The 214,594-nt window shown below is 41.9% G+C and overlaps 3 protein-coding genes and 1 non-coding gene across 5 annotated transcripts; 1 reads left to right on the forward strand and 3 right to left on the reverse strand.

The window, feature by feature from the left end:
* Window positions 1-5,036: 5,036 nt before the first annotated feature.
* On the reverse strand, window positions 5,037-12,417 carry DDX5 (DEAD-box helicase 5). 2 transcript variants are annotated; one of them, XM_060252956.1, is made up of 13 exons: window positions 11,907-12,417; window positions 10,560-10,725; window positions 10,262-10,358; window positions 10,050-10,183; window positions 9,901-9,966; window positions 9,027-9,168; window positions 8,774-8,934; window positions 8,297-8,469; window positions 7,958-8,068; window positions 7,472-7,533; window positions 7,326-7,385; window positions 5,941-6,165; window positions 5,037-5,708 (listed from the first exon to the last, which is right to left on the reverse strand). In XM_060252956.1, the coding sequence occupies exons 1-13, from the start codon at window positions 11,912-11,914 to the stop codon at window positions 5,335-5,337; spliced, it is 1,779 nt and encodes a 592-aa protein (XP_060108939.1). In that variant the 5' UTR covers window positions 11,915-12,417; the 3' UTR covers window positions 5,037-5,334. The 2 variants fall into 2 exon arrangements, with proteins under 2 accessions (XP_060108939.1, XP_060108938.1); XM_060252955.1 differs by having other exon boundaries at window positions 11,883-12,345.
* A 6,795-nt stretch (window positions 12,418-19,212) lies between these two features.
* Window positions 19,213-74,541, forward strand: CEP95 (centrosomal protein 95). Its single transcript, XM_060252610.1, has 22 exons — window positions 19,213-19,386; window positions 21,192-21,320; window positions 26,805-26,912; window positions 29,438-29,575; window positions 30,779-30,884; window positions 38,047-38,162; window positions 40,016-40,147; window positions 45,740-45,942; window positions 46,126-46,183; window positions 48,283-48,386; window positions 49,591-49,709; window positions 49,970-50,105; window positions 55,387-55,501; window positions 59,972-60,153; window positions 61,052-61,144; window positions 64,901-65,048; window positions 69,015-69,175; window positions 71,028-71,102; window positions 71,585-71,737; window positions 73,855-74,001; window positions 74,078-74,149; window positions 74,229-74,541. Exons 1-22 carry the CDS (start codon window positions 19,233-19,235, stop codon window positions 74,406-74,408), a joined length of 2,829 nt encoding a protein of 942 aa, XP_060108593.1. The 5' UTR covers window positions 19,213-19,232; the 3' UTR covers window positions 74,409-74,541.
* A 10,710-nt stretch (window positions 74,542-85,251) lies between these two features.
* SMURF2 (SMAD specific E3 ubiquitin protein ligase 2) lies at window positions 85,252-211,288 on the reverse strand. The gene is made up of 19 exons (XM_060253440.1): window positions 210,902-211,288; window positions 144,714-144,752; window positions 142,775-142,883; window positions 129,895-130,028; window positions 129,596-129,661; window positions 126,403-126,487; window positions 124,283-124,366; window positions 123,078-123,280; window positions 109,593-109,677; window positions 108,028-108,186; window positions 105,479-105,680; window positions 104,345-104,448; window positions 102,096-102,210; window positions 98,331-98,509; window positions 97,054-97,191; window positions 96,717-96,837; window positions 95,233-95,434; window positions 93,903-93,978; window positions 85,252-85,985 (listed from the first exon to the last, which is right to left on the reverse strand). Exons 1-19 carry the CDS (start codon window positions 210,951-210,953, stop codon window positions 85,886-85,888), a joined length of 2,253 nt encoding a protein of 750 aa, XP_060109423.1. The 5' UTR covers window positions 210,954-211,288; the 3' UTR covers window positions 85,252-85,885.
* LOC132582023 (U6 spliceosomal RNA) lies at window positions 188,552-188,655 on the reverse strand. The gene has a single exon (XR_009556158.1). It is a non-coding gene; the product is annotated as a U6 spliceosomal RNA (small nuclear RNA).
* Window positions 211,289-214,594: the final 3,306 nt, after the last annotated feature.

Raw genomic sequence — 214,594 nt, forward strand, 5'->3', positions numbered from 1 at the left:
TGTAAGCGTGAAACCCTGTTTTCTCTTTTGCCCCGTGCTCAGCAAAGGCTGACAAAATAATACATGCATTTTGATATTTATATGTGCATACAGCACAGTCAGGTGCAAAATATTTTTAAAAAACCACAGTCCTCTTGCAGTCTTACAATATAAAATAGACAATGGATAAAATACTGGAGAGGAAAAGGAGCAACAAGGGTTGTTTTTTAAAATCACTAGACATGTAGTCTCAGCAGCATGAGACTACCAGTCGCAAAGCAGAGCTATTGACCCAAGCCTCTTTTCCTTTTATTGGCTGAGGCTCCTCCCCCTCCTGGTCCCCTGGGGAAGGAAGGAAACAGCCAGAGTTTCCTTTGCCCAATTCCCTGGATCACATGGGAGAGATACAAAGAAAGCACCTTTAAGATCGACTGCTAATGTTTTAAGCATTTTTAAATTAAAAAAAAAACCTTTGTGTTTGTCTGTGTCCTTTATAAAGTTTATATCTCTGCATTTTACGACACACATGGCCTGGCCTGACAAGGTCTCATTTATGTCAGATCCAGCCCTCATAACAAATGAGTTCGACATCCCTGCTCTAGCATTTCATTCCTCCAAACCTCTATTCCCTGCCAGGAGGAAGGGGGAAATCTTGACCCACCTGTTATCTCTCTTGCTAGTTCTATTAGCATGTGAATTAAGGTGAGCAGAGGAGCATCTGGAAAGCAATTGCACAGACTTCCACCCCTTGCTTGTTTCCTGCCCAGAGGAAAAAAGACTTTTAAAAAGTGGAAGTGGAGGTTTTGCTCATTTCAGACTACCAGGAAAAAATGCATTTCTCCACAGGCAGCAAGGGAGAATAAGGTGGATTCTTGCAGAAGAGCAAGGTATCTTCTGGCTGCTGATTGTGAGAGAGGAAGGAGCAGAAATCCTTGATGAGGACATAGCAAGAAACATGAGCAGGAACACTGGCTAAGGTCAAGGTTGTGGAGAATTTTGTGCTGGAGAGGGAAGCCAGTGCAAGGATCTGAAAAGCAGCATTACATGATCTGAGCAATAGGAGAGGTAGATGATGTGGGCAGCATAGTTTCGAGTAGAACTGTATTTTATTCAGAGCAGGAGATAATGAGAGCATGAGTTGGCATTTTAGCTGAGAAGTGGGCAGACTTGTGCAAAAGAACATGTCAGTTGTTATCTTGCCTTTCTCCCTCCCAAAAGAGGACCCAATCAGTAACTGAAAATGTTCATGGACTTCCTTGGCTGCCCTTTCTCTGTCAGAGCACTGTGAATGATGAAGTTACAAATGCATGGTGAGACTGATACAACTCACTGTTTTCTTAAAGTTCAGATCCAAATTTCAGTTCTAAGACCACACACATGTGGCATGTAGAAATGAAAAGACATTTGGATTTTCTAACAGAGCTGCATTCTATCCAGCCATTCATCCCTTCCTATCCTTATGTTGTAGACACACTATAGTCCTATTGCTTTAATGATTACATATAACACACAATCCAGAGTATGCTAATTGTATATGAAAATCAAGTGAATTAATTTACATGCATTGCATATTTTCCATAGAAAGATATTTTAACTTTTGTTTGGAAGCTATCGATTTTATTGGTGAAAATGGAAACAGTACCCAAACAAGGTAACTTTTGATTTTGAGAACTGTACTTTTAACGCTAAGGACTTCCAAACATTAAGCATACATTCCTGTGTCCTACTGCCCCAAAATGTTACTAATCAGTAAGCTAAATTTAAAATGGCGCGTTCTCTGTTCTGCCAGTGTTACCAATTCTGCTCTGGCACAGCCTGACTCATCAGCAATCCATTGGAAATTTCCATCAGGCAACATTTGCTAAAGCATCATCATAACCTACCTTCCTTTAGGTGGAGCTTACAGTGAAGCAGTATTAAGCTTGCTGAGCCCGTTATGGAGAAACATCAGCCATGTTCTTGTTCTGGTGAATCACAAAATCCTAATTGCCACATTCCAGAATCCAGTATATGACTGACTGGGACTCAGCACTTATGAAGTCACAGGGGTAAAAATGAGACTTTGTTAACACTTCTCAACCACAGTAATACTTAATGTGAAGACATTTATAATTCCGTCCCATGCACTTTTGAAATAAAAAATTTAGAAGCCACAGATACCTGTGGAAATTATGAATCTAGTAGATCTGTGTGTAAAAATCTGGTATACCTGGGATTCTGCAATAGGTTTACACAAGGCTTTTTTGGTAGAAAAAGCCTAGCAGGAACACATTTGCATCTTAGGCCACACCCTGTGATGTCACCTAGATTTCCAGTTTTGTAGGGAAAAGCCCAGCAGGAACTCATTTGCATATTAGGCCATAACCCTGATGATTAGCCAGCCGGAATTACGTCCGTGTGTGTTCCTGCTCATAAAAAGCTCTGGATTTATGTTATCATGCCCCATCTCACAGGCTTTTGGTTATTGAGGCTTGAAAAAAGTCAGTGAGGGGTTTGTCTCTCAAAATTGTGTCAAAAATACTCTGAACACTGCAGGATGTAAACATAAAGTGTTTTCCCCTCCTCCAAAAGATACGGCATCAGTTGCATGAGGGGAAGAGCACTGCTGCTTGATAACGAGTATAACAAGTCTCCCGACCCATCTTCTCTCCCCTTTCACTGCAGTTTAGGACACTAATCTTTGTATATGATCTGCTATAGCTGGAGCTTATATGTGTTGTGAAAGAATCTGGTCAAGGAGAAAGCCCTTAACAGCTTAGGCGCACCACTAATGCTTGTGGGATAGCTTCCTACCCAGCAGTTACTACTATAGTACTAAGCTTCTCATGTTCAAGCCAACCTGAGAGTTTGGTGGTGGTGGAAAGTGCTGTCAAGTTGCAGCTGACTTATGGCGATCTCAAGGCAAGAGAAGTTCAGAGGTGATTTGCTGTTACCTGCCTTTGTGTAGCAACCCTGGCTTTCCTTGGTGGCCAACCATCCAAATTCTAATCAAGGCTAAGCCTGCTTGGCTTCTGAGATTTTATGAGATTGGGCTAGGCTTAGTAGTGTTAAACTGTTTCAAACAGGACTGTACAAACTTCTTTAAAGTCAAGCTATATCATACAACAAAAGATAAGTTTTATTTATATTATTTATAGTCTGCCTCTCCATTCAATGGACAATGAATTAGGATTTAGATTGTAGAACGTAACAGAAATCTAAAAAGCAGAAATGAAGCATAAATGTTAACATGATACATAAAATGATACAAGATCACACACTAGGATCCAGTTTACAAGCTATAAAGGGATCCACCCAGTCCAAGCAGGTCTTGCTCGCCTGAGGCTCTCCTGGGGCATCTCCCCAGTCAAAAGGCCAGCAAGCCACCCACCCACCACCCAAAATCACGTAAGTGGAGAAAGGACAGTGTGGGCTTCTCCAGGGGTTAATGAGGGCTGCTGGGGGTGTGGCAAAGCTCCTGGTGGCTGGCTGCCACTCTCCTAATCCAGGGATTGTTATGCAGCTGCACCTACTATTCAATAGACAAGGTAGATGGGGAGGAGGAGGAACCCTCAGAAAAGTTCAGGAGCTATACTCATGTGAGCTCCTGCTGAATCTGAGGCCTGTGTGTGAATAATTTTTGCAGTGCTACCTTATTGCTTGCATAATTTGCAGAAAGCCTGACCTTGCATAATTTGCAGAAAGCCTGGGAGCCTTCCTGACCTCATGTTCTGCAAGGTGGGGCCCACAAGGGAGAAGGCACATATACAGGAAATTGATTTTGCCTGTTTGCAGGTTGGTACCTGCAGAAGGCCCTGTTCAAATGAGCAAAGGTGTCACAGCAGAGCATAGGAGATGGTCTTGCGGATATGAGGGTCAAAGGCCCTGAAGGGCTTTGTATGTGGTAGCCAATACCTTAAATTGAACCCTGTAACTGATGGGCAGCCAGTGGAGTGACTGCAGAATGGGAGTAACATGCATGTTCCATCTAGCTGTGGCATTCTACACCAGACATTATTTCCAAATGGATTTTGAGGGAAGACTAATATACAATGCATCTTGTCACTGTGGCATGGATTCAGGTGGCCAGATCAGGTGCATCAAGAGGTCATTTTTTGAGCTAGCCTGAGTTGGCAGGATGCCTTTTTTTGTAACTGTATTAACTTGCTTCCCCAGCAATAACGTTCAGCCCAGTACAACCCCAAGGCTCTTAACTGAATTCACAAGGGTCACAAGAACCCAGTCAAATGTGGGGAGCATAATAGCCTTCAAGATCTCTGCCTTCCCAACCAGTATTACTTCTTCTGGCAACTGTCTCTCCCATTTTAAATTATACCTAAAGCTTCAAATTGTTTTAAATCCGCACATTAATGAACAAGGTGATAGGTATAAGGTTTATTAAAGTAACTATGGTAATAATAATCAGGCAAGGTTGGGGTTCTTTGGTGTTGGAATGCCTTGATCCAGTTAAGACACTAGGTTTTGCTAACTTGGGCTGTTAAGTTATTAAAACATTAAGTCCAGTTACTGTTTCTCACTGCTATCAATAATTCCAGTTTTGGAAACTTTGCATCTTTTAGTTAATAGTTACGTAGCCCACTGCCACTTCAATATATGAACTGTAAGAAACACCGTTAGGCTCTTATAGAATGCAGAAAGGAATTTCTCATTAGCACAATGAAAGCACCCTTAGGGCTATTTCTTTCTCCCTACTAAATAATTTTGAGTAAGAAGTCAAACTTGCCAGATTTTACTGGCTTTCAAAAAGACACCCACTAAATGGAATATAGAGCCTACACTAGTAATTACTTGCACAGTACAAGCATGCGTGAATGGAAACCATATGACCCGTATACCTAAACCCACTACTTCCATTGAAATACAGTCTAGGACAACTGACAAATTAGTCTGCAGTATTCTTTTTGAACTTCCAAGCAAACTTTGCAAATAAGTTTTTCTCTTTCAGAGATAATGCTGTTAAACTTGCAACAATTACTACTGTAGTAGCATGTGTTGTAGGGTGGCTTTACTATGTATGTCTTGTTTCACATACTTCATACCACTGAAGACCCAACAAATTCCATTTTCAAATACTTTTATTGGAAGGCCATGCATTGCCTTCTGTTGTTGTATTTCAAATCACTGTACATTTACTTTGTGAAAACACTGCCTGCATTTTCTAGTACAAAAAACTAAAAATCGTTTCAGGAATGTAGAGAATATTAAACTTAAATAGCGGAAAAGTGCACCATAATTACTGCTGCACTGCAGACACTGCTGCATGTTCCACAAGATTTTAAATAACTATCCTGTCTCAGTAACACACAATATAAAGAGCAATTATGAAAAAACAAGACACTTAAATATACTTCTAAGTTATTGGGTATAATTTGCTGGCATTGGATAACCTATCATTGGTGTAGCGCCAGTTGCAGGGTATGCGTACTGCTGTTGGTTCATTGCACCATGCATGTTTGCCATGTTATTTCCGTACTGTTGATCATAGCCATTCTGATAAGCTGGAGTGCCGGCCCTAAAGCCACCCTGCATGCCAGTTGCTCCAAAGTTGTTTCCAAAGGCAGTCCCATTACCAAAACTTTGAGCACCATAGCCACCATTCTGAGCTTTTGCACCAAAGTCTCTCTTGCCCACTGCACCATAGGTTCTTTCAAAGTTTTCCCTCTCTCTAAAACCAAATCCACCTCTTTTGCCCGTTGAATATCTGTCACGTCGGTCACCTCTGGAACGACCTGCAGAGATTAAAGGAAAAATCAGGAATACAGCAGCACAGGAAATTCACTTCCTCTTCCAAAACATTTGACTTGGTAAAATGGGAGAGGTGCTGTCTTCCAACACAGACCGAACAGTTACACTGCAGTTACCTTGCAGCTTTCAATATGATAAAACTTAATATTTAGTCCACAAAAGGCAATGCTTTTTAATAGCTATAGTTGAAGTACCACAAATAAAATTAAGAGTTACCTGAACCTCTGTCTTCAACCAACTGGAGCAATTTGGGGTTGATTGCTTGATTAGCTTCACGAAGTACAGAGATGAGGTCGCTTACTTGCTTAATATTATTAGGTGTAAAAAATGTGTATGCTGTGCCTGTTTTGGTACTGCGGGCAGTTCGTCCAATTCGGTGGATATAGTCCTCAGAGGAGTTAGGGTAGTCATAATTGATGACAAATTTCACATCTTCCACATCTGTAAAGTGTTGCAGTGCAGCAAAAGCAATGTACACAATTTTGCACACCACAACAGCCAGATGAAAAAGCAAGTTAGACAATAATAGCTGTAAGATGCTAAATGCTGAAAAGAATGTTAATTATCTATTTCTGCAAAAAAAAAAAAGGCTCCTGAGAACAAGGATGCATATTGCCTCTGAACTTTTGTAATTCACTCTGTGATCTAATGCCTTACCACAGAATGCCCTATACGTCAAGTGACATCTGAATGCTTCTTGCAGTAAGACCACTAAGTTCACAGTAGCCTCTTCATGTGCTCCCAAGGACCTCCGTATAAAAATGAGGTCTTGCCACACACCAGAAGCTCTAAAAGATGGCCACACTGCTTGTCTTGCCAAGACCTTTCAACCGCAGCTGCAAGAAAAACATACCTGTCCTCGAAAGGTCATAAAGTTGTTTTCATGCACTGTGTCTCGTCTAGGCAAGCGCTTCCAAGAAGCCAGCGTTCACTTGAGTCTCTCTCTGGCAGGTCTCGACATGACGGTTAGGGTATAGTTGACGGAGGAACTCCAGGTTTGAAAAGCCAGTGCTTTCCCACCCCAACTTGTAAATGAGAGGTGGACTTTCAAATTTCATGTGCCAGTACTCACCAATTTGTACAAGGCTCAGTACATTTTAAAGCTGCTCTCTCCATTTCAAGGGTTGAAAAAAAAAAAAAAGAGACCACCGTAGTTTAATTATTCTTCGACATTTCAGCAAACTCACTGAAATCCAAAGACTCATGGACCACAGCAAACAGTATGCACACAAACTAAACAGCAGTGCACCATGGCAGTCATGCAAAATCATGGAACAGTGGAAATAACCAGACAAAAAGTGAACTGTGAATGAAGCTACCGTTCCATGAGAGAACAGTTTATGGGGTCGTAGTTTTAGTCTTTGCCTTTTGAAGATTACTGGCACACAATGCTCAACTTTCACCTCTCTATTGGACTGGAAGCGTCCAGACGATCACTTCCACTAGTCCTCCATCCCCCTCGAGTCCTCCGATTGTCATGCCTAGGCCTTGCCACAAAGACTGCACCTTTATGTGAAAAAAACTTAGAAAAATGCAGAGGTTAAAGAAAGCAATGCACTTTCTTTAAATTAAATGCATCACCCAAGCAAGAGATTACTAACCTAGACCTCTGGAAGCAACATCTGTAGCAATCAGGATAGGAGCCTTCCCATGTTTGAATTCTGTAAAGACAAACCAATTAATTTCTACATCCAACAACTGGGAGAATATTCACATATTTGAATAGCCATCAGACCAAATCACTCACCATTTAGAACCCAGTCTCGCTCCTGCTGACTTTTGTCACCATGTATACCCATTGCTGGCCACCTGTAATTATATTATATTGTAATTAATCCCATATAAATTAACCAGTGATCTCCCTAACACCCCCCATGCCATGGAGGTATGATTAACATTTGGAATCTTTTCATCAGAATCCATGTCTAGACAATAATTTTCCATGACTCTTTGTACAGAACAATGGTTGTATACTAGTATAAACTATGGCAAGACAATACCACATCTAGCTCCCCCCCCCCCACTAGTATCAAGGGGAGTTTGGGATATTAAGGAAAACTGCATAGGACTTCTAGTCCTGTACTAGAAGTACAATACCACAGCTGAAAAACCAACATAGCTAAGCTACACAGCTGAAAATAAGATCACCTAATAGGTACATATTACAAATTTAAGATTGTACTGCATCTGTAAGTACCAAAACTGGTTTAAGTCACAGGGGCAAAGTCCTTACCCATCTCTCCTCATTTTTCTAGTAAGATCATCACATCTTCTTTTGGTCTCCACAAACACAATTGTCTTGTTTTCTTTCTCACTCATAATTTCCTCCATCAACCGAATGAGCCTTTCACAAGAAAAATACTCTAGTTAGAGGACTGAATTAATCTGCATGCAATTTACATTGTTATAACAGAAGACTCAAAATATGCCCTTGCAAATGATACCAAAATCTATAGAAGTATTATAAAACCTGCCCTAAGCCCATTAGGGGAGGGTGGGATATAAATAAAATAAAAATTTCAGCTATGCCTTATGCTTCAAAGTGAAAGCAAACCTTTCCAGTTTTACTTACTTATCATCCTTCTCTACATCATGACACACATCCACTATCTGTAGAATATTGTGGTTGGCACTTAGCTCCAATGCACCAATGTTGATGTGCACATATTCTTTTAAGAAGTCTTCTGCAAGCTGCCTCACTTCTTTAGGCCATGTTGCACTCCACATCAGTGTCTGTCTGTCAGGCTGAAAATAAGTTGACATTTAATATTAAAGACAGTTTAGCTTCCCTTTCCCACCATATCTGAGCAGATGGAAATTTGAATATGGTTCCCCAGTTGTCTTGGTACATTAAGTGAAATGTGACCATCTTTCAGCCTTCCATCCTTCTTAAGTTCGGTAAAATGAACTTGCTGGGGATAAAGTGTAGATAACTGGGGAATGAATGCAATGGTAAACTATCCTATAAAAAGTCTACCAAGAAATCATCATGTGATGTCACCCTATGGGTTGGTAACAACTCGGTGTTTGTACCTTTTTAAATACTTACTCTAATCTGTTCTACAATTTTCCGGATTTGAGGTTCAAATCCCATATCAAGCATCCGGTCAGCTTCATCAAGTACAAGATAAGTGCATCTCCTGAGGTTAGTTTTCCCAGCTTCCAAAAAATCTATGAGCCTCCCAGGCGTTGCAATGCAAATTTCTACACCTGAAGCAAAGACAGAAACAGTCATTTCTCTAAATGGTCTATAAAGCTATCATACGCAGACTTAACATTCAGTCTATATGCTGACTTTATACCTCTTTCCAGGTCACGTATTTGTGGTCCCTTGGGAGCACCTCCATAAATACAAGTAGACTTCAAACGGCAAGCTCTACCATATTCTGCAGCCACTTGCTGCACTTGCTGAGCCAGTTCTCGAGTTGGTGCCAGCACCAGACACTATGAACAGAGATGCAAATACAACGTCAAGCTGTGTTCTGGGAATGTTCAGCATAATTCAGATCTTACAAATTCAGGCACTGCACATATGGGAACAAGGAATTTTACTCTGAAGCAATTAATTGTTTTGTTTCTAGCAGTTACCATTGTGATCGATGGGCTTGGATCTACCAGTAATTTTCAGAGATAAAAGTAATATCTATCCAAGAGGACAGCTTCCCTGCCTCCCATCATCCTGCTATGGCCTAAATGACTTTGAATGTGTTCTTGGGGGCAATACTCCCTCTAAGCTGTGGAGTCTTCTGAGCAAAAATTCTACTGTGTGAGCTACTGGTATTAAAGATGTGAGCTATTGCCTAAATTAGTTTTTTTCTGGTTCCATTTTTCCTGAGCTAAGACAAAAAAAAAGTGTGAGCCAGAGGCAAAAAACTGTGAGCTAGCTCACATCAACTCAACTTAGAGGGAACATTGCTTGGGGGGCAGGGAACCACCTTAAAGTTTGAGGGGGGGAGTCAGGAGTTTGCAGTGAGACACAGGAATCAGTGGACCAAAGTTTCTACTGAACCAAAGCCCACGTTTTTGTTAATTTTCCATACCTACTAATAAACAGATATGGCAGATAAATAACACATATTTCACCAGGAGAATTCAAAGGATTACCAGTAATTATACAGCAGTGATATTCAAGGACAAATAGAAGAGAAATTTAAGCTTCATTATGTCAATACTTACAATAGGCCCATCTCCTCGTTCCAGGAATGGCTGATGATTTATGTGGACTATGGCAGGCAACAAATACTGTTGAGAAAATAAATGTGTAAGTTTTGTATATAAAACACTGCAAATTTATTTCATCCCTAGTATATCCAGCCATTACTCACAGAAAGAGTTTTCCCTGATCCAGTTTGTGCTACGCCAACCATATCCAGTCCACTCAAGGCAACAGGCCAACCTTGTGCCTGAATTGCAGTTGGTTCAGTGAAGTTCTGTCTTTGAATTACCTCCATAACATTTGCTGTGGGACAAAAATGAATTAGTTAAGCTAAATGCGTATTAGACAGGGATACTGTACTCCCAGGGTAGTCCTACTTACCAGGAAAGTTAGCTTCATAAAAGTTCATAACTGGCTTTGGACAGCTATGGCCTTTAACTGTAATTTCTTTACTTGCTCTGTATTGTTCAATCTCTTGCTGTAAAGAAAGTAAAACCCACCTAGTCAGTGCAGTCAACCTAAATTTATATTGCTACAATAATCCTACTGTAGTTACAAAAATCAGTAATATCCCTATGCCAAATAAATTGTCAGCACAACAATTCTATAACAAAGGTATGATTTCAGTATATTTTAACACTGCAAACTCAAGCAACATAAGATACGAGAAACTTCATACCATAGCACGTCTTGCCACATCAGGATGTTCCTGGTAGAAGTTTTTCTCAAATTTGGGAAGTTCGTCTAGATTCCATTTTTTCTTTGTAAGCTTTTCTCCAGGATTTCCAAACTTCTTTCCGCCTAATGATCCCCCTCTACTGCCTCCAAAACGAGGGCCACCAAACCTGTTAAGGCAAATTTTACATGTAAGAGGCACAAGTAAACAGCAAGTTCAAAGAACTGCTGTGAGATTTTCAGTTATTTCTAAGCAAGCCCCAATGCTAATATAGTATGGTTCAAATGTATCATTAAACAGTAGGCAGGAAACTCAAAAATATCTAGACGTGTATCTTCAAACTGATCAACACTGTGTGGTTACCACAAAACAAAAAATCCTAATTAGCTGCAAGGCACTCCCCCCTCTGCGTCACGTTCACGAAGGGGGCGGGTATTGATTACGAAACCTACAGGGTTCCGGTAAAAAGCTTGGTTTTTGAAGCACCATCGCTTTCCTTTATTGGGGGAGGGGGGGGAAGAGAACCCAGTTCCTATAGTGCTTTTACACTTGGCTAAATATCGGAAGGTTTACCCGCCTGTGTCTCTTTCATTAAATTCCCTCGAAATCTAAGCTAAGCGTCTGTAAAATGTGCGTTCGGGAAAAAGCCGACGGTGGGAGGGAGGCACCAGCAGCGTCGTTTCCCACACAAAGGAAACACACTGCGGCGTTTCCCTTTTGTTTTTTTTTTCCCGTCTACGCCACATTTTCTCGCAGGCGCATCCATTTTAACTCCTGGGCGGGGATGGAGAAAAGGAAAAAAACTGGCGAGGGAGGGAAGAACAAAGGCGGGAGCAGCCACCGCCGGCATTTTGATTTTCCTTTAGTCACCGCGTGGCGGGGCCAGCCATTAACATCCGCTCGAATTAGACAAAAGGCAAATGGAAGCCGGTTTTAGAGAGAGAGAGCAGAAGAGGCGGCAGTTTCATACGGCTGTTTTTCCCACACCCATTTCCCCGAATGGCACTTCTGACGTATTTCCTTCCCTACCGATGCTAGTTTAGCAGCAGGGATGGCCTCTAGAGCCCCCTCCCGCGTCCTTCGCGATCATCTTTCCTGCCCAACATTAAGCACCTCCACCCAAGAGCCTCTCTCCTTATCCCCAACGCGCAGTCTTTTGCGCAGGCGGCCGAAAAACGAGGACACGGCGGGGGGGGGGGGAGAGAATCCTCGTTCCGTCTTCGCCGCCGCCATTTTAACCACCCCACTCTCCGCCCCCGAGAAGAGCCAACTAGTCTTAGCCACCACGGCGACCGGGAGCCAAGCCAGCTAAGCCCCACGGCTCACCCGCGATCCCTCTCACTGGAATACCCAGGCATGACGATAATGGCGATCAAGAAGGTCTCGACAACGATGGAGGGCAGGCAGGACCGGTCAAATGTAACTCCGAAGCCGATGTCGAGGGCGAGGAAACCGGGAGTGTCCGAGGAGCCGGATGCCGGTTATATAGCCGGCGCCGCTGCGAATGTTGGGAAGCCGGCTAGTGACGTCATTAAAGGTACCGCCCCCTCCCGTTCTAGACTGGGGCGGGCGGCTGAAAATTCTCTTCGCTTTAAAAGAGGCGGGGCTAAGGCTGGGCCTGTCTGCTGGCCTATGAACGCCTCGCTGTGTTTGGCGAAGCTGACCGGCCGGCGCGCCAGTTTTTCATCTCTTTCAGGAATTAACGGAAGCGCCCTTCTCAGCTCGGGTTGTCAGCACGCCAGCTCCCTCTCAGCTGTTGCACGCAGTTCAGTCCCGCGTGCACAACCCCCCCTCTTGCGTGCCTTTTCGGTTTCTCACCAACCACAACTCAGAACGCCAGTTCTCCACGCGTGCGCAGATCGATTTGCCTCTTGGGGACGTTGCAGCTTTGTTTAGAAAGACCGGCGGGGGGGGGAGGTATTTTCCGCTTGCCTGGCAGCCTCTAGCGAGCGGAAAAACGGCCCTTATGTTTAATTCTTTTTTTTTTTTAAACCCCATTCCAATGATATTTAACAATAATAAAAAATATGAGCGTCTCCGATTTCTGAAGATTGAAAGAAGCTTTTCAAAACTTGCAATGGCCTCCTTCCCTCTTTTTTTTTTTTTTTTTAAAAACGTTTTAATAAATTGTCAGAAGTTTATTACAATTGCTTTGCCAGAGCACAGCATACAATCAATGGGACTAAGTGCCACTAACTGGCTCTTCTGGAATTAATGGTAAGATGTTTTAATCGATATGATAAAAATCCAAACAATAACAAAAACCCTCAGTGTACATACACTATGTCAAATAAAGGAACTCTAAGCCGATTGGCTAACTCTGCCAGTAGCTCAATCAGATACTGCAGCTCATAACTGCACAAGTTAACTGGTGTTCTCTCAACTCAAAGGTGTGCTTTTCAGTGTAGTGGTTTTATGTATTCCCCACCAAGTATTTAAGTGATGTGAAGGCATATGTGACCCAGGAATTAAGTATTTCAGAGGTCATACTATAACAGATTATAATCACATAACTAAAATAAAGTGTACTACTCTAGTGCCTTTTTTAAAAAAAAAGTCAGGCTGTAACTACATTGCAAGTCTTCAGTAAGAAAATCGAAAGAATCAGATTTTGAATGAGGAAGAGATTGGATTCAAACCCTGCCCTTCGCTATACAAAGAAGTCTCAAAGTGGCTTACTATCTCCTTTCCCTTCCCCATCCCACAATAGACACCCTGTGAGGTAGGCGGAGCTGAGAGAGCATTGACAGAAACTGCTCTTGAGAGAACAGCTCTGAGAGAACTTGTGACTGGCCCAAGGTCACTCCAGCAGTTGCATGTTGAGAAATGGGGAATCAAACCTCCTAGATAAGAGTCCACACACTTAACCACTATACTAAACTGGTTGGGAAGTAAGATATATGCATAAGAACTTGTCATCTGTTGTACAGTATTCCAAAAGATGTTTGAATCCATGGATAGCTAGGGTTGCCACAGTCTTCTCAGCTGGGCTCTTCTGCCTTAAAAGCTGCATTGCAAGTAATACTTCAGCTGGTTAAGTTTTTCACATCATGGCATTTCTGTGCTGGGAAAATTAGTATCTGACAAAGGTGACTGTTTTCCTGCTGTTAAAGGTACAAGAGTGCTTTGGGGAAGGGGAAAGGTGAAAATCCCATGGGCAGTGGAATCTTATGGTCAAGCTAAAATAAGTGCCTTTCAAGTTTCTGGCATAAGGGAATTTACGCATAGCCCTATAAAGCACAGGTATTATTTGCAAGTGGGCAGAATGAGGCTCTTAGTAATTTTCTGAATAATTCTCAATTATTTTCACATGAATGAATTGTAATAATTACATCAAAATATTGTGGCATTACATAGTTGTCTTTTTGCTATGGAAGGGCAGCCATAATCACCTTCAGACATTCCATAAAAAGATGAATATAATGATTGAGAACCTGCAGTTTGAATTAAATGCAAATAAAATATTTTTTTAAATACCATGGTTGTTAAGGTTGTTAAATTGTCAGCTGTACTGCACAAGAAACCAACTCTTTCCCATATTTTAAAAGTAATCATATTGTTTATATTAAACAAAATTTACCATTCATTCAGTTGCTAAGAATTAGAAGGAACTGTACTAATGTTCAGGATTTCCATGGAGAAGCTCTGACTCTGAGACACAACCTGGCAAGGAAAGGGTATCCTAAAACAACACTGCAGTCTGCTTATCTCAAGGCTGTTTTCTGCAAGAGGGAGATGCTGCTTAGGAAAAAAATGATTCAAGGAAGGTTATATGTAGTCTTACTTGTAATCTCATCAATGTTGGATTGAATAGAAGCATTTATAGAAATGGAACATGTTGTATGATATACCTTTGTGTACAAAAAAAGAAGTTATTTATGGCTTTTAAGAAGACTTCTAGTTTGAAGGACAAATTAGTACATGGTAACACATTTCAGCCTACTAACTCATAAAAAAACCTTATCAGGATCTAGCTTACCAAGTGGTCATTTTCCCTGTACAAATTGTACTTTTTGCAGATTCACAAGTTTTATGAAATATTTCCCCATATGAGCCCCAGAGAGCGCTGAGGTCAGCTGGGAAAAACCAGCTGAATATCCCTGGGCCAAGGGAGACCAGATTGAAGGCCACCCGAGACCGGGCCTTCTCTATTGCTGCTCCACTGCTGTGGAATCAACTCCCGGAGGAGGTGCGGGCCCTACGATGCTTAGATCAATTCCGTAGGGCCTGTAAGACCCACCTCTTCAAAATAGCCTTCAACCAATGACAAACCGGGAAGTGCCATTGAAAATGCTCCTTATTTACTGAATTCTGCTGAAGACGTAACGCTTAGTACCATGTTGATATTGCTATTGTTAATTTTAATAATTGTAAATTGTTTTAACTGTGATTTTATAAGTAAACTGATGTATAATGTATTTTATGTTGTAAGCCGCCCTGAGCCTGCCCCGGCGGGGAGGGCGGGATAGAAATAAAAAGTTATTATTATTATTATTATCAACCCACGTGACAACAAGACCCAGTATACCATAAAGCAGAGGTATGGAATTCGTTTGTTATGAGGGCTGGATCTTACATAAATGTTGCTGGGCTGAGCCATGCATGCCCAAAACTGTAACACAAGGTACTGGAGATATAAACGTCGTCGTAAAGCTGATTTCAGATGTCAAATGGCAATAGCAGATGAATAACAATAGCAGGCTTGATTAGATTAGGTGTGATATGCAGAGGAGTAGTAGCCGTGGAGATAACCAGCGTTGGTAGACAGGAAATCTAGGTCTCAGTTCCATCCAGCAGGATTCAGTCCAGGAGGATGCAAAGAATAAATGGACATAACCCTGACAATAGAAACCACAACACTCAGTTGCTGACCTAAGAGTAGCAATGCTCTTATAAAGGAATTTCAAAGGGAGACTAGAAAAAGAAACTGCTGAATTGCAATGGATAATGAAGCCCAAGACTGAATTGAGAGCCAGTTTTCCTGCCTTATTACAAATGTGTGCTATTATCATTTTGGCATCTGAAATCACTCCACTCTCCAAGATATAAGGATCAATCCAAGTGTTTTAATTCTTAATCAGGATCCTTTTGAAGTAAAATAAGTCCAGATAAGAAACTCACTAATTTTTTTTTAAGGAGGAAATTATGGGTGGAAAAGTACCAGATAGATATTAGGAAAAAATTTTTTAGTTCAGCAGTGGAATTGGCTGCCATAATGCACAATTCACATCTAAACAAACAAAAAAAATCAAAACATTCCAACATAGTAAAATAAACAGAATTTAAAATATATATGATAATAGGTACAATGAAGAAACTGAGCGCTAAAATGTAATATTATCATAATTTGGCTAACAGCCAAGATTAATTTCTTCCTTATATTTGTTGATAAGAAAATAAAAGCAGTCACCTTAAGAGTAACATCTAGAATAAAAAGTCTCCTCTGCAAGCACCAGTCGTTTCCAACTGCTTTCACAATGTTTTCACAGCACTTTTTACAGGGTGGTTTGCCATTGAATAGCATCAGCCAATAGAAATTTAATACATTCCTCTTCTGAGCCTGGAAAATTTGTAAGGAACTGGTTCAACACTGTTTCAAATGAGATCAAAATAGGGAGTTAGAAGAGTCCATCCTTTCACCCACCCATCCATCCTGCCTCCTTCTAAAGAAGAAGTGTGCTTGCACACAAAAGCTTATACCTGGAATAAAACATTGTTGGTCTTAGATCTGCCATGGGAGTCCAGCATTGTTGTCTCTCTCTTCTCCTTCTCTGTTCCCAAAAGAGGAGAAGCAGCCCCAGAGAAACAAGCAGAAGTGTGTGTGAGAGAAAGAGCTGCAGAGGCAGGCTTCTCTTTGTATCTTCGAGCTCTCCATGTGACTGTGTATGTGTGAGAAGGAAAGGAGGGGGGGAGAGAAAAGAGGCAGGAAGCGAAGAGCCATGGAAGGAGCTGGGGGGGAAAGCAAGGTAAGGCACAGCTGCAGCAGCAGCCCTGGAAAGGAAGCAGAAGGAGGTTGCTTGCGGGACCAAATTTCAGCCCTGCTTTGGCCACACATTTGACACTCCTGCCCTAAAGCATTTTACAACATGTGACTCTGTTTGGGTAGTTTATGTGATCAGATCTCGTTTGAAATTACGGTATATGCAGGTAAAGTAAAAAGGAAGCTTAAGGTGCTCATTAGGGAACATAAACAGGGTATCTTACATTTAAAAAAACCCAGGTGCACCATTGGTACGTTTTTTAGAACAGTCATGCCCCAACTGATTTATTTTCTGGGCTATATATAGATCTGATAGCCAGAATGTTAAGATTCGTATTAGAAGGGAAGCTGAGTGGATTCTTAAGTTGACAACCTTAGAACCACATGAGTTAAACAAAAACATATGTAACAGCCTTTGGAGGAGGGCAGGGAGCTGTTCCTGTTGGTAGCAGAGGATAGGACACACAGCAATAGGTTTAAATTATGGGTGGAAAGGTACCAGATGGATATTAGGAAAAAATTTTTTTAGTTTAGCAGTGAAATTGGCTGCCTAAGGAGATTGTGAGCTCTTCCCCACTGGCAGTCTTCATGCAGTGTACAGATCTCACTGAGGAAGCTTAACATGAAACATTTAGGGGTTAAGACTATAGTGAAATAAATTTATCTCACTGTTGAGAAAATTCTGATCCCAATAACTCCATATCTATTTAGAAGGTAATTACATCAGTACCACCCTGGTGGGATAGGATGGGACAATTAATGAAACAAACAAATAAGCAACTCTTCAAACACGTGAATCACCTTGAGGAAAACAACAACAAATTCTAATCCACAAACTCAAGATATTCCTTCTTTACTTACATCTTCCAGTAAAAGCCTCAGAACATTTTTTTTAGTCTTTAAGGTGCTACTGAACTCTTGTTTTTTTCTACTGCTACAGATGGACTAGCGTGGCTACCCATCTTGATCTACCTCAGAACATGATCATGGTTCAGGTGAACAGCATCACTTGCAGTCACAGTGGTGATACTCAAACTTGGGACATGAATGGTCTTGGGTAAGGCTTGTACAGCTGCAGCTGTAGGCTTAAAAGCTGTTCCCCACACAACAGGTCAAAGCAGCAAACCACCACTACAGCAGCAACTATTACCACAAAAGATAAGTTACCACAGAAAGTCAAACATAGATAATTTATGTAAGCACCAAGGCCCAGGTACAATCCTTAAGTAAAATTCTACCATACAAGAGAGAAACAGAGTCTGCCAATACAAAAATATGTGTGTTTGTTGCCCTGCGATTTTCAATATGCATATACTGCAGATTTTTCCTGATCAGAGAGAAATACTACACCTACAATGCTATGAAAATACATCAGTCTTCATTTTACCTTTATCACAGATATGACTGAACTCAGCATTGCTAAATTCAAAACCAAAGTATTAGGCTTATTAATGTGCAAAAACCTAATATGGTATGTTTGTGGACAATGTATGAGCTAGTGATTTAAATTTCATTTTTTAAAAGGATTTGTTTCTTACTGTAGATTGGTTTCATTGAAGCCAATACTACAAAACTCCAGAAAACTTTAGAATTATATAGTCTTATGGACTTTCTGAAGCGACTTGAATCAGCTGAAGTGACTTGGCTGTATCCTTCCATAATGAGGAAGGGGAATATTATGGGGAGAATATCGGTATCCTTTTATGTTCCTGCTTTATATAGACCCACAACACTCAGCTAAAAAAAAAAAAACTGTTCGAAAATTCCTACTCCTTTTCTAAGAACATCCAACTCATCCCCTCAGACTGCAAGATTCCCTTGCATATTGCTGTACTCAAGTCAACCCCCCTCCCTATGGTTTTTGCCTTTCTCCTTTCTAAACTAACAGAAACAGAGTCCAAACGGAAGGATAGGGGAGTTAAGTAGTAGAAAGGGAACTGGCAGGGCAAGGACATTTTCCCGAGCCCAGGAAGCCTCCCCCTACCATCTCAAATATGTGAGAATTTATTGTATTACTCATTGGGGAGAGAAAATGCAGTCTGGACATTCTCTAGAGCTTTTGTTGTTTTACATCTTTCAAGGCTGGTAAGGTGACATTCGCCGGGACGGAAAACATAGAATCATAGAGTCATAAAATTGGTTTCTCTGATTGTATGATTTTAGTGTAGAAAGTCAGTTTGGGGATAGAGTTAAACCAGGATTAAAGCTCTAGTGCGAAATTGGTCAGTGGTATATAGCCCAGTCTCGTTAGATCTCGAAAGCTAAGCACGGTCAGTACTTGGAAGGGAAACCATCCAAGAAAGGCTCTGCAGAGGAAGGCAATACTCCGTTGTTTTGAAAGCTCCCTGTTGGCTCCCCATAAGCAGGCTGCGACCTGACGGCACTTTACACACACAGCATACACCCATGACATTCAAAACCGGATTTTGTTGGGAATGAAGAACGTCTGGAAGATGCTGTCCTCCCGCCCAGTACCCTACTTTGCGCGCCGTAATCTACGTTGCCTTGGCACTATGGCGAGGAACGAGGGTAATTCCACCAACACCCACGGGCTCGTTACCACCGCAACCAGTCCCGGCTGAAAATAGCGTAACTCGGAACAATAAACCGGAACTAGGTTACTGAGGGGAGGGAAAGAAGACAGGCTCTCTCACCGTGTGAGAGGAAATCCTGCCGTTTCCGCCTCTGGCTAGCCAATGAAAACGCACAAGGCCGTGGATCGGTTAAGGTTAAATCTCCCGGGGCTCCGTTTAAGGGGTTGTAAAATTAGGTGGCTGGAGTCGTCAGCGCCGGCTGCAGAAAGAAGTCGCCTCCACTCCCGTGACGATATGGGCAGTCCAGAAGAAAGAGGTGGGTGGGGGTATCTCGTGGTGGGTGAGATTTGGGTCGTCCCCCTCCTTTTTGAGTTTAGCTAGCCAAGGGTCTCCGGTTTTTGTTTATGTTCCATTTTGCCGCTTCCGCAATTCCTAGTGCCCATGTGGGGGATGAATCTCTGTCGTAATATATGTCATAAAACCTTCCGTTTCCTTAACAGTTTTAGTGCAGTGTTGAATTTTTCCATTTCTCTCCCACCGAAAAGTATGTTTCCGATTCAGTGGCCAGCTCTATTATACATAAAAGCCCATTGTTGTTCGTTTACTTTCTTGTGTCGCATACTAATTGTTCTGCTTTGCATTTTAGTGAAGTCTCAGATCTTTCTTTTCTTGAATTCTTAATCTCCAAAGTAAACAGGACTTTAAAGCCCGAAAACAGTTGGACTGCCCAGCTTGGGCTCTTTTGCAGACTTAGCTGATGTTCCTCTTTAAATGAAATGCATTAGAGTAGATCCCATTCCTCCTGTAATTTCTGCAGCTAGAGAACATTGGTGTGTAATGCCATGGCAATATCAGTTTGATCCATTTTCACATGCTAAATTGACATGGGCCAATCCAGATCTGAAAATTGGGAAAAATATTTTTTATGGAAGGGTTGGACAGATAGGGGGATTTTTATATTGGACCAATTGGTAGACTATGATGAGTTTTTGTTATTTTCTCAGCTGAGGTCTAGATATTATTGTAAATTTCTGTTGAATGGTAATATTTACAGTTACAACATCTGCTGGTATCTAAATATGGCCCTGCAGCACTGTCTTAGAGTCAATCCCTTTTGCTCCAATTGAGTCAATGCAGAAAATGAAACCTTCAATATTTGTCTTTTTTCTTTTCTTTTTTTGCAATTTCCACCGTTTGGCTAATTAAAAACTGAAAATGACGCCTCTTGAACACAGTGTCAGAATGAAGGTCATTTACAATCTGTATTTCAGTATTGTCACCCAGCAGCTACATGTGGAGGAGCGGGGAATTAAACCCAGTTCTCTGAGTAGAATCTGTACACTTAAGCACTGCACCAAATAAGGAGGTGGATTGCCCAATTTTGCCAAAGCAATGGAATATGGTAGGAGTGTCAAACATGTGGCCTGGGGGCAAAACCCCCAGAAGTTATTAATACTGAATCATGTCCCTCTGATTAATATGATATTAAATATAATTTCAGTGGCACTGTTTCCCAGTTAGGCACCAGTATGGCAATGCTTCAGAGCAACACAGGCACTAGTGAGGAAAGGGACGGACCCAGGAACATGGGAAGATTTGGTTGGCTCCCTAACTTGCCCCAGCTTAGAATATCCCTCCAAACTAGTGGGAAATTATGCTGTCAAAAATCACGGTGTAAAACAAAGGAACCCATAAAACAGTAAAGACTGAGCACCTCCCGCCCCCCTTCCCCCGAGCTCAGGTCCACCCAAAAGCCCTGGTGGAGCACAAAGTGCCAACCACAGCTGCTACCCTACCCTCAAGATTTTTATGTTGGCCCCTAAATGCTATTATTTCCAAGAATAACAGGGACCACATCGGTGCATCAAGGGATGCTGGCTTAATTTTGAGGAAATAAGCCTGCCAATTTATTTGACTGCTGCAATACAGAGAAATAACTGTAATCCTTGAGAAGTGGCAATGTTGGACTCTTAGTTCATTTGTCTAGGAAACAAAACAGATTTCTGTTGCTATATCTATAGATTTAAAAGCCCTTGAAGGGGGGTACTGCATTCTTTTATGTGCAAAAAGATTCTATACTTCTCTGGGAAGTCTCAACACTTCAACTTTTTATTTTGACAGAATGGGTCAACGTGGCAAACAATCTTCTGGCAAAATGTAACATAGACCTGCATGTTACTGATCTCCTTGACTGCAGAGCTAAAGTGTTTATTTCTCTTTATGAGTCAGTGCTGGGAGAGAAAGTTCCAGGTAAGACTGCTTGCATGCTGCAATGCCTTAGTTGTCTAGGGAATTTTAAAAAATATGTATATGTACTTGTACAATATATTGCAGAGACTGTGTCTTGTAGCACATTAATAGGCTAACAGTTATTGTGACATAATTTTAGTGGTCTGTAGTCTGTGAAAAAAGCAGCCCCAAGGTGCAAAGTGGTAAAGCTGCAGTACTGCAGTCGAAGCTCTCTGCTTGCAACCTGAGGTCGATCCCGACGGAAGCTGGGTTCAGGTAGCTGGCTCAAGGTTCACTCAGCCTTCAATTCTTCCAAGGTCGGTAAAATGAGTACCCAGCTTGCTGGAGGGAAAGTGTAGGTGACTGGGGAAGGCAATGGCAAACCACCCTGTAAAAAGTCTGCCGTGAAAATGTCATGATGCGACGTCACCCCAGAGTTGGAAATGAATGGTGCTTGCACAGGGGACTACCTTTTTTGTCTATGAAGGCTTGTTCTATTATATACCTGTTTATTTTGATGGTCTAATAAGACTCCTTTTTGTATAGCAACTGTATAGGACTGCAGTTGGGCATAAATGAGCAGCATAACTCTAAGTCCAAAGACTTTTTATAACATCCTAAGGGTTTTTTTGCATTTTAAAAGCCCAGTTCTTTGAGAAGAGCTAAATACAAAGGATATTCTCAGAACTTAAAAATAAGTTTTAAACTCTGAGGTAATATGTGACTATGGATATTTAGAATTAACAGAGACACTATGGATATTTAGAATTAACAAAGACACTCTCAAGAACAGTAATTCTTAACTGAGACCTATTACATTTTTAAGGTGTTTATGTTTCACTTTTCCATCTAGGGATTCAGAGCAGCATACAAACAAATGCAAAAAGACTGCTTAACATACACTGTAATGTTCCTGTAACTGGAGGAACAGAAGCCCAGGGCACATCTTCATCTGGTCCCCAAGGGGCAAATCTACAAATCTTGCGGCCATTCAGAACTTTTGGAAGGAAATTGAAAGCATTTAAGTTTTTAGACAGCCTTTCTCCTCACTAGCAGTGGTGTCTAATAGCCAGCAGAGGAAGGATGTTTTATACTGTTCAGCCTGTCTAGAAGACAAAATCTCAGATTCTGTATTTCTCCCTTAGGCTGTTAACAAAGAGGGCCATAGCAAAAAGGAATCAAAGCTACTAGTAGGAAGGAGTTGACTGATAACCAATGAGACTGTGGGCCTACGATGTAGGCATCCTATACATTTATCATAAATACACATGTATAAATAAAACCGGCTTGTTTGGAGTCATGTTTTTATATCCTAAAAATTATTATTTGGTTCTTGGAGTCATTCAGTTATATACTTGATGGGCAATAGTGGATTAAATATTAAGAATGGCTGATCTCAGGTGACTATCAACTTAGCACTGGACCCTCTTAGTTAATGGGCAGAGCAATCCTGAGTTACATCTACCTTTGGGTGCCCAGCCACCACAGAACTCAGGTGCCGCTAGCCAACTGCCTAAAGGCTAAGTTACGCTGAGGTGGAGGAGGGGAGAAAGCATAGCTGCTGTAGTGTGGCCTCCTGGTGTACTGTCAAGGCAGGGGTAGCAGGAGGGGCGGGGCACTTTGGATCAATGGGATTGGCCAGTCCTGGTGAAGGTGCCATTGCACATGACAGTTGGGGGCAGAGAGATGCAGCTCTGGAGAGCCCAATCACCTCTCTCACCGCGCCCCCTGACCGAGATCCAGGTCAATGACAGGCACATGGTCAAAGTAATCTGCTTTCCCTGTATGACAGCATGTTCCATGGGTAAGCTCCTGGTGAATACTTTGAGTCCGCCCCCTACCTTGGCTCCCCCAACACTGACTCAGAGAATCCTTGTGAATCAATGCCACCCCCTTCTATGTGCTCAGAGGTCCTGCCCCCTGGGTGCAAGGGGAACCCTGTCCTGGAGCAGACACAGAGTGAGGAGCCTCAGCCATGCATTCATTCCATTAGTGACTCCCCCATGCCCGTTGCATCTTTCCCCTCTCCTCCGTCCCATGCGCATGGCAACCCTGGGAGGTCGGTCAGGCTAAGGGAATGCATCTGTCCTAAAGCCAGCTCCCTAGATCCCATGGTACATGTGGGGAACAGACTTACCACACCTCTAAGCCTCTGTTGAATCTCCACCTGCAAGACAGTGAAACAGATCTATGATAACTGTTCAGGAGTTCCATTGCCAGCCTCAGTCACAGATGTTCTGTCCTGACAGGGTTGGCAAAGGCAGCCCCAGGGTGAGGTTGCCACAAATCCCCCCACCCCCCGGGAGGCACATGATAGAACCAGCCAACTCACACTCACCTGTCCTGGGTTGAAGTGCTCCTGGATTCATCAGCTGATGCAGCTGCAGCCCAAGGCTGTGTTTTAGCAAGGGAATTATTTGCTGAGCTGGATCACCACAGAAACAGAGCAGCTGCCAGACCTGTTCCCCCCAGACTCATCCTGTGCCCTGCCAAGGTTGGGAACCAGGCAAGGGACTTACCATCTCACAGAAAACTTCTTGGGGAGGTTTTCCCATGGCATGTAGAGGCTGTGGCAATGAGGGGCCATGGTTTGTGCTGCCCGTCGCCTATATATATGTGTGTGTGTATATATATATATATACACACACACAAACCACACACTGTGGCTCTGCTCCATATCAAGCAAGTTTAGGGTGCTTTCCCATGCTTGCCTGTCCCTGCATGAGTGCCAATGTACATTGAGCCACCATATTTGTTGGGATTCTGAAATGGGAGAAGTTAGCCACAGAATATAGACCTTTCTCTCCTCCTTGCATGTCAAAATGCTTGCCCTGTAGTACTAAGTGCCCTCTCTGCATCATCCACCACTCAAGTGCCTCGCCCCTTGCTCTAAGTCTGCATGGCAGGGAACTCCCTCCTCGCAGATTACACTGTTAGTCAGTGTTATTGGGTTTAGTCTTGTGACTATTTCATTGTGAATGCTGAATTTAAACACTGTCCTGTTGCCAGCAAACAGTAGGTAGTGGCATAATGAGCATAAGGAGGGAGTGTTCCTGCCAAAACCTTTAATGCCTATTTGCTCTAACCTACAAAGTTTTATGATTACTGTGGACATCTAAAACAAATAATGTAATAATGACGACTACAACTGCGGACAACTAGGGGATTACTCAACTTTAAGGCTGATGATGAAGAAATAGATATTGTTCAAGTGCCTGTGTTGTGAGCCGCCCTGAGCCTGCTTCGGCGGGGAGGGTGGGATACAAATTAAATATTATTATTATTTTCTACTCCTTGGCTCCATCTTTAACCATTAGGGGGACTGCAACTAAGAAATCGGAAGGATGCCATTTTGCATGAGAATCAACATACCTGTTAACTTACCCAACAGATGGGGTGACACAGCACAAACCTCCCTTACATTTAAAAGTGAGCACTGTCTATACTTGCAGATCAATTTTCATGTTTTGGTGAAATTTACATCAACTTAATAAACCCCTGTGGTATTATTTAGTTCTTCTGTTATCACTGAAAAAGGAGGTAAAGGAAGAGTGTGGGATAATAGAAAGAGTTTGGACTTATTTATAACTTGCCCTATGAACTCGGTTACAGCATGTTTATCAAAAACAATAGATGGATCACTTTTTCTAAGGGATCCATAATGTATGGAAATAATATAATGTTCTTCAGGAAACAAGGGAGAACTAAAATAATCCTATAAATTATAATTTTTGTAAAGACTTTATAGAATTTCAGAGTCAAGTAGGTCTTCATGGATTTCCAATATTGCTGTTATCACAAATGCCAAAGCTGCATAAGAGTAATCACTGGGATTCATCAAGCAATCAATAGGAGTCTTGTGGCACCTTAAAGACTAACAGTTGTTTATTCCAACATAAACTTTTGTGGATTAGCACCCACTTCCCCAGATGTGAAGATGTATTCTAGAATAAAATTGTGTTGGTCTTTAAGAGATGGTTACAACTCTTGCTTGTTTTTGCTGTAACAGACTTGACACAACTACTCCTCTGGAATGTTTAGGTGGGTAGTATTTCATTGCATACTTTAGTCTAATTGTAAGAACTGTCTTTTCAAAGATAGATGGTTTTGACAGGAAATCCTGAAAAATGGGTTGGATCCAGGCTCCACTTGCATAAAAATGTGTATGGAGGAGGCGTTTCAGCTAGTTGCTGCAGCTGCTTACATATGTGGCATGTTTTGGGGTGTCTCCTGATCTTTGGTTTGCTGAGAGAAGGAAGTAACATGAAGCAAAAAACAATAGTACAACTTTCAGAAACTCACTCAATTTATGGAAACTTAGATCAAACCCAATGTCTTCTGTTTGCAGGACAGCTGGTGCAATAGATTTATTGTTAGATTTGTAGCCTGCTTTTTCACAAAGCAGTTAATTTAAAATCCAATAAAAAGTTCAATTTTGACTTAAAAAAACCTCCGCCCAAGAACCTAAATTATTCATCAATCAAAGTCAGTTGGCTTCATCAAATATCTCAGGGGTGGCCAACGGTAGCTCTCCAGATGTTTTTTGTCTACAACTCCCATCAGCCCCAGCCATTGGCCATGCTGTCTGGAGCTAATGGGAGTTGTAGGCAAAAACATCTGGAGAGCTACCGTTGGCCACCCCTGAAATATCTGATGAAAAAATAATTTTATTGCTCTTCCAAAATGGCTAATAGAACTGATCTTGGGAGAGAAATCATAGGTGAGAGCATCCACTGGAAAGGTCTTGTGTTTGATCCAAGAGTGCCTTTCTATCCACAGAAGAATCTTCTGTTTATGCATTGTGTCTCTTGTTAGTGTAAGAGAAATCAGAAGGAATCTTTCCACAAATGAAAGATTTATCTTGGGAGTGTAAAAGGCACATTTAACATCTAACCCCTTTTTTGTAGAATAGGTCAGTCTTTCACTAGTCGTAGTATCCAAAGGAGGCCCTCAAGCCTCAAATCACAAGGAGGAGTCTTGCATTAAAAAAAAAGGTAAAGGTAAGTCCCCTGTGAAAGCATCAGTCATTTTCGACCCTGGAGTGACGTTGCATCATGACGTTTTCATGGCAGACTTTTTACAGGGTGGTTTGCCATTGCCTTCCACAGTCATCTACACTTTCTCTCCAGCAAGCTGGGTACTCATTTTACCGACCTTGGAAGGATGGAAGGCTGAGTGAACCTTGAGCCGGCTACCTAAACCCAGCTTCTGCCAGGATTGAACTCAGGTAGTAAGCAGAGAGCTTCAACTGCACTACTGCAGCTTTACCACTCTGTGCCATGGAGTCTTGCATAGCTTGATACTAAATTGAGTTTACATTTGTATATGTTGTCTGAAGTAATAGTTCAGTGTTCTCATGTATCAATCCACTGCTGTTTATGCCTATCCAAGCTGCTTTATGTGCAAAGACATTTGTGGACTTGTTCTGAACTTGATATTTTCTTGGGCTTAGGCTATGTACTGTCCTGTGTAAAGCTAGTATGATGGAATTATATTATTTTATAGATTTAATAGCTGAACCTAGATGCCAAGAAGATGATGCTCACAATGTGCAGGCAGTCATAGATTCTTTGGCACTGGACTACTTGCAGATCAGCCTGTCACATATAACTGGTGGGTACCCGGAATTTAACATTCAATACCTTGTTGGTTAATGGACAAAATATTCTTGAGGCGCAGCTTTGCACCTCTTGCTGCTTAGAGTAAATGGAACTTTGTGTGAATTTGTATGGCTGAAGCCAGCAAGATTTCGTTTCGTTATGTATTGATATAATTTTGAATCTTCTGCATACAGAAAGCTTATGCGACAGTTTTTAAGCCTTTGTTCTTATTCTTGGGAGCAAGACCTGTTGAACATCAGAAAAAGCAGGTGAAGGTTCAGGCAGCAAAATGTTTATCCCCAAGTGGCCCCACTACAATCCATAAAGAATTTTTGCTGGAGTTATTTTGGAACTTTGAACTACTCTATGGGATTTAAAACCTCAGCTTTGAAAGCTAAGCTGCCAGTTTCAAAGAAAGCCAATTATGTAAAATAATGTTGGAAATACTGACCTGGCAACTCAACTGCACATGTAATGTAGTGGTATTTTGGGATGCCACTTTTACCTTAGTAAACAATCAAAGCTTTTTGATGACCACTAACAGAGAGTGCAGTGATTTGTTCTCAAGCAATGAGACAAGATGAATGGTAGACAAACATGAATTCGTCATCAGTTGCAATGATAGTATCTCTCATTCTTTTGACTGCATTTCAGTTTTATTTGCACTTGAATAGAGACCTTGTAATAACTCCCCCTTTTCCTCCCTGTGTGTGTATGTGTGTGTATCTGCCAACTAAGGGTAACATTGATTCTGGTGTACAATATCTTGTACAACAATTATTTAGTTTTTAAGATATCACAATATTCATTGCCCTCCCTTCTGCTTCACTTCTGTTCCTTCTCTTGTATTGCATAACTCTCCTAATTTTTCCCTATCCTACCCACTCCAAAAGCAAAAAGAAACAAAGAATCTAGATATTTGGCTCATTGCAGTATGTACAGCTTTTTGCACACAAGTTCTTATCTGGTTTAGAGATGACTAAAGACCCAGAATGTTCCCAAAGCAAGGGCTGCTACTTTCTGGGGTGAACAATTCATTTTCTTAAGATGAAAAGTCTAACAGCACCCGCCTCACGGTCTTACTGGATCGCTTCTATGTGCTGTTTACGGCTTCCCCAGCCCCTCTTTCTCCTCAGTTCTTCCTGTAAAGCTTTTTCCTCAGGACTATATAACTCAAGGGGTGGATATGATTTGGATTTCTCTCTATATTAGTCTCTTCGGGGTATTTGTTTTGGTTTTGCTTTCAGATGTATATATAATTCACTTCGTAAGGGACCACAGCAGTTTTGTTAGTTTTTCCCAAAAATATAGGCTCCAGAGAACTTTAATGTAAACCACAGATATTTATTTAAACACAAAGATTTAAACTGGGGATATGGGAGATATTTACATGGGCTACAAAGAATCTCATACAGTTAACAAGTTGCTCAGTTGTTTCAGGCTTTCTAATATATTTTTCTTCTTAGGTCTCTCAGGTTCACAGTTCCTATATAAACACTCTCCAACACTAGCAGAGGCTGGCCTCTTGGGTGTAATGTGCCAAGTCTCTCAAGTCGACTGGAGCCTCTACTCCCAGCCCTTCAGACTCGTAGACCCACATATATTCCCTCAACCACCTCTCTAGCTCTTAAGAGATGTAAATAAGTGTCTGTGACTGCTCAGGTCTTCACAGTGACTCTCCTTTGTTACCCACACAGCCCCTTGGCTGTTTTTATAGAGCTAGCAGTCAGCATTTCTTCTCTCCTCAGCCACTGTCTCAGCTCTCTCAAAGACCAACTCTCTCTGACTCTGATAGGCAACTAACTCTCCCCGGCTCTGTCAGGCAGTAACTGACTCCCTCAGCCGTTCGCTGACAATCTCACATTCTGAGAGTTCTGAGCACTCTGGCCCCCACCCTCAGGTCACCTGACACAGGCTCTGTGCGTCTTCAGTTTTCTTTGGTTAACCCATACCTTACCGTCACAAAAAGAAAATGTCATTGTTTATATGGAGAAAACATTTATTATTCAAGAACTGAGCCAATTGCAGAACTCAGATAGTTAAAAAGCATAAAATAAATGTATACGAGATCACTCAGGTGGGGTGCAGTGGATGATGCTCTATATATTAGAGTGGAATCTGCTGGAGCCAGAAACTATGGTATCTGTATCAAGGTTGTATACCATCTATAGTACCAGATTTATAATGAATGACATAAAAGACACTTTCCCCTTTATTCTTCTTTACAGAGAACCTTTTAACTCAGTGTGTTTGATAGTCAGCTGTTGATTCAGTTTTTCAGAGATGTAAATGTAGGCTTATCATGCTTTCCAAGAGCCTCCATATTCAAAAAGTGACCTGGAGGTTTTGGAGTAAAACTGCTTGAGATTTGTCTTCATTGTATTCCCTTTGCTAAGCTATTGTATCAATCGGGGATGTTAATTTAAACAGGATTAATTGTATCACTTTAGGTGTGTGATTGTACCACCTGTTCCAGCCCAGCAGGTCACTATGTTTTTTTACTTCTTTGCCAAGATATTAACAAAGCTTTCTATTAAGGTGAGAACATTGTGAAAGGAGATAGGGAGTCCATTAGAAATCTCCTGGAAATATTTGATGGCTTGTTTGAGTACCTTACAGAAGAAATCGGTGAGACTGCTTCTGAGGATGGCACAGAGCAGAAAAATACAGCAAATGGTATGTCCTGTAGGCATATAATGTGTTGGATTTAATGACTCCCTTCGGACTTTCCTTCTTTTTGGACAGAAGGACTTGACACTTAATGGAATGAAGTCATTGGGTCCAAGGCAGTGTTCTGTTTTTATTTATTTTAAAAGAATGTGCATCTTTCTGCACCTAGGGGTTGGAGGTGGTGAGAACTATTGCTAAAAGGAAAAGTACATTAAACCACTCATTAAGTCCCAGTCATCCATGGCATCACAAATGGTGAGAGTTTATCTTATTTCCAAAATACAGTTGGAAGGAGAAAGTAAAATTGTATGGTACAAAGAGCAGCCCTGTTCAGTTTCTTCCTTACTCCATTTATTCTGTATTGCAATGTCACAATATTAATTTCCCCAGTTATGTGATGTAAAGAAACACACATCATGACATCACAACCAGTGTTCCCTTTAAGCTGAGTTAGCGTGAGCTAACTCACAGATTTTTCGCCTCCAGCTCACACATTTTTGTCCTAGCTCAGGAAAGATGACCCCAGAGCACATTAATTAATGCAGTAGCTCACAACTATACTGCCAGTAGCTCTCAAGTAAAATTTTTGCTCACAAGACTCTGCAGCTTAGAGGGAACATTGATTTCAACTTGGGGAAATTGAATTTAATATTTGTGAAGTCAGAGGGGATGGAGTTTGACAGTCTGTTCTTTGCAATGCATAGTTCTGTCTTCAATTAGGGCTTTGAGAAGAGAATTCTTTACAGCCCCTAGAACAGTTTGTGGGTAACTGAATACAGTGTATCCAGTTTTTGATTTGGTCTCCTTTTCATAATGCTAGTTCTAACTGGGAGCTTACAACATTAATCTGATGCTCCTTTTAAATAGATCTTGTAGCAGAAATTATTTCCTTAAAATATACATTATTTTTTATGAACAAGCAATATTAAAAATATTAACCAACAGCCGGGTTTAAAGGTGGTTTGACTTGTTGTGTAAAAGCTGAAGGTGATGATCCTGAATTTTACTTAATAACTCCTTACTTATGTAAATGGATCATGGAATATATAAGCCACTGTTCCAGTACAACATGAAACGAACATTGTACAGGTATTAGTCATATGCTGGTAGGTATGCCAGTGCACATGTATGGACCAAAGGTGATACTTAATTTCTGTCTTAGTGGCAGGCAGAGGTTTGCATAACTCAATAATAGCTATTTGTAAACAGGTGCTGTTAACCAGATGGCTGAAGATGATGTGCAAAGTGTTGTTCTGGAAGAAATAAAAGGCCATGATGTGCCCTTTTCTTCCCCAGAGCTACCATCTGTGATGGGGTAAGGTTGTAACTTCATTAGATAATAAGTTCCCTTGAACTTATTTCTTTTAAATATGGTTAGGATCAAGCTGAACAGATGTGCTTGACTGTAACCTTTCTAAGTAAACAGTTTCCACACATGTAGTCAAAATCATACAAAGTTTAGATGTTCTGAAACTTCACAGCTGAAAAGTTAATTTTTGCAAAAATCAAACCACAGTAATTATCACAAAACTGGATACAACTGCATTTCATACAAATAAGTGGTTGGAATATCATTTTATATTCTAATAGTCATGTCAGCCAAATCTGAGGATAAATCTGGTGATTGAAGCTGTCATCGGGCAAGACAGCTCTTTCTACAAACCTAAAAACATCTCAAGTTTGCAGAAAAATCTGAAATGTTAAAAAACAATACATGGAGGGGGGGGGGGTTTTAAGGCCCCTAAATCATAAAAGAAGCCATTAGGTAGTTGGCAGAACTTTATAACAGGATTGAACTCAATTTCCTTTTCCTTTTAATTATTTGAATGATACTCAAAATTAACAGCCTGTAGTGACAATCTTTGATTCGACATGAACTTCATGATCATTTTGTAATGGTCTTTATTCATTATTTACTACGTATATGTAATCTAATGTATACTAAGTGTTGTATTTTACTTCAATTTTTAATAAACATCTTATAATTTAAAAACAAATTCCTTCAATGGCTATTGCTAGGCAACCACAGCATTCCAGGGTGGGCTTCAGTGAGTAAAAAGGAAGGGGGTCAGAGCAGGGTCCTTTCCAGGCCTATTTTGTCCTTTGAGGGAGGACTCATTGGGGCCATGCCTGACTAGGTTGCCAGCTCCAGGCTTGGAAATTCCTGGAGATTTTGTGGTGGAGTCTGAGGAGGGTAGGGTTGCCAAGTCCAATTCAAGAAATATCTGTGGACTTTGGGGGTGGAGCCAGGAGCAAGGTTGTGACAAGCATAATTGAACTCCAAAGGGAGTTCTGGCCATCACATTTAAAGGGACCACACACCTTTTAAATGCATTCCCTCCATTAGAAATAATAAAAGATAGGGGCACCTTCTTTTGGGGCTCACAGAATTGGACCTCCTGGTCCAATCCCTTTGAAACGTGGAGGGTGTTTTGAGGAGAGGCATGGGATGCTGTGCTGCAAATTTGCTTCCTATACCTAAAAAAACAGTCCCCCAGAGCCCCAGATACCTGTGGCTCAATTCTCCATTATACCCTATGGGAATCGGTCTCCATAGGGAATAATGGAGTGCGCAGCAGACATTTCCCCTCCCCTTGCTTTTTGATGACCCTGAAGCAGGGGAAGGGCCTCCAAACTGGGGGATCTCCTGCCCCCACCTGGGGATTTGTAACAGGAAAAAGGGGAGAACACAGTAAATGGGACAGGCACTAGAAGTTAAACAACTACTGTGATGGTAAAGAATATAATAACCAATTTAAAAAACTCTCATATTTTAATGGTCAACATTTTAAAATTTACCATTAAAATATGAGTTTTTTTAATTGGTTATTATATTCTTTACCATCACAGTAGTTGTTTAACTTCTAGTGCCTGTCCCACCTGGGGATTGGCAACCTAGAGAAGGGCAGGGTTTGGGAAGGGGAGAGGCCTCAGCTGGATATAATGCCATAGAGCAGGGGTGTCAAGCTCATTTGCTATGAGGGCCAGATCTTGACCTTGTTGGGCCAGGCCATGTGAGTCATAAAATGAAATGCCAGTTCAGAGAGAGATAAACTTTATAAAGGACACAGACACTCAGCCTGATCCACCTTATTGGCTTGCTGAGCCTCAGCCAACAGAAGGAAGAGAGACTTCAGTAGCTTTGCTGTGCAACTGTGAGAGCCTGGCAAAGCTAGCTCTCCTTCCCCTACTTCCTCCCCAAGGGAGGAGCTTTGCTCTGTTGCTCCTGTGCAGTTGAGTAAGCCTGGCAAAGCAAGTTGTGATGCAGCAGGAAGCAAGAGAGAGAGAAGGAAGCAGATTACAGTGAGTTGTTTGCAGGCCTGATAGGAGCCCTCTGGGGGGGGAGGAAAGCCTATTTTGGCCCCCGGGCCACATGTTTGACACCCCTGCCATAGAGTATACCCTTCAAAGCAACCATTTTGTACAGGGCAATAGATCTCTGTTGTCTGAAGATCAGTTGTAATTGTGGGAGATCTCCAGGTTTCTATAATAGTGTGTGTAACTTTGTTTACTGTTGAGGCTTTGTTGACATGGGTGGCTGTTTGTTTTTACTTTCTACCTTATCTCTGTTTTCTCACTTGGTCCTCCACCTGGAGGTGTGTTAAGGCTTTGCCCAAGTTCAATCACAAGGCTCTTTAGGTTGGCTTGAAAGAAGCTTTTAATGATGAGGCTTGAAGCATACACTAATGACATACCGTATTTTTCAGACCATAAGACGCACTTCCCTCCCAAAAAAAGTGGGGGGAAAAGTGCGTGCGTCTTATGGTCCGAAAACTAAAAGATGAGGGGGGAGGGGCCTGCAGCCCCCGTGAGACAAGCGGCGAGATCGCTCCCTCTGCCCCCATCGCCAACCCAGCACTTAACAGGGAGCGATCTCGCCGCTTGTCTCCCAGCCAGGCGTGCTTCCCCCGCACCTGCGTGCCTGGCTGGGAGAAAGCGGCGAGATTGCTCCCTGTGAAGTGCTGGGTTTGCGATGGGGGCGGAGGGAGTGATCTCGCCGCTTGTCTCCCAGCCAGGTGTGCTTCCCCCACGCCTGCGTGCCTGGCTGGGAGACAAGCGGTGAGATCGCCCTCACCGCAAATCCAGCACTTCGTAGGTGCCGGCATGCTTCTCCCGCGCCTGCGTGCCTGGCTCCGGCTGTGCGGCCCGAAGGCTGCAATGGCGCCCGCATCACCGAAGATGGCCATTTGCGCACGTAGACGAAGGTGCGTCTTATGGTCCAGTGCGTCTAATCGTCCGAAAAATATGGTACATTGCAAGATCAGGTCTTACCAGACTGAATTGAACTGACAGACCCTTGGCACTTAACAGGTTACAGCATAACAGCTCGCCTTTTTCCTGCACTTGCTAAAAGACTTTTGAATTAATAAAAAGTTCTTTTCCCAGGCCTCAGGGTTTCTCCCAGTCAAGGTCACATCGCACACACTCTTCCCAGTTCACTTGGTTCCTATCAACATTACCCGGGGTGACTAGATTAGTGGTGTCTCCCTGTGCTCTCTTGCTACCTCCAGGCCTGGAACGCCCCACAGAGCACAAAATACCAAATGGCTACAAAAATCAATGGGGTTAATATTCGTGAATATACTTGCAATATGGAGTCAGTACATCATAGAGATGCAGTGGCTATAATATGATAATAAAGGAGCATTAGCAAGCAAAGAAAATAATACCAGTAAAAGCAACAGCCGTAACTGTGAGGGACTTGTTCCTGACTGGTTGACTGTAGAGATGGGTGGGAACTGGGAAACTGAAAGGGTTCTGTTTAACAGCTTTTGTAGGCCAGAAATGAATGCACATGGGTGGTTGTATTGGGAGGTGGAGGAGACGGAGGTAATACTGAAGGTCAGTTGTACCAACCAAACTTTAGCATTACCCCCACCCACCCCACACATACAGTCACCTGTGTGCATTCACTTCTGGGTGCACATGCCACCTATGAAAGTCATTTAAATGGAACCCTTTTGATTTCCCCAGTTTGTGCCTATCTCTAGTTGGCAACCCAAGACCCAGCAGCAAATATTGGATGACATGATACCACCTGATTTGCATGACTCAACTAGGTTGAATTCACATCTTGCTGTGGAATTGGGTGATTTTAGACCAATCACATATTGTCAGCCTGACCTATCCCACTTTTGTGTGGATAAAAAGGAGAGGGGAATAATGTACGCTGCCTTGGGTCCCCATTGTGAAGAAAGGTGGGGTATAATTGAAGGAAATAAAAAAATAAATACAGCTGAAATTAGGAGACAGATAGTGGGTTGGTGAATGGTGAATGAGGCAGGAGAAATGGAGAGGCGGACAGGAGATATGGAATGAAAATGGAGAGGTGGGCAGGAGATAGGGTAGCTATTGCAGGTTAGGCAATTCCTAGAGATTTGGGGGGTGGAGTCTGGGGAGGGTGGGTTTTGTGGAGAGGAGGGACTGGGGGGGGTTTGAAATGCCTATGAACTAGGGTTGCCAACCTCCAGGTGGGAGCTGGAGCTCACTTGGAATTACAACTGATGTCCAGAAATCAGTTCCCTGTGTTACTGGAACTGGGGGTCTCCTAATATTTTGGGAGTTTGTTAGCTCTTGAGGAGACCTTGGCTAGCAAGAGATGGTAATGGGATCATTTACACCAATTGTATACCAGGATTGTTCCTTTAGAGAATTCTCAGAATTAACCAGAGTATTGCTTAACAAAGGGAGGTTATTAATAGAAAGTAATTTAAATAATGCACACAGAAACACACAAACTCAACAGAAAATTCAGGGGTGAAAGAGATGTAGCAGGGATTTGGGGGGAATATGGTTACCACCATTCAGAAGCCCAGGAGTTCATGAAGCAGAGGATGTGAATATGGAAAGTGACTCAAACACAGTTTGGGGGTGCAAGTCTCTAGCAAGACAAGACACACCCGCAGAGGGAAGTGCTAGTCTAGATATAAGCTAAAATGTTACAGGGTGGGTATGTTGATGTACCTGCCCACTGAAACAATGTACTGATGAGATTAACTGGGAGTAAAACAATTTGCTGGGGAATGCTGAATGGGGCTCCCAGGAAAAGACAAAGAGGCTGCCATAATTGCATCTTTGTGAGAGGATGGATTTCTGGGTGTAAACAGGAACTGTAGATGTCTCTTGATGTAATTTATCCAGGAAGCTTTGCTGATGATCCTAGATTGATGAAAAGAAAAGGCTATGGGCTGTGGGAACGGCCCATCAATTAGGGTGATTGGATTAGGATGGAAGGGTGTTGGGGTTTGTGATAAGAAGAAATCTTTTCTTTTCCTTTGGGCTCCACAATACAGAAGAATACCTCTTTTGTTTTAGATGGGGGGAAATTATTAGCATGACAGGTGTCCTACAACCACCTTCCAAAATAGCAAGTCAGACTTGTGCTTGCTGCCAGGAACAATTTTGTTCGGTCCTACTCCATCTTTCTTTATATTGTACACTTCCAGACGTCATGCTGGCTCATTCCTGAGCCAAACAAGGCTGGCATTTGTACTGTGAAAACATTGGGGGTGAAAGATGATGAGAGATTTCTTTTTCCCAGTGTGCCCTTTGCAGGGGTACGTAGGAGGGCTAATACCCTAGAGAAAATGGGCTGCTTTGGGCAGTGGACTCTATGGCATTATAACCCTGTTGAGGTAACTTCCCTCCCCAAATCTCCACCACTCTGAGGCTCCACCCCAAAATCTCCAGGAATTTCCCAACCTGGAGCTGGCAACCCTAGGTTGGAATTGATCTCTAGCTAGGATATCTGTTGTGATTCCATGAGATCTCCAGGTCCCACCTGGAGGTTGGCACCCCTAGAAGGAGACCAAGAAAAGGGGAGACTAATGTGGGCTTTCTGGAAAGGGGAAGGAGGAAATAGTAGGGGAGGTGGAAATTAGATGCTTACCTCAAGTCCTTGCAGATTTCCACTTGTACTTTAAAAAAAATGTAAATAAAGAGATATTGCAGTATAAAGTCTGTGGTATTGAATTAATGGCATTGATGCTCCTTAAATGTACAGGTGATTGGATACTGAAGTCAGGAGCAGACTTGAAGAAATGTATCAGCCTCAGCTTGAAAGATTTTAACTTTTCAGCTGTGAATAACTTTTATGTTCTGAATGATCTTTCAGTTTGCTTATGTCAGTCAGAACTAGTGGTGCCATGTGCAACTCAGAAAATATCTGGGGAGTTTGGGGGTGAAACCGGGAGACTTTCCCATTCCAAATAAATAAATAAAAATACAGCAGCGCAACTCCCCTGAATACAGACTTTATCTCCTCTTCTCTTTTACCTTTTTTGTTCCCCAACAGCTGCTAAATGAAAGTGAGCACACACACACATGCACCCACAAAGTAGCCAAAATAAACAGTTTGCATGCCAACACTTTTGTGATCTCCCTGAGGCAATGGCATAGATAGATTCACTCACTGGAGTGAATTTTGCTGAATGCAAAATCTGCTTTATTTCAACCAATTTAAGGAGAGAGAGGTCTAGGGGTAGAGTTATCTTCTATCCTATAATAAGGTTCTAGGTAACTATTTACTATTCCCCTCTCCCTTTTTGCTATCTCTCTACTATCCCAAACAGCTTCTGAAAGGAATGCAAAATGAATAGAGAGTCTGGGCTCTCTGACTTCCTCTCTCAAACATGTGACTCTGCCTCCTCGCCCTGCACCCCTGCAGTTTCAGTCTGAGATTTAAAGGCACTCACACCCCTTCCAAAACGGAAGCAGTTTGGAAGCTTCTAACCCTGCCTGAGATCTAAAGGCACATTGTGGCTGTTGGGGTGGGGCTTTCCCCCACTGGCAAGCTGGCTGGTGGTGGCGAGGAGCCTGCAAAACCAGGGGATCCCCCATCCCCTTGGGGACTGGCAAGCCTAGTCAGAGCTCAAACTTTATGACGCTATCACTTCCTCTTTGGGGAAAAAATGCTTTATTTTAAGGGAATGTACCTATAACTTCCTCTAGCATAATAAAGAAAATGTGATATATGTTGCAGGTGTAATTTTTTGTAATGAAATTTGTAAAGTAAATAACAATTGGTTGGTTTAAGAGGTAACTCAAGAGGTGAGCCCTCTCTCACTAAATGGCCTCTTACAAGCTGGCTTGCTGCAACTTGCTGCAAAACATTTCTATCTAGGATTTGAGAATATGGTTTCCTCTTCTTTCACACTGAATATTTTGGGTAGGTTTTTTTTTCTTTTTTACAATACCACGAAATAAAACTTTGTAATGCAAGTCAGAAATAGGTATAAATATTTATGAATATATAATTGAGAACATAGCTACATGTGTGGTTCTGTGCAGTCTTATTGTGAAATAAATGTGCATAGGACTGCCCTGTAAATGTACTTGGGCTAAAAATGCTTTTCTGGAGACAACATAACTTATAAAGATTGTGGTTCTCAGTGTATAGTTTGTGCACTTGTTAACGTAGAAACATCATCTCCTGGCCAGCTCAAACAAACAAACTTACACGGTCTCCTTTTGTTTAGGTCTTCTCATTCATCAGACATTTCCATTCCATCAGGGGAGGTAGAGGGTTCAGAATCCACAAGTGAGCTAATTAAGCTTGGTGACACAGCGTACTTGTTTTCTTTAAGAAACGATGGTAAGTAAAACCAGCAAAAGCATCATCCACATGTGAGTAATGTGAACTGGTCACTCCATGGAGACCACATGGTGGGCTGTTTCTGCATGGAAAGCTACACCAATATCGCAGATGACTGACAAATTTTGCCTAAGCCACTGAAAAATTATTTAATTCTTCTAATAAGAAAAACAGATACAGGTTTGGTTCTGTTGTTGATACAAGCAGCTACTACTTTGAAATAAACAAATTTGGGAGACAACAAACAATTACCTTTAGTCTAAAACCTAGTATATGTTGCCTGCTTATGTTATTATGTCAGACATGAATGTATATGGGGGGGGGGGGGGGGCGGAATCCTTGTCCAAGACAATAATTTATATACAAAACAACCAAGTCTATTAAATTAACCAGTATAAGTGGCAAATCAGCTAATCTAGAAGGCAAAGAATAACACAGTTGATTTTGGAGTGAGAAAGCCTAATCAGCGTAGTTTTCATCACCTGTCTGGGCCTGAAGACCACCTAGGATTTGCCATTTGCTAATCTGCTTCCACAGACTACAGTAGTCTCTGAATACTATGGCAGGTTTACTAAGAATATTGTTTCTGCCACAGTTATTCTGCAACTTTTACAGAAGGCAGTATAGGAACAACAGTAATTCTTTCTGCAAGGAAACTTTTTGAATTGTCGGTTTATATGACAGAATCCAATGTAGCCTTGTTGGCTTGAAGTTATTTTGAATTCCTGCTTTCTAGTAGTCCCTTCTAGCCTTGAACACCCTAAAGCTTAACGCCCCCCCTCCCCCCCATTCCAATGGAGTATTTCCAGAGGTGGAAGGATTTTCATCTGCAGAGTGTCACTTTCTTGCTTCAAGCTTTGCTGCAATTCAGAGTGCTCTCCAAATGCTTGCCCTATGTAGGGAGCTTTGGGCTGTAGTGGAAGGGAGCAGGTGGCAAAGGTGTGCTCCAAACTTGTCCAAGCTTCAGATGTCTTAGTCCAATTGCTGTATGTGTGTTTAGGTTTTTTTATTCATTTCCTAAGCATGTTGGGATCAAGGGCAGTGAACCCAGCTGACAAAGCTGATGTCAGGCATGAATCCTACCAAGTTGCTTATTTATTTTAAACTGGGGCTGTCAGATAATTGAATGGTTTTTAGTTTGATAATCTGGCTTTTCAACCTATTGATTTAAAACAAATTAAATATATTTTTTCACATTACTAAAACATAGTTTATAATTCAGGAAACGGAAATTATTATTCATTGTTAGCAGATCTGACTGTTCTTACTATTTTCTTTCTCCATTCCATAATTAGAGTAACAGGCTCTTAGAATGACCCCCCCCAAAAAAAAATTCCTTATGCATAGTGAAACCAGAAATACTCCTTTGGTCTTTCCCCTTCCTTTCCTCAGCCTGAAGAAAACATTGGCTCTAGTCAGAAGATCCAGTGTTCATTTGAGCTTGGATTCTTTCTAACCATGAATACTGAACATTCTTTCAAAATGTTTTAATAATTGTGATTCCTTTACTGTTTCCAAATACAGTATTTGATACATCATGCTTTACTTCTGCTGTGTCATAGAACTTAATGGTCTACCTACCTTATCTGTCTAACCTTTGTAAGGAACGTTGTTGACGACTTGATAATTTAAAATCATTAGAGGCTAGGATCAGTGGGGCATAAGATATAAAGGCACTACTGAGATGTAATACTCAAACATGGCTTCATGTTAAATAAGCAAATCTCAAGTTCTGGCCTCTCACTCATCCCTAGTCACATTTAGATTCTCTCCATGACTTCCTGTTTGGTGGCAAGTTTTGGTTTGCCCTTGCATCAGAACTGCAAATTCCAATTTGTGTTTGGCTTCTGAAGCAGAGTTACCAGCCTCAGAAGGGATCTCCGTGAAGACTACTGAGCCTGAAGAGCTGGAAAAGCCTACAGCTTCTGCAGAAATATGTAGTATGCCCTCCAGCAGCAGAAAAGCATTTGTCACAGAAACTGAAGGTGAGTGTCCAGTTTCATCTGGGGCATCTCTACAAATGGGCTCTTTTACTCTTTCAGTTGCTTTGTTACCATGTATGAAGGAACAGACTCTCTTCCCTCACTTTTAAAGAGCTTGGAAAAGCCCTACAACCATTATATCAGGTGTCTGTCCAGCAACATCGCCTCTTTCTCTTACTTCCAGGGAGGGGGAACCAACTTCTCTCTTGGTAGTAACCAGTGACATCAACAGATCTGAATGAGTATCTGCTGCTAGGCAGATTTGTACATCTAGCACCATGTGTTGCTATTTAAAAGCTCTGTTTTCTGCTTTATATGTATTAGCTAACACTGAAACAAACTGTTGCACTTCAGCATTTTAGGAATGGGGAGCTCACCAGCCACCCTCTCCTTTACCACAACTGAATAGGTGTGATGTTTTTACAGAGATCAGGCTTTGAACATTCAAAATATAAGGAAGTTTAGTAAAAAAAACCAAATTAAAACTACACATGGTCTGTACAAGGATCAGGCTGAGCAAGGATATAAAGAGAAGGAGGAAACATGCAATCTTTTAAACCTTCAACTCTATACTTATCCTAAACAGTGTTTAATTAGAACAAAGTCTGAGTCCAGTGGCACCTGTAAGACCAACAACATTTTATTCAAAGTATAAGTTTTTGTGTGCAAACACTTCTTCAGATACAGAGTGTTTAATTAGGATAGAGTAGAAATGCAGCATCTAAAAGTTCTTCATCGATACTCCGTGTTGACGCTTCTGCCCATTGTCCTTAAATATGTGATCAAGGTGAAGTTCCTGGATAAATGTGGTTTGTGCCCATCCAGGGAAGAGGAATTAATGAGAAAATATATTCTTTCTTGTATCCTGAGAATTTATATTCCCTTTTTGGAAATCCATCACCCTCCAGGATCAGTCCTGGTCATACCCAAAGGAAGAAAATATAGTCTAGCCTTTTGGGTTTCCTGGTTTCTGTTCTTAGATGGTACTCCTTTTGTTCCACTCGGGCCAAGTCCACGTGCATAACTAAGCACTGAAGTGCTTTGGAACAAAGTTTGAGTCTAGTGGCACTTTAAAGGCCAACAAAGTTTAATTCTGGATATAAGTTTTCATTGCATGCACGCTTCGTCGTTGATGAAGTGTGCATGCACATGAAACTTTATACCCCAAATTAAAATGTGTTGGTCTTAAAGGTGCCACTGGGCTCAGACCAGCATGGCTACCCACCTGAAGTGCTTTGAGTTTGACTCATCCCCTGGCACCAGTGTTCCCTCTAAGCTGAGTTAGTGTGAGCTAGTTCACAATTTTTTAGCCTCCAGCTAACACATTTTTGCCTTAGCTCAGGAAGGATGCCCCCCAAGCAAACTAATTTGTGTGGCAGCCAAATCACTTGCTCATAAGTAATGCCAGTAGCTCACAAAGCAGAATTTTTTCCTCACAAGACTACACAGCTTAGAGGGAGCATTGCTTGGTACTTTCCTTTTTGCCAGCTATGAACTTGCAGCTGGGCTCCAGTTCATAAACAGAGCACATCTCAACCTTTTGGAAGATCAGTGTGAATACTAGGGTGGAGGGAATTTCTTCACATCATCTTTCAGCAACTCTGTGTGTGTGCAGGCACACATGCAGTTTTTCTAATTACATGTTGTTTTATCATGCTCTGGAACAAAATCTGCATTCTTTTTTTAATTATAAGATCTTTATTCAGAATTCCAAAATTACAATGAATATAACAGTAAAAGTTAAACACAGAATATTCATTCGGGATTCATACTTGTAATACATTTCTGCATTCTTCTCCAGTGGAGTAAGATATCAGATAGGTTGTGCCTCCTTGCTCCATGGATAGGGAATATGCCATATTTTTGCAGGGTTTCCATGTTCCTGAGGAGGTGTACAATTCCCTGCCCACCCCCCCAGTCCTAGCTCTTCTCTGTGAATGAATGAGGTTTTTTGGCTCTGTTCTGTAAATGAACAAGGTTTTACAGCTCTTCCACCTCATTTAATAAAAAAGCAGGCAGAAACAACAACAAATCAGCAGCTGCCCCCTCCACCTTCAGCTCACTAGCAGTGATAATGTGTTCAAAGAAGAAGAAACTGTCTCAGAAGGAGCACCCCACAGCAGCAACCACAAGGGGACAGCTGGACCACAGGGATGGGGAGTGGGCAGCCAGCCCTGTCCTTTTTCAGAGCACCAATGGCAATCGGCCCACCTGCAGCTCATCTGAGCCAGCACCTCAGATCTCATGGACTCCTTATGACCTGGAAGCCCTAGGAAGTTCCCCATTCCACTAACTTCCTCAGCCGTGGGAAGGGATCCTCCAGTGGCAGCTGTCCTCTTCTTCCCCTCTCCAGTCATCTTTGAGGGGGCTTCATTCCACTCACACCTCCATTCTTAAACTATCCAGAAGTTAAACAGTGTTATATAGGATCTGAAGGGAAAAGGTATAAAACTTGACATGACAGGCAGAGGGACAAGAATCCCTCCTTCTTCCTCATCTTCCTCCACCTTGCCAAAAACAATGTGGAGGAAGGGGTCCAGCAGATGTCTTTGCTGTTCCTTGGAGAACTGTGGCTCCTATTTGTTGCATTCCAGAACTATCTACAGTGTAAGCTATCGCAGCTAGGCCCAGCCTTGGACTCCAGAGCTATACCCTCTGCCATCTCTGAGCATTTGGAGGCGCTGCATTCTAGCTCTCCTTCAGACTCCGTGGCTTCAGATAAGACCAGGGAGTGGCTGGGGAAGGTACCACTACATCTGGCCGAGGCATTACCAGATTGCTCCAATGGGAGGATTTTCTGCTCCTTCTGTGGGTGCCACTCTGACTTAAGATTTGCAGGACAAGCCAATTGACAGGTGACCTCCACTCCTCCTCTTCTGCTGGTGCCAGATGGGTCCATTGATCAAGCCACCTAAAGTTTATCTGAGCCAATATCTTGAATAAAGGTGTTGAAACACTAGAATGTGGATTGCCTTTCCAAGAACTGTCAGCATTGGGCACTTTAAGGAGAAAAGTGCTGATGCACTGTTATGTAACTCCTACTATACCTGCTAATGAAAGGCATGTGAGAATCATGTGCAGCTAGTTAAGAATTGGGTAACATGATTGGCTAGCTGCACTATATCAACAGAGAGCCTAACTCTCATTCTCTGTGGGTTGATGAATACGGAGGACGTGCAGAGGTGTGGAGAGCTATTGTGATCAGAGGCTGTTACTCTGTCGGACTGACTGATGATGATGATGATGACTTGGTATGTGTAAGACTACTCTCTTGGACTGTGACTGTGTACTGCTAACTTGGATGGACTGAACTTGCTGTGTATTGACTATCTGCCTGCCTATTACTACTCTCTTTGCCTTACCCCAAATACAACTGATTCAACTGGCTTGTTGGAGTTTTTGTCTTCATAGAACTTTTACTGGTGGCTGCACTTATCAGGGCACTCATACCTGCAGAACTTCCACGCACACTGACAAGAACAACCTCTATATTGTCCCTTATCAGTGAGAGAAGCACTGATGTGGTAGAGACTAATGGGGAAAAGGTGCAGGAACAAATTGAAAAGGTCAGGACAAAATTCCTTTTGGCCTCCAAAGAATCCTTCTCACATAGGGACTCCAGAGATTTCAGATTCCTCAAGCCAGCCTGGAATGGCTCCTGATTCCCTTCAAGCCCACCTTCTCATTTTAGGGGTCCTCAGCCAAGAAGCCTTCGACCCTCACCCAAGTCAAGTGAGTGTGTCAGATGATCAGTCAGGGGTAAGCCATCTACTTCATCCCACAAGCAACAACTTGTCTTTCTCCCCAAGATGTAACAAGGTCGAATGACATCAACTTATCTCCAAACCATTATGCTCCAGGGACAACCTTTTAATCATTGCTGTTCTAGATCACAGGAACTTCAGAACATCTAAACACCCCTCTGTGTTCTCTACATTCATGGGGTCCTGGTAATTCACCTTTTGGCCACTAATAAGTGAACATTTGGGATTTTCCTTTGGCTTTTGTGGAAACTGGGAATGACAGGAGATTGGGTAGCTGTTAAGGATTTAAGGACACCTTCAGCCTCTTGTTACTTCAAGGAACTCTGCACATGCTCTGAGGAATCTGTTACAACTTAGGTAATATGTAGGTTGCTGAGTTCTATTCCATAGCTTTTTGTTTGAAAAACTTTGTGCCATGTTACTGCGTGCCTTTCCCCTGTACTTTGTTTGCTCTTTTTCCAGCACTTGTGGAATCCAACCATACTTTTATTTTTTTCTTCTTTTCCGCTCCTTCATAAGAAACTTTTTATATATACATAAAGACACTTTTTGACTTTTCTGAGTATTTCTTTGGGATATTTCTCTTAATGTCTTCTTCACAGATGCTACATGGTTTGTTATAAAGTATTTTCCAGGACTTCCACTCTGTCACTTTATTATTGTTCTTGTACTGTGCTAAATGGATTTACCTTCTCAGAAGGTCAGTCTAGATTTACTCAGGAAGTTCCTGAGTGGTAGGGGCTGGTTAGCAGGGTGCTTTTCAGAAAACCCTTGGTCTGGGGGAGCTTCCCAGCAATGAAAGAGAGGAGATCCATCGACCTCATCCCAGCAATTCTAGGGAACATGAATGGCATGTTACATGTCTCCACAACTACCTTAAGAGAACCACATCCTCCAGGTTTTCATATGCATTGTTTGTCTCCTTCTAGCCCAATAGCATGAGAAGGAAGGCGCTATCCCCAACCTTAGCTAGGTGGATCATAATGTGCATTTTCCTGGCTTATGGCATTCAGCATCTTTTGTCATTGTCAAAGGTCACTGCCTATTCTGCTAGAGAGGCTACTACTTCTGCAGCCCTCTCCATTGCAGAAATCTGTAGGGCAGCAACTTGGACTTCAGACTCTACCTCTTGAGGCACTACAGTCTAAATACATTTTCTGAGGCTAATTTGACAAAAAAGTTCTCCAAAAGGTGCTTCCTCAATCAATTCTCTCCTCTCTGTTGTTCTTATATGGGGCAGTAGCTTTTTAATATCCTGTACAAAAATACCTTCTTGCACTGATTGAGGACAAAACATTGGACATGAGGGTTTCTTCTCATTTCTGGACTGGAAGATATCCTTTCCTGCCTTAGTTGGCAGAGGAAGAACTGGAAATGAACTCCCTAGGTCAGGAAGGTTTTTCCCCCTCACCTATTATTCAGCTTTACGGTATCTCCAGTTACAGGACTGCTGGGATAGTTCTTTTATCTATGATTGCTGCAGGTGGATCAGTTTTCCTGAGAAGTTTGATAAGACATGAACTCTCTGTGTGTGTGGAGGGGGTCAAGCACTTCTTCAGGATACTGGAAACCTTTTCAAAATTTGCATATGGAGCAAGGAGGAGGCAGAAGTTGTGCTGCACAACCTATACAAGATTACCTTCTAATCCATTGATAAGAAGAAATCCTCTGAATAAGTCCAATTTTTTATAGTATCTGAGAGAAAATGCCTTAGTCAGCATGCCCTAATGAATCTGTGAGAATTCCATAAATCTGCTTTCTTCCAAAATATTTAAGCCATGGGATTAATTATGAGAATTAATTTGGCTTCCAAACTGCTTTTGTCTCTAAGGATCAGCAAAAACTACTAAGTTGCCAAGTGAGCAGCTGAGTTCCAGTGCCAAAAAACTTGGGGAACCTATTCGTTCAGCTGTTGCTTTGCAGCCACCCTACCAGCCTTCTGTACCTAGGCCCCCTTACCAAGATGAAACAGGAACTAGAAATTCAGACAGATGTCCAGCATTGACTGAATCTCAGAGACTTCCATCCTCTGAGGTAAGTGATGAATCCTGCCTTGTATCTGCTAGTATTGACAGCCTTTCTTTTGGAACATGGTAGAATTGCATTGGGTTGGGTAAACCTAGCAGTGGTTTAAATAGGCATTGGGGTTGGGCCTTTCTGTTTCATCAGGAATTCTGTATTAGGAACCTGATTGTGCTTCTTTCATTTAATTTACAGCTGGCAGAACCCCTTGGACAAATGTTTGAAACACTTCCAGGTGGCATCTTTACTTCTGGTGAGAATGAACCTTGCTTAATATTGAACTGTAGACAAATCCTGTTTTTGCTGTTGCTTGGATTTAGATTCCTGATAGCGGAAGAAGCTGTTTTTGGAAAATGCTGTGTTTGTAATCATGACTGTTTGAGCTTTTTACAGAATATGTTGTGGAAATTCCTAGCTTTAATAGTACTTACTTGGAGCTCATGATTTTTCTGCCTAAGTAAATCTGAGCTGTGGTGTTATGTAAAGGTACAGAGAATTCTGTTAGATTTTCATCTCCCTCTCAGCACTACCATTCTCAAGGTTTTTTGGGAGAAGAAATGGCAATTAAGATGGTTTAGCATGGACTTGGGAATGTATCCTGGTGTAGTGTCAAAATGGGCACACATTCCTGTTAGCAGAAATATTAATTTACATTTAGGTCAGCCCCTTAAGGTGTAATTCAGATGTGTAGTACCAAATAACGTTAGTTCATTATCATTTCCAGCAAGATAATAAGACTTCTAAATATGTTGCAACTCTGGTCTGTACTCTTCATTACAAATCAGGTAGCAAAAGGGAGATAAGCTTGATAATTTCTTTATCTTGTTCCTTTAGCAACAATATGGTTTTTAGCTGAATTATGTTGTTTTCTCTGCTGAAATATTTGTTCTTGGCAAGTAATATTGCTAAAAACACACTAGGAATAAATGTTGATAGAGAGAAATCAGTCCAGAAGATATGATTAATAGGGTTGCCAAGTCCAATTCAAGAAATATCTGGGGACTTTAGGGGTGGAGCCAGGAGACTTTGGGGGGTGCAGCTAGGAGGCATTGGGGGAGGAGCCAGGAGCAAGGGTGTGACAAGCATAATTGAACTCCAAGGGAGTTCTGGCCATCACATGTAAAGGGACAGCACACCTTTTTAAATGCCTTCCTTCCATAGAAAACAATGAAGGATAGGGGCATCTTCTTTTGGGGCTCATAGAATTGGACCCCCTGGCCCAATCGTTTTGAAACTTGGGGGGTATTTTGGGGAGAGGCACTAGATGGTATACTGAAAATTTGGTGCATATACCTCAGAAAGCAGCCCCCCCCCCCAGAGCTCCCGATACTTCCAGATCAATTCCCCATTATACCCTATGAGAATCGATCTCCGCATGGGGAATAATGAAGTGCCCAACAGACATTTCTCTCCCCCCCCCCCCCGTTTCTGGTGACTCTGAAGCTAGGGATTGGCATCTCTACTCACGAGTTGCTGCCAACTTCTTCAAAGTGACACACACACATCATCCCAAGAGGAAGCCTTTCCAATCCGAGACTGAAGCCTCCGGATGTGGAAAGTCACATGGTGGCTGTGGGGGCGGGGCTTTCCCCCACCGGCCAGCTGACTGGGGACAGGAAGAAGCCTGGGAAAGTGGAAGAACCCCTGCTGGGACCTGGGGATTGGCAAGCCTAATTGGGAGGGACAGTAGCTCAGTGGTAGAGCATCTGCTTGGTAAGCAGAAGGTCCCAGGTTCAATCCCTGGCATCTCCAAAAAAGGGTCCAGGCAAATATATATGAAAAACCTCAGCTTGAGACCCTGGAGAGCCGCTGCCAGTCTGAGTAGACAATACTGACTTTGAGGGACCAAGGGTCTGATTCAGTATAAGGCAGCTTCATATGTCCATATGTTAACCACTCTATGACAAACTTGCTATAGAAAAATAATACTGGGACATTGTTTAGATTTGGGTTAAGATGACAAGTAAAGCATCATATGTCAAATTATGTTGACCAAAGAAGAATCTTATAAATGGTTTCTGTCTTTACATGAAGACTATTGTATAGCTGTGAGTCTAGGTCACAGCCCCCTGTTGTCACTAGTTATTGCCCATAGTCTTGTTGTCTTGTATACAAAATATATTGTTCTGGATCCAGATCAGCACAGAGTTCTCCTTGTGTATTTGGGTTCTGCTGGCCTCTGCACCCCTCCCAGCTAGTCCTGAGAATAGGCAGACTCTCCAGAAAGCTATGGCATGTGGGGCTGAAGCTGGACAGGGGCATTTAGCCCCTGCCCTTATATGAGTGAAAGGTCCATCAGTTCACATAAGAAACCCTTTAGAGTCAAGCTAACGTTTGGCTTCTTGCTTTTAGGTCTTTCAGCTGGAGGTGATGAACCAGGGTCAAAAGTTTTTATAAAGGAGCCAGAGGTAGCTGATGAACAGGTGCCAGAAGATAGTGTGGATGATGTGGGAAAGGTAACTAATACTTTTCTATTCTGTTGGGTGTAGATTTTTATTTATAGGATTTATGAATCATCACCCAAAAGCACCTGGAGTAAAACAAACTCATTTAAAATGAGGTCAGCAGGGAGGAGAGTAACAAAATGCACAAAATAAGTTGTATAAAATGGGCTAACAATATTTTGTTGTTATCCTTTCATTGTAGTTTGCAGACTAACAAAAGAAGCCAGGTCTCTTATCCAAGAAGCTTACAATTTAAACATTCAGACTGGGTGAAGCAACAAAGAGGAGGACAGAGAGAAACAAAATATGCATTTAGTTCCTTGACATGTATTTAATCCTCATTCCCTCCTGAAACTAAGATCAGAGTTATGCCAAGTGGTGGAGTTTGAGGAAGGATTTATAGAAATAGATAGCAGTATCATATAGGCTTTTGGGGAGGACAACACAGCAACGGGACCTTTGAAAGTCTGACTGTGGTGGAACTGCAGGAATTAAAGTCACAGACAGCAGGGTATCAAGAAAGGTTTAAAGGCCAGAGCTTTAAAGATTAGGGCAAATAGTTTGTGCTGCATTTGGGAATGAGGAAGCTAATGTAGAGAGTTTATGGTACTTTAGACCATCAATATTCAATGGAAACAAAGTAAAAAAATATTTATGGAGGTTGCATAAAACTTTCTTTATTTGCTGATGTTTTCATCTTGGCTGTGCTTAAATTGCATTAGTTATTTCAGGTGAGCATGCTTACTTAATTCGCAATACCACTTGTTTGGCATGCTGTTGCTCACCTGGTCCCCAAGTATTGAGGACTTATGTACATTGGCTGTTATCACAGCTCAGGTATCCAAGGTGTTTAGTTCATGGGATATTCTGATATTGTATTGTTTTGATTTGATACCTTTTGTTGGCATTAACGGAAGTACTTAAAATCTTCCTAATGGCAGGATTGCCCTTCCAATATTACGAGTGCTTAATTTATAAAGAATTGGCATTTTTTGATGCTGGCTGTTTGGCACCTGTATATATTTTAAGCACCGTGCACTAAATGTTATCTTTTGAAGAACTGTTATGTCTTAGTCTGCTTTAGTAACATTCTGATCCCTTTGTACAGACACACAATATAATATGGTCCTCACTGCTCAGTTCTAAGAGCAGGCATTCTGTTCAATATAGTTTTCACTTTTTCAGTTATGAAAATTCTTTCCCCCCCTTTTAAAAGGAAACTGATGAGCACGTTCAATATAAACCAACTTCATCTTTTAATGAGGATAGATTGCAAAGATTTACATCAATACAAAGAACAAGATCTAAACAAAAGAATCTGCTTAATGGGAAAAGGTATGTAATTAAGCCAATTGTGACAACAATATGATGACACGCTAATTAAAGTTAAATTTTTCACTTCGTTCAGAAAGACAAGCTTGCTCATGAAAATCACGTGCATATCCTGCTGGCATTTTTCATCTGGAGAAATAGTTTTTCAGATATGTAGCTAGAGATGTAGGGGTTGTCATATACACCCCTTCCCCCCCAAGTTTTACTGAAATAAGATCTGGAATCAGGGAAGTTAAATTTTATAGCGCCTTCTGTTTTCTCAGGCAGCATGAAAGCTCCATCACAGACTCGCTTGCAGAGGCACCCCTTTCCCACAGGAGAGCAACAGAAAAACTGTCAGACCAAGAGCTACAACAGATATCTGAGAAACTCTCCCATAGGCTGAGTGAATTAGATGTAGTAAGTGAGCACTTTCTATTTGTATTATTCTTTTTATTAAATGTTTTCAAACACAAGAATAAAAAGGGAAAAAAGGAAAAGGGGAAGAGCAAAGCTAAAGAAGAGAAAAAGATCTAAGAAATAGATCATTTTTTTCTCTACAACAAAGAAATTACCATTACTTATTGCTAATTCTATAATTATAACATGCACACTTACTCTAAAATCAAAGCAGGTACATCAACAGATCTGCTTTTTTATATGTTATTTAAAGTTCTCCTTAATCCTCAGATCCACAAATCATCAACTCACCAATGAGCCAGAACTGGCTCACCCAGGGCTTTAATCCAGCCCGCAGCTCTCTTCTCCCCACCTGTCCTTACCTTTCCAAGCTCAAGCTGGAGCTTCCACTGTGCAGAGAGTGGGACTGCTGATCATCCCAGCTAATTTTCGCCAGCTGGAAGCTCCATTGAAATATATTGCAACACAAAAAAAGTCTTTCTGGCCCCAGGGACCTTAATGGAAATCCATCCCAGATTTTCTTTTGCAAGTCAGTTGGCATTCTTGGCTCCCATGATCTCCAGTGGACCTTCAAGCCTCTCCCATCTCAAACCACCCTGTAAAAAAAACTGTGACCCTGGAATGTTGTATATTTATTGTGTATATGTAATGGAACAGTCTGCCCCACCCCCATGTCTGTTTGATTTAGTTTGGTCCTATTGGATGGAGCTGTTTCAGTTTCGTGTGTTAGCTGTAGTTGTTGCTTGTGAGAGTTGTCCCCTTGCAAATAAATGGTTGATGTTTTGAGCCTGCTTGTCTCTGCTGAATGGACCTGAGAATGGGTGCCTGAGTGAACCCACAACCAAAGGGGGACATTACATGAAGAGGCATTGCTACTCTGAGTAGACGGGGGTGGGGTAAAGTGCCCAGCCATTTCATGTTTTCCTAGGCTTGGAGCATTTTATATTTTTAGTTTCTGCTGTGATCCTTGTGCTTTTTCTTGACATTTTATTTTTAAAATTGCATTGCGAAATCCCCCTATTTTCCCACCTTTCCATTTTAGATAGACATCTAAGTTGAAGTGTGGGGGTGGAATAATGCCAATTTAGCTAGCCTTGAAGTAGTTCAGAATCAATTTTTACAGCGTATTTTAGCACTTCCCAAGAGGTCTCCTGCTGCTTTGATGAGATCTGAAACTGGTACCCCTTCCCTTATGGCTCGGGTGCACTTAATAATCATTAGATATTGGAAAAGGGTTTGTCGCGCTCTGGGTACCTCCCCCGGTCTCCCGGCGCCACCGTCGCCCCTCCCGGGCACTCTGGGGCGTTCCCCGGAGGTCTCCGAAACAGGGGTGGGAGCCAGGTTACTTCACCTCAGGCCCCCCGTTCCCCTCTGGCTGTGCACGGACTCCTTTCTCTCTCTCAGGAGGCAGCCCCACTGTGCACTTGCCAGCTTCCTCCCCGACCTCCTCCTTCCCTCCCTTTATCCCCCCGTCTGAGTCCTCCCCCCTCCTGGGTTCTGCCCCTCTCTGGCTCCTCCCCCCCTTCAAAGCCCCAGATGCCCGGGAGAGGCGCGCCGGGGCTGGGCTGCCTGGGCGTGCCTCGGGCGTCTCGGACTTCTGCAGCGTGCTGGGGTGTGGCGTCTCTCGCCACCACGGGTCAGGCGGCTCTCCTCCTCTCCGCCCAGCGCTGGGCTCAGCTTCTCCCTCCTGCTTCCCGACGTCTCCCTCTGGCTGGGCTCCTCGGACCCGGAGACGGGCGCGGTGGCTGAGAGGCGCCGTTCGGGCGGCTGTTGGCACTCTGTCAGCCCAGGTGAGGGGGGGGGGCCGCCGCGGGGGCCTGGGAAGGCGTGGGAGGCTCTCGGGGCGGCGGCGGGGGCCAGGAGTGGCTGGCAGGCGCTGGGGGGTCCCCCTTGCGTAGTCCTCGCCCGGGCTGGGCGGGACAGGTTGAAAACTCAAGATCTAATTCCCTTAGTCATCAGTCTTTCAATCTTCTGTTCGCTAAATATCCTCAGTGCCTTGAGTTTATTAATAGCATACGCTCAAGATACCTTATCCCTGATATGACCTCTTGGGTTCCGCAACTGACAAATCCCATCTTAGAAAATGGATATTTGACTCTGATGCCCATCTAGATCGTATCTTAATATTAAATCAAAAACAGCACCACGGTGCAAATTAATTAAACTGGAACACAGAAAATCTTCATATTTAGTTAACATTTCTAATCATGTTCTTAGAGCGAACTTTACCTCCTTACGATTCCAGTCAAAGCCAACAGCAGTCATGGAAGGTTGTTTTAACCAAACTCCAGTGGCCCAACGTTTATGCATTTGCTGTTCTCATGCAATTGAGGATTTACCTCACTATTTACTTTTCTGTTCGCTCTATTCCAGTCCAAGGGCTAAATTTTTAGATGGAATTCTTTCAGGCCTAAGTGCTTATTCAGTTGAGGAAAAAATAGTATTTCTTTTAGCTGATATTGATGCTTATATTTCCCAGAAAGTTTCAGTCTTTGCCCTTGCAGCAAAGAAAATATGTGCCAAGGCGAAGGGATAACTTTTACATTCATGTCTACATCTTTATTGGTATTGCTGTTGTATTGCATCCATTGTTATACCTTACATGATACTTTGTATGTTTTAACTTCTAGTTTACTTTCCTTTTTCTTGAGATTTTTGTAGATTTGTAACAGCCGATGGCTAATTACAATAAATGGAATTGGAACTGGGCAGGCATCTTTTAACAGTGTGTGTGGGGAGGAGGGAAGGTTTGGGAGGTGTCAGGTATCAAAGACAGCGTTAAATAAAGAAAATATCTGAAGTGTTACTGTTTTAAGCATGTTTGTATTTTAAGTGAAGTTTATATCTCCGCTACCTGGCATTACATTTTATGACACACAGGGCCCAGCCTGACAGAGTCCCATTTATGTCAGATCTAGTCCTTATAACAAATGAGTTCAACACCCCTGCCTTAGGGCCTTGAAGGTTAGTATCAAAACCTTGAACTTGATTTGGTACTCAATTTGGAGCCGGTGCATCTGGCAAAGCACAGATTGTATGTGTGCTGTCAATGGGGTCCCAGTAAAGACCTGCACCACTGGATTCTGAAGAAGCTGTAATTTCCTGGTCAGACTTAAAGGCAGCCCTGAGTAGAGTGCATTACATAGTCTAGCCTGGTGATGACCATTGAGTGGATTACTGTGGCTGTCAGGGTGAGACAGGAAGGGGGCCAGTTGCCTGATCTGGTGCAGCTGGAGATATGGCAGTCTGGCAACATTTGTGACATGGGCCTCCATAGATAGGGAAGCATTTAGGAACACATCCAGGATTTTGGCGGTTGGTACTGGTATTAGAGGTATGCCATGAAGAGCCAAGAATTGGCACCCCAATCCCAAAGCCTAGCCACAGCACCTCCATCTTTGAAGGATTCAGTTTCAGCTGACTCTGCTTCAGCCCTCCAGCTATGGCCTCTAACCCTTCATCCAAAATAGATGAGGCAGTATCAGGTCGACCGTCCATCAACAGATACAGCTGTGTGTCAATTATCAATTGCTTTATAGAAGAATAGTGTTTATAGTTTTCTTTTGCTTGTACCAACTTGCATGGGTAAACTTTTGCTTTCCTAGGCTTTCTGAACAGCCTTTCTGTCTTTTCTGATGGCAATGGTGATATACATTTAAAATTTTTAAACAATGTATGAAATGCATACAATTTAAAATTAAAGATGATCTTTGTAGTGTTATATGCAGATGAATAATATAGCTATTTTATCTTATTTGAAACAGGGCTCAGAAGCACTTTGCAAGGAAGTGCAGTTAACAGTCAATTATCTTAATTCTTACCAAAAGATATGTAAAATATAGATGGCAGATCCATGGGCATGATATAGATCAGGTGAAGACTTTTACAAGACTACACCCAAATACTTCAATCAATTGGCTTTTGGAGGGCCCAGTTGACCCATATTATCAAGAGTGCCCAAAGAATGGAATCTGCTACCCTGAAATTCTTCGTCTCAGCGGGAGGTTCCCATATACTTTATGTGATTAAAATTGTATTTCATGTCCCAAGCTGTGTTTCCTTCTCTAAGTAGAGTCTGGAATGGTGTCACTAAAAGCATGCAGTTGGTACCAAGTGGCATGCTTTTGACTTAACTGAAACTTAAATCCTATTGGATTAGCACCTAACTCTCTCAAATCATTTTCATTCAGGCTCAGCAGGTTTATTTCTTCAACTCTATGCCATCTTGAGTACTTGAGAGCTCAAAGAATCTGAGATATGGATGCAGCCAGGACCACTCTTATTTGGTGGGAGGGAATCACATCCAAAATTTTGTTCCCGCAAATTACTTGGTATGCCTTTAAAAATGAAAAAAGGTAAAGGTAGTCCCCTGTGCAAGCACCAGTCATTTCCGACTCTGGGGTGATGTCACTTTCACTACGTTTTCATGGCAGACTTTTTGCGGGGTGGTTTGCCATTGCTTTCCCCAATCATTTACACTTTACCCCCAGTAAGCTGCATACTCATTTTACCGACCTCAGCAGGATGGAAGGCTGAGTTTCTTAAATAGAATTTAAGAAATGTCTTAAATACCACAGAGCCTTTACCTTTGCACATTTTGACAGCTCTGCTACAAGGCAAATATTTAGGTATTCTTTTTGTTCCCACCATTTGTGTTTCTTTCTGCCAACTGAATGAGGCTGAAACAGTTGAACACATTACTTTACTATTGAGTTTTTTATAAGGATATTTGTTTATTATATACTACTCCAATTTTATCCAAATATCCAGGCAGATCTAATAAATTGTATGTATCCATTCTCCTTGCAGATTGCGTAATGAAACCACTCATAAATTGGCCACATTCTGCCAATAAGAAATCAGAGTCTTTAGTCTTTTTATTAACTATTATGTATGTATTACTGAAATCAGGGCTTAACATAGTTAAATTTTTGTTTTGTTTTTTGTATGTGCTATTTGTGTTTAAGATGTTGGTGCTGGCTGATAATTGCTTATAATAAATGAATTGATTGTTTTAAAGATGGTCCTATATCAAAGGCTCTGAGGTATACATACCCTTGCTTGCCTTATGCTGTGTATGCATCCTAATACTGGGCAATTCAGGATAAGTTCTGGGTGTGTATGAGTGTACATAGGTTGCTGAATTGTGATGAACTCAGTTTTGGGGACTAAACCAGAAAGCTGTATATGAAGCGGACATGGACCATTCTGTAATACCACTGTAGATCGCTTTAGCATAAGCTCTGATGAATAAACAGGACTCTCTCTCTTTAAACAACAGATGTTAAAGAATGTTTTGAGTGAACGAAGCAGGGGGGAATCATCTACTGATGAAGACAGACTTTCTCAGCATAGTGATAGTGTCATGGATTACCATGACACAAAGCCAGAACCAGGTAATGCTTTGGAAGTTTGTTAGTGACCATTCAGCATGTACAATTTTTAAAAGTTCCTTCTGCTACAAGATTATCATTGCTATGGATTGGGCTACAGTGAAATTAAGCTATCAGGGAGTTTAAAGACAGTCAATATTACAATGGTATTATCTTGAACTTTTAAAAGTTTGACTCTTATCCTAAAATGAAATAAATTTTGGAATGGGGGTAGCAGATCATCAACTGTTCAACTTGGAGAAAGATGACACCCTCCTAATTTCACTAATTTCAGTGTATTTAGAAGTGTACAACTTTTGGCTGGACAGCCTTCCTGTCAAGCAAGCCACGTGCCTGCAGTTGCTCTAGCAGAAGTGATTGTACCTTCCAGTCTTCTCACCCTCCTGTTGCTACCTGCTTGAGGAGAGTCCAGCTCAGGGCATTTTTTTGTAGAAAAAGCCCAGCAGGAACTCATTTGCATATTAGATAACACCCCTGTTGTCACTGGAGGCGATATCACCTGTTCAGTAGGTTACTTTCCACATATTGATACCAAACAGTACAGTGCCATCAGCTGCATTTCATAGATGTGTGTTCTCACACAGCTCAATGAGAGACCTTGTTTCACCCCCCCCCAACACAGCTGGAGAGAGAAAGCCACATGTGGCAGAGCAGGCAGTAGCAGGCCTAGCTTCTCCTGGGAGGGGGTGCTTATGGCAGCTCTGTGTCTCTGCCTCTCTTTGCAAGCCTGTTGGAGAGGCAGCAGAGAGGATGGAGCACACAGTCTGGGAGCACTTGGCTGCCTAGTGCCTTCCCTCTGCCTGAGACCTTTTTTTGATCTGGAGCCCTGGCCAAGCCAGCCAGAACTACATTCCAGTGTGTTCCTGCTGAAAACAAAGCCCTGGTCCGGCTGAAGACACTATGAAGGATCCTGGGGTTGTTTAATTGCCTGCACCTGTAAGAGCATGCTAGCATAGCTGGGCCTGTGGCCAGCCCATTCTGGCTGGGCTGGGCTTGTAATATAGTCCTCCTGTCAAGGGCTGCACTAAAAGGCAATGCCAGAGGCTTATGTCTTTCTAGGATGTTCCTCCAGTGGGAAATCTGGAAGCTATTGGCTCTCTGTATTTGGTTTATTGCTTGGGATTGGATATTGACAAATTCATGACTAAAAGTAGCAGACTTGGGGATCCTTCTGGTGACTCTGTAGAGGCCCTTCTGGCAGCATGGAATGATGGGCTAGCTGGTGCCATAAACTGGGTTGCTCTTTGGCATGCTCTTCCATTCTCTGATAGGTCCCCATGGTTACCGGACAGGAGGGCTTTTTTTGAGCAGGAACACAGTTCTGACTGGCTCGGTCAGGGCTCTGGCTCAGAAAAAGGTCCCCAGCAGAGAGAAGGCACTAGGCAGCCACGAGTGAGAGATACAGAGCTGCCCATGAGCTCTTCCTCCTGGGAGAAGCTGTTTATTTATTTACATTAGACTTTTATCCCGCCCTCTCCGCAAGCGGACTCAGGGCGGCTTACAATAGTCATTTACACGATTTAAAACAATAAGTCAATAAAATCTATAAAACATTAATACAATTAAAATTTAAAAACTATTCCATGGTGCTGTACCATTACTATGTTGGTGGTTCTGCTTTTCAGACGGTTGGTCACCTGGAACTCTAGCTGATGTCAGGTGGCAGCTCTCGCTCAGTTTAAGCACAGAAGGCCTGTCAAAACAATTCAGTCTTACAGGCCCTGCAAAATGTAGGAAGGTCCTGCAGGGCCCTTATGGCCTCCGGGAGAGCATTCCATAACTCTGGTGCTGCCACCGAGAAGACCCTGGCTCGTGTCAAACGCAGCCAGGCCTCCTTTGGTCCAGGGGTGGACAGCAGATTTTTTGTCCCTGAACGCAGCGCTCTCTGGGGGATATATGGGGAAAGGCGGTCCCGCAGATAAACAGGTCCCTGACCATAAAGGGCTTTAAAGGCCAATACCAACACCTTGAAACGGATTCGGAACACAATAGGTAGCCAGTGCAGCTCTTTCAGCACTGGCTGAATGTGTTCCCATCGAGGGAGCCTCATTAACAGCTGCGTCGCAGCGTTCTGCACTAACTGTAGTTTTTGAGTCAGCGTCAATGGTAGCCCCATGTAGAGAGCATTACAGTGATCTATTCTTGAGGTGATCGTAGCATGGATCACCATTGCTAAGTCATTGTGCTCCAGAAAAGGAGCCAGCTCCAGAAAAGGAGCCAGCCACCCACCAAAGATGAAAAAAGGCGGATCTGATAGTGGCTGCTACCTGGGCCTCCACTGTAAGGGAGAACTCAAGGAGCACGCCCAAGCTCTTGACCTTAGGGGCCGGTATCAATGGCACCCCGTCGAGAGCCGGCAGCTGGACCCCTCCCCTTGGATCACCCCGGCTCAGATAGAGAACCTCCATCTTCGTCGGATTCAATTTCGGCCGACTCAGCCTGAGCCAGGATGCTACGGCTTGAAGAGCCAGGTCCAGATTTTCCAGGGTACAGTCGGACTGTACCCCGGAAATAGATAGATAGAGCTGGGTGTTGTCTGCGTATTGGTGACAACCCAGTCCATACCTCCTGACAATCTGGGCAAGGGGGCGCATATAGATGTTAAATAACATTGGGGACAGAACCGCACCCTGAGGCACAATACATGTGAGTGAGTGCCTCTGGGATGACTCCTCCCCTATCACCACCCTTTGTCCCCGATCTTGGCGAAAGGAGGTCAACCACTGTAAGGCGAACCCCTGAATCCCCATATTGGCAAGGCGTCCAGTCAGTAGCTGATGATCAACCGTATCAAAAGCGGCTGACAGGTGCAATAATAGCAGCACTGCTGAGCCGCCCCGATCCAGATGTCGCAGGAGGTCATCCATGAGAGCGACCAGAACCGTCTCCGTCCTGTGACCTGGTCGAAAGCCGGATTGGAATGGATCCAGTGCGGAAGTGTCCTCCAGGAATCCCTGTAGCTGAATTGCCACCGCCCGTTCTATAACCTTACCCAAAAAGGGAAGGTTTGATACTGGCCGATAGTTTGCCAATATGGCCGGATCTGCAGATGGTTTTTTCAAGAGGGGACGGACCACAGCCTCTTTAAGGGGCATGGGAAAGATCCCTTCTATCAGGGATCTATTGATGATACCTTGCAGTGGTTCACGTAGCATCGCCTGGCTAGCTTTTATAAGCCAGGATGGGCACGGATCCAACCTACAAGTCGTAGGGCGTACAGCTAAAAGGATCCTGTCGACTTCCTCTAGGCTGAGTGGACTGAAGGAACCCAGAACTGGACCAGAAGACGTGCTCGGTGCTCCAAGTTCTTTCACTGTATCAAGTATGGCAGGAAGGTCGTGTCGGAGCGATGAGACTTTATCTGCGAAAAAACTCGCAAAAGCCTCACAGCCTATTTCCAATTCTCTAATATTTTGTTTACCATGCGGTAAAATTCTTAGTGACCAAACTATACTAAGCAATTGTGCTGGGCGCGAGGTCGCAGATGCAATCTGGGACGCAAAGTAATTCTTCTTTGTGGCCTGGACTGCCATCTCATAGGTCCACATAAGTGACCTATAGGATGTTCTCATAGCTTCGTCACGAGTATGTCGCCATCGTCTCTCTAGTCGTCTTAATCGCCGTTTCATTGATCGCAGCTCCAGGGTATACCATGGAGCGGATCGTGAACGAGGATGAAGAGGACGTCGGGGAGTGATCTTGTTGATGGCCGTGGAGAGCTGGCTATTCCAGTTCTCCACCAGTTCATCCAACGAGTCGCCAGAGGGCCAGGGATCCTGCATAGCCGTTTGAAGCCGCAAAGGGTCAATCTGGCTACGTGGACGAGCTAAAACTTGCTCACCACCTAGACGGGGTAGAGGTGGCATATTCACACGAGCCCTCAGGGCATAGTGGTCAGACCATGGCACCACCTTGGCAGAAATCTGATCTACTCCAACTCCCACCGCAACGATCAGGTCTAATGTATGCCCAGCCTGGTGCGTGGGCACTGTTACATATTGGGAGAGTTCCAGTGCTGCCATGGAAAGTACTAGGTCCATCATCCGAGTGGAAGCTGCGTCCTTGGCATGGACATTGAAGTCACCCAAGACTATAAGCCGAGGATGCTCCAATGCCCAGCCTGCTACAACCTCCATCAGGGACGGTAGGGCACTGGCTGGTGCGCTAGGCGGACAATACACCAGCCAGATTGCTAAACTCTCCCCTACATCCCACACCAGGCCAGCACTTTCTATGCCTACGAACTTTGGTGGAGGGAGCGCCCTGAAGGAGCAATCCTCCCATATGAAAATAGCCATCCCTCCCCCCCGCCCGCTAGTCCAAACTTGATGAAGAATGGAGAACCCAGGAGGGGCTACTTGGGAGAGAGCCACTGTCTCCCCATCCCGCACCCACTAGGTGAGCCAATGCTGCTCTGAGTCTTTATTCTTAGTTGCTATTTATATGTCCTTTCCATACTCATTGATTTCATAGCCTCCTGGCTTCCAAAAAGAACACCCAGCAGGCAACGGTCATTTTCAGCTTCCCCACCACCTTTGACCCGCAAGCTGTCATCTGAATTGGAAGATGCACTCTGGAGAGATGGGAAAGGGCCATCAGGAAAAATATATTATCACTTGCAAAAGGAACAGGACCAAAGGAGGCTAAGAGCAAAGGTAATGGCAATAGGATTGCAGATACACCTTGATAAGTGAAAGTTCTTTATAGTCCCAGTAGCCCAGTCACCATTATCTCTGCATTCCACAGGCTACACAGAGGCTTCTTGCACTAGAATGTTGCTCAGCCTTCCTGAGGCAAGTTTTGTTTTGTTTTTAATCAGAACTAGGATTAGGGATATCTTTGTGCCGGCTTGATGCCTGCCTAAAAACACCGTGGTTTATGTGGCAGTGTGCTGGTATAGCAGGCCTGGAATAAATTGATATGAAGTGTATGAAATCTTACTGTAAAAGAGGAAGTCACTCCTTCACCCACTTGCTTGGGTAGCAGCTAGCTTGAAAAGAGGAACTAAAACTTGCTGAAGCTTGCTGATGCTGCTGGAATAAGCATTAAGTAAACCCCCCTAGGAAAATGTCACAAGAGCAAGTCAAAAGTGCAAAACATGTTTGTGATAAAGGATATTGCCGCAGGAGTATTAGCAACATTAATGCCATACATGGAATAATCTATGTAACTCCTCCTTGTTCCTTTAATAATATGACGCTTATAATGATGTATGGGAAATAGGACCATCCTTGACTGTAACATTTACTGTCATTGATTATCTGAGAGTATAAAACTGTTGAACTTCCTAAAATCGGGGCGTCCGGGTCTGGAATCCGTGCACGTTAATAAACTTTTGCTGTTTTTCCTGACTTGCCTATGGCCTGGTCTCTGCCTTTCTACCAAGCGGTCTGAATTGCTGCTACATTGGAGCATGAACTGGGTCCAGTCACAGCCTTGCTTATGTTCAAATAAAGTTCTGTTCTCTTTTGATACCATGTGTAATTAAGCTGTTATAATATTTTTATTCACTCTTTTCTTATGGATGGTAACAGGTTTTGTTTTGTCTTCCAGCTGTTGACGAAAGCCTATGAAGATGAATTTAGAGTTTATGAGGCTAGTGAGAGAGTTGAACTTGCAAAGCTAAAAGCAAAGACCAAGGAACTGGTAAGGTAGACCGGCGTTTCCAGTTTGGTGGGTTGGGACCCACTACCGTTAATTTCAATACTGGGTCGCAAGAAAAGCCTCAGCTAGCCCCACCCCCAGCAGCCTTAGGGCAATTGTCAGCTAAAGACAACAGCTGCGTTTAAACAAAAAAAGAAGTGTTTTACGTCAAGATCGATCCTCTGGAAAGTCTCTTTCCCTTTTCCTCTGGAGATGGCAAAGGGCGATCTTAAATGGCTCCCTTGCAGCCCACAAGAAACTTGATTGAGTTCGGAAAGCTTGCTGCTGGGCAGCAGCTTCTCTCGCTTGTAGCAGCAAAAATGTAGAAGGGAACTGGGTAGCCAGCTGCCGATGCCGACAAGGGGGGCAAGCACGTCTGCAGCTCTTTTCATCAAGAAGTAGCCGCCTTAGCCACAGCAAGAAATCTAAGGCAGAGGTGTCAAATGTAGGACCCTCCCCCAACTCCCCTTCCCATTAAATAGCTACAGGACTCAAACTTTCACAAACTGCAACTTTTGGTGATCAAATGCTGCCCTCGGCAACCTTCAAAGAGGCGGTGAGACAACCTCTGCTGGGCTTCTTTGCACCACTACTTGTGGGTAGGAATGGTTGAGAGGGGCGGAGGTAAGAGGGGAAGGAGTGGGAGGCGGCAGTGGCAAAGGAGGAAGGAGAAGAAGAAGCAAATGCAGAGGAGGATCCCTGGGTCGTTCCTTCCCAGGGGCCATACAGCAAGATCACCAAGAAGAAAACCGAGCCCCGCCCCCTCAATTTTGGAGCCGCTATAGTCAGGAAGGAAGGCAGGAAGAGAAATGCAGGAGTTTGTAAGGTTGCCAGCCACTGCTGCTGTTTGCCCCTTTTGCTTCTGGGACCGGTCGCGGGGGGTGGAGGTCTTTTGCTTGCACACATCCCCACCTCTCTCTCTCTCAATGCCAGAGCCCTTGGGTACAAGTTGAAGTTGCAGCTGTTGCACCTCCATCCACTGTGAAAAGCCCTGTGTGTGTATGCATGACAGAGGGAGAAAGGGAAAGGCCAGGATGAATCTCTCCCAGTCTTGCAACAGCAGATTTGAGGGCAAAAGGGACCTGGGCTCAGGGCTCTCAGTGGTTTCATTTGGTGAACCCAGCGTCTGTGTGTGTGCGCGTGCGGATGCAAGCAAGATAATTCCCGGGCCTTTCTGCAAAACCGCATTAGGTGAGATTCTCCACCTGCCCTCTTTCTGTCAGCTCCCCTTTCTCTCCTTTTCCCTCCCCCTTCCCCCCTCCCATTTTGTGAGCTAAAGATGAAAGACAGGAGAGGAGAACGTTAAAGGAATTGCCCACATGAGCTGCATCAGTCCGAGGCTTTGGGAAAGGAATTTCAACGGTCTCCCTAGAATTCAGTCCCAGCACACATTTCCCTTTCCAAAGAACTGTTGGGGGGAGGTTTTCCCTAAGAAGGAAGGAAATGCTCCCTTTCCCCCCCTGCCCTGCAGACACACTTCTCAGTGCCGCTTCCCTTTGGGAGGAAGAAGAGAAGGGCTGATCTGGCAAAGCAGTTCAAAATGGGGTCAGTTTGTTTGCACCGGTCAGAGATGCATGGTGAGAGGAGGCAGGTCAGTAGGGCTCGCTGGTGTTTGTGCACTTCCTGGGTGGAGAATTGTAGGTACGACTTCCAGAAATCTCCTGCTTGCTTTGCTTTCCTGATCTCAACCCAGCCTTCCCTCTTCTCAAGAAAAAGAACCAGCTGCTTTGGAGTCCCGTGGCTGGACTTTTGCAGAGTGGGGAAGCCCATAGCTGCCTCTTCCCACAGCCTCCCAGCTAGTTCTGGCTGCACAGGGTCCTGATATGCACAGAGGGATATGTAAACACAGGGAGGTAGTGATACTCCTGAGGCAAAAGCGTCACTTCTAACTGCGGAACGTGGAGTGCTTTGTTCAAAGTTCTCTTCTCTTAAATACATTCTCTGTTAAGGGGGAAACTAGCACACCTGCAGAAAGCTTGACTAGAACCTCTCCCTTCCCTTGGAGCTGGCAATCTTAAAGACTCTTAAGTAGTGCTCCTTTTCTTTGCAAAGGTGCTGGAGAAAGTGACCCAAGGGGTATTCCTCATCTTAGAGCAGTCAGTACAGTTGTGGGATCAGACACACTTTAATAGGCAGTGTTTCCAAGTCTGCCTATCTCTGCTGTGGACTCAGTGTTGGGGTGACCTAGCTGCTTGCCTCAGTTTTTGCCTCTGTAAAATGGGACTAGTAGAAGCTGGCTGCATTTGTGTGTGTGTGTCAGGGGGTAAAGCTCTTGGCAGAGAAGCTGCTGTATATTGTGGGCAGGGATGCTTACTAAAAGTGTGTCCTAGAAAGGTACTAGGTTTACTGTCAGGAAAATATGATCCAAACCACTCTACTAGCAAGCCTCTTTTCTTGTCATTTGGCTTAATTGTTAGCTTACTGCAGAGTATCTTAGATTCAGGTGCGCAGCTGTGTTGGTCTGAAGCAACAGAATAAAGAAATGCACATGCACACAAAAGCTATACCCAGAATTAAATTTGTGGGTCTTAAAAGTGCCACAAGACTCAATTTTTTTCTAATGCACAGTGTCTTGTTGTCCCCATTTCCCAATTATCTACTTATGCTTCATTCAGATCAGAAATACAGACTGCTGTGTGAGGTATGTGACCAAGTGATCACTTTGCTTCTGGGAACCATTGGTCTCATAAATTAATGGTATAAATTAGCTTCCAAGCCTGTATTGGAAACCATCTTTGGTTTCTTCTGAAGTGACATCACAGGAAGAAGTAGAGTTTTGGTTCAGTGTGCCCCAGAAGTGACATCACTTGTCCCTTGACCTGGAAGTGACACAACAGGAAATGACATCATTTCCTGTCTCCCGACTCCACCCCTGAATTTTAGGGGGCCACGAAGGAGAAGTGTAAAAATAACCGGGCCGCGGGGGGAAAGTTTGAGAAACCCTGAGGTAGACCATAAGATAACAAACTCATCAATAGGAATATGTATTTCTTGTGCTAATATTTGCTTTCCTGGGATTCTAGAGAAGGGTTCCCTGTCTTTCAAGAAGAGTTTATACTTTTAACTTGCAACATAGTGCAGAACGAAAATTATTAAGTAAACTCAAACTAGCATTCTTTACAAGAGTATAACTTTTGCATCAGTGGAATGCACAAAATGAGGCATCTTGAGAAACTGAGTAGGTAAGCATTTGATTTCAGAATTAAAAGTAAAAACGAAACTGTTAATACTGCTAAAATTCTCAACAATTATTGATTGTACTTGACCAAGTTAAAATAGATGCCTATTTTTCCAATTATGCATTATTATCTATGTGATTGTGATTTTTCAGAGTTACTACAAGGAGCTCACCAGATAATTTCATCAGTCTCTCCATTTTGTAGGCTTTTTGTGAACAATCTGACTAGAAAATGAATGTTACCAACATGGGAAGAGACCAGAAAAAAAATGGGGGGGGGGGGTTAAAATAGAGTATCCCTACATGATGGCCTCATTCAAACACTTGTGTGCACCTTGTTTATTAATGAAAATATTTTTTTACTCTGTTGGGGTCTGTATTTTCTGCCTGTGATCTTAATGTGATGAACAGATAGAAAGACATTAGTGCAAGAACTGGTGCAGAGAGCCTTGATTCAGTATTGCTTGTGCATCCTAAATTTGCTCTACTGAAGGATTCAAGATCTCTGTACAAATGTTCAGAGGATTTTATTGTTGTTACAAGCTCCTGCATAGGACTAACTGTTATTCATGTGTATTTAGGAACAAAAATACAAGGAAAGCTTATTTAAAGAACTTCCAAGTGTATCACGGCCTGCAGAGGTTTACTCTAAAAAAAAAGTACCTCGGAATCTCAAACTCAGCCAGCGGATTTCAAGAGGATTCGTAAAGCCAAGGAAAGCAACTCCAAGTAAGAACCACAGGCTTCTACTTGGTAGAACATTGGGTACCTTTTGAAGGCATGGGCTGGAGTCTAAGTATACTGGTGTCACGCCCCTGTTGCCCCCTGGCGGCCAGCCCTCCTGGTGGGCCACATCGCGAGCTGTAAAGGTCTCAGAATGGGTGGAGGTCGGGTTGTTTCACCCTTCTGATACTCCTTTCCCTGGCTCAGCGGTGGAGACTCCCTTACTCTATGTTGGGCAGCCTCCCCGTCTCATTTGCCTCTCTCCTCCTCAACCTCTCAGACTGGCTTCCTTTTATTCCCCTTTCCACCACACCCCTTTTTTCCCTGTTCCCTCCCTGGGCTGGCCCCTCCCCTCCTCAAAAGCTCTGCCATCGGACCCTGGCGTCCTGGGGTGGTTCCCTGGTCTGGCCGTCGTGCTGGGCCTCGGATGGGCAGGGCTGCAAGGCGTGGCGGCATGAGTCGTCGTGGGCCGGGGCAAGCCTCAGCGGCTCATCTTGGGCTGTCTCTTCTACCCTGGTGGTTGGGCGGCGTGGAGTCTGGCGCGGCTGCTGTCCGGCCCTCCGGGCTCCTTGGAGCGTGTTGGGGTGAGTGGGGGTGCCGCGCTGGCTTGTGGCGGGGTTTGCGCCGGGCTCCGGTGGGGGGGGGCGGCCACTGGCGAGCCAACCCCCCCCCCCCTCGGCCGAGTCCCAAGGCAGGACAACTGGCTTCATACTAACATATACCAGCAAAAATATTTTTCTGTTTTATAATCTCTACATGCAGACTGAACCATGGATGCACAGGTCTTTTTCTTAGTGGCTTCCCATGGTTGCCATTTTCTGAAAGGTCAGGGAAGGTTAAGGAAAATGTGATCAGAATTAGGATTAGGGATATCTTTGTGCCAGCTTGATCTGATGCCAAATAAATTCATTTCATACTTTTGAAATGCTGCTGCAAGAAGGCAGGCTGAACTTGTGGCAGTTGAAGCAGAGAAGTGGTAAAATGAAGTGTAATGTAATAAGGCACTCATATTCCATAATTTGATTATATGATTTTCAAAAGTTTATAGTTGATGGTTGTTAACAATAAAACAAAATGAACTTGTAAGAGATACAGATAGTATATTCTGTGAAAAAACTGATTGAATTCTTGAAATTTTTTTGTACTGAAATCAATTTCAGTTGAAGATGGGAATATTTTGACAGGTTGGCAAATTATGTTTTATTTCTTCTAACCAGCTGTAAAGTCCAAGACTGTCACATGACTACACTCGTCAGTAAATCTGAGAATGGTTTAGAAATCAGACCTTGTAATACAGAACTACGTTACTAAAAGAAAGACTGATTTAAAATGTTAATTTTTAAATGGTAGTTAAAAACTATTCAGCATACAGATCTCTCTACTTCTATACAAAGGCAAATTACAACATTTCTGTCACAAAACAAGCATTAGACATTTCCTTGACATAAAGAGGATGATAGAAATAGTCAAAAGAAGAAAAATATCAAGCCGGTTTTCCATAATGTTCAAGAAAGCAATCATTTTCAGTTCAGTGAGCATTGTATCTAAGCATATTTCTTGTAGGCTACTTGAGGGTCTTAGCTTGAAGCTGATGGAAGTACTTTATGTTAATTTATGTAAAATAGACTTCAGACTTTGCACTTTAATATCAGTGATCTAAGTTTGTACCCTTAACAGCTGGCACAAACTCAGTTGAAAAATCTGTGTTTTCTTAATGGCAGTGAACAACAACAAGGCAAAAATAGGACTACAGGTATCTATGAATGGGCCAAACCTTTAAAAAAATTGAAAGAAGAAATAAGAATGAACCCTGCTTGGAAAAGAGAAGAAAGCAAATTAATTGCTCTTGGAACATATAGTCTTCATGTTGGCTGTGGGTCTTTTAAAGCAGAACTGCATGCAATGAAAATAGGACCTTCCTTCAGTTTTGCATACCATGTACAAAGATTCCCTGGCTAGGTGGATTACAACACAGTTAAACAGTTAAAATTGTTACATTAAGACCAACAAAATCAATACATTAAAACAGTCAAACCTCCTGGTTGCCGAGGAGGAGACAAAAGTGATTCAAATTAGAGCGGTTTCCAACTGGCCAATAAATAATGTCATATTTCAAATGGGCTGTTGAAGATAAAGCACTTCAGCAAGGGAGGCCAATTTAACTTAATTTGGATGCCCACCACCTTATTCAAAGGCCTGGTGGAACAATTCCGTCTTCCGGGCCCTATGAAAAGGTAGCAAATCTGGTAGGGCCCTAACCTCTAACAGGAGCAAGTTCCATCAGGCCAGGGCCAGGTTAGAGAAGGCCCTGCCATAGTCAAGGCTAAGCAGACATCCCTAGGGATACTTAATGTTGGTGTACGCAGTTGGAATGTGAGTAGTTAATTTTTTTTAGCATAAGCAAGACTATTGGTGTAACACGACCACCCAGATTTCTTAAGCATGTATTTAGAATACATTTATGTGGATACCCAATTCAATTTAATCTGCTTTCAAGATGTAGGGTTGTTTTTTTTAAGATGGGAGGGGCTGGCATGGCCTAAGTGACACAGTGAAACTGGAATTAGCTACTGTCCCTAGTCTCTATGAAAGAGCAGAGGCACTTCACCCTGTGACTTCTGCAGTGATCAAATACCCACAGCCCTTGATGCTCTAGCATCTTGGGTAGCGTAACAAGGAGGTTTGGATTTTGTAACTGCAGGAAAACTTTTTTAAAAGAATGACTGATCTGACTTAAAAATGAGCTCTGGGATAGAGGGAAGGGATTTCTGTTTGCATAAACAGAGATTCATTTGGGCTGTCTACTGAGATTCTACAGGAAACGCCACAAAATGTGGTACTGGGCAAAGAATACAGCTACCTGAGAGTCTCTGCTTTCACACACATTTTAAAGCAAATTTGCAGCCATAGGAGCTAGAAAGAAAAATGCTTGAAAAGATGTGGCCAATGCCTGATACATTCTCAGAAGTCACAGATTGCTAAATAAGTGCTTCTCCTTGATGCGTGTGGAGCTGCAGTGACTTGTCTAGCACCTTGTCATTCTGCAGAACTTGCAAACCTTGCAGAAAACACGATAGCAAAATAACATATTGCATGATATATACACATTCTGCAAAATTCAGATGGCTTGTATCATGAAATTTTAATACACGTGTGTGCTGGAATATATATAATGTTGGCCTAACTCTTAATAAACAGCTAGAGTTCTGAAAAACAAGTTGAATTAGAGTGGCACCTGAGAGATTTGCCACACATGAATGTTAGAACTCAATGGTAGTTTTTCAAGGAAAAACTGTTTGGGAAAGAGCAGTTCGGAGCAGTGAAGTTGTGTGTGTATGCACATGTGCATCTGCCTCAAGGCTGTTTTGAAGCTTCCGTTTATGCAAAATACTGGAGTGAGTGTGCTTCTCAGAATTACAGGGAACATAACGTACATAGGTTTTTGGTTGCATCTCAACACAATTCAAAATACTGGTTGTTGCCTAAATGAGTTAAGACTGAAGTATCTGAAAAGCCTGTCTGTCAGTCAAGGTCTGCTTCTCAAGTCCAACAGTGGATGCCCTTGCTTGCTGTAGAAAGGCAGGTGAGCAACAAAGCATGGTCTTCTTGCCTTGTCCACAATTGCTCACCTGGTGCCAAACTTGTGCATTTTAGTCACTAGGTGAAAACATTTCATTTTGCAGGCTTCTGTTGATGTATTTTCATCTCTTGACTTTTATTGGCTCCCTCTAAATTTAAAGCTGTCTTATGCCATTTATTTTGTATCTTAGCTAGTTTTTGTATTTGTGTTAATAGTTTTACATTGAAGAGTTGGGAGTGAAAGCTAAGAGTGCAGGAGGTGTATTGAAACAAGCAGGGACTGCCCTGCAGCACAAGATGGAGGCATCTTGAATACTGGGGCTGAGGCTGCCTCTAAGAAGTGCTGCTGACCTTGTTTTCCAGCCGTTGTTTACTTCTGATTTTCTCTCACAGTGAAAGTCATGGAGAACAACCTCTTGCCTCTTCTAATGGAGGAGTTTCACCACTTGCACATTTCCCGCCCAACCATGAACAAGATGTTGCAGCAGCAGCTTGCTCAGGTAGAAATACTGAAGTCTCCCAGCAAGAGAACCCAGCTGAAACTCCAAAATGAAGTGAGTTATATGTCCACGGTTAGAGCAAGTTATCATAATATATGTGGGAGAGATCTCCTGACTGGGGTGTGGGTTTGGCATAAATTGAACTGAATAAATACTTGAAAAATACCTGAAAAATATCAATATTTTATCAGTATTTTTTGGATATTTATTCCGCTGAATGCAGATTAGACAATCTGATTCAGCTACTGATATAGCTGGCCTGAATAAAAGCCGATATTATCCCGCTTTTATTCAGGCCAGCTATATTGCCAAGTCATGCTGCCACTGAGGCTCAGCTTGGAGAAGGCACTCCCTCCACTTGTGGAGGTGTGCTGCTGAGGTGGTGCAGCTCCAAAGAGTGAAGGCAGAATATTTTTAAATGCCAAATAAATTTGGGTTTTTAGATTATTAACCCAAATTTCAACAGTGTGCCTATTTTTTCAAGTCCAATAGACCTGAATTTTTAAAAAAACTGATTTTTTTTTTGTGAACCTCCTTACTCCTGACCTCTGCTGATTGGTTTCTTCTCATAGTGGAGATTTGACCACTATAAGTTTCCTAGACCATGCTTCGAACTCTGAGCAGCTTCTTTCTGCAAGAAGTCACTCTTAAATCTGGCTCACACAAACTGAGGTTGAAGTGCTAACCATATTCCTCCTGTCCTTGTGAAAGAAAAGCAGTTCCTTTCTTCTTTCCCTGGATCGAAAATGTCTCCCTCCCCAAGAACTGTCACCTTTTAGTGATTTACTTCCAATTCCATATATGGAAAGAGATTTCTGAGAGAGGCGGTAGATCAATTCTGCCTGGCAAAGAGGAAATAAGACATTTCTTGAAAAGAGTTATATTAAATTGTAAGAAGTGGAAACCCACAAGGACTTGTGGAAGGCATCCCACTCTGTCCACACACTGTCGCTTCTTTCTCTTCCCTGAAAGCCCCCATAAGCCCTCTTCCCTTTTCTTGTTTCCTCCTCCTCCTCCTTCCCACCCACCAGCTCAACCTGTCTTTGCCTCCCTGCCTTCAGGTTTCCTTCTTCCCCTATAATGGGGAGCCTCTTCCCAGGAAAACTATGGTCCATTGATGGTGGTTGCCAGGCCCAGTTATACATTGGGGAACCTGCAAGAGCACCTCACATTTCCCCTGTATCACCTTCCCCATAATGTTTTCTCATTCCTTCACCTAGCAACTCCCATATCCTCACCCTTCTCTGCTTCCCTTTCTCCTTCCCACTCACCAACTAACCTACTTTTTAAATCTGTCTCCTTGTCTTAAGATAAACAGGGTTGCACTTAGCTGTAACTGTTGTTTGTCAAGTGGTCTTCTGTGCAGGCACACATTCCTCTCTCCTGCTCCACTGCAAACTTTCTGGAACCTTACTTTCTCAGTCTATCTGGCAGCAGCATGGAGAGAACTAGCCTCCTCCTAGTCATGTGACTGTTTTGGCATGAAAGCACCAGAGGGGAGGATGGGTGCTCCTAGTCTACTAGAAAGCTCTGGAAATCTTTTCAGCAGTTGGCCTGCACACACACAGTCCCTGTTTTCATTGTTGTGGCTTCTGGGCAGTTCCACACTGGGAGGTTAGCTAACTCACTGAGTGAAGGAGGTGGGTGTGAAGCCCTCAAAGGAAGAGACTCTGGTAGGTGTATTGTCGGCGCATGTACAAACAATACTTTTGTTTGGGGGGATTCTTCTGCAGACCTGGAGTAATCCCCCAAGTTTGCAGAAATATCTGTTTAGTCAATGTGGGCCAATCTGCAGATTTAAGTATCCACAGGTGAGACCACTTTTGACTGTTAAGATATAAGATATGATGATGTGCTGGAAATTAACACTTAAGAGGAAAAACAGCCTTTTCCCTCTTCCTTTTAGGTAGTAGAAGCCCTGAAGAAGCATGATCTCCTTGTTGAGCTCATTAAGAAGGAACAGGCCCATAACAAGAGACTGGTATGTTTGAGTGACTCAGCCCTTGCCATGCAGCATAAGAGCTATGAGGAGTGACAGCTGGATGTGTGGTGCAAGTGTGTGACTCGTCCAGCCAGATGCAGTTGACAAACTCACCCCTGACCACCAGGATCATGCTGATCTTTTGATTTTTTTCTGGCAGCCTGGTGATGCAGTCACAGGTCAGTTGTTGAACACAGGGCCAATACATGGCTGGGAGGCTGTGTTCAGATTGGTAACGTACAAGTTCTGCAGGCCAGGTTTAAGTGAACCACTCATCTGATTAGAAGTGCATGCTGCCACATTGCCCTAAGACTGGAGCTGTCTGGGTAAAAGGAGAACTGAACTTTTGAAACATTGCGGACTCATTGTCTCGCTCCATTATAGAGTGGAGTGGTGAATGAAATTCCTATCTTCCAAGCCATTCTAGATAAGTGAGCTGGACTCCCTTTGTTTTAATGGAACTTGTTTCCTGTTTCTTTCAGCAAGATATCAAACAACGTATTCATTATCAGAAATGTGGCCAAAATAAAATGAGAGAGAGACGTCAGCAAATTATCAGAGCCAAAAAGTACTACCAAGATTACAGAATTCAACTGCGGGCTAAGATGATGAGGGCCAGGACCCGTGAGGAACGTGTAAGTAAAGGGCCCTTCTCATGAAATAGAATTGCTTTTCTGTAGAAGGGCTAGCCTAGATTCTTACTACTGTTGCTGTGTTCAAACTTCGTCTGTATTTGGAAGTTTCCAATGGTGGTACAGCTACAGTAACTGATCGTATAGCAGTAACTGTCAGTTGGCGTAGGAAGTGGCTAACAGAATGAGCCTTCATTACAAATCTTAGCTTTGGCATAACCTCAGTAGATGGTCTCAGTCCACAATTTAGAGATAATACCAGTCTCCTTAAGGTAATGTACCTGAAGAGCTTTTTAAACTCAGCACTCTTCCATAATCAGTCATGTACCTAGGCTGCCATCATGTGGGCATATTTCAAGCTAGCAACTTTCCTGTGTGATATAGGTAATATTATTCAATTATTGTAGCATGGGGGCTAGCCACAGGAGGGCACTAGCAGCACCATCTCCATATCAATACCTAGGAATCATCTTTCTGCAACATTCTGATAGGTGGTTTTAGAATACACAGGGGTTACCACAATACAGCCGGAAGAGCTGCGCAACTAACCAGGCAGTGTTTTTGAATTCTAGCAGCTGTCACCTTGAGTTTCCAACTGCATCGCAATGCTCAAATAGATGGTCTTTTATATTTCTCTCTTTCCCACCTTAATTCTTAATCTCACCTGTGGCACAGTTGGTCGCATCTGGACAGGAATTTAGTTTACACATGAGTATATGCACAGTTGCTTTCCTGGTTCAGAGTACTACTTTTCTAAACTGCTGCTCATAGTTATGGTGCATCAGTAAATGGGTGCTTGAGATTCTGAATATCTGTGTCTCCTGAGTCTTTAGAATCCCGATTTTCACATGCTGAGTTCCCGATCCACAAGCTACAGCAGCCAAAGAAAAATGTTATGGTAACCTTAGGGTTGCTAACATTAATCTGCAGATTAAACGAGTCAGCATTTACCTGATGGTTAGGTTAAGAGCTGGGGGTCAAAGTTACCCTTTAAAAAAAATTGTGGTACTGTAGCGCAGAATAAGAACTTTCTTCGGAGAATGAATGGTAATGATAACTTCAGGATTACATTAATAAAATTCCCATACTTGCAGTATTTCAACAAGATACCTTGTTGGAATCATGCTTTAAGAAATTATTAGCCAAAATAGATGACAACCTTATTACCATTGATCACTGTTGCTCATGGAGGATGTAATTTAGTGAGGACTAGGAAAATGAACAGCTGTCCCAGTACAAGTTGTGTTACGGCTAGTACCAGTTACTGCTATCTGCCTCTGCTCCCAAAAGCTCCTCTTTACTGGTGCAACAGCTTTAAATTCTTCTGGTAGGACTGCCACCATCTGGTTTGGAAAACTTACCTCCTTGGAGAGGCATTCAGAAAACCCTTTATACCTATAGTGTTAAGGATAAGTAGAGGCACCTAGGTGAAATCTCCTCCCAACATCTCCAGCAACAGAGAGGAAAGAACAAATTAATGTAGCCCCCAACTATTAAACAAATTTTATAGGAGTAAGAAGAGAAAACCAATCTACAGCGGAGGCAGAGATGAGGCGAGCAGGATCAGGGAAACTGAACAAGGTCTAAACAAAATCAAATCTGATGCATCTACATCCCCCCATGACCTGTGTTAATCTTACATCTCTAAAGATCTTGGGGGTTTAGTTGCCTCCCTAGGAACTTTCTGTTCCTGTGTGGAATCTCATAAAATGTGTGCAGAAGTTTGCCTCAGTTCTAGGTTTTAAAATGTTTGGCTGAGTTCTGGCTTCCATCTCCCCAGCAAGACCTGGGGTGCCATTGGTGATACGCAGCTGGCTATTCCTTTCTTTAAAAAACAAATGTTTTATTATATGCTGATGATACAGATCATATATATTGAGAAACACTATTCCTTTCTTAAGTGGGAAATGCCAGTTGTTTGCAATTGGTTTTGGAGAAGGTGATGAGGTTTTCACATCTCCACTGATAAAAACCTTCTGCTGTTAACCAGATAGATTGGTTCAAGGCAAAGATGTTGCAAGAATGTGCTAAGAATTTTACCTCTCTGGCTTGATGCCTTAGTTTAAAAACAACAACACAGAACTCCCTTATGTATGGCTGTTTGTCATTTTGTTTGACAGATATTTAAAAACCTGTTTGAAGAAGGTTTGGATATTCAGAAGCAAAGATTGCATGAACTGAGAGCATATGCCAAGGATAAACGTGTTGAGCAAATGAGACAACACCAGGCAGAACTGGAATCCATGGAGAACTACTACAAGGATCAGGTAGACTCATTCATTCCTATAAGAATCTTGTTTAGTCTTCTTTGTGCATAATTAACTCTTCTTGTGTTGTGTTTAGTTTTCAATGCTGGCCGAAGCCGTTTCAGAAGAACGTAAACAAATTGAAGCCAGAGAGGTAACACATGCAAAAGTAAGTATCGTCATATAAACTTTCAGAACTAAGACTAAATTAACCAACTCCTTGGCTTAATACTAATGGTTTCTTACAGATGCTGAACAAAGTTAAGTGTGAATTTAGATCAAAGATGGAGAAGGAGATTGAAGAGCTGCAGGATGTGATCATTCAGAATGATGATGATTCATTCTTCTGTGAGCTAGAAGCTGATCGCCTCAGATCTCGACTTCAGATGGCTTCTTTTCAATATAGCAAAAACCGTAACTTCTTTTAAAAGAGTTTTGGGGAAGTTAACAACTTGATCTGCTGCTTATAAGTTGGCCTTAATCTTGTTTGCAGTGTCTGGCAGTGAGAATATTTGTTATTTTAAAAGTTTTTTAAATAAAAGTTTGGTAATTTCACCTAAATGCCTCTTCAAGCCTTTTCTACAAGTACAAATAATCTACAATGTATGAAAATCTGAAGTGGGTTCATTCAGAAAACAGATTAGCTCCATGCAAAAAGTTTAATGCATGCATTTTCAAACTTAAATTCAAACGTGACAAGTAGTTTCGAACAATTTATTTCAAGCACATTTTGCAAATCAAAGGATTACCATCAATCAGCATCAGTAACTTAGTTTTGATATTATAGCTGCATGTCCACATTAAGTGAAACTTTCAAAGGATGGACTTCTGAATTTCTGATACATATCTACAGAAACTGAATTTAAAGAACAAAGGAACCCATTGTATCCTAATCCTGTCCAATCTCAAATCTGTCAGTATACTGTATGTTAGGAAATGGTTGCTGTGATGTAATTGGTAGCCGAAACATGCTATTAGTAGTATTGCTGCTATTTTGAGCAGAATAAACACATCTTAGTGTAGGAAAGATGCTGCTGACAGTAATATTCACTTAACATTGTGGAAACAGTTTCCTATAGGTGATATGTGATAAAAATGTATTTAACATGTCACCTTATGTCAAAAGCCTTTGCTGATTCAGCTGAGCTGCTTCATTATTATTTCCTAGCAGAACAGTAACAACAGTGTTTGCTTACATCACTTCCCTCCCCTCAAGTATATTTAAACATGAGGCAAGGACTCAGCAACTCTACAGGAAGTCAGGCAATGAAAGGTTTCAACTTATTTGCTGGCCTTGTTCTCAGGCTATTGTATGCATTGCGTAAGAGAAAAGCATTCCTTTCTTTAAAAAACAAAAACAACCAAACTTTTTATAACCATTGATGCTGTAATAGTGCAAACAGCATACAGTTTTATTGCTCAGTTTCTGCATGGGTACATACTTTTAGGGGGGGGGAAACAATGTATATAGATGTTTTGTTAAAGCTCATGGAACAACTTGGGTGAAAATACAACAAATATCAATGCTAAAAACATTCTGCAATAAATACAATAGAAATGCAACTAAAATCACCTGTCAGTCTGTGGAATAAGTAAGAATCATACCAAGTATAAACTAATTTTAGCTATAGACAAAACGCTTAGATTTTGGCAGAGTTGGAAAAACTAATAAAAAGAGTGTGTGTTAAGTACATCAAATTGCACCTGTTAACTATATGGTAAGTCTGAAGCAATGAGGTTGTGCTACATTGTGATGTATGTTATAGAAGCAAAGCTCTTACTTCTGTAAATCTGCCATCTTAAAAGCACCAGTAGGTTTAACAAATGTAGTATTGTAGAACAAACAACCACCAGCTTGTGTGCTCCGGACTCTAATAGCAACACAGTTTTGGTAAAAAATAAGTCAGTTTTGGAAAACTGAAGCTATGTGCAAAAAAATATACTGTACAAAGCACCATTTACAAAACTTTACAGCTAAAAATTAAATCTGAAATGCAACTGAGTATTTGAACCCTACCAAAACAGTCACTATCCATATTTAAACATTCATAATGAAAAGAAATGACATGTAAGGGGCATTTCTCGCTATTTTATGCATATTCAGAATGGGTGAACAAACAATACAGGAAGAAGGATACAATGGAAATAAATATTCACATTTATATATGGGGTGAGAATCCAAGGTCCAGCACAAGATTGGATTTAGCACTTGTCTGAAGGGAAAGTGGCATGGTTGTGGTATGACAATTCAGTCCACAGAAACGTCTGGCAGATTGTGTGCTTTTCTTGGTTATGCAGATAAAGGCACTCTGAAGACCCAATATTCAATTTGCATCAGGCTGCTCTGTGTATGTCAAAAAATGCTTTTATTTAGCCCATACTGAGCATTCATCACCAAGTTAGCCCTATAATGATGAAAGGATCTCTGCATTCAAAACAATTTAAAACAGGAAGATAATGCAGCAACCACTGAAAGAACTTTACAAACTCAAGTTTTGATATTAAGATAGCATCCAGTTTGTTTTCCTATGGCCTTTCAATTGGATTCTACATTGAGGCTATAAGCCTGTTCTTTTAGCAAGCATTTATTGTTTTACTGATGTAATACAGTTGCAGCAAGATGAGCAGAGGCAATCAGTGGAGACCATAACAGAGTATGATCTGATGTAAAATGATTGCATCTTTACCTGATACAAGGTCAAGGCTATTTATTGTGAATCAAGTGTAAGTCTGCAGAGAAGGAAGAACACATCTGACCTTATTTCCTATAGAACAAGCAGCAAGGAATGTTTTGTATAAAAGTCGATCTCCAGGAAGCCCCTCACCAAACACACAGAGAGCAGCCTGTGAACAACAGAATGACAGCTTTTGAAAGATCCAGAGTAATTTATATTATTTTGGGATCCACTGGAAGATTTAACAGGGTTGCGCTTATGTGTACTTGTCCAAGTGGTCTTCTGCACATGCACACATTGGGAATGTGTGTGTGCAGGCCAGTTGTGGAAAAAAATTCCCAAAGCTTTCTAGTAGACTAGGAGCATCCCTCTTCCCTCTGGCACCTTCCTGCCAAAGCAATCACATCACCAGGAGGAGGTGTGCTATTCCCTCAGTTCTCTTCATGCCACCACCAGAGACCCCAACAAACTAAGGTTCCAGATAAGTTTTAGTGGGGCAGGAGAGATGTGTGCCTGTACAGAAGACCATTTGATGAACAACAGTTACAAGTGCAAGTCTGTTTTCATCTTTGTGGCTTCTTTGCAGTACCACATTGGGAGATTAGCAAATTCACCGAGTGAAAGAGGCAGGTGTGAAGCTCTCAAAGAAAGAGACAATGGATGATTGCCTCCCCAACAATGGTTTAATGTCCCATATTGATAGTCACCCAGAATTCTTATAAAGGAGTAGGGAACACTCTACAAGTGTCCCAACTGAAATACATGCACAACTGTGGCAAAGAAAACCAATACTCCACTAGAGATGGATGTGATATGGAAAGTGGCACTGAACACCCATTCACTCAAGACAGAGTGTGATAGCCTCTACCAACACACAAGGACAGGGAACCTGAGAGACCAAGTAGTGTTGGGTCCTTAGCAGGCCAAAAGCCAAGAAAAGTCACATCTAAGGAATATAAGGATTTTTGGCATCTGAAACAAGTGTGAGGATAGCACTGTGAGACAGGACTGAGAAGCCATCCCTGCTTGGGGATTCTGGCCAGGGCATCAGACATGCTAACCTGTGAGATTTCATCAATGGAAGGGGCAGAGGTTAGAACTAGGGATGGGCATGAACCAGGAAATGGTGGTTTGTGTTTCATTTGGTTGCCTGATTCACTGGTTTGTGTTGATTTGTGGTTTTGTTGATTTCCTGAACCAATTCATGGTTTGTTGGTTTGGGAAGGAGTAGAACGGCCCCAGAGTGGGCTAGAGATGCCAAACACATGGTAAACTCTTTAGCAGACTCTTCTCTACTTCCTGTTTGGTGAAAATTGGATGGGGGGGGAGAAGGGGGAGTTACAGCCCCCCAAAGCTGGTGCTCCCAAAGAAAGAAATTAAAAGAAAGCAAAGCCCACCAAAATAATATATATGGTTTATGAAATAAAATTATAGAATTAAGGCAAGAAATAGAGGTTTCCCCAATAGACTCAGGTCCCTAAAACCAATAGGCAGGGGTGGCCAACGGTAGCTCTCCAGATGTTTTTTGCCTACAACTCCCATCAGCCCCAGCCAACATGGGCAATGGCTGGGGCTGATAGGAGTTGTATGCAAAAAACATCCGGAGAGCTACCGTTGGCCACCCCTGCAATAGGGCACAAACATGCGGGTTTCTGTGAATAAAAGAAACTCTGGCAATAACAAGTTTGAGAAAAACAACAAAAAACCCCAACACAAACAGCTTCTACTTGGGACTAAGGTCCCTTAAACTGCACAGGAGCAATTGGCAACACCTTCCCCGCCGGAAGAGGTGTTTAAAATTTTCCCACAGTGTGGGACTGGAGGACAAAAGGAGTCCCTAAACTCTAGCATGCAGCAACAGCCAAATCAATGGGCACTAACTCCTACAGCAAATTGCAAAGTGAAAGCAGCTGACTCGGTGTGGCAATACCATTTGCTCCCACAGAGGAGAAGTTTCACAATGGGCTTTCAGAGCTGCCAATCAAGCTACGGACAACTGCTATGGGTGCTTCTAGGGATCCCAGAAGTCCACTTCCAGCATTGTCTAGGAATTGATTGCACTGGCATCAGCCTGTCTGGACAAATGAACCAAAAGTGAACCACCAAGGTAAAAAGCTGTTTTGTTTTCCAGTTTGGCCATGCTGTGAGCAAACAAACTGATTTGGAACAAACCACGAATTGGCCCAATTAAAACATGAATTGCAATTTGTGGTTTGGTTTGTGCCCATGTCTAGTTAGAACAACAACATCCTCATTCCATAGCTGGAAGTACTACATATTTTAAAAAATATATTCTAAAAGAAGCACTAGGGAAGTACAAAAAAATCAAACGGTTATACCTCTGTTTTATAATGTCTTTAGAAATCCAGTAAGGAAGAGGAAAGTTTAGAGAGTTTGAATCCCAACCGTGGCCAAAACAATCAACAGCACAAGAAGCAGGTTGTTAGCAGCCTCATCACTTTGGGGTCAAGCAGCAATTTTTCTCCAGGCCAGTTTGGCCAAGGATCCTGGAGGGTTTTTTTTTTTGCAATCTTCTGCATGTGGAGTAAATGTCACTGGGGGTGTGTGTGGGGAGGTATTTGTGAGTTTCCTGCATTATGCATGAGGTTGGACTAGATGACCCTGGAGATCCCTTCCAACTCTATGGTTCTAACCCTGGGTAGAGGTGGTGCCATTCCCTGGTAGGAACAAGGAAGTGTGGGCATACATGAAACCAACAGGAAAACTGCCTATAAAAAGACTGAGGTTAGAGGTGAAGGTTTATTATTATTACTGAAAACAATAGCAGTCAAGAAACCCCAAACCATCACGGAACTGAAAGGCGAGGCAAACTGCTCAGGCTTGCCTCCAAAAGGCATATTTACTGATCACTTCTGAGTTCCCCATAGAGATGGCAGTGGCAAGCTTTGCCTCTGCTGAAATAGCACCTGTGCTAAAATCCCCTTAGGATTAAGTTTCAGTGTGAGGGACTGCAGCAAGCTGGTAGACTGAGGCTGTGTCTCTGTGTCAATCTTTATGACCAGGCATTAGCCAAGAGGACTTGGAACAGAAATCAACAGAGAATCAGTTCTGACCCTTGGGGTATGGTTACTAGATTCAGACTGGGAAACTCCTGGAGGTTTACAGATGGAGCCTATGGAGGAGAGGGACCTTAATGGGGTACAATTCCATAGAGTCTACCCACCAAAGCATCCATTTCTCCTGGGGAAGTTCTCTTTAGTCTGGAGATGAGCTTTAATCTAGGGGGTCCCACCTGAAGGCTGGCATCCCTCGTCCCAATGGAGCAAGTAGTAAAATAAAGCTCAGTAGGACTTAAGCATAACTAGTTTGTTGTCTCAGAACACAACTAACAATAGGAAACTCAGGGGACGTGGCTATGACCGGACATCAGCCAGTAGATATTATTCTCCTTTCACCATCTGGCTGCTCTCATTGTTTTTTGCCTTTCTGAAACTAACTTTGAGATTTGAAAAACATGCCTCCCAAGCAATATAAAAAAGGGGTGGCAGAAGGCTCAACACAGAACTGAAACTAAGCCATCCTTGACAGAGTTTTTGGATAAAGCCAGTGCTGGAAGCTCCTTTGCAGCACATTCAGCAACTGCTGAAACAACGAGACAATGCTCAAAGCCAACTTTTAAGTAGAAATCTAAACAACAACAGGAGTTAAGAGGAGATATTATCAAGATGTTAAAGCCGGCATTTCAACAGATGGATGAAATTGAAGAACAAATTAAGCAAACTAACCAAACTGTAGATAATGCTTTGAAGATGACTGCCCTTGAGAATCAAATTGGTATTAGAACTCCAGATATATGGGCTAGAGAGCGGATTCTCTCTCTGGATTATTGTTTATGTGATTTGCATCTGAAATTCAGGGATTTTGAATCTAATGTAGAAGCTGACCTTGAATTACAAATTTCTATGGCTATCTGGCTTGCAACAAGCTTTAAAACTGGAGGCAGGAGTTACTCCATTAGTTCAAAAGGCATACTGGGTGGGCAGTCCAAGGGAAGAGGCTGCAACATATTTCTGAAATGTTGTGGTGGTCTTCAAAGACTATAGAACTAAACAATGAATATTAACAAAAGCCAGGGAAAGGAATGGCTTGGAGTATTGGAGTTCCAAGATACAAGTTTTCCCAGATCTTCCTCCAGAATTCTTAAAGATAAAAAGGGATTTGAAACCAATTACAGCTAAACCTTGCGAACTGGAAATTAAATATTGTTGGCTTTAAACTACGTGTTGGCTGGAAAACTACGTGGAGCATTGGCAGAAAATTTACACTGCATTTGACAGTTCATCAGGAGAACCTTTGCTCAGAGAAGATGAAGAACAAAAGGAAAGAAAGGTCACCTCCTACCTTTCCAAGGCTACTATAATCTGTTTGTCTAAAAACCATGAAGACCTCGAAGAAGATAATATGGACTCTTTTTAATAGCAGGTACAAGGCTACACTTTACTTCTCTGATCAGCATTAGAACATTTCCTGAGAGCAGCTGGGTAGTGGCTTGAGGGGGCATATGTGCCCCCCCCCATGTATTAGTCCTCAGGAGAAAGGTGTAGTCCTTTCGGCTTTAAGCCTCCTTTGAACTAAACTCAAGTTCAGTTAATGCTATGTGAAGATTTTTTTTTTATGTAAATAAGAATCTTGAGTAATTTGTTAAATCCTGTTATATTCTGTAGTTAATTTTGATCAAGAAGAACTGAAGAGAAAGGAAGATTAGAAATCCCCATTAAATCAGTACTACAACAGACTACTATGTTTAATGAACATATGAAGCTGCCTTATACTGAATCAGACCCTTGGTCCATCAAAGTCAGTATTGTCTACTCAGACTGGCAGCGGCTCTCCAGGGTCTCCAGCTGAGGTTTTTCACACCTTTTTGCCTGGACCCTTTTGTCGGGGATTGAACCTGGGACCTTCTGCTTCCCAAGCAGATGCTCTACCACTGAGCCACCGTCCCTCCCTAGTTTCATTTAATATACTTGGGACATTATTTTATATAAAAATGTAAATCTGAGCTGTTCTAATTGTAAAATTATATATTGAAATTCAGTTCTTCAATTAAAAGTGATTTTAAAAACAAGAAACTCCATCCACTTCCGCAGCTCTCCAAAACTACAGGGGCTGAACAGGTCCAAACAACCCCAACTAAAAGGCATAATATCCTCCAGATACATGATACGTTTCACAAATAACCATTAAGAATTGCAAGGCTCACCCTGCTTTGAATCCCCCCCCCCCGCCACGAGTCTGCGCAAAGGATCTCTCTCTCTTTCTGGGAGAGTGATTGGGGCCTGAGGCTGGCTCTGAGCATGTGCACGCTAACACCCCCCCACACCTTGCATCAATACTGAGATGATGCTGGCAGGTCATCTCCACAGCTCCTCTCCCCTCCTTCCCCAGCCACTGCGTGTGGGGGGGGGGAGATTGTCTGCTTCCCGCCCCCCCATGGGACCTTTGTGATGTTGGGAGTTATTGTGACCTCTCTTAGCAGGAGTACTTTTGACATATATCTAGCAGAGCTGCAAAATGCCCCTACTGGGGGGGAGGCGAACGATGGCGGATGAAGAAGAGGACACAGAGGACGTACGCTTAAACACACACCTCTGTTGCCTACTGCACTGCAAGGCCACGAGGCAATTCTTAACAAGCTGAGCAGAGAAGAGGAAAGCATAAGCATGCCATCCATCAGTGGCTACTCAAGGCAAAGGGAAGCAACCAGACAGTCCACTGGAACACAGATCCAGCTACAGTACCATCTCAGCTGGAATCAGTGAAGCAACCAGCCTCAGGAGGATACCAAGGGTGAAGAAGACCACGATATGCAAGCAAGATATGCCAGTTCTCCAAAGAGCCCTCCAGCCCAGCAGCGCAGCCACACTCCAGAAGAACATCAATTATGAGTGCTTCTGGGCTCTCGCAGGGAGAGTGCTAGGGTTCCAGACCCTTCAAGAGACTCAGACGCTGCAGCTGTGGCCACCAGGGGGGAAGAAGCTGTGGAAGGATTCAGAGATGTTATGGTGCCACCCGCTTTCATTGCCACAAAAAAACCCTCTTTCTCTCTCTCCCCTTCTCACTTAGAATAAATGCATATCCCCCCCCCCCCTAAAAAAAATTGCAAGGCTCTGTTAACCCATGCCTCCAAGGAATTCACTTTGAAACTGAGGGCAGCCATGAAAGGGTTCAGAACAGCATAGCTAAGCCTTTACAAGAGGCCCCCATCAAGCCACACCTCCAAGCTTCTGGTCCAAATGGAGAGAAGCCAAGGAGGGAGATTCCTTCAGTTTGGCAGGCCACAGGCAAAGCCTTAGGAAAGAGCCATTCTGAATGGGAGGCTCTGTTAGGCAACACCTCCAGGTTTCTTCCCTCACAGCAGACAAAGCCAATGAAGGGGAATGTGTGCAGCCAGAGCCTTTTAAAAAAGCCAGTGAATCTGAGGCTCTGTCAGACCACACCTCGCCAGGGAGAGGGAATGTGCCAAAACCTTTTAAAAGAGCTGTTTTGAGCCCAGCTCTATCAAACCATACCTTTGGGGTAAACTGGTGACAGAAAGATCAGGCAGCTCTGTTGCACAAACCCCTACACAGATAAGGCACAGACCATGGGCACCATTGTAAAGCCAAAGTCAGCAAAATCTTGAGGAGGCCCCCTTTTGAGCCATAATAACAAACTGGAAATCCAAAAACATTTCTTCTTTAAATGTAGCTTATTTTTCATTAGAAGAACTATTTATGAGGTGGGGAAAACTGAAAGTCGTCTCTTCAGCCTCAAGAATAAGGTGAGGAAAAAACAGGAGTGGAGATCCTCTCTGCAGTGTCAAAATGAGAACTGAGAGAGTAGCACCCCTCCTCCTAGTCATGTGATTATTTAGGCAGGGAAATGCCAGAGGCAGGAGGGGTACTCCTAGTCTACTAGAAAGCTTTGGAAATCTTTTCCATGGCTGGTCTGCACATGTAGTTCCAATGTGAGACTGCGCAGAAGCCACAAATATGAACACAGGGAAACTTACAGTATGAAAATCAGTAAACTTCCCATCCTACCCCTTGCTATTAACAGAAAGATGGGGTTCAGCTGAGTCAGTGTTATTCCTGAGACTTGAATGAACATCTGAAGCATCTGGAGATAAGTGAGGGCTGCTCTGAAAAGAAGTTATCCAACACCATAGCACAGAAGCCAATCTATCAATCATGGCCAAATTTGCAAATCAACCAAGTCTAAATCTAAAAATATTAAACTTAAACAACTCTACTGCAGCCCATGAGCAGGGGAAATGGATATCTGATGCATTTAAAACAGCAACAAGTTATTCCTACTACTCAGCCATAGTCACAGGGTAGACCATCTTCCACCATAGCAATCTAATTGGAGCAAAATCACATTAGAAATGAGTCATGTTTTACCTATTACAGGAGCTGAGACTCCACCATAACCAGCGTTCCAAATCGAAACCATAAAATTTATCCTCACATCTCTATATACCTTGCCATAGCCAATGTTAGTTGCAACCCATGGGTCTCCTGGATTAGCATCAGCATGAGAAAAGTGGTGATTTTAGATGGTTTAATTGTAACTGATTTATCCTAGAAACATTTATAGACTCTTGTATCTGGGCAGAAAAGTAAGCAGCAGTGCTGTACAGTACTGATAATTCCCTAGTCTTCAACATAGTTGAGTAAGGCCTTGTTCACTCATGCAAGCTCTCCTTATGACTGTCACATGGTTCCTCAGACAAGTGCAGTGGCTACTGCTGAAATCCTTGTCAGCAGTGCACCATACACATTTGTACACCTGCATATGTGATTAAGAAAAACAAGTGTGGTTTTCCATGTGGTGAACTAGCCTTTGCTCAACAAACAGTAGTGACTTCTGCAATGGCATTTGTCTCAGGAACCATACACAACTGGAAGGGGAAAAACAAAGGGACCTTGCATGTAATGAATTGCAAAAAAAAAACATTGAAAGAAAGGATAATTCCTCACACACACCCCATTAACAGCAACACATTTGCTCTGAATAGGCTCTCTGTGCTTTAATTGTTTGGTACATATCTACCCTCAGCACAGTATGACAGCTTCTGACATATTCCAGCCAACAATATTTATTGGAGCATCACACCATTTTTGCATTCTAGATAAAAGAGTTTCTTCAATTTCTGAGTCCACTGCATCACCTTTCCCCCTTGGTTGTAACCAATACAAACCCAGAGTTGTTGTGTGTATGTTTTTTTTTAAAAAGCTTGTTAACCTGATAAGATTTATTTAGCAACTAAAATACAATGCAGATTGGCTGCATTGAACACAAAAGCTTTGGTTGGTATGACATCCACAGAGTGTTTTGAAAAATGAACTGACAATCCTGCAAAAAAGTCTGTTGATATCAACATACATTTAGAAATTTTTTAAAAATGCAGCAGTTCCATTTAAAATGGAAAGCAAATTAAAAAAAAACTCAAGTATTAACTTTATTTTTACAAAAATGCTCATTTAAAAATGCTAAATGCCTATAATGCTTTTTAAAAAGGGGGTTCCACACTTACCACAAGTACTGTACCAAATGCAGTGCAACTATGCTTTAAGAATCTGACGAGAAAAACAGGATTCAAAACCTGTAATTAATGCTTGAGAAATATAAAAATTCTTACACAAACACACTGAAATTGAACAGAGGAAAACCACTCAGTATAATAAAACACTTTACAAGTAAAGTGGCCTTAATTTAAAAGGTTAATGATGTGTTTAGCCAATTTTATTCAAAGACTAGAATCATCAAAATATGCTGTTTTAAAAAAATAGCAGGTATAAGCGTGGTTCAGTTTCACATGTTTACTTAAGTAAGCTGGAACATGACTTGCACCAACAACTATATCCTGGAAATGTGAGAGTAGAAATCAGGTAGGCAAATAGATCAGATCCCCTTTTATAAAAATAGTAGTCGTCTTTTAAAGAGAATACTGCTTAACTGTTGAAATGAAGGGAAAGTCAGCATTCTGTATGTTCAAGATACTAGTTTTTCATAGCAGCTGAATGATTCCTTGACAGGAATTACAGGACATTTTCTTGAATGAAGAATTCTAAAAATTGTCCTTTCCCTCAGTAATGTCATAAAAATAGAAAAAGAGGCAGAGGGGAGCTTCCTATATTTCAAGCATTTACTGTATCATGGCTGAAGGGAGGGTTTTCTGCTTGACGGAATATAAATACAGTCCCAGATAAGCCTACATGTGTTCATTCCACAGCAAACCCACATGTTTCTTCAATGGCGGTTAGCAGCTTTTCATAAAGTTTCTCATAGCTTTCATAAGGAGGAATGTCTATTCGATTGAAGCTGCAAGCAAACAGAACAAAAGGTTTAAATAACACCTTCAACTGTAACAAAACCTAGGTATACCCTGCTACACCATAATGATAAAAAAGACTACTAAGTAGAAACCTGTTAGGAATTTTAGATCAATATTCAAAAATAGTTTGATGGCATTAAAACTATTAAATTCAACGCCACAAAAAATCAAAAGCAAGAATTCAATGCCAAAAGCAGCAAAGAGAACTAAGGCTTTTAAAAGCTTTTAACCTGTTAATAGACGTAGACAATTATTGGAACAGAACCTTGTTATTTTAACACAATTCAATCAAAAGAAACCAGGGACTGGATTCCAGCATGTGAAGAGACACATACTGGCTTTTTCTTCAGTGTCCCATATACTCAGGTAATTTTTTTAAAAACACCCAAATTCAAGCAGATTGGTGAAAAAGAGAAAAATTGAAAGACAATCACCAATTAAAAAGTAGGGATTTAAATTCATCTTGGAATAACCTACTAACTAAAATACAGCAAGGGCTTATTTCTAGCATGCTTACATGGAAGGAATGGCAGAGTTCCATGCAGGCACTCAGAACCATTTCAGCTACTCCCCCTTGATTGCATACAGGAACTGTGTGAGCAGCAGGGCAAAGAAAGATGGGTGCAGACTGACAGAAATTTCACCCATTTCCATAACTAAGTTTACCATGAGAGACATGTAACATGTGAAAAAACAGGTTTCCTACCTGTAACTGATGATCTTCGAGTGGTCATCTGTGCAGTCACACTGATGGGATATAGGCGCCCGCGCCGATCTCGATCGGTATTCTTGAAAGCTGCGGATTTCCGCGCCCCAGGCCCAGTGCGCATGCGCAGAAGCCCCACCGCGCATGCTCACAGGGACCGGAGCGGACATCCCGCCAGTTCCTTCTGACCGCTGCGTAAACCCTTAGAGATGGACCGGCAGCGGAGGGGAAGGAGGGCGGGTAGTGTGACTGCACAGATGACCACTCGAAGATCATCAGTTACAGGTAGGAAACCTGTTTATCTTCTTCGTGGTCTCTGTGCATCACACTGATGGGAGATTAGCAAGCCAGAGTCATACCTGGAGGAGGGTGCAACGGTCCATCAGCGAGAGGCCTCTTGAAGCACCGCACGGCCCACTGAAGAACGACTACGCCAGTGCAGGTCCAATGCATAATGTCTCACAAACGTATGAGACCCTGACCACGTGGCAGCGTCGCAAATGTCTTTCAGTGGTACCCCTCTCATGAAGGCTGCTGACGTTGCTAGGGCTCTAGTGGAATGAGCTCTAATTTGTCTCGGCAGAGGTTTTTTGTTGAGTAAGTAGCATAACTTTATGGTCTCAGTTATCCACTTCGAGATCCGTTGTGACGAAACTCTAACACCTCGCGGTGTAGTGGAATACGAAATAAAGAGCCTGGTGTCCTTGCGTTCCGGCCTTACTCTATGTAGGTAGAATGAGAGTGCCCTTTTCACATCGAGGGTATGCAGTCTTCGTTCCAGGTCTGAACCTGGGTTAGGAAAGTATGTGGGTAGACATATTTCCGCATTCAGATGGAAGGGCGATGTCACCTTCGGCAGGAAGGTTACATCAGGTCGCAACCTTACTCCTTCAGCATTGAACTTCAGATATGGCTCGTCACAGCGTAGGGCTGCAAGTTCCCCCACCCTGCGAGCCGATGTTACCGCTACTAGGAAGGCTGTCTTCCAGGATAACAGCTGTAAAGAACATGTTGCCATGGGTTCAAAGGGTTTCCCCGTTAGTGCTTGTAATACAGCTGGGAGGTCCCAGGCAGGGGCTGGGTCTCGCACCGCAGGGTATAACCTCGATAACCCTTTCAGGAACTTTTTGGCATTAGGGTGTGAAAACACCGAGTAGCCTTCAACCTGATCGTGGTTGGCCGATATGGCTGCTAAATATACTCTCACGGACGTTACAGTTAGCCCTTTATCCAGAAGTGAGAGTAGGAAGTCCAATATTAGAGGAAGGCCTGCCTTCCTCGGTTCTTTGTTTGTTCCGGTTACAAATCGGACAAATGTCTTCCACTTGTACTCATATGACTTCCTAGTAGATAACTTTCTGCAGTTTTGTATAACCTGTAGAACCCTGTCAGAGAGACTTGTTACGCCAGCCTCCACGCCGTCAGTTTCAAGTGGGGCACATCGTGATGGATTACTTGCCCCTCGTGGGACAATAAGAGGTCCGAGCTCGTCGGGAATTGATGGAATATCCCGTGAGACAGCGTCATTACAGGGGAGAACCACTGCTGCCTGGGCCACCATGGTGTGATGAGGATCCCCTTGGGGCGTTCGAGGTGGATCTTGTGGACGACCCTCGTGATTAGCGGTACCGGTGGGAAGAGGTACACATGTAAGTGAGTCCATGTTATCAACAGCCCGTCTCCCAGTGCTAGGGGGTCCGCGCCTCCTCTGCAGCAAAACATGTTGCATTTCGAGGTGCTGCGTGTGGCGAAGACGTCTACTTCCGGTGTGCCCCATTTCTGGAACACGGGATGGAGAAACTTCCAATTGAGCTCCCACTCGTGGAGCGAAGCTCCCCCGCGGCTGAGATAGTCCGCACAGGTGTTTAGAGTGCCCGGAAGATGCGTGGCTATCAGGGTCGTGTCTGATTCTCTGCAAATTTCCCAGATTCTTAAGGCTAGGGAGCACAGCTTCCTCGAGACTGTGCCACCCTGTCTGTTTACGTAAGACATGGCAGTAGTGTTGTCTGTCAGAATCGCCACCGTTTTCCTCCCAATTAGATGTTTGAATGAGACAATGGCATGGTGTATGGCTAATAATTCTAGAAAATTGATGTGGTAGCGGAGGAGATCCTGGGGCCACTTGTCCCCCACACATATGTCGTTCATGTGGGCTCCCCAGCCCCATAGTGACGCATCTGTCGTTATGGTCACCGTGGGAGTCTGTTTGTGGAACGGGGCTCCTTGGAGGAGGTTCTCCTCTTCCTGCCACCAAGACAGGGTCTCGAGTACAGTCATCGGGACGGTCAGCTGGCATAAGGGTGGATCCCTTTGATGATTGAACACGCGCAGGAACCATAACTGCAATGTTCTCATGTGGAATCTGGCAAATTTGAGCACTGCTGTGGTCGATGCCATTAGGCCCAAGAGGCGTTGTATTTGGAACGCTGTAACCGTCGGGTTTGTAAGAAACACACGCGTCAGTGAGACGATGTCCTCCGCTCTTTGAGTCGGGAGGAAAGCTGTGCAGATTCGTGAGTCCAGTATGGCTCCTATGAATTGTACCCTTTGAGAGGGTTGTAGTGCTGATTTCCGTGGGTTGACCCGTAGGCCCAGATTTTCCAGAAGGGCTAGGGTGCGCTGTATGTGTTGTAGCAACAGAGGTTTGGAATTTGCCACTATCAGCCAATCGTCTATATAGGGAAAGATATTGATCCCTTGTAGACGCAAGTGAGCTGCCACCACCACCATAGTCTTTGTAAACACTCTCGGTGCCGTGGAGAGGCCAAAGGGTAGGGCCTTGTATTGGAAGTGGGTGTTTCCGATTGTAAACCTGAGGAACTTCCTGTGATCTGGGTGTATAGTTATGTGGAAATATGCATCCTGCAGGTCCAGGGTGGCCATCCAGTCCCCTTGATTTAGTAGGGGCAAGATGTTTTGTAGGGAGACCATTCTGAATTTTTGGGTTAGTATGAATTGGTTCAGGCCCCGGAGGTCCATAATGGGTCGAAGGCCACCATCCTTTTTGGGGATGGTGAAGTATCGGGAGTAGAAACCTTCCCCAATTTGGTTGATTGGTACTTGCTCGATAGCATCTTTTTGGAGGAGAGATTGGACCTCCATCTGCAGAGTGGTGGATGTTCTGGTGTGGATGACGGTGGGAACTATCGGACTTTCCTTGAATTCTAGCTGATAGCCCTTGAGTATTATACTTAAAACCCATTTGTCCGTAGTAATTGTGGACCAAGTGTGGAAATATGGGAAAAGTCTGGTATGGTCCGAGTGGAGGGGGGAAGGGGTAAAATAGGGGAGAAGGCAGTCAAAGGCCCTGTTTGGAGGGCCTATTCCCCTTTTGCCTGGCCGATTGTGAAGAAGTCGGCGAATATTTTGACTTGGGGTTGTAAGGTGGTTTGGAGTATGATGTGGAGCCCTTGGGCCTCCATTGTTGTTCAGCTGGTTGTTTGGGAAACTGCTTCTTGTTCCATGGTTTATTCCAACTGCGTTTGCCTTGGGACTTAGCCGAGATGGGAACCCCTAAATTGCGTGACGTTCTAATGCTTTTGTCCATTTCCTGTAATACAGAATCTGTATTGGAGCTGAACAATCCATTTCCATCAAAAGGGAGGTCCTCAACATAGGATTGAGTATCTGGCTGGAGTGCTGTTGATCTGAGCCAGGAATGACGTCTCAAAGTGATCGCTGAGGTGAGTGTTTTTGCTGCTATGTCACCTGCATGCTTGGCAGAATTGATTTGCTGTTTGGCAAGAGCGATACCTTCTTTTTGGATCTTCTTTATTGCCTGTTTAGCCTGTTCCGACAGGTCCGGGAGGGATGACAACTGGTCCCATAGGGCATATTGATAGCGACCCATACATGCACCATAATTTGCCACCTTCACGCCTAACGAACCTGCAGTGTAGAATCTTCTACCTAGGTTGTCCAGTTTCTTCCCTTCTTTATCTGGGGGAGTAGCGTGCGTTTTTCTGGCCTTTGAGGAGGATGCTACCACCACAGAGTTCGGTTTTGGATGGTTGAATAAAAATTCTGCTGTGGATTCCTGCACCCGATACATGTGGTCGAGTCTTCGGGAGCTTATCGGTGTTGAGGCTGGTCTATCCCATGAGGATTTGGTCGTATGAAGCATGACCGTCGTGAGCGGTAGGGCGATAGCCGTCGAGGTATCTAGCTGTACAACATCGAATACATTGTCCGTAACTATCGGCGTCGGTTGGACCGTCGGTAGCGATAGGGTCATCGCCATCCTCTTAACTAAGTCCCCATAGGATTTTAAGTCCTCGGAAGGAGATATGGGTAATTCCTCACCTACTTTGTTCGATGGGGTAGGTTCGTCCGGGGAGGAGATATCCTGTTCTTCCCGAAGGGAACCTTCGTTAGATTCAGGAGAGGCGTCTCCTGATTCAGAATGTCCGGGAGAACGTTTGGGTGTCTCTGGGACCTTTGGTGAGTCAGGCGTCTTTCGGCGATCCGGGCTCCCCGTACGTGGAGGGGTTTTTTGTCTCTTTGGAGGCGTCGCGTCCGAAGATTTCGAAGCTGATGCAGATGCTTGTTTGGGCCGATACGACGTCCGCGATCTTACCGAAGCTTCGGACTGTTGGTCCCAGTCTAAATGTTTAGGAGGGAACCACGGGAACATGGAGGGCATGGCGCAGGACCCGTACAGATACTGCCACTGCCTCTGGTCCCATGACATGGGTGGTGGTGGTGGTCTGTGAAGGGGGGAACGATCCCTATCGTGGGATCTCTCCTCCGAGTCTCGGGATCGATGACGACCCCGAGGGCTGCGCTGATGTCTATGAGGACTGTCGGAGGAATCGCGCCCGACGCTTCTCCGTCTGGGTGAGGTAGGCCGGTCTCTTTTCGGGGTCCGGGCTCGTCGACGATCAGGGCTGACCGATGGGTCCCGAGTCGGTGTTCGGGTCCGAGCGGTGTCTTCGACAGTGTGTTCTGGCGGGCTGTCCTCCGTTCCCGATTGTTGAGTCAAGTCCAAGTCTCGATCGGAGTCCGAGGAGATGGCGATTTGTGTAGACATCGATGCCAATACCGGGGGGCTTGACCGGCGGCGTGGTGAAGCAAAGAGCTTCAGAGGTGGTACTTTCGCCAGCGACTTCGATGGCGACGTCGGAAGCGAGGTTGCGGATGATTTATGTTTGTCCGCTTTCTTCTTTTTCTTTGCTTCCGGCTGAAGTCCTTTCTCCTCCCTTATCCGTTTTACAGGAGTAGAGGAGTCGGACTTAGATGCCGAGCCCACCTTAGAAGGGCGATCGGCGTCGGGGGCGGTATTGTCGGTGCCGCTTTGTCCCGATGTCGACGGCTTATGTGTCTCCGCTGCCATTTTCTTGGGCGAGAGTGCCTTCTCCATTAGTGCCGCTGCCAGACGGCCCGCGCGGTTTTTCTTCGTTTGGCGGGAAAATTTCGCGCAGTGGGTGCACGTCTCCGGGATGTGTGTTTCCCCTAGGCAGAAAAGGCAGAGATCGTGCCCGTCTGGAGGGGCGATTTTGCTTCCACAGTTCTTGCACCTTTTGAAAAATCCCCACCGCTTTTCCATGCGGGGTGGGTGGGGGAGGGAGCGGGGGGGGGGGGAGCCGAGGCGAATTCTGAGAAGATAAAACTTCTTTCCCCCACGCTCCTTAGTCTTTAAAAAGACTGTTGTGTGGTCTTAGCCAAAGAAAAGTTTCAATTGAATCTAAAAAGTATAGCTCGCAACTTTCAAAAAGGATTTCTACCGACCGTGGCGAGAGATCGACTGATCCAAGCGGCGGTCAGAAGAGAACTGGCGGGATGTCCGCTCCGGTCCCTGTGAGCATGCGCGGTGGGGCTTCTGCGCATGCGCACTGGGCCTGGGGCGCGGAAATCCGCAGCTTTCAAGAATACCGATCGAGATCGGCGCGGGCGCCTATATCCCATCAGTGTGATGCACAGAGACCACGAAGAAGATTGGGTAATCACAAACAGTGAAAATTACATGAGTCTTCAAGTGTTACAAAATGCACCTTCAAGTTTCTGAAACAGTCAAGCCAGAGAGTCCAAAAGATGTCAGGAAGGGGCATGCAAAATGAAGCAGGAATTTTACTTCAGTTAAAGCTCCCTTTGTTATTTTCAATACAACCTACCTACTTCCTCATCAGTTTTGACACAGTATTTAAAACGACAGTGTGAATGGAATGGCATTTTGAGAAGGTTACAGACTGTTGAAAAGTAGCACAAAAATGTAGGCCAGGGGTGTCGAAGTTATTTGTTATGAGGGCCAGAACTGACATATATGAGACTTTGTTGGGCTAGGCTGTGTCAGGTCAGGCCATGTGTGTACTTATTTAAGATTAAATAACAGAGATATAAACTTTTTAAAGGACACATGACTAAAATAAAGCATGCTTAAAACATTAGCACTCATTGGTCTTAAAGGCGCTTTTTTTATATTTCTCCCATGGGATCCAGGAAGCTGGGCAAAGGAAGCTCTAGCTCTTTCCTTCCTTCCCCGGAGGGGGAGGAGCCTCAGCCAATGGAGAAAATAGAGGCTTTGCTCTGTAGGTCCTGTGAGATTAAGCAAGCCTGGCAAAGCAAGCTGTGATGCAGAAGGGAGCAAGAGAGAGGGAGAAGGAAGCAGATGACAGCCAGTTGCTTGGGGGCCTGATTCGGCTCCTGGGCTGCATGTTTGACACCCTTGATGTAGAGTATTAATGACTAGACTGCTACCTGAAAGGAAAGAAAATGAATGGAAATTGGAAATCATTTGCTATAGCTGAACGTTTTGATTACTTGATGAGACTGACTCAAGTGTTTATCACAGGTTAAAATATGACTTCTGGTTAATTAGAGGAGGTAACAGCTTGCAAAGCCTAGAATTCAAGATACCATGTAGGCCACACAGATGTATCAGCACAGTCCTCACTGGGGTCTGTATCTGTTCTGAAAATAGGGTTTTGAAAATTCCACTGCAGAATACCTCAGGAATAACAGAACAGCAAAATAGGTCAGCTTATGTACAACTTAGAAACCTGTATAGTTTCTCCAACTTTACATTAGTTTTAATGCAAAAAAGCAATTCTCACACAATTGACTTGCAACAGACTAATATATTGTTTTTAAAGTTTGAAAAATCACTTCCATCTTTTAATTTCTTAACTAGAGCAAACAGCTTTTACCCAAAATTCCACTTTCTTCCTGTAAAAGAGAAGAAATACAGTAGTGTCTGACTCACCATGTATGAGCTTTGGGCAGATTATTTGTGCTAGCATCAACCTGGTGAATTGTAAATAGTCTTGGACCAGCAGCACCTACAAAAAATCAGCATACAATGAAGCTGCTAGCCAGAGTGCTAGAGAAGTAAACAGTAAAAAGTGCCATAAAGGAGAATAAATGTGGTGTAATAGCCAAAAAGTGTTTCTCCTGGACATCTCCCATTTTGCAAATAGTTCACCTGAGCTTTCTAGGATGCATTAGCAGATTAACTACTCAAAACCAGAACCCCTTTCCCTCCCATGTGATGCCAAGTATGAATATAGTAATATAGTCCTATACAGGAAGTGACCCACTAATAGCCACAAATTCACAGCACTGTAGGGATTTTCTACCTGGAGACAACTTCCTGTTGTTTCCTGACTGCAACTGCTGACTCAGTGCAGCATTGAAGAGGCTTTTACATAATGTATTTTCTCTGTTCCAGCCCTCAAATAGTCCTTGCTACTGGAGGAATCATTTTTTAAAATTTGGGTCTTGCTAACTTGGTATATAGACGGAGGGCTAGAGATTTAATTTTTTTTTTAAAGACAGCTGATGAGAACTAGTACATTATTTCAATTAACTGTTATAAAGCTAGAGAGAATTAGCAATACCCATAAGTTTTAAAAAAAACCCTCTGGAGTGTTTGTGGGGGGAGAACGTTGCTGAAGGTCATGACTGCAAATATGTAGCACAAATGACTGGACTGCTACATGAAGGGGACATTTCTGTCCACACAACAGCCATCCTGGCTCGCTGCAACCTTTCAAAAAAGACTGGTGTAAAGCTAGTTTTGGAAATTACACAGAAAAGCTGGGGAAAATTTGAGAAGTGAAAGACACCATCATACTGTGAGGAATGAGAAAAAAACATTCCTCCCAACAGTATCCAAACCAGGGTAAGTATCCTGTCAGAAAGACCCCGTTCAGTGAAATTTCTTATACTCCCTCAATCTGTACTTCTATGGCACATGGAAACTTTTAAAATTCCAACCTTAAAAGACAATAATTTTTTATTTACACACACACAGATCTCACATGCATCAAAGTTCTATCTGGGCAGAGGCATCATATACAATAACGAATAGCTGTTATGCTGAGATATGAATGCATAAAAATATTCATTAGCTTGCTCATGCAAACTGCACAAATCCAAAGATATATGTTTCTGTTATGATTATGCAAAAGTAAAGTGATACAAAACTGAATCTGTATTTCAGAAATGGCAATTATTTTTATTGCATTTTGCCCAGAGACTGCACCCCACCACAAAATAGGTTTGTTTTTTTTTTTAAAAAATGCATTTGCTACCTTGTAATGCTTTGAAGCCCTGCAGCGGCACCCTGGACGAGCCAGTCACAAACTGCAGCAATCGGGCCCTTCTCTCTTCATCAAATAGCTCCACAGCTTTCCAAAACCATTTCACGATGTTGCTCTCTGGCGTGCAGTGTTTTAACCTGGTGTTGGCCTTCCAGTCATTAACATCTATCTTCCCAAGGCCACAAATTATGAGCTGCTCAGAAATCACACAAACAAAGATCAGTAGCAAAGGCTACATACATTCAGAATTACAAAGTTTTCTACTAGGAATAGGAAGCTGCAGCCCTGGGTAACATGGAATACTTAAAGGAAGGATTTTATTATAAGAAATAACAGTCAATAGGAAATTACAACCTGTTTAAAGTTTTCAAAACACAGTTTTATTTTCAAGATCACAATTTTACAGTTGAATACTATATGGCAAAGAATATAAGGAGATTATTCTGTATTTTCTAGAGAGCAAATCTAGAAATCAACTCTTTCCCTCATTCCATCAGATTCTCAGAAAGCATTTTAAAAGTGGTGAAGAATTTGAACTGGCATGTATTGAGTTACCAGAAAAGACTGGATTCCAAATATCTACACAGACTTTTTTTGTTATCTATGTCATACACTACATATTAGGCTCACAACAAAAGCTATAAACGTCTTAAGTTTTTATACAATGCATACTATTGCACCTTTCTAGATCCAGTTTTTAGGATAAGAACATAAGAGAAGCCGTGTTGGATCAGGCCAATGGCCCATCCAGTCCAACACTGTGCCACACAGTGGCCAAAATTAATATATATACACACACACACACACACTGTGGCTAATAGCCACTGATGGACCTCTGCTCCATATTTTTATCTAACCCCCTCTTGAAGCTGGCTTGTAGCTGCTACCACCTCCTGTGGCAGTGAATTCCACATGTTAATCACCCTTTGGGTGAAGTAGTACCTCCTTTTATCCATTCTAGATAAACTGGTTTCTTGCAGTCTTCCACTTGACATACTACCCCCTGAGCAACATCCCACTCTGACCCTCAAAGACCAGTTTTGTGGGTTGTGCATGTGGCTGTTGAAAATCTGCTTCCATGAGCGAAACTCCTGCTTTCAGTTCCTAGGATTCAACTAATGGAACCATTTAGAGAAGAATAAGAAACAGATCAAAAAGCAAAGTTTGGAATAACTACTAAAATGCTGACCAAAATTAAAAACTAATAGTCTATGAAACTGAGATAAATTTACATGACAGCATGATCCACAAACACTGCTAGTGAGAATGGAGGCAACCCACAAAACATTAATCAGGAATTCCAGAGCCTTGGTGATTTCTTAGCTTAACCTTGGGTCTTAGTCTTTACCCAACACCTGCAAACCCTTCAGCCCTAGAAACAATGGAGATCAACTGTCTGCATATTACCTAATTTAAGAAAAATGTTTTATTTTATTGTTACACTTGATGACACAAGGTATCATTAGCATACTGACCTCTAATTCCTTTTCATCAAATGTCTTGAGCAGATGTTGTGGGATTACTTCATTAAATCCCTTCTGCAGAGCCAGAAACTGAGCCTCAATTCCTCGTAAAAATCGCCAATTTACATAAAGCCTGCAACAAAGTCAAGGTTCCATTTGCAAGAGCTTCACAGATCACTTTCCTTTTTTAAAAAAAACCTTGGAAAACTACAGCATCAGAAACACAGTACAACCATTTACTGTACCAGCTTTCTACACAATTCATACTATTACAGCAAAGCAAGTAATAAAATTCTCTGGATTAACATATCACAACTTAAACAAAAAGAAGACTTATAGTTTTTAATACCTTACATATTCTTTTTTATTCTCCTCTGTGACAGGAATACTTTTTCCATTGGGTTTCAGTTCATGCTGTATGATTTCACCATATGCATTATGTTCCACGCAGAATGTATGGTCCAAAACGCCTGTAGTATCATTCTCCCTGAAGTGGGAAACACAAAATTTACCTCCAAACATCTCAGACATAGCTAAATATATATACCATATATATAAATATATATACCATATATACCATAGCTAAATATATATACCATATTCTGATAAACAAAGATATAGGAGAAAACAGTTGGCTTATATCTGGCAAGTGCTCCACATTGTGCACACAAATATTATCATGGGCACTGCACTAGCCTGTGGAGCAATGAAGCAGGCATATTCATGGCTCACACCATTGTTTTCCTATAAAGAAGGATCTCCATAAATAGGGTGGATGAATTTGTAATTACTACAAGTCAAACTTTTGAGTATGAGAACATTGCAACTGGAAAACTTGCAGAAATTTTCAAGAAGCTTTTTTGAATATAAAAACCTTTTTTGAACATAAAAATGATAGCATATGTGTTAAAATGATCATATGGGATAAAGACCGTGGAACATCACACCCAACACATTATTTATTTATTTATTTATTACTTTTCATTTATATCCCGCCCTCTCCGCAAGCGGACTCAGGGCGGCTTACATTATAAAACAATTAATCCAATAAAACATATAAAACCATAATTTACATATCAACTTTAAAACCATTCTATAGCGCTATTTCAATCTAGTATAGGCGGTATTGACTTCTTAACTATGATCAGACCCACCGGTGTCCGGTGGCAGCCCTTTTTCAGTTAGACCACAAAAGTCTGTTTAAACAGTTCGGTCTTACAGGCCCTGCAGAACGCAGATAAATCCCGCAGGGCCCTTATAGCTTCTGGGAGGGTGTTCCAAAGTTCTGGCGCTGCCACCGAAAAAGCCCTGGATCTCGTCCTAAGTCCCCAATCTGTCATATGGCCAGCAGTCTTCTCCTCAGTCATATGCTATTGTTGCCCCCACATAACTATGATCTAATAAGGCCAGCAGCCATCCACATTAGGACTACCAAATGCTTAGACCACTGGAAGACCGCAAGGAGGGAAAAGCTGTGGTTCTTCCATCTCTATTTGTTTTTAGAGAAATTACTGTAATGCACTCTCAGCCCATCTTACATCCCTGAAGTCAGGCTACAAACATAAAAACATGGAACATGGCCATTACAAACCATTTAATCATTGCTTTGTCGGGATCAGTACTTACAGTATCCACACTAAGCTGTTGTGAAGATCTGGATCTACTAATTCCATGTCATCCAGTGTAATTGGCTTCCCTAACAATTGCTTATAAAAGGGCAATGTGAAGCCTCCATCAATGTAATGTCCATGAAACACAGCCATACCCATAATTCGTCCAACAAAGTGGAAGTAGGATAAGTGTTCCTGGAATTGAAAGAACAAATGTACTCAGAAATCAGGACTCCTGGTCTAATTCCAAAACTTCTGAATTATTCAGATTTTTCTGTTGGAACATTTTCTAAGCATTTTACTGGCAGATACAACATAGAAATCAATCCAAAAGGAGGGGAAACGCTGAAAAATGTTGTTCAAGGCATCTGCATTATTCAAAGGAAAAAAAAATACACCCTACATATTTTTCTAACTTCTGTTGTATAAAGTGCTACACTCACATCAAAACTGTTTCCAGCCAGCTTTAGTTTGAACACTTCCCTTTATATTTAAAGTCAGGCCTTCCTTCCAAAAGCAGGCTGAATAGCCCAGTTTAACCTGACCTCATCAGATTTTGGAAGTTAAGTAGGGTTGGACAAGGTTAACAGTTGGGTGAGAGCCCACTAAGGAAGACTAGGGTTGCTATGTGGAGGAAGATAATGTCAAGCCTCCTTTGTTCATCTCTTGCACGGGGTTGCTGTGACTCAAAGGCATATTCTTCTTTCCCCTCAAAACAGAAAGCCTTCCAAACTAACTTCTGGAGGGTTCATTTATTTTCATTATTTTATTGTTTTCCAAATATTTAAGCACAGTTTGTGTCCCTGTCTTCTCTTCCTTCACCAGCTGCAACTAAAATATCATGGCAAAGTTTAAATGTAGTTACAGTCTTTTCATATTTCAAGCGTTCCTTTAACACCACCACCTGCAACATGTGTCCCAATTTTTAATTGTTAACTGTAGATACCAATGGTTTTCTTCTCATTCTCTCCATTCCCTACATCCTCCCAAAAAAAAGAGAAAGAGAAGAAAATGGTGCTGCTGATCCAACTCACATTATGTTCCAATCCATTATCTGAAACAAGAATTCTAAGTCAGCATAGATTTACCTTCTTGCAATAATGCTGTCTTTAAACCTCTGGAGAAAAATGTTGGAGATGTTGCCATATGTATCCGATTTACTTTAAAGTCATCCCCCTTCCCACATGAAAAGGTTTTTTTTTTCCGAGACAGGGGTGGAAACTAGTCAAAGGATCAAAATTACTGATTTTACTGACCAAGACTACAAAAAAAACTGGCCAAAAATTGACAAACTACTGTCTTAGCAGTAGTATGTGCGAAAAGGATCTAGGGGTGTTAGTGGATCATATGCTGAACATGAGTCAACAGTGTGAAGTGGTGGCTAAAAAGGGGAATACAATTTTGGGCTGTATCAACAGAAGTATAGTGTCCAGATCACGTGAAGTGATGGTATTGCTTTACTCTGCTCTGTAAGACCTCACCTGGAGTATTGTGTTCAGTTTTGGACACCACATTTTAAGAAGGATATAGACAAGCTGGAACGGGTCCAGAGGAGGGTGACGAAGATGGTGAGGGGTCTGGAGATCAAATCCTATGAAGAAAGGTTGAAGGAGCTGGGGATGTTTAGCCTGGAGAGGAGGCGACTGAGAGGTGATATGCTCACCATCTTCAGGTACTTGAAGGGCTGTCATATAGAGGATGGTGTGGAATTGTTTTCTGTGGCCCCAGAAGGTAGGACCAGAACCAATGGGTTGAAATTAAATCAAAAGAGTTTCAGGTTCAACATTAGGAAGAACTTCCTGACCGTTAGAGCAGTTCCTCAGTGGAACAGGCTTCTTCAGGAGGTGGTGGGCTCTTCTTCCTTGGAGGTTTTTAAACAGAGGCTAGATGGCCATCTGACAGCAATGAAGATCCTGTGAATTTATGGGGAGGTGTTTGTGAGTTTCCTGCATTGTGCAGGGGATTGAACTACGTGAGTAGAGGTCACGTAGACAGCTTCCTGAAACTTGTGTTCTTCAACTAGCAACCTGCTTGTGGGTGCCTGGCCCCTGGGACATGTGCCCGGCATCCACCAGGACAAGGGCCTTCTTTGTGGTGGCCCCATTGTGGTTGAAGCAGCTATCAGATGATACATGGGCCCTGCAGGAGTTATTTGGATTATATTTTTATTTGGATTATATTTTTAAACTGAGATTTTGATAAAGTTTTAACCATTGTTAGCCATCTCAATACTGCCTGGCAGCAAGAGGCGGCATATAAACTTAATAAATAAATGATACATATGTATTGTGAAGAAGGGGATACAGGGGAATATGAGGTGCTTTACAAAAGTCCCTGTGGGTTTCCCACTTGTAAATTTCCAAATACAAATCTCCAATCTATATATTACCACACTGCTTTTCACAGCAATAAGATTTACTTACGCCATATGGCAAATACCTAGATGTGGTTGACATATGTGGGTGAAGCAGTGAGCTGAGACTGGAGAGGTAGTATTATTTATTTATTCAACTTGTATCCCGCCCTCTCCACCAAAGCAGGCTCAAGGCGGTTCATATTCAAAGGTCATAAAAACCAGTAGTCATAACCAGCTGCAACTAAAATATCATGGCAAAGTTTAAATGTAGTTACAGTCTTTTCATATTTCAAAATATAAAGTACATCATAGATAAAAGCATATAAAATAATATCATAAAACAATGTCAGGTGCTATTCCGATCTAATAGTGAAATATATTGATGTATTAGTAATGGCGGGTAGCTGCCAATTCAGTCAATGTTAAATTTTATTATTTAGCTGTTACTGCTAGATGTCCTATTAAGAGAAAGGTCACAGGAGAGTGTTCGAGGTGGGCCAAATAGTGTCTGTTTTTTGTGGGCCAGGTGGTTTAATATCTGGTTTTTATCTGTTGTTGTGGATTTTAATTCAGAAATGCTTGGCAGAAGAGCACCATTTTGCAGGCCCTGCAAAACTGTGAAAGCTCTTGCAGGGCCCAAACCTCCTCCGGAAGCTTGTTCCACCAGCAAGGTTTGGGAGAAATGCCTCCGTTGAAGCACTCTGATATCATACTATGGAGTCAGCCAAAAGCAAGGGTGGAAGGGAGGAAAGAGGGTAACTGAAAAGACCTGCTTTTGGTCCGTTCCCACAGTATGTATCTGTGAGGAATGTTGCTACATTTGGATGTCTTGCTTTCTTCACAGAAAGCCTAAGAAGACTCGATATGATGTTCCCACAGTGGTATTGCTCCTAATGGTGAATTGACATGCATAGGGATTCAGGCTTTACAGGACCTGAATGATTAAACTTTGAGAATGGGAATGATTAAACTTCAAAAGTCCAAATGAGCTCTCTGATTGGAATGCATGAATTCAGGATGGCTCAGGGCAATAGCCATTGTTCCACTTCCCTCCTTTTAATCTATCCAGCACGTTGGTTGGATGCCACCATCCCTAAGATCCTTGCTCCCTAGCAACACAAAATCTTGGATGCTTATTCAGTTTGAGGCTTCTTCCCATTCTTCATCAGTTCTCTTTCCACCAGTTTATACATGCTATGCAAAGCAGAAACTTCCCAACCACCAGCACCTCTGTCTCACTACTACCAAGAAAAAGATGGGAAGGCTCCCACACTTGTTTAGATAGACCTATAGAGAAATGTGGTATTTAGATTCTATCAGTACAAAAGAGAACGCAAAAAATCAATGAAGACATTCAGATTTTACAACATTAAAGTATCAAAAAGGAACTTGCTGGCTAGAAAGAACATCTGTGCTCCTACATACCGGGTTAACAGCAGAATCTGGATTTATCTGTAGTGTATAGATGTCATCACGTGAATATTGGAACAATCCATAGTATGGATTCAGCATTTCATGGGACAGCAAATACAGCCATTCCCTGAATAAAACAGTGAATGTAACAATAATCTCAAACATTTCTAAATGAAAATACATATAAATACTTGTTTTTAACATTACGTCTATTTTTAATCAAGCATGAGTACTAAATTTTTAATCAAGAACATGTCCTTTTAATTAAGAATGAGCACAAAATGTAAGCAAAAAGCCTGAAGCATAATTATTTCTGCTCTGTTTATTTCAAAAAGGCATCTTGCTGCCTTACATGATGTCTTTAGTCACCCCATGTGGTATCTATGACAAAAACTGTGTTTTCTCCAACTGTACTCTGTGTGTGTATCTATTTCTGCATCTGTGTGTGTGCATGCAAAATTTCGTAGTGCGTGCAAGGTTCAACATCCTGAAATGCTGCTCCAAAGATCAGGCTTGAAAATGTATGGGAAATGTCTTGGAAAGAAGAGACAAACAGGATTTGCAGGATACAGGATTAGGGGTTCAAACAATAACAGGTCTCTTCCATATGACAAGAAGAAGCAGAACTGGTTATTCAAATAAAGCAAATATGTGGTGGAGAAAGTAAAAACAGAACAGGCAACTGTCTAAAGCATAATACAAACATTATTTCACAGATCTGTCAGTAGCAAATGTCAAGCGAAGCCTTTTAACTTCTATATGTATTGAACATGTGTGAAAGATTTACATCACTTCTAAGTCTTATTAAAGTAAATGAATTTAAAAGAGTGTTTAGGGTGTTTAGGATGGCAGATACATAAAATGATAAGATCTTAATGTATTCAATAGAGGAAATTATCTGAAAGTTCAGTAAAGAGTTTCTTGGAACAGTGAGAGCACTATATTTTGCTGAATAAATAAATTAGTTTGCTTTTAGGGAAGTCTGTTCAAGGTCACAAAATTTAGTTCTTTAAGGAATGAAGGCAATTATGTTGAGAAAAACCTTGTGTCTCTCTCCCCTCCCCCCATATATCCAATTGACAGATGTGATCTAGGAATTCTGTGCTTGGAAGTTAATTCCCAGGCATTATACAGGCCTGATTGGACTGGCACCATGCTGAAGAAGAAGACAACGACATTGGATTTATATTCCGCCCTCCACTCAAGAGCCTCAGAGTGGCTCACAATCTCTTTTATCTTCCTCCTTCACAACGAACTCCCTGTGAGGTGGGTGAGCAGCTGCCCTTTCAAGGACAACCTCTGCCAGAGCTATGGTTGACCCAAGGCCATTCCAGCAGGTGCAAGTGGAGGAGTGGGGAATCAAACCCAGTTCTCCCAGATAAGAGTTCGCACACTTAACCATGACACCAAACTGGGTCTCAATGCTGCATAGGAAGCAGGAGGTTTGAGGCTTTCTCAACCTGAAATGGCCCTGGGTGAATAGTCATTTACCCTCTCAATGCATGCTGGTTTTCCCAACTGGACAGACAACCACTTCTCAGAACTATTTGGGGAAAATGGCACAGGAGGAAGGCTTATGCTCCCTCTCCCCATCTCCTGCTGTTCCAGTCCAGCCTATGCAAATTCAGGAATTGTTTCAAGAACTGATTGGTAGCAGACACATATAGTCTACTTTGGTACTGTCTTTTTACTGTAGTTCAGTACAGACATTTTTTGGTTTACAGCAGTCAGGCAACATTCAGTTAATTTGAAACGCTACACTAAATAATTAAATGACAGCATTTTTGAAATACACTGAAGGACAATTATTGCTAACAGCATGCATTTTCAAGTGCAAGACACACTTTTTCCATTGGATAATACTGACACTAGTTCACAGAACTTGATAATGCTGCTGAGATTTACTTTCCTAGCTCAAGACAATAAAGATAATTTCCGTGTGCCATGAATGATTATAATGGTACTGTAACAATATATTTACTACCTTTCCTTAAGCTGTAAAAAGTGTGTGTGTGTGTGTGTGTGAAAATGTAGACAGCAGATGTGAAGTAATGTGAGCCTCCCATCCACATGGATCCCAAACCCACTGAGTACAATCTTTCTGGAAGACTGAATCAAACCAAATTTTGGAAAACACACAGTGATTCATGAGAAAACTCAGAAGGTGGACAACTGGCCAGAATTTTTTATTTCAAAAGCTGGCTACTTTATACTAGATCATCATCAACTTGTTCAAGAGACAGAACAAAGGCTCCATTTACCTGGCAACTCCTCCGTAATCGAGACCTTCTTCCCCACGAAATTTTATCATTAATCTCTTCCACAGGTCTTTAGGCCTCATCTTCATGACTTGCCTGTAAGATTCCTGGAATCACACATACTCATTCATGAGTAGTCATACTCCCTATACTAGTGCTTCCTCCACTCAAGACCTATCCAACCCAGGAAACATCTGTATAACAAATATGCAGCTCTGATTACATTTTTTTATTTACTTCATTTATATCCTCTCTTTCTCCCCAATGGGGAACCAAAGCCAGCTCACATCGTTCTCCTCTCCTCCATTTTATTTTCACAACAACCCTGTGAAGTAGGTTAGGATGAGAATGCCAGATGCACCAAAAGTGACTGCAACATACACAGAGGGTCTTTCCTCTTACTATAGTTTTCATTAAATGACATGTTTTCTTGTCTGTGAAGATTAAGAGCTTATATGAGAGATTTTTTAAAAACTGAAATATGAACCAAAGAGCAGCACTCTATAAGCAAAATATATAATGGCAACTTATAATGAGTTTCTACCGGACTAGCATGATATCCACTATTCCCATAGAACAAAACCCATCCTTGTTCAACTTGATGGGCAACAAAATTCATAAAACTACGAGAGTTCTGCTGCTAAAAAATAGGTTTTTTACTTCTTCCTTGCCACTGTAGCCCCTGTGCCCCCCTGCAGGGCATTCCTCTAAGTCCATGGAGCATCTGCAAGAGTATAGTGGGCCTTAGCTGGCTGGGGGAATCCACAAAAATTGGGGACACACTTCTCCTTTGGGCACAAGAAACAAAAGGAGACTGTTCATGCATTGTTCCACTAAAATCCTCAAGGAATCTTAATTTAAGAGCATATATTTATTTTATTTATTTACACCATTTATTAGCTGCCTTTCTCCCTTGCAGAACTCAAGGTGGCTAACAATATCAAAAAATTATTAAAATGCCACACATATAGAAATACTGATTTTAATTATCATATACAACCACATCTCAAAATATGTTATCTCTCAACTTATATGCAGCCCTCTTTCCCCTATATTCCAAAATAAGAATCCAACCAGTGGGAATCCCCTCCTCCCCCCCTCCATGTAAGATCTACAACAACTATAGTCTTGAGTTACCTCAAATATTTCCTCCCTGGAGACTTCAATACGACAGTGTCCAGCTTGGGGCTGCTGCTGGGAGAGCTCTTGCCTTAGAATCTTGAGCTTCTGTACAAGGTCACGCTTGTACCTTGGAACAGTCAAACATTCTGCCTCATCTGGAAGCTGGCACAATGATACCACTTCCTGCTGCTGTTGATCTTTGAGTTGGTTCTGACGGCTGAAAAGAGGCACAGCTGCTTTGAGAAATTCAAGTCTTACAATTGTTTTTCCTTTTACATAAGATTAATATGCACTTGTACCAAAAATTGAGGCAAATAAAAATACCAGTTACTATAGTTACCAAGGCCTCTGCCACAAAAAAAATATTCACAGAAACTTAAGCCACATGTCTCTGTCTTAATAATTTTCAATTAGCTTAATTTTTTAGCAATTAAACCGATTACAGATCTACACTGACATTAATTGTCCACGTTGTATCATCTTTCACACTAATATTCAGGATTATGCCAGAACACACCACTAATCCAAAAGTGGATACTGCATTCTGTTTGAAATGGCTTGTCTGAAGAGTTAGCTTACAAAAATGTTTGCACAGGCAGTTTGGCAAGGATGGTGTCCCTTGTACCTGGAGTAGTCTGGACCACAGGAATGTATGGAACTTGCATGTAACCAACTGGCACAGACAAATGAGCATTTTTACTAGCTATTCTCAAACATTTCTTAAAGCAAGAAAAAACTCTGAGCTAACAATTCCCAGTCTGTTCTATATATTCACATTGCTGATAGTTACACACAGTTGTTTTGGGTTACAGCTTTTGCCACATCTGCCCTGCAGTCCTGACATGAATTGGCCCCCTGCATCACTTTAGAATTGAGTTCCCATGGGGATCTTGCAGCAAGTCACCATGGGGATCATGTGTTACATGAACTGCAAAGTTTGAAACTGTATGCATGCTTAAAAATGTAACAATTCCATGAAAACTGACAAAATCCCAATTACCGTGGAATTATGTTTTCACAAAATCTCTCTTAGAATCTGCATATCCATATGTTAATACAGAAGTTAAACGCCTTTATTTTCTTTTAAAAATTATTTTATAGAAAAGGAGGGCAATTTGTATGAGCACTTATGATTCCCTACAGAGAAATTATACGCTCAATCATCAGATATATTGCTCCAAAATAATATACTGGTCATACAGAATCGTCATTCTTCAAATAAAATCCTTTAAAAACCTGTTGAATATTCTGTGATGTATCTCCTCCTCCATTTTGCAATTACAGCTGTGGCTTCCAAATCTATCTACCATTATTTATCAAACTATCATCCAGTTTCAATTTTCCCTCTTCAACCTGTAGCAAACCTTTGTTTATATTATGAATAGAAGGGTGGGGGAGTTAATATTTTCCCATGAAGTAGCAAAAGGATACATCTCCCTTCCTCCACCCTATACATGCGTGGAAACTGAACATTAATCTGTTTAGTGGTTATACAGGTGGAACAGGAGTTAAAACTCCCACTTCAGGCACTAGGGTTTTACCGCTATTATTGTGTTGGTGGGAAATCTAACAGCCCTTTGCTACTTTACATTTTAATGTCAGCAAACTCAATCCCAATGGTCCTGATATTCTCATCCAGACCAGCACCATGACATTACCTGACACAAAAGAAGGAGAAAAGTGGGCTAAATTACAAGAGTAATCTGAAATGCATTTTTTACTGATTTAATTACTAAAAAATTATTGTTTTTGTGAAGTATAGTCCACTTTATAAGATGTATAGATGTATTCTATATTGGTAGACACACTGATAAATGTGTGTAAATATAAAAGTACAAAATTAGGCACATGGCTATAGAAAGTAATACTGGGGGACACAGGCTACGCAAATACAGCTGATATGTACGACACTGTTAGTAGGAACAGCTTCTCTGGGAAAATGGCTCTTGCTTCTTCTCTCAGAATTATGATGGCTTCTACAGATACATGAGGTCTGGCCCAATCACTGCGCAGAAGCAGCCAGGCCCCCGATGCTGTGTCAGAATTGCAAAGGTGCCCATAAACAAAAAAGGTTGGGGACCCCTGTTCTAATGTGATAGCTACTGCCAACTTTTTAAAAACCACTGAAAACAACCTACAATGGAAGGGAGGAAATGGCAGTCACAGGCTATTGAGGCCAGGAAAGCAAAGGTATAACTTGTGTGAATGTCTCTGTACATGGCTATGAATCTGCAACAAGACCTACACAGAGAATCATCTCCATGGAAGCAGTCCAGCATTGGGCTTTTACAGTATTTATAAGTGTTTTATAAGCATTTATTATGTTCTGGCTTAAAACAATAACATGCCATTATGCTGCTGAACTGCTTCATCCTAATATTTTTTTAATGTATGTTTTGTGCTTTAGATCTTTTCTCCATAACACAGATTTTAAAAATTCAAAGTTAACCAGAAAGGAGTTACATAACATGAGGAGGAAGAGTCAGACTATTGTGCATCCTCAGATAACCACTTTTTTGCTCTAAACGTTAATCAGCACAGTACAAGTGACATCATGAACGTACTTTAGAACAAGGTGCAAGTTAGCTGATAGCCGTGGATCTGTGAACTGCGTTGTTCTGTTGTTATGGTCTACAAAATAAACTCTGCCTGTTGCTGTATTTCGGATCTCCCATCCAGGTGGCAAAGGACCAAGCTCTTCGCAATTGATGTTGCTAAGATCCCTGCAAAAACAAACATAAAATGAAAACTACCTCAGCATTTGGCCTTTGAGCCAAACAAGTGTAAATGTAACATAACAATTCCATGAAGCCTGAGAGTATGTATTGTTTCAGAAACATGATCTGTTCAGTTGGAATCTCTACTCCCAAGAACAAGCCCACTGAAGGAAAAGTAAAACACATACACAATCACCACACTGCACATGCCTTGGAAAAACTGTTATCATATAATGCAATTTTTTTTTACAAAATAACTTTGCCAGTAATTACTATACTATGGATTTAAACAGAAGTTATACATTAGCAACAATTTTGACAAACAATCTTGGATTTAAAAAAAAAAGTTCAAAAAAGCCACATTGTCTGTGAAGATTTATGAATGTGATGACACAAAACAATTTTTACCAAACTGTGAAAAATAGCCACTAGATGCAATAAAAATTCACTATAACAAAGAAAAGCTTATGTTGTTACAGGAACACATTGCCAGAAAGTAACAGATCTTCGTAAAGGAAATAAAGTAACTGAAAACAGCAAACTCTTGCTAGAATTTCATGAGCTCAACACTGTATGACTAAAATATTTTCATACTATACTGAAAATACACACTTCCATTAATACCTACCATATCCAGTAGCAGACTAACTCTGCATAGGAACAGAATAAATTAGAAGATAATGCACTGAAATAACTCTCTATTAGCATATTAAGAAATATATATTATTTTACAATCAACCTTCTAGCCAACAGACAATGCTGTGTACATTTTGCACTCAACAAGTATTGAAATTCTGTGGACAAGGAAACTAGAATTCTTGGCCAAGCAGAATTCCAAAACCTGCAAATAAAATATACACATTTGCACATTTGGATAATTCTTATTGTTTTAAAACTTCGCTGGTCGTGGAGAGGTCAAGAAAGCTATACAAGGGACTGTAATGAAAATACAGGCCAAGTCACTGTCCTCTGTATAATCTACTAGGATTCGAACCCTAAAACTATCAGTTGTTTTGAGATGAATTCTGTATGTTGAGATTTATGTAGGTAATTTAGAAAAGTGTTTCTTTTTATTTCTGAGCAGCTTGTGGGTCGCAATGAAAACCAAATGAGTGACCAAAGCCTCACTACTAATCACCAAAATAAAAATATTTATTCTACTTCTCCCTTCCAGGCGTCTGAGAATTCAAAACCTGCAAACTACTCATTACTCATGCATTTCTGTCCAAAGCAAAAGTGATTGCATAAAAGCCAGCAAAGATGCTGAATTTGTTACCAAATTCTGTGCTTGCACCAAATAACAAAATACACACAGTCCTGCCAACAGGCCACAACCTGCTCTTCTTTAAGATTACAATGTAGAATATTAACATGCAAACAGTAAAGAAGCTTTGCTTAAGTTATTCTCTTACCTAGGTACTCGTGGATCATGCCACGTGCTCACACCAGTCTGAGTATGTAAGAAATACACCTGCCCTTGTTGAGTTGTTCTTTGCTCTGTTCATCAAGAAATACCATGAAAACAAATAAGAGCACTGAAAAGATACGGAAGGAAAAACAACAAAAATCCCACATAACGCATTTGTATATTAAAAACTAATGTTCTAGAGTAGTGAAAGACTATCTGTTGAGCTCTCACACTCTACAAGTTTGTCCAAGCCTTGAATGTTTTCCAGAATAGTTATTAAGACCTCTGTGCTTGGACTAAAGTTTAAATTAAGATGGATTACCCAACATTTATAGAACGTATTTTTCAACTACTTTAACACACACAATACAGTAAAAACAATTAAATGGTTATCTGACCAGAACCCTGAACATTAGGCAGGAGTAAAATCAGAAAACAGTGTTGTAATTACCTTTAACTTTCATTGAGTGGTCACCTGTGCAGGCACCAATGGGTACTGCACACACATGGGCCTACTGCAGAGAGGATTTTTGAAGTTCAAAACCCTCTTCCCCCATAGTTTGTTATTTTTTCCTGCATGATATAGAGGGGGCAGAGCGCCCTACTCTCAGTGCCTCTCTGCTGCCACTGGAGTGAGGTAAAGGTTACCAGACTGAGTTAAGTGCTCACAGAAGGGAAGGAAGGTTGTGTGACTGCATGGGAGATTACCCGAAGAACAATGGTTACAGGTAAATGCAACACTTTTTGCATTGTCATGGTACCTGAGCCATCCCACATGGGAGATTAGTGATCTGATTTACCCATCAGGAAGGCTGGTTTGAGCTTTCAGTTGAACAGATTGTAAGACCACTCTTCCCACTTCCACATCTTTTGTAGCATCCACATCTATCGTGTACTGTCTTGCAAAGGTACAGGAGGATGACCATGCTGCAGTCTTGCAAATGGAGTCAACAGAGAAACCATGACAAAAAAAAGCTGCTGATACAGACTGTGCCCAGGTAGCATGTGGATCTGCAGCAGGCAGTCAACTTATGCCAGTTTATAAAAGTCTTTTAATACATCTCAAGATGGAATGGGCTGACAGTTTCTTGCCCCTGCTGGAACCTACTATGAATAAGTTGTTATCCTTTCAAAAGGATTTTGTTCTATTTAAACAGAACAGGAGAGCCCCTTTAATGTAGGACTTATTCTCTTTTATCATGCAGCTGAGACTATAATACTGGCAGGGTGGTATCTTGTTTAAATGGAACCTGAATGTTACCTTGGGTAGGAACTGCTTAAATTTGTGAATGAGTATTTAGTATATAGTATTTCAGAAAGTGGTGTTTGTATCTCAGCAACTGTAGTTCACTGATGTGTATGGCTGATGTTATTGCCACTAAAAAAATGGTTTGCATAGTGAGTAGGCAAATGTGGCAACTGGCAATTGGCTTGAATGGTTTGCTCATAACTTCAGAACACACCAGTGTGAGGTTCCACTGGGGGACCAGAGGTTGAACTGGAGGAAATTTATTCAGTGAACCTTTGACACAATATTGTTATTTCTGTTGGGCAAATAGGGACTTACCATCAATCTGAGCAGGAAAACATGCTATAGTGGCTAAATGAATTACAATGGAAGTGGATGCAAGGCCTTCTCTGACTAGATTTAGGAGGTACTCAGAAAACTTTCTATCAGGCAGTGGACTGTCCTATTCTGTGGCCCATCTACTGCGGTCCATCTACTGAATCACTTCCACTTGGATGAATATGAGCACCAGGAGGAAGGTTTTCTGGCATTAAGCAGAACCTCCTTGAAAGGCTCAGAAAATTATTTGCTGATTATTGAATGAGCCACAATGTTAAATGTGAGCTGCCAAAGTTTGGGTGGAGGAAGGGACCCTGGAGCAGCAGGTCGCCCTCCTGTAGGAATGGAATGTAACGGTTGTGAGACATGGCCAGTAGCATTGGAAGCCATGATTGTTTGGGTCAGAAGGGAGCTGTTGGAACAGCAGATGTACATTCTTGTCTCATTTTGTAGAAGGACCATGGGAATCAGTGGTAATAGGGAAGAAGCCTTATGAGCAGGCTCCCTGTCCAATAGATTTGAAACATATCTCCCAGGGATGCACCTAAGGAGCATTTCTTGTTCTCACTGGCAGACAATGGGTCTCGATGGGTGTTCTTCAGGAGTGGAAAATCAGGGTTGGAAAAACCCAGCTCAGCTCCCATTCAAGAGGTGCTAGTGGGGTGCAACTGTGGAAGTCTGCTATACAGTTGTTGACCCCTGCTATATGAATGGCTTGAACAGAAGCTTTGATGGGTAAATTAGGATTGGGTGGGTATGTGGCATAACAACTGAGAGGAGGTACCACCTTGTCTGCTTATGTACTACATGGTTATTGAATTTTCTGTAGTTATTGGTATACTTCGGCATAGATATATTTGTGTAAGGCCAGTAAGCCATTGTACACTGCTTTGAGTTCCAGTGCATTAATGTACATGTGCATCTCTTGGGTGGACCACATCCCACTGAGACTCTCTCTGTGTGTGCACTGAGCCTGAAAGTGAGGCATCTGTGGTTAAGACAGTCAGATCTCCCTATGGTAGCAGAAAGCAGTATAGGGCTCATTTCTCTCTTGATCAGCACTGGGCAGAGTTTTTCCCAAACTGCTTCTTTTATGCAGGAAGCCTTGCCTTCAGAGTAAATTGGCAACATATGGAACAATGTGATATATCCTGTTCCTCACTGAGGCACAGTAGGTATTTTTCATGGTTGTCTGAGTGAGAGATTTTTGGCCCACAAGACCTGCATTTCCCAAAGAGAGCTTTTTGTGCCATTCTGTAGGCTATATGGCTCTTGTTAGGTTAATGAGATAGGTTTATCAATAGTGACAGCTGGTAAGAAAAAGAATGGAGCTTCTGTGAACCAACCTCAGAGGTAGCAGAGAGGACTGAAGGAAGGGCACTCTGCACCCTCTATATCACGCTGGAAAAGGCAGGAAACAGAGCAAGAGAGAGAGATGGGGCACCTCTGGATGTTCTGAGCTTCAAAAATCCCCTCTGTAGAAGGCCTGCATATGTGCAGTACCATGTGGGACTGCATGGGTATCACAATGAACTAACATCTACAATAGCAAGAGAAAAGCAGGTTGCTTACTTGTAACCGATGGCCTTCAAGTGGTCATCTGTGCATTCATACCCTTGGGATTAGGGCACCCACACCAATCCCAATCGGTAAACTTCAAAGCCTAAAGGATTTTCATGCCCTCCCCAGTGACCTACGCAGAAGCTCCACCACGCATGCTCACTGGAGTGGGCACAGACATCCCACCAGTTCCTTCTGGCCACTGTATGACCCAAGAAAAATTGAGGACCAACAGCAGTGGAGAAGGAGGGCAGGTGGTGTGAATGCACAGATGACCACTTGAAGATCAACAACTACAGGTAAGCAACCTATTTATCTTCTTTGTGGTCTCTGTGCATCACACTCTTGGGAGAATAGGAAGCTCAAGCCTACGTGGAGGAGGGTGCTGACAGTAACTCAAGGAACAGCAGATTGGAGCACAGTATGGCCCACCGCAGTATGTTGATGGAGGTGAACATCAAGAGCATAGTGGCTCATGAAAGTATGCAGTGAAGTCCAGGAGGTGGCCTTGCAGATCTCATGGAGAGAAGTGCCCTTGAGAAATGCAGTGGATGTGGCCATAGCTCTCATTGAGTGAGCTCTGATAGGTCCTGGAAGATGTTGTTTAGCTAGCAAGTAACACAGTTTGTCTCTGATAGCCATTTGGATAGTCTCTGGGATGAAATTCTTTGACTTTGCATCAAAGGTGCATAGGAAATAAAAAGTCTAGAGCAGGGCTGTCAAACATGTGGGCCCCTGAGCAACTGCTCTTATCTGCTTCCTTCTCCCTCTCTCTTGCTTCCTTCTGCATCTCACCTTGCTTTGCAAGGCTTGCTCAATCACACAGGAGCTACAGAATGAAACCACAATTTTCTTCATTGGTTGAGGCTTCTCCCCCTCCTGGTCCCCTGGTGAAGGAGGGAAAGAGCCAGAGCTTCCTTTGCCCAGTTCCCTGGATCCCATGGGTGAAATACAAAGAAAGTACCTTTAAGACCAACAAGTGCTAATGTTTTAAGCATGTTTTAAGTTAAAAAATAAATAAAAAAACCTTCAGTCTGTGTACTTTAAAAAGTTTATGTCTCTGCTACCTAATCTTAAATAGGTACACAAATGGCCCAGCTCGACACGACCCAGCCTGGCCCGGCAAGGTATCATTTATGCCAGATCCAGCCCTCTTAACAAATTAGTTTGACACCCCTGGTCTAGAGTCCTTGCAATATGGGCAAGATCGCTTTAGATAGAATAGCAGAGGCTGTCTGACATCCAGGGAGTGGAGTCTGCGTTTGGCATCGTCCTTAGGTGCTGGAAAGAAAACTGGCAGGGACACTTCAGAATTTAGGTGGAAGTCTGATAATACTTTCAGAAGCACGGAGACATCTGGGTGGAACTGAAGGTAAGGAGAATCACAGCTGTTATGCCAATTACCCCCATCTCAGACTCCTCTCGGCTGTCAGCCAACACCAGCCTGTCAGCAGAGTGCTTGACATAGAACAGAACCACAACCTAGTAGTGTAAAGCCACAGCAACAGGGTGCCTGAATGTTGTCAATTTAGCAGCAACACAAAAACAGTTTTAAAATGCTTAAGAGAAATTTATTAAGATGGTGCTCAGTTCTAAAAAGAAAGGAGCGACTGAGAAATAACAAAATAGTAAGACAGTATAATTCTAGCACTCTTTATGTCTAGTGTGCTTAGGGCATGAAGGCTCAGTCCAATTACTAGCCTCAGCTGACTGACTGACCATCCCAGGAGAAGTAAAACGTGGAGAATCTTCCCTCAGCACCCCATGCTACGCTTAAAGAGACCCGAGGAACAGGGGAAATTCTAGGTTTTTATAAGAAAAACTCTTCAGAACAAAACCCCAGAGCCAATTGAAAGTCTCTTGCCCTCTTGCATCATCGTAACAATGAACCATGCTGTTTTCACATGTCGACATAGAGAGTGAGCCATTAGATCAAACTCATCTAACTAGGTAGGGGAAGGCCATGAGAGCAGAGCATTCAAAATTATGCTTTGCTGTTTCTCAAGGACAACCACTCAGTCAGCTGTGTTATGATAACAGATAAAGCGAAGAAGCCTATTAGTACAACCTAAAGCAATACACCAGAGGATTTAAAACTTATTTTTAATTATAGCTTCACTACAGCAGCAAAGGGCCATAAGCTCTCCAACCTGTCCTGCAGATGTTATAGCCACAAGAAAGGCTGTTTTCCGCGACAAGTGTTGTAGGGAACAAGTAGCCATTTGCTCAAAGGGTTTCTTGGTTAGCTTGTGGAAGACTAATGGGAGCTCCCATGGTGATGTGGGGTGTCTGACAGGGAATACAGTTGAAGGAGCCCTTTCAGGAAACACTTGGCATCAGGATGAGCAAATATAGAAAACCAACAATAGGGTCATGGTATGCAAAGACCACTGCTGGATAAACTCTGAGGGAGGAGAGGTTCAAACATGTGTCTGCTAAGGAGAGTATGAAGTCATAAACAGAAGGGAGATCCACACCTCATTTGGGGCGGTGGAAGATGCGGAAATGAAATGAACAAATCTAGTCCACTTGTACATGTATGACTTACACATGGAGGACTTCTGGCTGTTCAACATGACATGCTGCATTGCACTCAGTCAGAAAAGAGGACAGACCAACCTCCAAGGCGTAAGCTTGAGATGAGGCACATCATGGTGTAGGATTTTGCCTCTGAGTGTGAGTAGTAGGTCCCTGGCTGGGGGAAAGTGATGAAAGACTCCCCAAGATAGTTGAAGGACTAGTGGAAACCAGTGATGGTGAGGTCACTGGGGAGTCAGTAGGATTCCTGACAGATATTCCCAAAGAATCTTGTGTACCACGCAGGTGATTAGCTGAAAGGGGGGGGGGGTAGAGAAGACCATCCCCTAGGGATATTGGGTTGGAGCCCCCTCTGCAGCAAAACTCTGGATATTTCTTGTTCCAACATGTGGCAAAGATTTTAATCTGAGGGACCACCCCCCGCATTTGCAAAATTGGCTGTAGGTACTTCTAGTTGAGTTCCCATTCATATAGGGATGCCCCTCCATGGCTGAGGAGATTGGCTTACACATTTTGTTCCCCAGGAAGATGAGTGCCCACTAAGAAGGAATTGAGAGCACTGCAATTTGCACATATGTCCAGAGCACGAGCACATAGTTTCTGCGGAACAGTGCTGCCTTGGCGGTTGATGTAGCTAAGCACTGTAGTGTTGTTCATAAGAATACATGCTGTTTTGGACACTAGGAAAGGGCAAAAGGAATGCAGGGCATGACAGAGCATCAAAAGTTCTAGGAAATTTATGTGTTGGTAAGTCTGATGAGACAGCCACAGGCCCCCACACAAAGTCTGTTCGTGTGAGTTTCCCACCCCCACAGAGAAGCACTGGTCATCAAGGTGACAGAGGGCATTGGTAGATGGAATGGTGCCCCTGACAATGAGATTTTGTTCCTGTTGCCACCATTCCAAGGTTGCTAAGACATTGGGCAGGGGGGATGGGGGGAGTCAGTAAACAGGGTCCATAGTGTTCAAGAAGTGCCTGAGGAACCAAAGCTGTAAGGTCCTCATATGGAATCTGGAGAATACTAAGACACTCATGGTTGCTGCCATCAGGCCCATTGAATTTGTAGGGCTGTTGCCATGCGTTGAATTTTAAGGAATTGAATGAGTGCCACAATGTCATAGGCTCGATGAGGAGGTAGGAACACCCTGTAGTCGCAAGTGTCCAGGATTGCGCCTATAAATTGGACCCAATGAGATGGGTTCAGCTTGGACTTTTTCACATTCATCGATAGGCAGCCTGAGAGCAGCTGAGATGTTCTGGAGGAGACAAGGTTTGGATTCTGCAACTATTAACCTATCATCAATATATGGGAACAAAGTTATCCCTTGAAGACAAAGCTGAGTCGTGATGACTACCATAGTCTTGGTGAAGACTTGGGGGGCAGCAGAGATGTTAAAGGGGAGGGCACGGTATTGGTAGTGGCACTCCCCAATAGCAAAACAGGGTACTTCCTGTGGCAAGAACATATACTAATATGGAAGTACACATCCTGCAAGTCCAAGATGCCCATCCAAGGTTGAGAAAGAGCAAGATGCTGGGTAGAACTTGTGGTAAGCAATGAATTCGTTCAGACCCCTTAGGGCCATGATAGGTCTTAGACCTCTATCTTTCTTGGGAACCATGAAGTAGCGAGAATAAAACCCTGGCCCCAATGAGCTTGGGAAACTGGTTCTATAGCCTGTTTGTTGAGTTGGTTCTATATTTCTTCCAGCAGGGTTGGGAGGGTGGAATTGAGACAAAGATCAGAACAGATGGAATCTGTACAAATTCAATGATATAGAGGACCCATTTGTCAGATGTGATGTGTCTCCACACAGGTAAGTACAGAAATGGGCGAGTAGGATCCAAAGAGCGGGGGAAGAGTGGCCACATTGACAGGAAAGTCAAATACCCTGTTTGGGGGTCTTGGAGTCCTTTGACCAGGAGGGCTGGGAGGTTGGAGGAGAGAGCTTGGACTCTGAGCCAAAGGATGGTCTGGGAGATGGTAGTGAGGGGGTCTCAAATACCAAGATTGGTCTGATGACTGTCTTTAGTAGGGAAATTTGTTCCAAGATTTAGACAATGATTTCTTATTGTTAGAATGTGAAGAGGACGAGACCCCTAGGTTTCGTAATGCTTTAATACTTTTGTCCATTTCTTGCAGAACAGAATCTGTTGTGGAGCTAAATAGGTCATTACCACCAATAGGTAAGTCTTCCACATATGCCCTCGTGTCAGATTGGAGAGCAGCGGATTGGAGCCAAGCATGGCATTTGAGGGTTATGGCCGAAGTGAGGGTTTTAGCAAAGACATCTCCAATGTGCTTGGAGGAGTTCAGTTATTTAGCTAAAATCATTCCCTCTTTTTGGATGCATCTGGCAGCGACTCGCTTTTCTTCCAGAAGGTCTATGATGGTTTCAGACATCTGGTCCCAAAATCCATATTAATATTGTTCCGTACAGCTTTGATATCGGGTGAACCTGTCGAATATATTTTCCAGTCTAAACCATAGAGTGTCTTCCCTTCCTTGTCTAGAGGAGAGGAATGAGTCTTACGGGCCATGGAGGAAGAATACAACTGATTTGGGTTTAGGGTGCAAAAAGAGGAATTCAGTGGCCACTTCCTGGATCCTGTACATATGATCTAATATGCATGAAGATATATGGGTGGATGCTGGCTTATCCCAGGATGCTTTGACAGTCTGGAGCTTCACTGTGGTTAGCGTACAGCAATCGCCATTCAGGTGTCTAGCTGCATGATGTTGAAAACTGTGTCTGTAACAGTACATTGGGGTTGAACAGCTGAGTGTGTTAGGATATGTGCCATGCACTTGATGAGGTCACCATAGGATGAGGTCCTCAGAGGGTGAGAGTGGAAGCTCATCTGATACCTTCTGGAGTGGAGAGTGCTTGGGATCAGGGGATGGTTGTTCAGGATAAAACTTCTTGTTCAATCTTCTTCGGCGGCAGTGAAGGCATCGACAGAATCAGAATTCTCTGAAAGGTGTGGTGTCAGTACAGAGTCAGGCTTAGGTACCAATATCAGGATGGATAGTGCCTTCTGTGAGGTCTTGTCAGTGTCAACTGGGCGATGCTTGGGGTGGTCAGGTTGATGGCAGTCCACAGGAACATTGGGTTTGGAAGCTGAAGTCAATGGAGGCTGGTGAGGAGGTTGATATAAGGTTCTTGAATGATGAGAAAATTCCAAGTATTAGTCCCAGTCCATCAGTGGATGAGAAGGAAGCCAAGGGAAGGCCAACTGTAGAGGGTAGGCTCCAAATAAGAATTGCCATTGGTGTTGATCCCAGGGAGCCATCAGCTGTAGAGGTGGATGGAGTAGATGGGATCTGAGCCCTTGCCCGGAGGAGACTGGTCTCAAGGAGAATTGTCCCGCAGTCAGGAAGGCTTGTCCAGTTTCTGTGGAGCTTGAGGAGAACGAGAGGAAGGATCCGATGGTTGGCCATTTTCTACTCCAGACCTCTGTGTCAGGTCTACCTCACAATCTGACTCAGAAGACAGAACAAATTGTGTCAATACCAACAAGCATCAGGGGTCTTGGCTGACAGATTGGTGAGGCCATGAGTTGCAGCGGCAGAATGACCAGTGATGTTGGGTCTAATGCAAATGGTTTCGGAGAAGTGGCTTGGTGGTCATGTTCCTGATGCTTGTCAGAGTCATGTTTGTGTTTCTTTTTCTTCTCTGATCATGATCGCTTATCCTCCCTGCTCTTTTCTGCAGGTGTAGAGGATTCCGACATTGATGCAGAGCCCACTCTCTTTAAGGGGCGTCATCATCAGGTTGGGAATGGCCAGCAATGGCTGCCTCTGCCAGCATCAATCTGGTGGTTGGTGTCAAGGTTGATGGGTTGGTCAAGGTGTTGAAGGAGGCAGAGGGCGTTGACATCACAAGGTGTGGAGAAAATGCAGACTCAGAGTGCTGCCAAGAGGCAAGCCACTCTGTTTTTCCTCATTTGCCTGGGAAATTTAGGACAGTGCTGACAGGAGTCAATCCAATGCGCTTCCCCCCAAGGCAGAGTAAGCAAAGGGAGTGGTCATTGGGAGGTGGAATTTTGTTCCCACACTTTGCACAACACTTAAAGCAGTCCCAGCATTTTTCCCACATGAGAGGGGGTTTTGTGTGGCAGAGGGGGCAGTGACAGCCAAGGAGGCAAGTCCCAATTAAACCACCTCCAATCTTCACTCACTCTGTTGTCTTTCCACAGGTATCAAGAAGAGAAGAACAAAAGTCAAAAGAGCTGAAGAAACCAAAAGACAGAAGTTCACTGACTGTAGCAGAGGAGATTGTTCGATCAGCATGGTGATCAGTAGAGAATGGAAGGATATCCATGCCCACTGCAATGAACATGCATGGTTGGGCTTCTACACGTGTCACTGGGAAAGGAGTGAAAATCTCTTAGGCTTTGAGGTTTACCAATAAGGATCAGCGCAGGTGCCCTAATCTCCAGTGTGTGATGAAGAAGATCTGTTTATGCACAAACACCATAACTGAAAGCAGATCAAACCAATGAGCATTTGACCAGTGCTATGTCAATTGCACCAGCTACCTATTGACTACTGGATTAGCTGCAAGGTTTTAGTATTGACCTTTAAGGCTCTAAGTGGCCTGGAACTGACATATCTGAGGGACTGCCTCTCCACTTATGTGCCCAGAAGAGCTTTACGATCAGTAAATCAACATCTGCTAGCTGTCTCTGGCCCAAGGAATGTCCACCTAGCCTCAACTACAGCCAAGGCTTTCTCTGCCCTGGCTCCGGCCTGGTGGAACATGCTCCTGTTAGAGATCAGGGCTCTGCTGGATCTGCTACCATTTCACAGGGCCTGCAAAACAGAACTGTTCCACCAGGCCTTTGAATGAGGCAGTGGGTGTCCAAATTACATCGGCCTCCCTTGCTGAAGTACTCCATCTTGAGGCAGCCCAGTCAGAGTTTGATGGCATCTTGCCAATCCATCAGCTCCAGCTTTGAAACTATAGTAATTTAATTAATTGATGTTTCCTGCTCCAAAATTAGGCAGTTTTAATTGTTTTAATTACTGAATTATTGATTTTAACTATTGTACCATAAACCTGTTGTGATCCACCCTGAGTGCATTCATGGGGTAGAGTGGAATAAAAATCCACTAAATAAATAAAGAAATAAATCATTACTACGCTGTTTAAATGTCCATTTTATTGCTATTCTAATATGGATTTCAATTTTTTTTTTGAAACATTGCTATTACATAATCATAAAGACCTGCCACGAGGTTTTTAAAGACTAAGGCTGCATTCAGGATAGGAATGATGAAATGTGTTTTTTTCATGATGGGCATGAACCTGGCTTGCTGCTGTAATCCCACAATTTTCTTTTTCACCCTCCCCTCATGTGAGGAGCACAACTGAAGACTTGCAAAAACATGAAGTCTTCAATCTCACTTTGTGCATCACTGCATGAGCATGCAGTAAGCCCATCACCAACAGTCCCACATCAGATGTTATACACAATCAGGCAGGAGCACACACATAAAATGCACATAAGGTTTTCTTCTGGTTATTTTTAAGAATTCTGCAAACATGTGGAATGGTATTATGAAAGCCATAACTGTAAAGATCAGTTAAGCAAAGGACTCTAAACAACATGAATATCCATATAATACAGAATATTACTTTGTATTTTAGGATCAAACTATCTGTATCCCAGAAACCCCACCCATTATTAAAGGAACTTTAAAAAAATGTTGCAAGCAATATCTCAGCAAAGCAACGTATACACCATCTCAGTCAGAAAAAGTGTAATGTTTCTACCTTGGCTTTGGCCAATGACCATCAGTAGCAGGAAGCAACCTGGATACAACTATTCCATTCAGTTTCCTTCCCATCTGGACAAACCTCAACCCCTGCCCCATAACCCTTATTGATGCCCCTTGCCACATGCTGTGCTAATCCATTCCTGGCTGCACTCATCCATTTTTCTGCCCTAATCATTTTGATATGATCTCCTCCTGGACGTTTTGTTATCAACTCTCCATTTTCATTTACTTCCTTATATATGAATCTCCCTCCTCTTTTGCATTTGATCCTTCTACAGCAAGATGGAGCCATGATGATTGTTAAATATATCCTTTTGGCTATCTAAGAAGCCATCTCACAGGGATCATATTACTCCAGTCTTGGTTCATCTTCACTGGCTTCCATTTGTTTCCAGTCCCAATTCAAGTTGCTGTCCTACATGGCTTGGGGCCAGCATACCTGAAAGACTGCCTAGTCCCATATGAGCTTACTCAACTTCTACCATCATCTGCTTCAGGTGTTTTTGCCTTCTAAGATTTGGCAAATAGAAACCCAAAAGAGGACCTTCTTGGTCATGGCACCAAAACTATGGGACTCTCCCCCTTAAGGGTATTCATCTTTACCTTCCTGTCACTGTCGTCTTCCCCCCACAGATGAAGACAATGTTTCGTTTGCATTCCTTCAATGCTCCCTCTTATGTTTTATTTTTCTGTTCTTCTACCTACCTGTTTTAGTTTTGGTATTGTTTCTATTATGCTTGTTTTAACTGCTAGCAGCACAGCTTTTGTAAATCAATAAATTCTAATGTTGGCCTTTTCAGGCTACTATTTTATGCAAGACAAAATCCTGCAGCTGAACTGGCCCCTTTTTACAGGTTAGTGCCACACATGCCAATAGGCTTCTGAATATGGATCACCATTCTAGACCAGATTGGGACTGCATACTCAGTGACCTTAACTAGACAGGGTCAAACATAATGTTAAACATTCTGGGGAGGGCCATTTTAAACTCTTCCTTTCATTCGCTCCCAGAGTGATTAGCTCTATCAAAGCAGACAGCATTGATCATAAGTGTATAACAATGTATGCAAGACTGTTCTGCACACAAGGCTTCCTAGAGCACCTGTGCTGTGTACATGATCTAAGTCAACTGTGGTTAGAGAACTGCAACATTCTGTGAGGAAATTAACTATTCTGCTTACAGTTTCATACTCAAAACATAACAGTTAAATTCTAAGACAGTGCATTAAAAACTACGACAGAAGTTATACTTGAATGTAGGTAGTGCCAGCATTTAGCCTTAGATGGTGACGGAGTATAAGTATTGATTTGGGCTGCATTCCCAAGCAACCTGACTCTGAGAAGACCTGGTCCCAGATTGGTAGGAGCCACTGTTGGCTTCACATTAGTCACAGGCCCTGATCTCTCTCTTCAAAGGTCTTTTCAGTTTTCCCTTTACAGTACAAATCAAGTATTGGTCTCGTACCAGTATATAGTCTTAGGTGGAGTTTTACCAAAGTAGCTAAGTGTTTACATCACAGGCAGAGGGAAACGCAGCTCGACTCTGGTCTGGGCAAATGTCATTAATAAATTAGGAAGAGATTGTGGTTGCTGAGCCAGTCACACATTATCAGTTTTCAGAGCTGTTGTGAGATTAAATCCATATATGCCATCCTAAACACTTGGAAGAAGGATGTGGTAAAACAGACACAGACTTCCATGGTACCTCAAGCTTATTGAGAAAAGTAGCAACTAGTTCCAGGTACAGAGCCAATGCTGCCATAACAAATCATACTTAAAGCAATTTTAGACATGTTTCAAGTGATTCTCTATAAAATAGGAAAGGTGAAGCACTTGTATTTCACTGAAAAACATACACACATTGCCAGGCTACCTTTTCATCTCAGTAATACTCTCCCTTCAAATCTACCAGCACATTTTACCCCATTTAAATTTTCCTTAACAAGGCTTCAGGTCTCTCTCCACAATAGTCTTCAGAAATCATCATGAGTATAGCTCTGCAAATAACAGGCAATTACACAGTTTTGAGATTGCATACCATATCCTTCAGGTAAATCTGGAGGAGTATGTAGATGGGTCCTGCTCATATAATTCCGGTGCCTTTGAGACCTCACCCTTCTCTCTGCTAGTCTGGGATCAGATGACTGTCCACATGTTGCTCCATTTATAACTGTAATGGGAGTGTTCTCATCCACAAAGCAGCTCAGAGGTCGACCTGGACTGGAATATTCTGATGCTGGCCTGTGGAAAAATGATTTATTTTTTTTTCTATGTAAAGGGAAAATTGTTACTAAGACTGTGGATAGCTTTAACTTAATGCTATAGTATCATGCCAACATATATGGCCAAATGAATTCTATTTAAGATATGATGACTGAAGCTTGTTTGTAACTGTGGCCAAAAATGCTGTTTTACACAGAAACATATACTGTTTCTATACTACCAATGGAACAAAGAACTAAAAAGTTTGTGGATCTGTTTATTTCTTTATCTTGTTAAATATACTGATAAGCTATAACACCTAACGCACAAAATTAAACAGAATCAATGGTTTTAGGCACCTGATAACCACTTAGAATTGTCAACCTCCAGGTGGGACCTGGAGATTCCTGAAATTACAACTGATTTCCAGACTACAGAGATCAATCCCTTAGGAGAAAATGGTAGCTTTGGAGGGTGGATTCTTGACATCATATCCCTGTTGAAGTCCCTCCTCTTCCCCCACATTTCTGGGAATTTCCCAGTCTGGAGTTGGCAACCCTTTCACCAACATACATACTGAGCATTAATGCAATATGACATCATGCTACAGTGGCAACCACTCATAGAAGTTGTCACACCACCTACCCCACAACCCTGCTTTCATATACTGCATCAGTTTCCATGATCACCATCACGCAGACCAGGATTACACAAAAATTTAATTTAAATCAATAAATACAACAAAATACTATCCTAAATGTACAATATAGTAGAATGTATCCATTAAAGTTTTCTGCCTTAACACAAATATAGATGAAAGCAGCAACGTAAGAAGGGTTTACATTTTGGATGTTATGTTAGGAAATTCATGACCAATGACATCAGGGGAAGAGGGCCAGTAGGAACAAGGGAGGAGAAACAGTTTGTAGCTCAATTTTTAGGAATTATGAGCTCCTACTACTGAACACCATAAGCGGTGTGGGTGCTCAGAATTATTCACTGACAGAGTAATACATGTGCCCTTCTCTTAGGGATTCTTACCGTGTTGGTCGCTCCCACTGTGTTGTTCGTGTAATGTGATTTAAATACTGAATCCTTCCAGAAGCTGTCCGCCTTTCTTCCCAACTAAAATTCATTAAGATTAAATAGCTTTTATTGATGAGAAGCTTTGTTTTCAGCAAGCAGCATCATATGAACAATATTCGTTATGAATTATTATCTCCCTCATTACATGCACATACAAGAGCAGGGTTTTTCAGCACAGCATTCCCCCTCCACCATGAACACTGCAAGACATGTTTAATGACTTCTGAAGTACAAGTTTACGGGTACAGGGCAGGGGAAGAAGCAAGTGTATGCTTTTGAATGCAAAAATACCCTGTTACATCCAATAGCACAAATACATTAGAAGTAACACATACATAGCCTCTTGTGCAATTTTTTATAAGCAATCTGGATTCCACAAAAAGCAGTTACGGGGTTTCATTGCAACAGGTTCAGAGAATCTGTTTTAAAATCCAGCATCTGTGGCATGCACATGTTTCTTCGCCCGAGGCTATAGCCTAGTAGTGGCATGAACAACACAGCTCTCAACGCAGAGTCTGCAGCTATTCTTACATCATCTCTCAACTACGTTACATGTTTTAAGCAATACTTCCATCTATCATATCACTTACACAAGACATGACTGGTTCATAGATTTCCTCAAAACATCAAAAGGAAATCTCAGTTAATAGTGCATCCAATAGAAGAATGTAAAATATAAGAAGTTTTTTAAAGTTATGCTTGTAAAAGTTATTTTACATCAGAGTACTACCATTTTCATATATGCCTTTAACATAATACTATTTCCCTCCTCAGAAATTTCAAGTGAACCTATGTGCAACTGGCACATTAGAAATATTCTCAGAAAACTATATCACCGATTGCCCCATCATACTTAAAATATAAAAAGGTAAAGGTAGTCCCCTGTGCAAGCACCAGTCGTTTCTGACTCTGGGGTGATGCGCTTTCAGGGCAGACTTTTTATGGGGTGGTTTGCCATTGCCTTCCCCAGTCATCTACCCTTCCCCCCCCCCCTAGCAAGCTGGGCATTCATTTTACCAACCTCAGAAGGAGGTTGGTAAAACCCCAGCTACAAATACAAGTTGATGGGGTGTGAACTGGCAGAGACTGACCAAGAGAGAGATCTTGGGGTCGTGGTAGATAACTCCCTGAAAATGTCAAGACAGCGTGCATCTGCAATAAAAAAGGCCAACGCCATGCTGGGAATTATTAGGAAGGGAATTGAAAACAAATCAGCCAGTATCATAATGCCCCCGTATAAATCGATGGTGCGGTCTCATTTGGAGTACTGTGTGCAGTTCTGGTCGCCGCACCTCAAAAAGGATATTATAGCATTGGAGAAAGTCCAGAGAAGGGCAACTAGAATGATTAAAGGGCTGGAGCACTTTCCCTATGAAGAAAGGTTGAAACGCTTGGGACTCTTTAGCTTGGAGAAACGTCGACTGCGGGGTGACATGATAGAGGTTTACAAGATAATGCATGGGATGGAGAAAGCAGAGAAAGAAGTACTTTTCTCCCTTTCTCACAATACAAGAACTCGTGGGCATTCGATGAAATTGCTGAGCAGAAAGGTTAAAACGGATAAAAGGAAGTACTTCTTCACCCAAAGGGTGATTAACATGTGGAATTCACTGCCACAGGAGGTGGTGGCGGCCACAAGTATAGCCACCTTCAAGAGGGGTTTAGATAAAAATATGGAGCACAGGTCCATCCGTGGCTATTAGCCACAGTGTATGTGTGTATATAATTTTTTTTGCCACTGTGTGACACAGAGTGTTGGACTTGATGGGCCGTTGGCCTGATCCAACATGGCTTCTCTTATGTTCTTATGGAAGGCTGAGTCAACCTAGAGCCAGCTACCTGAACCCAGCTTCCACCGGGATTGAACTCAGGTCGTGAGCAGATAGCTCAGACTGCAGTATTACAGCTTTACCACTCTGTGCCATGGGGCCCTTCATACTTAAAATAAGTCTATATAAAATTAAATTTAAACAAAGAAGCATTCTCTTTGTTTTGCAACACCATAAATGTAAAATAAAAAGTAAAATTACTCTTATGGCATGCAGTGTATTCCTGCCTTTATAATGTCTACTTACCCATCAGGTAAATCATTGTCAAACAGCCTACTGCAATCCACAACCTGACCTCCCATGCCTATCCGGTCTCTGGACTGAAGACTTACTAGTAAAACAAAAATCAAAATTAAAGATACTGTAATATAGCTCAAGCAACACTTGTTTTTAGAGCGATATGTCTTGTAGAGAAGTTTCTTTAAACCATTATTTCATTAGTTTTCCGCTTCTATACATAAATAGGACAAATTAGAAGATCTGTATTTTCAAGCTGCAAGAATTCACACATTATTGCTATAAATCACCTTATGTTAATATAAAGACATAATTTTATATTTCTACCTAATTAAAAACATGGCTTTAGACAGTGTATCAAAAATCCCTATGATGGGGGCTATGTACAGAGAAGGGATGATTTTTCTACAAACAAAAACGGGGGCGAAAATGGTGGTGGAGATTTAAAAACCCCTGGAATAAAAGAACAAACAAGCTCTCACAACACTGCATCATGAGATCTCAGCCATCATTTGGGGGATTGCCTAGCAAACCCAATAAACAATGCCAGAGATAGCAATGACTGCAGGGCATAGAGAGGCAAGCAGTGACATGGGAGAATAAGAGAAAGAAGAGGGAGCAGTGGCAACGAGGAGAACATTGTTGGCAGAGAAAGGGATGAGGAGCCAGTGAGAGGGCTGAGGAGGTATAAAGAGGAAGTAGATAGAGGGAAAAGAACACATGGCAAGGACCCAGCAGGGGAATGGGATTTTCCCACTCCCACAAGATTTTTGTGGGTCCCCACATAGTTATATAGTTAGTATATAACAGCTAGTTCCAAACTGTCTTCCTGTCACATTCAAAGCAGTCGTAAGTGCAACAAAAGGAGGGAACTGACTTGAGGAAGGGAGAAGATTCACTGTTTTACTAAGTAAACATGCCTTTGGGGGGCTACCACCATCTTCCATTCAGGTTGGGAGGTTACCCTCATTTTTTATCACTGTTCATCAGCTTCCCATTACTGCTACAATGCACTCTCAACAGGAAAAAAAAAGGAGCAGAGATTTGACTAAAAGCGGCAGCTTTCTTTGTTCCTGGGTGATACAATTTTGATGGTGCTGCCATAGAGTAAATAAAGCAGCCTCTCTAAATACCTGGCCACTGCTCTAACTTTTTTTTCTAGCAAGTATGAAAGAATTCTGCGGTAGCAGTGAGAAGAACGCTGCAGCATGAGGAAAGGGCAAAGAATGAGCCAGAAGGTAGGTGGTTTGAGCTACAGTGCAAGACACAGCTGAAAAGAGCCCCTACCTCAATAGTGTGCCCTTTTACTGTCTTTCCCACTAACTCCTTTCAGTGAAAATTAAATAACTGTACTTGTGGATAACACTGGGGTGGGGGCCAAAGTTGCTCATTAACTGCTGGGGCCAGTTCTATCCGACAGAGAAGAAATATGCCTCTATGCAAAAACAGTTCACTGATTATTAACAGCAAAGGGTGCTACAGCATGGTGTTTCCACAGTCATAAACAGCAACTCTGCAATGAACTTTTGAATTGTTTGGCACATCAGTATGAATTTGCACCTTTGTCTTGTTTGGAAGATGAACAGTACTTTTTTAAATAACCCATTTATTTGACACATTAATGTACTGTACATGAAGCATGGTCACACTGCAGAATTGGCAGAATTTAAATGAGACAAGTACTGCTCACATTTCCAATAAAAATATACACAGCTAAAAAAAGACACTACATTTATATGGTAACATATTTCTTAAGCATAAACTGTCTTCGCAACAGAACAAAAAGTTGGCAATTCTGTACCTGAAGTGTAAATTGTAAGACAAAGACTGCATGTGAAAGTCTAGGTAGTTCTGTTTACTTTTAAAACAGGTTAGTTGAGAATGAAACTGAACACATGACTTTATTTGTGGGTTCTATGGCATAAAGATTAATGTGCTTTTCCTAATCCTGTTTAGATTGGAAATGAAAGCTCACGTCTAGACCAAAATGAGCATCTATCCAGTAAAAGATAATGTAGAAACCAGATCCATTTGCAGCCAAAAGCATACTCATATTCAGAATGCAGATACTGACTGCAAGTAGAACTCTACAACTAATTGAACTGTCAACATTTTCAACCAATACTGATAATTTTAAAGATGTATATGTTCTAAATATGTGATTAAATCAGAAAACCACACAGTACTCTAGCATTCTGCTTTCCTCCATTGTTTAATTCAAAAGCATTTTGCCCCAGTATAAATATAAAGCTAGCACATGAGAAGTGGATTCTTAAATGTAACAGTTCAAACAATACAACAGTTGCCTTTACAATGAAAAATAGTAACAGCTAAACAACACAATCTGCAGTATAATGTATCCTATTTTTCACAAGGACTTTGTCAAAGGAAGTCTTTTTTCATGTAGGTGCCAGGACATAGAAGCGCATGAGAAAATAGGTAGGTTTGTAAAGGCTGTTACATAATGGACATGATCCAGCCAAAGTCAAGCAATTACAAAGCCTGCTTATTTCAATGGGAGAAGTAAGATCAGCTTAACCTTCCCACACTGAAGACTGCAAGATTTTAAAGCACTTAATTGGCTGGACAGTCACTTGAATTACACTTAATATTTGCTTGGTACATCACCAATTACTTGATCAGTCAAACTGAGGAAATATCATTCAAGAAAAGTTAGAAGTCATGAACTTCCATTAACCAAGGTTTCTGCAGCGAGAAACTCAAGACTACAGAAACACTAAATAACACCAAAGGTATTTCTAAAAAACAACACTAACAACAACAAGAAAAGTATTTTACACAGATTTGGTAGACACTGCTTCGTTTGAATGTGTACATCAGGACCCTCCAAATGGCATGAGAACAAAATGGACACTTATGCTTTGATCCATCAGAGTGTTTCTGTGGATGGAAGGAATTCTACCTGTAAAATGCTATTCTTTTAGCTCCACTTTGCATTCCAGGGAGCATTTGGGGATACAGAGGAAGGAAAAAGGTACGAAAGTTGTGCTCTGTGCCTGGAAATCCTTCTGCCCATGAAACACTCAACTGGATCCAAATCATACATAGCAGAAGTCTCCAGAAGACTGCCCTTCTTCACTTGCCATATGAAAGTGGAGGGCAGGGGGAGATAACAGGAGAAACCTAGTAAGAGCTGCAATATACTATCACATATTGAAGCTACTGACAAGCCAACACTTACCTACTATCTGTCCTCTAACAGTATCATTGTCATTTGGTCCAAGCTTGCATAGATCCAACCTCTGATCTATAAAAACAGAACACTTTACCACATGCAACTATCATGTGATACTTAACAGCATACTCTGACTTACTACCTAAACATTTATAGAAGCCACTAAATAGAGACAAAGAACATTTTATTTTCATTCTTAAGAGACACCCCCCACCATTAAAGAAAGACAAATACAACAATACCAACATTTTAAGTGTCTCTCAAAAAGACTTGTTGCAAAGTTAAGTGTTTGTTTATCTACTCACAACCAGTGTCTTTAAGGCGGTTGATAGCATTGGAAAGAAGTCTTACACAGCCCAGAAAACCAGCTCCCTGTTTTTTATGGATTTTCTTATGGTTCCATACGCTGATTGTTATCGAGTCTGACTTTCCAATGTATCTGAAAAGCGACAAGAAATCAGAAAAATACAAATGATGTAGATGGTATATTTTAGACCATCCATGGAATAGTTTCGTTTTTACTACTTATCAGTGATTTTGAGGCAAAAGATGCATAAATATAACATCTGCTAGCACAAGTGGTCGTATTTACAGGAACTACATGCTATAAACTGGACTTTCAAGTAAATATATTCATATAAGATTTTATATGAAGGAATTTCAAAGAGCTTTTTGAAATGTTTTGCATAAATCAAACGCTGCCAACGTCTGTTGGCTAGACAATGACAGAATGTCTAAGTTAAAATGATTCGTATATCATCGGGTGCTTAAGCCTGAAGGATATAAAATTAAAGAATTATAGCTGTCCCCAAGAGATGCTTAGCCCAGTCTTCTTCCATTACATAGATACTTTCCCTGTCAGCACAAGCAACCAAGTATTCCACTTACAAAACATATCCTCCTGGTGGTGGAAAATGCTGTCAAATTGCAGCCAACTTATAGCAATCCTGTAGGGATTTCAAGGCAAGAGATGTTCAGAGGTGGTCTGCCATTGCCTGCCTCTGCACAGCAATCCCAGACTTCCTTGGTGATCTCCCATCCTAATAGTAACGAGGGCTGACCTTGCTTTACTTTTGAGATATGACAAGACTGGGCTAGCCTGGGCCATCCAGGTTGGGGTATAACATATCCTCCTACATTTATCCTTTTAAATTGTCTACTTTCTCCCAAAGAACTTTAATACCTCTTTAGATATCTAACCATAAATGTAGCTGTCAAAGTTAGCAGACCAAAAGCCTGATCCACCTTTTGAGTTACAGCTTTAAGTCTTTTCATGCTACCATTCATGCATCTTACCCCCAACCCTAGCTTCTTTCTTGTATGCAGGTCCTCAGATAGCAAGATATTGGAAGATTTCATTTTATGACCGACATACCAGAACAGAATAGACAAGCACAGCAGGGAACAGCACTACTCTAAAGGCACACTGGTGATTATGGAAAGAGGAAAACACAATGGCCTAGCTACATTTAGATTAAAATTTAAATTTAGATTAAAAATAACAGAGTTTTGTACCTCATTTCTTGTCTGAAGAAGTGTGCATGCACACAAAAGCTTACATTCTGAATAAAAGTTTGTTGGTCTTAAAGGTGATACTTGACTCCTGCTTTGTTCTAACAGAGTTTTGTTATGTTTAATTAATGAAATTGTCAGCAGTATAGAAATATACATTAAATTTTAAGACAAGTAATAATTTGGTCTACCAGCCTTGACAATGTTAATAGTGTGCTAGGCTTGCCAGTCCCCAGGTCCCAGTGGGGGATCCCCCAGTTTTGCAAGCTCCTCCCCGCTGCCAGCCAGCTGGCTGGCAGGGGGAAGCCCTGCCCCAAAAGCCACCATGTGCCTTTCCACCTCAGGAGGCTAGAATAAACTTGGAAACTGCTTGCTTTCTGGAAGGTGTGTGTGCCTTTAAATCTCTGTAGACAACAGGCTGAAAGGGTGTGGGGCGAGCCAGCAGAACAATATAGCTGTTTCCAGTAAGCTGTGAGAAAGGAAGGGAAACCAGCACAGTCCTTCTGTTTTACATTCCTTTCAGAAGTTGTTTGCACAGTAAAATAGAGAATAAAGAGTAAACTAGAAAAACAGGTTGCTTACCTGTAACTGATGATCTTCAAGGGGTCATCTGTGTAGTCCATACATGGGTACGAATCCATACCTTGGAGTCTCCAATAGCTCGCCTAGAGCGCTTTTTTGGCGCGCTTTCCACTCGCTCTGGGGAGCAGGCATCGACTGCGCATGCCTGGAGCGAGCAGGAGGCGCCATTCCCACTCAGTTTCTTCCAGCTGCTACTGACAGTCTACAGAGGTAAAATCCAAAGCAGAGAAAAGCCAGCAGAGGGGAAGGCTGGGTGGGCGTGTGTGACTGCACAGATGACCACTCGAAGATCATCAGTTACAGGTAAGCAACCTGTTTATCTTCTTCGTGGTCTCTGTGCAGTCCCACACATGGGTGACTAGCAAGCTGAGAGTCAAAAGGAAGGTGGGTGCTGGCAAAGAGAAACATTATCATACTTACAACATGTGCATGCACTTACCTGGGGTGATTTCAGTGGAAGATGGACCTGAGGACCACTTGGCCGAAGGAGGCGTCCTGTCTGGCACGAACGTCCAAGGCATAGTGTGAGACGAACATGGATGGCAAGGACCATGATGCAGCAGCACAAATGTCCTCTAAGGAGACACCCTCCAGAAAGGCCGAGGAGGTCACGACAGCTCTGGTCGAGTGAGCCCTAAGGCCCTCAGGTAAGGGTTGCTTAGCAACCTCGTAACACAACCGAATTGCACTGGATACCCACTTAGAGAGTCTCTGGGTAGAAATTTTGTGTCCTCTTTGAGGACTGCCATAGGCAACAAACAAGTTCGGGCCCTTACGGAACAGTTGCGTACGAGAGAGGTAAAAGGACAAAGCTCTTCTGATGTCGAGGGTGTGTAGAGCTCTTTTTCCAGAGTCCTTAGGATCAGGAAAAAACATGGGTAACGAAGTGGAGGTTGAAAGATGAAATTGTGATACGACCTTGGGTAAGAAAGACGGGTCCGGTCTCAGGACCACCTTGTTCCTATGAAAAACTGTATAAGGGGGGTCAGAACGGAAGGCACACAAGTCACTGTCCCGCTTGCTGGAAGTAAAAGCAACCAACAAGGCAGTCTTCCAAGAGAGAAGACTCCACGGTGGCCAAGGGTTCAAACGGGGATCTCATAAGTTGTGAAAGCACTAACGACAAACTCCAAACTTACAAAAGGTTTGATAGGAGGGTGAAGGTGCAACATGCCCTTTAGGAATGATTTGGACAGCCTATGGGAAAAAAACAGTCTGGCCATCAATAGGTTCGTGGAAAGCAGAAATGGCTGAAAGGTGAACCTTTAGAGAAGAATAGCTGAGCCCTGACGCTTGCAAAGACAGTAGGTATTCCAGGATCGAAGGTAGGGGTACAGACTCTGGGTGGAAGTGTTGAGAGGATGCAAAGAAACAGAAGCACTTCCACTTGCACTGGTATGAGCGCCTAGTAGAAGGTTTTCTAGCATTCAGGATAACCTCAGCTACTCTTGATGATAGGGATGTGGTCGAATTCTCCAAGCTGTGCCTAGAATTTGAGGGTTGTGGTGCCACACCTGGCCGTGGGCTTGGGTGAGGAGATCGTCTGCCAGGGGGAGGCGGCGATAAGTGTGGCGGGACATCTGGAGAAGTTGGTGTGCTGTAGGGGCAATGAGCAACCAGTCGTCTATGTACGGGAACATTGGAATGTTGCGGAGGTGCAGGGCAGCTGCGACTACTGCCATGCACTTCGTAAACACTCTGGGTGCGGTGGAGAGACCGAACGGGAGAGATCGATACTGAAAGTGATGATGCCCCATGGCGAAGCGGAGATATCTGCGGTGCTGAGGTCTGATGGTCACATGGAAATAAGCGTCCTGGAGATCCAGGGATGCTATCCAGGAGTCCTGCGGAATTAGAGGAAGGATGGATTGGATGGAGATCATTCTGAATTTCCTGTAAGCTGTTCGCTTGTTTAGCCTCCTGAGATCCAGAATGGGTTGCTTGCCCCCATGTCGCTTGGGCACCAGGAAATATCTTGAGTAAAAGCCTGTTCCCCAATGTTGAGGAGGAACAGGTTCTATGGCATTCTTTTGGAGCAAGTCCAGAATCTCCTGTCAGAGATGAGGAGAGGGTGGAGTAACGGTGAAGTAGTGGTGGTGAGGTGGCAAAACGAACTTGATTGCGTAACCTAGGCGGACTAAAGTGAGCACCCAGGAGTTGGTGGTGATTGAGCTCCAGGTGGGATAGAAAGGGAAAAGACGTGTTTGGTAGGCAGGATGCATCTGTTGTACGAGCTGCAGAGGGGAGTCAAAGAGACTGCTTGGCAGGCTTAGAGGACTTCTTAGTCTGCTTAGTCATCTGCCCCCTGTTTGAGCTGCCCTTCCTAAACTTTCCTGTCAGTTTCTAACCAGTGAGACTAAGGCAATGGCACTGGAGGTACTGGCTGATGATCTTTTCCCCATAATTGTATTGATTAAGTCTTTCACAAGCTAATATGATTCAAACAGTGCAATCCTAAACCAATTTACTATACATTTGAGTCGGTTGAAGCCAATAAGATTAGAATGATGTAGCTTTGCTTAAAATTAGTGTTGGAAACTGTTTTTCCGTTTGTGTATACCTGGTTTATATATAAGTAAGAGATCCGGGTGCATATGCCACTGGTTGCTCACACTCATTATGTTTTGTAAGAGCACTGCACCCAATCCATATTATGATATGTTGGTGAGTCTTTCTGGGATGTATCAAATATTACTTTAAGACTATCCAGGATTCCTCCTGTTCTGCATGATATCATTCATTTTTTTCTGTTCAAGGACTCTAGCAATGTGTTGCTTTTGCCTCTGCTGGAAGGGTGGCTTTTGCTGGGTGGGCTTCCTTTTCCAGTACTCAGTCTGTTTAGGAGAACATGGGAATCTCTGGAAAGATGATCTCCAGGGCTTAGGCCGATTAAATTGTTGAGAGGGTGACTGGGAAACTCCAAGGCGCTTCGCCCTCTTGCGGCGATCGTCTACCGAGGTTAGGACTTTGTCCGTAGAAGCATGAAAGAGGCCGAGACCATCAAAAGGTAAGTCCTCAATTTTTTGTTTAATGTCAGGCTGCAGGTTGGTCGACCTCAGCCAGGCGATGCAATGCCACTGATGAGGCAAATACCCTTGAAAAGCAGGAGACAGCATGTTGAATGGTGTTAATTTGCTGTTTTGAGACTCTTGTCAGTTCAGTTCAGTCAGTTCAGAAACCAAATTAGATGCCGTCTTCTGGGAAGTCTCAGGTAGAGAAGGAATAAAAGGAGTGAATTGGTTGGCCAAATTGAATATGTATGCTGCAAAATAGGCCAAATAATTATTCAGCTTGGAATTGGTAGAGGCAAAGTTGAAGATCTTGCGCGCTAAGGTGTCTAACTTCCGGCCCTCACGATTAGGAGGAGTAGGGTGTCTGGAAGGTTTGGCCTTGGTTGCTGAGTGCACTATGATGGAGTTAGGAGCCGGATGAGAGGCTAAAAACTTTGAGTCAGGGGTATGAACCCTGTAGAGGGAGTCGAAGTGCTTCGAAGTGGGTGGAATTGAAGCAGGTTTGTCCCAGGCCTCACGCACCCCCTCGAGGTGCACAGGTAACATAGGGAGAAGTGAACCTGCCGGGAAGTCTGCCTGAACCAGGTCATGGACGATATCCGACACCTTGGGTGAGTCGGAGGGAAGTGTGACTTTCAAGGCTTCAGCCATAGTAGTAATGAGGTTTAGGTAAGCCTTCGAACCATCGGATGGAGAGAGACGGACTGGCTGAGTGGAATCCAAGGCAGGAGAAGCAGGAGGATCTTCGGAGTCAGAAAAGGCTGAGCTGTACCTGTCGGAGTGGGATTCCTCAGTAGGAGGAGAAATCGGAGGCTTGGCAGGTGCAGAAGTGGACGCACGTCTGTCAGAGGGTTTGACCCGCTGAGAAGCAGTCGAAGTTCTGGGCGATGTGGTAATAGTAGCTGGAGCCACGGAGATGGTGGCGGCGGCAGCGCGAGGCATCTCTGACTCTCAGTACCGAGGGGGTTCGTGGACTCGGAAGGATTCCCAGTGTCAAGAAGGGAAGTACTCCGGATCTCGGGTTCGAGAAGAATCACGGTATCGAGGAGCATCTACCTGCCGGATGCAAGGTGTTGATACCCCAACTAAGTGACGCAGATTCGAATTCCTGGTATCGAGAGCGACGGACATCCTCATCCGAGGGGGAGTGTGAGTAGCGGTGGTAAGGCCGGTGTCTGGGGGATGGTGACCTGGAGAAAGATGAATAGGCATATCGACCTCTATGGTAGTAGTCGTGATGTCCATAGTAGGTTGGAGAGTGTGAGCGGGTATCACGACATCTGAGTGGTGACCGGGATTGGACATGCTGTGTGGAGACCTGTGTTGACGATTCTCTGAATAGAGGAGAAACTCCGATGTCTCTAAAGGATCCAGCCCGCAGAGAAGGTCAGGGATGTGCTTGAGTGAAAGTCGGATCCGAAGAAGGGTCGGGTTCGAGGATGTCCGAAGGCACCACACTATGAACCAAGGGCGAACGAGATCAAATCGGAATCACCTCGACAGCAACTGGGGAGTGAGGCATGAGTTGGGGCATCTCAGTGATGACGTCGGAGGGCGCCGACAGCTCTGGTGGAAGCAGTGGTTGGGGTCGATTGAGGAGAAACTGACGCCATAGAGGTCAAAGCCGAAGCCCTTGGGGAAATCATCGGAGTTGACCATGCGGGGTCGCAAGATTTCTTCGGCCTTGCCTCTCGATTTTTTCGTGCCTGCTTGCCAAAGTTGGCGCAATGCTGGCAAGTATCCACACGATGGACTTCACCCAGGCAGAACAGACAGTAGCTGTGACCGTCTGAAGTGGGGATTTTTGCTCCACACCGCCTGCACTTTTAAAAAGTGATTTTCCCTTCCATACGCTCTGGCGGGGGAGGGGAGGGAGGAAAAGAAACAGGGAAAGAAAAGCGCAAAAAACGGTTTAAAAAAAAATTATAAGGACGAAAAAAGTAGACGAAACGTAGAGAGAGAAAAGGAGAAATACGATACCAGTAGATACGGAATGTAAGGAAAACAAGCTGAGGAGAGAGGAACGCAGCAAGGTAGCTGTTGTCCGGGCGGCGGAAAGAAAGAAACTGAGTGGGAATGGCGCCTCCCGCTCACTCCAGGCATGCGCAGTCGATGCCTGCTCCCCAGAACGAGTGGAAAGCGCGCCAAAAAAGCGCTCTAGGAGAGCTATTGGAGACTCCGAGGTATGGATCCGTTGCCTGTGGCAAGACCCATGTGTGGGACTGCACAGAGACCACGAAGAAGATCCTTCAGTTTCCCTCTTAGTCTGAAGAACTTGGCTGAATACAGCAGACGGTTACATTCAACAATTCCCTTGAGTAAATTGCCTCAGTAAGATTATGTAAGTGTGTGCTTGCAAACTGTTTATTTTGTCTTCTTTGTGTGTATGTGCGTGGGTCACTTCCATTTAGTGGATGTTTAGCTGCAGGGGGTGGGGTAAGAAAATGAAGACTGTATTCAGGGGAACTGCACTGTTGTATTTTTATTTATTTTAGGGAATGGGAAAGTCTGGTTCTACCCTCAACGTCCCCAGATATTTTCTCAGACTGGCAACCCTATAGTGTGTGCATACGACCGCTTATATCCAAATAAAACTTCGTTGGTCTTAAAAGGTACCACTGGACTCAAAACTTTGTTCCACTGCTTTTAGACCAACATGGCTACCCACCTGAATTTAATAGTGTATACCTGTATCACAAAGTTTTGAATAGATCCAAGAGGGCAGCCATGTTGGTCTGAAGCAGTTGAACAAAGCAGGAGTCAAGTTTCACCTTTAAGACCAACAAAGTTTTATTCAGAACATAAGCTTTATTCAGAATGTAAGCTTTCGTGTGCTCTCTCAGCACACTTCAAACAAAGTTTTGAAGTTCTAGATAAATAAAATATTCTGTTTCATATTCTATGTTCCTGCTTCTAATAGTACAGAATAAAAAATAAAAACACATGAACTATCTTTTACAATATTCATTATCTATTTTACTGTGTGGGTCACTGTTTTATTTGTTTTACTGCAAAGAAACATCAAAAAAGGGAAACTGCTGAATTACAAGTTATTATGAAGCTTGGAACAAACACCTCTCCAAGACTGGATATTGGTTGTTATCTCATTACATATGCTAAACCCATCTTCCACCATATTCTAATGTATGCTCTTTTGTACTGGCAAACTGGAATTATATTTATAATGCTACACTAAATGTTAAAAAGTAAATTGGTTGAACAGAAACACCTCTGAGAAAAAGATGTTCTCAGTTTAACCCATGCTTGAGGGAATATACAGCAATTAACAGACTCCACATTTACTGCCTTATGATGTTGAATTCTCACCATCATTCTCCAATTCCAGCATGTTTATTGCCTTTTGCTGTTTTCCCACACAACTTATAATATCCAGACCAAACTTGTTATTCTTTCAATTTGTTACTTTCATTGTTTTGCCATTAGATTCTAACTTTGTACTATTTTGCATGCTTAACCACTACCCACAAGCTACATGTAGCAATGCTAACTGTACCCCATTTCATTGTCCGATGAAGTGTACTTTTAGCACACCAAAGCTTACATTCTCAATAAAACTTTGTTAGACTTAAAAGTGCTACTGGATTCCAGCTTTGTTCTATTGCTTCAGATCAACACGGCTGCCCACTGGGATCTAAGCGAAAACTAGGATTTTAGTCTTTTGAAAATTTATTGTTAATTGTTCCTCCCTGTAGCATACTGTAAGAACCTGGAGGGCTCCTTCTGAGATCTACCTCAGAGTGGGACAAGATGGCTGTACTGTATGCTTATAGTACTGCATACAGTAAAACAGATGTCTGTTTGCCAGCTTTGGTGAATGGAATTCTGGTTTTGTTGATGCTTGGACCATTGAGTAAATATAGACATTAAATAAAAAGGGGGTCAAAATACAGCAATGCTTCACTCATTTTTAAAAGAAATCCTGGTGAAAGGTAAGCTTGCTGGTTAGCTCTTACTACCAGGCAGGGCTTTTTCTGTAGCAGGAACTCATTTGCATATTAGGCCACACATCCCTGATCTTGGGAATTCCATGGCCCACCTGGCTATCACCTCCAAAAGACTCAGCAGACTGTTGGCTGATGTGCTAGTAGGACAGTACACCAGACATAAAACCAAGGTCACCTCATTCTAGACCCCTCAATCCTTTTTGCATGTACTACTGTCAAGACATGTCTCCCCCATTCTCTAATTGTTTTGCCTAAATGCAAACCTTTACATTTATCTGTGTTAAAATTCATTTTGTTAGTTTTAGCCCAGTTTTCATCTTGTATCGTTTTTTCTTTTTAAATAGATTTGTTTATAATCAAAAAGACCCTAATACAAAATTATGCAAAAACAAGGTAGACACAGAGTATATGTGGCGACAAAACAAATACAGAACAAAAGATGTACAGTGCCCTCTCCCTGTTTTCATTATCTAAGCAGTCTGAATGAGACAGAAAATCATCTTGTATCTAGAATCTGTCTTCTACTGTATTTGCTACCCCCTCCCAATTTAGTACCATCTGCAAATGTAATTAGCATCCCCTCTATTCTTTCAACCAAGGGCTATTACATGTGTGTGTTTTCCATCACTTTCAGTGTACATGGTTATTGTTTTCCCCCTCTTTCTGCATGCATTTTCCTCCCTTTAGTGCTCATCTTACTTTGTTTGTTTTCCCCTCATGCTTTCTGAGAGCACTTTTGTGCTGAGGTTTTGCTTGCTTATTTGCTTCATAGTCAAAGTGAATCCAAGAGCATAATGACTCCATCAGATTTCCCCCCGCCATATACCACACCTTGACACACCTACTCCCCTGCCCACTTCAAAGTTGTTCTGCCTCTCCAACCACCTTTCCCCACCACCCCTTCTTCACTGCCATACAACCACCATTTTTTTCTTTAGTTTTATATATATATCTTAATTTAGTGGTACAAGCAGGGCTTTTTCCTGGGAGAATGCAGCTGAACAGAGTTCCAGAATCTCTTTGTGGAAACAAAATTCTCAAAAAAAATGCTAATCTAAAGCAAAAACAGGAGGGGGGGGGAATCACCTGTGCTGAATGAAATTGACATGGTTTAAGAAGCAAAGAGAGAGACACTCGGATGGGAAGCCTACCCTACCAAGAAAGTGATGCCAGGGAAGAAATGCCAAAAGACCAAGCTTTGAAAACATTTTTCATTTTAGTAATGAAAAAATAACCTATTATAAAATCTCTCCTTTCCACCATGTACTATCTGCTACCCTTTGCTAGCAAAACAGCAACTGATTAGAGCATCTATGCAAATCTTTCTTTAAATCATTCACCTAGTTAAATGACGGGATTATTCCTCTGCCATGCACTAAGGAAATGTACAATTTAAAAGAAACATGGTTATTGTTGAAGATCAGAGCATCACCCTTGTCATCAGCAAACAAGTGCTAGGAATTTTCAGAGCATTGCTCTATTATATGGTTGTTCAGCATCGTTGCAATGTATGTATGTTTTCCTTTTCCTACAGCAAATGGTGCATTGTAAAGTTGGGGGGGGGGTTCATTTTGGCAGTCTCCAGGCACCTACATCAAAATGGCGCTTAAGCCACATGAACCTTCCTACAAATTGCCAAATAGAGAACTGCTCAGAACTGATCCATTTGGAGGAAGGAATGCAATCAGCATGCTGAGATTCTTTAATGTATTGCTAAGATGGCAACCAGTGAGAAAGCACAAACAAGAGAATCTCCAGGAGAAATGGTGACACATTTTTTTTTAAATAGGCTTAAAACCAAAGAGGTCAATCAATGACATTTTAAATTTTAAATGACATTTTAAATCAGAGCACAGCTGTGCTATTTAGTGTATTAGCGCTAAAGGCCATGCACAAATAGAAATCCAAGTGAATTTGCAAGGAAGGGCATAAAGTTGGCATTACTGCAAAGCTGTGATAAAGTGCTTGTGAAAACGCACAAAAATCCCTTTGTCACTCCCCACTACCACAGCACGAGTGATGTCTCCACCCCACTTAGGAAAAGTACAATTCTGTTACATGTACAAAAAAAATACACCAGATTTCAGAAAACAAAAAATCTGGAGGAAAAAGAATGGTGCAAAATGCAAGTACAGAATCCTAATACAAACTTTACAACTCAACTGCTATGAAAATCTGGGGTAAGATCTGCATGCAGAATAGGCCCAGTCATCCAAATCCTCACAGAAGAGACGAAGTGGGCATTTTGCCATTGAGACATTATTATCCTTGGCACGCAAACTATTTCCTGTAACAATGAACACGTCATATGTTGGAGAACAGCATTCCTGTACAATACTGAGTTGTTAGGGTAAACATTATAATGTCTTCAGAATTCGCTATATGATTATTTTCAGAAGAGGACAGTAAGGCAAATAATCTCAGACTTTCAGATTAATCACCAACATTTGTCAGAATATTTCATACTAACTTTACTATGGTATTTCTAACCTTTTGCAAAAGGAAAGAATTGCTCAACATCAGCATTTCACCGACAGATAAGGACTCATGTAAATCATTAAATTCATATTTGAATCATATTAAATTCACATTTGAATCATATTAAATTCACATTTGAATCATATTAAATTCACATTTGAATGATATGAATAAAGTAAACAAAAATCTTTCTATCTTAAATACTACAAGCTTACACAAATAGCAATGTGTGTGAACTCCCTCAGTCATGTGTATTGAAATGTTCAAGACTGACAGGAAAAAAAAGATATTGTTCATATTAGTTTTTTAAAAAGTTCTTTCAATCACATCTAATACTTTCAGACAAGGCAGAGCAACTGCCTTTGCATCTCTTGCTTTCTTTGAGGGATGTTTCTGTAGGCAAAGATTTACTATCCAAAGTATAGAAGACTACCATTTATTATTCTACAGCATCATGTACCTTGCCCTAATCTAAAAGTGCACATGCACACAGATGCTCTTTGACAGTCTGTTAAGTGCACATGCACAAGATTCTCTTCACCAACTGTTAATTTAAAGAGACACAACAAGCAAGTATTCTGTTGATTATAGTGTACTTACTGAATTCTAATAGCTGCAAGCAACCCCCTGACCAGGCTGAATGCATTTTGTAGTAATAATAATAATGTATAATAGTAATAATAATAAATACTTTTGCGAGTATTTAACTATATAAAAAAATAGTGGCAGTAAAGCAATTCTGCCTCTTTTCATCTCATTGACCTTGAGTTTCTCTTTAAGCCTTATTAGATTTTAATTCAAGTAACTGCTTAAAAGTAATAGCAATGGAAATAAAATCACTGCCAAATCTGCATTTTCTACTGGTTTTAAGTAGTAGAATGGAACATTAAATGGCTATTGTATACTTAAGTGCTATCTGGAAACTTCTAGTAGACTACACAGTACCAGTTGTTCAGACACTGGGGTTCTGTGACCCTTCAAAATGAATAGGTTGCCAGAATAGCAGCTCTTCTCCTTTTCTAGAGAACATTACAATGCTATTTCTTAATCAGATTTATTTATAGCCTGCACATCGCACTGAGACTCAAGACAACTTACACACTGCAAAACAACACAATCCAATTGCATGAAAGATCCAGTAAGTAATGCAATAAATCTAAGATTTCAAAAGTCAGAAACAGCACACAAATGTATTGGACATGTTATAAGCATAACAAAACACTCCAATCGATCTTATGCAAAAAACTTGTTGCATAGAAATTTTCATCATCAAAAAGCAGAAGGGGAAATAAAGTGAAAAGACAGAGATTAAGGAGAGAGATGGAAGATAGTGTTTATCCAAGATCGTGTTCATCAGTTACCGCAAGAATGACTAAGGATATTCAACTCCTTAGCAAAGCACTTTGATAGCTACAGATAAAAAGCACCCCTTAAAAACTAGGTACTTGTAACTGTGTCTTAGTTTTCAAAAGTAATCTACCATTAAAAATTAGTAAAATTTTGCATCTTTATCAGGCTTCAAAGTACTTTTCAGGAACTACCAGGTTTCAACAATTTCTATTCTCAGTTCAAAGTAATATTCTTAACTGCTTAGCTCAAAGTCTGTCTACAGTTTGATTAACCACATTGACACCTACAGGTCATAATGCTGATTCCACTTTGGATCCAGGGTATTCTTCACAGTATCTGTAGAATGGCACTGGCCAGATCCATCAACCACAACTTTGGCAAATGGATCAGGAAGCCCTGTTGGAAGTAAGGAAAATACATTTTATGTAAACATGAAATAAATATGTATCTTTTACCATGATCAATTGCTATTTGTTGACTTTCTGTAACAAAGGTTTTAATTCTTCCAATTATCATTCCTCTTGCTCAATAGTACTCTTATTATCCTATAAGCTTTATTACTTCTGGCAAATTTTCAAGGATCTCAAACTGTGCATAAAACACCATGAAAACATCAAACCTCTCAAGTACTTTTATCTTAAAAGTGACATTTCAGAACAGAGAGGATTCACTTTGCTTTCCTATATGTACAAAGGAAGCCTACAGTCTTTTTATTTAGCCATTGTACTTCAGAGTTTATTTGGGCACACATCTTGGGAACCTTAAAACAAAGTGGGCAGTTGTCATATATACCAAAAGAAAACTGGCCGTTTACAATGGTTTTCACAGATCAAATGCTAAGACAAATGGGAACTTTCTTTAGCTCCAAAACCAACATACTTGGACACTCTTTCAGGAATCTATAAAGCAATTACTAATTTGCAAATACTCTACTGTATAGAAAAGCCAAAGCCAGGGTCTTTAATAATTTCACATCCAATTCTCCAGAGTAAAAACACTGCTCACACCAGATGACAGTTCCCCTGCAACTGCATTTATATGAAATCCTCAGACTGCTTTTTGAATTCTACAGTTTTCTTCCATCCCTCTGCCTTTATGTGTCCAGTCATAAAACGCAACCTGAGGGCAAGGACCTGTCTTCTCTTCATCAATGTGAGCCTTTTCTGAAGACTTCCCCCCCCCAAAAAAACAGGTAAGTAATTAATTTAGGTCTGGAGCCAAAGGTGCCCTTACATGAGCAAAAGCACTTCTGCTCACCCAAAAGGAAAGATATTTGTGTATTCCCCAAGGGACTCTCAATCATTTGAGGAAGTTCTTCAGATAGTATGATAAACTGCAGGAGACCAGGGAGGTGGGGAAAATCCATTTTTTAAAAAATCAAACCACATAAACTCACTCAAGTAAGCATGTATGTTCTGTGGTAGCTTCTAAAAATGATTGAGTGTTTGCAAGAACTATGCATATTGAGTGTTTGCAAGAACTTTGTGGCATTAGATTTTAAGTACATTTAGAATATATTATTTATCCTCTTTTATATTCTAATTCTATAAACAAGAGTTAGACAAAATCAAGTGAATTATTTATTACAAAATGCTTCCATCATAATTCAGTGCAATCAGACATGCCAGAAAAAACTGTATTACAAATGCAATGGCAAAATCAATATTAGCACAATGCATAAACCAGAGCACTTTGATGTCAATAGATATATTGATATCAAATTCACAATGACTCAATCAGATTATTATAACAGAATTCCTTGACAATGGGTTGGATCCCACAGTCGTGTGGGCAAAAGGTCATGGATCTTCCCTACTCTCCCACACAAGAAAGGATCCCAGGAACATTTCTTTCCAAGGTCACGTTACCTTTTTTTTTTAAAACCATGTGTCACGATGCTGCACTGGGAAAGGGGCAAAATCATCCTGCCTCTTCCATCAGCACAGATCCACTGCTAAAAGAAAGAGAAAGGCAAAAGCATCACTTCTTCCCTCCCCACTACATTCTTCCAGCCTGTGTGGCTTAGTAGATCGTGATCCCATGATCCCAAGAATAAACTTTCCTGGGTTAAGAATTGCAGCAGGAAGGAGAACGTGGGCAAGATCAGTCTTTGCATCAATGGATCACAGCATCCAACCCAGTAGTTTGTTTGTGGCAAGAAATACAACAGAGAGATAATCACACATTACACTTCATATAATACATATGTAAGAAGTCTTTACTTACGGAAAAAATCCTTTTTCACCAAGTTTTTCGCACAGAGAACTATAAAGAAGAACAAAATAAGACATGTCATGACGTTCAGTTTAACTTTTCTTCTACACATAGATCACAAGCTATGGCCAAGGGACACAACTTATCAACTAAGGCACCAAGGCTATCATACTGCCACACACACACCTTCTTCCATCATTGCCAGTCATGGCAGACAAAAAGAGGACCATCGCATAAAAAATCTGGCACTGTGCAATTCCCACAGACTCTCTCTTTTCCCATTTGAGGTGGACTGATCCAACAGAAGCTTAAAGGTAAAGGTAGTCCCATGTGCAAGCACCAGTCATTTCCAACCCTGGGGTGATGTCACATCACGTTTTCACAGCAGACTTTTTACAGAGTGGTTTGTCATTGCCTTCCCCAGTCATCTACACTTTCCCCCCAGCAAGCTGCGTACTCATATTACCATTACTTACATTACCCACTGAGCCTCACTGAAGAGACATAGAATGGAGCAGATTATTAAAGCCACCAAAAGAAGAGGTAAAAGTATTCTAGATGGGAATTATCTAGCAGCATGACTGTCAATCCCCATATTTATTAACATTTCAATGGCAATTAAAGAAGCATGTACTTTCCTTGGCTGTCTCCCTCAAATGGGAACAGAGAACATCCAAACCAGACAGAGTTGCTTCGATAGAAGTAAGGATGGAGAAGCAAAGTGCACTTATAGGAAGGTTTCTGCTGGCCAAGGGAATTGTGGAATGTGAGATGGGGAAAGTCTGTGAGAGCATTCATGGGCACAGACAATGAAAAGAATTCATAGTTGCTTATTAATTTCATTTATACCCTTTCTTCTCAATGGAGACCCAAAAACACTGTGAAGTAAGAGTGTCCAACTAGGATCTGGGAAATCTAAGTTTGAAGCCCCATTCAGCCAAGGAAGCCTGCTGGGTGACCTTGGGCCAGTCATAAACTGTCAGCCTGACCTACCTCTCAGGGTTGTTGTGAGGATAAAATGGAAGAGAGGCCACTTTGGGTCCTCATTGGGGAGAAAGGTGGAGTATAACTAAAGTAAAGCAAGTGTACATCATTCTTCCTCCATTTTATCCTCATCAAACCAGTGACACAAAAACTAGTGTTACTGAAATTACAACACACATCAAGTCTCCAGAGTTTACTTTTTCAAAAGATCTGAAACCTATACAGATCTACTACTTTTTCTTCTATAAACACTCTAAAAAAGAGCAGGTAAAACAGTCTTTAGAATATTCTTTGGGGACCTGGTTTTCAGAACTACATTCCAAAACACAAACATTATCCTGGACATATGGAAAAAGATTAGATTAAGGTGCTGAACATAAACAATAATGTTTTTCTTATCAACATAAAACTGCTGCAAGCAAAGCTATTGTTCCGTGGTTAAAATATACAGTATCACCTAATGAACAGCTGATATATGAGCATCCTATGTGTCACTGACAATTCACATATAACTTCCTTGAATAAGAAGATGCTACATTACAGCATGTGTTATGCTTATTTTCAACATTTTTTATTTACAAGAACAGAAAGGTAATGACATTTCCTTTGATGCTGCTTCCCTCTTTCCAATCCGTTATTGTATTGACAGTAAATAGCTGTACTGGGCTCATAGGCAGCAAACTGTTGTTTCTCTTGGTTTCACAAAATATTGTTGCTTTGTTTCAAACATGATAAAATATATGTAGTATATTCATGGAATTGTATTTCTTTATATACCACTCTGAGAGCTAGGAAAAAGAAGCTGAAAACAAAGTCTATAGTAAAACAAAAGAAATTGTATTTGGAGGGAAACACTCATATAGATATGATGGTAGACTATGAGTTTATAAGGATATATTTAAAATTTCTTTTTCTGGATTAACCTGTCAGTGTAAACTTCTAGTTAGAGCTCTTTGGGTAGAATGGAAATGTAGTTCGTTTTTAGCTATGTAGACTTGTCTGCACAAGATGCACAAGCGCTGACTTGATGTACCCCTCATTCTCCAAGTATTAATTTCCACCTGTTGCAGCTCTCATTTTCCAAGTGTGTATTTCTATCTTTCATCCACCTGCACAGTAGTATTTACAGTAGGATGCACTTTCAGATACTTATGTCCACATATCTGTACTCTGCCACAGCAAGTAATACACTGGGGTAAAAATCAGCACTAATTGCATTGCCAGTTTGTAAATATTTGTTACTTCCATTCAGAGTGAGGGCAACATGAGGCTTTGCTAGCTTTTTGTGGTGTTATTAAATCAAATCTATTTATTTATTTATTATTGACTGTGATTGACTGTGTGGTGCCACAGTGTCATCACTGTGTGATCCCTGATTGGTTGGGCTTGTGCAGTGAAGATGAGATATCCCTAATAATTGCACCAGATCAGTGGTATCTAGTGCCAAAATGGAGGGAAAAAATTACATTACGGTTCTTCCAAAAGAGGCTTTCCCCATTTCTCAGAAGCCTCTTCTAAAGTGTTCATGTGTGGAAAAGTTTGCACAGCATAGCTTGCTTTCTTTATCACAGAGGATTACCGTAATTTTCAATTCAAAATTAAAAGTAATGTGCTCATTCTTGCCTTGAAATCTATCTTACATTGTGAGCCTTGTGGTCTTAGATGCTTGAAGGATGTGCATTCTTAATGCTGAAGAAGCGCCGCCGCCCTTGTCTCCACCCCACTTCCTTTCCACGCCCAGGAAAGAAGTGGAGAGGAGGCAAGGGCAGGGCCGCTTCTTCAGCGGGTTGCCGTCCGCGGCTACAAAGGTTCCCCCCCCCCGAGATTATCATGGGGAAGGGGGGGGTCAGCCCTTAAGGAGCCGGGGAAGGTGGTGCTTCACCGCCCTTCCTTCTGCCTTAAAACGGAGAGTGGTGGTAGAGGCGCGTGAGGAGAGATGGGGCAGCAAGGCTGCACAGCGCTGCGGAGGGCGGCCAGGCTTCCTGGACCAGTTCCAAACAGGCCACGGACCAGTATCGGTCCATGGACCAGGGGTTGGGGACCCCTGATTTAGGGAACAGGCACCAGCAGATCTGCTGAAATTCTGGTGTAATTGCTTAAAAAGCAGCCCCTTCACTCCCATGGAAAGATTCCCCATAGGGAATTATGGAGCCAAATAATATCAGAATCCTGAAAAAAAAAATCCAGATCCAAATATCAAGCCAGTATTTGTAATTTGAATAACAGGAAATACTGATATTTATTTCAGCTCCCTGATATCTGGATCTGAAAAATGCCAATATTTTTCATGGTGCACGTTCCTACTTTCAACACACAAAGCAATAAAAGAAAAATTGCATTTTTTTTTACTAATGTCCTTAAAACAAATGCTCTGGCAATAATCAGCAATCATACAGTAGACAATTTCTGGTGATATAGACATAGAAAAGGAACTTTATGAAACCAAACAGAAGCTTCAACATGAAGGCTTCCAATGGCAATAGTGTTCTTTTTACTCAAAGTATCATTTTTGGACAGGTGAAAAAAGGGCAATATAGAAAAGACATGTTGTACTATTACAGTTCGCTTAAGAACTCAAACTTGAAGGAAAGAAATCCCTCCATTACCTAAAATAATATTTTATACAAAGACAATAATACAGCTTTCGATTGGTTCTTAGTCGTTCGCATGTATTATACATGAAATACGGTCATTAAAAATAGGTCCCAGCTGTAGAAACACAATGCTACATTAGTGCTAGTATGTGTTGTACTGATAATGAATAGACTACGCTTTAATCTGAGTAAATGTCTCAACTGCTCTGCTACCTCTTGCCAAAAATTCTCCTTCCTCCTCCAGACTGTGGTTGCATTCCAATTACACTGCTGATTGGAATGAAACTATTCAACGGTGGGGGGGGGGGGGGGGGTGGATAAAAAAATAAATGTTTAAATACTGTTTCTCAAGACACAAAAGCAGCAATGACAATTTAAATCAGGGGTGTCAAACTCATTTGTTATAAGAACTGGATCTGACATAAATGGGACTATGAGGACAGGACATGCGTGTCATAAAATGTAATGCCAGGTAGCAGAGATATAAACTTTATAATGGATACAAACACATTTAAAGATATTATTTTTTCACTTAAAATATAAATATGCCTAAAACTCTTGCAATATTTCATTTAAAATTGAAAGGTGGGAGAATAGTGCGATTTGGCAATGCAATTTTAAAAATAAAACATCAAGAAAAAGCACAAGGATCTCTCTCTCTCGGCAGAAACAAAAATATAAAATGCTCTGAGCTTAGGAAAACATGAAATGCCTGGGTACTGCACACTTCTCCGCACACTTGTGTCTACTCAGATTGGTAACGGCTCTTCAGTGTAATATCCCTGTTGGCTGTGGGTTCCCAAGGTTAGAGAACTCACTAGGTACCAGTTCTCAGGTCCATTCAGCAGAGACAAGCATCAGCCCTTCATTTGCAAGGAAACAATTGCAGCAAGCAATAGTTTCAACTGTCCATACAAATGCTGCAAAGAAACTACTTGAACTCCACTCCACTGAAGCACACTGCAGCACAGACAAAGTCGCAAGAAAAACATGGAATGGATTCTCCATTAAGTCCTCTGGGCTCAAACAGACTACTCTGGGACTGAAATGTCAGCCTCCAGAGTGAAATGACAGTCCTTGTAACTAGTAGAAGCATTCTGGGATTGGAATGAGGGCCCCCAGGGTGGAATTCTAAGCCCAGAACACTGCTGCTACTCCCAGGGGCTGTCATTCCACTCTGCACTTTGTCATTTCAGGCCCAGAACACAGATTCAGAAACAGTCCCAGAACAGTCTGTCTAGGCACAGAGACCTTAATGGAAAATCCATTTTGCCTTTTCTTTGCAGTTTTGCAAGCCCAGAAGAGCTTCCTACTAAAGCAGGCAAGGCAGAAGGAGCTGGGAACTTCTGCAGCATCTGAGCTTCAAAGGGGTAAGGACAGGAGAGAGAAGAAGGGAGAGAAAAGAGCTGTGGGCCAGATTAAAGCCCTGGATGGGCCAGCTGCAACCCACAGGCTGTAAGTTTGACACACTACATTTAAATGTAGTAATCCTCCTTTAAACATTTTGTGAAATTTTATCAGCCTTTGCAGAAGGTTTCCTGGAACTAAAATTTAGGAAAAGAACAGAACACGTTTTGACAGGATATTCTAGCTACTTTCAGTGCTTCTAACAAAACTCCTGCATTTTTACAGAACTACTGGCATACTACATAGTCCCTTACAATTGTGTGTGATTTGACTTTCAGAGCCATATGAGAATTCCAGAGAAAATATGAATCAAGATTCCTGATCCATTAGCTGTAACAAACTAAATACACTATGCAGTAAAACTTGAAGAAAATATATGGAAAACCTGAATTGATTAATCTTGTATCTCCCAACTGCAACAATTTTTTCTGATCATGTTCATTTACTTAAGAACTTCTGTTTCATAATATTTATTTTTTCAGCTGTATAATGTTGAAACAACTGCTTACACTGAAATATCAGACATTCCTAAAATTATGACGCATTTTCCACTGTGACACAGTGAAAGTGTTATTTATAATACTTGTTCTTTAGAATACCTGTAAGTCTACCTTTTGCTCACACAAGCTGAGACTTAAGGTAGAATAAAAGGCATATAGCTATTTTTGTCCCCTGTCCTGGGTGGCCCAGGCTCATCAGATCTCAGATACTAATTAGAGTCAGAAGTCCTGGGTCATGACTACCTCTGAACATCTCTTGCTCTGAAACTTCTAAGAGGCCACAATGTCAGTTGCAACTTGATGGCACTATCCACCATCACCAACTATTTTTGTCAAGTACATCTTATAAGACAATGGCCATGAATACAGAACAACATACACAGAAGCTCCTGTTCTAAAATGCTGGGGTTTCCTCCCTATCAAAGCACTAGCACACACCACACAGCCAATTACTTTTATAAGCCATGGGAATAGCTAGAAGTGTAATACCAGTGGGCTCTGAAATCCAGTGAATACTTACAGCACAGGTATGCATGCCACTTAAGTATTTAGCTAGCCTTGTGCAACATCATATTTCCTGAAGCAGGGTTCCCCAGCCTTCTTTAGTCTATCAACACCTTTGGAATTCTGACACCGGGTGGTGGCATAACCATAACATGGAAGCCACAGGAGGCAGAATCACTCCAACAGAAGAAGCCCAAGTGCTAAGGAGAAGAGAGATGATTTTAAAAGTATATACTGGGAAAGAGGAGTGAGAGGATAAATACAACACCGTGGGGGTTGCTGCTGTTGAAACATTATTTCAACCTGCACAGCCAATTGGATCTCCAGTGACCAATCAGAAGACTTGCTGGGGAAGAACCCCAGCCAGTCCTATCCATTTTCTAAAAACACTCACTGGGTGCCAGCAGGTACCAAGGCATCCACTACTGCTATACTGGGGACCCCAGTACTAAAAAGACAACACAATCCAGCCATGTCTAGATGGAATAATGTAATATTATATTTAATACTAATTATGCATGACGATTAGTAGTTTAGACTAATATTCTTAAACATATAGTTTTAAACATTCTGAGGAAGACAGCAAAATCACTTGATTTAGGAATGAAAGGGGAAATGGGAGAATTAAGCACATTTACACATCTCCCTTTAAATCAAAGAAAATAAGAATGTTTAACTTTGGCTGGATCTGTGTCAAGTAAAATTTGAGTGCGATAAGCAATTCAAATTACTTAAAATCACATCAAGAGGACCACCTCTGAACCACTGATTTAAATCAGCATTTCAATTTGTACTTCAGATAGCATCTTAAAAAAGTATGCATACTAATAACTATTTAACATGATTTACAGCTAAACATAGGTTTTATTCTACAAAGACGCACTTTTAACTAATACATCTTAGCTGCCCTCCCATAGTTCTTTGGAAAAAATGCAGTCTTTAACAAGACTGTTAAATGCAGTCTTTAACAATGTATTTGACCAGATTCATTTTTAGAAGGTATGTCTGGGTTAAATTCAGATTTTTATTCTTGATGAGTTATTCATTTTAATCCATCCTGCTAGCCATTGATATTTTTCCTTCACTGACAGGTATACCCAATAAGCACAGTCATCAGAACAAACTATGCATGACCAGGGCTGGAAAAATCTTAAGCAATTGATCAGACATCTATTTATTTATTTAAAAGCCTTAAAACTAACAAATACATCATTACAACAAGTTAAAACCAGAGCTTAAAACGCTTGCAAAAGATACAACTAACATCTAGTACACTGGGGAGGAAAGCAGGATCACAAAGTGAAAAAAAAAAAAGTTTTCACTCGCCAGTGGAAGACAGCAACTGAAGGGGAGAGAGTTTCAGGGTTTACTGCTGTGACCACGAAGGCCCTCTCTTGGGTTGCCACTTGAGTAATCTTAAAAGGCAGGGAATCCAAAGCAGCCTTTCCAGAGATGACCACCAGTGGCTGGCTGGGTAGGTTGATAAGGGAGTTCAGGTATGCTAGTCCCAAATGGTATGGGGCTTCAAATGTCTGCACTAGTACCTTTAATTGTGCTCAGAAACAAACTGAAAGCCAATGAAGAGGAGCCAAGACTGGAGTGATATGGTCTCTACAACTCACTCCAATCAACATCCTGGCTGCAGCATTCTGCACCAACTGAAGATTCTGAAGATTTCTCAAGGGCATCCATATAGAGCACATTACAGTAATGTAATCTAGATGTGACCAGGGCATTCATCACTGTGGTCAGATCTTTCCTGATCAAGAAATGCTGAAGCTAATTAACCAGTCAAAGCTGGTACTTCTGATCACAGCTGCCACCTTCTTATCTAGCAGAAGCCCTGGATCCAAGAGCATCCCCAGACTATGGACCTGATCCTTCAACAAGTGCAATCCCTTCCAAAATGGATGACACCTTAAATCCTTGGCCACCTTAAATCCTGGGTCTTGTTTGCTTTCGTTTATTAGCTCACATCCATTACAGAACTGCCTCCAGGTACTGGGCCAAGGTTTCTACAGCTTCCCTGGAATCAGCTGGAAATGCAAGGTAGAGCTGAATGTCATCTGCAAATTGGTGGCAACGCAGCCCAAATCTCCAGATGATCTTACTCAGCAGTTTCATGTAGATAGTTAAAAGCATAGGGACCTAGGTAACTTCTACCCTGACTTATTATTTTGGTTTGGGCTTCCAGCTGCAGTGGATTATTTCCAAGCTTCCACATAGTATTGCAGCCTATCCATTTTCTTTCTATGGTTTCTCTCTACTTTCTCAAATAACCTTTGATTGGATATCTCCTGCCTTTATACACCCAAAGTAAGTTTGCCTTCCAAATGGAAAGTAAGTTGTGTTTCAAAATATGCCACCCACTTTGGTGTTATTTTCCCAGCCACTTCCCCCCACAGCTGCTATGACCAGGGAGCTTTTAGACAGCAACAGTTACACTTTTACAGTCCTACAGCAATCCCATAAAGTTTCACCTCATGAGGTTTTCAGGGCAAGAGGTGAGCAGAGGTGGTTTGCCATTGCTTTCCTCTGAATAGCAGCTCCAGTCTTCGTTGGTAGTATGTCCCATCCAAATATTGACCATGGTCAACCTTGCTCAATCTTCCAAGTTCTGGTAAAATCAGGCTAATCTGTATTATTAGGGCTGCTATGATCTATCAATCATGTCTTCTGAATTCCCAGCTTTCCTTTTTTTAAAAAATCTCTAGCAGCCCTTTTTATTACCTAGATATGCCTCTTTCATTCCTTGTTCCAGGTTGGTGTACATGCCTTGCTCTCAACCCCTTTGGGCGCTAAGAATCACAGTTAAACATTAATCTTTCCAAAGATGATCACCAGTGCCCTCCCCCCCCCCCCCCACAACAGGATCCTAAATTAAGAGGTTTATAATTTCAAAGAGGGAGAAACTGCCTTAGGTTAACCCATGTTTCTGCACTGGTACTCAGAGGTAGCCAGAATGAGTGTTTAACTGTGATGATAGGCATGAGTGGGGAGAAAGTGAGAAGTTACATGAACAAGCATTTAAAACTTTTTGTCTTGCAGCTCTTACTTTCTGATTCATCATTTCTTCCACCATTTTGGCTCCTTTTTTTAGCATTTTCAAGGGTGTTTTAATTTCTCCCTCAAGTTTCTTTTTTCCCTCTTTTCAGAGTTTCTTCTTGATGATTTGGTGTTTAATCTCTAAGCAGGGGTCAGTAATTTTGTAGAAAAAGAGGTGCTGGAGCTTATTAGTGCAACTCAATTACATATGCCACACACCCCTGATATTACCGGAAGGTGCACTAAATTATATCCGCTCAGCATCTACCATGATGCTTCTTGAATAATAATTGTCATAATAAAACCTTACTCCCATCATACTTTTTATTTTTTTATTTATTTTTTAAATTTAAAATAAGCTTTATTGAGTTTTAATATTCTAGTTACATCCAAAGCTATGAGATGGAAGTTTCAAGCTGCTTACACCACATAATGTCAGATCTCCTAAAAGGGAAGATCTTTGTTTGTATACATACATGACAAGCCTATTAATGACAATAACCAGTAGAAGCTAGTAAACAAATAGAACAACTAGAACGATTACATTCGTTGGCAACATTAAACCAATTGCACAGTTGATTTAGTTAAAGAAAAGCAGGAATACAGTTAAATATATAGACTCATATACACTTAATAGAAAGCAGTCTAAGTACTTATGCGGTACTTTGAGCTCAGGTATTTGATTAGATTGTATAAACTCAAAAAAACCAAACCATTTTTCTAGAAATGTGTCTTCCTTGTTTCCAGAAGAATCCATTTTAACTAAATTTGATGCTATTTTATCCATCACGACTATATCCCAGATCGTTGAGTACCATTTATGGATTGAGGGGACTGCCTTAGATTTCCGCATTTTAGCTAATAACAATTTAGCTGCCAAAAGAAGTAAAGAAGTGATTTCTTTTCTAGTGCTAGGTACAATTTGGCTGGACCAGTTATTTAGCAGAATCGATTCTGGGGTCAAAGGAAGCTTAACCTGTACAATTTTTAAAATAATAGATATGACCTGCTTCCAAAAATGTTGAATTCGTGTACATTCCCACCAACAATGCACTAATGTACCCCTTTGCTTACAGCCTTTCCAACAATATGGGTTAGATGATTTCTTAGCATAGTACAATTGCAAAGGAGTCCAGTACCATCTGGAATATAATTTAAACTGCAATAGTCTCAGATTTAAAGATACTGTGTGAAGTAGCTTTGATGCCCAAATATTGACCCAACTTTCTTCTGAAAGTGTATTTTTGCAATCTTTGTTCCATGCGTTTTGTATCGCTGTAGTCTTTTGCCAATTTGAATAACTAAGTGCCTTGTAAATTATAGCTATTAAACCTTTTACTTTGGGTGTGTGTGATGACAAAGCTTTTTCAAACGCGTTTAAAGGCCTACACACTGAAGAGATAATATTTGGATTATGCAAGAAGTGATGAATTTGATTATATTGCAGCCAATGTGAAGAAAAATTATAACGTCTTACCAATTGATCTTGCAAGAACATTTTATTATTTTGGCATACTTGCAACAATCTAAAGATACCTTTTTCCTTCCATGATAAGAAGGAACGAACATCCCTGCCAGCAGGGAACCATGATTGGCCTAAAAAAGCTATGGGAGATACTCCAGGTACAAGTATATGGCGGTATTTATCCCAGAGTTGCAAAGTGTGGGAAAGATAGGGATTAGAGGTTACATAGCGCAGTCTGTCTTTGGGAGAGTTCCAGATAGTTTCGTGTAATTGGTCGGAGAGAAGATATGACTGTTCAATATGTACCCATGCTCTGTCTCTGAGGGGAGATGCATAATAAACATTTCTTAACTGTGCTGCAAGATAGTAATTTTCTAAAATAGGGAGAGCCAAACTTCCCATGTCTAAGGGTTTTGTGAGAACTGGATAAGCCACACGATGTTTTTTATGATCCCACACATAGTCTAGCAGAAGATTTTGCCATCTTTTGAAATCTTTATATGAAATGGCTATAGGCAAATTTTGAAAAAGAAATAAAAACCTTGGAATTATAAAGACTTTAATTTGTTCCACCTTTTCCAACAAAGATAAGTGTAGTTTGTTCCAGATATTCAAATTGGTTTTTATAGATGTGATGAGTGGGTCAAAATTGACCTTAAAGATATCTTTAAGTTCTAGTGGAATCATTATGCCGAGGTGTCTAAGAACTGATGTTACCCATTTAAAAGGATATTGGGTCTTAAGATGGGATTCAAGTTTGTCTGATAGGATATATAGGATAAACTTCAGATTTGATAAAGTTTATAGTAAAACCTGAGACTTGTTTGAATTTTTCTATAGAGCTCATTAACTGTGCCAGTGACTCAGAGGGATTAGAGCAGTAAAAAACTGCATCATCTGCAAATAGGCTAAGTTTGTGACAGTTGGGGTCGATCTGGATTCCAGTAATTTGAGGGTTGGTCCTAATTACATGAGCTAGGGGTTCAAGGGAAAGAGCAAATAAAATAGTGAAGAGAGGGCAGCCTTGTCTAGTCCCCCTGGAAAGCACCCAATCTGGTGACCTGCAGTTATTCACTGCAATACAAGCTTTGGGTTCATTGTAGAGGGCAATAGAGTTTAAAAAGTTGGGACCAAAGCCCATGTGCTGTAAAGTTGCTTTCAAGAAAGGGATTTCTACTTTATCGAAAGCCTTTTAGGCATCAAGGGGCAATAAAATGGAATCAATTTTTTTAAGTTTACAAAAATGGATAACATTGAGTGACTTTCTAATATTGTCTGAAATTGATCTGTTGGGTATAAACCCGGCTTGGTCAGGATGCACATAAATGGAGATTATTTTATTAAGTCTGGCTGCTAATACTGATGAAAAAAATTTTAAATCATGATTTAAGAGGGATATTGGGCGATAAGAAGCTGTGTTAAATTTGTCTTTACCAGGTTTACGTAAAACGATAATCTTCGCCCCTTTCCACATTTGTGGAATACACCTATTCTGCATAACATTATTGCAAGTATCAACTAAGGGTTGTATTAAAGAGGGCAAAAATTTCTTGAAGAACTCTATAGGTATTCCATCTCTACCCGGGGCTTTGTTATTTTTCATGTTGGAAATGACTTGCTGAACCTCAAAAACTGTAATCAGTTGGTCCATGAACTTAATATGTTCCTCTGACAGTTTGGAGCCAAAGTTGACATCTCTTAAATAATTACTAACTGGATTGATGTGGGTTAGAGGAGGTATATAAGTTTTGATAATATTGTACAAATTGTTCAATAATTTGTTTTGACTTGTTAATTATACTACCGCAGGCAGATTTGATAGAATGAATTATATTAGAAGTTTTTTTCTGCGTTACTCTGTTTCAACAATCTGAGATATTTTGGAGTTTTAGTAAGAAATTTTTGTTTGACATATCTTAGTTGCTTTTGAATATGTGATGTTTCTAACAATTCTAGTTTTTTCCATTCCTCAACTAGTTTTCTCAATGTTTTTTTACCTCCAAATTTGGAGTGCTTAATTTCTAAGTCTTTAATTGTGTTTTGCAGCTCTGAAATCACTTTTTGTTTTTCTTTTTTATAAAATGAGGCTTGAGCTATGAGGTGACCTTGAAGAACAGCTTTAAAAGCATCCCTAATTGTCTCCTGAGGTTCTCCACAGTCAGTGTTATTAAACTTAAAGTACTCCACAATTTGTTTGGTGATATCTGCACAGATGCTGTCCTTATTCAGTAGAGAGGTGTTCAAATTCCAAGAGGCTTATGAAAAAACTGGCTTGCCACTATTAAAAGTACAAGTGACCCATGAATGGTCTGAGACCGTACGCGATCCTATATTTATATCTATTAAATTGTTCAGCAATGAGTTAGAGAAGAGCAGATAATCAATGCGGGAATAAATATTGTGTGATGCAGAGTAAAAAGTATATTCTTTTACACCGGGGTTTTTCACCCTCCAAACATCAAATAAGTCATTCTGCTTAAATATACTGTCCAAATCAGAACTTGTTTGGGGTATATTAGTTTTTTTGTATGTTTTGTCCATCTTTAGTAAGTAAGTAAGTAAGTAAAATTTTATTTGTATCCCGCCCTCCCCCGCCGAAGCAGGCTCAGGGCGGCTAACAACATAATGACCAATGGTACATTAATAAATGAAACAGTAATAAACAACACAATGACCAATGGTACATTAATAAAACAATTACAGCAAGAAACATTAAAATTGGGCATTAATTTAACCTTAAAAACCAGTCAGAGCATTAATTAAAACAAACCATAACATTATCATTGACGCTATTCTAGTTAGTGCTGATGGCGGATATTTCTTCATTATAGAATTGTAATTCAGCTGTTCATAAAAGCTAATTTTAAAAGGGTGGTCTTGCAGGCCCTGCGGAACTGATCAAGGCTCCGCAGGGCCCGCACCTCCTCTGGGAGTTGGTTCCAAAGATATGGGGCCGCAGCCGAAAAGGCCCGTGTGCGAGTGTTCTGTAGTTTAATTTCTCTTGGCCCAGGGGTAGTCAGTCTGTTTTTTCCTACTGACCTTAGTGCTCTCTGAGGCTCATACGGGGAGAGACGGTCCTTCAGGTAGGCCGGTCCTCGGCCATATAGGGCTTTGAATCCACAATCATGTTCAAGTCACCTCCAATAATGAGGTCTCCACTTCTAAAGTCTTAAAGTAGCGTCAAAGTCCTTTATGAAACCTACTTGATTACAGTTAGGTGCATATAGAGATGCTATAGTGATAGGTGAGCTGTCCAGGTCAGCCTTCAGAAAAATATACCGACCTTTAGAATCTGTAGAAATTTGTTTACATTGAAATGGAATGTTCTTGGAGATCAAAATGACTACCCCTCACGCTTTTGAAGAGCCCGGCGCCTGAAAGCATTGTGTGAACCAGCTAGATTTAAGGACAAAAGGTAGTGTTTTCTAAAGGTGTGTCTCATGTAAACACAAGATGTTAACACGTTTTTTAAACATTATGTTGGCAATTCTTTTAGATTTTATAGGGCTATTTAATCCTTTGCAATTCCATGTGGTCATTTTAAGAGCGCTAGACATTATAATTAAGATATATATATGTATATAGAAAAGATACAGTTCCGAAGGTACACTTAAATTCAACTGTGCAAAAGTTTCCAAATTTGAACCCTTTATGAATGAGTCCAGTTAAACAGAACAAAAATTTATTAAACACTCAATACAATCCCCTTAAACAGAGGATAAGTTTCAAACCTTAAAACAAGGCTGTATAAAAGGGATGCCAAGAAAATGATCCCTACTTTGAAACCTTTATAGTAACCAACTTGGGGGGAAACTACTGAACTGTTGCTGAGAAATCATCTCTCCCTTTCGTTAATATTTGAAGCATAAAACAAATTTAAAGTGTATTAAAGTTTTTAGAAGCACCTGAAGGTATAAGTTTGCAAAGTCTTGAGCTTTATAACCAAGTATATTATGGTCTGAACAACATTACCAAAGATATACCGTATTTTTCGGACCATAAGACGCACTTCCCCCCCCCCAAAAAAGTGGGGGGGAAAGTGTGTGCGTCTTATGGTCCGAAGGTACGTACCTTCGGGGGGAGAGGGGGCGATCTGCTGCCTCTTCCTCCGATCCGGCGCTTCCCCCGCGCCTGCTTGCCTGGCTCCATCTTCTTCAGGCAAGCGTGGGATCGCTCCACGTGGCCCCAGCGCTTCGCAAGCGCCAGCTGCGGAGGGGGCAGCGTGCTTCCTACTTCCCTGTGTGCCTGCCTTCAGCTGTGATGTTTAAAGCAAGCGCTGGGGTCGGAGGGGGGAGGGAGCGACCTCAGCGCTTGCTTTAAACATCACAGCTGAAGGCAGGCACACAGGGAAGTAGGAAGCACGCTGCCCTCTCCACAGCCGGCGCTCGCAAAGCGCTGCGTTTGCAGAGGGGGCGGGTGCTTCCTACTTCCCTGTGTTCCTGCCTTCAGCTGTGATGTTTAAACCAAGCGCTGGGATCGCTCCCTCCCCCCTCCGACCTCAGCGCTTGCTTTAAACATCACAGCTGAAGGCAGGAACACAGGGAAGTAGGAAGCACCCGCCCCCTCTGCAAACGCAGCGCTTTGCGAGCGCCGGCTGTGGAGAGGGCAGCGTGCTTCCTACTTCCCTGTGTGCCTGCCTTCAGCTGTGATGTTTAAAGCAAGCGCTGAGGTCGCTCCCTCCCCCCTCCGATCCCAGCGCTTGCTTTAAACATCACAGCTGAAGGCAGGCACACAGGGAAGTAGGAAGCACGCTGCCCCCTCTGCAGCCGGCACTTGCGAAGCGCTGGGGCCACGTGGAGCGATCCCACGCTTGCCTGAAGAAGATGGAGCCAGGCAAGCAGGCACGGGGGAAGCACCGGATCAGAGGAAGAGGCAGCGGATCACCCCCCAGGAGGAAGGTGCGTCTTATCCTCCGGTGCGTCTAATCGTCCGAAAAATATAAGCAATATTAAAATAACGTGCACATATTTGTTAACTAGTCCAAAATAGGGTACTGTAGCACATACACTTACATGACCTTACATTTGTCCAGTCTGATATTGCTGCACTGATATGGAACTATAGAGGTTAGCATAGAGAGAAATATAAAAAAAACAATAATGGCACAGGTATCTAAGACTAAGGTGGAGTTGAGATGATTACCATTACATTATGAACTTTTTGCATGAGGTACGATGACTAAAAATTCATTGCTTTAAATACCACCAAATAATAATAGTAGGAATGAAAAAAATCCTAGTGTACATGCCTGTATCAATGCATTTACCCACTGCACCTCAAAAGGGAGAAATAATAATAATAATAATAAATAAATAATAATAATAATAATAATAATAATAATAATAATAATAATAATAATAATAATAATAATAATAATAATAATAATAATAATAATAATAATAATAATAATAATAATGAAACTTATTCTTGTATTTTACAATCTTTTTTGTAAGGAAAAAAAACATGAACTCAATTTGAATAAAACGTATTAAAGCTTATAAGGACTTATATAAACTTTAGTCCATGTATAAGTTTGCTATTTAGTGGTTCTTAACATCTAGTATACTATAACAACAAATAAAATTAAAATTCATGTTGACATACAATTCCCTCATATAATTACTAACATATGAATTCATTTTGACAATCATGTTAAACTATGGGTAGCAGCATTCATACATTATAATCAAAAACACACACACCACACAACACAAACAACTAATACATACACATCATACTGATAATTAATTTATAACTATATTACAACTACCGGTAAGTTGAAATTCATTTTTGATCTAAGCATTACTTAAAATGAATTAATATTGGGGATTATTATTTATACATTAACCTCTTATACTTTCACACATCATTCAGTCTCCTAAACAACCTAACACTCACTCATGCCATTTAGAATTAATATGTAATTAAATGCTCATGCACTCCCTTACAACTAAAGTACTTTACCACACTAGCAATCACACCAACATACAGCCAAACAGACCGTTGAACTCTATGCATCTATGTTGAACTCTCCTACCCTAAGCAAAACATTAACAGGTTATTTAATATGAAAAAACAAATACTTCTCCGTCCATCAAAATGTATTGATCAATAAGCAAGAACAAAATGCGTCTTAACAGCGAAAATCTTCTTACACACAGGTATACTCTTAAGGGTCGTTAGGTGCTGCCATTTCCATGAGAGTCTTTTCATCCTCCTGAGTAACTTTCACATTCAGAGCTGCTAGCAGCGCTTTGCCAGTTAGACCGTCTGAGGCTTGAAAAATAGATCCGTTTTTATATACAATGATGTCAGAGACGGGGTTCCATCAGAATTTGATTTTATTTTCAAAGAGTTTGCTGGAAACCAAGTTTAGCCGATGACGTTTAGACAGGGTTTCTGGGGATAAATCCAGCAGCAATAACACACGCTTCCCATCAAAGGAAATCTCCCGTCGTATTGCCTCCCTCATAATGGTGTCTCGTTGTGCTGATGAGATGAGCTGCACTAAGATGTCTCTAGGTCGCCCCCTACGTGCAGACGCCATAGATCCCACTCTGAAAGCATTTATAACTGACATCGCTACGTCTCCATAGGTGGGAAAAGTTTTTTTGAGCCAGTTTTTTACAAAAATAAAAGTCGAGGCACTTTCCTCTGCCCCTTCATCAATCCCACGAATTTTAAAATGACATGATCTCCATCTGGCTTCTATTTGATTTACACGTTCTGTTAGGTGTTGTTCTGAGCTTTGAAGTGCCTTCACTTCATCTTGTAAGGTGAAAGCCAACTCCACAGCATTTTCTGCTGTTTTAGACATTTCCTTGATCTCCGCTGTTAGAGCATCAAGTTTTATACTGACTAAAGAGAGCAATTTAGACATAGAAGTGGTGAAAAAGTTGCACAGATCTTCTCTCAAATTTAAAAGATCCTGTTTTGTTACGGGTGCCAAATCAGCCTCTGCATTAGTATTACCATTTGAGTTAGGGTTGGCAGAACTGCTGCCGTGTGCCATATTGGCTTCGTTGGGGCCCAAGCAACAAACTGTTTCTCTTGGTGACAAAAAAAGTCTTACCAACACTGATGATTTAGCAGCTAACTTGGAAGAAGATCTCAATTTTCTTCTCATACTTTTTTCGCCATTTCTAAGTGATCGCTTCGCACTATAGCAGGTATTTAGGGGAGTTGTTGGAGCCTCTCTAAAACACGTCCGCCATAGTGAAGCGACACCCCGCCCCCCCATCATACTTTTTAAATTACTTTCTCCTATGTGGCCGCAGTGTCTGCTTTATATGTTTTGATGATTTCCCCTTCTTTGCAGGAAAAATATTAGGAAGTTTGTCAAATCTTAGAGTTCAGCAAAATTCTCACAGGGGGTTTGAACAAATGGAGCCCAGAAGCAAGTATTGGGTGGGGAGAGAGGGAAAAAAAGCACAATAAAATTTAGAGGATCCAGAGCTCTGCTCCTGTGAGCTTCTGTCCAAAATGAGGCCTGCCTCTAAGTACTCTGTGTGAACATGCATGACCTACTACAATATATTCCTATCAATCACAATACATTCAAGTCCTCCAGAAGCTCAGACCTCAGGACAACAGTATAAACCTGACACTGACAGATTACAGTTTCTTCAAGCAAATTCTCTATTAACATGACTTATTAACTGAAAATCCACTTTCAATTGAGACATTACTATAAGCCACATTTTGATAACATTCCCAAGTCTGAGATATTCTTGCTGCTTACCAAAATACCACTGTGAAATGTATCCAACTTCATCCTCTTGTTTTACCACATATGCTTGAAACTGAGCCATGAATTAATTGTGCGCAGCTGTGATTAAAGCAGTGTATAGTTGCTTTGATTTTTCAGTTATGATGTAATTAATTTGATTTGCTTCATGTAGAAGTTCAACTATAGTCCCTATTCTGGTGATTCCAACTATGGTTCGTATATAACAATGGCAGGATCTAATGCTAACAAGCCACAAACCATCTTTAATTTCAATGGATTTCTCTCAACCAACATTCCAACAACTGCTACCATGTTTCAACATTTTAGGTAAATCTCAGTCATGTGACACTCAGTTTAGTTTCTTTTATGAAACTCAGCTTAATTTCTTTTATAAACTCCTTTGCTACAAAACCAATTTTAACCTTGCTTCTGTCAAGCAAATTCTCAAAACAACCTCATGTCAATTTTTTACAACTGTGAACCAGATGACAATTTTTGCAGCTTTTCTGATTTTACAATGACTCATGCACTTTCTGATTAATTCATAAGGCTCTTCATACAATAAAAGGTGCCATTGTTATTTAATTTTGAAACCTTTGTAGAAAATAGCTCTCAATTTCCAGCAACTGTTTTCATGAATGCCATTTTACAATTCATTAGTAGATTTTATGCAGATTTTATAAAACTTGCAGGTTTGCTGTAAGGGAGTTTTCTTTCATATACTTCTTGAAACTGTCAAAAACAATAATAGCCCTATCAAGACAAGTAACATTCTCCAACTATGTAGTGGAGCAAAACTCCTGGGGAAATTGTGGGCTTCCTGTTATAGCAATGTATGATGCCCACCTAGCCAGGGAATCTTTGAAAAGAAAATACATGGTGTGCAAGGCTGAATTAAGGCCCCGTTTCACTGCATGCAATTATGTTTGAAAAGACCCATGTACAACATGAAGGCTACATATTCCAAAGTTAGTTAATTCAGTTTCTTCTTTTTTCCATTCAGGGTTTGTTTTCTTTTTTTCTTTCAATTTTTTTCAAAAAAAACAGCTGATTTACCTTCAGCTCGTCCATAGATATCTGTAGTAATTTTGCAAATGGTACAGACATGCCTTCTTGAAACTTCTGAAGAAGGTCTTCAGTAGTAGCATTCTGAAGAAAAATACTGGTCAGGTACTGTGTGAAAAATTTCTGGCAGCATTCATCCCCAAAGTCAACCACTAAATCCATCTGACTCTTTTGAATCACTTCATTTAAAACTTCAACAAAACAGATAAACAACTAAAACTGTGCCAGAAATTTCACTAGAACAGGGGTGTCAAACGTGAGGCCTAAGGACCTGATCAGATCCCTGAAGGGCTCTTATCAGGCTCTCAAGTGACTCATTGTCACCTGCTTCCTTCCTTCCATCTCTCTTGCTTCCTTCTGCATCAGAACTTGCCTTCCCAGGCTTGCTCAATCGCACAGGAGCTACAGAGCAAAGCCTTTATTTTCTCCACTGGGTGACCATGAAGCAACTTACGTACAAAAGCTTGCAGTGCCCAGTCACTTCATATTCCCCCCCCCCCCCGAGTCTTAGGCTCAAAGAATTAACCATGAGATTATGAATGTCATCAAAAGTAGGTTTGCAACTAGAGCCAGCTCTTGGACTAGGCACACCAGGCGGCCCAGGCATGGGCATTGGTGCAAGCCCCGGAAGGGCACTAGAATGGCTCTTCCACCTGCCCTTGCCTCTGTGGCAAGGGAAATATCAGTGAAAATGACTGCGGGGGACCTGCACACCAGGGTTGCAGAATGGCCCTTCCAACTGGCCTTGCCTCTATGGCAAGGGAAATACCAGTGAAAATGACTTCAGGGGACCTGCACACCAGGGTTGCAGAGCGCGCCACAGGGCTGCCCATCAGTCTGCCAGCTGCATCAGACAGGGGTGGAGCTAGGGCAGGCTCACAGCATGCCCCGCGGCTAAGGCCCATGGCTGCTGCCCGCCAAGGGAGTGGGGCACCCTGCCTAGGGTGCTGTTCTGCCTCAAGCTGTTTGCAACTTACAGACATATACCTGAACAGCATACGCAAGATTGCTACAGCACAGACATTGTCTCCAGATTTTGATACAATAATTCAGAGCAAGAGGTGTAAGTTATCAGAGACTGTTAAATAAACAAAATATTGCAAGAATGCTAATGTTTTAAGCGTGTTTTTTAACCTTTTAAAAAATCTTTCTGTTTAAAACAATTTTATTTAGTAACATATGGTAACAATATCTATTTCTTGCATCATTAATAATTTTTTATCTATCCCATATATTACTTTCTAACCACCTCTCTACCCGTTACTTGACCCCCGCCGTTGTTATTTACTTAAAATACTAACATTTAAAGGTACCCTTAACTAATAAAAACAAAGATTAATATTCTTCTTCCTTCTAAGACTTAATCATTATCAAAAATTGTCCAATGTCCTTTTATTTTCCATTCTTTTTCTACATATCTTCTAAACTTTTTCCACTCCATCTTAAAAACTTCTAAGTCATAGTCTCTTAAAATTCTTGTTAATTTGTCCATTTCACTCCATGTCATAACTTTTACAATCCAATCCCATTTTAAAAAATCTTTAATTTTGTTTGTCTGTGTCCTTTATAAAGTTTATATCTCTGCTACCTAGCATTACATTTTATGACACGCATGGTCTGGTCCAACAAGGTCTCATTTATGTCAAATATGGCCCTCATAACAAATGACTTTGATACCCCTGCACTAGAAGGTCAGAGAAATATGGCTGCAAACCAAAAGCTACAGCATAAATTGTTTTTGTTGCTCCAAGATAAAACTGTTGGGCTATTTGGCTGAAAACATTCACTTTAATAACTTAAGGATATTGTTGCAAGAGTTAAATTACATTTTACAGTGGGATGCAAAGGGACATAAGGAGGCCTTTTCAACACATTAAAAGGAGATGGCTCTCAAGTAGGAAAACAGAAGGAGAACACCACTGGTCAAAAGTGTTCACAGAGATTACAATTAACACCATAAAGATCATTCACTTCAGCTGTAACACTCTTGAGCACCATCTCCAAGGCAAATATGAACTTCAAGAAATACCAGACCTCAGTAATCTATGCTTCAGATTCCTGAATGATTTGTAGACATAGTGAAATGAAACTTGCAATTGTTTAGAGTCCTGTTTTAAACATCATAACTACTCCACAGTATTGTTTTACAGTAAACAATAAGCTTTCTTTTCCACCATTCCTCCCATTTTCTCAATTCTAAGCCAAAATTAAACAAGAAAACACACAGAGAAAGAATTATCCACAGAAGGATCTAAATACATTCACAATTCCTTCATTCATACAATGATGGATTCATATTATCACTTGTATTAACTCTGCTCATGGTTAACATTATTATTGTCAAATACTAATTCAGAGCATGGTTAACATTATCATTGTCAAATACTAATTCAGAGCACTAACAATGAAGAGAAAAAGTAGACTCAATTGGCAAATATATGCTATGAGAATTTGTGATAGAAATGGACTCTCCATCTCTAAGGAGTCTCTCAGCTGTCAAGCTTCTCCATCAAGAGTAACAATAAAGTTTGAAAACCCAGAAACTAAGTCATAAGTATTGGTATTGCACAGGTACTTGTTCTCACAGTTTAGAATGATTGTCACTGATTTTGCACTGCAGATGCTATTCCCCCTGCATTCCTGCTGCTAGTACTTTGAACTAGTAGTAAATAGCATAGAGATGTGCATAACACTTTTCTTGGGGAATTGTCAGCATGTCAATTAAGCATATACTACTACTAATTGTTCTGACCCACACCTACAGAAAATAACCCTGCATTAAGATATTCACAGCATCTTCCAATTCATTCCACACTGAACAAGTATAATGTTGAAGGCAGCTTATGAACTATCAAAGATGTAGGCTGTGCCACTTGTTTAATGCATCATTACATATGCTTGTTTACAGTTACTGTCTCCAGACATGCAAAAGCAACTGAACTTGAATAAAACTTTGGTGGTTTTAAAGGTGCCACTAGGCTCAAACTTTGTTCTGAAGTCAAAAAGTAATCCCAGAGGAAGCAATGTATAAACTGAGTTCAGAAAGCCAATTTAGTGGGAGAATAGCTAATGTGCTCTGGACATTTTACTCAACCATTTGGAATTTCAAGGATGAGTACATCAGGCAGGAAGGGTCAGTTAGATGTGCATATGTGCATATGAAAGGCATGCACAGACCTTCTATTCTCTTTAACATTTCATTATACTTGTTTCTTCTGTGTTCACGGAATGGGACAAACAGGGCTGTACTAAACACTACTAAAATTTATTTACAACAATTTTATTTACAAAATGTGTATGCCATGGTTAAGAAGGCCCTCTCCCAGGCTGATTTCAGAAGGTGGCGCCTCACAAAGAAGGGTCCCTAAAAGTGACCATAGTGGTCCTTCACGTATGTTGGTCCTAAACAATGTTCCCTCTAAGTTGCAGTCTTGTGAGCAAATATTCTACTTTGTGAGCTACTGGCATTAAAGTTGTGAGCTAGTGGCATTGAAGTTGTGAGCTACTGCATAAATTAGTGTGCTCCGGGGTCATCCTTCCTGAGCAAAGACAAAAAAGTGTGAGCTGGAGGCTAGAAACCTGTGAGCTAGCTCACACTAACTCAGCTTAGAGGGAACACTAGTCCCAAACTGCATAGGGCTTTGAAAGTAAAGACCAGCACTTTGAATTTGCCTGGAAAATCCATTCATAAACAATGCATAGACAGTGAAAGAACTGAGCCAAAATAAGTTGGTTTTGAAAAGTCTTTTGAACTCTCTCCTCTCTCCACAAAGGGGCAGGTGATGGAAAAGGGAAAACGTGTCCCCTCTGAAGAAAACAGACTTCATTTCCTCATTTAGTTGTACGTAGTTCATTCATAGCAGCAGAGAGAGGATGTACATATAAATACATAATCCCATCCACATTCTGAAAGTCATGCAAAACCATGCAGAACCAGAGATGGATTGAAGCCAAAGCCTTTGGGACAATGAAACTGGCAGCAAGGTTACCTGGAGTTAACTGGACTCATTGGTCTCATCAATAGCTTCTTTTCTTTTTTTGCCCCCACCCATGAGAATCATTCAGAGGGTCACAGATGACTGCAGAAGATTGCACCCTCACACTGGGTGCTGTAGCCATGATTTTACACAGGTGGTCATCCCAACCACCATAGCATCTTTTCTCTGTCCCATGACCTGTTTCAAGGGCTGGTGAACCACCACACCTAGAACTACTGAAACTGATAGCCTGGGGATTGGGTGGTACCAACTCTGAGAACTAGAATATGCAGTCTTCTAGTGGAGGCTGTTCCTTCTGTTTTGCTGCTGTTTGACCTACTGCTGGCCAAAGGGTACCTTTGCCTTCTTACCACAATTACCAGAATTATGCAGGGATAGAGAAAGTAGAGAAAGAAGTACTTTTCTCCCTTGTGGGCACAAGAACTCATGGACACTCGATAGAGTGGTAGGCTTAGAATAGATAAAAAGGAGGGAAGAGTAATTAAGACATGGAATTCACTGCCACAGAAAGTAATGGCAGCTACAAGCATAGATAGCCTCAAGGGGGGATTGGATAAATATATGAAGCAGCAATCCATCAGTGACAATAAGCCACAAGGTATAGATAGAACACGAGTCTGGGGCAGTGATGCTCTGTAAGCTTGGAGGGCTTCTGGAGTTCTGTCCCCATTGGTAGAACTCCAGACAGCACCTGGGCTTTGGTTACTATATGACATAGAGTGTTGGACTGGATGGGCCACTGGTCTGATCCATCATGGCTTCTCTTATGCTCTTAATCCTTCATAGTGAGATCCAAACCCAAGGCTCCTGACTGACATCTGTGTGACTTTTCTGGTGAGGTGCTGGAATGCCTTTGGTGAAGATCCAGTACAGTGTCCACCTTCCCTTTGCCTGGCAAAAGAAGGTACTTCCAAGATTTGTCTTCCTCAAGACCTGAACTACTGCATAGGAGAGGACTTATTTAAACAATCCATACCCCATTTTTCTCTGGATCAAAGAACCTCAAAAGGACTTCTATTCAATTATTTCTAGTGGAGAAGAATCTACTGTCTATCCCAAATCTACTGCTCATGATTCATTGAATGTCCTTGAATTCTAGTATTTTGAGAGAGGGAGAAAAAGTTTTCTGCTCACACTATCCTGTACATAATTTTATAAGCATCTTATGTTCTCTTCCCCCCCCAATTTAGTTATCTCTTTTCTCAAGTGAGAACACCCAGACACTTCAGCTTTCATAGGAAAGGTGTTCCAATCTCAATTATTTTGGTTGCCCTCTTTTGTTCTTTACCTAGCTCTGTAATGTCTTTTTTGCAATATGGTGATTAGAACTGAACACAGTACTACAAACAAAGCCACATGACATCTCTCCACAGAGGCATTGTAATATTATCACTTATTTTCTGTCTCTTTCCTAATAATCCCAAGCACTGAATTCAACTTTTTCGCTACTGCAGTACACTGGATTGACAATTATTACTACTTCCTTCTTTGTCCAAAGCAAAATAAACTTTCTTAAAAGGTTATGCGCTCATGTGTGCATAGAATACATGACTGACATTGAGAAGAAAATTCAAGCATTTGATTCTGTGTATCAGAATTTAGGTCAACAAATATAACTTTAGGTCCAAGAGTTTGATTCTGATAATGTGCACCACTTTATATTCTCTAGTCTTTATCACATGAATAATCTACAAAGGTCACAGGCGCCAGTCAAGCATTGGAAATATACGCAGCACACACAAGTAGCTCTCATTTTCCTGTCACTGCTCTTCAGTCACAAGGCACTGGACTTTCTTGCATTTCCCTTGTCATTCTAGATTAACTTGCTAAATGTACAATACAATCAGACTGTTATGAACATATGGGTCACAGTTTAAACCTACAAAATCAAATAAACTTTCCATATTATTAAGAACACAGGCTACTGTATTCCTGAAGAATTTTGCACTGAGACATAGGACAAGGGTGATTACTGGTGGTTTATAAGCCAAAGAAGTCTGGTATTTAAACTGCTTTTGCTCAGTGCTCATCCCGTTCAGAGACGGTGAATCATTTCCCATTTGGCAGCCTTTCTGCCTACAAGGCTTGCTTTGTAAGGCTTTCCTTGGTTATAGGTTAACTAAGTTGATATACCTGACTTCAAGCAAAAGGTTTTGCAGTCTTCAGACTAGACTGTAACAAAATGGCATAATTAACTGTGTCTGATACACAAAGGTAATCATCCTGTTCACTTATCCTGTCAAAATGATCCATTGACAGCACACATTTACTTTGTTTTAAAATTGTATCACTGCTTTTCTAGTTACTTTCTTGAATTACAGCAATTCCTATGGTTCAGGATCCTCATCCCTTAAAAACCTTGAAATTAAGAACAATTAAAACCTTGTGAAAATAAGAGATTTATAAAGAAAAGAAGCTGATTCTAATTATACATTCCTTGGTAACATCCAGACCAGACTACTGCAATTATAAGAGGCACTTTGAAGATAGCCTAGAAACTTCAACGGATTCAAAATGTAACTGCCAATAAATATTAATGGGGACTCACACAACGTATCTATTTTGCATTGACTATACTGAATCCCAGTTTCATTCCAAGCCCAATACAACATGCTGGGGGGGGGGGGGGGGGTTGGTAATTAACATTTTATTGGAGTTTTCCAATACAAAAAACAACAAGATTGCTGGTTTTGATTAATAAAGCCTTAATAAACCCCTAACAGTGTCATAAAAACATAAGAGAAGCCATGTTGGATTAAGCCAATGGCCGTTCCAGTCCAACATTCTGTATCACAAAGTGGCCAAAAAAACCCCAAGTACCATCAGAAGGTCCATCAGTGGGGCCAGGACACTAGAAGCCCTCCCACTCTTGCCCCCCCAAGCACCAAGAATACAGAGCATCACTGAACCAGACAGAATTCCAACAATATGCTGTGGCTAATAGCCACTGATGGACCTCTGCTCCATATGTTTATCCAATCCCCTCTTGAAGCTGTCTATGCTTGCAGCTGCCACCACCTCATGTGGCAGTGAATTCCATGTGTTAATCACCCTTTGAGTGAAGAAGTACTTCCTTTTATCTCTTGTAAACTAACTGCTCAGCAATTTAATTGAATGTCCATGAGTTCTTGTATTGTGAGAAAGGGAGAAAAGTACTTCTTTCTCTACTTTCTCTATCCCATGTATAATCTTGTAAACCTCTATCATGTCATCCCCTCAGTCGACATTTCTCCAAGCTAAAAAGCCCCAAGCGTTTTAACCTTTTTTCATAGGGAAAGTGTTCCAACCCTTTAATCATTCCAGTTGCCCTTTTCTGCACTTTTTCCAATGCTGTAATATCTTTTTTTGAGGTGTGGTGACCAGAATTGTACAGAGTATTCCAAATGAGGCCGCACCATCAATTTATACAGGGGCATTATGATACTGACTGATTTGTTTTCAGTTCCCTTCCTAATAACTCCCAGCACGGCTTTGGCCTTTTTTATTGCAGTTGCACACTGTCTCAACATTTTCAGTGAGTTATCTACCACAACCCCAAGATCTCTCTCGTGGTCAGTCTCTGTCAGTTCACACTTCATCAACTTCTATTTATAGCTAGGATTTTTGGCCCCAATGCGCGTTACTTTGCATTTGACCACGTGCAAAGTGCCATGATGCCGCCCACTCACCCAACTTCGACAGATTCCTTTGGAGTGCCTCACAATCCTCTCCGGTTCTCACCACCCTGAACAATTTAATGTCATCCACAAACTTAGCCACTTCACTGCTTACTCCCAACTCCAAAGCATCAACCCAGTACTGAGCCCTGCAGTACTCCACTGCTTACCATCCTCCACTGTGAAAATTGCCCATTTATACTCGATTATACTTAATTAGCCAGTTTTTTTATCCACAAGAGGCCTTGTCCTTTTACTCCATGACTCTCGAGCTTACTAAGGAGCCTTTGATGAGGAACTTTATCAAAAGCTTTCTGGAAGTCAAGGTAAACAACATCTATGGGTCCCCTATGTTCACATGTTTGTTCAACCCCTCAAAGAACTCGAACAGGTTAGTGCGACAAGATCTTCCCTTATAGAACCCATGCTGAGTCTTCCTCAATAACTTTTGTTCATCATTGTACCTATTAATTCTCTCTTTGATAACGGTCTCCACTAACTTACCTGGTATTGAAGTCAGACTGCCTGTAATTTCCCAGATTTCCACTGGAACCCTTTTTAAAGATGGGGGTGACATTTGCTACTTGCCAGTCCCTCAGGAATGGAGGCAGATTTCAATGAAAGATTACATATTTTTGTCAGGAGATCCACAATCTCACCTTTGAGTTCTTTCAGAACTTTTGGATGTGGCTAAAACTACAGATCTGTAGAAGATATAGACAATGGCAATAACTCAAAAGTATGTTGAAAACACCAAACTTCTACTCAAGAATCAAATAAAATCCACTTTTACACTTAAGAAGTCTGTACTCCCTCCAAACCATGTCTGTTGTCCTCTGGAATCATCTCTAAGAGTTTGCATAGCCAAACGATGGAAGCCCTGGAGTCTCTATCGGCACCGTCTGCAGGGAGGGAGCCAGGCTGAAAAGGCGCGAACTGCTGGCCTGCAACGTGGCTGACGATGCTTGTTTTCGTGCACACAGATAGCCTCCTGGTCATCCTCCGTCCTGCGCTACTTCTTTTTAGGCTTGGCAGTCTCAGCTGCAGCTCCTGCTGAGGAGGCATGATCATGCCCTGAAGGCATGTCAGCCACACGTGTGTTTCCTGTGTTGCCGCAACAGCGGCGGTGCAGTTTTCTTCCTCTCCCTCCGAGGAACCCATCGGAGTGCCTGCCAGCCATGGGCAGATCCACCCAATTAGTCTTCTCCGTGGACGGAGGAGAGAGGTAGAAGAAGAGTGGAAAGGCTTTTGAAAAGGTAAAGCAGAGGCAGAGCCTAATCCTACTTGCTGCTGCTCCCTAAGAGGCGGGAACAAAACTAGAAGTCCAGGGTTATTCCGAAGGCGCCAATGGGAAGAAGAAAAAAGTATTTCCTGCGTCCCAAGAGAACCATGGGAATAACCCACTAGGATGTCCACTGACTGAGGGAGAAAGGAGACTGTAAGCCCCTCTGAGACTCCTTCGGGTAGTGAAGGGCAGGGTATAAACCCAATCTCTTCTTCTTTTTGTAATTGGAGACCCAAAGCATCTTACATTATTCTCCTCCATTTTATCCTTACAACAACTCTATGAGGTAGATTAGACTGAGAGTATGTGACTGATCTAAGGTTGCCCAGCAAGCTTCCAAGGCAGAATGGCATCTTCCAGGTTCTAGTCTGACAGTGGGTCTTCATATGCTTTGCATTTTACAAAACTTCATTACAGTGTTCTAAATCTATTTAAACCTGCAGCATACCCATGAAAAGGATAAATGGATTTCCTCTAGCTTCTATGTCCCAGTCAGAACTCATTCTATATAGGATCTGAATTGAACTATCTAGGATCGTCTCTTTTCTCAACTCTGGGGAGCAGATCCCAAGGAGCAGAGGAAGAATACTGTCTTCCTGGAGACCAATAGCACTAGTAATGTTTTTAAAGTACTGTGGCTATGTTCATCCACAGCCCCAAAAATCAGGGATTCCGGGGAAAAGTGCATCCATATCTTATAATATAAAACAAGAAAGTGACAGCAATAACATGAAATGGGTTCCATCTCATAGAGGATTTCTGAGAACTGAAGGATTAACTTCCTTGCCTCCCTTCTATCCTGCTCCAACCCACACTGCTCCTGAAACGCTGCTTCAGGGGGCTCTAATGAGGAGGACGGTCTGCTGTGGAGGGGGAAAATGACAAAGATCACCTTTCCCAATTTCTGGAAATCCTCCATCAGATCAAACTGAAGAGCAAGAAAGCCCCCTTCAAAACTAGCCCTTTCTGTGCCAAGAAAACAAGATAAGTTGTTTTCCCCCAGCATAGGGCTTGTTTCAAAATGGTTTCCAATATCTTTTGTTTTGTTTTTATGTGCCAATATGTGGGTCCCTTCATCTTGGGATCACAGAAGTGCATACCTATGGGATTGAGGGAGGAGCCATAGCACCTGATTTGCAAGATCTTAAATCCAATTACTGCCATCTCTAGTAAAAGGATCAGGTACCAGGGGGCATGTGAGAACTCTGTGTAAGGCCCTGTAGAGTCACAGTCAGAATCAACAATACTAGGGTATTCCTAGGATAGATTCAAGTGACTTTTTAGGGAGTAACTGTATGAGTAATTAAACTGTGGAATTCTTTGCCAGAGATAAAGTGATAGCCATTAGCATACACAGCATTAAAATTGGAAAGAACTGAAGGAAAATCTCCAAACAATTCAAAGCAAGGTTCACAGACTATGAGCTCAGAAGAAACAGCAGTGGCATCAACATTGTTTCAAAATGGATAAATTAAAAATAGTATCAGTAAATATTAATGGACTGAACACTCCCTCAAAATATACAAGAACTTTTAACCGGCTTAAAAAGCAAAATGCAGATATTTATGTCTACAAGATACTCATATAAAGACAAAACATGAACATGCCTTAAATTATAAAAAATTAGGTAAAGTTTATCTTGCCTCAACTTAGAACAAAAAGTACAGAGTAGCCATTTGGATAAGTAACTCATAATTAGACATATTAGAAGAACTAAGAGATCCAGATGGAAGATACCTAATCTTAAAAATGAGACTTCTGGGAAGCAAGGTGTACAACAATATATGGACCAAATGATGCTAAAGTTAATTTTTAAAAAATTCTTAATTATGCTAGAATTTCAATGTGAAGGTATAATGATCTTTAAGAGATATGAATGGAGTACAATTAAAGGTAAAAATTCCATGGTTTTAAAATTTTCAATTACAATGAATAGCTTCACAGATAAAGCGTTCTTTAATACTGCAGACTCCTCAGATAGCCTTTGAAAAACTACTAGATTTGACTGGTTGTGACTTTCGGGGTCTGACTCCACAAATCTACAAAATATTGCTTACTAATACCAAACCGAAGATACTCTACTATCAACAATCTTGGAACAGAGACTGTGTTACAGAACTTACAGAAGAGCACTGGTCAGAAATTTGGAAATCTGCTTTGACCAGTTCATCATCTCGTCATATGAAGCTACAGAACTTCAAGATTTTAACTCGATGGTACCTAAGCCCCAAAAGACTTGCTTCAGTTTCCTCATTGTATTCCAACTTATGTGCAAATGTATCGACATTCCCACAGCCTATTCCAACTTATGTTGGAAAGGCTGTGGGAATGTCGGTACATTTGCACATTGCTGGTGGCAATGCCAACTAATAGAAGCTTTCTGGAGATAGATTCTTGAACACAATAAGCACATTACTGGTTGCAGTGATTTTGTTGCTATCAATCCCTCTGAGCCTGGTGCTTCATCCTGTATTTTTATTAAATATTTTATTACTTTATATAAATTCATATATTTTATATATTATTTTAACTTTTGTTGTTAAACACTACCTTGGGCTATTTTACTATTTTATTTCAGTATTTTATTTATTTCATTGCCTAGAAACTATTTAGCTTTTAATTTCTAATGATTAATTGTATTTAGATAAGGAGTCATGAGTTGAAAAAGAGTAATAGCTGACTCTTCCCTGAGTTGATTCAGCATTAGCAAAGACAATTGGATGAGATGTTTTATGTTGCTCCTGTTATCTCTGTAAGTGCAAAAAATACTTAGGAAATTCTGGAGAATGATGTCCCTGCTCACCCTCCCTTCTTTGCCATTTGAAGGTAATGGTAATTCTGTATCTTCAAAAAAACACATTGAAGTAGGAGGTAAGAACCATCAAGACTCTGATACTCCTCTTTACTCCCAAATTAGAAGACTCTCTCTTTGCTCCCAAATTTTAATTAAACAGATCTTTTTGATTGTGCAAACTCTGGAAAAAATATACAAGAAGTTAGACTTGGTTACTGGTAAATAACCCATTAAAAACCTTCATATAATAAAATTGTTTGTATTTATCAGTTTCTTAAAGCTCATCAACTGCTCAAACCAAATGGGAGAGAAGTACTATATGGAGCCTGTATTAGGATCTCAGCTGCTTTAGCTAGGCTAGAGGAGGTGTAATATTTTTATGTCTTCTGTACCTGAAGTAAAATTTAAACTCTTCTTGTTGAATTGTGGATTGTGATACCTTACATGAGCTTTTAAAATGGATTCAGTTTGAATCCCATAGTCCACTTTGAGATAAATGAATGGAGGATAAACTGTTGAGTTTAGGATTCAACTTGTTGTCCTCTTCTGATATACCCATTATTAGAAAGAAGGTTTTGGAATCACTGAGGAGACTAGAACAGGTTATTGATTTGGATGCTAGATGTTGTTATCCCCCCCCCCCCTTCTGGGACTTTTCAGCCCCTCCTTTTCCTGTTTTGCTGAGTTACTTTGCTTTTCTAACAGTCCCTATTTTTTTTCTTGTTTTAGAGTAAATGCTCTACCACTTACACAACTGTTAGGCCACTGCAAGGATGTCAGCTGCCCCCCAAAGCTCTCCTTGTGGTAGAACTGTAATTGAAACTTCACCTCGTTTTGCATTTATTTGTTACTTGTATTCATTTGTCTTTTAGCTGGCAATGATAGATGTGCTTTGTCTGTGCCCTAAGAATTAGACAGGCTTTTGTTAAAAATATCTCTGAGGTTAAGTATTAGTGGTGCTTGCTTTATTAGTTTTGCTCTGGAGCACATAGGTGTCTTTCTTAAAACAAGAACAGGAACATACTATACACACTGATATAGTTCAAAGTCCTGCTCCTTTTATTAAAATGCCTTCCTGAAACATTTTGTTACAATATAGCCCCCTATTACCTTCGTAATCTAGTTTTTTTTCCTGAAGAATATCAATATTAGCTTCACAGAGAAATGTAATTGATTGTAAGAGATGCAATCAATAGAAGGGCTGGAACATTACATCTCTATTTTTAGCCACTTAATGGTTTGCTTTTAGCTGAAAGGGCTGCCTTTTATGCCCTGCCTTGTTTTTATAACTTGATCATTGATCATTTTTAACTTTTTATTGTATTATTTTATTTTGTGAAATACCTTAAGCAGATCTGAGAGGTGGTATACACAGGTTTTAGATAAATCAATCTTATGATAATGGAGACTACACAGTGAAAGTCAGAATACCATCAAGCAATATAACTGAATGTTGAGCATATTATGCCCAACACTCAAAATAGACAGTGACCAAAAATTACATGAGACACTCAGTATAAGAGGGTAGCTGCATTAGTCTGCAGTAGTACAGCTAGACTTAAGCCCAGTACCACCAAACAGACCAACTAGAGCAGGGTTGTCAAACTCATTTGTTATGAGAGCTGGATCTGACATACAGGATACCTTGTCAGGCTGTGTGTGTCATAAAATGTAATGCCAGGTAGTAGAGATATAAACTTTATAAGGGACACAGAAAAACACAAATATTTTTAACTTAAAATAAAACATGCTTGAAACATTAGCATTCTTGCAATGTTTTGGTTATTTAACAGTCTCCTGCTCTGAATCATTGCACCAAAATCTGGAGACAATGTCTGTACTATAGCAATCTTGTGTATGCTGTTCAAGTTTTGTTCATGTGTACTTCTGTAAGTTACAAACCTATTTCTCATTTATTGAGAATCATTACAGAAATTGACCATTCATTTCAGTTAAAAAGGTAAAGGTGGTCCCCTGTGCAAGCACCTGTCGTTTCCGACTCTGGGGTGACGTTGCTTTCACAATGTTTTCACGGCAGACATCTTACGGAGTGGTTTGCCATTGCCTTCTCCAGTCATCTACACTTTACCTCCAGCAAGCTGGGTACTCATTTTACCGACCTCGGAAGGATGGAAGGCCGAGTCAACCTCGAACCGGCTAACTGAACCCAGCTTCTGCCAGGATTGAACTCAGGTTGTGAGCAGAGCTTAGGACTGCAGTACTACAGCTTTACCACTCTGCACCACGGGGCTGTTATATTAATTTCAGTAATGAATGCCAATAAATGAAATGTAGATTTGTAACTTACATATGCACACCTGAACACTTGAACAGCATGCACAAGATTGATCTGTGCCCTAGGATCCTGGGGAAAACATGAAATGGCTGGGCATTGTGAGCTTTTGTACATAAATTACTATGTGTGCTAGTCAAGAACATGTGAAGGCACCATGACACAGACTGAGGGTTGTGTGTTGGTCTACAAAACTACAATCTTCCCCAGAAAAATAATTGCAACTCCTATGAGATTGTGCAAGAACAGAGTGACAGCCACGTATAGTGGTCAGTATCAGCCTACTATCTGGGAAGCCTAGGTTCAAAATCCCCTGTCTACAAAGGAAATGTGCTCAACACACTCAGCTAAATCCACCTCACTGGCTTGTTGTCATTCCTCATCTAAATAGTTCACATTGCTTTTCTATTGAGAAAGACTTGATTTTGATGACATGAATACAGTGAGAGGGGGAGGGAACCTAGCTGCACCCAGGAAAGTGCTGGCAAAAAAAGCTTCACTCACACACACAGCTCTGTGTCTCTCCCTCTCTCTGCAAGCCCATTGGAGACTGGAGGCGACAGAGGATAATAATAATAATATTTAATTTGTATCCCGCCCTCCCCACTGAAGCAGGCTCAGGGCGGCTCACATAGCATAACATAAAATACAAACATTACAATAATAAAAGCACACTGGTTACATAACAAATTATATATTACAGTTCACATATATATTATTACATTAAAACCATCTAATTAAAACCATCAAATTCAATTCCAACAAATTAGTTTGGTGCTACAGTCTTGATGTTTCCATCTTACAATTTTATGTGACGATGGTACAATAGGTTCCACAGTAAGAAAAAGCCAGCTGAAAGAGGGTAGTCTTGCAGGCTCTACGGAACTGGGTAAGGCTCCACAAGGCCCGCACCTCTTCTGGTAATTGGTTCTACCAGTGGGGCGCTGTGATTGAAAAGGCCCTTTCTCTTGTAGTTTTCAGTTTGGCCTCCTTCGGCCCAGGGATTGTCAATAGATTTTGCAAACCAGATCTCAATACCCTCTGGGGAACATACGGGGAGAGACGGTCCCTAAGGTAGGCAGGTCCTTGGCCATATAGGGCTTTAAAGGTAATAAGTAGCACATTGTAATGAATCCGGTACACAATTGGCAGCCAGTGCAGTTCCCACAGCCTCAGCTGTATGTGCTACCACTTAGGGAGTCCCAATAACAGTCTGGCTGCCACTTTCTGCGCTAGCTGCAGTTTCTGGGTTCAGCACAGGGGCAGCCCCATGTAGAGAGCATTACAGTAGTCTAACCTCAAGGTGACCGTTGCATGGATCACTGTTGCCAGGTCGTGCTCCAGGAAGGGAGCCAACTGCCTCACCCGCCTAAGATGAAAAAAGGCGTATTTAGCAGTGGCTGCTATCTGGGCCTCCATTGACAAGGAAGGCTCCAGTAGTACTCCCAAGCTCTTGACCTTGCGCGCCATTTCCAATGGCGCACCATCAAAAGCTGGTAGGGGGATTTCCCTTCCCAGGCCACCACGGCTCAGGTAAAGGACCTCTGTCTTCGCTGGGTTCAACTTCAACCTACTCAGCTTGAGCCATCCTGCCACGGCTTGCAACGCTAGGTCCAGATTTTCTGGGATGCAGCCAGGCCGGCTGTCCATCAGTAGATAGAGCTGGGTGTCATCAGCATACTGGTGACAGCCCAGTCCATACTTCCGGGCAATCTGGGCAAGAGGGCGCATGTAGATGTTAAACAACATCGGGGAGAGCACTGTCCCCTGTGGCACCCCACAATTAAGTGGACGCCTCTGGCACAGTTCTCCCCCAATCGCCACCCTTTGTCCCCGACCATCAAGGAAAGAGGAAAGCCACTGCAAGGCCAGCCCCTGAATCCCTGCGTTGGTGAGGCGGCAGATCAGTAACGGATGGTTGACATATTGAACGCAGCCAATAGGTCTAACAACATCAGCACCGCCAAACCACCTCAATCCAAATGCTGCTGGAGATCATCCACCAGGGCGACCAGCACCGTCTCTGTCCCATGGCCCAGGCGAAAGCCAGACTGGTGGAGATCTAGGACGGAAGCGTCATTCAGAAAACTCTGCAACTGTAAAGCTACTGCCCTCTCAATAATTTTGCCCAAAACGGGCAAATTTGAGACCAGCAGATAATGTGCCAATTCAGTTGGATCTGATGTAGCCTTTTTCAGGAGAGGGTGGACCACAGCCTCTTTAAGAGGCGTTGGAAAAAGTCCCTCTAAGAGGGATCTATTTACAATGTCCTGTATAGGATACCTAAGCTCTCTCTGGCAAGCTTTAATTATCCAGGAGGGGCACGGGTCCAGATCACAAGTTATTGGGCGTACAGTAGAGAGGATTCTGTCAACTTCCTCCAAGCTGAGTGTGTCGAAACAATCCAGAAATCGACAAGAAGACAGGCACAGGACCTCGAGTTCACATACTGTATCCAATGTGGCGGGGAGGTCATGACAGAGCGACGCAATCTTATCTGCAAAAAATTTCGCAAAAGCCTCACAGCCTATCTCTAATTCTCTAGCATTTGGCCTGCCTTGCAGCAGTGTTGTAAGATTCCAAATCGTCCTAAACAATTGCGCCAGGTGCGAATTTGCAGACGCAATCTTGGCCGCAAAATAAGTCTTCCTTGTGGTTTTGACTGCCATTTCATAGGACCTCTATAAGATGTTCTAGTCGCTTCGTCTTGAGTACGCCGCCATTACCTCTCTAACCGTCTGAGTCCTAGTTTCAGCTCCGGGGTATACCACTAGGCCAGCTTAACGCAAAGGCGCAGAGGGCATCAAGGTGCGATCTCATCAATGACTCTGGAGAGCCAGCCATGCCAGGACTCAACCAGATCATAAAGAGAGTCGCCAGGGGTCCAGTAGAGCCATTTGAAACTGCTCAGGGCCTATCAGACTCCACGGGCAAGCCAAAATAAGCTCGCTGCCCAAATGGGCTTGGGGTGGAACATCCACACAAGCCTTGAGGGCAAAGTGGTCCGACCATGGCACCACCTCCTCAGTAATATCGTCCACCAAAACCCCGGCCACAAAGATCAAATCTAACATGTGCCCCACATGGTGAGTGGGCAATGTAACAAATTGGGAGAGTCCCAGTGTCACCATGGATGACACTAGGTCCATCGGCTGACTAGAGGTCGCGTTGTCACCATGGACATTGAAGTCGCCCAGGATCGCAAGTCTTGGGTACTCCAATGCCCAGCCTGTTACGGCCTTGATCAGGGATGGTAAGGCGCTGGCTGGTGCGTTAGGTGGACAGTACACCAGCCAAATCACCAACCCCTCCCCAACATCCCACGCCAGACCGGCACATTCAATACCATTGATCTCTGGGGCCAGGAGAGCCCTAAAGAAGTAAGCCTCTCGTATGAATAGAGCCCCCCCTCCCCCCCACTTGCTAGTCCATGATTGGTGAAAGACTGAGTAACCCGTGGGAACCTTTTGGGAGAGGGCCACAGTGTCTCCCTCTTGCACCCAGGTCTCAGTCATGCAAGCCAGGTCCAAGTCCTGCTTGAACAGAAATTCTCGGAGGACCAAGGTCTTATTATTTATGGACCGAGCATTGCATAACACCAATGGCGGAGGCAAGTAATTCAACCTGGCCCCACTACCTGTCACCGTTGGGATGGGACACAGACCGGAAGGTGGACGAGCACCACCTTGTCTTGGCCTCCTTCACTTATATCGATGTCTGTTCCCACCGTCATACCTTCCCCTCCCCAGGAGTACTGGAATCCCCAGGCCTGTCATCTCCCACTGGTCTCTACTTCAGCCTCAACCAATGTAGAAAGCACACCCTGCAATTAATTAATTCCCCAATCCTCTCCATCCTTGCCAATCAATTCCCTTAATTTACCGACCTGCCAATTCTAAAAGTTAACCAACCAATTAAGCCCAACCCACAATCTCCCTTTTAAATTAATTAGCTAAAATACTTAAATTAATTCTAATGGCATTACTAATTATAGAAAACCTCCCCAACAATAAAACACCCTTAATTAATTTGCCAAAAATCTATCTGAAAACCAATCAATTCAACAATAAATTTCTCTATAAATTAGTTAACTAAAACAATTCATCAATTAGCAGTTAAAATTCAATCTTTATAAATTAGCAGTTCGGAGATAGTTGGGTAGGAGGTAGATGTTGTAGCAAAATAAAGTGCTGCTGTGCTCCTATAGTGCAGATGTTGTGCAAATATTCCCGAAGTGCGGTTGTGCGAAAAGCAGGGTCCCCAGTTCTCCAAAGTGTGATCATGCAGTGAGGTGCTGAGTGAGGTTTTCAATTTTTTGTCCTTTCGAGCGAAGTCTTTAGCCCGTCAACCCCTCTGCGCAGCCTGGCAGACCTGGGGGGCGGGGCAGAGTAAAGCCCCCCCCCCCCGCGCCTTCCTGCTGCACAAACAAGGACACCAGGAGCTCCACTAGCTCCACTCATGGTCAGTGCCCAGGACAGCTGTTTATAATATTCCCTGCCCGAGTCAAAGGCACAGTAGCACAGTAGCAGCTGACTGCCATCTCTGGAGGAAACGCTGGTCGAATTGCAGCGAGCCGAATGCTGCATCCATGGGTGCCCTCCACTGCCTTCCTAGTGCCTGGTCTGGTGGTCCAGCTGCCACTGCTGTCTTCTCTCCGATGCTCCACTTGCCACATGGCCCACTCGGTCCCTCTCGACCTCGCCTAGGCCACAGTCACAGCGGCCTTCCACGTCAGCGCCAGGCCCGACTCACCAAAATGTAGGCTGTTTCTTTGTCTCTCTGGGGAACTGGAACCCACCAAGTTCTTAAAACTTTTGCCCCGCACCTTCCCCTAGCAGCATATTACTAGGTCCACCATTAGAAGCAGCTGTAGCAGGCATATGCTAGGTGCAAAAGTTTCAGTTTCAGAAGCCCTAGCACCAGAGCTCCTGCCTCGTCGCCATTTTGGCCAGGATGAAGCACGTGGCCTGGGAGCACTTGGCAGCCTAGCATCTTCCCTCTGCCAGAGACCTTATTTTGAGCCAAAGCCCTGGCCAAGCCCACCGGAACTGTGTTCCTGTGCATTCCTGTTCAAACCCCCCCTTGCTTGTTCACAATAATTGTCATGCTAAGCTTTTTACTGTATATATTCAAATCCATGGCTATTCCCCCCCCCCCGCAAAAGCATGCAATAAAAAGGGTATAATTTTAAATGTACATACAACTTACAGTTACATCCAATAATAAAAAATCTTTTTGCATATAACATTCTTGGGGGTCATCTTATATCCAGGTCGTCTTCCTTTCAAGTAAATATCGTACAAAGACCATATGATCAGTTGCATATCTATTTTACTAAACAGAAACTGAAGACTTGTTGCACAATTTTAATCTGTATACTAAAATACTTATGTTGCAAATTCTAATGATACTTCAGCAACATTTTGTACACCAAACAGCCTAATGGCTTGTTTTAAAATTAGATTCCAACTACAAAATACTGCATTCTTAGTACTTGTAGAACATACTTCAAAAGATGTCTTCCTCCAGTTTTTTACAGGCTGATAATACACTGAAGCAAGGTTGTTGCAGAAAAATTCATGTATATTATCTAACATGTTTAATTAACTTTAACTTTACTACTGGATCAGGATTATGATTTAAATAAGTCTTAAGACAATAGCAACCTGATCTTCTTAACTATGATAAAAGAACATGTCAAATTTAATTACAACATAGTACAACTATATAAACTTGCTCAGTTTTTAAACAATCCAGTACTATTAACATAAGGGGCATCTGATCTAAAGGAGGATTTGGCCATTTTAGTTTAAACCAAGCGCACATTAAATCCAATTAATTAATTTTAGTACTTTAATATGCATCCATTGCACAAGTCTTCTAACAAGAAAAACTGTATGACTTATACACCGTAAATGAAGCATCAGCCTTCTGTAAAACATAGTCATGAATACCTTCATGGTATTTCAGGAGACTAAAGTAACATATACATGGAGAATCTAGGAGTCCAAATAACACCAGCTAAAGAGGATTTCAGAAATGGAGTTCATAGAATGATCCTGTCCTCAGTTTACATTTGATGGACATAAAAGGATTAATCCTAAATTACCTTAAAGCAGCACAGCGTTATGTTCTGCTGGAAAGAATTAGAGGCACAGAATACCTCTTTAGTCCTCTGAATCCCAGAGCTAGAAGGCAACATCAGGGGAAGGCCTTGGCCTCTATGCTCTCTTGGTGGCCATTCAGAAGAATTGGTTGGCCACTGTGTGAGACAGGATGCTAGACTAGATGGACTACTAATCTGATCCAGCAGGGCTCTTCTTATGTTCTTAGTGATGAAATTCTAATGGACGCTCAGGAGTCGGTCCTATCCAATTTAGCCATATCATCACATATACAAAAAGGTAACATGACTCTCAACATTTTACTCAATCAGGAAAGAGCCACGGATTGTCCCCAGCCTCTGTCAATTCTCCACAGCCACAATGGATAATGCCAGCCAATTCAGGAGACCATGTGGCAGACGTATATGTGGCAAGGAAGTCTCAACCTCCTATCAAGATGTGTGAGACCCCACTTCCCCCATATCTACAGTACTGTGAGCTCATGAAGTGACTTTGGTGATTGGGGCACTACCCACAAAAATACATGCAATGGCTAGGAAGGAGAGAAAATAAAGGCAGATGTCTTTTCAGAAACTTTACAACTCCCACAAAATTTCCGACAACAATGCCTAATGCTATTCTCAACTTAACATGCTATTTACACAGGGAAGAACACACCGCGCCCCCAAAAAAGTGCAAAGCAACAGAGGCTCCTACTTTGCACTTGGGCTCAGTGCTGCCTCCTCCAAGTGCAAGCAGCAGAAACAATGCTGTTTACACTAGGAGGAGTGGTCCCCTCCAGCCCAAAGCAGCACAGGCTGTCCTTCTGGCTATAAAGTATCCTCCTGGACTGCAGCTCTTCCATGGCTGCCATGGTAGTTGCTTTGCACTGTTTGGCTTGGCACCACCAGCTCCAAGCCCAAACGGTGCAAAGCAGTTACTGCTGTGACTGTAGAACAGCCTCACCCCAGACTCATGCTGCCAGGCATCTTCTTGGGTTGCAACTCTTCCACAGTTGCTGTGACAATTACTACACAATGTTTGGCTCGACCTTGCCTGCTCCAACCCCAGACAGCACACTGCACCTTATCACATTCATTTTGGACCTGAGAGCGAATTTCCCTAAGGTTTGGCTGTGGAATCACCCTCCATGGGTTCAACAGTTCCAGGGCAAGTACGATCTTGCCCCATAGGGCTCTAGTAACTGACAGATGCTGAATTACTCAAGAATCATTATCCCTTCCAAGGGTATCTCCTCTCCTTTTTGCCCAAAATGAGTTAGCTGTCTGCATTCCTGTTGGGAGGACAATTGCCTACACATGCATTGTGGTATATATTCATGCTCAGTGACAGGCCTACAGCCTGGCCCCATGCCTAGCATAGGCCTAGAGACTGCCCTTGCATTTTCAGGCCTAAGGGGGAAAGAGGGAAAGCTGAGGGGAAGAGAAGAAAATAAAACTGGTGCTCTATAGAGGATACCTGGGTTGTGCCTGTTATATGGATTCTTCCATTTTGCTTTCCACAGTCATGTACTGCTACCTGCAGGCAGTACCAGCCACTGAGGTGCTATTAGAGCTGCCAGCTCCAGGTTGGGAAAAACCTGGAGATTTGGAGAGCCTAGGAGGATTGGGTCTGGGGAAGGACTTCAATGGGATATAATGCCATACAGTCTATCTTCCAAAGTGAACATTTTCTCCATATGTACTGCTCTCTTTTGCCTGGAGATCAGTTGTAACCCCAAAAGATCTCCAGCCACCACCAAGAGATCGACAACCTAGGTGCTGTGGAGTCCTTGAGCCCTTAGGCTCTCTCCCACATGCCCATCTGCACCTCTGGAAAACATGTGAGGCTGACTGCAGAAGATGCTGGTGGAGATCTAGTGCTATTGAGCAATCCCTTATTGCTGGGATTCACACCCACCCAAATAAATCCTGTTCCTTCCCATTTAGGCCATGCCGATGCCTGGTTTAGATTGATTCACAGATATGTCTCCCATTTCTCATGTAGCTTAAGAGAAGTGATCAAAGCTTAGTAACAATCAGTAAACCTGAGCTATAACTCTGCTAGAAATATGATAGTTGTTGATCTCAGACCACTGTGCTTGTTCAGTAAAGGAGTTACTACATGCCTTAATTGAAAAATCTGAGAAAGTAGGGATTTAATCCCCCTTAATTTATGTATAATTTCCACATAACTCAACATTTGCTGATTTTCCTTTTTTTTGTTTTTTAACATAACCAATTTACCATTTCTCCAAGCACTAAAATCCCTTAAAAGTACATTAAACAACACAGAAATGAAAAGTTAGGGCTTAGAAATTATTTAGCTTTATACCACTGAAAATACAGAACTTATAACTAAATTATTTACCTCCTGCCCTCTTTGTTGGAACCAGATCAGATGCCTTAACAATTACAATTCAAGATCAGTGTGTCTGCATCCTCCACATACCACACTTTCCTATTTGTTACTTTAACTGTAGTGTAGAAGTTTTATACTGGGCAGCCCCAAACTATGTCTACTAATAAAGTGATACACTGTTTTCAATGGTACCCTGGTGGATTTATCCCCCCAAATAAATTTTTGTATTAATTTTTCCCAGAATGTAAATGTACCTGAAATCACTCCAAGAGGCATATTCATAAACCAAAATAATACTTTGGGTAATATATTTATTTTTACAACAAAGATTCTTCAAGCCTGGAGGCTAGTAATGTGTGCTAGCACATTAGCTTTTTTTCTAGTTCCTCAAATACAACTATATTCTACCAGAAGATCAAGATATTGTTGCATCCAAATATCTAAGAAGTTGCTCACTGCATGGCAAAGTGTTTTTTTTCTATATTGCTTCTGAAAGCGACATATTAAATCCAATCCTCATTTCAATCAATTCACCTTAACCTGTTGCCCAACACCAAATATATGTATTAAATTAATCACATCTATAACTGCAATTAGTGGCCTGCTTAATACTGCTTCATAAGGATGGATTTTAGAAGAATAATGACCAAACTGTATTCCATGGATTAATGGGCAAATATACAAATAAGCCATTTTCCCCCACCTGTTAAGGTCCTTGGGTTTCTTCTACTCTGGGCCAAATGAAAGATGTTTTGATGTCTGGTTAAGGCAGGGTGATAATCAAAATGGGGATAGTAGTCCATAGCACTGCATTGCTTCAGAAGTAATATTACAGTTGTAAAATTTCCAGAAAATTTGAAGCCATGGGAAAAAACTAAAAAAAAAAAACCCACAATTTTTTGAAAAAACTGAACCCTATGCAATACTTACTGTTCTACCAACCCTAAACTAATTTTACTGTTTTAATATAAAATGCATCATTTATAACTTATTTAGCATAAAAAATTGCAGTATCTGACATATATATGCAATTTAGGGAGCTGTTCTAAACCTCTTTATTCAGACGTAAGTCTCATATGGGACTAACTCTCAGGAAAGTGTCATTAAAATGGCAGCCTTAAAGTTATAAATGCCTTAGTTTCCAACAAAAGCAAAACTGCAAATACACCAAATACTTAAGAGCAAACTGCAAGCTGATGCACTCTATCCTCTTTGCACATCTCTCTTTTTCTCTCTTTTTGTTTTCAGAATTTTTCTCCAAAGCTTTGGTAAAGTTTCTGCCCACCTCTTTCTGATCTTTTTCCCCCTTCCAGCAAGGTAGGACAATAAACTACTTTTTACCCAATCTGTGGGTATATGTGTCACAGTGGTCTAAAGGAGAGGCGAAAAAGTCAAGAACAAGGTCAACCACAAATCAGGTTAAAAGGACAACAGAAAGCAATGACAGCCTGCATGGTTCCCTCATGAAGTTTAGGTACCGCAGGTATAGAAATGCATTTTAAGAGTTGTATACCCACCTTACCTTTCAAAGCATTTCACACATTCTAAAATGGAAAATATTTCATTTTCCACTGGAAAAACTGGGGGGGGGGGGGGGCAGTCTTGGGAAAGTCTTTTTTCAGTCTTGCTTCCATTTTTTTTCTGGACCTTCACATTGCTCAGTGATGCATACATACATGTGACATCAGCAAACTCCATACTAATCACAGAACAAAAATACAGCTATCAAGAATATGGGAAAGAGTGTCAGTATTGCTACAGTAGGGTTTGTTTAGGTATTGCTCCTTGGTATACTACAGGATCTTACGTATACTGCCAGATATAACTCTGGTACACTGAAACAACATGAAAACCACTGTACTTTAAATCCAAGTGCTCTCATTTATTCTGGTAGAGAACTGCACGTTATCTTAAATTGTAAAAAGAAAATTCAGCGGGACATGCTTGAAGTATTGAAGGACTTGGGCATTTATGTATATTCATATGAAATCAAACCAAGGGCCCTGAATTAGGTTAACAGTAGCACATAGGGGTGGGTATGGGCCAAAAAACTTGAGGTCCTTATGGGACCCATAGTTCACTGTGTATTTTTGTGTGTCTTCCTTGCACAGGGGCCATGCTAATCTCTGTATGGTTCCAATTTTAGTATATGTGCTGCCAAAGCGAGCACTGAGAGTTCATGGGTTTCCCAGACCACAGCCCATGAACTTTCACAGATTTTAGCCATTAAATGGACCAGTCTGGGGTCCATAGGTCCATGACCTTGGTGGGCCCTGGAGATCTGTTTTTACAACTGATCCCCAGCTGGCAGAAAATAGCTGTTTGGGAGGGTGGGCTCTATGGCATTGTACCATGGTGAGGTCCCTCCCCAAATCCCACCCTCTCCCAAACCAATTTTACAAGTAACTTTTCTTAGTGTTAGCAGTCAACAGTTTTGCCAACTACACAAAATATGCAACCACAGCATTAATTTAGAACAGGGGTGGGGAAACTCCAACCCGAGGGCCGTATGCAGCCCTCGAGGTCACTTGGTGTAGCCCTCGGGGATTGCTGGCCGAACCAAACCATGTGGAAGCCTCTCTGGGGCCTGGCTGGCCAGCGAGGATTGTGGGGCCCAGCCACGCTGTGCAGCAGCCTCCCCAGGGCCAGGCAAGGATCACAGGGCCCAGATGTACTGTGCGGCAGCCTCCCTGCGGCCTGGCTGGCTGGCCAGAATTGCTGCAGGGCCTGGAAAAGTTACTGTCACAGTTCAGTTTGCACTTGATTATCCCAGATGGTGTGCCCTAATATGCTAATGAGTGTGTGACCTAATATGCTAATATTAGAGGATGTAGTAATATTAGAGGATGTTGTTAGCCGCCCTGAGCCGCCTAGGCGGGGAGGGCGGGATACAAATAAAATTTATTATTATTATTATTATTATTATTATTATTATTATATGCTACTGAGTTCCTGCTGGGCTTTTTCTACAAAAAAGCCCTGGACCTATGCATTTGCCTAGGGTGGCAGACGGTGTGTGTGTGTGTGCCAGATTAGGCTCTCCCTACATGACTTGAAATAGAAAAACAATTGTTTGCATTAATTTCTTCTTCCTAGGTCATGCAGACAATAGGGAATCAGGCACAGTGTTAACCCTATAATGACTGGAACTTTAGAACATTGTAAAGGACATACAAACAGATACATGAATCATTCTCCCTTGGCGGAGCACTGTTTTTTAAGTTGATCGTTTTTATGGCCTGCAAATGATGTTATAAATATCCATATGGCCCTTGGCAGAAAAAAGGTTTCCCACCCCTGACTTAGAACTTCAGTGTATTAAGACACCTGTTCTGTTGTCACCATCAGAAAAACAGCACACACATATATCCCTGTAGTTGGAAAGCATTTTGAATATCTAAGGAGCATTCCTTCTTTACCCCATATATAAAGTGTTGGAAATATGTATCTCGCTCCTAACGCAGAGACTTGAGATTTATGGAGCTGAAAGAGTTTTGTCTGGAAATGTCCCTGAGAATGAGCAAGAAAAATCAAATTTTAAATAGCTAGATGGTTTTGCAAAAACTCATTTTAGAATCTCTTGAGGCATATGAAATTCCTGAATTGCACACTCTTAAAACTGCAAAAGAAATGTTTGAATGCCTTAAAAATAAATATAACAAAACTTCCATAACCACTAGTCATGATTTAAAGGGCAAAATATTTGGTTTTCAAGTGCAAGAAGGGGAGAATGTGACTAAACATCTGAAGAAACTTATGTGCATGCAATCCAAACTACAGGAGCTTGGTGAGGCTACTGCAGAAAGAGACTTAATCTCAACTATATTGAAAGCTTTACCAAACAGCTACAAGCCAATTAAGATGATTTTGAAACTGCAAACAGATTTGAGTCCGGAAGGCCTGTTAAATGCTATCAAGGAGGAAGCAGCCTTCAGATCTGGGGACAAGGACACTGAAACTGTCTGATTCTATGTCTGCTTAAAGCCTGAAACCACAGTATAGGAATAAGTCAAGAAAAGATATAATATACTATAGATGTGGGCAAAAAGGACATATTGTGAGATATTGTAATAATCAGAATACTGCTGCTAGAAAAAGGAATGTTGAAGCACATGTTTCAAATGAGGGAACATGGGCGCCATCTCGTGGCCATAGAAATTTTTAAAGCAGGAATTTTCCAAGCCACATGGCCCAGGTGGGAACAAAGAAAGGAACAGAGAAAGTACCATGCATGTTAATGTGAATTTTATTGGTGAAAGAGGAAGATTTTGATTGATAGTGGATCTTATATGCATATCTGTCGATACAAGGGCATGTTTTCAGAGTTGGATGAAAGTCAGAGATCTGAAATGATAGGTGCCAACCAGAAACCCTTACAAGTTTGTGGTGTGGGTGAGATCAAAATGAAACTGCTTACTACTGATGGAGATTTAATGCCAGTAAGACTGAAAAATGTAGTTTATGCACCTGAATCAACTGAGAATTTACTTTCAAGCCAAGTGCTTATAAGAAATAATTATGCTGTATATTTTGATAAAGATGAAGGTGAAATTATTCAGAAGAATTCTGGAATTAGTTTTAAACTGGATGAAAGAAATGGAGCTCATTAAATTATGGACTTAAGTGAAAGGTCCGATGCTGCTGATGTTGTGGAAAAGACTGTTTGCCAGACTGAGCCAGAAAGTGTGACCATAGGAGATGTGTTTATGCTTGGCATGTAAAGTTAGCACACAGAAGCATGCAGAGTGTTGAGAAGTTGCTAAAGGACTGTGGACTTGATGGTGTGCATTGTGATAAATCCAAGGAAAGATGTGATGTTTGTCTGAGAGCAAAGAAAGTGCACCTTGCTTCAGTAGAAAAAGCAGTGTGAATAATGAAAGGTTTTTGGAGACAATATTCAGTGATATTATTGGGTCTCTAACAGCCTCGATTGGGAAAAATAAATATTTTTCGGTATTCACAGAAGCAAAGACAAAATATAGCACTGTCTATATGCTCAAATCAAAAGATGAGACTTGATAAATTTAAAGAATATGTTGCCATGGTTAAAAACAGATTTGAGCGTGTACCTCAAAGCTTGTTGACAGATGGAGATGGTGAATATTGCAATAATGAGTTTAAGAAATTTCTGAAAGCAGAAGAGATTGAACACAAAGTGACTGTCCCATACACTCCACAGCAGAATGGGAGTGCAGAGAGACTTAATCGTGTGTTACAGGAAATGACCAGAGCAATGCTGATGCATTCTGGATTACCTAAAGGCCTGTGGGCTGAAGCTGTAAATACAGCAGTGTATATTCACAATAGAATACCTTCAAAAGTAACAGGAATTACTCCATTCCAGGCTTGGTTTGGCAAGAAGCCAGGACTTAACCATATTAAAACTTCTGGAGCAAAAGCCTATGCATATGTTCCTAGAGAAAATAGAGGGAAGCTTGATGCAAGGACTGAGATTGGATTCATAGTAGGATATCCCTCAGTGGGAAAAGGCTACAGAGTCTATGATCCAAAACTGAATAAGACTAAACATTGTAATGTTGTGCTTGTGGATGACAGCAATTTGCCTAGAGCACCCTGTGTACCTGAATATGATCCTGAGGTTACTGATGATGCTTCTGAAGATTGGTATAGATGGTCACCTGTAGTGACCACCGGTGAACCAGCAGGTCTACCTTCTGAAGACTACTGAACCAGAAGGGGAAATGGGGACTGCACCACAGGAAGCGACAGAACCTCCACTCATTTTAAGATGATCAGAAAGGAGCACAAAAGGGCAACCACCACAGAAATATGGATACTGTGACACTGTGAGATCTATAGAGACTGTGAAACCTAAAGAGGAACCCAAGAGCTGGAAACAAGTGTGTGATCTACCTAATGAAGAAAAGGAGAAATGGATTCAAGCAATGGAACAAGAGATACTATCCATTTATGAAAAAGATGTATGGACTCTTACAAAGCTACCTGCAGGAAGAAAGCCTGTTGGATGCAAATGGGTCTACAAAATAAAGTACAAAGATGATGGAACTATAGACTTGCACAAAGCAAGGCTAGTAGCCAAAGGCTATGCACAAGAATTTGGAATTGATTATTCAGAGACTTTTGCACCAGTTATCAATAGTGCTACACTATAGTGTGGCATCATCTAGAAATATGCTCGTAGAGCACCTAGACATTAAGACAGCGTTTCTTAACGGTGAGCTATCAGAGGAAATCTATATGGAAATACCTGAAGGTTTTCAAGTCCCTGGCAAAGAGAACTGTGTTTTCAAACTCAACGAAGGACAGTATGGTTTGAAACAAGCCGCAAAAAGTTGGTATGACAAAATAACTGGACTACCACAGCAACAAGGATTTGAGAAAGGGAAAGCTAAACTCTGCATGTACACAAGACTCAAAGATGGAGAATATCAATACATTCTGGTTTACGTTGACGATTTGGTTGTGAGCTGCAAGAACAAAGAGGGCATTAATGACATTGTTGAAAAGCTGAACAAAGAGGATGAAGTCAAAAGACTTGGAGATATTAAACACTATATAGGAATACAGATTGAGAGACTCGAGGATGGAACCTTTCAACTGTGCCAAAGACGAAAGATTATGGACTTTATAAAATCTCTTGGCATGAGAGACTGTAAAGAATTTAAGATACCTTGAACCTGCATACCTGAGAGCTCAGGGTGGCCAACCACTCAAAGACATTGGAGAGTACAGAGAAGCTATAGGAAAACTCCTGTACCTGAGTAAAACTACCAGACCTGATATTACAGCTGCTGTCGGAATACTGAGCAGAAAAGTAAGTTCACCTAATCACCACGAGGCAGAGAGTTCAAGGAGGAGGAGGAAGTGGTCTTCCATTAAGCATGTGGTTCTCAATGTGTTAGCATGTAGTTCTTAGAGTTTGTTGTTTTATCTCCCAGTACCCTTTCCCTGTAGAAATAAATATGTTTTTGCTTTTTCATGTTAAATGCCTCTCAATGATTATTTGATCCAGTGATCCATTGCACTGTTTGAGAAACAGAAATAGAATTTCAAACAGAATTCCCTACCATAAAGAACGGCCATATGAAAACAGACTTAGAGCATTATCACTGCTCAGAGTCACCCATTAAACACTGCAAGATATGACTGATTCAGTAACTCACATTAAACAAGAATGAGAAAATCACTATTTTAAACAACTAGGTTTATTTAATTTAATACTTAATAAATCTTAAGTCATGAACTAACAAATATGGAGAGGGAGAGATTTAATTCATTATTAAGATTCATTTGTCAAATGTATTACCCAGCATAGTGTACTGGTTAAGAGTGGTTGACTCTAATCTGGAGAACTGGGTATGACTCTCACTCCTTCACATGAAGCCCGATGGGTGACCTTGGGCCAGTCACAGTTCTCTCAGAACTCTCTGAGCCCCATCTACCTCAAAGGGTGTCTGTTGTGGGTGAGAAGAAACGAAGGTGATTGTAAGCTGCTTAAGATTCCTTAAGGTAGAGAAAAGCAGGGTATGAAAACCTACTCTTTTTATTCTTCTGTCCCTTTATGTGGACATGATACATTTATGTAGGGAAAACATAACATTTGGCTGTCATTTTCTTGTCTCATAGAATATTTATGTTTCTCAAAATATTTAGTTCTACCCAAATACAAATGCCTTAGCACAGTTATGTCTACCATCCACCAATCCAGCTCAATCCAGAGTCTCTTCTCTATTTAAGTATTTATATCCCAGTTTTCTGTTCAATGGGGGCTCAAAATGGCTTACAAAAATATACAAGCACAAATATAATCAGACAAAGCAATTAGTAACAAAAAGAAAATCCAGTACAACACCAGGGAAGGTCCAGGATCCAACTGGGCAAAGCTCACTCAAGGCCACAGGCTGTAAACCACAAGCAAAGCACCCTTCAGCCTTTGCTACATGGTCTGCACCAAAAATCTTATACTTCTGGCTCTGGAGTCTGTGGAAGTCCAAACAATTGCCGGGAGAAGGTAATAGGATGTGTGAGGGTTAAGAAATTGAGTGCTGAGGAATCAACAGCTTGGATGGTCTGCCTCATTATAATTTATAATAATAACTTTGTAAGTTAGGTAGCATATAAAATGTATCTTAAGTAGCCTATAAGAGTACTAATTTATCTATTAATGATACTTAGCATAAAAGCCTTAGTTTTCTACAAGCAAAATTGTGATGAGAAAAAAGTACTGCAAAATGTTGCACCCTATCCTGTATTTGTACCTTTAATTCTTTCCAAGAGAGGTAGTTGAAACAATGCATACTGTGACCTTCAAGCAAGATTGCTTGCATCTGACTGAGGGAGGTGTACCACTCTTGCCTTGGTCTCTTAACTGGCAAAGACCAAACATCTGAGTTATGGATTTGCACCTGGGAAATAGAGGCAGAACTATCTGCAGTAAGTTTCATTTCTCTCCCTCTTGAAAATCACATGCCTAAGCAACAGAGAGAGAGAGAGAGAGAGAGTGAGTTACATCATCTCTCAGGCTTCTGATTGGTTCAACCAGGCCTGGAGTCTATCAGAATCCTTTCTAAGTTAAGTTAGCTTTTGCCTCTGTCTAGTTTGGTGGCCATCTGGCAGGAACAATGTCAGTAGTTGCCCAGCTCAGCCTTGCTTGGTATCCATCATAAATTGCTGTTCCCTTGTGGACTAAGGCTCTACCTTGTCTCTGAAGACCAGAGCTCTTGATGCTGAACCTAACAATTTGGATTAAAACTGGTAACTCTGATTACGGTACTAGCTAAACTGGATATCCATATATTCTGTTGCACAGGAACAGTTCCAGCCAGCTTGGCCAGGGTTCCAGCTCAAAAAAAGGCCTCTGGCAGAGGGAATGCAGTTGGCAGCCACGTGCTTCCAGAGAGTGTGCTCCATCCTCTCTGCTGCCTCCAGCTTCCAACAGGCTTGCAAAGAGAGGGAAAGACACAGAGCTCCCCCCCAAGTGCCCCCTCCTGGGAGAAGCTGGGCCTGCTGCTGCCTGCTCCACCGCACGTGACTCTCTCTGGTCATGTTGGGGACACATGAAACTAGGTCTCTCATCAGGCTGTGTGAGAACACACATCCATGAAATGCAGCTGATGGCACTGTACTGTTTGGTGTCAATATGCTGATAGTAACCTACTGAATGGGCGACATCACTTCCAGTGACATCAGAAGATATGGCCTAATATGCAACTGAGCCCCTGATGGCTTTTTCTCACCTGTTTTTATCCCTTCACAATTTTGTCTTTTAAAATATTTTTGCACTTTAAGAAATCAATTACATTTTAACCTGTTGTGGATTCTTATCTCTAATAACCTCAAAAGCCTTGGATCAGACCACCGATTGGATAACATTTTAGTTTTAGGAAACTACCTTGTAGGGCTGACTTTCTTGTTAATTCCCCAAGAAGCCAGGAAGCTTGTATTTTCACTCCTGTGTCACTGGGAATAGTCAGAAAAGACTGGCGGCAGATGCCTCAGGCTAGAGTGAGAATTAGTCTCTCTGGTATTGTATAACTTTGTTTGCCTTGCAGGGGAGGCAGCCTTGAAGCAAGACAGAGCAGCCCTGCTGCCCCTTCATCTGCCACAGCAACCTTTGCCTACCCCTCATTTAAAAACCCCATTGGAGGGGCAGGGACAGGGGGGCAGCCTGGGGCGGCAAAAAAACAGCACCCACCCATCAGTCCATGGAAAAATTGTCTTCCACAGAACCGGTCCCTGGTGCCAAAAGGGTTGGGAGCCACTGTTGTACAGTCATTGACACCATATTGGGGACTCCTGGTGTAATGGCTCTGGTTAGTTGCTAGCCTATGCCTCCCACTTCACTCTTACAAGCTACAGTAGGGGTGATATATCACAGTCTCACAACTTTGATAGATCCAAGTAGGCAGCCATGTTGGTCTGAAGCAACAGAACAAAGTAAGAATCCAGTAGCACCTTTAAGACCAACAAAGTTTTATTCAGACTGTTTCCAGACTAAATGTTTTTTCAATTTGTTAATCACATTGTTTTGCCATTGAATTCTTACTTTGTATCACTTTGCATGCTTAGCCACGCCCACCAGCTATAAGTAGCTCTGCTCACTGTACCCCATTCCATTGTCTGAAGAAGTATGCATGCATACAAAAGCTTACATTCTGAATAAAGCTTCTTTGGTCTTAAAGGTTGCCACTTTGTTCTATCACAACTTTGAGTTTTTAAACTCCAGGGATGGTGAGCTTACTTGTTGCCCCTCCCTGTTACCACAATTGAGACTGCAAGACCAAACAGTCAAGGAATATTGCAAAAGGTCAGGCTCAGAGTATTTAAATATTTTTCAAAAATTAATAAAAACAATACATATAGTCTGTTGAGACTGAGCAAGGGTACAAAGAAAAGGTGAAAATACACAATTCGCTTTCCCTAACTCAGTATTTATCCTAAATGAGGTTTAAATAGGAGAGGGAAGTATTTTTTTTTAATTGCAGTAATTTAAATTCTGTATTACCTTAGTTCTCATTGTTGGGACTTCATCCACTGTCACTTGCCAAACAGATAAGATGAAGTCACTAGGTAAAAGTTTAGATCTTCATGTCTTGCAGTACATCCACAAAGAGGAGAAAGATCAAACAGAGCCTCTCCTCTGTATCCAGAGAAGTTATAATCTCCCCCTCTCTTGGAAGAGTCCCCACTCCTCCCAGTCATTCAGCCCTTCCTGCTTCAAAAGGAAGGATTTACTATTAGCCATTTGGCTCTAGCAGTCTCTGTCCCTTGAGGTGCAACATTCTATCAAGGTGTGAAAGGATAAACCATTGCCCTACTTTCACCAAAACATTAGCATACTTAAGGTGTAAGGCATTCTATGCCTGGAGCATCATGGCTCATCCCCTCCTGCCCTCCTCCCTGTTAGCTACTAGTTTGCAGCCAGCTTCCAGCCCTCACACACAATGCAGTCACAAAGAATGACATATGGGGCTGAATTCTTGAGGGAAGGACATTTCTCTGCAATGCTGTGTATATGACCTAATAATGACCTAATAATGTGGAGTTCTTATGTAAGACACTCTTCATACTCCACCTTATTAATAAGTAAAATCTCATCTTAAAGAACATTTCACTCAGTCAAAAAGAGAATATTTCACAGGCTTCTTCAGTGCTTCCATTTCCCCCCATTGGAAACACTGAAAAGAGTCAGTGGAAAGACAGGAAAATACTAGGGTTTTTTCCTTACTGTTTCCACTCCCCCCTACACCTTTAACCAGAGACCCACTTTACCCACTTACTTATGAAACTATTCAAAACTTTAAAGAAAAGAGGCTGGCAGCAATCTACCTGAAAGCCGGTTAAAGCAAGACAGAGCTTTTAGCTCCATGTTCAGCGAGAAAGGAACCAATTTTGTGAATGCTGAAAAGGAAGCAGAAATAGCACATGATGGTGGAATCACAAAGATGTCAGCAGCATTGGGAGGATACAAAGTAACTCACAGAAGTAATTCCACAGCATCACCCTTAGACAGCTATTCAACAGGCAAGAGAACCATAGCAAAGCACTATCTCCTACCTACCATTCAGCCATGCCCTTCTGAACATCATTTCCAGAGCTTCAGAAGAAACATCTCCCTCTGGGACAGTTTGGGATTTCAGCATTCGAAGTACTGTTCTACCACAGCCAGACAGGCAATCCAAAAAGTCTAGCATTGAGAAGGAGATGCTCCCCCACTCTCTTTCACAGCCAAGACCAACTAGTTCAACCAAACTGGTTTCTGTTGTCTGAACACATTTAAAGCTGGCTGAATTTGAACAGAAGGAAGAGGCTGATGAAGGAAGCAACCAATCTGACAACCTATTTGCATTTCCTCAACTATGGTTAAGGGATGGTCACAGCAATTAGCTCAGTATCTTTACCAATGACAAACACATTGAAAAAGAGGCTTAGACAAGGTTATTGCTTTTTGTACTGTTTAGTACTGTTTTTCAATAAAAAGGAGTGAAGAATTCATAGGATATAAAAAAGGAAATACAGAACATATTCCAATTAGAAACTCAAAGGAGAGATTCCAGCTCCTTGAAGTAAGCATGTTAGAAAAGCAATCAGCTATCAGAAGACTAGCACAGAGTAATGTCACTAACCATGCTCAATCAATAATACAGTTCATTACAACAGAAGTAAAAGCTAGAGTTGTGGTTCTGTTCCAAAGGGATTTCTTCTGTACCTTATTCTTGATTTTGCCCTACCAAAAATAGTTAAATCAAACTCAATTCTATCACGATTCAGCCAGTTTAAACTTCAACTTTTGACTTATCATTGTTGAAAATGAAGAAAAAAGTGTACAGACACAACATTCTGTATATTGTTACCTCTGAGCTGAGAATACCAAAATACTATTGGAGGTACAAGAAAACATGTAATCCACGACTCATCTTTGAATAAAATTTTAGTATAACAAACATATAATCACTGATAACATCTAATTTTCTGCCAAAAGAGATGATCTAAACAGCATTCTTCCACCTGCATATTATATTAAAAATCAACTGAGCAATATTAGAAGGTAAGCTAAGCATATTTTTGTTCCCTAATTTCTTGTTAAAGCTAGACAAACAACAGGAAATTGAAGCACTGGACATTACCTAAAGGTTTCTTCTTTACCTAAAGCACTGGACATTACCTAAAGGGGGTAAAGTCATCCAGAACTGGTTACATTGTGCCTCTGCATGCTCAGTTAGGGCTATGCAAATTTGTGTGTGTCACCTATTGGAGAGATGCCAGACTTACCTTCCATTCATGCCCAAGCCCTGCTGCTTATACCATTGTGCACCATATTGAGGTCTTTGTGTTGTGTTCCTCCTGTGCACTTAACTTTTTTTTTGGGGGGGGGGATGATTTTGCTCTCACTGAAAACCTTCAGGTAGGATCCAATGTTTCATCCCCCTTCAGTGTGTATGGAGTAAGTTGAAGCAGAGAAATAACGAGGTCCGCACAGACTTACTGGTTTGAAGTGAGGTTTACTTTATGGTACCATAAGCAGAACCCAGTCGGGCATGGGCCCCCAAAATGACTGAGATACATTTCCTTGTATGCATACAGTTTTCAAGCAAGCTAGCAAGTAGACTGGTGCAAGCTTATCAGATTTCAAAGATCCCGCCTTCACAGAACTCCTAGTAAATTTCCATGACATGGCCCCCCTTACTCTATCTATATGCAGCAAGTCGCCTGTAGGAGGCTGTTCCCTTATCTAATCTTACAGCTGTAGCTCACACCCGCTGGGCGGTAATTTCTAATGGCAGTTTTACAACAGATGCCTTAGTTTGAAGACAAAGCATTTTTTTACATAATATGACAAATATTATTATTATTGGGAGTATTAATTAATTATTCAGGGGCTGCCTCTTCACAGTCATCCAGAACTGGTTAGCTTTTTACCCAAGCTAAGATTCCAAGGGGATCATTATTCTGCATTCATGGCTCTGCCACTTGCTGCAGAATCCTTCTGCTGATGATACTTGATCTGTTATATAATGTCTCAGAAAGGTTGAAAATGACATCCATGTCATGGCTCTGCAAATCTGCTCCACTGTAGCCCTAGTGGAGAAGGCCGATGTTGTTTCTGCTGCTCTAGTTGAGTGTGCAGTGATTTCTTTTGGCAGTGTCAGCCCTTATGTTTCATATGCCTTGATAATTTATTGCTTGACCCAGTAGGCGATGGTGGATTTTGACACTCTTTTTCCTACGTTGTGCGAACTGTGTGAGATGAATAACGAATCCAACAGCCTGAACACAGCTGTCCTGTTCAAGTAGTTGCGCAGAGCCTTGCACACATCCAGTTTGTGCCATGCCTTTTCTTTTGGATGTAGACAAAAGGATGGCAGTGTAACTGGCTGGTTCAAGTAGAAACCTGAATTTACCTTAGTAACAAAGGAGGGATCTGTCCTCACAGTCACAGATTCCTTCTGGAAAATGCACAACTTCTTCCTGGTGGATAATGCTGCCAATTCCTATACTCTCCTAGCTGATATTATGGCGAAGAGGAAAGCTACTTTCCATGATAATAATCTGAGTTCTGTTTATTTTAGTGGTTCAAATGGTGGTTTTGTGAGAGTCATTAAGACTGTATTTAAACTGCCCATAGGAAGTCTATGCCAGACAGGTGGGGCTAGCTGTCTTGTCCCCATAATAAACCTTTTACATGTTTGTTCTTGGATATGTCCCTGATCTTCATTTGGGTGAGGCAGAAGATTAGGGCTGGCCTCCTGGCATTTTAACATGTTTGGCTTGAGACCTTGTTTCCATCCCTCAAAGTCTTGGCCAAAGTCTTGGGACTGGGGGTGAATTTCTCCTGTGGGTTTCTCTGTCTTCTTCTGTGTGGTCATCCCAGCCATCTTCTGTGTTGCCACCACAGCAATCTCCCCAATCTGGATCGACTCCAGCTCTGTTAAGCTCTCCATTGGTTGTTTTCACTGGCTACACTACCCCAGGAACTTCCCTTCCTGAGATCTTCTTATTACTATTACTACTACTTTTGCAAGTTTGTACTTTAAGTTTTATATGGCTTGGAGTGGAGTTCTAGCTTCCTACCAAGCAGTAGGGCTATCCAAAACTGGAGGGTCAGCCTGGCATTTATTCAACAGGAGACACACAAAAATCTGCATAGGTCTACCTAAGTGAGCAGAGGTGTGATCTAACCAGTTCTGGATGACTTCCCCCCACTGAAGGAGAATAACTGATAATCTAGTTCTTCACTCAGCATTTAAGATTAAAGACTATTAAATGCATTTCTGAAAGGCATACCAATAGTGGACAAGATATGACAGAAAAAGTCAGAACCAGTTTTAACATCTCAAATGATTACACCTTTGGCATTAATTTTGTATACTGAATGGCAGTGACCAAGAATACTTGGGGGTTGTATAAATTTAGGCAGTCAAGTAAGAAGTTCAACAGGTATTTTCACCAGTTGACCAGTCTTCAAATGAGAAAAATAGGCAGTACCATCACCAGATCTTAAAATACCGTCAAGAAATGATGCCGCACTATGAGTGTGTGTCTGCAACTTTCTTGCTCTAGTTAGCATCAGCAATTTTGTTATTAATAACGTTTCGGAAGCTATTAATCAAGTTGAGGTAGCCTGATAACCTTCCTCACACTAATGTACTAATTCTTGAGCTTTTCACCTTTAACTGAAAGAATGACCATCATGCCTTAGACATAAGCATTCATATTTAGTATACAGCACTGACTTCTGTCACTTGAGCTTTACTGAAGTATGTATTTATGTATAAATTTCTCCTTTGCATGAAGTGCTGAATTTGTTTGCAGACATAGAATGCATTGCTTCTAGACTCCTCCAAATAATTACACAATTCAAGTACTGACAAGAAATGTTATTGTATGGTAATGGGAGCTGCCAAAGCGTCTGGAGGCTGTTGTTACGCAAAACAGTAGGAAATCTTAGAATCAGCTATGAAATAAATGCTTTGGTAACTGTTCTTATTAAAGATCTTAATCTCAAGAGGTGGTGTTTGACTTGATCTCAAGAAAGGTTAAATTCTAAGACATGGAGGAATTTTTATCTATTTTTTTTTAAAGAGTACAAGAAATTAAAGTAAGGAGACAGATATATATCACGCATTTCACGCTACCAAGAGAGGCATGAAAATTGTGTTCTGTGGGCAGAAATCCTTGAGCCCACAGAGATGATTGTCTGGATCCAAGCCTCTGTCATTATAAAAAATCAGCCTTGGAAATCCTCTGGCTCAAGAAATCCTTCCTCCCCAGGCAGACACTTCCCAGCAAAACACAGTGTTTTGCACGACTTCAAGAAGAAAGGCATTTTGGTTCTGCTCCTGTCTATAATGGAAGCCCAGTTTGTAGGCACCTGAACAAACATAGAGCTAGAAGTGATCCCAAATGTTATCTAGTCCAACCCCCTATATAATGCAGGAAATTCACAACTACCTTCCCCCCTCCCCCAGTGACCCCTGCTCTATGATATCCAAGTTGAATGCAACTACACCCTGTGGCTAGTTGTAAGCCAGATCTCAGTCTCTAAGACACATGAAGAAAGAGGTGGAGGAGGGAGTTCCTGGGCCCAAGAACATATTCGAGGCACATTCTTATAACATGGTTTACCCAAATATAGTCAAAGGGTGAACTCAAAAGTAGCATATCTACACTATAACTGCAACCTGAGAACATCTGCCAACAGGACAATTAATTTGTGTCTTGCAATTGCCACATCTTTTATAAGATTTCTTCCATCAATACCCAGCCATAAAATGTTATTAAAAACAAGCTCTAAAATGCCTAATACCTGCTGACTAGCAAAGAAAAATGTTTAAGTAATCTGCATCTGGAAGAATATCCAAGCAGAAGATTTAATAAAGACTCACTGAGACATTACTCAAACTAAACCTACCTTTTAAATCTGAAAGGCATTATATTAGATCACTGGGTTTTTTTTAACCTAGGTAACTTACTAGACAGGAGCCCTATGGTGCAGAGTGGTAAACTGCAGTACTGCAGTCCAAGCTCTGCTCACAACCTAAGTTCAATCCTGGCAGAAGCTGGGTTCAGGTAGCTGGCTCAAAGCTGACTCAGCCTTTCATCCTTCTGAGGTTGGTAAAATGAGTACCCAGTTTGCTGGGGGTACAGTGTAGATGACTGGGGAAGACAATGGCAAGCCACCCCATAAAAAAAAAGTCTGCCAAGAAAACATCATGATGTGACATCACCCCTTGAGTTGGTAACAAATCAGTGCTTGCACCTTTACATTCTTAGCTTGCTAGACTAGTACGCACGCAAATTCATTCTGTTCCATGCCATATGTTTAAACACACCAATCAGCAATGTGACTGGGAAGGGAAGTATGACGTTACTTGCACCACACAAAGCACTTGCAGATAATCTAGATAATCTGGAACAAGAAGAGTTATGGTTCTTGAGAAATTTATTCAAATGAAACCAGTAACTTTTTCCTGTACATCCTAGCAAGCTAGGCTCTTGTATGGCTACAACTGCATTTTTCCTAATCACTATGACTACACAACTATTGTCAGCCCTATCAGTATTTGTCTGTATATATGATTGCTCAAGGACAGTCAGGATTGGTTGCATATAGAGTAATCTGGTCCTTATTCCGCTTGGATCTGCTCCTCAAAGGCATCTTCTACATCAAAGAACACAAACATCCTCTGCATTTGCCCTTATACAAAATAGAACTAATGTAGCTATACTAATACTTCCCACCAACTGATATATCTCTTGACTATACCAAGAGCTCCCAGATTTTTATTAACAGTGTACTATACCTACTATTTAAACAGCATAAGTATCTCTTTACTAACACTAGGAATCAGCATCCTTCTGAATCCACAAATCCATGCTGTAACTGAAGGGACTGGAACCTCTGATACTCACGATGAAGGTTCTTTCTGCTCTGAGGTTAGGAGGGCATCTTGAAATAAGTGATTCCCACTAATTGTTCAAGGAGGCAGGATCAAGCTCTTCAACTTCCTGTCTCCCAGGTGGGAGTTGCTTGGTTACTTAATGAACAGGAAGGAACAAAACAGAGATAAGACAACAAGAAGAGGTTAGAAGCATAACAGATGATAACCAATAAAACAAAGTAGGAGTCAAGTTGTACATTTAAGACCAACGTTTTATTCATTATTATTTAGTCTTAAAGGTGCAACTTGACTGCTACTTGGTTCTACTGCTTCAGACCAACACTGCCGCCCATTTGGATCTATCTAGATGATGAACAAAGAAGAGATGTGAATGACATTAAAGAAGAATTAGCACCAAACAACATCTTCCCCATGAAAACTGATGATATAGATTTGATCAGACTCAGGCTCCTGCTTTTGTAGACATTCCTCTATTCTGACTGGGGAGGGTGAGGGGGGAAGATAAGATGCTCTTCTAATTTCAGAGCAGAAGGAATCCTCATGGTGAGTATCTAAGGTTCTTGCTCTGTGGAGGAAAGTATCTTGGAATGGGTCTTCCAACAGCAAGGTCACAGTGACAGGTGGGAATTGACCATCTTCCACCATATCCTGTAGCACTCTACATCCAACAGTGGCATCAGTTGAGGGAAAAGTATTAAGGCTGTAGGGTCTGATGAAGATTAAAGACCATGTTGCCACCTTGCATACTTCCTCACTGAGGCTTGATGATCAAAGGCTACAATAGCAGCTGCACTTCTCAAGTAGACTTTGATCCCTGCTGGAACCAGAATGCTGCTTGCCTTGTAAACTTGGGAGATGCACTGTAGTATGACATAGCTGTTGGCCTATCTGGACATCAACTTCCCTTATTTGGGGCTGTCAATGAAATAAAAAGAGAAAGAGATCTGGGAGACTGAAGGAGGCAGTCTGGGAAAACCTGGAAAACTTTATAGCATAGCCAGACTGGATGGGTTGCAGAACCCAGTGGTCTGACTAGACTGAAGCCACTGAGTTGGAATTCCTGAAGCTAGCCATGCTCAGGAATGTCCCTGGCATCATAGTTTCCTTGCCTGGCAAGCTGAACAGGCCTGTCATACCTATAGGACTGGAGCTGGAATAATCTGTTGGCATGGGGGCCTCTTGAAGGGAGCTTCAAGTGCTTGACCACTAACTCTCCTTTGATGACCCTCTGAGATGAGGTGTTATAAGAACAAAAAGAATGAGAGGGAAAGGATCTCCCACCATCCCTTTGCAGACTCTTGGGCATGGTCCTCTTATTATCTCTAGTTTCCACCAGGATTTTGTTGAGACAGTCCATGAATAGCCTTCCACCCTGAAGTGGGCAGGCTATTACTACAAACTTTGAACGAGGATCTCCTTGCCATGTGTGAAGCCATACAGCGCATCTAGCCATAGAGCAGTCGCCCTGGAGCAGAGTATAAAATTACTGTATTGGGTGAGGTGTCCACTAGGAAGGTAACTGCCCTGGGAATGAAGTTGGCACCCTCTATTGCCCTTCAGTTGTTGCTGGAAGTGAGTTGGACCAGCTTCAGTGTCCACACAATGGTTGCTCTAGAGATTAAAGCAGAGATAGCTGCTGCCCTGATAGACACTGCCATGGAATTCCTACAGTGCATAGACCACTTTTCTGTCCAATCTATGAATCCAACACCATCCTTAGGGTCCAGGCCAGTGGACTATAGTGTTGCTGGGGGGAGGGGGATTCTTGCTCCTTTGGGGCCTGGATTTATTCCCTAAGGCTTCCCTTCTGGGGTCAAGGATTTGTGAGGTCTAGGGCCAGGATGACTAAGGATAAAAGGGATTGGTAGACTCAGGCCCATAGCAAAAAAATTTTGGGTGGAGGGGCCCCCGAGGTAAGAAATTTGGTGGGAGGGCCACGGGGCCAGATGGCCCCGCTTGCACCGAAGGCTTCTCTTGAGGAGCCCTTCATGCAAATTCCACCCTCGGTCCTCCACTGGGTTTCCCCGTGGTGCTGGAAAGGTCAGCGAGGCCAGATGGCCCCATTTGCACTGAAGGCTTCTCCTGAGGAGCCCTTCGTGCAAACCCCACCCCCGCTGGGCTTTCCTCTTCATGTAAACTCCACTCCTGGTCCCCTGCTGGGCTTTTCCACAGCGCGGGAAAGGCCAGTGGGGCCAGACTGCCCCGTTTGCACCAAAGGATCCTCTTGAGGAGCCCTTTGTGCAAACTCCACCCCCCCCCCGAGGCTTTCCTGGAAACTCCACCCCCCACAGGCTTTCATGGAAAGGCCAGCAGGGCTAGATGTTCCTGTTTGCTCCGAAGGCTCCTCTTGAGGAGCCCTTGGTGCAAACTCCAAACCCAATCCCCCGTTGGGCTTTTCCACAGCACAGGAAAGGTCAGTGGGGTCAGATTGCCCCATTTGCACCAAAGGTTCTTCTTGAGGAGCCCTTTGTGCAAACTCCGCCCCCGCTGGGCTTTTCCATGGTGTGGGAAAGGCCAGCGGGACCAAATTGCCATTTGCACCAAGGTCGCGCAAACGCCACCCCCTCTGAGCAGCAGCAGCCCTGGAGGCCCTCCAACAGAGAGGAAAGGGGTTTTAAATAGAGGGGCCGTGCCCCCCTGCCTGCCCTCCCGGTGGCTATGGGCCTGGTAGACATCCACATTGAACAGGAACATGGGATGGTCAGCAACTTTGGGCATCTCCTCTGAGGAAGACTCTCCTGCCTCCCTCTTTGGTTCTGACTGTGAAGACTGGCTGCCCTAGACAGTGGCAGCTGAGGAAGAGACTTTATGGGCTGCCTTGTTGGATCACTGAAAGGAAGAGCCCCAACGAGATGAAGTATGCTCCTCTCTACACCTAGGCCCTTGCTCGTGGGCAGGTGAGGGTGACCTTGGGTTGGAGTGCTTGGACTTCTGAGAAGAGGTGGGAGAATAGGGTTCTCCCATGCCTTGCTGCTCCTCTGTTGTAGCATTTAAAACAGACAATAATAAGTAGCCTGATTTATAGAAGTTTTTAATCAGATGGTGGTATTTATTTATTTATGTACCTACCTACCTAAAATTTGTATGCCACCCACTCCATATGGACTCTGGGAGGCTCAGTCACAATACCACAATAACAATACCTTATGGATATAAAATCAAAACATATATAACAATTTATAATTTAAAAACTTAAAAATGGTGCTATAAAATTTTTTACATTATAGTTCTTAATTCTCTGTATTGCTCTATTAGGTGTCTTATAGATGGATGATAGTATCCAGCGACATACTAGTGGCAGCTCCTCACGCATTAGTTACTGTAGGCCTGCTGGAAAAGATCAGTTTTACAGGCCCTGCGGAATTGGGAGAGATCCCGCAGGGCTCTCATGGCCTCTGGAAGTGCGTTCCATAGATTAGGGGCTGCCACAGAGAAGGCCCTCGCCCGTGTAGAGCATATGGTAGGTACCCTATTATACAACAGTGCTCCATAGGTGTTGAACAGTAGTTCAGCCTCATATACTTCATAAGGTTGTTGTCAGGATTACATGAAGGAAAGGAAAATGATGCAAGGCACTTTAGCTCCCACTGGAAAGAAAGATGGTATATAAATGAAGTAACTATATAAATTACTGATGTGGCAACCTTTGGGAGGTTTCACACATTTTCATGTATTGCATTTGCTTTTATTTATTTATATCCCACTTTTCTCTCCAGTTGGAATTTAAAGCATCTTAGAACATAATTCTTCCTTCCTCCACTCTCACCACAACCCTGTTAGGTAGGCCAGGCTAAGAATTTGTGACAAACCTAAGGTCACACAGAGAGCTTCCACAGAAGTAGTCATTCAAACCCAAGTTCCCCAGGATCCTAGTCCAACATTCTACCCGCTATGCCACATCAGCTTTTCACCTCCAATGCATCACTTATGTACAGTTAATTCAGTACAGTCTCCTGAATAAAACCATGTTTTAAAAAGTTAAAAGGTATACTCTAGTCAGCATAGCTTTAACACAATTTACCTGATGAGGAAAATGCAGAAACAGCCTCATCATTAGCCTACTTCAGCTTTCAGTTAGACAACAGGGAAAAACATGTTCCACTTATGATACAACTGCCCTTACTAATTAATCCAGCTTTGGTGATAAAAGTCCAAGATTAAACCTTCTGTAGTTTTCTTCTACTATTTCTTAGCATTGCTATACATCTACTTGTTAGCTAGTAACCCTAAGGCACAGTAGCCTGTTTTGGGCATTCTGTAAAATATTCCTCTACAACTAGAGGAAATATCTAAATAATAATTCTCAAATTTAGTGCAAAGGTATGCCAAGTATTTCTCAGAACATTCTTAAAGCCTTACAAAGAATCAAGCTTTTTTTCAAAATCAGGCCTAGGTTAAATGTTATATCTGGTTCCTCAGAATGGGCAGAGAAGTTGAGCACTGGTTCCAAATCACTTCCTGGACATCAAACACTATCTTGTCATTTATCCAGTCAGTCAAAACAATGTTTCCATCTAAACATGTAATATTTAGGTCCTAAAAGCAAATAATTGAATCCAGTTTTTAAAATCCATTTTTCATAGTCAATTGCAACAAAACTCAGATACTGAATTTTAAATAATTATTACAAATTTACTGCAATTACAAATTCAGGGAAAGACAATAAGCTGAAACCAAAGTAAAAGAGATTCCTAGTTTCACATTTATAAGCATTAAGAATTAAACATGCCGTATTTTTAAAATAGGCTACTTTTAAACATTTGTTTACTTCATTTATACCTTGCCTTTCTTCCCAGTGCATCTTATATTGTTCCCATCTCCTCCATTTTATCCTAACAACAACCCTGTGAGGCAAATTAGGCTGAATATGCGTGAGTGGCTCAAGGTCACCCACCCCAGCTTCCATGGTAGAACAGAAATTCAAATCTGGATCTCACACACCCTAGACAAGTACTTTAACCACTGTGGTAAAACAACATAGTGTTTTCACATCAAATCACTTTACCGTTTAGAACTTTCTGATGTATGTTTCAGATCAAAATGGATAATCAAAAGCAGAGAATACATGAGATTAAGATATTCTAAAGCAAGCCCACGTGGTTCCAATGATCAATTCATAAGATCTGGATATATGTATCTCACTGCCTTCAATACAATTTACCCTCGAGTAAATGTGCACACAATAACGATTTTAATAGCATTCTTTCTGTATGTAAAGCATTTGTTCTACAGAAAACCTAAAATGCTTGAGGAAATACTTTAGTATTCAAAGTGCAATACTTAGCAATCCTTGTCTGTGCCAAAGCTACTACTTTTTTAGAAATGAACATTTGATATGAAAAATAACTCGCTCAGGGCCTCCACAGTCATTCATCTCATTTTTTAGTATATAATGTCAATTATAAGGTCATTGCCCCTTACTGCCTGTTATCAGAGCACACTGCTAGGAGTGCTTCATGAGGAACTGTCAAAAAGGAGAAACCTACATTCTAACAAAAATTGAACAGAGTGTACACAAACTAAAGCAACTACCTACTTTTTTCCTCTGAAGGTACCAGATTTTCATTTTTTTCTCTGCCATACTGCAACTCAGTCTTACTTAGAATCAGCAACTGAGCCACAATTATTCCACATTCCAATCTAGCACACTTGTTTTAAGACCCCATTTTGGAGTTTATCACACAAGAATCCTATAAACACTTTCATATTTTGTCAGCCCAATATAAACAATCCTAAAAATTCCATACTATTTATCAGAAAAATCTGTGCACATGAAAATTAAAACTATTTTCACGCTTGTGATTAAATTCAACAAAAATGCAGCAGTTAAATCATTAACCATGTGCATTTATTTAAAATTAATACTAAAACAAAAAATAACTTATTAACATGTAAAAATACTATTTTAAAAAGATCTGCCTTCAAACTAGGAAACATTTCTAATGTCTAATTTTTTTTCTCTTGAGGTTTTATACACTTTTTCTAAGACTACAATTCTACAAATACTTAGCTGGGAGAATGATCCATTAAAACATGCATAAAACATCCAATAAAACTGTTTAAGACAGAAACTGCAATGGCACTCTTCCACATCCAACTACATATTCTTATAAAAAGACACAGTATAGATCTTGCTGGTTTGTAATGTTAATTTTTTAATACATGAAAGCTTAATATCCTTTTACTGTGTAATACAAGGGACTATATAACCTTACACCAGCTTTACTACAGAAGTTGATTCAAACAGAGCAGCACAAGATCAAAATAAAGGATACAAAGAGGCTGACACTGATTCAAGTTTATGCTCAAAGCAGCTTTTCACATCACCTCCCTCCGTTTCATCATCTCGTGTGAAGTTTCAAGCGAAATGTTTCTTTCAATGTCCATTTCTTAACAACTCCCTCTCTCCTGAGAGGGGGAGCGAGAGAGAGTTGAGGAGTTTACTTTTCTCTTGAGGCCTGGAAGCTTTTTAAACAGTCTTTCCGACTACAGGTTCAATCTCAACTACACACTGAGGCTCACTCGTTTGTTCCCATCCAGCTGAGCTCACTAGCTCTTCCCATTTCCTTCTTTTAGTATGATTATATACACACACCGCTCAGAAACTCTGTATTCTCTGACACACAAACTGGGCCCTCTAGTCTTCCCCACCCCCAATGAACGAATGTAAATGCAGTCAGTTGTGCTCCGCAACTTCCAGTTCCTCGCCACGCTAAGCGCTTCATCTCTTCACTCTTTCCCAAACGGCCTCATAGAAAACACTCTTTCGCCTCAACACCCACTTTACATAATATCGCAACATGCATTTCTCCCTCTCGACAACAACAAAAATAAATAAATTATGGGGCCCTTTCACCCGCCTTTCTTCTCCGTCTCTTTTGAAAAAACCAACGCGGTTCCCCAGAGAACACAAGAAAGCAAGGCCCCACGCCTAGCCCCCCCCCCTTTTCCTTCGGGTTTCCACCAGCAACCTCCCACCCCCTTTCCATAACGTCCTTGGGGCCAAGAGGTACCCCTCTAACCGCTCCTCACCTGTCAGTCGTAGCTTGACGGGCCCATTCCTCCGGACCCCTTGGTTGGACATGTCACCCCGTGGGATACTTCGGGAACTCGGCGCCCCGTTCCCCGCAGCCCTCCCTGACGGGGTTGGGGTGCGCAGCGCAGCGCAGCAGCCGCTAATGGAGTTGGGCTGGACGAGGGTCAGAACAGCGGCGGCGGCGGCGGCGGCCGCCGAAGGAAGAAAAGCCCGGATGTGCCCAGCGTCGCCATAAGCCGCGCTAGCGTCGAGGAGGAGGAGGAGACGTAGCCGCCTTTCCTTCCGCCCCCTGCCCGAGGCTCAGGCGGCGAGCACAACAAGCGGCAGACGGAGAGACTACTTTGGTCTGAGGCTGGATGTGTGCGGTTAACACGGGGGTTTCGCGGTCCCCTCCCCTCCCAGAGTCTCGTCACCCTTCGACAAGTTACTCACTCCCCGTTCGCCTCCTCTTCTTCCTCGTGGAAGGGAAAGAGGCCTCTTTAAGGTGGTGGCGAATCGATAGAACACATCACACCAAGGCTTGGCAGATGCCCTTGATGTTACATGCTCACTTTAATATCACATACACTTTTCTGAAATTTAATGTAAGTATCATCCTGACCTGAGCAGCCCAGGCTAGCCTGATCTCATCACATCTTGGAAGCTAAGCAGCCTGGTATTCGAATGGGAGACCGCAGGAGTGAGGAACTCATTTGTTTTGAGGGCCGGATCTGACATAAATTAGACCTTGTCCGACCAGGCTGGCTGGGCCATGTGTATACCTATTTAAGATTAGGTAGCAGAGATATAAACTTTTTAAAGGACACAGACAAACATGACTAAAGTTTGGGGTTTTTTTAAATCTAAAACATTCTTAAAACATTAGCATTTGTTGATCATAAAGGTGCTTGCTTTGTATTTCTCCCATGGGATCCAGGGAACTGGGCAAAGGAAACTGGCTGTTTCCCTCCCTCCCCAGGGGACCAGGAGGGGGAGGAGCCTCAGCCAATGGAGAAAGCTGAGGTTTTGCTCTGTAGCTGGAGTGATTGAGCAAGCCTTGTAAAGCAAGCTGTTATGCAGAAGGAAGCAAGAGAGACGGAGAAGGAAGCAGGCAAGAGCCAGTTGTTTAGGGGCCTGATAAGAGCCCCCCGGGCCATGTGTTTTACACCTCTGCTCTAAAGCATGCTGGGGTTGTGACGTGAAACAAACCATGGTAAATCTTACCTTTGAGGGTCTCTTGCCTTGAAAACCCTATGGGGTTGCCATAAGCCAGCTGACAGCACTTACCATTATTACTCTGTTTAACAGGCCACAGCTTCAACTTGCATCCTGATCTTATGTATTATCACTCAAAAGTAAGTTCCACTGAATCCAATGGGACAGTCCAATTTGCATAGGGGTTCAGGATGACTGAAGCATGTTACACTGGAAATGAACTATGATCTCACAATGAGCACTGCAGCCTACAGATTCTTCACAAGCACTGACAGGTACCTTTTGACAGAGAAAATATATTTCCAGTGCTTTCTTCTTTAAACAAGGTATAGACCACTATGGCTGCACTTCCAGACTTCCCTTCTTTTGATACCCATGATTCCCACACAACTCTAGGACCTCACTGAACTAAATGGGTGCAAAGGCAAGAAACTCTGTTCCAGGCTATGGAAATAGACTGTGATGCCAGAAAGCATGCTGTCTTGCTGCAGTATGCTGGAGAGTAAATATGTAGCATTTTCACTATCCTACCAGACCCTGGTGGAGATGACTTTATCACAAAGCAAACAAAGTACTAACAAAGTATTTTTCTCCAAAAAAAAAAAGAACATTAATTTTGAGGTGTATAAATTTTACCATGTCAAACAATGCAGGGAGAATGCATGGATTAAGCTTTGAGACACCTAGCTGCACCATTAATTCAGCAGCATACATAGAGCTGTGCAAGCTCAAATACTTCAGGCAGGCCTCTGTCTTCACCTCAGGAGACTAGTATTGAAGGATCCCAAAGACAGAGGCAGAGGTCATTTTGTAGAAAAATAGGTGGTGGAGCTCATCCAAGGATTGTTATGCAGCTGCACCTACTATTCAATGGACAAGGAGGTAAAACTCTCAGAAGGAGGAGGTGGAACTCTCAGAAAGGTTCAGGAGCTGTGCTCCTGTGAGCTCCCATTGAATCTGAGGCCTGGACAGAGGTACCAAATGTTATGACAGCCGGACATGACATAATTGTCACTTTGTTCGGCCAGACTATGCATGCCATAAAATGTAACACAAGATACCAGAGATATCATATATATGTAAAATGGTACATTACTGGCCTTTTCCAGCTCTCCCATTGGCTGTGGTGTGCACTCAACCATTGGCCCATCAAACATCACTCAAGTGCACTTGCGTGGCATTGGCTGACTCTGCTCTCCTCTGCCCACTGCAGGCCCCAGGACAGACAAGGATTGGGCCACCAGGGAAGCTGTTAGGCTGTTGCTAGGCAACCAAGCTTGGCTCTTTCAGTAAAAAGCAACCATGCTTGGTTCCATCAGTAAAAAGCAACCAAGCTTGGTTCTCTCAGTAAAAGGACGAGGTGAGGCCCTTTCCAGGCCTATTTTGGCCTTTGAGGGAGAACTTGTTGGGCCCAGTCTTGACTAGGACTGCCAATTCCAGATTGATGGGAACTTGAGACATTTTTTCTAGTAAGGTGACGAAAAGAGTCACATGCATAGCGTTCTGCAGCCTAAATGCATTTTTAATAACTAACCTCGAGGTAAGACTGTATATCCACCAGTTGGTGGTGAAGACATTCCTGGAGATTTTGCCAGTGAAGCAGCGCAGCCCCATATGAGCCAGTGAAGCAGCAAGCTTATTCAAGCAGAAAAAAATTCACCATTTATATATTATCTACTCCCTTGAAAAAGGACTATTTTGTCTGAAATGGACTATATAGTGATTTATTCTCTGTAGGGTTATCGTTATTATACATGTTGTGATGTGACTTATTATTGTCTTGCAGACTTTTGTATTGATAAGAGTGCATGGGGGAGGGACAGTGGCTCAGTGGTAGAGCATCTGCTTGGTAAGCAGAAGGTCCCAGGTTCAATCCCTGGCATCTCCAAAAAAAGGTCCAGGCAAATAGGTGTGAAAAACCTCAGTTTGAGACCCTGGAGAGCCGCTGCCAGTCTGAGTAGACAATACTGACTTTGATGGACCAAGGGTCTGATTCAGTATAAGGCAGCTTCATATGTCCATTTAGTCTTAGAAGTTCAGATATTGTGATATGAGAAGTTCAGATATTGTGGTTAGTTAGAGAATGGATCAGTTATCATGTCAATTATGGTAAGTCAGAATGATGTTACATGCATTTAAAGTTAGGATACTTGAACACAATTCACGTTTGGAAAGGGAAGTCCAAGAAACTCCCATGCTTTTCAGTTTTAAAGAGACTAAACATGAGATTTAAGATTCTTTGCTCTTTACAAATATCAACCAAGACCATATGTTAGAGAAGATGGAAATAGAATATTGTTGCAGCAGGAGAGCTATTGGGTTCCTAAACTACAAACAGTTTCACCCTCAGGGTTAAATACATGCATAGAATTTTCCTCTTATTTATAAATATTGAATAGGGCAAACTGGATTGTTTGTCATTGCTATGTACTCACATAGTGCAGATGGGATTGGATACATACAAGTTAGTGTTGTAGTGAGTATACATACCTTTA

Source organism: Heteronotia binoei, chromosome 13 (genome assembly GCF_032191835.1).
Source record: "Heteronotia binoei isolate CCM8104 ecotype False Entrance Well chromosome 13, APGP_CSIRO_Hbin_v1, whole genome shotgun sequence".
Taxonomy (NCBI): Eukaryota; Metazoa; Chordata; class Lepidosauria; order Squamata; family Gekkonidae; genus Heteronotia; species Heteronotia binoei.

Bases quoted from the DNA above. Each gene is read 5' to 3' on its own strand.
- DDX5 (XM_060252955.1), bottom strand. From the start codon at position 11,914: ATGCCTGGGTATTCCAGTGAGAGGGATCGCGG. The intron at 10,726-11,882 runs GTGAGCCGTGGG...TTGCCTTAACAG, and splicing joins TCCAGTGAGAGGGATCGCGG to GTTTGGTGGCCCTCGTTTTG. The intron at 6,166-7,325 runs GTTAGTAATCTC...AACACTTTACAG, and splicing joins TGTTGCTTCCAGAGGTCTAG to ATGTGGAAGATGTGAAATTT.
- CEP95 (XM_060252610.1), top strand. From the start codon at position 19,233: ATGAAAACGCACAAGGCCGTGGATCGGTTAAGGTTAAATCTCCCGGGG. The intron at 29,576-30,778 runs GTATGTCCTGTA...ATTTGTAAACAG, and splicing joins GCAGAAAAATACAGCAAATG to GTGCTGTTAACCAGATGGCT. The intron at 45,943-46,125 runs GTAAGTGATGAA...TTTAATTTACAG, and splicing joins AGAGACTTCCATCCTCTGAG to CTGGCAGAACCCCTTGGACA.
- SMURF2 (XM_060253440.1), bottom strand. From the start codon at position 210,953: ATGTCCAACCAAGGGGTCCGGAGGAATGGGCCCGTCAAGCTACGACTG. The intron at 126,488-129,595 runs GTAAGTGTTGGC...TTGTTTTACTAG, and splicing joins TGTTAGAGGACAGATAGTAG to TAAGTCTTCAGTCCAGAGAC. The intron at 104,449-105,478 runs GTAACTCAAGAC...GTGTGATTCCAG, and splicing joins CCAGGGAGGAAATATTTGAG to GAATCTTACAGGCAAGTCAT.